The 278453-nt window shown below is 37.6% G+C and overlaps 6 protein-coding genes and 1 long non-coding RNA gene across 37 annotated transcripts in view; 2 read left to right on the forward strand and 5 right to left on the reverse strand.

Moving 5' to 3' along the window:
• Positions 1 to 14638, reverse strand: part of SCD5 (stearoyl-CoA desaturase 5) — a 122339-nt gene extending 107701 nt beyond the window's left edge. The window contains exon 1 of the mRNA XM_010950376.3: positions 14061 to 14638. Within this exon, the coding sequence (XP_010948678.2) occupies positions 14061 to 14298 (238 nt within the window). The 5' untranslated portion in view covers positions 14299 to 14638. The remainder of the gene's footprint in view (positions 1 to 14060) is intronic.
• A 10127-nt stretch (positions 14639 to 24765) lies between these two features.
• SEC31A (SEC31 homolog A, COPII coat complex component) lies at positions 24766 to 85206 on the reverse strand. Of its 15 annotated transcripts, none has more exons than XM_045513085.2 (29): positions 85069 to 85206; positions 75050 to 75129; positions 74268 to 74391; positions 72643 to 72841; positions 71063 to 71158; positions 70013 to 70153; positions 68434 to 68576; positions 65089 to 65188; positions 63038 to 63199; positions 62687 to 62839; positions 60512 to 60748; positions 59542 to 59616; positions 58099 to 58137; positions 57559 to 57636; positions 55190 to 55265; positions 54583 to 54761; positions 53147 to 53273; positions 52046 to 52191; positions 50351 to 50524; positions 47785 to 47961; positions 45434 to 45526; positions 44632 to 44758; positions 42690 to 42986; positions 35092 to 35130; positions 33410 to 33468; positions 32136 to 32393; positions 29646 to 29765; positions 26995 to 27066; positions 24766 to 25603 (listed from the first exon to the last, which is right to left on the reverse strand). In XM_045513085.2, exons 2-29 carry the CDS (start codon positions 75126 to 75128, stop codon positions 25424 to 25426), a joined length of 3750 nt encoding a protein of 1249 aa, XP_045369041.1. In that variant the 5' UTR covers position 75129; positions 85069 to 85206; the 3' UTR covers positions 24766 to 25423. The 15 variants fall into 15 exon arrangements, with proteins under 15 accessions (XP_045369041.1, XP_045369034.1, XP_045369046.1 ...); XM_045513078.2 differs by having other exon boundaries at positions 42645 to 42986; XM_045513090.2 differs by lacking the exon at positions 57559 to 57636 and having other exon boundaries at positions 42645 to 42986.
• A 1914-nt stretch (positions 85207 to 87120) lies between these two features.
• Positions 87121 to 95296, reverse strand: LOC105065227 (uncharacterized). Of its 2 annotated transcripts, XR_834910.3 has the most exons (6): positions 94967 to 95296; positions 94634 to 94803; positions 94188 to 94223; positions 91989 to 92062; positions 89472 to 89547; positions 87121 to 88427 (listed from the first exon to the last, which is right to left on the reverse strand). It is a non-coding gene; the product is annotated as an uncharacterized LOC105065227 (long non-coding RNA). The 2 variants fall into 2 exon arrangements; XR_834911.3 differs by lacking the exon at positions 94188 to 94223.
• Positions 95278 to 117075, forward strand: THAP9 (THAP domain containing 9). Of its 6 annotated transcripts, none has more exons than XM_045513030.2 (6): positions 95328 to 95455; positions 99253 to 99468; positions 102060 to 102255; positions 103621 to 103924; positions 105109 to 105259; positions 110518 to 117075. In XM_045513030.2, the coding sequence occupies exons 2-6, from the start codon at positions 99458 to 99460 to the stop codon at positions 112505 to 112507; spliced, it is 2652 nt and encodes an 883-aa protein (XP_045368986.1). In that variant the 5' UTR covers positions 95328 to 95455; positions 99253 to 99457; the 3' UTR covers positions 112508 to 117075. The 6 variants fall into 6 exon arrangements, with proteins under 6 accessions (XP_010948580.1, XP_045368993.1, XP_045368986.1 ...); XM_045513033.2 differs by lacking the exon at positions 95328 to 95455 and adding an exon at positions 95616 to 95634; XM_010950278.3 differs by lacking the exon at positions 99253 to 99468 and having other exon boundaries at positions 95278 to 95455.
• Positions 117076 to 117470: 395 nt separating this feature from the next.
• On the reverse strand, positions 117471 to 180700 carry LIN54 (lin-54 DREAM MuvB core complex component). Of its 9 annotated transcripts, none has more exons than XM_074346334.1 (13): positions 180525 to 180700; positions 167562 to 168274; positions 163615 to 163738; positions 157068 to 157210; positions 135059 to 135275; positions 130115 to 130188; positions 129557 to 129754; positions 128309 to 128400; positions 127427 to 127498; positions 126414 to 126516; positions 126114 to 126251; positions 122421 to 122623; positions 117471 to 120320 (listed from the first exon to the last, which is right to left on the reverse strand). In XM_074346334.1, the coding sequence occupies exons 2-13, from the start codon at positions 168240 to 168242 to the stop codon at positions 120119 to 120121; spliced, it is 2247 nt and encodes a 748-aa protein (XP_074202435.1). In that variant the 5' UTR covers positions 168243 to 168274; positions 180525 to 180700; the 3' UTR covers positions 117471 to 120118. The 9 variants fall into 9 exon arrangements, with proteins under 9 accessions (XP_074202435.1, XP_074202463.1, XP_010948574.1 ...); XM_074346362.1 differs by having other exon boundaries at positions 168222 to 168274; positions 180525 to 180697; XM_010950272.3 differs by lacking the exon at positions 180525 to 180700 and adding an exon at positions 179766 to 179904 and having other exon boundaries at positions 168222 to 168274.
• A 12838-nt stretch (positions 180701 to 193538) lies between these two features.
• On the forward strand, positions 193539 to 222595 carry COPS4 (COP9 signalosome subunit 4). Of its 2 annotated transcripts, XM_010950247.3 has the most exons (10): positions 193539 to 193695; positions 201048 to 201127; positions 203232 to 203383; positions 204254 to 204357; positions 208484 to 208637; positions 208798 to 208948; positions 213326 to 213496; positions 216602 to 216717; positions 216915 to 216999; positions 222082 to 222595. In XM_010950247.3, exons 1-10 carry the CDS (start codon positions 193622 to 193624, stop codon positions 222213 to 222215), a joined length of 1221 nt encoding a protein of 406 aa, XP_010948549.1. In that variant the 5' UTR covers positions 193539 to 193621; the 3' UTR covers positions 222216 to 222595. The 2 variants fall into 2 exon arrangements, with proteins under 2 accessions (XP_010948549.1, XP_010948556.1); XM_010950254.3 differs by lacking the exon at positions 216915 to 216999.
• Positions 222596 to 226993: 4398 nt separating this feature from the next.
• PLAC8 (placenta associated 8) lies at positions 226994 to 250968 on the reverse strand. Of its 2 annotated transcripts, XM_045512995.2 has the most exons (6): positions 250810 to 250953; positions 238256 to 238384; positions 237744 to 237885; positions 235815 to 235939; positions 230667 to 230783; positions 226994 to 227311 (listed from the first exon to the last, which is right to left on the reverse strand). In XM_045512995.2, exons 3-5 carry the CDS (start codon positions 237853 to 237855, stop codon positions 230679 to 230681), a joined length of 342 nt encoding a protein of 113 aa, XP_045368951.1. In that variant the 5' UTR covers positions 237856 to 237885; positions 238256 to 238384; positions 250810 to 250953; the 3' UTR covers positions 226994 to 227311; positions 230667 to 230678. The 2 variants fall into 2 exon arrangements, with proteins under 2 accessions (XP_045368951.1, XP_010948537.1); XM_010950235.3 differs by lacking the exon at positions 238256 to 238384 and having other exon boundaries at positions 250810 to 250968.
• Between the last annotated feature and the right edge of the window lie 27485 nt (positions 250969 to 278453).

Consider the following 278453-nt stretch of genomic DNA (forward strand, 5'->3'; position numbering starts at 1 on the left):
AACCAATCGTGGGCAATGCTACCCTGATCCAACCCCTCCAGAGCTGCCCACGAATCCAGTACCCAGATCACTGCTGTGTAGGAAGTAAGTCAGTGCCTCTCAAGATAGTGTCACCTGAGGCTACCCAGCGGGGCTCAGGAATCAAAAGAAGACTCTCGCAAGCCCTGACTGCCTCTTACCAGCTCTGCGATCTTGGGCCAATGAGTCCGCCCTGCACTCTGCCTGCTCAGGTGCAAAATGCAGTGATACCAGGACAAGCCCACAGTCCCTTATCAAAACCCAAGGGTCAGACGTGCTTCCAGATTCAGAATTTCTTAGATTTGAGAAAGGTAATAGAATGCCTATGCATTATAGTAACATGCAGAGTGGGTCTGTCATCCAAAACATCAATATGAATATTCGGACTAAATAGGATAAATAGTTTAGGTCCAATTTTGCTACCAAATGCATTCATCAGGTTAAGCTTCCTCTCTACATTCGTTATGAAATAATTTCGTTTTCAAAGTTTTGTTGTTGTTCAGAACTGCAGTTAAGACACTAAGGCCCTGCAGGATTACTGTTTCATGAATTAAAAGAGTTAGAATGCCCACCTCTAGCAATCCCTGCCCCTCACCTCAGGCCTGATTCTGTGCTGGCATTCATCACCCTGAACTGCAGTTCCCTTCTAGATCTTGTGGGTAGGAGTGATAGCTTGCTCATCTGTGTATTCCCAGCAGCTGGCCCACACTAGGCACACGTCCATAAATGCATGGAAAGCAGAACTTAATTAGGCCTTTAAACCTTTAGCCTGTCTGTCTCCAAGCAGGTGGAAAAGTGCATCCCAGAAGCGCCCCCTCCCTGCTCCTGAACCCCAGCACAGGGCAAACACCAGTCTGTCTACTCAGAATCATCACAACGGTGCCTGGGGAACCTCTTTTGCACTTTAAAATATACATGTTTTTTTCATAAACCCAATTAATGTCCACTAGGAACGGCCCTGACCAAGGGGAAAGTAGGGAGATTAGCATTTTAGTTAATCAGCAAAAATGTATGAGTCCAAAATCTTCCCTCCAACCTCTAGACTAAAGGAGCACCTGGCAGCCCCAGGGGGCCCAGAGAGGCCAGCTTGTCCGACTGCTTCTCCAGGACCGCGCCCACACATCGGGCAGTCTGGGCACAGGGCCAGCGGGAGCTCTGCTCTCAGGGCTGTGCATTTCTCCTTCCCTGCGAAGACTCCAGGCCTGGCTGGGTTTGGAAGGCTCTCTGCCGCCTCTTCGGGCTCATCATTGAATGAGAGAAACCCAGCCCGGCTCCCCTGAGGGAGGCTGAACCGGCCCCAGATCTAAACAGGCGCCAGCTACCGCCTGAGAACCACTCAAAAGGAAAAAGGACTTGGAGAGCGCAGCCCCTTTCCAAGAGAAAGGAGGGGGAAGATTCAACAGCGGGAGGAGCTGAAACATCCACTTGGGTAACTGTCCTGGGTGAGGGTTGTCACTTGTGTCACGGGGCCATGTTGACCTGACGCAAGTTAGGATTAAGCCCTCGGCCCCCCTCAGATGCACAGTGAACACCTAGGGCCCGGTGTCTTCCCAAGGTTATTATCTGTTGGTGGGTCAGAAACATTTACAAAGGGCCCTTGTATCTCAGGCAGCAGAGAAGCCTGGGTCCAGGATGCCCCTTAAAGTGTGTCTTGTCCCGGGCTGCGCTGCACTGCATCCCCCGCGCCCGATCTGAGAAGCGTCTGCTCCTCAGCGAATGAAGATGACTGTGAAGCCACTGACCCTCAGAGATGAAAGAGCCTGAGAGAAGGGCTCCATCGACCTCCAGATCTAGGATGGACACGTCTACTGGAGCCGGACACATCTACATAGCGGATTCACAGCACCAGTGCGCATGTCTGGTCCTGGGAGTGATAGTAATGACGCCACCGCTACTCCTCCTGGAGGGGAAGATGGCGAGGGGAGGCGCTGAGGCTGCGCAGTTGGCGGCTGCACCTAATGAAGTCTTCACATCAGTCCTAAGAAAGGGTTCAGGACCCTGTTCCACGCAGGTGGAGGCTTTTGCCTAAGGCTGTTTGTTTGAGGCTTGCTACTGAGTTTTTGTTTTTGTTTTTCCACCTCTTCTGAACAGCTTTTCCCCCAGGTATGACACCCTACCCCACCCCAGAAAACAAGCTCTCACCACCCTCGCAAAGTATTCCAGGTCCATATCACTGGCTTTACTCTCCCCGCTACAATGAAACTCCCACCCCTCCGTATCAGTCCTGTGTAAGAAGATGTGTGCTGAGAGGGAGACCCTGCAACTATTTCCACTTCCAAAATGCTGCCTCTTATCGACCCTAAGGCATCTCGGGCTAGTGGAATTCCAGACAATGTAACAGTAGCCTTACACCAGTTCTGAGACAGGGGAGGGGGAAGGGAACGCAGTGTTTAACTGAGAGGAGCACAGCGTCCCTCCCAGGCCACCTGCGCCCTGGTCAGAGCGCCTCCAACACACAGAGTATAAGAGCCACCTGCAGCGCCTGTTAAAATGCAGAGCCCCGGGCTGCTCCCAGAGGTCCTCATCCTGTAGAGTCGGGGGAGAGCCCCCAAATCAGCACGTTCAACGAGCAACTCAGATGAGCCCAGTACACAGCTCCCAGACCACCCTGAGAACTACCGCCTGCTTCTCAGCTTCTACCCCTCCCCACTTCTGAAAACTGCCTCTGAAAGCTGTTTCCCCCCAAGAACTGGGGCCATTGGTAGGGGAAAGGTGGTCCCCCAGGTTTTCTTTGTGGGCGATGTAGCCAGAATCACCCCCACTAATACTCGACACTTAAGTATTTATAGATGCAATTGTCTGGAATTTGCTTCAACACAATCCTAAAGGGAAAAAAAAACCCCAAAAACTATAAAGGACATTGCTAGGATACCTGATGACATTTGACTATCCACTGTGGATTAGATAATATCAAGGTTAAATCCCTGGTTTCAATCATTCTGCTGTGGCTATATTCTTATTATTATGAAATATATACTGAAGTATTTAGACATAAAAAGACAGAATATCTCCAACTTATTCTCAAATGGCTCAAAAAAAAATAGTACATACACACATATATATACAATACATATGCACAGAAAACACGATAAAGACAATGGTATAAGATGCAAATTGTTCAGTCTGGGTAGAGTATATATGGGAGTTGCCTTAAAGCTGCTCTCTGTGTCTGAAATTATATATCAAAGTAAAATGTTATAAAGAAAAAAATCCCCAGCCTAGGAGGGGTTGTGGGAGTACAGACTCCATTCTCTTTACTTTTGTGTGCATTTGACATTTTCTATCATTGAAACAATTTCCTCTACCAAGCCCAGGTATGGTTTGAGTGGCACTGACCCTGGGCTGCTGGAAACCTAGACATCGTTTACAACATCACAGGCGATGGTCTGTGAACCAGGAGTACCACCTGGATTCACGACAAGGTCCTCCACATTCTGTCCTCCCAATACCCAGCAACTAGAGATGCACCTTCACAATCTTATCCTTACAGTGTTATTTTTTCTGATGATAAAATTAATATCAAATCTTTTGGGGGGGATCTTCCATAAAGGTAATTATTAACTAGAAAATAAAATTAAAATCACCTTTTAGACATACATTGTCTCTATCACAAAAGGAATTTTTATTAGGACAGGTGAGTTAGCTTCTACCGAGAATTTAGATTAATCTCTTACACTTTTCCTTCCATGGTTTGGGATATAAAATTAAGCCAGAATGACAGACTGATTTTTTTAAAGTTCTCATTAAATTAGAACAGAATTGTGAAGGGATAGAAGCTGAAGATTATACGCATCATATGATAACAAGGATGCACATGCAGAGGTGATATTAAAAGTATTTGACATCAGCCAATCAAAACCAGTCAGAACAGATTTAGATTTAAGCCCCACAGCTGCCAGGTATTGATCCTTAAGCTCTTGGATTGTTGGGAATTCCAGGAGTACCAGGGGAGGCACAGCTATTCAATATTTTAACCACTGGTAGAGCCCTAGCAGCACACACTCACTGAACAGCAGCTCTGTGCACGAGGGAATATTAGCACTAATAACTGTGGTTTATTCTGACCCTCATGGGAGCTCTGCCAAGTTTAGGTTCATATCCAGTCTACACTCAGAGGGTAGTGACAACTCTCCCTAGAGCTCCAGATGGAGTCAAGACCCTGGAGCAACTTGAGTAGGGCTAAAAAAATGTTAATGACTCACCCACTTGTCAAGAGCTAGGGAGCCAAACACAATGGATTTGGGGGTGGGAGACAGGAGGGGCAGGTATGTGGGCACTATTCACACTTGCTAATAAATACCTTCTTTTGCTTATAAAGAGACTCTAGGGCAAAACAAACACTTTCAGGGACACTCTAGTGAGTCATAGGTTGAGACTAGAGACGAGCTACATTGTAACCATCTGCAAAAGCTGCTTATGAACATATTTATTAAAGGAGCAGATTGACAAACTACTCCACGAAACAGTTAAATTTCAGGCATTCATTTCTAATTTCATGCATGAAACTTTTAAAGAGGTAAGAGTATTTTATTTTCTATTTCTACCCGTACTGAGAGAACATTAAGTTGGATACACTACTGGGAGGAAACCACAGCTGTTCCTTTGATTTATAAAAGGTAGGAGGGGAGAGATCAGATCTCTGTTTTTTGGGTTTTTGGTTTTTTGTTTTACACTGTACTTGGCTCAACACCACAGGAAATTAACTGCTTGCTTGACAAGTGCATTTTGATGATGAGGTAGAAGATGCTGTCTATGGAAGATGGCTTGGCTCATTTGGGTCACAGATTGCATTTACAAGCCATTATCTCTTTAGGGAACCAAGCTAAAACCAATACAGTCAAATTGCAAGTGCATGATGATATTTACATAACAGTGATATAAAAAGAAAACTAATTTAAACCCAAGTTCTAAACTCTATTCTTTATCTCTTCATTTCCAAGTCCACTGGTATTTGACTTTCTTCCCCCATTTCCAGGGCAATCTCAGGAAATTTCCACAATCCTGAAGACCTTAATTACACATCAATGTCTCCTCTGTATATGGAGAGTAGTAACCAGCTCCTAAGCAGCCACCCAACAACCACCCCAAAGACACGGATTAAGCACCGGCCTGAAGTCGGCAGCCTACATGCAGCATTTGACTCAGAGGTTTTACTCCACGGCTACACTACAGTCCTGCTCTGCGCAGCCCCCCCACGTCTGATCTTTACAATACAGTTTTCCATACTCTCTAGCTGGCAGCTATTGTTTTGTTTCCCTGATCACAGAGCCAGCACCTTCCTCTTAAGTAAGATGCTTCATTTCTAGGTTGTTTGTGCCAATAAAAAGGACCTGCTGGGTCAGGTTAAGTGGACCTTAAAATGCTTTTTTAGATAAAGTCTGAGGCACGAGCACTGAAATTTGGCTCTGACTTTATCACCTGAGTTTCTGTGTCACCTGAAGGACAAAAACAATGACCAGCCGAGAAAACCATTCATCAGTTTGGAGAAAGTGTGTCACCATGGAAACCTTGGTAAAAAAGTCACTCATTTTCCATCTTTTTCTTTTTCTTTTTCTTTTCTTTTCTTGTTTTTTAAATATTTTCTTTTTCTTCTTCCTTTTTTTTTTTTTTTTTTTTTAACAGCAATACTGGGGTTTGAACCCAGGACCCTGTGCAAGCTATGCAGGTCCTTTACCACCCACCCACCCTCCATCTTTTTCTTTTTAATTCAGTTCTCCCACAGGGAATTTAACAATTCCCTGAGCCCAGAACAACCTTCCCCTGCCCTGCCTCACCCCATAAATACCGAGAAGAGCAACAGAGAATCCTGCAAGCTCTCCACTGAGGACAGGGCGACTCAGGTGGATATGGGTGCAGAGGGGCAGGCAGATTTCTGGGCCATTGAGAAGGGCTCCTCTCTCCGTAGTCCCTCCCCCTAAATCACATGGAAAGTTCTCTTACAGGGGAAAACACATTTTTAAAGTTAAGAGACAAAATGCAAACTTTCCTTAGAAAGAAAGGCCACAAAGAGATTAAACTCATTCACCTATCTCTTCCTTCATCCATTCCCCCAACACTGTGCATGTTGAGCAGAGGCTGTGTGCCAGGTCCTGGGGAGGCAGAAATGCCTTGGAAGGGCTCAGAGCCTCCTGGAAAAGGCAGACACTTACAACTCACTGTAAAGACACGACTGGAGACAAGCATAGAGGGTAGGGAGCAGTGGAGAAGAGCACTCTAAAATATGAGCCCAGAGCCTCTCCAGGGAATGGAGGGGACACCAAAGAGGGAAGGTCATGAGAGGGAGTGAAGGCAGGCCTTGGAGCAGAGGCATTGGCTGTCCCAGCAGCCATGCCCACTTCTCCCTTCCCCCAGAGCCTGGGTTTTGTTTGGCTGTTAACCCCCACCTTATGTGGCATGTGGCTCAGCGGCCAACCCTGATTAGCCTGCATCATCTGTCAGTAATGGTTTAACCAGGGACACGGGACACAACCCTCCTAGTGAGACTTGAGGAGACAGCTGTGAGACACAGGGAGAGTTTCTCTCTGATGAGACTTCAGGAGCAGGCAGCCTCTGTCTTCTGTAGGACAGTGCTGTAACTCCATGCGCTGCCTGGAGCTCCAGGAGCCATTCTGTAACCATGAGGAAAACTAAATTCCACAAGGCCACCACGGCAGAAATGAAACCTGCTGTTTGATAATGTTGATAATTGATAATGACTCAATAAGTCATCCCAGAAGTGCCCTGCCTCAGGATTACTGATCAGTGGAATTAGAAATTTTCCTTATCATTAAGCCATTTAAAGTCAAGTTTTGTGCTTCTTGAGGCCAGAAGCATCCCTTGTGGAAGGTGGCCCTCTCCTGAGGCCTCCTCACCTTTACCAGTTCATCTGTTTAGCAGGCAAGCTGAATTCCCAAGGGTCATGCGCAGAGCCTTCCTGTTATTTTCCCCCAGCTCTACTCATGAAAATAAAATTAATTTCTCAGCCTATGAATTAAACATCGCTACTGCCGGCTGAAAGATTTTAGCAACACCCTTTTGCTGGCAAGAGAAGCAGGATCCCGACATGTTCTAAAATAAGCTACAAGGAGGCAGGAGGGAAGGAGGGGGAGCAAAGGGGAGGAGGCCGTTGAAAGGGAAAAGGAAGAGCTGCTGAGTCCCACTCGCATCTCTGCCCCGCCGGCCTGTGCGGTCCCACGAGCAGATGGGTCACCTGGAGACCTTATTAAAATACAGGTGCTGATTAAATAGGTCCAGGATGGGGTCTGGGAGCATCTTCTAACAAGCTCCCAGGTGCTGCTGTTGTTGGTCAGCAGGTTGCAGCCCATGGGGACCCTGCCAGGCTTTGCAGGACAAGGAAGAAGGGCTGGTGAGAACCAGCTGTTTATACCTGGGTTTAAGGGAGGACGTGAGGTGAGGAGAACCCCTGCCCCCCAACACACATGCCTTTTAGAAACACAGGAAAGAGCAGAGAGCGGAGGAGCATGTCTGGCGGAGGAGAGCACTCTGGGTCTGGTGTGCCTGCACTGTAATAGCCTTCGGGGGTTTTAGTCATTTAGTCCTGGACAATACCTGAGTCTGTGAAATCCAATGCCCAACTCAGGCAGTATTCCTGGCTCCCCCTCAGCTCTGGCCAGCCCAAGGGATCCGCCTGGCCCCACTGCACACCTGCTCCAAGGTATGTGCCCCAGGGTCTTTCCTGAAATCTTCAGACTCACTCATCCCACCGGCAAGTGCCTGCTCTAGAAAAGGCACACCAAGAACTGTTGGTGAGTGATAGGCTGAGAGAAGAAGGCGAGAGTCAGGTGAAGGCTGAAGGGCAGCCTCTCCGCAAGCCTGATCTCCTCCCAGTCCTGCTGGTCCTGGTGAATCCCCCTCACCCTGGATCTGGGTGCTGATCACCTCCAGCCTCGCTGAACCATCAGGTCCTTGACAGTCCCACTCGGTCTCTTCTCTCATCTGTCAGGAGCTCTGTAGCCTGTGGCCACAATGCCATCCCATCCAAACCTCTTGACCAACCAGCATCAGGCTTCCTGCCGGGCTCAGTCCAGTCTCCTCCTCTGGGGAGCCTCCCCGACTCCCCCAGGCTGGGGCTGTGTAACTACTGCTGCCCTGGCAGTTCTCACCTGTGCACCGGTCTGTCTCTCCAACTGGCCTTAAGTGCCCTGAAGTCAGGGATGGTGGGGGTGCCGGCAAGTAATGGGAGAGTAATAAGCACGATTGAATAAGGGAATTAAATAATGGTTCTCAGCCCAGCTGTGCACCAGAAACATTCAAAGACCTTTTTCAAAAAAAAAAAAAAAAAGCCAGGGCCTCATCCTAGAGATTCCAATACAGTAGGTCCGGGTGGGGGCCCAGGCTTCTGAATATTTTAAAGGATCCCCAAGTGATTCTGATGGATTTTGACAATAGTTGGAGTGGAAAAGATGAATGAATTGGTGGGTGGATGAATCTGTGATTGCATGTGCGACTGAGAGGGTCTCGCTCCTGTCAGTTCACGCTCAGAGTGAACAAATGGCCGGCGTTTACAAGGGAGGAGGGCGGGTGCCTGTTGTGGTGGCCACCAACCCACCACTGCCAGGGGAAATAAAGTCAGAAACCAGCTGCCTTTACCCATGACCAGGGATTTCCGACAACTAGGGGCAGGCGGGAACAAGTCCCCACTGGCAAAGGAGGAGCTAAAGGAAGGGAAGGAGCAAAGGGAAGCACTAAGGGTCCAGGTCTTTACTGTGTTGCTCCATTTTTCTCCAGCTGCGACCTGACGCTGGCTGTACTGTTCTCCTCCCTGTGCAGCTGGGGACCAGGCTGGGGAGGGCAGGTGGTTTGTTCCAGCCTGTACCTACAGGGGCTAGGCTTTGAACCCAGACTCCCTGACTCCAAAGCCCCTACTCTGAACTCCAGGGTGGTGCCACCTCCATAGAAACAGGACATGTCCCAGTAAAGGGATGGGGAGACTGCACACAGAGACTACAGAATGTCACAATAAACACTCCACCAGAATCATGCCACCCAAAGATGGTGATGCCTTTTATAAACATTTAAAGAAGCCACCATGGCTGTGTTACCCTTTTGTAAATCTATCAGTGGCTTTTCCAAGCAATTATTTTAAGTTTATATAATACACAAAACTAGACAAGGTGAGAACTAGAATGTTACACATGGTCAGGCTGATAATTTGGATGTAAAGCTCTGCCTTATTTCTGAGTCACAAATGCTCCAAGTCCCAGACAGACAGACAGACACCGAAGCCGTGCGGGTTCCTGATTCAGACCTCGCAGTAGAGAGCACTGCACGTCTAACCCTCTGGTACCACTTTAACACTTGCCCCAAGTCTTAAAACAACTCTCCGCGCACTGTCGTCATCCCCATTTCACAGCACTGAGGCTCCCACGCTGGAAAGTGGCCTGTCTGAAGCTGAACGAAGTGGCAACGCTGAGATTCCAGCTCTGGCTCCCACTCTGCAGCGCCACTTCTCATTTCAGGATCACGGGGCAGTCTGCAGTGACCTTGACCAGCTTTAGGAAAACCGAGTTAATAATGTTAACCTCGACCTATATTTATACTGGTTGGGACTATTAAGCCAGCAAAAGCACAGTCCATCCTCTCGGGTCTCACTGCACTCCGCCCAGCCTGGGGTAAGGCTCTTAGTGCTTGCCCGCTTATTAAAAATGCAAGACTTGCAACAATGGGCTAGGAATTACAGGGTTTAAGAGAAAGATTCTTTAATGTTTTTCAGGTTTGTTATTTTTTTAGTAGTTTAAATATTAAAGATTTTTTTTAAAGATAACACAAGGAGACATGAGTGGGCAAAAAAGTCAAAACTTGACCTAAAACATTTAGAGAAAAGATCTGGCCCTGTTTTTACAGCAATTGTAACCGGCTCTGCCGAAAAACCCCCTAAAACCAGTAAAGACCAGGTGAGTTGTCAGCTGAACAAAAAGATTCTTGTCTACAAAATAGTGGCCTTTGGGAGGAAAATAGGAGGAAGAGAGGATGAAAGGGAGGGAGCGGGGGAGGGAAGGAGGACAGGAGAGATCTGTGTTCATTTCTCTTCGGGGCCTTTGAGAAAGAACCTTTGTTTCCCAAGCCAAAGCAATCTTTTCCATGCAAGGCAGGCAACGAAGCCATGTCCTGTGCCAGCTTTGTAGAACTGATTGTGCTGTAAGAGGGCCTTTTTCACCTTCTGCTAAAGAAAAAAAGCCAGTATCAGGACAAATAATAATAACTGCAGCTAATGATCACTGACGATCAAGTAAGGGCCTGCGCTGTGCTGGGCAATTTACACAAGTTATCGAATTTAATTCTCACAACCTCACAAGCAAGAAGTATTGCTATACACTATTTTACAGGTAAGAAAGCTGAGGTGTGGAGGTGTCTGTCCAAGGCCATGCAGCTGGTAAGGACACAGAAAAGCAGGAATCCACATTCAGAGCTGTCTCTTCTGAGCTGCGCTCCCCATAGAACACTGGGAGGTAACACAGAAGTCCACGGCCGAGTGCTCTTGTAGGTCCTCAACAACATTAGAGACTTGGTAGAAACAAAAGCACAACTCAACCAAGACATCAGGACCATCTAAGGGATGGATGTAGGTTACCCAATGTCTGAAAGGAGAGACAGCTCATCTTTGGGCAACTCTCAGAATTGGGCAGAATTTGACTGGTGGGCCAGCCTCTCCTGACCCTCTCTCTTGCCAGACTGCCTTGTCAATCCCTGCCACCTCTCAGCTTCCTTGCCATAGGCCAGGTTCCAGCAATCGGAAGGGCACCAGAGAATCCTGTATCTATCTTAGCAGTGGCATGTTTGCTCTGGGACATGATGCAAGGGAGCAGGGCAAAGTACTGGTATTGTCATTGAAGTTATCCTATGGAGGAAAAAACCCATGATGTCACCTACACACATTCAGGGACTCTGATGACGTTTTGAAGGAAACCAGAAAAGTCCCTCACATTTCTGGAAACCAAAGGCCAGAACGCCTGGAGACAGGACAAACTCATTGGGAAGGAGCCCTAGGACTTTGACCTCAACACCATGATTGTTGCTCCTCACTCCCCTGTGCTATTTGTCTTTGGGTTCAGGGCACGAACTAACTGCCCCTTTGGCCAAAAACCTTGAAAGCAGGCACTCTCGTGAGCTCAAGCCTTCAGATGGAGGTTTTTCCTCCATTTGGAGTTGGCGTTCTGTCCTTGAAAGTCATAAACTCATCCTTCAGGACCTGTGGGCACCACGAACGTTCTGTTCTGACAGCCTGCCTACTCAGAAGACAAGGATAAGAAGGGACAACAACTTGTTCTGTCCCAAAGGAGAGTCATAAAAAGGTGGTGGGGTGGAGGTGGGGCAGTGGAGGAGGTTTGGGCTGAACAATTTGATGGATTTTTCATGTATGACATTTTACCACCACACAAATTACTCTCTGCACACTGCACACCTAACACATCCTCTGCTGGGTGTGCTGCATGGATGCCTCCTGTTTCCAGGGCAACCTCACCTGGGGTAGAGGGTGGCAAGCAATGGATGGACTGACTAAGCTACTCTTCAGGACTCAGGTCCTGAAGTGGATGAACAGCCCACTGGTACATGAACTCAGCCCTAAAGCTCAACAGAGCCATTGCGGGAGTTGGTGAAAAGGGCATCCATCCAGTGGGGGAAATGTGTGGCTCAAGGTACCAGGGCTTTCGCTGAAAATAACCCTGAGTCAACAGTCCCCCTAAATACCCTAGCCATGAGCACACCGACCTTAGCTGTCTCTGTCCTTCATTTCTTCTCTCACAAGATATCCATCAGATAAGACTCACGTATCTGGAATGTTTCTAAGTCACAATTTTGGACCTTGAAACTACAGCATCCACCATTGTCTATTCTTTTTGTTTTTGTATTGTTCATCTGTTTGTTTGTTTTGGTGGGAGGTGGGAGCAATGAAGCCCAGGTAGGGAGAGAATCAAGATTTAGGGAATGGAACTGATGAAAGGTAGCTAAGGCATTAGACTATGCAGAGAGGCACAAGGATGGGGCTTGGCAACATCACCCACAGAAGGGGAACCCAGAATCCTGCAGTGTGTTGACTTCTCCAGGGAAGCTGGAGAAGTGCAGGGCCAAGGATGGTGTCCTGTGGCCAAGGTCTTTCAGAACAGAAATTCTGTCTTCACCACAGGCAGTGGCCTGGAAAGGGCAGAGGTGACTTGGCAAACCTGGAGAGGAGGCCTTGTCCTTGTGACTCCTGGTGGGAGCCAGGGCTAGTGGGTGGGCGGCTGTAAGAGGCAGAGCCTGTGGGCCCTGAGGAACTCCAGGCGTGTAAGATAATATTTTAAGTGTTCCCTCTGACACTGCAGGTATTAAGGCTAAGCCCCAGTGCCCTGGAGGGAGGTGGGCCCTGGAGTCCAAAGGCACAGTCCTGCCCCTAGGGGAGGTGGGCAGGAGGGAGGAGCTCCATGGAGGCTCTGGGGTAAGGGTTTTGGCTGGCAATGGAGGAGTGTGTCCATGAGGCAGTGGCTGTGTATCCTACAGTCTAGTCATTTGGAGGTAAAGGAAGAAGGAAGACAGGAAGATGAACCAACACATAACAAATAAGATGGTGAAAAGGACACTGAATTGAGAGGAGCACTGAGTCGGGGAGCGCTGAGCAGGGAGGTTACCCAAAGCTTTCAAAGGCTTCACAGATTCCCAAAGACCCCTGCCCCTCTCATCATTCCTCAGCTCTGCTCAGCCACACACCCCTCCCCAAGAGGCACCCATCTTCTAGATGGGTTTGCTTCCAAGAGTAGGAACTGCACCATTTCAAGGGAAAGCTTGGAACCCAAGTGTCTCCATTATCAACCTAAGCATTTGGAGTGGCACTATGCCAAATTAAAAGCTTTGCAGAAAGAGGTCTTATTTTCTTCCTTCCTCTTCCCCTCTGGAAATAAAAGCAGGTTGTGTTTCTCTTGCCCCGGTTCCTTGGTGAGCTCGGAAAGAGAAACTGAGAGGGCTTCTTGGATTACCACGTCAAATTCTCAGCCCAGGACATCAAAGCCAGGGTCTTTTGTCCCAGCTAAAGCCACTATAGCGAATGACGCCAAAACTAGTTCCTGGGGCACGGGGTCTCTGAGGTGGTTCTAAGGTCAGCCACTGGAGTTGTGCAGGGCAGGAACTGAGCATCTGGGGCCCAAGGAGGTTGGTGGGGGACGCTGTGGGAGTGGTGGGCTCCTGGGCTCCCTCCCCTGCCCGCAGGGCTGCGGGTGCTAGGAAAGACAGTGGGGGTCGGGAGAACTACAGGTGCTGTGACAGACCGCACTGGCCAGAAGGGGACAGGTCCTGGAAGGGATCTGCAGGGCCACAGTCGAAGCATTGTGCTGGGGACAGAGAGCTCTCGCCGTGGGGTTGGTTTTCTCGCTGAGAAACTTCTGGGACCGTAGAAGTGCAACTGGGCATCACTAAGCGGTCAGGGATGGAGGCTTTGCAGGGACAGAAGAAACTGGTTTCTTCCGTTTCTTGCGCGAAAATCAAGACTAATTCTGTGCCGGGTCTCTACACACACGCGCGCACACCGCACACACCACACACACACACACGCACACACCACACACACACACCCCACACACAGCCCTTCAACTCCCTTTCTCGTCGTTAACTCGGCCCCAAGGTCCGTGGCCCACGGAGGAGTCTGAGAAGCTGAAAGGCGGCAGAGAGAAGCGTCCCTGGGACCCGCCTGGGTGACACAATCATCCTGCTGGTCTCCCCTCCCTGGAATCCGGGTTCTGGCGGTGCCCAGCATCTCCCTTCGCGCGCCTCTGCGTACAGCGGTGGCGCCGCAGGACCCCGGGTCCCTCCCGCTCTTCTTCGAGACGCCAGCAAGGGCGCCTGCTTCGGCAGACAGCGGGGAAGGCAGAAGTTGAAAATACCTGGACAGAAATACCTGCCCATTCCAAAGGCCAGACAACTGCAGGCGGGAGCACCAGGGCGCTTGCGGGGAGGCGAGTGGAGAGAGGAGAGGACTCAGCACCTCCCGAAGCCAGCGGCGATCCCGACCCCGCGCGCCCAGGTGCGGCCTCGCCTCGGTGCCCGGGGCGCAGGGGGGCGCCGGCGAGACTTACCCCAGAGCAGAGTGAGCGGCTGGGCTTTGGGGATGAGCACCAGGGAGTACACGGCCCCCAAGTGGAGCAGGCTCATCAGGACGACGTTCCTCCAGACGATGTTCTGCCGCTGCCCGCGCGCGCCGGGCCTCTCCCGGCCGCCGCCGCCCTCCGAGTCCTCGACCCCGACCCCCGCACGGATTTCCCCTTTGGCGTTGCCGAAGGGGGCCTTCCCCCCGTCGGCGGCCGGACCTGGCATGGCTGGGGAGAGGTAGGCGCCCGCGGCAGCAGGCAAACGATCTGCCCGCGCGGAGCCCTCCGGTGGGGGCGGCGGCTTCTGCCTTTTAGGGGGGGATCTCCGCACCTCCCGTCCTCGCCTTCCCGGCCTTCTTCTGCTTCTTTCTCTCTTCTTCAGGCGTTCAGCGTGGCCTAAGGATGCAAATCTTGGCGCCCAGCATTTGTTGCTGGCTTATCACCATACTGCTGTACTGCTGCCGGGGCTGAACTCCGCGTCCAGGAAAAGGAGGCGACTGCGAGGGGCGGGAAGGGGCGCAGGGGAGTTGGGGGAGGGGTGTGGAAAGAGCCGAGAAAGCGGTGGGGGAGGGAGCGATCGGAGGGAGCCGGGAGGAAAGACCTGCATAGCTACAGCCAATCAGGATCGCCCGTGGGGCTCTTAAAGAGAAAGGCGCCCCCTTGGCCTCCGCTGCCCAGGCTCCCCGGGGCCAGATGGGTCAGCCCGCTGGGCAGGCGATGGGCAACCTCCGCCCGGGGGTGGGTGGGTTGTGGCGCCTGGGGCAGGGATCCTGCAGAGCGGCTCACAGCACTTATGCTGCTGCTGCTGCTGCTGCTGTGTGTGTGTTTCTCCAATTCCCCTAAATATCTTTCCTTTTTGAAAAGACGTCTTTTTTCTTCTCTGAAGCTACAGGCTGGAGAATTTACAGTATTTGCCCCGAGTCGCAACACAGGTTAAGGCCAGATCTCAGAGAATCACAGGAATCCCTGTGTCTCCTGGTTCCTATAACTCCTTGGGGCTGTTGCGGGGCGGGGTAGAGGCAGCCGCTCAACTCTTAATTAGACAGCTGTAGCCAGACACACAGCGGGTGCTCAATTAACGCCTATTATATGATAAATAAATGATTTCGGGGCTGGTTGGTATCTAGTCTTGCCCTGCCCACTGCGCGGCCTATCAGCTGCGAAGCTGTTGAGGGCAAAAATACTCCGCTCACCAGCGCGCTTCTGGACTGTTTCCTTGGCCTTAAAGTCAGCACCGTTGAGAATGGGGCTTTAGAAAAAAATCACCCAGAATGTTCCAAGGAAAATTAACCTAAGAAGAAATCGTGTCTGCTCACGATTCCTCCCCTTTCCTACGCTTCTAACGCAGATAATTTAGAGCTATCCAGAGGGAGCTCTAATTGCACAGAAGTGCAGAGAAGGGTGAGCTGGCCGCGTCCCAAGCAGCTGTGGCGGCACCTGCAAAGGTTAGCAGAAGGAAAAGGGCTCAGTAACGGAAGCTCAGGGCTCTGAATCCTAGTTCTAACTCGCTGTGACCCAACTCAGCCCTCTTGGGACAAATTCCCTTACCTAGGAACTAGTCTTTACTCAGCCTTCCAGCCTGTGAATTCTATAAATGTGAGTTTGAAGGGATCTCATTATGTCGACAAATAAAGCTGATTTTTGGATTAACTATAGTTAGGAATCCTTTCCAGCATTCCAGGAGAGGGGGAAAAATTGTGAAGAACTGACAACATGAAAGGGTTGCACATGAGCATCTTATTGTTAACAGACCTGAACCAGTCCAATCAGCCAGATAAAACAATGTCTGATTTAAAACTGAAGCGAGGTATATGGCTGTGGAATGGTGGCCACCGAGCCAACATTATGGTGTTGCTTCAGATGGAGCTGAAATTATAGAATGAAAGGAAATTTGCCTGGCGACCAGATAAGCGTCGGTACTGTCATTAGACCAGTGAGACCACAGAACAGGAAACTTGAGGTGCTGGAAATTTCATCAGCCTGCTCAACTTTGGCTTTATAATGAACTGCTTTTTCTTCTCATGCTCCATCTGCTCCCCACAACCACCAGACTCCCTATGGCTCTCTATTCAGACTGTCCATTCTCTGAGGGTGGACTAGTTGCTCTGTCAAAAGCCTCTCTCTGAATTATTAACTTGCCCCACCCTCACTCTAGCCATTCAGTCATTTGTTTGGCTATTAGGTACATGCTATGTGCTTGGACTGGTGGACCGTAGGGATACAAAAATGAATATGGTGTGATCCCTGCCCTAAAGGAGCTCCCCATTTGGAGGGAAGACAGGTCAATCAAATGTTACCTCTTGGCTATGAACTTGGAAGGGCAGGAAGGTCAAATCTGTTATCAGAAGAAAAAAAAAAAATCTTGCTGGGAACTTGATTCTTTGTAGGATACAGAGTCCGGAGGAGGCAGCAAAATAGTTCTTTACTTGGCCCCGGAATACCTTATCTGTTAGATAAGTTACTTTATATTGAATCTATCCAAAATGAACATCTGTCTTCCTCTCTTCTTGCCAAGAGGTCAGACTGGGTGGAGACAATCATTTCAGCTGGTTGGACTCATGATGGAGAAGGGGATGTTTTTGTCTTAGAGGTGGGAGGAGGTGCTCTTTAGGTCTTCAAGATGCTACTTACAAAACGATGGCTAATGGAAAATAGCCCTTTGAGGTCTAGCCTCACAGTGAAACCTCTACAGGGTATACTCTTGCTAATAGTGCCTGTCCCTAGTAGCATCAGGCTTGTCTCTTTTCTCCATCTTGCTAAAAACCCTAGTCTATTTTCTCAGGTTCTGGTGAAGACCTCAGAAGTGGATGAGGGTTCATCTCACTCATAGGACAGTAACATTTATCCTGTCAAATAATTACCAAAAATGTGATAAGAGCTCTAGTACTGGTGTGAGGAAGAAAAGGGGAAGCACAAAGGAAGAAGTAGTTAATTCATACTAGAGGGGAGGTGGGGGGTGATATCTGGGTAAGGTGTTTTGGGTTTTTTTTCTTCTGTTTTTGGAACTTGATTTTTTTTTAACTTTTAATTGTGGTAAAATACACATAACATAAAATTTACCATCTTAACCATTTTAAGTGTTCACTTCAGTAGTGTTAAATATATTCATATTGATGTATAACCAATCTCCAGAATGTCTTTATTTTGCAAAATTGAAACTATGGGGAGATAACTCCCCATTTCTCCATCTCCCTACCCCCTGGCAACCACCATTGTACTTTCTGATTCTATGAATTTGACTATTCTAAAGTGAAATCATACAGTCTTTTGTGACTGGCTTATCACTTGGCATAATGTCTTTGAGTATCATCTACATTGTAGAATGTGTCAGAATTTCCTTCCTTTTTAAGACCAAATAATATTCCATTGTATTTATTTGCCACATTTTGCTTATCCATTTGTCCGTCAGTGAGGTATCTGGACAGTGCCTCCACAGGAGTTTGAAATCCCACATGATGGTGTCTGGGTTTAGCTGGAGAAAATTTTATGCCCAAGGGTTGGGGGATGCTTTTTAAAGAAGGACAAGAAATAGCTGTCAAATGTCAGTAAACAGCTACAGGAGTATAAATACAAACTACAAAACAGCAGGTCTGAGATGTACTGATAGAAAACCTTCAGAGCCACACTGCCTAGATTCTAGCCAGCAGTATGTGCCTTGGCATAGAAGTTGCTTTAGGCAGAGAGGATAGAAAGAATGACAGAAGATAGAAAGTGTTGAATGGCAACACTACCTATAAAAACTGTGTGAGAGATGCATGGTGAGGCATGTGGTCTGGTGTGGTCAGGAGGGCTTCACGGAGGAGGTGGCAGCAAACAAAATCCTGAAAGATAGACTGATCTGACAGGAACTCCAAGTTAGAAAACTGTAAGAAAAAGCTTAGAGATGGGAATGAGCCTGGCAAAGTATATACCTAATTTTGCATTCCTTCAAAAAGTAAATACAAGATTTTTTTTTTAATTGTAAACAAATATTTGTGGAGAAAATGCAAGCTCTGGAGAGGAAGTAAAGAGAAAGAAAAGATTCATTCTTGAAGTTAGAGATTTACAATGATTCTCATGCATATGCTTTTCTTTAGGAAATTTAGGTTTGGGGCTACAGAAATTACAAGGCTGTGACAATGACCCAGGTTTGGCATCTGAAAACTTAGGTTAGAGTTTGCCTTTCCAACTCTGAATTAGCAAGTCTGAGTACTCTATCTTGTGAGGACAGTGACAGTCTCTTAGATCTTCAGCTTCATCCTATATAATAGAAGAATTAAGGCAGCTCCAGGCTGGAAATACTCTCCATGCAATTTGCCTAATAATCTAACTTCAATTTTTTCATGTGCAAACTGGTGATACCACCTACCTCACAGGAATAGAGCTCAGGATGGTGTTTGATACCTAGTAAGTGCTGAATAATGTGGGTATTTTATTGTTTTTAAATCATACTAGAGACATAGACTCCGTACAGTTATGAAACCTGCCTGGCCACGGTGCTTCTGGGGCCCCAGGCTGGGAAGAGAAACATCGCTGTGTGGGCTAGAGGGATTCAGACACTGAAGGGAAGGAATTCTGGTAGTACCAGGATCTACGTGCACTGAAGGGAATTGTGCAATAAAGTCTCCTGCTCTACTTAATCAGAGGTCATCATTTAAGGCAACTCCTTTGGCTCAGAAGGGAATGAGCTCTGCTGCTCTTGTGGATTTAAACGGGGAAGGAGGGAGGTTGCCTCTTGGATGAGAGGAATGGGCAACAATTTCGTATGTAAACATCTTTCTGCTGCTAGGGTGAGAAAACCACTCACAGGCTTTAGATGAGAATGATTTCGGGGATCATAAAGTTGGGAAGTTAGCCTCCAAGGTTATGGGAAGATTGGTTTTGAGATACAGCAACATCTCGGCTTAATAGAAAATTGGTCTTAGCTTCCTTCAGTCACAGGAGGGTTGGCATCCCTGTTTCTGTACTAAATAGATTGGAAAAATTTTCCATTGGATTTTATAGCGGTGGACGAGGGGAGACCTGTTCCTCTGAAATGAATGCTTCTATTGCATTGGATGTGAAAAGAGGGAGGGGTTTTCTTTTAACATTTGTTATATACATATATATATATGTATATATTTATAAAAATATAAATATAAAAACTCCAGCCTTATTGCTTAAGACCTTTCCACCATTTTCTGACCACTTTTAATAGAGAGCTACAATTTGACAGCAGGAAACTGGCATCAGAGAAGGCCAGATTTGAAGGTCCTGACTTCCTAATTCATAGAAGAGAGGGTCTACTGTATGAAAAACCCACTGAAATATTGAAACCAACCCAAACCTGTCTGTGATATCACCTGTCAGAGACATGCTGCCCTTTGCATCTTTCCAAGTTATTTTCAGTTTGACTCAATTAACATTCCTTCGTTCAACGTCTATCTCCTTAGCCTTCTGTAGAAGCCAAGCACCCAGCTCAGCGCCCAGGAAAGAGGAGTGCAGGGCTGTGCTCCTGGAACTCGCTGTTGGGTAGGGGAGGCAGACAGGAATCAAATAATGACTATGTGAAGTGTATGCCGTAAATTCTAACAAATGCTATGGAGGAATCATCCTTTTTCAGACCCAGCCACAGTACATGAACATTTATTAATACCTACACCACATCCACCTTTGACCAACATCTGGCTAGAAATAAGGTCCACAGATCAAACTGAACTCCCTCCCTCCTCCCAAATCCCAGCTCGCTGAGATAAATGAACAATCCCTATTGTTGTGGCAGCAGAAAGACAGTATTGACAAGGTTTTCACCCACATGGCTTCTAGCTGACCAGTTCCCTTCCCCCAACAAACACCCACCCCATTTGCTTTCAGGACTGTTATTTTGGTTTCCAATGGCAGATAAATGTAGAGAAGCTCTTATTAACTTCTCAAAATTAGCTGCTGTCATTGTTTCTGTCTCAATGACCTCTTTCTCTTCCTCCTGTGTCAATCACCACAGGCTGCTCTTAAGGCAAAGGCCCTGGGGTTCTCTAGCTGGAAGGGGGCATTTGTCATTATAGTTCAGGAATGTCAAAAGGGTGACCCAGATTTTCAGCACCAGAGGAAAAAACTAGTTCATTGTGAGGATTCTATGTAATCAAATGTAACCTATTCTTGATATGGGGAACATGTGTGTAGAAAGATCAGTTTCATGGAAATGTGCATCATTACTGAGGGGGACTCCCTACTTAAGGACCTCAAGGCCGAGCAAATACATTTGTACCAAGTCCTCAAATTATAAAGGATTGCTTTATTGCCCACCTCCTCATTTCCAACCAAGGAGAGAACTGCTTTAATTTTTCTCTGGATTAAAATGAAATTAACTCTACAGGAGGGAAAAAGTTATCCAAATATAAATAGATCTGAGTTTCTGTCATCTGTCATCAAAGCTTTGGTGCTTATCCCAAATTTGTTTTTGATTCCTTCTGGAGACTTGCAGGTAATTTACAAAGACGATGTGGGAAAGGCAGATGGGTCATAGACTTCCAGAGCTCGAAGGGAAATTAGAGATTATCTAGCCCTACCCCCTCATTTTCCAGGTGGAGAAATGGTGATCTGACCAACAGTAAGTGGCAGAGAAGACACTAGAACCCAGTTCCTTGACTCTCACATAGGTGATCTTCTGCCCTGCCCCTCATGAAGGTACAGTTATAGCAATTGGGATAAAGTGGGCTCCCCAGCACTTTTTTGTGACCACTCAGGGCTTCCTTCTAGTCTGGAACCCACGTACCCTACCTACCATGATTTCCCTGTTGTGCTCTACAGGAGGTAAGGGGTTGTTTTGTCCTGCTCTTTTCTCCCCTCTCCTTCTCTGAACTAAACCCTTGCCTTTGGGGAACTGCTCCATGTGGTTCTGGTGGGGCTTAAAATCACTCTGCTCACCTGCGTGAGTGCACTGCGTGGGCCAGCCAGTTCTGCTACCCTACATCTCTGAGCACAGAACTGGAGCAGGCAATGGGCATGAGATCCAGGCAGAGGCAACCGAGATGTCTTTGTCTGCTGTATTTGAGATTGTGAGAGGTTTTCTCTTCCTTTTGTGGATCACAAGCAGTGGAGATTAGGCTTTGGGCTGCCAGGGGCTATCTTTCCCACCGTGGAAATAGAACCTGCCTGAAAAGAAGCTAGCGCACAATGCTTAGTAATTGTACCCATTTATAATGACCACATTCCTCTTTTGTGAGAAATGCCAGGTCTCTGCAGGCTAAGGCGGTGGGGGCAGGGGTAGGGCAGAAAAAGCAAAACCAGAAACCCAAACTCAAGTTTTGTTGTAGTAGCAGTTCTCTTTACTTTGGGAAGAATGTGGTTTTTAGGGGGTTGGGGGGAGATGCTCTCACTAGGCTGAGACCTGGGTTTGAATCCAGCTTCTATGGCTCATCGGCTGTGCCAGGCTCCCTGGGCTGATGTGAGAACTGAGTGAGAGGGCGCTCAGTACCCAGATCGGGTGAGCGCTAGATGCCTTCCATCAGTGTGTCTGAGCAGTGCCTCCCAGGAGAGAACTCTTTGTGGACTTGACTCCAGCCCGTGAAAGCTGGTTTTCTTTTCCCCAAAGACTCAAGTCAAAAAAGGGGCTCAGAGAAGCTCATCTGTCATTTGGAGATGTTTCCAGAGGGAAAGCAAATTACTTTTAGGTCACTGTTGGGAGATAGTTGCTTTCCTTCTTTAGTACTGAAGGCTGTGTTTATATTCAAATCCACCATACATCCTAATCCTCCTAGAGTGAGTAGTTCCTTTTTTGGACAAAGTACAAGATGAAATGATTTTTCATCATTGACCAGATCATACTTCCTGGCCATCGTTACTGTCTCTCTTAAATTATCTCACTCACTATCCTCTCATTATTTATAAAAAAAAAAAAAGGTCTGGAACTTTCCTCTTCTAATCAAATTTGAATCCATTCTTTTCCTATGATAGGATTCCTACTGATTGATTTTACATTGCTGACTTGGAAATACATCTGTTTGGACATGAGGTCTCTATTGAACTGCATAAGGCACTTTGTAAATATTTACTTAAGTAAAGAAACCAAGTTAGTAACACTAGGATGCTACTTTCAGGAGCTGGGAAATCTAATATAAAGTGATAATGTAGATATGCTTGAGCTTTAAGTTTCATTAAGTTTAACTTCACATATAAGAACTAAAAATCCAACAAATTCTTGGGTCTTTTTGAAATAGGAAGGTTTGCTTTATTTCGCAAGGATTCTGAAATCACTCCCCCTCCTACCTGCACGGTGCAAGCCCACCGAGAACAAAAGGTGGTTTTAGAAAGCTCACAGATTGGGAAATTACAAGGCACCAGCAATAAAAGCAGAGACAGGCCTACTTGATGAACAGGAGGCTTCTAGACCTGCAGAGTGTCAGTCAAAAGTCGAATTCAAATGCAACAGGGAGTGTAGCTCTGTTAAAATAAAGATCTCAGACACTACTGGGTAATGACGTTTGTACAAAGTCATCCTAGGTGATTCATTCACACTGTTTGCTAAACACTGTAACAGGTCTCTGGAAACATGAATCCAGAGCGCAAAAAACAGGCAGCACAGGTAAACCAAAGTCTGTTTCCTTTTGTTTGATTTTATTAGATTTTTCAAGATCTGTCCCAACACCTTAAAACCCACACACCCATACCTCTCATAAGGGGAAAGGGCAAACAGCTGGAAATTTCAGAACGGCGCAGCCTGAGCCCGATCATCTCACTGGTGCCCCACATTACCTGAGCCCGAGCCGATGGACGGGTCACCAAAGCCGTGGGCAGAATAGATGTTAGGAGATGTATGTAAAACCACCAGCGTGCCAGGAAAAGTGGAACTGTAAAGCTAATTTGATTGCTTTTCCTTTGTAATTTAGTTTGGTTGAAAGATTTGGAGCATTTATCTGTAAGATCAAATAGGTAAGACTTCCTGTGCACAGAGTCCTTATTCACTGAATGATGAGATGTTACTTGTGACGTCTTCAGCATCTGACAAACACCCCTACAGATTTGTCAGAAGTGATGTTTGGAAATGTTGCCACTGCAGCCGTGGAACAACAAAATAAAGAGGGGAGTATATATGTATTTGTTGCAGGTGCTATTTGCTCAATCTTCATGGTGGTTCCAAATGACACCTCCACCATGGCCGAAGAGTTAACAGATGGCCTTGCAGTCATTCCCAGGTGAACCCAAGTCTGGTTCAGGAGACCAGTGGTTACCAGAAAAGTGCTAACCAGTCACGATCCCTCCCTTTCTCTTTTAGGCAGTGGTTAGCGTGCATCTGGTTGCCAGGAATCCCACTGTATCTTTCTGTCCTCCAGGATACAAGGGAATTTTCTGAATCCAAAGGAACATACACAGGCTTGTTGGGCTCTCACTAGTCAGGTGTAGAGCAGCTGTTCCCAACTTTTTCCCGCTGCCACATGATGCAGATGAACAACTACCTCCATCAGCAGTGTATCCCATACACATAAAGATTCTCAAATGAGGCCTAGAGTGCATCCAACCCAGACCAAAAGGTCCCATGCAGGGTGGAGAGGAGCAGGCACAGTGTAAAAAGGCACATCCCCAGAGACCTGCTCCATCCCACAGCAAGCACCCAGCCCGCCCACCAGTTTCCCTCACACCCCTTTCCTGGTTCGCTTTTCTTCAGGAAAACAAACCACTCTCCATAATCTCCTATCTTCCTACTTCAGAGACTGAACAGTATTTTGGGTTCAGCTCTTCTAACTTCCATCCATTTATATGAAACTTCTCTAGAATTATTCACCGGGTGGAGAAATGTCTCCACAGACGGAAAAAAAATCCCAACACTTCACTGAAAAAGGAGAACAGCCGCTCTGACGTTCGTGGCAGACAGTTTCTACGCTCACGCTTGTAAAATTTGTGGGGTTGGTCAGGGCTCCATTGCCATCTACTCTTGTTTCTCATCTTTTGGGAATTTATTTCTCTGTAAAATGCTGCCAATTATGCCATTGTCATGTCAAGGTAATCATGCAGGCATAATACAAATCCTAACCATGAGGGCAATACATCAAAAAATTACCAGAGACCAGCCTGCTCTTCAGACTGGGTCTTGGGCTGACTCCACAGTTGAGGTCAGGCCCAGAAGGTCAAGTTGTCATTTCTGTGAGTCGTAGGACTGACTTAGACACCAAACTCCCAGGAGACTGAGGGGCACCCCATCCCAGAGGCTCCAGTGCTCACACATGCTATCAAGGTCCTCCTTTTCTTAGTTATAAAACTGTCCTGAGACAAAAACTGAATTAGTTTTATTTATGAGAGAGGGGTTTATTTGGCAAGCAGGGAATCCCAGCAAAGGAAATTAAGAGGTTCGTGCAAACTATTTCACTCAGGCTGCGAAGTCTGATGAACTACTCTTATTCCTTGAAACAGCACCTCTATCTCCACGGTCGTCACAGTGTTTAACTTCTAGTCTTCTAACCCATTTAGGTAAAATTGTTTAAACAATGAAAAATTATTATTATCTAATTCTCCTCAAGATTCTCAAAAGACCATTCTCTCTTATTTGCCATACTGCTCTTAAGATAGATTATAATGAAATCAATCAAAATACTGGCTGAAAAATATTTGGCTTAGATTCAGGAGGCTGACAGAAATTCATGTTTTCTTTCTGAACTTAAACCTCAGACATATAGGTAACTTTCAAAAAATGGGTGAATAAATTTCTAAACATAAAATGGAGACAAGTCAATCTTAAAACAAATAGAATATTGAAAACATTTATTAATAGAAAAAGTTCAAAGCATTCTACAGAATGAAAATGCTCAATCTTTTCCTATAGATACTTAAAGCTGGTGATTCCACTTTTCATTAATATTTGCTTAAAATTATGTAGCAGCCTCTAGATTTAGTTATTTGTTCAGGACTAAAGTGAAGCCAAAGACACAAAAAAACAGAGATTAAACTAAACTGTGAGTAGCTGTTTAAAAAAAAAGACTACAAACACAAAAACAGGATTACACACTTTAATCTGATTGACATGGAGAAAGTAGGGCGGACATGAACGAGATTTAGTTTTAGCTTTGCTTTATGTATAACCAAAGGCTCCTTTTCAAAAAGTAAACTGAGGTTTCAAAAACCACACTTTATCAGAACACTTCAGGAAAATGTACTATGTGTAATCCAGCAAATACATTATTTGCAGAATAGGAAAATCATCACCACGGGCAACAAAAGATGAAAACAAAAGAAAGCACCAGGGTTCTGAGGAGGTCTAAGGTGAGTTTATCTGCAGAAATAATGTAAATGTTCCTGACTGGCTGCTATGGAAACATGCTAATGAGGATTGGTCCACACATCTTATTTTTTAAAACATGTTTCTTTGGAAAAACGGCAATATTGGCTGAGCGTGAAGCTGTCCTTTAGACACCCAGCTTATTGGCCTGGGTGAGAACAACTTTGAGGACGGGCATAAAAGCGGAGGTCTCACTGAAGTTGCTGGTGCTGACTATGTGGGTGTGGATGGTCAGTCCTTCTGCGTAGTTTCGCGTCTCAATGCTCCTTGCGATGTTGTGTAAACCGCTGATGATCGTTGGTGAAAGCTGAAATAAAGGTGGGATCAAGACAAAGAATTAAAGAAAAAAAATTTTAAAAAAAAGACAAAGAATTAAAATAACGGAGAATTTTACATGCGACCCCTCTACAAACACTAAATGCCAATATTTGAGAGGCACTTGAAATAAACATAAAAAATGTACAAACTGCTGAGCATTTCTAGAAGGCGTCTCAGACCAAGCAACACTTAAATCATAAAACAGAACCGTGACAAAATGACTTATGTAAGAAAACTATTTATGAATTATACACGTATGTTAAGCCAGGTCTTTTTCTTTTAGAAAAGAAGTCAGATTTCCTCTCCTAAGCTGAAATGTTAATGTCTCTCTCCACTTGAGAGCTTTAATTCTTCAATTATTTTAGATATAGAGTCACAACTGTGGATGACATGAAATGCACATGGAAGAGTTTAAAGATTCTTCATCATGACATCTCCAAGTAAGGGCCCAGTCTGTCGACAACAAAAACCCTGCACTTTTGGTCCACTTCCATTAGGAGGGCAACAGTCCTCAGCATGTACTCAATTTGCCAGTTCTTACCTGCTTTTTATAATCCCATCATCTCTTAAAACCATAAGACCTACAGTTTTGTGTTTCTTCATGTCATTACTTGGCTTACACACCCATACTTTTTAGAGAAGACTTTACTTTGGATCAGTCCATGGACCACGCCACTGTTATATCAACTTTCTCTGGTTTGGTTCTCAGGAGATAAATGGTTATTTTTATCTGATGGGACTGATGTGGGGAATGGGGAAGAGGAATGCTAAACTGCAAAAACATGACAAAGCCTCAATTCTTTTCTTCTCTCCTAGTGCTTTCATTAACAAAACAGTTCTAGAAAGGAATTGAGAGGTGGGAGACAAAAGAACAGAAGACACAGTGTCTACTCCTTACTGCTGACCGTCTTCATAGTTACAGCACACTGATCTGCTCAACTGGCGGCTACATTTGGCTGTGCTTTTGTGTCATAGCTCTTCTAAAAGAAAAAGATCTGAGTCTTAGACTATGAGAAAGATTACAGATTTGGTCTCTGGAATACAGAGTGTCTGTCCACTCTCTTATTTCTTGATTTAAAGGACATAAAAATGAACAAAAGGCCAGTTACCTTAGGGCCAACACAGGCCATTTTGTATATGTGCTCTTTGTTATAAAAAAGGCTAAAACTTCTCTCTCCATCTCAATCACACACACACACACAACCCCCCATCCCCTTATCCCCAGTGACTGAAACTGGTTTAGACAGTTACAGCAAAGCCCATTCTATAACTGTCCTGACTGCTTTGCCCCCAAACACACTACATGCAAGTGCTGACGAAACACTTTACTGGCAGCCAAGAATAAATGATTATCATAAATCCTTTTTTCTACACACTTACTGTCTGTTCCCTAAGTTTGTCATATAGAAACTCCAAACGTTTGCTGGCATCATCTAGCTTCCTCTTCGTTTGCTGCAGGAGAGGAAAAACAGGTATGTTATATTCAAACAGTAACTTTTATCTGAAGGACTAGGCCCATCTCATTTCACTAAACCTTACAGACATGATATTGAACAGCTTCATTTTTTTTTTAAAGAAATGGTGATAGCTAAGACCAAGACACTTGAACAAATGATCAAAACGGAGATAAGTAATCTACTGCTGCAGGGAGGGGACAGGATGAGCCCCTTCCTCCGGGTGTGCAGACTGGAGGGCTGGTGGGACCTCACGAGTACTGCAAACTCACTTGCAGTGTGTGTACAACTGCACTACATCCACAAGCACCAGGGAGGGCCGGCTGGAGGCAGCAGTGGGTCAGTGTCCTACAGACAAGGTCTAATAGTTACTGTAAATTAAACACCATGAACATTATGGGCGCCAGAAGGCAAACATACAGGTGAACTGAGGAATCTTTTTTTAACCTCAAAAATACTTCTCATACACTCAGTCACATTTGATATGTTTAATTCTGCCTTATTCTGGGCCTTTAAAACACCAAAGCAAAAACAAAAACAAACAAACCCCACAAAAACCCCCCAAAAATCCAAAACCCAAAAAGAGAAAACTCTCTCCTAGTTATCTTAAGATTCTTAAGAGGGAAGTGTTAAAATAAGCTCTTAAATTAAGGAGTCCTATCCCCATCCTAGTACCGTAAGTAAAATGAGAGAAAACTATTCTAAAAGTGAAGGTTTAAAATTATACTGTGATTAACTTAATGACCTACATTACGCAACAGCCTTAGAAGTGGCAACACTTTCCAGTATTTATTGAGTGCCAACTCTGTGCCAGGCAGTCTTATGTCTCGTGTAGCTCGTATTCCAGTGGGTGGGAAAAGGATGCTAAATAAATAATATATTGCCTGTCAGGTGGTAATGAGTGCCAAGATGAAAAGCTAACAGGGGGAGGGGGTCAGAAGCGCTGGGGGGTATGAGGTGGTAAGAAAGCCTGCTGGCTAATGGGCATCGGAGCAGAAGCCCGGCAGGAAGGAGGAGGAGGACCAATGCGGTTCTGCGGCTGAGGAGCTCCAGGCGGAAGGAGCAGCAGGAGCAAAGTCTCGGCCGCTGACGCGCTCTTGGTATGCTGAGAAGGGATGTCAGTGCGCCAGAGGAGGGGAGAGGAAGAGACAAGCCACCAAGGGTCACCATACAAACTAAGCTGTGCTGCCAGATCACACTGTTTAGAAACAACTGAAGTGAAAACAGGAATAAAGCCATACTACAAAAATGAATTCAAGTATTGATTAAAATGGGCTTTTGTGGAGGGTGCGAAGTTAACCCCACCAGCTACCAGCGGGGGCCCCACAGCCGCGGGCGGGCTCCCTGGGCAGTACGGGAACTTCTCGCCCAGCTAGTTTCAGAAACAGTTTGTCTTCCTCTTCCGCCCAGGGTACCCATCTTCCTGGGTAACCAGAAGGAGGATGATTTGGTGACCTAGAGGAGGTTAAGCTCAACAAAATTTTTTTAAGCTGGGCCGTGTACTGTGTGTCCTCCCAACCTCTATTTACACTGACTGACTCATGCCCCAAGGAAGACTGGAATTTTCCCCAGGACTCTCTATTTTTGCGTGATGGTGATCTCTCTATTAGAGGTGTGCACAGGAGATAACTGTACACCTACCTGCTTTATCAGCTTCACCTGCTCTCTGCTCTTAGCTTGGTCTTTCCATCACGCCCAGGATGCCAGGTGCTAAAGTTTATGCTGACCTTTCCCTGCCTCTGCTTTCCTGACACTTTCAGTATAGGGAATTGCTTTCCAAAAGACTAGCAGAAGGCTGCACACATTAATCCTCAATGTTTGATGAAACAACAAATTCCAGAAGCTGTTTTTTCAAGCAGACAAGTGGCCAGTGACTAAATAAATATATTCAATGTTTGTTGGCAGAAACTGAAATTTCATCTAAAACAAGACTGGCTTTGTGGAATTTTTGTTGTTGCCAATACACAGGCCTCCTCTAGTAAACTAAGTAAAATCAGTTGCTTTAATTATGAATATGACTCTAATATCTAAAACATTTAACTATTTTTAAGATCTTTACAAAGTTAAAGATTGTCTATCTACTTTTAAAAGCTTTGATGTAAGCTCAAAAAGAAACTCCAAATCTGAGTCTCCTGCATACCACCACTCTGTTCTATTTTTGTGCCAGACATGAGGTCTGCGGATGAGACGCAGTGCAGCCTAGTAGCTGAGAATACAAAGTCTGGAACCAGACTAGGTTTGAAAGCTGGCTCTGACTCCGGTTATTATGTAACTGTTTCTTGCTTTAACTTCCTCTCTGTAAAATAAATATGACAAATCTACCTACTATGAGGCTGTTCTAAGGATTAAATACATTTATATATAAAAAACAATTAAATGTTTTTAGATGTAAAGCAGATGATATGTAAGTGCTAGCTTTATTACTTGTGTATAAACTTCCAAATATACCTTGTAAGATATGTTATATAATTACAATAATTATGTATGCATGCATAATTATATAAATACAGTAATCACAATAATTACAGAAGAGGTCCAAAAGGGATTCTTTGAAGAAGCAAAATAAAAAATACATACAGGATCTGAGGCTGAAGAGAGGCAGCGCTGAATGAGATCCTCAAACGTGGTCTTTAGAATGAGGTGTTCATCTGGAATAGGTTTCTTGGTAATTTTTTCTGTTGGCAAAGACTGCACATGCTGAAAGAAATAATACCACAAAATGACTAGAAATGACCAGAAGCTATCTATACACAAAACCCTGAATCTGTGATAAAAAGAAACCAGCTACCTTGTAGACAGGCTATTCAAAATCAAAAGAAAAATTAACATGTGAAATCACCTGGGATAAGTAAAAATAAAAATCAGGTATTCAGAAGATACAGGCACTCTTCCTACGGCTTCTATTTTCAAAAGTAGGACTGGATATAAAGCATTTGATTAATCATGGAACAGATGTTAATCACACTGTACAAAACTGATAGGGAGGAGACCTGTGCCAGCGGGAAATGAAAAGAACAGGCATTTACAGAGGTGGCAGGATGGAGTGGCTGCTTCCTGCTCTGCTTGTTGGCTCACTTCTGTTCATCCTGACAGTCTTCCCTGGTTTACTCTTAGAGGCTGTTAACTGGGGTATAATTAAACTGCAAGATTAAGCCAAAGGTTAAAAGAGATCATGATCTTACTGAATGTAGACATGGGAAAACCAAGAGGGAATGTGTCATTTTTTAAAGTTTTAATTGATTAGTTCATTCATTCAAACATATTGAGCCAATTATGTATCAGGCGCTGGGTACACATAGGTGAGCCAACGTGGAAATAAGCTCATCCCTCAGGGAGTTTACAGGCTAATGGAAAAGAAAGTTTAAAAATGTCATAAATGCACAGTAACTGTGATTAACATTAGTGGAATCAACAGACAACATAACTGGGATTTAACTGAGGGGAAGGCTCTTTAAGAAAGTTATACCAGAAGGATAAGTAGGGGTTAACCAATTAAATTGGGAAGGAAAAGCACTGCAGACAGAAAAACGTGTACAAAGGAAGGATCATGATACAAGGGACTGACAGGAGGCCAGTATGGCTGGAGCAGAGGGAGAGCAAGGAGGAGTATGAGCTGATGGCTTCCAGACAACGTGAAGTATTTTGGTCTTTATTCCAAGAACAATGGGAAGCTGTAATGTTTTAAGCAACGAGGAGATAAGACCAGATAAGAGATGGGTCAAAGTAGATGCTGGCAGACCAGTTAGAGGCTTCTGCACTACTGAAGACTGGAGACGAAGGTAGCATGGACCAGACTGGAAACGTAGAACAGGGAATGGACAGATATTTTAAAGTAATATCAATAAGACTTGGGGATAGATCTGAAAGACAGATTAAAGGACAAAGAGTATAGACGTGATTCCTGGGTTTTTGGCTGGATTAAACAGAAAGGATTACGATGCCATTAATCCAAATAAGACACACCAAAAGATGACTAGGTTTGGGAGGAAGACTATGAATTAGGTTGTGGGTATGTTGAGTGTGAGGTGCCTCAGAGACATCCAAGTGGGCAGGGAGCTGGATATTAATGCCTGGCTGAACACATACATCCAGGCAGCTCTCCCTTTCGATGGTAACTGAGGTTCTAGTCTAGGTGAACACAGCATGAGCACCCAGCTCTTAACAAAAGTGAATGGCTTCGCAAACAGCATAGATATGTAATCATAAAAATTAGCAATGCATCTTTATAATATATATTCTTCTGGAAAGAAGCAGGTCCTCCTACCTCCATCAAAACACTGGTTTTTATAATGCAACTGCTAATATTTAGAAGTTCCTTAGGCAAAACTATCTCTTAACAGCAAAGTACACTCTTGTGACAGAGATCCAGTCTTTACAAACTTGACTTCAATGAGTCAAAGACAAAAACAGGCAGAAGAACTAGTTTTATACTTGGGCAGGAATTTGTTTCATCTTCTTAGGTTGCAGTGTGACCCAACCTCTCTGCTTTTCATGACTAGATCAAATTGTTTACCTTTGTATGTCTACGTCAGTTATATGGAAATGTGATAGATTTCTCATCATCTGGAGCCCTTCCAACTAACTGTTTGTATGTGAAAAGCATACAAATTAAATCTCCATCCGAAGATATGGCTGTATTATTAGCTTTTACGCATACACGAGAAAAGATATAACTCACTGCACTTTATTTCACATTTCAAAGATTAAAAAGAAAAAAAAACCTTTGGAAACAGCTTTTGCTTAGCAACCTTCGATGCAAATACGGATTCAATGAAGCAAATTGTGGCTGCTGATTAGGTCAAATAAAATACTGCAATTACCAAGTTATTGTAAACATATAGTAGTAAATATATAAGCCCCTTCTAGAAAGTTTGTATATAGCCATGTAATTGAAAAATATACATATATGAGCAATTAAAAAAAAAGTTACTATTTTTTACTTAAATTGTCTAACTTGAAGCCAAATTGAGAAGTTCATTAAAAAAGGTGTAACCATAAAAGTTAGCAGATTAAAATAAGTACTGAAATAGATAGAGTCATCTCCCAGTTATACAGATTTACTGTTACCTGGATGGTATTTCCAATAGGAGCCCCTGGGGCACCTTCGATATTGGGCTTTGAAAAAGACGGAGGCATGCCTGGCTGACCAAGGGGTTGCTGTACGCCATGGAAGGGCTGGCCACCTGGAAGATGTGGCTGTGGGAACGAAGCCTGGCTTGACAGTGGAGCTGAAGGTTGTTGCTGCAGCATCTGCGACTGGAGGTCCCCCAAGGGGTTCATGATTGGTGATGTGATGGGAACAGGAGGCATAAAGTTTTCAGGCATCTTTTAAAAGATGGAAATAGAAAGTACCAAGAGTAAGGAAAAAATCCCCCCCAAAATAGCAACATTTTCTTAGCTTAAAATAAGGGAGTTAGACTATTTCACGGTTAAAAAAAATTTTAGTAATAGTAGAATTTTCTTTAAATGAAATTTTCTGAAGAATTCTAGAGTAAAACATAAAAGTAGAGCTAAACTGGCTAAGAGGGTTCTGACCGTAAACCTGGACCTCTCAGTTTCCCCTCTGCTTTTCACACTTTAACCAACATAATGGGGAGCCAAAACCATGGTGTTTTTGAAAGAGGATGTCAAAGTCTGGAAAACTGCACCTAGCAATACTGGATCCGATAGCCAAATGTGTGTTTGTGTGTGTTTAATGCGATCAGATGTAATACCCTTTTCCTAGATCACTAACAATATTTACTTAGTGATCAATCACACTAAAAGTAGTAGATTAAGTTTCTGATTATCACTGACCCCAATTTTTTTTCACTCATTTAGTATCTCCCGATTTTATGTTCTGGCCTCTCATTATTATATTTGGGGGACAGAAATCACTAGGAGTTAAAAAAAAAAAGTAGAAAACAGCTTGGGGTACAAGAAGGAGAGAAGAATCCTTGTTATGCTCAAACAGCTCTGAACAGTTACAGACATCTAAATTATGCTCAGCTACAAGGCTATTTCTTCATTCATGTTCTATGTGATAGACAAAAAGAGTCCAAAATATAATTACAAATTCATGGTTACTGCTGGAACCCAAAACCAAATTTGTTTCCTACCCCTTCAAAGAGATGTGCTGGGAATTTACATCTTGCTTTCTGAGAGGGGTTTGATTCACACCACCATATTGTTTTGTGCTTTCTTTCCTTCCCTTCACGGATTAGTAAGCTGAAATGCACTCATTAAGTATATCATGATTTAAGCTTTGCCTTTAAAAAGAACAGTGAAGTGTAGTGTGATTCAGGTGGGTACATGACTGACAGGACATCTGTAGGCACTGAATAGACATCTTTTTCTAGTACCTTCTTCTTCTTGGGTACTCTGTTCAAAGCTGGAGGATCATTCCAACCATTCTGAGGACCTATAACAGATAATAGAGGGCATTTTCCTTTAGAATCCTGAAAAGGAGAAAACTAAATTGTATCCATCATATAATACCTTCAAACGCTACCTTTATCCTGAGATAACTGTCAACAAAAGTTTTACCAGCTGAGCTGCTAGTGTCACTATGTAGCCTTGGATTCTCAAATTCATTACCTCTAATAATCACAAGGACTTGGCTTAGAAAGCAAAATATCTTGACATTAATTCCTTTTAAGTAAAAGAGTTCTGCTAAATTTAAGAATAGTGAAGTCTTTATGCCTATGTTGGTATATAATCTTCAAAGATCAAACAATTCTCTCCTAATAAAAAACAGGGGCAGGGTATAGCTCAGTGGTAGAGCACCTGCTTAGCATGCACGAGGTCCTGGGTTCAATCCCCAGTACTTCCAGTAAATAAATAAATAAAAACAAACAAATAAATAAACCTAATTGGCCCCCCCAAAACCCAAAAAAAAACAACAAAAAAACGAAAAAAAGAAAAAAATACATCAGTTGAGTCTGCTAAAAAAAAAAAAAAAGGCTTCTGATATAGTCAACATATACACAAAAAGAAAAAAGCAGCAACCTCTTATTTCCCAAGAAATAGAGAGCAATTTAACATAAGCAATTCAGCATAAGCAAATCAAAAAAAAAAAAAAAACCAGAGCCCAACTACACAACATAAGTTTTACAATCTTTGCTTTAGAAATTACTTACAGAGAATAGCATTCAAATATTTGTAATAAGTTTTTTTAATGCCACATACACACAAAAATTTGGTAGCAAATATAAAATTAAACTACTATCACCTTTAGTGAGTTTCCTCCTCCCTCAAAAAAATTCCCTCAAAATCTCAGTGAGAAATGGACATCAATAGCATAACTCATTAAGTATCTTAATGACAGTATCTTTAAAGAAAAAAGGAATTAAACATGCCAGAAATAGGATAATTGCTGAATCACAATATAATCATTTTATATTTTATTGAGTTCTGCGTGTGTATGTATGTAAAAGCAAAAAATTACTCCTCTTTCAATAAATTAAACATTCTTTCAGTATTTTACCTCTTGCTTGTTTTATCGCTATCCACGATATTAAATCTTAACAAAATTGCCTAGCAAACCAAGGAACATACATAATGTCGTAGAAACTTTTTAAAAACAAAATCTTGTAACCAGCATGCACTCATTTGCCTTGATTTTAAAAATAGAATTAACAGAATGTCAAATGAGCCTCAAAACACTCAAGAGCTAATCATGAAGTATTACACCATATGCTGCTATCTGCTTAGTAAATTCTTAAAGTTCTGGTTATACAGAGACTAATCATTCAAAGCTCCCATCACCTTCTAATCTTTCTTATATCTAAGACAATCTTGGTATAGCTATGTCTTTATGTCTATATAAAATACACGTTTATGATTTAAGATCATTTGTGCCACTATGTTAATTCAATCAGTTATAAGATTTGAGTCAATTAAAAAGCCAAATTTAAAAAATGATACTGATCAGATTTAGGATATCATCAGCTTTGAAGTTCACATGCATAATTGTGAATGTCCATTCATTAATTATATTCAATGATTCAAAGCCTTCCAAAGGTATATTTTGTAACCAGTTCACCTTCCAATATAGATGCCTGGTCTTGCATAGACTGATTTTCTGTAGACAAAATGTAAAAGTCACTTACACAGTATTATCATCAAAGACATTCTAAACTCTACTCATTTTATAATTGTTTCTTCTTCCATCAACCCCAAGAAAGAACAATCTAATTTTAAAAGGGAAAGAAACTTTAACTATTTAATCAAGTCATGTGAAATGTCTCCTATCTAATTAAGAAAGTAATCAACTTGTGAGCAAAACAAATTCATTTAAATTGTTTCAGATCCAATTAACTCTTAAACATTAGTTTTGTCTCTTACTGTGCCATCTGTCTCTTTTAAATTTTTGTTCCTTCCTATTTAAAATAACATTATTTCCCTAATTGTTCGCATGAACTGTTTTTCTGCTATTTGATCAATGAAGCTCAGTAATATCATGGTGGGAGGGGGAAAAGATCACTTCCTAACAAATTATAACTGTCTCCATTTTAATATTATTTAAAGCTGTGACTATAAGTCAGTTGAGGATTTTGTAAAAATGTCTATTTCTCATTCACTAGGTATAGTATAGGGCCTGAGACTGGATTGTTTCAGCTAGCTGCCAAGTAATGCCAAGGCTGTTGGTCAAAACCCACTTTAAGTAGCAGGGTTTTAAAGAAAAATGGGAGGATTTCTACACTATTGTGCAGATTTCAGCACGACGCTTGTCACATAAAAAGCACGTCAGACAATCTTAACAAGGTGGTGCCACTTTACGGCCGGATTTGGGGAGCCCCAGGTATCTGCATTCTGGAGAAACTGTAATTTCTCGGGTCACATGATGAGTGTGACAATAAATGGGAACAGGCCCAGTAAATATGTAACCATTTCATATGCTCTTTTCTGTAAAAATATACAGATTTGCAGACTGTTTAGCATATGTCTTCCAGAAACCAAGAGCATTCTCTTAAGAGCTTTAAAGGTTCTGGCAGTGGACAAGAGGAAAGAAGGCTGAAAACTAACACAGCAACTCTAAATTTGTCAGATATTCACAGCTGGGCCAGGCCCAGCCTTCAATCAAAAGCATGCAGTGGAGGTTCTTCATATGGACATACAGCTTACAGGAACTCAACTATCTTTACTTGGGGGGAGAGGAATCAAGAGAATATAGCAATTAATTGGTGAGTTCAGTTCAGTTTGAGCTCTACTCAAGCCCATGCCCCAGCAAAATGTGAGGGGAGAGAGGTAATCCCAGTTTGAAATCTCACTGTGTGGAGCTTTATGGACAGATGTTTTTCATACATTATGGCTCCTAATCATAAGCCAACTTCTTCAGTGGGGTCTTAACTGAAGAAAGGAGTGATCAAGGATAACTGACTGTAAATGATTTCTTATTTTTGTCTTAAACAGTGACTTCACAGTCTAACTCCCCATGCAAGACATGATATCATGGCACCATAGTTAATAAGCCCGAGGGGGAACAACATACAGTCCACCTCCAGGATCTACATCTGCGGTTTCAACCAACCAAGGATCGAAAACACTCAGGAAAGAAAAAATCCAGAGCGTTCCCAAAAGCAAAACGTGGATTTGTGGCAAGTATTTACATAACACTTACACTGTATCAGGTATTACTAGCAATCTGGAGATTAAAGTATACGGGCATAGGTTACATGCGAATACTGCGCCTCTTTATAGAACGCGAGCATCCTCAGATTTTGGTATGGTGGGGGGATCGACGGAATTCAAACCCTAGAAGTACTGAAAATACTTTGGCCTTGACCCTTTTTTTTTTAGGGAACAGTCTCAACAACATGCCTTCCTTCCCAGCCCCCTGAGAGGCAGGAGCAGAAGATGAGACCAGTTTTCCCTCTAACTTCTCACAGCAGTGACCTCATCCCTGGATGTTAAAGCTAGAGAGGGTATCCTGATGTCACCAACCATTAGCAGGACAAAAAAGTACGTGAGACAATTTCATATGACCCTTTGGTAAAATGACACCAAAGTTATAATGAAATCAAATCAAGTTGAACGTTAGGAGTAAAACAATGAAATCAGAAGCAAAAAGACTTTCAACAGGAACATACAACCAGTTGGCTACCCCTCATTACCTGAGGCTGGAGCTGTCTATTGAACAGAAAGTAACAGTTGTACAATAATCAAAGTTCCCTCCAAAATATATGCCTAACTGGCCTCTCCTAACATCAAACCATAAATCATATTTAGTCATGTTTCATTTCAGCCCAGAAAATCCTTGTTAGAATCTCTTACCGATTTAACATACAGCTTTGTCTTAGCTATAATTCTAACCCCTTTCAATCTTTTTGCTTTTGTATCTTTAAATTGTTTAAATATCACTTTTAAAAAACACAATTAAATTGACTTCTACTTTATAGAGATACACTTTAACAGCAACAGTAGGTAAAGCTACACAAAGAACATGAACATCTCAGGAGACAGTATCATGGGGGCTCATTATAGATGTGCAAAATGATACTCTTGGTCAAAATTTTAAAAATCAACACAGCATAGTCCAATCTTGAACATCATTCTCTCATAAAACTGTTAAGAAAAGATAGAAGTCTTAACCCTTTCAAAAAAACTACAAAAATGGGCATAAATCTCCTTCTTACCTTCTTTTTAAACATGACATGACTTTAAAGGGCAATGGAAAATGGTTCATGGTGTAATATTAAGAAAAGTAGTAAGATGTAAATTGTGAATGTATTTGTGTGGGAGTTATGATCTCAATTCTTTAAAAATGCATGCATACAATAAGATATTACAATCTTTACAACCACTGGAATGGCTAGAATTAAAAGAAAAAAGCCAGAAAACAAGTGTTGGTGTGGATGTGCAGAAATCAGACTCAATGCATTGCTGGTGAAAATGTAAAATAGCGCAGCCACTATAGAAAACAGTACGGTGGTTCCTCAAAAAATTAAACATTGAATTACTATTTGATCCAGAAATTCCACTTCTGGGTATATATCCAAAAGAAATGAAAGCAGGGACTTGAACAGATATTTGTATACTCATATTCATAGCATTATTCACAATAGTCAAAATGCCCACATGCATGACTGTATTTCAATTAAAAAAAAATGCTCACGTGCAGATTAATGGATAAACAAAATGTGGTATATACATACAGTGGAATATTATTCAGCTTTAAAAAGGAAATTCTCATCCATGCTACTACAACACAGATGAATCCTGGGCACAATGAAACCGACAGTTACAGGAGGACAAAATTGTATGACTCTACTTATATATGAAGTATCTAGAACACATACACAGAGACAGAAAGTAGGGTGGTGCTTACCAGGGGCTGGGGAACATGGGGAGTTTTTCATGGCTACATAATTTCAGTATGGGGTGACAAAAAAGTTCTGTAGTTAGTGGTGATAATTGTACCACAATGTAAATGTACTTAATATCTCTTAAAGATGGTTAAAATGGTAACTTTTATGTTATGTGTATTCTACCAAATTAAAAAAATTCTAATACATGAGTACATACAAATATTCGTGTGTGTGTATATATATATATATGTTTATGTATATATGTATGTATATATGTGCATGAAGGGAATAAATAGACCAAAATTATTAGTGGTTATATATAGGTGGTAGAATTATAGATAATTTCAGTTTTATTCTTTATACTATTTGGGGGGTCTTTCAAAATCCTACAGTAAAAGATTTAAAAAATCAAGGAGAAATTAATTTAAAACCTGAGTATGTGTGTCACTGGATACTGGAGACCCGTATCCACCTTAGAGTAGGGATTAGTTCTCCACAGGGTCTCTGGGGAAGGAAGACGGAACTGCTCGGTCTCACATACAGAAGTGGACTTGCTACTGTCCTTTCTTGGATGTCACTTCTCACTGGGAACTACTGTAGGTATTTTCTGCAGGAGCAGAACAATAGGATCTGTGCACTGGCTGAGATAGTTTTCAGTTGGTTCACAGAAAAATACTAGTGGTATAGTATGAAGACTTTTGGCTAGAAGATAATTTGAGACGGAGAGAATAGAGCATACTTGTTAACAATATGACTCCCCCTTCCCCTGTGAATCTAGCATGTCACATTTAAAAAAAAAAAGGTCACAAAATTAAAAATTAAAATTTAGAAAGAATGAATCCTGAGGTCATTTTCCGATGACACAAGGTAAAACTGAATTATCCAAAGAAAAGTAAAGAAGGCTATCATACTCCCATCTTTTATGTACAAGGCTAACACCAGGTACTTAATATTTAACTAAGGAATGTTTAAGAAAATTTAAAAAAAATTTCAGTGCACTTTACTGTTTCATGAAAGTATGCAGTATTATGTCCTTTCTAGACTCTTCTATGTGAAGGAACACACTACAAAGATAGATTTTCCATTGAACAAAATCAATACTGTTAACTCAAAGACAGTTTCATGATAGCCTGTCATTTTTAAAAAATTTTTTTTTTATTGAGTTATAGTCAGTTTACAATGTTGTGTCAATTTCTGGTGTACAGGCCTGTCATTTTTTCAGAAAACAATTTTTTTGAGTAAAATCCTTGGGCCTTCGTATTTCAAAGTGCTCTCCCTTAGTAACAAGCACACATTAAACCAGGGAAGAAGGGGAGAAGAGAAAGAAAGAGAGAAAGAAAGAGAGAAAGAAAGAGAGAAAGAAAGAGAAAGGAAGGAAGGAAGGAAGGAAGGAAGGAAGGAAGGAAGGAAGGAAGGAAGGAAGGAAGGGCACTACGTTATCTATCTGAGACTATCCTGGACAGTAAAACCAGGAAAACTTCCTGCTTGTTGCGTTGCCACCACTGAAACAACGTTGCACTGTTCTAACGCAGGCTGTTACCACTTTATACCCAGAAGTGGGAGAGTGCCTGTTTCCCTTGCCTCTGACTCTGCCACGTTGCCCACAGTCTATCTTGTAAGACCACTGCCAGATTAACCTTCCAAAAGTACCACTTTGACCATGCCCCTTGGTATTTCCAACTCCTATAATAGACTTCTAGCCCTGACATTAAATATTTTCCAAAATTTGGCCCAAATATAAATTTTACATTCCAATTTATAACAAAGCAGTGTGCTGTTCACCAGAAATGTACCATTCTTTCCTGCCTCCTTACCTCTGCCTGGCATAATTCTGATTATAGACTGAACAGGTCTCATTAAGAATTTACTGAATGAATGTTTTGATAGTTACAATATTAGTTTCTCTGAGCCATGGGCATTTAATCTTGTGGTTCCTTAATAGTTAGAGGGCTTGAAAATCCTAATGTCTATCAATAATCCACTGGACAAACGGAATTTCCAAATCCTAGAGAATACCATGATATAATTTAAGACATATTAAAACAAAGATAAAACTTCCAGTCACAATTATCTGTATAACCTAAGCAAAATTTTTAGGAAATCAAAAAATAAAATAAGGTAAAGCTGTAACAGTTTAAATATAGGGACTAATAACATGCAAGAGACAACAAAGCAGCTAGCTTAGTCCATGCTGAATACTGAAAAATGTACGGCTTCTTCCTATTAGTTACTCTGCTTCTCAGCCAGGTTAGAACACTGTTACTTCGTACATAAGCAAAGACTATCTCATGGCCAAACGAACTTTTGCTTAAGGAAGAAAAAATACCCATGCAAACATTTAATTTAGACGATGAAGTAACAAATGCTTAAAATAGTGATGCTAAATGCTTCTGTAATTCCAGCACTGATAGCGCTTTCTGTTCCTTCCATCAGGACTAGACCATCTGGTAAAGAAGAATGAACAACGGGCTTTGAAGACTGAGAGACCTGGGTTTGTATCTCTACTTGGAGACTATCACTGTACAATCATGAAAACACTATATAACCCCAGGAAACTGAAGCTTCCCCTTGTCAATTAAAAAAAAAAATTCCTGTTTTTCATGGTTGTGAGACTTAAATAAGACAATATATGGCAAGTGCTGGTACATGTCCAATGTATGTGCAGTAAGTGATAATTTACTTCCCTGCACCACATTTCTATGTGGGGATTTACCTGCATCCTGCTTTCACTCATGAACTCTATTACCCAACTATTCAGAATGGATACTGTTTTTACTCATTCAGGTTTTAAAAGGTAACTTTTTGAACTCTCAATTAAATTAGCACTCCTCTCTAAATATCAATTTATTGAATTATCTGCATTGAAAATTACATAAATTTTATTTGTGCAGTAAAGGGTGACACATATTGCGTGTGTGATTTTTAGTACTCTGGAATTGAATATTATATATCAAAGAAGAGAGAAGGAGATATGTATATAATTCTGCATCCATAGACTTTATTAGAAGTAATACTTTCTCAATAAATCCTATTTTATAATAAATGTTTTCAGTAATTAAAGTTGTTGCTTAGCAGATAAAAAGAGAAAAATACATACTGGACTCCTAGGAGCAACTTTAGTATTAGGAGAAATGTTTTGCCCCTCTAGTTCAAAACCACCAGTTATAATCTGAAAGAGAAACTATTTTCAAATACCAAAAGCACAGAGCTCTAATTCTGAGCGAGGTTTTGTGTAATCACAGCTATTTTTTGCAGTCATTGCCCCTAAATGTATTAATGTATTCAATATTCTTCATAAGTTTATGAGTAGGTATTATTATTATTATGAGGAAACCGAGGCTTAAAGTTAAGTAACTTATTCAAGGTCACATAACTAAAAAGGAGTGAAGCTGGGATACAAACCCAGGGAGTCTGATTCCAAAGCCTGCATTCTAAACCACTGTGTTAGTGCTTCTTAACCCCGATTCACTGATCTCTTTTTGAGGCTCCTTTACAATCTCCAAATGAAAATCAGATACTATCACCTATCTACAAAAAATTAATGTAATGCTTTAACTGTAACGAGATAAAAAGAATTTATAAAAAGTGTATTTTACTATAAAAATACTTTTAAAGTTATGATTTTAAACAGAAAATTTCAGGTAGAACTATAATACCAACCAGCACAACAAAAATGCCTAGAAATTTTCAAAATGTTTGGGGGGGGGGGGTTGCCCTAACGGAGAATCACTGCACTACTGTACACTGCCTGTCTGCTGGCCTAGAGATTCTGTCAGAGTTGTGTCCTCTCCCTTTTTTCCTTTCAATATACATATCTAGGTCCTTCCTCAACTTTATAAATAAACATAATTCTAAAATTTTGTACTACCCCATTAAGACCCTGTACTGTTTAATCTCCATGAATGAATTTAAGGCACAAATAATTTTTTAAATTGAAAACTCAGGAAGAACACAGAGCATGGTTTTGCTCTAGTAAAGAAATGAGTGTCAAGTAAATCTATTTCCAACCAGTACTTTCTTGCCAACTAATTTCTCACCACTAAAATAAAGCTCAATGGTAGATTATACAGTTACCCTTCTGAAAGCTCTAAAGCTTTTCTCATTTAGCAACTAAAGTTCACTATGGGAAAATCATACTTTTAGAAACAGTTTTAGAATCTGTTATAAAAAATTCAGTCAATACCTCACATGACCCAGTTTACAGTTAGAAATAACTCCCCTCCATCCACCCATGTGATCATGAACAAATAAAGGAGGGAGCCAAACCAAATCCCTTTCAAGCGCAGACCTGTTCTTTGGGATGCAGGCAGCTCACTGGCAGCAGGCAGTGTACCTGTTGTTCCAGGAGGTAGTGCATAAGCTGAAGATGATGGTGGAGCTCCTGGTCCGCCATGCTGGAAGGATGCTCCAGAGGCAGGGGGAGGGGGGAAAGAGGCAGTAGGGCTGGAGGCAGGTGGAGAGGCCTGGTGCTGTGCTGCGTACAGCTGAGACTGCCCAGAGTAGGAAGAAGCAGAGGGTATGTAAGGGGTGTTAGGGTAAGCGTTTGAAGCAGAAGGAGCAATAGGCTGCTGAGGTCGATACACTGCTGACCCCCCTGTTCCGAAGGAATACTTCTGGGCTGGCTGATAAGCTACACCAAGGAGAAGAAACAGAAATTTTAATTAGTTACAAATTTATTCAGACAGCAACAGAAAATCAAAGTTATCTCATTCTAAGGATGTTCCTTTCATCATTCTTCTAGTAACAGTAAGTTACAACCAAACAGTACCACTTAAAATATGTTATGCTTTTGATAGTCTGGATGCCCTAACTATACCAAAAGTCATTGGATCCAATACTTGAACCCTGCCACCTCCAGGCTGCTGCTGGCTATGAAAATCTGTGAACATTCAGGCCCAGGAATTTTAAGACTGACCCTTTCATGAGATGTCCTGCTCCTATGAAAAAACTGCAGTGACACCTACTGGCCACTAGATGGAACCACGCAGGAATAACCACACCAAAGCAGTTCCCTTTACAGGAAATGTAAGGGAGTTAGGTGGCAGCTCAAGATCTCAACAGTGAACATTATTGTTGTGAATCAAATGTATCTTCTCCAACATACAGTAAAGTCATCGGCTACTCAAATTCTGAGTTTGAACACAGTTTCAGATGAACAGGCAACTCTTATGATCTCTGACAAAACAATTACTGTATTTCTCACAGTGAGTAAGCATCAGGGAGCCAATTAATGTTTTAATGCAAAGACCTGAACCCAAATACCATTACCTTTCATGTAACCAGTGGCAGATATGAACCCCTGCAGAGGAAATCTAGTAGAAATGTACTACTCTGAAGACAGCTCTTTCATATTGAGCATTGAGTGAAAAGCCATATTCAATCTGTATTCACGTTAAGTAAGAACATCCATCTTAGCAGAGAACGTGCTCAGTAAGATTAGTTCTTCCTAGGTAACATCCTCTTGTTTCTGTAATAGTTCATTCAGTCACATAACTTTCCCTTTTGAGATTTTTGGGTTTTGCTCATTTTAAATTTTAAAATAGTGGTGATGTTTTACTTTCCAAGTATAAGTATTTTCTAAAAAAAAAAAATGAAAGCCAATAGGGGAAACATGTCATTACTATACATTTGTCAAAATTCATAGAATGTACAACACCAAGAGGGACTCTAAAGTAATGTATTTTGGGTGATAATAATGTATCACTGTAGGCTCACTGACTGTAACAAGTGGATCACTGTGATGTAGGATGTCTGTGGTGGGGGAGGGAGATTGTGCATGGGGACAGAGGGTATACTGAAACTTTCTGTTCTTTCCACTCAGTTTGCTCTGAACCTAAAACCGCTCTAAAAAATAGTCTATTTCTTAAAAAAATAATAATCATAAAGTAAATGGAAAACAACAACAAATGTCACCTGGAACCACTTTTACCAAAATGGCTTGTTATCCTGCCTGAAGGAAAAGAATATGTACCAAATAATTCCTAAAATTCTATTTTTTTATACCAAAATCATGGGACAATTGACTCTCTTTAATGGGTCTTAGTAAGGCTCAGGAACAGGAGTCAACTGCTCTGAATGGAATGACAGGGAAGCTGCTTCCTCGTATGTTGATTCAGGGAAACCATGTGTCTCTACAGACTCAAGCCCAACACAGAATGGTTCTTTCTTTACTTGTTAAAATTGATTTGATCACGGCTTTGGAGCTTCAAAGTAAATGGTGACTACATTAGGTGAGACACGCTGCTGTGACAGAACCTTAGGGTCATACTACTTACGCTGTGGCTGTGGATAAGGTGGTACCTGGGTGTGCATATGACCTGGAGATGTGGGAAGCTGAGCTGCGGCAACATTTGGATTAACATTTCCATGCATTATGAAACCTGGAGGTGGAGGATTTTCTCCCTAGGAAATGAGAATATAGTAAAAGGGAGGATTACATTTGGAACCAAGAACCTTACCAGATGGATTTATAATCTCTAAAATGGAATTGTTGTTGTTTTTTAAACTTTGCGTAAAAAATATTGTATTTTGTGCATTCTATCTTCTTCAGGACACATTTTCTGAGCAACACTTTCTGAGTGATTTAAAGATTAGACAGGTCCAAAGTAATAATTGCAATGAATGGCAAGAGATGCTAATAGCCTCATAAAACAGTATCTATGATATTTATGATAAAATCTAGGATTTTCCATCTCTACTAAATTCTATCCACAACTAATGCCTCAGAAATATAAGTATAAATGCCACAAGGGAATTGTTGCTTCTCTGCAATGATAAAAAAAAAGAAAAAGAAAAAAAAGAAAAAAAAAAAAGAAAATCTTCAGCATTAAACCACTGTTAGAACCTTGGTTGATGTTTTTCTAGTTCAAGTCAATTTAGAACTGCAAAAGACAGGGAGAGGGATAAGAAAATAAATTAACTGTATTAAAAACTGCTTCTTGCATCCTAAAAGCATTAAAATGCAATAAGCAGACAGACAGATGGGGGATGGGAACTTGAGGGAGCTGGGTAGAGAATATATAACTATATATTTAGGTGAGCAGAATTCTGCTCAAAGAGGAATAATGAAGGATATACCTGTGTGTCAGAGGGAGAGGCTGCAGGTGGATGGCTGGGAAGGGCGGTAGGAGTTTTGTTACTCCAGGTAGTGACAGTGGGGGCAATTCTAACCTGAATTGAACAAAGAAATACCAATCACAGAAAATAAAAAATGATAATGTTAAAAGGAGAAAAAAAAAAGGCATTAATAGCCAGATGCAAAGCAAAAAATAAGAGCAGCAAAATAGCATACATTAGTCAGGCAATTGCTTTCAAGGTAGCTGGGGTCCCAAAAGAAAACATACATTCACAATAAAAAGGGCAGAGGGAGATAGCAGAAAAATCAGTATGAAAACTAAATCAAAGCACAAAGAACAATGCCATTCAAGTGTCAAGAATAAGGGGGGAAAGGTAGGCTCTGTAAGTAGGGAAGGAAAGAAGACATTCCAGGGGAAAAAAAAAGTAATTGAGTAAAAAAGTGATTTTGAAGCATTAATCATATTGATGCTACTAGCAGATCTCTAAACATATTGCTGTAAGCTCCCTTTTCTGGATTCATTAGAGCCACAAAAATCACGTTAGTCCCATATGAGGCTTAGAATCAAACAATACTAAAGATCATCCAGTCTAATCCCCACGCTTTATCATCAAGGAAACCAAGGCCCAGAGAAATGAAGAGGCTGGCTGAGGTCCATACAACTCAGTAATGGAGTGAGGACTGATTCCAGTGTTCTGAGGCCCAGGCCAGTGTTTGCTGCACCACACCATGGAACTCAGCCTGGAGTCCAGAGGTTTTCATAAAAAATTTTTAAAGCCATCAAAATATTTTTTGTCAAGTAAGTCTTCGTAGAAACTCTACCATAAACAGTCGCAAAGATGCGCTGGTCTAAGCAGGAGTGCAATGCCTGCTGATTTGGCCTCCCTTTCAACCCTGTACTCCTGCCTGTAAAACCATAAGCCTCTGCCCTCATTCAGTGTATCATTGAGTTTTAAAAAGCAAATCACCACTTAATTTATGACTGAACTTGTTTTCCTTTTCTTAAAGTATGAGACTGTTAAGTTGAACTATAACAAAGTCTTTCAAGGTTTTTTTTTGTTTTTTTTTTTAACATTTTCCCAGAAAGACAGATAAAGCCAAGGACATAAAGAGTAAATATTCTCTTCTCCCAGAATAGAATGCCTTACTTCAGTGCCCTGAGATAGCGAGGTGGAACTCAAGGTACTTAGCTTAGGAGTTCTAATTCTGTTAACCATTAACTAGCCACGAGATACGGAGAAATTCAACCTCTGTCTTAAAACCCTGATTAGTCAGTCGCTTGACTTCTCCACCTCTCAGTTTTCCCAGCCATCACCTGATACGCCCTAGCTATGTCGTAGACTTTGCAAGTCTAGTGCAATCTCCGCTAGAGTGGGGAATTTAATGTTTTGTTTACCCATACACCCTCAATGGGTAGCATAAAGACAGGCACTTAAATTCTTATTTGTCCAATGAATGAAAAAACAAAACTACAGTCACAACTATATACAAATGTGATCTACCTTGATTAGTACCATCCAAAAGTACAACAGACAAAAGAGCATGATTTTTTTTTTTAGTTTTTCATCCTTCTATGCTTACTTCTGATACAACAAACTGTAAAACTGACCCTGTCAATTCTATCAGCAATTTATTCTATTTTAAAATGGAGAGGGTACCAGTTAATTTTGTTATCAATCAAGACCATTTACTACTTATGAAAATATAATTTTCACTTAAGAACATGAGGTTATCTATTGGTCTGGAAATAAAGATTGCTGCATGAAATAGTAAAAAAACAGTAAGAGGCCACATTTTATGCCATTTGGTCATTTTAATTTAATAAATTAATTAATAAAAATCATTTAATCATCTTTACATATCCCATGACCCACATTTTCATAAACCTTTGGCCATTTGCTTTTCTCTAAAATACAACTTGTCCAAAAAAATAAGTTTGAATTCTGGATACTTTGTATTGTGCTGATATAGAAGTAAACCTGTTCATAGTAAACCTGTTCTACTGATTCAAAAAATAATTCTCAAAAAAAGGACTACTATTTTCTAAAAACATTAAAAAAAATTAACCAAATCACTCACAAAATTGTACCCACTACTTTACTTACAGTTTGTTAGATGAATCAAACTGTAGAGAACAGATGTGCATGTGTAAGAGAAGTTTGAGTGATGGAGAAGTAAGAAGAAATCACCCTAGAGAGCTTAGATTAATTTATATATAATTTATAATCTATTTGACCAGATTAAAGGGATAATTAAAAAAAAAAACACATTATAAGGTCTCTTACCCAACAAACTAAAACCACCAATTTGAACAGAAATACATAAATGTTACTATCTGAACCATATCACTCACATGGGGATAATATTGTTGAGTTGGAACTCTTGGCATCTGTGTGTGACCAGCAACGGGTCCAGGCCTGCCCTTGGGCAGCTGCTGCCTCTCATATAGAATTTTAGATGACTCCTGTTGTCCTGGTACAGGCTCTCCTTGTGCTCTACAAAGTCTGTCACGAAGCTGCACAATATTTGGCTATAAGAAGCAATGGAAGAAAGCAAAGCAAACAGAGTTCACCCAACTATATATGACAGCATGTTGATCTTCTTAAAGTAAGCCTGATCGTTCATATGATATTTGTTCATATGCTGTGTATTATACAATAAAACCTGTCACCTTAGGGTCTGACATCATGGTTTCTAATACTGAAGACTGACATCAAAGGTCCATTATATATAGTGTTACTTACAATTTAACCAAGTCAGGGATTTGAATTATGCCCACCACACAGTAACATACAAGATCAATGTCACTTATCAACACTGCTCTTTTGTTGTTTTCTTGCAGTTAAGTAATGCTCACAAATCACAAAAGTACCTGAAAAAATGCAACTTTATTTCTTTGTAGGGAAAAAAGATTCTAAAAGAGAATCAACTGTTAAAGTTGGTAATGGCAGAAAATGGTGATCTAAGAAAGAGATGAAAGTTAATTAAAAAAAGAGATGCTTGAAATAAATTAAGAGTAAGATGTCAAACTCAGGGTAGCTCATACAGATCTACAACTATACAGATCTAAAATAAGTATGAGCTGACCATATAAACATTCAAGGTATTAACAAACAACAACAAAAAGCAATGTGTTAAAATGTTTCAGCAAGAATTCATCTTAATATCTATAAAAATTATAAATTTCTATACATTCATTAAAAGTTTAAAGATGTCACTTAAACTTTTTGGGTATACTTAGGTAAACTTGCCTTAAGGAGGGGAATTATAGACTACAATGATGTCACAAAGTCTCAGGACATATTCCTCAGAAAATACTAAGGGTCTTCTGAGATATACAGGAAGAAATGACACTAAAATTATGAATTTTGCATAAAGAATGTTCTTTAAAAGTCTGAAGAAGAGCATGAAAAATAATGTATAGAAAATACATGTGGTCATAAATGATAGTGAAAATAGAGTTTAATTCTAAGGCTGGAAGATCTAAAGTCTTATATTAAGTTAGTCTTAAGATAAAGGCCCTTATATCTCAATATAATAATGAGATCTTATTAAGTGAAAAATCACATAAAACTAATATGCCTAAATCATCATAAAGATAAAGACTATGTTTCTACTGTAATATTCTCATTAACAATCTAAGGGGACTCGAGGTGGATCCTACATGTAAGTGTACACAAAACCAAGCAGAGAACCACACCTCCACAGTCCTGGAACACAGAGGTAGTATTTTACTCAATGAAACTACTCAGTGAAATGTACTGGTAATTCCCTAGAACAGATACAATCCTGAAAACAATTAACTAAAAAAAATCTATCAAAAAACAGAATAAAGTTTAGAATAAAAAGTATAGAAACAATATAAGGCTCAAAATTAAGCTCTGGCAGACACACAATGCAGATAAAAATATCTTACTTATGGAAAACTGTCTTCACACCCACACTAGCTTCCACCCATGCTCTGTTACCGGTTTTCAAAATTTTTTAAAAATTATTTTTATATTTTATATATTTTATGTAAAAATTATATTTTTTATTTTTTAATTTTTGGGGAGGGGATAATTAGGTTTATTTATTTATTTATCTATCACTTTAATGGAGGCACTGGGGATTGAACCCAGCACCTTGTGCTCGCTAAGCACACACCATACCACTGAGCTACACCCTCCCCGTTACTGAATTCCCCTCCTCTGTGCCCCCACAGCACTACTAGCTTTATCACTGTCCTTATCACGTTGGAATACCATGTTTACTTCTGCTGTCATTTTGAGTTTGGAAACTCCTCCAGGCAAAGGATCCTGGCAATCTTATTTATCACTATATATTTAGTCACTTACTGAACTGAAACAAATATCATGAAAAAGACTGAGTTTTACTGCACACCAAATAAGGACACTAAGTTAGGAATGTAATGTAGTTCCCTCTGCCTTGAATACTTTAAAAATATACTTGCACACAGACAGTATCAGACGGAAATGGCACAGAGAATGAACAACTTCACTAATATCTGGGCTGCCACTTGTGGGAATTTTAAAATCACAACCCCAGTGTGTTTAAGTATTAACATTTACAGCTTTTTAACACAGAAGATTCCTACGAATAATCTTGTGCAGAGTCAGCATTTGGCTTAAGAAACAAAAAGGTGGTCCTTTTCTCATTTATTTTCCTCAAATACCATGCCCTTCAGTACAAAGGCATCTATCACACTGTAAGAGCATCCCATCCCTCTGACACAGCCTGGATACACTTAAAATGATCTTTGAAGAATTGTCAATAATATTCACCTACAGTCAGGTGACAGAAGTTCAACTGCTCGAAAATATTCCACCTTCTAGTACATGTTATGTTTAATACTGAGCTATCCACTGGACTTACCTTTCTCATACACTGAAAGAAGAAAAATGGTTAGTTCTAATTACCTGGTTGGTGTTTTCAGGAAGAAAAGCCAAGGCTGCAGCAATACTGCCCTGGGCTGCCAACAAATTGGCATACTGACTCATCTTCTCAGCCAAAAGAACTCCTACAGTGCTAGCGTCCATGGCTTGGGTGAGTTGCACAGCTTTTCGCAGGATGACAACTTTCTCAATCAGATCCTAAATGAGAAAAAGAAGGGAGGGTGAAGGAGAAACAGACAATGACACCAAGATGTGTACTAAGAGGAGTCAGGAAAAGATCAGGAGTTACTGACAGTTCCAAAGTCTACAAAAAGTGCGGTACCTTCCACATACTACATACTATATAGTATTATCACCAATCTTAAAAAGGTCTGGAAGACTTGGCCACTACTGAGGTAACTGAAAAAGTAGGTATCCTCTTACTCATAGATAAAACATAGGTTACCACCTTTTCCTAAACATCCTGAAGCTGCCAGATACTCGTGAGCTAAAAAAGGCAAGTATCCCAAGTGATGGGGAGAGGCAGAGATCTGAAGGCAGATACTGGGTTGCAGCAGGTGTAAGAGGAAACATACTTACGTATACAAAAATAAAAATAGTACCACTGAGAGGTGACCCCAAACAGGCTTAGTATTTCAACCCAAAGTTTCTCATGTTGTTCTTCAATGCCAATTCTTTCAACAATGGGGACCTATGCTTCAGGTATAAAGTACAAGAATATCCCAACTGCCCCTCATAAGTACACAAATCCAGATGTGTGAAACAAGTTGTTTTCCCTCAGAAGCACTTAAAAGGAAAACCTTCCAAACCATGTGCTGGTGAGAATGTGCAGCACTGGGGCTCTCATCCGATGAGTATGTCATCAAATGTTTCAACCCTGAAGATAGTAAGTTAGTGCTCCTTCAGCTTTTTATTTTGAAAGAATGTTAGATTTACAGAAGAATTACCAAGATAGCAAAGAAAACTCTGTTCCCTTTACCTAGTTCCCCCTAAAGGCAACACTGTCCATGAACCTAGCAAAATTAACAAAACTAGTAAATGATACAATAAACAAAACAAAACAAACAAAACAAAAATAAAAGGAAAACCTTGATTCCTACAAGATTTTTGGTTTCAACAGTGATTTTTAAAGCAAGAACTTTACTGGGAAACTCTTTTTCCAGAGATAAAAAGAAATATTAGACTGAAATTTCTTGCAGCTTGCTGATTAAATGCTTAGAAAGAAAAAAATCTACATCTATAGTTCTCAGAACCTGAGAATATTCCCCATATTTTTTACTTCCTCTCTTGCCTGTGTATTAGTGCTACATGAGATTCCATTTACTTCTTTCATTTTCCCTGAACCATGTCTACTGTACTAGGAATGTCTCCCCTTCCTCACCCTACATTGCTTCTATCTTTGCCCAGGCAGACAGCATCCCTGGAGGCAGAGAAAGGGGCAGGAGGAAAAGGTTAAACTCTAGGGCTGTTATCATGCTCTTGCCATCTACCTTCCCCAATAAACTACCATATCAACTTTGATTTCACAAACAGCTGCATTCCTATTTTACTGTCCCATCATCTCAAACTGCCTCTCCACAAATAGCAATAAATACACATAATTCAACAAAAGAACTCCTAAAATGTAATTAAGGAGGGTGAAAGCAATGAATTTCTGGAACAAATCAATTTCTAGAATATAAGGAGACAGGAAGCACCTTTTGTATCAAAGACACTAACCTGAAGGGACAGAGGGTTGCTTCCATCTTGAGCTTTAGTCCAACATGCAACTAGTTTCTCTACATTCCCTGCACAAATATAGCAGAGACATGCCTGGGTCTGCAGGAGACTATCACCTTCACTTTCAAGTCTGGTTCCCAAAAGGTCTATAGATCAAGAGGAAAACAAAATTACACACAAGGCAATCTGTACATGAGGTCATGAGCAGCCCAATAATATTTTCAGAAGATGGATTAAACTTTATAACCAATGAGTGGCAGGTAGAAACAAAATCACTGTGATGTAAATGTTCAGTAAATATTTTTTGTTACATGAGGGGAAGCATGTGAAAAACCGATATAATAAACAATTTCATAAGATTCTATACCTAGTTGTAGAATGGATTTCCATTCATTATATTAGAAAAAATTAATAATGGAAACAATACTTGAACAGAAAAATTCTAATGAACATTTAACTGCACTTCATCACATCAGATGCTTTTGTGAGCAGTGGACTAAAATATGGCACATTTGGAATAAACATCAATGGTAGCTAGCACTACTATAAATTGTTTATGATGATAAAGTTAATATCCTATAATCCTGTATTCTCATAATAGTTTCAAGGAAGCAAATGGTTGTTTGTTTTTATACTAGCAGCATAAAGCTTCTGCTTTTGCAAATGAGTTTTATTCCCTAGTTATCAGTTTAGTCATGGCCTTTAATGGTAATTTCTACTCACATGTTATAATTATTAATTTTATCAAGGTAACATTTATTAACATTTATAAGAGCTGACTATGTGTCATTTTACATATGACCATACTAAGGCTTAGGAATTAATTTTTCCTAGGGTGTACAGCTAATAAAGTGGCAGAGGCAAGATTCCAAGTTTGGTCTGTCCGAAACCAATATCATTAAATAATACTATTAAAAATAATGACTAATAGGTATGGAGAAGCAATGTAGTTAGTAATTCTGAGAAAAGCATTCAAATGAGAACTTTGTTTTCTTGTTGTGATTAGAAGGCTTAAAAAATTTTCTCATAAAGTCTGTCATTAATTTTATTTGCAATAGTCCATGCCATATACATAATATAATATAAAGCTCATTTTCTTACCACAAAGGGCTGAAAACTCATCTGGTTTCGCGTAAGTCAGTACTGCAGCTAAAGCCTCTCTCCAATTTTTAAGGTCACAAGACTCAACAATCTCCTTCCAGTTCTTCATCACTACTGCAGTAATTAGCTTGGGAAAGGAAAATGAAGGGAGAATTAAAAGCCTTTGGTGCATTAATAAAAATTAACTCTGGCTAATCAATCATTTCTTTCAAAACTACTATTCAACGTTTCATATAGAATAAAAGCAGCAGCAAACTGAAGTGTATTCTTGAATCAAATGACATAAAAGACAGTATCAGTTTTCCTCAAAAAAAAAAAAAGAATCACACTAAGATATTTTATAAAATGCTGAGACGAAAAGTATAGGGTGTAACTAAAACATTGAACAGGAAGACATGACTTGGTCTGAAGGATCAGGAAAAACTTTCTGAGCATACAGACATTTGAGATGTGAAGTTAGAATTAATTTCATCAAGAAAGGAAAAAACATTCCTGGCCAAGGGATCACTAGGGGCACAGTCCTGAGAGAGAAAGGCACATGGAGTGTGTGAGGAACTGAAGGCAGCCAGTGTGGCTAAACAACAGCAGGGGAGGGAGTGACACTGAGACAGCCTGGGAAACTGACAGCAACCAAAGCTGCTGGCACGGAACACTGGGACAACTTTTATGGAAAGAAATGTAGTATTAGTAAGCTTAAAAATGTACAGACCCTCTGTACCAGAAACTCCTTTCCAAGAACTACAGCCTTATGAAACAATTAGAAATTCACACAAATCTTTCGGCACAAGGATGTTTATCAGGATCTTAACTATATTAGGAAAATATCAGAAACCACTTAAATATCCCCAAATAAGGGAAATAATATATCCCTACTTATAGAATATTATAGAGCAATTGAAATTTTGCTAAGACTCTTTAACGATATGGGAAAATGCTTACAATGTAAGTGACAGTATCTGTAAGTAAAACTATACATATATAATCTTTCTTTTTTTTAATGGAGGTACTGGGGATTGAACCCAGGACCTCGTGCATGCTAAGCACTCACCCTATCACTGAGCTATACACCCACCCCTCTATACATATATAATCTTCATTCTGTTTTTAAAAATTCTACAAATACATAGAAAGAGGTACAAAAGAGTATGCACGAATCTGACGGAATTATGGGATATTAAAATTCTTATCTTTAACATTTTCTATGTTCTAACTTTTCTACAATGAAAATATGAAAGGTATTCTTCATTGAAAAAAATACATATGTAACAACAAAATCTGAAGTAATTATACCAAGCTATCAGCAATAACTACTTTTGGATCAAGGAATTATGGGTAGTTTTTTTGTTCTTTACTGTTTTCTGCATTTCTATTATCTATAGTAAAAGTATACTATTTTACAAATGTGTTATTGTTTATCTATTTTAAAAATAACATACCCTGGTAATTTTGCTTTGGGATTTTGCAAAGTACTTTTTCTGCGTTCGGGCCAAGAGTTCTTGTCCACCTGCTATAGCCAATATAATGGCATCAGCCATGCGGTTATCATGTAAACAAAGGTCAACAGCATTCTCAAAGTTACCCGTCAGCAAAGCCTGAGTAATTAAACCATCAATATCTGCAATAAAGAAATAATATACCTAAGTTAAATAAAGTTTTGTTATAAGAAAAAAACACTACACCTATGAATTTTTACACACACATACAATGGAGAACACATGCTCATTCTCAAATATTACTGGTGGATTAATTTCTAATATAAGCTCTTGATATCTATGAAAATATACTGAGATGTATGGAAATAAAATTAGGTAAAGTAATGTATTTTCCAGAGTGTTTAAACTGTAGTAATAAAGATCATTATACAGTTTCTATCACACAGGGTTAGATCATACTATCATTTTTAAGGTACTGATTACATATGCTAAATGGTAACTGAGTTCTTTTCAATAATCTACCATCTGTAACAAAATGTTTCTAACTTAAGCTTAGGGACTACTTGCTTTCAGATGGTTAAAAAAATTAGAAATCGAAACCGACAGATACCCCCACTGATGGAGATGTTAAATGTTCCTCCAGCTGATGGTAGAAATTCAGATTCTTGCTTTTCCTCTTCAGTGCGCTAAAGATGGAAAGGGCAGCAATTTAGCTGGAATGAAACTGGAATAATTTACCAGCAAAACAAAATTTATGTATGATTATTCACCTACTGACTAGATGACATGGCAAGTTATTTCAGAAAAGTTCTCAGATTCAAGTTTACACTAAGATCCATAATTTCCCTAAGTATTAACTCTCACTATATAATCATAAATAAAAGTCATCAGAAATAAACTTAAGTGTACATGTCCATTACTGGTAGCTCAGAAGTTATTGAGGCTGAGGAATCTTTGTTTTCGTAGATACTTCAACTAAGAGTAGCCTTGAAACATACAAAATATGTTTTTAATGACACCATATTTAGATTTTAAAACCTCACTTCTATAGATCTAAAAATTTGTCTAATAAGTATAGTTATAATAGAACTTTTTTGTTTTAATTGACTCAGTCATAAACAAAAAATCACATGCATCCTTACATAAATGAAATATAAACAGATTATTTATAAATATACTCATTAAATTATAGATTTTGTGTTCTCTTAAAATAGTCATGTCTAGAACAGCAGGTTGGTCTGGTAAGAATATACACAGTTCTGCTATAACTTTCTGAGACTACTTGTAAGACTGAGTAAAAATAAATATTTTTTTTCTTTAGAAGAAAAGAAATATAATGGAGACATACTGCTGGCAAATACTTTAAATGCTTTCTGTTCTATGCATAAAAATTCTACAGAAGATGAAAAATAAAATATATACGAGATTATAGAGAAATTAAAAAAAAAAGTTTTACATGAGATAAAATACCTATCTTCTGTGCTTGTGTTACCTACACATCTGAAAGTTAGCACTTAGTATCCAAAGCCAGGAGCATTTTTGAATTGGGTAATTTTAGTGTAAAGCACAACACAGGATCATCTGTTAATAATGTTTAATTAGCCAGTATTGACCATTATAAGAGAATAACTATAGCGTTAATTCTTTCCCCAATGAAGCATTTTAGAATCGAGAACTGTAATAAAAATTTTTTTAAACTTAAGTTATTCACATTAGGTAATAAAATCAGATACTGATCTGATTATATTCCCTAACAAACTTACCAAAAAACCCTTTTCCTTCTTTTAATGATTGTTAAAATTTGCTTTCTAAAAACTACTAATAAACCTTTATGTATGGACTTCTGAAACATACATAAAGTCAAAAATACACAATTTATTATGTGTTGGGTATCTTCAATGTGTAAGCTACTATGTTTTATTTTATAACAAATAGCATTATCAAGATAAAGGGGAAGATATCATGACCTTAAACAATATTTTTTCAAATATTCTGAAAGCATATATCAGTAACTGCTGTTCTGTTAAATACATATTTACCTATATATTTAATTCATGAGTGTATTTCCAAATGGCCCTCTACTGGACAATAGTTAATCCAGTTGTATATAAATAAAAGTACATTTCCTTATAATTCTGTCTAGGTATTCCCAAAATTAGTTCAAATTTTTAGTAAGACTTTACCCATCTCCTTTATTCTCAGGCTAAATAAAATGTGAGATCTACTTCTAAGGAAAATGTTTTTAATAATAATCTTGTAGTAGTCTAAATTTAGTGATTAATTATTTTTATAACTTGGTAAAAGACCGTAAGAAACTTTACATAGTCAGGATAACCCCAAATCACAAAGAAAAATGAAAAAATCAAATATGAGATGAGAAATAAGTACTTGTTGATTAATTTTCCAAGACGAAATATAATTTAGAAAGCAAGAAAAGTAAATTATAGAATTACTAGTGTTTAAAAAAAAAACTCAGAAAATTCAAAGGAAAAAAAGAATGACACAACTCTGTGTTCAAGGACTCTTTTTTAACTAGTTATAAAAATTGTCGATAGAACTCAGGACACATTAATAGTAAATCATAATAATCCGTTTATTTAGTGAAACATTCTTTACTTAAACTCAAAAGTTCAAAATTAATTCAGAAGCCTATGCCACTGCTAGTGAGCCCTAAATATTAACGTGCCAAGAAAAAATACTAACTTTACATAGAAGGCAATGTGACCAAGTTAAGTCAATCTCACATCAACTATTAATTTTAAACCACATAATTCAGAAGCTAGGTCAGAGAACTAAAAATTTTAGAGATGATACCTCCATCAAGCTAGTAAATGGACTCCTACCCTAAGAATCTCTAAGAAAGTAAACTCCAGCTTTATTTTGGAACAAGTAGTCAAGAAAATTTTCCATTATTTCAATGTGAGATAAACAAATATCATATATTTCCCCAATGTAATTGAAAATGAAAAAAATAAATACCTCTCCCAACAGCTGCTCTTCAGCAGCAGGGCTCTCCTCCCCATCACTCTGTGCTACTTGGTCAGAGTCTTTAAGAGCCTTTGGTACACAAAACAATTACAGGAGGAGTTGAAGAAAGTTGCATTAAAAGGTTATTAGTGAACAAAGAAGACAAAAGACCCAACCAACAACATTCATAAGAAGCAACTAATTTATTTGAGAAACACCATTAGAGCAAAAGCAGAGAGTAATTACTGTTAAGACCTATCCTTTCTTTCCTACCAAATATCCCTGAGCAACCAAGATTTTAACCTGAAGTATCTGAGCAGTCATTGATTTCATTTTAACTCTTTTGCAAAATTCAAATAATGTCAAGAGAAAATAATAATCTACCAGGTAAAACTTACACTATTTTAAAATAAGAATTATTCTTGTATTAAAATTCCTATAGTCAGTATTTTTTCTAACTGTAAAGCAATAAAATAAATTTCTTAAATTACATTTCCTTATGACCTAAATCAAAATTTCAGAAGGTAGTTATTTGTAAAGGGTTTCTCTTACCACATCAGGTCCATCCACTTTGTTCAAGGCCAAAGCAATCTGAAATAAAAAAACCCAATTCACCTACTAAATGGAATTCTATTTCAAGCCATATAGCAATCGTTCACCTCTTACTCCATTCTCATTGGCAAAAATCCAAAGAAGTTCAGATCAGGGATTGAATGTTTAAGAAAAGAAGAAAATTTGTACAGATTCTCAATAGTCCTAGTTTCAATCATGTGGAGTTCTACTGCTCACATGTCATCTACTGCCAAACTAACCTCAAAACAAGCATATCTTCTTCTACTTTGTTTCAAGTAAGATAACTATAACTTTTAAAAATATTTCTTCAGGGACTCACTATGGAAAGAACTGCTATTAGAAGTATTTTGACAAATTGTATTTTCTCATTTTTTGCTATCGGATATGTAAAGTTTCATACTAATCTTTTGCAAACCAAAAAAAGGTTATAGCATCAAGAAGTTTAGACTAATAATAAAGTTAAATATAAAAAAATCTAAAAGAGTGAGCAAAGATACGTAGCCAGTAAGCAGTGGGGGCTGTGATGTGACCCCAGGTCTGTCTGACATCAAAGGAGCACTAATCTTCACCGTGCTCAGTACTATTCCATATACATGATAAGCCTACAACTGTAGAAAACTCTAGTCATTTCTAAACAATGACAAAGGGCTAATACAGGTTATGCTCAGAATCTAAAATACTTCCTTCAAGGTTTCCATAGTCAGAGTGTTTTTACTGCTGTTCATGTCAACCATGTGGAATAATTATTAAATCCCTCTTTGAGAAGAAAACTGTAAAACTGGAATACGACCTCCTGTTTTTAAACAGGGATCTTTTTTTTTTTAAGTTAAAATGCTAAGAAAATCACTTGAGCTTTTTGTTTGTTCAGGTTCAGTACAATAAATTACCCTTGTTCCAAAATATTTATCAGTTACTAATGAGCTGGATCAATTCAATACACAGTTTGGGAATTACCAGCTGAAGGCATAAACAGCTAGGGTGGTAAATTGTGAGAGCTTGAAATAGTACCTTATTTTTCATCACTTAAACTGTAGTGAATGCAAGGTGATCACGAACAGTTTCCCTCTCTCTTTCTTCCAGGGCCATTGGTTATACATCCTCTTAAAAATCTAAGTGTTATTTCCACAGTGTTTCAGGTTCACAGCCTCTCTTCTTTCAAGGCCCAATACTCCCTAATACAGCTCTTTAAAACAAGTTTGAATTAAAGGTGGTTCTGGCAGCTCCTAAATCCAGGTGTAATGAGGAGTTTCATGTTTAACAACATGGATCCAAAACTTTGGCTACCAAGCACAAACTCTTATTAAATGTTTATTGAATGATTTGAAATAATTTGTGAGAACTTAAAAAAAAAAACAAAAAACCTATGCTACATAAATATTTCACCCGTGTAAGGACAGCCTTTAAACTTTCCCCAAAGTTTACCTTTTTTCCTAGGTCTTCTTTTCTGTATCCTAGAAGTTCAAGGTATTTTCCACGAGAATCATCTTCAAAGTTTACCTTTTAAAAAAGACATATTCTTGAAACAAAGACCTGCATTTAAAGGCCTAATTTTTAATTAACTGCTCAAATTCCAAGTAGAATGGTTAAAATATCTAAAGTCTACTATATCAACTAGAAGGTTCACTGTAAGAGAACCAAAGAATAGTATTTTTTTAAGAAGTTTTTTTTTTTAAATAGTAAGTGTACTAGTAACTAATATTCCCGGCTGACTAAAGCTTACTTTTAAACTAATTTTTGTAAAAACAAAGTCATGTCCAAAGGTTATATGAATGCAAAACTCACATTATGTGAAACATTCAATGTCTTAAAACTCTTTTTTAAAACTAATACTTACTCACCAAATATAAAAATAAATTTAACCTTACTGTATTTACTTTTTGGAAAATTCAGAATTGAGAAACAGACATTCTAGGGGAAGTAAAATGACCAAACAGAAAATTCTATTTGTTATTCTGTCATAAATGCAACTCAGTAAAAAGGATGAGAAATGCCTACAACCTCTCACCCCTACACATTTTCCCTCTTTTACCATTTTCCCTAACCAGATCTACTTCAAAAATTACATACTCTATTGTATTCATTATACTAAGCTCTATGTTCTAATTTTAAAATAGGTCTGCTGAATGTTATGTCTCTCTCACTTTAAAACATTTATTATACCATTTTTTGCTTTTTAAAAAAGTTTTTCATATTAGGCTTTTCAAAGCTAAGAAGAACTCTTGACATAAAGTGTTAGCTCATGTGCTCTTCATAAGGTTTCTTTAATTCCATCATGAGATCCCGGAAATCCCATGCTTCCCACTGTTTCTTTGACAGGAAGACAGATTTAGAGTATGATGGGAGTAGCTGAATGTGCAGATAATGAAATAAAATGGTTTAATACCGACTTTACCTTCAAAAAGGACCACACGTTTTTTTCAAACTCAGTCTGAGAAGCATCGATCTTTTTCTGACAGTAACTGACGAATCCTTGCGACTGCACGACCTGCTGGAGCTGGTCGGAGCGGCGGAGGAATTCCTTCTCAGTCACCACCTGACTAATGAACACGTGGTTCTGCAGCGCCTGCGGCTCGACCCCCTGCTGAGGCTGTGGTCTGACATTTGCAAAAGTAACCAGTTTGCCTCCGAACTAGAACAGAACAAATAAACTACATCAGCTCAAACCACGAGGATGCAGCCCCAAAACATGCTTACTGCAAACCCGCGAAAGGAAAGTACTGTGGCCTAAACACGATGCAATTCGCTGATACGCCCTCCCGTACTCCAGTGTGACCCCAGCTATCAATTATTCCTCTTCACACCACCCACCTTCTACATAAAATGTCCTAGTTACTGTGGCCCCAGTTTCTCACCTATTTGTTGTTACTAACTTCCACATACGCAACACAACTTCTCTTCAAGGCCCGGGCAAATGTCACCTGTGCTATCCGGAATGCCCTCGGTATATACTACATACACAGGTAACTCTTTTGATTCAACTACTAGCTATACGTATTTGCCTCACCTTCTAGTCTAGGCTCTAAGTTTTAAAAGGTAGTAGAATATGCCACTCCAAAATATGCCATTTGTCATAAGAATTATTTTGAGCTAAAGAATACCAAAAGACAGTAGGAGCAAGAAAGACATCTGACCTCTTTCTGAAAGGAGATGAAACTCCCCTATGAGAGCTGCTCTCCCTCCACTGGGAGGAAAGAAACATTTTTTTCACCAGAGATGGGAGTGCAGACCAGGAAAAATCTGTACAAACAAACCTTGTTAAATAAAAATTATTTCTCTCCAGTCTCCCTACATATTTTAGTTACTTTTCCACAACTGCCATTCTTTGTTCAAACTAGTATATAAGCACTCAGGTCTTGCCACTGGTTTGGAGCTTCATTTCTCTACAGGGCTCCCAAATAGGAGGTTTGCTCTCCTCCTATTAAGCAGGCTCAGAACTCTGCCTCTGGCCTCTAGTATTCATTCCTCAGGTCTAGGTACTGATCTTTTCTTAAATTCCCTGGATTTATTTCTTCCTTTTACAGTGCCATTACTCTGCCGAACTCTTCTTTTCACACTGAACTGCTGTATGATTGCAGGCCTATTGTTCATCTTTTCTCCTCCAATCCTTACAATATGCTACAGATTAATCTTCCCAGATAACAGACCTTTGATTATGTCACTTGTAAATCCGTCCTTTGGATTTAATTAATCTCTCATTCCTCTTGTCTGATCTTCTCTACTATCTGCTCTCCTGCCTTTGAATCTTTGCTTTTGTTTGTGACTTCCCACTTAACTTACTGAATCCTAACCATCCATCTAGTTAGTTCTTTCCTTCCCTAAGCAATTAAAACATTTATTATTATAAAATTATGTATGTACAAGGTTTAAAAGAAAATCAAACCATACAGAAAAACCTGCCCCCTAATATAAGCTACTTGAGGACACAGACTATCTAGTTCACAGGTATGTTTTCTGGGCCTAGAATGGCACTTGACAAACAGAAGATGTTCACTATATATCTTTGGAATGAAAAGTGCATGTCCACTGGCCAGCACTAAAGTATTATAAAGACAATAAATAACATTCCTTTCTCCCTCTTATAAGTTTGGAACCAAGTACAAGAGATGCAGCATCAAAATATCAAGTTTTAGTGCTGTCATAAGTGCTGCTAGACTGGAGGCTCTAGTTCAGATGTGCAACCACAGTGGACCTTCTAACAAACTAGAATGTAGGCCCCTCTAGAAAAAAATGAAGGAATCAAAGAAGGAGACAGAGAGAAGGAAGACAAACCTAATAAGGTAGAGGGGGGAATGGTGCAAAGGTAGCACAACAAAGTGAATGTACCCAATACCACTGAATTGTATATTTCAAAATGGTTAAAATGGTAAATTTTGTGTTATGTATATTTTACCAAAATTTTTTTAAAAAAGGAAAAAAGGGAGTAGTTTCCATTTTTCCTCAGAAACCCTACTGAATGATGAAAACCCACAAACACATCTCAAACTCAGTCTTCTATCTGAGGGATCCTATAATAACACTTTATTATAAGACCTTTGTGTTTATGGGCCGTAAAAACAAATCCACCTACTGAAAAGGAAGCACCAACAGGCCTTCGGATCCACTTGGGTGGCTTCTTCAGAGGCAATACTATACTATGCTGAGCAGTCTGCTGAGGAATTTGTAGCGGGGGAAGGGGCTGTCCTGTGCCAAAGGGATCAAGATTCCCAAAAGATGATGAAAGCTAAAAAAAAAAAAAGAGAGAGATTTTGTAAATTATACAAGACTATATTACATGTTTTCAAGTGATTGCCAAGAAATTTTTTGTTATAATTATCCAATTAATCGGTATTGTTGATCAGGAAAGTCACTTTCAAAATAATTACAGTTAAGATGATTTTTTTCAAGCATTATAATAAAAAACTTTAACACTTCCTATTACCTTGTCAACTTGTTTCTGCCTTAAACCATCTGTGCTCCCTCCCATGATAGAATAAACGCTGATACGGCCGTCAAAGGAAGCAGCCGATAAGACAGCAGGATTTCTGGGACACCACTGGATATCAAAGCACCACTGTGTGTTGGTGGGAAGTTCATATAACACCTGTCCCAAAAAAAAGGCAGAAAAAAGTATACTCACTTTAATTAGTTTGATCAACAAGTACAACTTAATTAAACATGTACTTTTAGAAAGTATCTAGCCAGGAGAAACAACTATAAAAATTTCTTTGAAGTACAAGAGAACGCCATCATGATAAAGAGGAATGCTGCTCAAAATTTTGACCACATTTGGAATAAGCACATCTTTAAAACTGCAGTTTTTTTGTTTTTATTGAAATGGTAGTAGAGGTGGCAACTGAAAGACTAGAATAATCTCTTAGGGTCAACTTGTTAAGTCAAAGACCAATAGGGTCTCATCTAACTGATTCTGCCTGCCAAGATTCAAAGAACCACATTTAGCTTATTTGAAGATCAAATTAAAAAAAAAAACACTCAAAAAACCAAGATAAAAAACTTTGAGAAGCAAGAATTCACTGAGAAATTTGGCTTCCAGTTAAGTAAGAAAACATGTTTACATCATTCTTATTACTGTGTAACTTTTCCTTAGAAGAAGAATATGGAAAAAGTATTAAAAATGGCTGATATAAATAAAACCCTTACAATGTAATAACTGTTGCTAACTCAAAGTTAGTGTGATGGTAACTGATGCCCATAGGGTTACAGGTTTTATAGCTTTAAGAAATAAGTCAAATTAGCTTAACTTTGGCTTCATGTGACATTTAAAATAATTTTTTTCTTTTATAAGAAAATAAAATTAAGTGAAAAGGCATTTATCCTGCTAGTCTTTAACACTTAAGTTGATTGGTAAGACTATTAGATTCTTGATATTTGAATTAGTTGTCTATTTCTAATTTGCATTTAAATAAAAAATCTATTACATTTTCTTAGTTGCAGCATGCACTAAAAGTTTATTCCTTCAAAGTCCAAGCAAACACAACTAAGCATACGCAAAAAATCATTTTATCAAATTACATAACTAAAAAAATTAGAACCCTAATTTCCACGAATTTTGAATTCACTTGAGAAGGCACAGTGTAAAATGCAAGATTTTTATTATTTGGCCTACAAATCAAATGAGGCAAAACTTATTGTCTTTTTCTCATCTACCCTAACATTAATTTTTCTATATTCTTACAGACATCATTGCACCTGAAAACTTTAAAACCACACATCAAATAACAAAAGTGCTTGTTTTAATTTTAATATTATAGATTAAAAGTGATTGAAGATACTCTTATTTTTACCAGCATACCATCAGGGTAACTAGAAAAGCATCTGCAATAAAAGTTTAAAAGCTGTAATTAAAATGTATGTTCTCTTGCCCAATAGTGAAAAAGATGGAAATTATTAAGAATAAAAATAATAGTTACAAGAGATTTTTAGCCCACAACCCAAAGCAAATAAAATTATATTTATATAACATTTATATTTAATAAAGTAAAATTCCCTCATCTAAATTTCCATGGGTAGAACATATGACAAATATTTTATTATAAAGTATTCTTGCTGTACAGTTCAGAAGAGAGAGTAAAAACCTGCATCCATTGATTTCCAAAAATCAAAGAGGACCTAAAAAGGCAAAGCCAGAAAAAGACCCAAACCTTGAACACTTCTACTCTGAAGACACTGGTTTCCAGAAATCACATTAAATGAATCATTTCCAAGTTTAGGTTAACACCTTTTATTGGGGAGTGATTACTAGGTTCAAATACACTATTTTCAATGACTGATATTCCCAGATGAAACAGCTGAGTTTAGACAATGTTCATGACAAAATCTCTGTTAGATTAACATTTTACACACATGTCCATCTACTCTCACATGTCCTTAATTGTAAACATGCAGTAAAGAATCCATACGGAAATTTTCTTACTCAGCTAGAGATAAAATACTACGAGAGCTGTAAGTCTGAGAAACATTTCCTCCCCATACCTCTCCTGTGTTTGGGTTGGAGCAGAGAATCTTAGCATCTTTCCCACAGCTCAGCAACAATTCAGGATCTGCCATGCTCCAAGCAATTGCCAAAATCCCCCTATAAAAAACCCAAAGAGATAAGTAATTTTTAATCTTGAGAAAATCAAACCGCCAAATTATTTCTGTCAGGGGTTTGGAGACACACACTGCTAACAGAAGTATAATTTCATATATAATTTTGCTAGAAAGCTGTTTAGCAATGTGTATGCTCTTTGATCTTTACAAAGATATTCAATGTAGTGTGCGGCAACAGCAAAAATTTAAAACAAATGCCCAACAACAGTGACTACATAATAATAAATTACAGATCATCTTTTGATGAGAAAATCTGTAGTTAAAAATTATGTTGTAAAAATTGATTTCTTATTGTTAGACAGTCTTCACCAATCAATGAAAAAAGGTTAACTATGTACATAAATTTGTATAAAAATACAATTATATTAAATATTTGCATAAGTAGGGTTATGTGTATATAAATAAAAATATGCACAATAAAAATTTTACCTATGGATGGGTTGGAAATCTAATTATTTTACATTTTCTACTTTTTGTTTATATTTCTAGCTTTTGTTATCAGGGGAGATCTAGCATATAAGTTTTTTTAATTAAAAGAAAATATTTTAAATTCATCACAGAGAAATACTAGATCTAAATACTAAAGATCTGATTTTACAATTTTTTGTGTTTTAATAGCTTTTGGATTTTTTTATCTTAAATATAAGAAAGTAATATTTTTGGTGGATGTTCTGAAAAATCAGATTAGCATCCCTATAAAAATAAAAAAACTTGTATCCCATTATCCAGAAAAATGCACTAGATAATAGTTTGCGTTTTCTACATTCATGTCTCTGCTGTTTAAGAGATGAAAGAAGGAAAGTTAAGCTATCACACTATGAAGAAAAATACTAGAAACTACAATTTAAATCCCAGAAACTTGAAAATAGTAGAAATACTACTAGTAAATACTAGATTCTAGAAAAATACCAGAAACTAGAACTATGTTTGTGTATTTCTTCAAACAAAAACATACAAATCAATATTCCTCAATTCTCCTGAAAACATTACAGTAGTCCTAAGATGCATAGTTTTTTTTCCAATTTCCAAAATAAAGATAAATCTCACTGTCAATGTATATATTTAGCATTGTTTTTCTTTCCCCTGAAAGTTGGTTGTTTTTTTCTTTCAAGTTTTTTTTGGTGGAGTAATTAGGGTTACTTATTTATTTGCTTACTTACTTTTAGAGGTGGAACTGGGGATTGAACCCAGGACCCTGTGCATGCTAAGCATGTGCTCTACCACTTGAACTACATCTTCCTCCTTAAAAGCTGTTTTTAATTTGATGGTATTTCTTTTAATCTCAGTTGTCTCAGAATCAGGAAAATATAGTATAGGAAAAGAACCCAAATAGTTTAAGAATGCCTTTTCTCTCCCATTTTATTTTTAAAACATTAAAGTCTTTGTAAAAACTTTAAGGAATGGTGTGATGTACACCCTTACACTCGTCATCTAGATTCACTGATTTGGCTGCACCTACTGTCTTTCTCTTTCTCTTTCTCTACATGTGTATTTTGACCATTTGAGAATTAAATGCAAATATTATGATATGTCACCCCTACACTTATCTCTGGAGATAAGAACATTCTCCTATATAACCACAATATAATTACATATTGAAAATATTTATTATTTATATGCAATACTTTAGAGTCCATATTCAACTTTCCCCAGTTGTTAACAATAATGAAGGTGTATTGTCTCCTCCCTTTAGAATCCAATCATGCATGTCAAAAATTTCAAGGTATGTCAAGAATGCCTTTTTAAAGAAATCAATGTCATATTTAATACTGCATTTTAAGGAACACTTAAGTTCTTACTAAGTATTAAAAAAAATTGCTGAACTGTAGAACTGAAAGGGATTTTAAAAATCACATAATCCAACTCTTAAATTTATTAGAGGGAGAAAACTGAGAACTCAAGAGGTTGATTTGCTCCTGGAACCTACTATGGTATTCTGTCTTGCTAAATTATGACCACTTCTAAAACTGGCAGTAGAATATAGTGTTAAGAGCATGGATACTGGGATCAGAATGTTTTGGATTACAAGTCAGCATTTGACTAGTTTCGTGACCTAGGCCAAGCTTAGCCTTGCTGAGCCTCAATTTCCGATGTGTAAAATGGGATAATAGGACTTACACCATAGGTTTGTTATGAGGATTAATCAAGCTAACATTTAAAGTACTTGCATACTTTACATGCTACATAAATGTTAGTTGTCCTCCCACTGCACTGTAAGCTCCCTGAGGGCAGGAATTTTTGTCTGATATATTACTGAATCCTAGTACAGTACTTGGCACAGAGCACATGTTCAATAAGCATGTGTTGAATGAATAAATAAAACCTTACCAAACATGAGAAAAACATTAAAACTTCTCAGAATTATCCCTTCTTTACTAAAAAGTTAATTGAAGCACAACATCTAAATAGGATTATACTTTGACTAGGTTCTTCTCCTTTATCAGAAGCTAAAGGAGAGATCATACATTTTAAGACTTCTTAAAGTATGTAATTCCACTACTTAGGGGGGGAAAAAGATTTAAAATGTCTATATCCTTAAATATAAAAGAAGAAAAAAGCCCAAAGTACTTACAAAACACTGTAACATTAAAAGGGATTTGTTTTGTGTTTAAAAACATTGAACAAATATGTGTAAACTCCCTGGATACCTGAATATCAATAATAGGAAATCTGTACAACTACAAACTAAATTTAATGCTACTGAAACTAACACAAGAAAATTCTCGTATCTTTTTAGAGCATCCACACATTTATTAAAACTGAAAGCAGAATGAACCACCTAATTTCTCAAAAATGTTTCCCTTTAAATTAAGATAGACACTCGAAAGTAAAACAAACTTTCATTTGTTGCTTGACATTTAATGTTAGGAAAGACTCTTCATAAGTATGACTGAAATAAAGATGAAACTGTATAACTGTTGTCCCAAGAGTTGTCCCAAAGTGTTGTTACACTAGAATTTTGACCTATTAATCATTACTTCAAACAAGTAGTGGAAAATCCGTTAACACATTTTCATGCTGTTGTAATATGAATTGGCTACCATTGTTTGGTATAGAAAATCAGATGACTATTGCTTAAAATGAAAACAAACCATTTACACTAACTTTTACAAGATAGAGACAAAGTAGATTCCCTAATTTTAAAAAACTATCTGATAATTCAAAGTAGTAAGTAAATACATTTTTAAAAATTAACAAATCAAGGTCCTTGGAACAGGAGCATGTTACCTGGCATGGTTTTCCAGGACACGGAGTGGAGAGGAGGCAAAGCGCAGATCCCACATCTGGACTACTGGTAACCTATCATCCTCAGAGGCAAGGACCATTTGAGTAGCAACATCAGGATGCCACGCCAGCCCAGAGCAATGCATCTGTAGATAGTTAAGGCTCACATTTTATCAATCATACTACTTCTTGAAAAGCCAAAATGAAAATGAAGAATATGCTTCTGTTGAAATAGCATAAAACATTAGCTCAGGCTTATTAAAAAATTATTTATTTTAATTGATTTTTTTTATTTGTTAAAAATTCAGTTTATTAAAAAAATAAAACTATTAAATTTTATTAAACACTCTTAAACAGTAGTCTTTAAAGTAACTTGCTTAAATATTTTCAATTCATCCAGCTCTTGGATATACAAAGCCATTCTGGGCCACAATAATTCTATACTGAAAATGAGTTTTCCTGTCCAAATTGTAACTAGGAAAAAAGTTTTACATAAATTTAAAATTTAATACTTTCAGAAAAAATGAAAATAAAAAGATAAAAGATTTTAATGACCAAAAAATCCATCTCTTTCCTCTGTTTTATCAGAAAAATCAAGAAAAAGATCTAAAGCAACAACTACTATTTAAGTTTTCACATGGAATAATTTACAATTATTATTGAGAAATGCCTGAAGCCCAGATCCTATTAAATGTTCCAGAAGATGACTGACATGCATATGGTATACTTTATTCCACTGAAATTTGTTCTAAAATTCATGACTCACTGAAAAACAATACCCTGAAGAAATATTATTCTAAATAGTTTTTGTTGTTGTTGTTTTTAAATTATGTATGTATTGATTTAGGGAAACTCTTTTTTTTAAATGTCCAACTAAACAATGTAAATGAAAACAAATTAACAAAATAAGGCCTAAACTGTGTCTAAATTACTTTACAGCACAGGATGACATAATATTAATGAATCTGTAAAGTCAAAAATTTAATGTGTTATACAGCATCTACTGGCCAAGTTGGAGAAAAGTACTAGCTCACTTTAGCAGTTTCTAATCAGAAAAGATGAAGCCAGGAGCCTGTAAACTACAGGTTCACAGTCATAAAATTACTAGCAGGGAAAATTGTTACACTCCAGAGAAAGCTAAAGATGAATTGAAAGGTTGCTATTGGGGGAGGGTATAGCTCAGCGGTAAGGTCCTGGGTTCAATCCCCAGTGCCTCCATGAAATAAACAAACAAACAAACAGACCTAACTACCTCCCCCCACCACACACACACACACACCCCTACTCACAAAAGATTGCTGTTAATGCTTTGGAACTGCTAGCAAAGCAAAACAACCAGTATACCATGGAATAACCCCCTTGATTAACCAAACTCTCTCTTCATTAATATATCCAGAATGGTTTAGTAGGAATTTTATTATTTTCCCCAAAGGAAAAAACCTCTCATTCCAACATGATTGGTCTATAAAAAGACAAGATTTGATTTCACAGAAATTTGATTTGTTGCCAATTCTGAGAAACAATATAAGAATACCTACATCAGAAATAAAACATGTATGTTACAAATCAATCATATACTTACCCTGTTACTATGATCACTGACTTTGATGATAGGTTCATTTTTTCTAAGATCCCACACAGTGGCCCGGCCACTGGGACTGGCAGATGCTAAAATATGCTGAACTTGTCTGTTCCATGCAATGCAGCTAATATCTTCTGGGGGCTATAAGGAATAAATTACTAAAAACCATTTCTCAATTATAATCAAATTTAACTACAAAATCTAATTCTTTTTAAAAATGGATTACCTAAAAATCTGATCTATTCATTCCACAAATCTGCTTTTATATTCTTAAGTTCTCAATGTATATGATATATAGCTTAAAGTTCAGGTATATGCCAATTCTAGTATTTTACCTTGTTTATTCACCAGGAATTTATTAAGCTCCTATTACAAATCGAGCACTGTTTCTTTATTTTGCAACTGCCCCAAGGTAGAAAACAGACCACCAAGTAGATATTCATCAATATGACAGACAACTAGGAGCAAAAATTACAGCCTAACCTAGAAGACTATCTTTGTAAATGGTGGTTCATACACTATTATTATGCTACCTCCCAAAATGTTAGGGACCATTATATTGGCTACTCAAATTGAGCAGTCTATACAACATTAAGAAACTCAAGGAGGCAGTGGGAGGACTCTTTCCCAGCTTATTAGAAATACAGAGGAAATGGGTTGAGATTTTTTTTTTAAGTAAGTTTTCTTTCTACTCTATGATGTTTATTCTAAGGTTGGATATTGTTAAAATACTATATGATGTAAAATTCTATACTATATGAAGTATTATACCTAAGAAAACTATTAAAGACCCATCGATTTTATTTACTACCGTAAGTCTAGTACATCAAACAAGGTCTGGCAGGTGGTAAGTACTAAATAAATATTTGCTGCTGAAGGGTTCTTTGATACTCTGAAGAAACATATTTACTAATAGTTCACTGTGCTGAAGGAAAATCAATGACATCTAAACACTAATTTTAATAACTATATTTTGTATGAAAAATACTGAAATAAGTGTAGAAAAACTTAATTTTGGTTCTTTTGATTATATTGAAATCAATGTAATACCTGTGTTTTGGCTCCTGGTGTCATTGGAGTTGCAAAATTGTTTAGATCCCAAATGTAGATTTCAGATTCATTAGCACCAGAGGCCACCAGATTAGTCTGCAGTAAGAAACAATTAATAACTAAATAGTACTTACAAATAATTAAGAAAACTCAGTTCAGAGCTGGAAAGATCTGTCCATTTTAAGGCCTATAATTTTTCTATTTAATTAAAAAGGCAAAATGTATGAATTCCTAAAAACTATGCATAAAAATCCAAAATTAAAAGTGTTTTTAAAGAAACGTATAATAAAATTCTACTAAACTAAAAAGATAATATGTCTACTGATATTTTAATACATTAAAAAATAATTACATGGGTAAATTCTTAATGCAACCAGACAGGAATTATTACTTGTGGTTTTCATCTCTGGAAGGGGGTCTGATTGTGGGAGACTAAACTGGTCACCAATTATCGCTTTTAGACAAACTGCCAAATCCTAAAATAATGGCATCTATCTCAGGATACCTCAAAGACAGCCTCAGGAGCTGGACCAAGACAGAGCTAGTCATATCTCTCGTCTTAAATGCTCATATATTTCTATTTCATTTATGCTCAATCTTGTTCCGGGCGGCAGTATTTCTAGGTTATCTCTGTCATATACCTGTGGGGTCAAAAAGACCCTAAAACTGATATGAAGTATAGGAAGATAATGAGGTTCATACATTGATCTTCATCCTTTAAAGCTCACTCTCATAAAAAACTGACATATAATTATGAAAATAGAGGAATTCTATGGTAGCAGTCACCTATAATAGAAGATACTAACCAAAAATCTGCAGCTGTTTAATCCAATTAACAGAGAAATTAGGTATCTAATCTAAAGAGTAGACACCATAAACTGCAGAAATGAAAAAGTTTGGGTTTCTGTATTTGTAGACCCGAAGTATCTATTTATAATGTAAGAAAAATAACTATTTTAAACTTAGATAATATTCATTTTTGGTTATACTCTAGTATCCTATTAACTCAAGATATTTATTAGCCTATCTATAATTTTTATAACTAATATTCAGCAATATTTATGATGACAATAGTAGAAAGCCTCTTAACTGCCTATTTATTAAATCTGTACTATATTTGTGTATATTTATAATTACTTGATAAGGGTAATAACCTCTTTGTCAAAAATACAGCATTTATCAACTAACAAAACAGTAGATTAAGCCACATACCATTGTACCCGACTAATGCTGTACTAACACAAACTTTTAAAAGGCAAGGTTTCCAACCTTTGAGGTTCCTAATGTTTAAAAAATGTCCAATAACAAAAAAAGAAACAAAAAATAAAAAATGTCCAATAAGATGACATCTCCAGACTTCTAGAATTAAACCCATCAGCCTGATCCATTCCATGGAGTTAGTATCAATTCACTGTGAACCCAAATCTGAACCCTCCATTCTTCAAATACACTTATTTATCAACCTGCACAGGCACAGTTTCAGCTTTCAATTCCAAGACTGAGGCAGAGTAGATTCATAGACTTATTTCAAATAAGTAACACATATCTCAAGAATTATGAATAAATGTCAGAAGTCTAACCTGGAAAATGTTCACATCCAAGGCTCTCACTGGGCCAGTATGTTTGTCATTCTGGGCAATCACAACTTCCTTTTCGCCAGCTATAATTTTCGAAGGATCATAAAGAATAATATTTCCATTTTCACCACCTGCAATAAGGACTCCAGAGACATTTCCCTTCGAATCCATCTTATGAGGCCCCCAAATCAACTTGTGGTACCTTTAAGAGAAAATGAATAAAATAACTCCTTTTTGAAGTCAAATAAATATAGAAAAGAATTTGAAATTATACACTTAATTATTTTCATAAATACACTAAAAACATTGCCTCTCCTCTATTCCTGGTAATTGTGCATAACTTGGTGAAATGGCCTTTTAGTTTTTATTTATACTTACATGTACATGTTTTATTTTGTAATCTTGAAGAGTATAAACTTGTAGAGCTAATATAATATGACAAAGCATATTTGCTTGTGTCAAAAAATATGAGCTTAATAAAAAATGAAACACTCCCCCTGCCAAAATTTAAAAAGAAAGAAAATGAAACAGACAAACAAAAACATGAGCTTAAGAATGGTTTTACCATTTAGAACCTTTGAGACCCCAGGTCAGTTACTTAATCTTCCTAAGCTGCTTTTGATTCATTTATAAAATAGAGCTAATCAACCACTTCCCTTGATTTTATCTGACAAAAGAAGTACTAACAAGTTGTCTCTTAAATAGTAAAGGTGTTAAGGGAGTCATCTGACATTTTCTAAGAAAAATAACGTATTCTGACAGTAGAAAAGTGACAGAAAAGTGAAAAATTATGTCATTAAGACAAGTACCCCATTGGCGGAGGATAAAAGATTATGGTTTGGCACGGAGGTGGCATGGAGATACACAATGAGACAAACGGTGGTGAGCAGAAAAACTGTTCGACAAAAGGTATTTGGGGTTCCCATCACAGTGGGTGGAGGACTTGGAAGAATATGAGAGGTCCCATGAGACTCGATGATTTGAGCTGTATTCTCTTAGCTAAGGTACAATCTCTTCCCCCAGATCTGCCATGCCATTGAGGCAAAAAGCATATTTTACTACTCAAATGAAAGTGTCCTTCCCTGTGTTCCAATATGGCTTAAGTGCTTGGATAGGTGATCTAAATATCTGCTGTATCAGAAATCATGTCAACAAAATTCTTTGTGAAGTATTATTTTTAGATACAGATTCAAGGAAAATGTATTTTTAAATACAGATACAGGGGAAAAAATAAAAACAACCTCCGTTCAGAAATAATCACTGCTAACATCTTAATATTCATCCAACTACTCCTTTTTCTAGTCATACCTACCTTTTTTTGTAAACAGACGAGATACAGGAGATAGAAAAAAATAATTCTACTATATCGTGAGAAAAAAAAAATACTAGAAACTAGAGCCTCTCCTTCTTAACCTACACAAAACAGTCAGTAGTAAAAAATTCAACAGAACATATAGACACTTCTTTTACTTCCATAGAAATTCTCTCATATATTTTTTTCACAAAATATGTCATGTCATTGACGGTATTCCTTGCAGTTTCTATTAACGGAACATTTACAGACATGCCAGGCATCAACCACAAAATATAATTAAATAATCATGTGAATTTAAGGTTGAATCTCATACCTGTGAGAAGAAGAGAAAGTGGCACAAGATTTCATATCCAAGGATGGATCAGAAAGGTCTAATTCAAATATCTCAAGGGAAGCATTGGTACTAAATGTTGCATCCAATTGTTGAGCAGATGTTCCTATAAAAAATACATTTATGGTAACTACATATGCGAGAAAGAAAAGACTCAGAAGACCATGTAAAACAGAAATTAAATGCATGTTTTTCAATTATCTCATTCATGATTGCTGCATTAGTGGCTGCAATCTCTGCACATACAACATCGAGCAGATGCTTAAATTACTATAGCAGTAAGATTCTGACTTGAGGCTCAGAAATGATGTTTGTAAGAGTCGGTAATGCAGGTAATTTTTTAAGCCTATAGATATTTTAAAACCTCTCTGTAAGAACAGTCCCATGTTTATAGTCACAAATGATATAACACCAACTCTTTTTATATAAAAATGCTGGCATCAAAACTGTTCTTCATTCATTCAAATTGATATTTATTAACTTTTTTTACATGTTATCTATTGTGCTTAATAATGAAAGAATAAAGATAAAACACAATTCTTATAAAGTAGGGAAGGCACTATACATTAATATACCATGATTAATGCTATGATGTACAAGCATAAAGGATGGTCAATGAACTCAGCTAATAAGGTTGGACATACCTCGCCAGGGAAGGAGAGGCTTTCTAGAGGAGATGAAGTTTGAAGGACAAGTATAAGTAAGTCAGATGTGGAAGAGAAGAAATTAGGTAATTCATACTATCTTCTCTCTGTTGAACTTACCTGTAGCTAGGTAAATGGGATGATTCTGGGCAGGGCTCCATGCCTGCATGGCTGTACGATCTACTTCCTTTAACTTCATCCTGATAAAGAGAATATTTCACATAGAAATATACTGAACATGTAATATAGAACACAGAAACATTTTTTACATAGAAATATACCGGACAAACCAATACATCATTAGTAATGCTGCAATGTCAATAAATCAAATGGGTTTAGGTATCATTTGCTGGGAATGTTCAACATTAGAAAGAAGAAAAACTTGTTTAATTATTTTGAGACAAATATAGGGCTATCCTATTTACAATGATAGCCCTTCAGCTGAAAAATCAGTCTGGAAAGAAACTTGCAAAAACAAGGGTAGTATTTGGTTAATTAACCTTGGTACACAATATGCTTCTCCGACAAGACAGTATGGGTGGCAGTGTGTCAGAGGACAGAAGCATATAATAAACAAGTTGTTTCTTCCCGGAGCAGGATTACTCAATGATAAGAACAGTTTGAAAAATTAATTTTAAATTAAAACTAACACAGAAGAGAATACAGTAAACCCACAGATTTTAAAGATAAAGCAGAAAAAAAAATTTTTTTAAATGGTCACTCCAAGCCACTATTTTACATTCTCTCTGTTAAAGTTACTTTGGTAGAAAAGTTCAAGAGGTACTGTACTATAGCTTAAAAAAACAAAAACAAAAAAACACTTTATTTTACATAAATGCAGTCACATAGTACAGAATTCCATTGTAAAATGTACCATAATTTATTACTTAGGCCACAGCTGATGAATACCTGAGTTGTTTCTAATCTTCTATTTTTACAAACAATGCTGAAATAAGTGGTCATATATACATGTTGTTTCACTCGTGGGCAAGGAAAGCTATAAATTTCCAGAAGTAAAACTGCTGTGTTAAACAGTAAATGTAAATTTTTTTAATCCTCTTTTTTTTAAGGTTTTTTTGTTTTTAGTTTTTTTTTGCAGGGGGGGGGATTCGGTTCATTTAATTATTTATTTGATGGAGGCACTGGTGATTGAACCTGGGACCTACCACTTGAGCTATACCCTCCTCCCAGGATAAATGTATTTTTAATTTTGATGGATACTGCCAAGTTGCTCTCCATGTCAAGTGTGCCTTTTCACACTTCCAAGAGTAATATATGAGTAGCTGCTGCCCTACAGACTGCTGTCCTACAGCTGCTGCCCTTCCAATGGTTTTAAATGTTTGGCAGTATGATAGGTGAAAAATGTCAGCTCTGGAGAGTTATAATTTGCATTTCTCATACTATAAATAACATTGGACATCTTTTTTTAATATGGTTACGGGACATCCATATTTCCTTCTCTGTCACTTTTCCTGTCTATTCCTGTCTATGTCATTTGCCCATTTTTCTCTTAGGCTGTCAGACTTTGTCTTTTGCTTTTTTTTTTTTTTTAACCTTTCACGAAATTTTGATTTTTTAAAAATAGATTTTATTTATTAGAGCAGTTTTAGGTTCACAGAAAATCTGAGTGAAAAATTTAGAGAGTTTTCACATACCTCCCTCTCTCACCCCTCAAATGCTGCCTCCCCACTGTCAACATCCTGCACCACAGTAGTGTATCTGGTACAATCAAGGAATCAGCACTGACACCTCATTATCAACCAAAGTCCATCGTTTCCATTAAGGTTCACTCTTTGTATTGTTTATCTTTGGTTTTTGACAAATGCAAAAATGACATATATCCACCGTTATAGTATCATTCAGAAGTATCCCTGCCCTAAAAGCTCGTGTTCCACCTATTCATCCGTCTCCTCCTCCCTCCCTAGCAACCACTGATCTTTTTACTGTCTCCATAGTCTTGCCTTTTCCATAAAGTCATTTAGTTATAATCACACAATATGTAGCCTTTTTGGATTGGCTTCTTTCACTTAGCAATAGGCATTTAAGGCTCCTCGATGTCATTTTTGTGATTTGATAACTCCTTTATTTTTTCTTTTCCTGGGGGTAGGGGGGGAATAGGTTTTTTGTTTCTTTAATTTACTTTTTTTTTTTTTTTACTGCAGGTACTAGGGATTGAACCCAGGACTTTATGAATGCTAAGCACACACTCTACCACTGACCTATACTCTCTCTCAATAGCTCTTTTTATTTTAGCACTGAAAAACATTCCACTCTATGGATGTACCATAATTTTTACAGTAAAATTTATCACTTTAGAAAAGTGGCTTCTCAATTTTGATTAATTAGAAAAGGCCTTCTGCATGCCAAAGTTAGGAAGACATGCACTGATAGTTTTCTGCCAGCAAATTTATTTATGGCTTTCTCTTTACATTTGAATTTTGACTCATTTGAAATGTGTCCTAGTATACAATGTATACTCAAAGTTTATTTTTTTCTTATTACTCTAAAACCATTTACTGCAAAGTCTATCTTTTTCTTATTAGTTTTAGGTATCACCTTTATCATGTACTAATTCCCTGTACTTAGGTTTACTTCTGGATTTACTATAGATTTGTATTCCTATACATATCAGGATGTAGGTTAGAATTTACATTCTAGCATTTATTTAGGCTTATTTTTGGATTACCATTCCTATGTCCATTTGTTTATTCACATGCCAGGCACTCCACTGTTTTAAATACTGAGGCTTTATGAGTATGATTTCAACTGCTTCCCTATCTATTGCTCCCCCATCTCACACCCCCACCCCATTTTCCTTGCCATTACTGTTTATTTTACTACATAAACTCTACAGTTTTTGTCTAATTCCAGAAAAAAGAGACTGCTAGTATTTTTACTGAATCTGTACCAAATTATAAATTAATTTACGGAGAACTGACACAATGTTGAATTTTCCTATCAAGAACATGGTGTCTTTTGATTTAAGTCTTTTTTTTTAATCTTTCAGTGGTTTTTGAAATTTGACATATTAGGTTTGTTTATTCCTAAGTGTTTTATCTTTTGGTTTGTTGGTAAACGTGGCTTTTTTTTCCTATCCATTATAATGTCTATTTTTCTTATTGTTATATGAAGGATAATGATTTCTTCATATTAATTTTATATCCTGCTATCTTATCGTATTCTCCTTTTGTAGCAGTGTTACAGTAGATTCTGTCGGGTTTTCCACATATACACTCATACCATGTGTCAAAAGGGACAGTTACTTCCTCATTCCTAACTGTCATTCCTCTGATATCTTTCTCTTGTGTGAGTTAGCTAGTACTGACAGTACTGTATTAAACAGCAGCGATGACAGTGATATTTCTTGTTTTGTTCCCACCGCTGAGCATGATTTTGGAACCTGATATATACATACACATATTTGTAGAGATATGTGTGTGTGTATATATGTATATGTATATATCTGGAAATAGCCATTGATTACTGTTTTACTGAATGTTTTTCATAAAAACTGGGTGTTGAATTTTGTTTAATGCTTTTCATTAATTAGGTAATTAGAGATGACCATATGATTTTTCTCCTTAGGTCTACCAATAAAACAAATTATACTAACAAATTTCCTGAATTAACTGAATCATCTTTTCAAACTTAGAATAAATTTCTCTTGCTCATGATGTCCTACTACGGTGCTGCAAGGTTCCATTTGTTTAAAAGTTTCACTCCTAGAGTCTCAAGTGAGATGCAATCGATAATTTTCTTCTTCTATACGTTTGTCAGGTTTAGATATCAAATGTTATACTTGCTTCACAACAAATGTGGGAGTTGTTTCTTCCTATGCTCAAACAGTTTTAATAACGGCATTAGAATTATTGGTTCTTGAAGGATTTAATAGGATTCGCCTATGAAACGTCTGAGCCTGGTGCTTTTTGGGGAGAGTTGCTCCTCTGGTAGTTTTCTCTATTTCTTCTATGGAAATCTATTTGAATTTTCTTTGTTCAAGGTTATTTTGGGTAAATTGTATTTTCCTATAATAGTTCTTTATTTTTAAAAATAATTTCCTAATTTTTTTAGAGCTAAACAACATAGACTCATGATTCTTTAAATTTTTGCTGTTTATGGTTATTTATTAGTCCTTAATTAAACATATTTACATTTTATTTCGCCCTACCCTTCTTTTAAAAATTAGCTTGGCTAGTGACTTGACTATTTTACTGAGTATTTACAAAAATCCAGCTTTCTAATTTATTAGTTCCATTCTTTTTGTTTTCAAATTCATTAATTTCTGCTTTTATTTTTATTAATTCCTTCCTTCCATTTTCTTTTGGTTTACTTAGTTCTTTTTCTAACTGTTTAGTTAACTAAAAACTGAACGTACCCATTTTTATTATTTCTTTAGGCTCTGAATTTTCTCTGAGCACTGCTTTAGCTGCATCCTATACATTCCTAGTGTTTTCATTATTATGGTTACCTATGCATTTTAGTTTCCATTTGTATTCTCTATTGACCTAAGAATTGTATCCAAACGGAGTATCCAAATGGAGGGGTCTTTATTTTTACTTCATTGTGATTTTTCTGTATTATTTCTTATTTATAAAACAAGTTTTCTTTGAGGCACATATAGGAGTTTTTGTGAATGTTCCATGAGATCTAAAAAGAAGGGGTGCTCTGTTTTCAAAATTCAATATATATTAATCAAATCTACCCTACTGACTTAATTGTTTGGGTCTTCTACATCCTTATTTGTTTTTCCACTTGATTTGTCTTGGAGCAAGAACAGTAAATTAAAAGGATCCTGCTACTAATACATTTGTACATATTTCTCCTAGTATCTCCCGTAGCCACTTTACAATGTTGTGTCGGTTTCTGGCGGTACAGCATGTTTCAGCCATACATATAAATATGTATATTCTTTTTCATTATAGGTTATTATAAGATATTAAATATAGCTCCCTGTGCTATACAGCAGAAACTTGTTTATCTATTTTATATATAGCAGTTAGTATCTGCAAATCTCAAATTCCCAATTTATTCGTTCTCGCCCCCTTGCCCTGATGGTAACCATAAATTGGTTTTCTATGGGAGTCTGTTGCTGCTGAAACTTCCTTTATGAAAGTTACTTTGTTATTTAGTACAGTTACATAGTTACCTATTTAATACATAGGTAGAGAGACATGTTAAATGTTCACTGTCAAATACATATTTTAGCTTTACGGAGTATTTTTATCTTGTAATGCCTTTAGGCCTGAACTCTGCTTTGTCTCATATTGAGATCAATACCCTAGCTTTCTTTTTATTTGCCTTTATATATGTTCTTTTGCCTTTTCAACTTTTGAACCATTGTGTTTTCACTGGCTGTCTTGAATACAGTGAAAAAAAATCAGATTTTGCTTGGTGATCCAATTTGAAAATCTTTTCAACAGACTAGCTAATAAGGCTATTTAAAATTTACTGCTGTGACAGATATGGTTGCCCTCATTTCTATCATATTTTGCTATGTTTGGTTTTATAATTTAAAAAATGTCTTTCACTGCTGTCTATTTTCTTTTTGTACATTTAAAAATTTTCTGATAATTAGAGTGATTTGTATTTTTTTTCTAGTATGTTTCTGATTCTATCTTTACAACTGTAATTTTAAATAATTTCATTTAATACCACTAATCCTCTATTTATTTACAGTTAATTATTAAGAGTACTAACAAAATTAGTTTATGTAATCTTATTACTTCTCTTGCATCACCATTAATAGTCATTAGTATTATCTTTCTCAGTGTTTACCTGTGTACTATTAAATATGCTCATACCTCTGATTTGCCAGCTTTAAATGTCCTTTGACTCCTAGCCATTATAGATGAGGCAATACTATAGGAGATACTCGAATTTTCTGCCTACTTCCCAGTTCTCTTAATTTTTTACTTTTATAACCAATTCCTACATCATCAGATATTTAACATGTACATTTTATTCTTTCTTCCTTATTCCCAATTTTGTTTTAGTCTCAGGTCTATAGTAGGTAAATTTGCTCAATGTTTTCCAACAGTACTTTTGCCATTTTCTTACTCATCTCTAGAGGATGAAGTTCATCCTCTAATAGTTTCCTTATAAGGGCCTTAGACTAAAAATATGCCCTGGGTCTTACATGTTCAAATTGTTTATACTTGAAGAACATTTCACAGATGAAAAAAATGAAGGCACAGAAAGACTAAATAATTGGTCCATGCTAGCAAGGGGTAGAGCCAAAATTTGAACTCATAAGTTTAGTTCCAGAGTCCAAGCTCTTATTTGTTACTACAACAAGTTCACGTGTTCAATTTTAATCATAGAAGAAATATTAACATTTATGAGGAATAGTTATTAGCAAAAAAACTACAATGCATAATGAAATTAAGAAATGTATTTTAGAAACTGCTAGGTTAGGCAAAAGCGGATTAGGAGGTTGAGTCACGTAGTCAGAAGTGGGGCCTCTGGAGGCAATCCTCAATTTGCATATTGGCTCTGCTACTCATGAGACCTTGGACACAGTATCTAACCTCTCTGAGCCCCAGTTCTACATTTGAAAAATAGGGGTAAGAGTGGCTACCTCATGGGACATTGTGAGCTTTAAATGAGATAATGTATTTTACAGATGACCAAACACAATGCCTCACACATATGTTAAAAAGTATTTTAACATGTTAACTACTTTAAAGATTATTACTATCATGGGACTAATCAAGAAAACTACTCATCTAGTTTCCTAAGATTATTGTGAAAAAGAAAAGAAAAAAAACCCCAATTTTCTAAGAAGTGAAAAAGATGCCTATTTATGTCAAATGCCCTTCTTCTTCTCAGCCAATTGTCTTTGGTAAGTTCAAGACCCAACTCCTTCATGAAAACTGCCCTAACTGATCCAATCCACACTGATCTATATAATCTCTTCACTGTTTATATTTGTACCACATTTTAAGCATCTTATAATAAAATGTCTTATTCCATCTTAACAAAGCTTTATCTAACACTCTGTTAGTACATATTGTTTACATATTTTCCCATTGCCTGTTTTACCAGCTGTTTTCTGTCATCTTGTCTCACTAACTCAACAAATAGATTTTTTTCAATCACGTGTTACAACTTTTACCCTTTTGGGACTCAAAATTCCTTTGCACAGGGTGAGGTACACAGAAAGTTTTGCTTGATTGATTTTGCATGTCTATATTTAGGGGAATACAAACAGATTGATAAGCTAGAAAGACCAATTTCAAGTAAAACATTTAATTTTGAAATTCTTAACTTTTTAAAGGATCTTTTCTAACTTAAAAAATAGTAGAAAGTATTGCTGGGGGAAAAAGGTTTTAATAAACTGCGTTTAGAATAATTTCTAAAAGTGAAAACAAAATAGCTACAAATATATTTTTTAAAAACCCAACTGAACAGAATTACAGTAACTCTAAGAGCAAAGGTACAAGGGCTGTCTAATTTACGAACATTTAGTTAATGTGTAACATTTACTGAAAGAGAAAGAGACAGATTCACAAGAACATAAAATGGCTAAGTGGGAATTCAACCCATTTATAAAGTCTGTTTCTTAAAGCCTCAGTACTCAGTGTTCCACCAGAAGCAGTTCTACTTATTAACCTGTGTACTGAACACGAGGCTTCAATACCATTGTTTAAAAACAAAAATCAAATCACTATACTACAACAACAGCCTACAACTATATGATGTGGTCTGAATCTAATTAAACAAGAATACCATAATCTACCTAGTATAATCATCCTCAAAACTACTAAGAATACTATGGAAATACAGCTTCATCGGATGCATGTGTATCTCCTGGCAGAATGATCATTTAGCTGTAACTAATTTTCTTGAGAATAGGAAGAAAGAGGTCTTAGGTTTAAAAACTTTGTGTAATTTTTTTCAATATTATATGTGATTAGAATTCACATTATGCGGATTTGTTTCATTCAAGAGTATTTTACACAGAATATAATCATTCTGAAAATATTAAAACTGTGAGGACAATGGCTTGTTCACAGATGCCACCTACAAGACAGTATCTATGGTACAGCGGTTAAAAGCATAGTGACTGGAGCAGATTTAAATCTCTGGTCTACCAAGTCCTAGCTCTGACTTCAGGCACGTAATTTTTCCTATGTGTGTCTTGGCTACTTACTTGGAAAAATAACTATAATAAAAGCATCTATGCCATTGGGTGGTTGTGAGAATTCACAGAGTGCTGAGAACAGTGCCTGACATGTAGTAAATAAATGCTTGTAAATGTCAGCTAATACAGAAGTCATAATTTAAAATGTTTACCCCAGTGAATCTTCAACAGAATACCTTTCTTGAAGAAAATTTATGTTCTAGACTACAACTTTGATTTATTCATCCAAGGGTCTGCAACTGTATGCAGTTAGATGGGAACTCTTTTCTTTTTGCATTTTCTAAATGCTAATTTTGTGAAGCAACACCAAAACCTAATAGTACTATTCTTTAAAAAAAAAACACCAACTTTACCATGCTATATACATAGAGCTAACCTAAACCTCAGAAAGTAAAAAGTGAAAGGGGTCACAGAATTGGAAACTGACTCTCAAATCAGGAACACAATCCCTAATTGCCACTGCCTTTAGTAAAAATCCATCCTGTGTGGGCAAAATAATCTCATTAGGGACTGGCACATTTGTTCCAGAGGATTTATTTAATGTTATCTATGTTCTAGGCTCATCTCATTCAACCAAAATCAAATCAAAGAAGGAACTGTGCATTGGTCATTGAACTAAATGGTGTCATACTTATCTGCATTTAACAAACAAAACTTTTTGAGCTGAAATTAACCTATTTAAGAATGACAACATTTCTAAAAACAATGTAAAAATCAATTTAATAATATCACCTTATAAAAGCCTTTGAGATTTGTAAATCTTGTGAAACTATACAGAAACTCCTATATGTGTGTATGTGCATTTTTCTAGGAAGATGATCCAATGCTTTACCAGATCCTCCAAAGGAAATGGAACCCCCAAAAGTTAAGAATCATTGCTCCTTACAGTTTACAAATTTCTTTCTGTTCTTATGTTGTCAGCTTCAGAAAAGAGCCTGCTTATATAAAATTAAGCAGTATTAAACCTAAATCCATTCCAAATCTCACGTTTCCTAAATAACTTTACATGTGTGTAACATAAATTCACAACTACAAAAACACTTCAAGTATTCCAAAACTTCTTGGAGTCTACAAACCTTTCCCAGAGCTGCAATTAACGGATAATAAGAAACAAGCAACACAGGAGAATCACTAAGAAAAGGTAAGCAAACTTCAGCCAACTCTAGAACAATCAGTACGTACAACAAACGTTAAGACAGTATAAGGACGAGGCTCTAACTGTTGACTAAATACAGTTGCCTACAAAGACAACCCGATTTCAGTTTCGTGTGGTTAGAAAAGACAGTTTAGGAAGAAGGATTTCTCTCAGAGACCATCACTGCAACTTCAGAAAGATATAGGTAAAATTAGTTCCTTGAGCTTCTGGAAGAGGTTATAACGCTCATAAGTCCAGGCAATATTTTTATTCATTTTACACCTGCCCCATAATCTAACCTCTTATTATAGTAAATTACTAGCAAAAACACACAACACTTAATGAGACTTCCTTCGAGGTGTATAGGCTGCAACTGGCGAGTACTGCCCTTAAAATAATCCAATTCTGGCTAAATGACAGTAGCCTTCAGATAAAACCTACGAATCTTTAAATCCGGCAACGGTTTAATTATTAACAAAAAGTCCTAACCAAACTGAAGTCAACCAAAGAAATCCTGAGGTTTGTTTCCTTCCCTCGCCCTTGGGGACCGCACCTTTTTGTGCACAAGGGTCTGAAGGTCTCCTAACCTCAGACCCCACTTATGGACCCTGGCAGGACACCCTGTCGCAAGCCTTAGGGGCGCTCCTGCTCAGCAGTGGAAACGTCGGCGGATGCGGACAGGCGCGATCTCCGAAGAAACCGTGACGCCAGGCGTCCCGCCGGGCCCGAAACGCAGACCGACCGGGCCGCAGTCTGGCGGGGACCACCGGAGATCGAGGCCGGGATCCTAGCTTTGGCCCGGGCTCTCCCTGAAGGCCAGAGGCCCGGCAAAGAGGACAGGAGGGGATGAAGCGGACACACCTGGCGGGGACCCTCGGCGACCGGTTCCAACGTTAGCTCGGCACCCGTCGGAGTCTCCCAGCATTCGCCGCCGCCCCTCCTCCCGGCCAGGGCCACCTCCACGCTCCGCTCCAACGTGGCAGCCGCAGCCCCGCCCAGCCGGCTGGCCGACGCTTCCGGGAGCACGGCCTGGCCCCACCCACCCGGCGCGCGACCCGCCACGGCACTTCCGGGAGCGGTGGCTAGCGGGAGGGGCCCCTGTGCCGCGAGGCGCATGTCCTTGGGAGGCTACGGACCGGTCCTGAGGGGCGGCGTGCGGTGGCCAGGACGACGCGAAGAAGAAAAGTCCTGCTGGGTGTAGCTGTGTGGCGGAAGAACGGCCGCAGCCCGCGGAAACGCCACGTAGCACTGGTCCTGTGAGACGTCAGCAGCGCCGCGACACTGCCGACGCGACCAACCACCGAAAACCGGGCTGCGAGGGCCTTATTGCAGGAACTGTAATTGTGACTAGGGTCTTAAAATTGCTTACTTGCTTATTGAGAACTTCTTTAAAACCAGACGATCTGGTCATACCCAAAGGCTGTTGTGGACATACTTGATTTGTTACTCCGAAGAGGCCTAGTGGGGTAAACAAGGTATTGCGGTTAGTATCCTGCCTTACTGTTTGAGATCTGTTAGCATTTGCCTTCAGTCACTGTAACTTTGGTAGTTTCGCCAGAGCCAGGCATCTAATTAGTGCGTGACATGGATGTTGTTTCTTGTTTTAGGGAGGAATTATTTCATAGCAAATAAGGCAAAGCCAGAGGAAAATCACAGTATCAGAACCTGGACTCCTAACTTCTAGACCAGTTCTCTTCCCATTACACCAGTCACCAGTCTTTTCTAAATGCCTTCACGGGAAGTAACGTTTCTCTGTTTTGCACGCAAAAAGTAAAATATGGCAAGCACCGCTATTTAACAGTAGGCAGATTTTTGTACTCTCACTGTACTTCCAACACCCTTCTATTGTCTTCTACTTCTGGTTCAATTTAAAAAGCAGATTTATTTCTGTAGGGCTGAAGTAGACTTGCTGAAGCAGCTTAGGAGACAGTAGCAGCTTAGGAGACAGTAGCTAATTTTTAGTGTTCTGAAAAGCCTTCTATTTTTACTTATTGCTGCAAGGCCTAGTTTACCTAAAGGGGTGCTAATAAAAATCCCCAACTTAAAAGTAGGATCATCATTTGAATCAAGTGAACACCTTGAACTCCTTACTGTCTCATTCCCCAAAGACCCTATCCTGCTTTGAAGTGTGCATTGGATGGTATGGGGCAAAAATGGTTCATTAGAAAACTCCAAAACTCAATGATGCAAGTAGTGGTTACATTCTTTGGTATCATTTAATATAGTCATTCAACTACAGGTTCCTCCTGCATAAATCAAATTACAGACCTCTCCTTTCCCCTACTCCCTTTTGTAGGCCCAGTGAGCCAAGAACAGCAAAAGAAAAATTATTTCATGAGAAAATTACATGAAATTACAATTTTTGTGTCCATTAAGTTTTATGGGAACACAGCCATGCTAAATGGTTTCTGTATTATCTATGGCTGTTTTTGTGCTACAACATCAGAGTAGTTGCTAGACACTACGTGGCCTGCAAAGTCCTAAGTATCTGCTATGTGGCCCTTTAAGGTAAAGTTTGCCAGCCCCTATTCTATTAGACAGGACTTTGTCTACAAATAGATTAATGCTCAAAGTACAAATAAGACATTCAGTATTGTTAAGTTTCCATTTCAAAACCTTGATATAGTAGCATACAAAGGCAATATGAAATGTCAATTATAACGTAACTGGTTATTGTAAGGCTAACATACAGTTTCCAGGCTTGGTATATTTATACCTGGTTGAATATAAAGACTCCGTAGCTTGTTTTAAATGCAGGAAGTTCTGGCTGTGACTATGCAAGCTGAAACTGTGCAAAGCCTTCTTAATCTATGGATTAACAGTCTATGTTCTGTGACCTTAAAACCTGTCAAAATACTAAAAACTCTTGATGTTGCCTATAAATGTAATATAGTAAAATTAATATTGGAAACATTGAAAGTTAAGAGTTTTATTTCTTTATTAAAAAAGTATCAAGAGTAGTTTGAACAGTGCTTGCTTTCTTCTCATCATATAACTTACAATGTGGAATAAGCATTTTTTTTCTGTGCCTTGGCAAATTGTCATACTTTCTAAGTTTGAATCAGCTTTCACAACTTTAGTGCTGTCCATGTCCTGAGACATCTCTGAGAGTTAGTTTAATGTGAAGTTTTTCAACAGCATCACTTGCTCTGAGACACGTTCATCCTTTACAATGCAACCGCTTTCCTCGTTTATAACTTTATATTCACCTTCACTAAGTTCACCTCACTGCAAATCTACAACTGTTTCTTGAATGGTGGCAGTGTCAACATTGCAGCATTCTTATGGTCATCTGTATCTTCTATAACTCCATTTATATTCCATCCAAATCCTACGGGTTTTTGCACAGTAGTCTCTCACTACTATGCAAAGTGAGGACTGCTTGTAATCCTGGGAATCTGGGTGCAGATTTCACAGCAGCATCCTTATTTGAGCTTGTAGTTTCACCAGATTAACATTAAATCAATTCATGTTGACTTATGAAAGGATGAAACCAGCTTTTTCTGGCAGTAAAAAGATCTTGTAATTAATTACCATTTTCCTTCAATGCTTTGGCCTGAATGCTAGCCAAACTGATTAGGATTTGTTTTTGATTCCTCAATCCAAAGTAGAGGTAAACACTCCATTTCAACCTTAAGCGGCTTTCTGTTCCTAGTGTAACTTAAACTAAAAGATGTTGAAACAACTTTACCTTGTTCATATATTCATCAGACTTTTAAAATATGGTTTGTATTGTAGTTCCATATAGGCCTAGGTCTCATCCTATCTTCGCTTTGCTGTGACCATTTTCAAATCTTCTAACCACATCTAATTTCACTTCCAGTGTTATCACTTTTCATTTCTTTGCTGCCTTGTCATATTTGTTGGCTAACTCCCTCTTTTGATTATCCAGTTTTGTGAAATGTTGCATGCATTTATCACTGGGAGACAAGGAGGCAACCTAAAGCTACATGCTTTTCTGTCTCTGCGTGACTTAATAGCCAGTGACCATTCACCAAGACTTTGAAAGAAGTGATACAGCTGGTTCTTGTTCATGATGCACATCTTTTATTTGCATAATGATTTGTGGAATAAAGAGCGAGCAGCAAAGTTTATGCAATAATTCAGTTAATATTGTGACAACTAAAAGTTCAGCTGTGTTGTTGCAGGTCAGGTGTCGTTTAACTACACTGTGAAAACTGATATTCATGCATCATGTGTGTTGCAACGGTGCACTGCATCTAAAAAGAAAAACTTGCATTAGTTCACAAAATAGTCAACTTTTAACCCAATTTATTTAACTACTAGGCAAGCCAAATCCTAGATCAAATAAAAACTGAAGCTTTTCTTAAAAGAATGCTAATTCTAAGACTGAATTACTTGAATCTAGAAGAATGTTCAGAGATAATGTAATAGAATTCTTCAAATTAGGATTTACAGTCCAAAGACATCGTTTTGAGAATTAGGCCCTCTCCCCTCATTTCAATAATCTTGAGGTCTGCAAAAGAGTAAAGTTCTGGACAACTATACTGTTGATTGTAAAACTTTACAATCATCAAAAGGCACAAGGCCATATGTAAATAAAATTTATTGGATAGCGGCCACTATGTTTACTGCTACAATACAGTAGCATCCATCCTATTAAATTGTTTAAATTTTGGTTTTGAATGTACTTATTTTGTACATTTTTTCATTAAGGATCACAAAGTTTACATCAACTTATATGTCTGTAGGAGTTTAAGAAATAGAAAATTAAATCAATATTGGGTATTCACAAGAATCTTCCCCTTTATAGTCCTTAAATTTGAGAAACACTGCAAGATAACACATCTATTAATCACAGATTAATCTGGTATTAGAAATTCTCAGCTGACCACCTGCCTATCTACTGTTCTTGAACAAAGCTAAAGTTATAGGACTGTCATATCAAAGAGTTCTTTACAGAATATCCAATAACTCAGCAAATTTAAACCCCAGAACATATGATCTCTAAAAATTTTAGGACCTGAAAGGATTATGTCATTAGTTTGAAGAAAAGATGACTATCAAGGTTAAAAGTCCTGCCCCCCGACCCACTCAACTGCCTATCCTGAATCAAGTCTATTGATTTGAAAAATTATATTATCTTTGAAGTCATATTTATGTTACCTTTGAAAGCTGAAAAAAATAAGGAAAAAATCTTAATTGAATATGATACCCACATTATGCTCAAATGTCATGTCAATCTTTTTGCTCAGATGTCATTTTGTCTTTTGTCAAAACTAAAAAATATATAAACTTCTTACCTTATTACAAATCTCTAAATTCTTGATGAATCTGACAAATGATGTTCTCTAAGAAAAACACCCTTCAATTCTATTCCTAAAAGAGAAAACATTTAAAGGCAAGTCAGTGTACAGAAACTACATATCTATATGCCTCATGATTTTCTTTTTTCCATTATGTCCTCATCCACATACATTAATCACAACAAATCATGATGTGAACAGCAGTGGAAAAAGTTTAATCATTGGACATTTATACTTTTTTCTCATTTTCAACTTAAGTTCTAGTCAAGGTTTTTATTGCTTAGCCCCCTTTAAAATATAGATAAATGCACATTTCTATAGATTTCAATTTTCTCATGTAGAACAGATAAGACCTCCAATTTTACTATCATTGGAAAAAACTCGTAAGATAATTTCAAGCATATCATTTATCTACTTTGCACAGATTACCTTATGCTAACTTGGAGGTACTGTCTTCTTAACATCAAACCTGATATGGAAATGATAACCATACATTTGAAAACTGGTTATGCCTTGCTTCATATGTAATGTTTCTGTTATTTGACATTTCCAGTGATCAGAAGCACTAAAACTTTCAAGGAAAAGAGGGAGAGTCATCTCTACTAAGAACTTATAAGCAGTGATAATGTGAAAAGACTCAAAAGATTACAAATTTCAGGCATTAAACAGAATGCTGACAATTAGGAACATCCTGACTGCTTGACAATGTTTTTATTTCACTCATTAAGAGGGAAAGAAGAGCTCCTGGCAAGGCCCAGCACCCCTTGCAGGCCTTCCCCAGCTGGTTGGGGTGGCCTTAGGCTTGGCTGGCTGCCCCCAATGCCTGAAAATAAAATTAAAATACAATAAAATAAGGAACAGAAGCCCAGAGCAGGGGAAAGCAGCAGGAAGGAAAGCAAGCATACTTGCCACACTGGATAAAAATCAAGCTTTTGGCAAAAAGGGCAACTGCTTGAATTTTGCTGCTGCATATTTGCACCTTTACTCTATCCTATGTCAAATACTCGTATAACTGCCTGTAAGTAATTGGACTACATTCCTTCAAAAACAGAAATTTCAACTTTTCCAAGTCAATCTGCACCTCAGGTAAAGTAATAGGGGAAGGGATACAAAATTTCTAGTCTAGTTCCAACCAGCTTCTCTTAACCCCCTCCACCTAGGGGGAATTGGGAAAGGGGAAATGAGTCCAATAAAAATATATTTCATTAAGGTAGAGTATTCTGACTATAAAGTGAACTTTCTTAAAACTCTCAAAAGGAATGTAGCACCACTTGTAGTTTATATATACACAGGCAAGAAAGAAACCACATGTACCTTAGAAAACAGAGCACTTGTTTGGATACAATGCTCTCATACTTCTAATTATCTGACTTAAGGATCAAATATCAACTCTCTTGACTTAATACATTGAAACATTTTTTTAAAAGTTTTTAATTAAAGTGTGGTTGTCAACCTCCAGGATGGTCCCCAATGATCCTCCACCTCCTGGTATTCATACCTTTGTATAGTGTCCACCTATACTGCACCAGGATTAGTCTCTGTGACCAATAAAGCAAGGCAGAAGTGATGTTTTGTCACTTTCTAGAGTAACTTTTAAAAGACAAGCTTCCATCTTGGCCTTTCTCTCTGTGATCATTCCCTCCGGGAAAGCCAACTGTCATATTATAAGGATACTCAGGCAGCCCATGGGGAGGTTCACATGGTGAGGAAGAACTGACGTCTTCAGCCAACAGCCATCAAAGAACTGAGGCTTGCCAAGTGAGACAGTTTGGAAGCTGATGTCTCTCCTCTACCTCCTCTGCCCACTGTAAGATAAAGGTTTTTTGTTCTAAACTGTCAAATTTTTGTTACATTGCAATAAATAACCCAGGTCACAAACCATATCCCAGAAGTAAAATGTACAACTTATGAATCAGTTGAAAAGTTGTGAAATCTTGGGAAAGGATCAGATTCAGAACTGTCTTCACATTTATTCACCAATAATTTCAAAACCTCAAGGCTTTCTGAAGCAAAAACAACAACAAAACAAAACAAACAAACAAAAAACCCCAGAGAACTAATAGGATGAAAAATTTAGCAAGAATGTAAGTCAGTTACTAGAAACACATTTTACTTATCAAGAAGACAAATAAATGCCCTAGTATAACTGACTAAAAAATCTGACAAAAGGATAGGTGTTCAATAAGGACAATACCAGTCCTAGAAAGCAAAAGTCTATTTACTTTCATAGGGTTGTTGAGAGAAATAGAAAGTGTTTAAAACAAAAACAAAAAAACTGTGTATGTGTATAAAACACTCAGTACAAAGCCTGACATATAACCACTTAATAAGTTTTAGCTGTTACTATTTTTTTTTTTCAGGTGACCAATGAATGAGATCCTATACCACCAAACAGGAGAGTAGATTTCACCCAAGCCTTTATAAAATCCATTTTTACTCGACAATCTTCCACTTTCAACTCGGTACTTTTGTTCCAGGAATACTTAATACATTTAAAACAAAAGAATATACTACCTCCTCTGCATACTTTGAGTAAGTGACTTCCAAGACCCAGGAATCTTCTTCTGACATTTCCAAGAATATAATCCCTGAAAAGAGATATTTTATTTTAAATTATTTTGTCTAATGGTCAATGCCTTTTACAAACAACATCTTTAATGTAGCTTACATATCCTCATTTACATATTCAATAATCACAACGGTTCATTATGTGAACAGCAGTCAAAAAGTTTAATCACTGGATATGAAGTTATTGGAGGAAACAGATACAATCAAATGATTAAATTGGGAACTTCAACGTCACCCGTAAAATGATACAAAATACAACAAAAAAGCATGTAAAACTTACAGGCAAATGTAAAAACACATAAATACAACTCAAAATCAATGATTCCATTTATAAATGGTTGCATAATTCCCTATCCAGAAGCATACTAAAGAGTACCCAGAGCAGCGACCCACTGTGGCTTCTGTAAACTGAGTTGGTTATTTTCGTTTAGCAGGTCTACAATATTTAAGCAAATCTGTTCTGCAGCATAGCAGTTTTCTGTAACTTATCTGTAATTAGAAGAATGCTGTCAAAATAATGTGAGAGCCACATTATCTGGAAATCAATTCAGCATAAAGGAAAAAAGCCCTCTTTGGACTCTGATGCTGAACTGGCAGCAGTAAGAGTACTTTGAGCTCTATCTTAAGAAAATGAAAAATGAGTGCCTGCACCGGGGGCTCCCTGCCCAGCAGCACCCACCTCCCTCTCCAGGCTTTCAGCAGGTTACACTACCTGTGAACAACTATCTTAACAGCAGTCCATTTGCCTAGGGCTCCACTTCCATCAGTAATACCTAGCACCCACCAAACTTGCTCTTTTAATACACCTTAACGGTAACTTTAAGTCTCCATTTAAAGTTACCTTTAATGTGGTAGGAGGGCATAAGAATACCTCCCAGCTACCAATCACTGTTTATTTTAGAGATTATAAAATTGCATAAGTTTTGAGTAGTCAGCCCTAACCCTATTTTCTGTATAAGTCCTGCTTCTTTCAAATGCACAATTTTGCTGAACAGGAGGTTTTTTCAGGAATTCATATAACATTATAGCAGAAACATGTGTCTATTTGTTCATAAGGGGCTGAAAGACAAATTCATCTTAGACATTGTCTCTGCACTCAAGGAGCATCTTCTAGCAAACTGAGTCCTTAAAAAAAGGCAACCGTCACAATGATATTACTTTCACATCTACAAGAATGTGGAGAAATTGGAACCCTCATCCATCGCTAGTGGGAATGTAAAATGGTACAGCTACTTTGGAAAAAGTCTGGCATTTCCTTAAGAGGTTAAACATAAGAGTTAGCATATGACCCAACAATTCCATCCTTAGGTGTATACTCAAGAGGAATGAAAACATATGTCTACACACAAACTTGTACACTAATGTTCATAGCAGCATTATTCCTAACAGCCACTCAAAATGGAAGCAACTCAGATGTCCACCAACTGATGAATTGATAAAATAAAATGTGGTATACCCATACAATGGAATATTTTTTGGCAATAAAAAAAATGAAGTACTGATACTACGACATGAATGAACCTTAAAAATATTCCAAGTGCAAGAAGCCAGTCACAAAAGATGATACATTAGTTTCTGATTCCATTTATATGAAGTATCCAGAATAGGCAAATCTAAACAAAGATCAGTGGTTTCCAGAGGCTGGAGGAGGGAAAATATAAGTGACTACTAATGAAAATGGGACTTCTTTCTGGGGTCATGAAAATGTTCAAAAATTGATTGTGGTGATGGTTGCACAACTCATGAATATACTAAAAACCATCGAATTGTGCACTTTAAACGTATTAACTGTATGGTATTTATTTGAGTTATAGCTCAATAAAACTGTTACCAAAAAAGTAAAGCAACCAATTTTTAATTAAAAACGTATTTATTTCTATTTAGCCTCACTCAGGTCTTAATTGGTTGAGTGCTGGAACTTTCTAACAGTGTAATCAACTGATAGTGACTTAAATCCAGGTCCTACGTCTTGCACATCTTACAGCCAAGTAAGCACATCCCCCATGGACCAATCTTCCCCAAATTCATGAACTATCTTTAGGCCATGTAACTGTTAACAAAGCTACATAAGCAAAAGCTATGTTAATTTCATTCACATAGGACACAAGCATATTATAATGGAAAGCGACTGTAAATAAATAATACCTTGAGATGAATCTTTGCGGCTGGAATCTGGATAAACTAAACAAAAAGGGGGGAAAGAACGATCTTGTTTGGAAATATTGGAATCATTCTTGCCAACTAGAGAAAAATTAATGTTACAAACATTTGTTTTCTATAACGGGCCTCTAACGTCAACCAGGAAAGATGCCACTTCATATGCTATAGATCTCTACAAAGATACAAAACAGAAACTATGATCTACTTTGGCCCCATTTTGTTTCTTCTATGAAAACTGAAATCGCATACTGTAAAAATAAAGATTAACAAAGACATCGTTCTAAGATCTTCTCACTCCTGAAAGCTAACCACCATGCCCTACATCCCAACCAAACCCGTTTAGTTGCCCCTCTCTCCCGCCCCTCCTAGTACTGCTGTTGACAGTCCCCACGAGATCGTTCGCTTCCCCAGAGCCCCGAGGACCTTCTTACCTTATTTCCTTAATTCCTCCACTGCAGCAAATGATCCTGCAGAAAAGCGTTCGTTCAACTAAAAGTCGACGTATCTTCACATCAGATTCTTATTCAAGCTCCTATGAGGTCACATACCTATGGTCAACCATTCCACTAGCTTCTACATTCATTATCTCTGCATCAGGGAACTACAAAATAAAATGCAAAGAAATGACATGCCCCTCAGTAAACCATTTATTTTAGATCCAACTTAGCCCTCCATATTTCTAGGGAGCCTCATTGATCCTTCTCCCTCCTACACCTCCCATTACATCCTCCAGTCACTTTCTGAGCTCGCACCCGGAGACCCACCGGCATGCCTCTGGATTCGCCTCAACTTTGGTCCGGCCTCTCCCTTCGCATTCTCTGGCTGGGCCTCACAAGAAGCGCGATGGCACTGGATTTAACCACAGCGGAAAAAAACAAGTCTTTGACAGCTAAATCCACTAACCACCCTCGAACAGAGACGAAGGAGCGGCCAAGTGCTCGTCTTTATGCCCCTGGCCTTTCAGATTGGCTGCTGTGACACGACGCGGCCTGTGATTGGCCACGGCGTCAAGCGCAGAGCCCATGGAGAGGAAGGGTGGGAGCCGAGCGCTTTAAGAGCCCGCCTTTCCCAACAAGTAAAGGTTGCAGCCGCCGAGTCATCGGGCGGAGCTAACTTTATCGTGATTCATGCTGTCGCGGGAATACCGACGGTGGAGCTCCACGTAGCAAGAAGATGACCCGAAGTTGCTCGGCTGTGGGCTGCAGCACCCGGGACACCGTGCTGAGCCGGGAGCGAGGCCTCTCCTTCCACCAGTGCGTGAGAGCAGCCTCCGCGATAACTCCCAGCACGGCCAGGAGGGCTGTAGGCCAGGGTGGGGCGGGGCCGGGCCGTGCGTCTCCCAGACGTGACGTGACGTGACGTGGCGTGGCGTGCGTAGCGCGGGGGTAGGGAGGGGAACCGGGTCACTTGGAGAGTGGGGTTCTTGCTTCAGGTCTTGCTCTTTTTACCTCCGCGTGTCTGTCTTTTTGTCATTGCCTACCGGTGCTCGGTAGCTTTTAGCGTTACTTAACGCGGTAGGCGTCGGTCGTCTTAGGAGAAGGAAAGGCAGTTTAGAATACCTGTTGAAGGCGTGAGCTTTTATTGGAGTGCGTGGCTTGCTCCAGAACATGAGTACAGATGAATTTGATACGGAACTGAACTCTGCTCTCCATCCCGGCAAAGCTAGTTTACTCCAAATTGTGGTGAAGGAAACTCTAACGTTGACTGCAAGGCGCGAAGCGAGGGGAAGGGCGGGGGCGGCTGTGTTCAAAAGGCCTTAACTCTTTGATGGCTTTTAGGGTTTTTTAAAAAGCAGTATTTGGGGTGAGGGCTGTAGGGTGCAGACTATTCTGGTGGGTTGAGGGTGAGGTAACAGGTTGGTATTTTGAGACTCTCAGTCATCAGCCTTCTGGTTCCAACCGGTGGAGTCTAGGTGCTTCTGGTCAGCAGGTAGTCACCACCCTCCACCTTGGTGGGGCAGGGGATGGATGGTGTCTTAGTTTTTGCAGAACTACTCAAAGATATCCATCGGATTGTTATGTATATCTCGTGAGGAACTGGGACTGTTTTTATCACTGAACTGTTGTTCAGGCTATCTTGCTTAACTGCTTTTCCTTTTTTTTTTTTTTTTTCCTGCATTCCTTCACGACCCTAATTAGTAATTGCTTGAGTCTGCTCTTTGGAACTCAAGGAAGACCAAGGAGACTAAAGGCTTTTTTTTTTGGCTAGAACCAGGAGGCACAGAGGGGTTTTACCCGGGAGGGCCGCCCAGGGACCTGCTCGGTTTCAGATTTTCATCTGTAGTGCCTGTAATGACAGTTGTCCAGTATTCTTAGCAGAGCTCTGCAAGCTTGGTCCAATTCTGGCTGTGTCTAGTCATGGCAAGAAAATTTCATTTGGCCCAAGAGTGGGGCATGTTTTCAGACCTATCTAATTTGAACCCACATCTGTGGTTCAGTCTGGTATAGGTCATTGGAATCAGTGAGAACTAGAAAAGTGGGTAGAACAGATCCTCACAGACAAAGAGAAATGTACAGTACTTTAAAAAGTGGTAGCCTAGTAAGGCAATATGAGATGTAGGGAGTTAAACCACTGACAAGGGACTTTTATGAAAAGATCAGAAAGAGCTGTAGGGGACAAGTGGTATTTGAGTTGGACCTTGAACTTTACCTAAGTGGGGGAGTGGGGTGGAGGAAGATAGCATTTAAATAGAAATAGCATGGAAAAATGTAAAGGGATGAAAAGTGAAGCTATAATGTAGAAGAGTGGAATAAGTAGCTTGAAGGCAAATTATCTAAAAAAAAATGTAACATGTGAGGTTCAGTAGTTTCAGCTATGAATGGTAGGCCTTTTGTGGTATTGCTTGTTTTAAATAGGGCTGATTCCTCCACCTAAGCTGTTTCCTAAATTGTACGCTTTCTTCTCTGGGATTTGTTTCCATCAGTTAACTCCTGTTCTTTCTTTTCTTTTTTTTTTTTTTTTTGGAAAAGCTTATTTATTTATTTAAATTGATTTATTATACCATTTTAAAGATTATTCCCTATTAAATTTATTACAAAATATTGGCTACATTCCCTGCGTTGTACAGTACATCCTTGAGCCTATCTTACACCCTGTAGTTTGTACCTCCACTCCCCTACACGTAAATTGTCCCCCTGCCTTCCTACTGGTAACCACTAGTTTTTCTCTGTATCTGTAAGTCTGCTTCTTTTTTGTTATATTCACTAGTTTGTTATATTTTTTAGATTCAACATGTAAGTGATACCATGCAATATTTGTCTTTCTCTGATTTATTTCACTTAGCATAATGCTCTCCAAGTTCCATCCATGTTGATGCAAATGACAAAATTTTGTTCTTTTTATGGTTGAGTACTATTCCACTGTATATATGTGTATGTGTGTGTGTGTGTATATATATATATATATGTATATATATATATATATATATGTATATATATATGTATGTATGTATATATATGCCTTATCTTTATCCATTCATCTGTTCATTGGCACTTAGGTTGCTTCCATATCTTGACTATTGTAAATAATGCTGCTCTGAACCTTGGGGTGCATTTATCTTTTTGAATTAGTTTTTGTTTTTTCAGATACATACCCAGGAGTGGAATTGCTGGGTCATATGGTAGTTCTATTTTTAGTTTTCTTGAGAACTGTTCTTTTATTTTAAACTGCTCCCTCTACTGCTTCCTTATCTAAAGACACTGAGCATGCTCACAAATTCTTGAGCCTAGGTGCACCTCTACACTACCCTACCACTCTCCTTTCCTTTGTAACCAGGTTCCTTAAAACAGAAGCGTACACCTACTTCCTTAAGTCCTGTTGATTTTTCAACCTACTGTAGCCAGGTATCTGTCACCACTGTAATGAAATAGCACTGACTGAGGGTCACCGGTAATCTTGCCAAATCTAAATGAGCACTTCTAAATCCTTTTCTTGACCTCTTTTACCTTGTATGTTAATTTTTAACGTATTGACCACTTCTTGAAACTCTCACCTCCCTTGACTTTATTGACACTCTTTCCCTAGTTCTCTCCCTTTTCATTAATTTTTTCCTCAACTTTTTGCTGCCCTGTTTTTCCTGTGCCTTCTTCCTAGTTTCCTTAAATAGGTAATAACTCATTTATTGCTTTTATTTGTTTTATTTATGAAGGACCAAAGTAAGACCTGCTTAATTAAAAAAAAAGGAATGCAATAATTACAATAGCCTGCTCTGATTCCGCCAGTCTGATTTCTTCCCCATTCATTCCATTTTCTAGATTCCTGGAAATGATTTTTCTAAAAATGCACATGTTATCAGGGGCATTCCCTGAAGGAAGGATTTTAATCCCTTGAGCTCTTCAGTGCCTAAAAGACATAGGCCAAGCTCCTCTGTGAAGCCTTTCCTCATACACCTCTCTTCCAACCTGAATTACATCCACTCCATACTTCTGTTATTGTACATGTTGGCAGAATTAAACACAAGTCTGTGTGTGAATGGGAAGGAATCGTCTGTCTTCTGAGATCTGGGAAGTTGTGAGGAAGGCAGGAAAGAATAGACAGAAAAAAGAGAATACCATGGTGTTAGTGCTGGCGACAAGGTAGTATTTTTGAAGTAAAGGCTCAGCAAAAAGGTAGTATGAGAAGGAGAGAATTAGTCAACTTGTCATTGTCTGAAGCCACCATCTTCAAACTATTTGATTGTGGAGCTCTTTCCATAAAAAATTTTGAGTACATTCCTTTGATATAAGCATAATGATTTATAATAATTTATAAATTCATATATGATGTGATGTACTGATCAATATTATGAAACACAAAAAATAGAAGATGGGGCAAAAATTACAAAAATAAATTCTAATAATTTCTTCTACTCTCAGTAGATGGGTGTAGATTACTGTGGTGGCCATTGACCCGAAGGCTGGACCCAAAGCTTATCCAAATGCGTGCAAGACCCTTTGTGATCTGACCTCTAGTTACTTACCCAGGCCATCTGTAACCACTCCCAGCTACCTCTGTATTCTCCTTTCAACCCTCTCAAGCCTCCAAATTAACCTATTTTTCAATGCTTTATCAGCCAAGAAGATCCAAGTAGTTGTTTTTTATCTCTGTTTCTGCATCTGCTTGAAGTGGCCCCTCTCTGCATGGCAAACTCTATTGACACTTCAGCTCTGGCTCAGATTATTATGTCCTCTGAAACCTTCCCCAGCGCCATCACCAGAGCTGTGAAAGAAGCAGCAAGGACATAAGCAAGAGGCTCTGGTTGAAAAGCCTGAATCAAAATGACTCAGAGGTGTGGAAACTGTTATTATGAGAATATTGGTGCTCTCTCAAATGCATAAATGGCAAAATGCAAAGTGAGACTGGCAAGATAGATGTTAAAGTGACCCTTTGGTTCATTTCTCTTTTTGTTGATGTAGAGATTAAGAAACTTACTTCATAACCAAAGAAATATACATATGATCATTTGGAAGCATTTTTGCCTGAATTGTAATGAATTCTATTTTTAAAACTTTTATTTATGAATCATTTTAAACACAGTAGCAGCCAGAAGAGACTTAAGTTATGGATATAGTTAAAGCCTTGACCCTCAATCCTTGCTCTCTCTCCCCAGAGGTACCTATCATAGAAGAGGTTTTGTTAGCTGCTTTTCTGGAAAATATTTGATGTGTAGGGAGACAAAGGGAAATTCCTGCCAGTAGTGTGAAAAAGGCGTGGTCAACAGAAGGAAGAAAATGAATTCTGTTCTACAGTGTAAACCAATTCATTATTGTGTATATGAGATGATGTTTCGGTTATTTCTTCTACCAGAGGTGGCTTGAGACTAGAGAAACATGAATTCCAATTTCAATTGATTATTTCCTGGTGGCTATACTTGGCTCTGATTTTGCTTTCATCTTTTGTAAAAGTTGAAGACCTGTCTTGCAGAGTATTTTAAGACTAAAACTAAGCCTTTGAAACATATATATAGCGCAAGGTAAATGCTTGAAAAGTAGTATCAATTGTTACTACCAATTTAATGTTGTACAGAACTCAAACTAGTTAGTCACACTGGTTAGACTACAGTATTTACCAATCCTTTCTGCATCATTTTACAATTGGAAATATTTGTTTAATACGTGGGGGCAAACCTACAAAGCTGTATGGGATGGCTTGATGTGACTACCTCAAGGGCTCTAGGCAGCCCAGGCCACCCTGTGGGCTTAAGGGGGTTGATAGTAGTACCCTGCTGGCATTGCTGCTGGGAAGCTTTGCATCAGAGAATCAGGCTAGTAATGTAATTTGGTGGACTAGCCAACTTTTGCTGGCTCCTTGAATGGTTAGAGACCACACCCAATCTGGAAACATGGTCTCACAAACACGTGCCATCAGTTATGAAAAGAAAAGCCAGTGAAAAGAAAGAGATGTGTCTCATCTTTGTTGGAAAAATAATTCCCTGTACATCCTCTCTTGGTCAATTAGCATCATCCTCCTGGAACAATTAAAGTCCCCAAAGTGGAATTAGTTGTTCCTAAGAAAGAACAAACTTTGGATACTACTTTACCATTTACGAAGTGCATTTGAATACATATATATCCTCATGTACTCTTACTACAGCCCTGGAGGAGGCTTCAGATTGAGAGATGTGTCTAATACCACGTGGCTGATAAAAAGAAAATGAAGCCTAAATACAGGTTTTCCAATTCAGTGTTCCTTCTCGCAGTGGTTGAGAGAGTATCTCAGAATTATGTTTTATTATATGGCGTATTATTTATTTCCTTAACAATTAGCTGAGAAAATTAAAATTTCCACCAGTTTCAGTTCCTAAGAACTATGTGCTTTAAAGCTTAACCTAAAATATATAAAAGTCATATAGCTTCCTAGAGATCTGTCTTCAAGATAAAGAAGAGTGCAGAAAGAATAGTTCTGTGATTTTCATTATATTAGTTTCACGAGTTATTTTCCTCACCCATTTCTAAATATAATAGTTTGGCTGAGATTGGCATAGAGAAATGCAGAGTAATTTTTATATTCCAGGCTAGCGAAAAGTGGTGCCTTTCAGAAGAAAGTAGGAAAATTGAGTATAGACAATGTACTTGTTTTCTACTGCAAAGTAACACATTTTCTTAAAATTTAGTGGAAACATCTATTTTCTCACAGAATTTCTGAGGGTCAGGAATTCAGAGGGTAAGGAATTTGGGAGTAGGTTAGCTGGGTGTTATGGGGTGTCTCATAAGATTGCAGTCAAAATGTCAGCCGAGACTGCAGTCATCTGAAGGCTTGACTGACACTGAAGGATCTACTTTGAGAAAGGCTCTCTCACATGGCCTTTGGCTGGAGGCCTCACTTTCTTGCCCAGTGGACTCCCCATAGGGCTGCTGATAGCATGGCAGGTACTTCCCCCATTCAACACAGAGAACTAGGACAAAGCCTCAGTGCTCTTTCTGACCTAATTTTATTGCCCTCTGTCACTTCTGCTTTTTTAATATTCCTTAGAAGCAAATCACTAACTCCAGCCCACACTTGAGGGGAAGGAAATTGGGCTTCACCCCTTGAAAGGAGGTGTAATAAAGAATTTGTGGACATAGTTAAAATTGCCACAGGAAAGGAAGGACACACAAATTTAAGCAGATTCTGTTAAGGCTGTGAGGGCAGAATGTGGTAGGGTATTTCATGTGAGAATTGTCCACATACAAATGGACGAGGTAACTTAGATATTGAACTCTTGGATTCCAAAAATCAATGAACTTTGAAAAATGAAATCAGATGAAGTGAATTAAACTTAAACTAACCAGACTTAATGTTTATATAAAGAAGCTAAATAATAAATGGGTTTATGTAATAAATACTGTAGTATTACTATAATATCTTCATGTTAATGGAACTTTAATATGATTGCTATAGATTTCCAACTGATACCATACAGCGCTCAAAATGGATCAGGGCTGTTAATCGTATGGACCCCAGAAGCAAAAAGATTTGGATCCCAGGACCAGGTGCTATGCTATGTTCCAAACATTTTCAAGAAAGTGACTTTGAGTCATATGGCATAAGAAGAAAGCTGAAAAAAGGAACTGTGCCTTCTGTTTCTCTATACAAGGTACTTAAATCCAGGTGTAAACAAAACTAAATTTTGTAGAGCCTTTAAAAATCAAGACAGTTCACATTATAGCTAGAATTTGCAGAAATAAAAACTTAGATCGTAAAATAAATTTAATAGTAAACTTTAAATGCTTAGAAAATTAGTTTAAAAATAACATATGTAATATTAGTAATTGTGCTTTGGAGCTTTTTAAAAAATAAGATGTATGAATGCAAATCGTATGTCTAGATACACATAAAGGTTACTAAGCTGATCACACACTCAAGTAGTGAGTATCAGCAGCCTTAGAATTCAAGCTTTTGTTTAAGTATGAGGTAGTTTTCATAATACTTTGAAGTTATCTACCCTTTTTTTTTGAGTCTCCCTCCAAAATGTTAATTGGTCTTGACCAAAAACATAACCTAATTATTAGCACTGATACAGAAAGAGGTATAGGAAAATAGAAGTCTTTCTATGAGTCAGTCACCGGTATTGGTGTTACAGTCTTATGTTTCTTTTGATTGTTTTTATTTTGTCCTTTTACCCCTTAGCCACACGCTTGTAGGTGACTCAGTCACTGTCTGCGGTCTGCAAATAGTCATCCACCTGTTCTATCTTGACACTACCCAAACCTTCCTCTTATTCACTGGAGTCTCCTTATTTCGGTATTGTTTTATCTCATTCCTGCTTTCCTAAGAATATAGTTAGTGTCAAATCCAAACTCATAGGTTCAAAGAGCTTTCTATTAATTGATTTGTGCATCTCTAAGTAATCTGAATTCCCTTTTCCAACCACATATACTTACCCACTGTATATATGGAAAATCAACTTGCTTTCATGCTTTTGTGTAAAATCAATGTTACTGTTTATTGAGAGACCTACAGTGATCTAGGTGTTGCAGTAGGTGATTTACATAAATTATCTTACTGTATTCTCAGATCTGTATTATCCTTCACGTTTTGTAAATGAGATGGGGGATTGTAGAGGTTAAATAATAACTAACAAGTAAGGGAGCTGGGAGTCTTAATTCCAAAGCTCATGCTCTGTCCTATGCCTTCCTTTCTGCACAAATAACTTCCCTTCCCCTCCATTAACTACTTAAAACTCCCATGAAACCTTCTCAAATTATCACCACCTTTCCCTAGTTACTTTAATCATTTCAGAAACTTTCAGCATTGCATTACTCTTTCAGTATAGAAGCAAAACAAAATACCCTGTTTACACTGTCCTAGAAACCATACATTAAAGTCCGAGAATATAACCTCTTCTTTCATAACTAACTCTTCACGGCAACCAGGTGAGTGGTTTGTATTCAGTGGTATTTTTATAGATAATCATTGTGTGATAATTTCTAAAGTAACCTTCATTTTCTATTTGTCATAGGTTCTCCAAGGTGTACACCTTAAAGGTAAAGCAAGACAGAAAATCCTAAAACAGCCACTTCCTGATGATTCTCAAGAAGGTGCTACTGAGGACCATAACTACAGTTTAAAGAGACCTTTGACTATAGGAGCAGAAAAGCTGGCCGAGGTGCAACAGATGCTACAAGTGTCCAAAAAAAGACTCGCTTCTGCAAAAAACTACAGGATGATCAAGAAGAGAAAGGGTTTACGATTAATTGATGCACTTGTAGAAGAGAAACTGCTTTCAGAAGAAACGGAGTATCTGCTACGAGCACAATTTTCAGGTATGTTCCCCAATGACCTGTAATATTTACAACAAAGCTCTTAATTTTTCTGAAATGTCATTAAGTATTTATTTTGCTGTTGCCTATGAAAATATGCTATTAGCTGAGAAGTGAAAAGTCTCAGTGGCATAAGCAGGAAGAATGAAAAGTCATCACCAAAACCCTTTTATGGCTTTCCATTTTCAAAAGTAAAATATTTATTATAGGAGAAGCAAAGAAGTGTATAAATAATAAAAATAACATATAATTCTGCTGCCCAAAGATGAGATCATATACCATATAGTATACTTTTCACTTTTTATAATCTCACTTACCCATGCTACTGCAAATTCTTTCTAAACAATTTTAACTGCTATGTAATTTATCAGTAAAGTCTTTCTGCAGTGAGTTGAACTAGATAATCTGCAAAATTACTTTGACCTTGAAAATTATATAAGTCTCCAAATTTTCCCACAATACTCTCTGTAGAGTATATGTATGTCCACTGAAAGATTACCTAGTCTTCTTTGTGCACCAGGATATTTGAAGAGGGGGCAGATAAGCATTGCCAACTTACTTTTTGATGATAGCATCAGAGATTTTGTATTTAAAAATTCTGGTAAAAAAAGAAGCATGTCTTGTGTCTGGAAAAGAGTAGGTATCTCCAAAGGAGGGAATATTTTGTGTTTTCCCAAGAGAAGAATACATGTAATAAATAGGAGTCCACTCCAGGAACAAAAGGTTTTTGTTTTCTCTCAATAGTGGAAAAGATTGTTCATTCTGAATAGTACCCTATCCCCAGAAATGTTTCTTGTGTCTTATTTTCACTCTCAGGTAGATGGTAACCAGGGAACAAAATAAAACAGATAAATGTCCTCATAATCCAGAGCCTTAATTTTATGCGGTTATTTCATTTTCTTCTCTGTTCCTCTAAAAATCTCCACTCAGGCTGTCGATGAATAGTAAAACATCGTGATTCAAGTTGAAACATTTTTCTCCTTCTTTCTAGTGAAAAGATCCAAGATGAACAGGATAACTCGATCAACAGGCTCCATGGTTGGATATTATCCTCTGAACAAACTCGGTTAAAATGTGATTGTGTTTGAATTTTGGCGCCTTATGCATTATGTCCAAATGCTATGATCGATACCTGAAAATGTTACTGTACACATTTTTCATCACAAAGAATAAATTTATTTTAACAGATTTTAAGTGGGAGTTGTATAACTGGAGAGAAACAGCCGAGTACTCCACAGAAATGAAGCAGTTTGCATGCACCCTCTACTTGTGCAGTAGCAAAGTCTATGATTATGTAAGAAAGATTCTTAAGCTGCCTCATTCTTCCATCCTCAGAACGTAAGTGAATTACCTTTTAGATGTTAAATAAAACAAATATTTTGCACTTTCATTACATTTTATACATTAATGCTGTTAGTATTCATACTTTCCTTTAGTCCGCTCTCTCTTTTTAAAAACTTCTACATGGTATTTGCACATTATCACAGTCAGTATTTTACCAGCAAAATGAAGATGTGTAGGCTGACAAAATTTTTTGCATCTTTCAGATGTTAGAGACACTCTGAGTGATAAAATCTGAATCTTGAAATACTGGAATTTCTCATACGCTTTAGTAGTTTTAATATGTGGAGAATCTAAAATAGTTTGAGACTGATGCCATAGGTTTGAGGCAAAGATCAAAAATCTGAATTTTTTTGTAAGCGCTTTAGTTGATGCCAGTACGGGTTGTCCAGACACAAGATTATGATAAATAATTTTTTAGGATTTGTGGTCAGAGTACACAGATGTGTGAAGCAAACAACACCGTGACTTTATAGTAGTCTCTTATAAATTTAATACTCAGTTTTTACTGTTTTTTTATCACTGATTTTACAGACTCCATTTCATTTTTATTTATTTGGCTTAAATGGCAGAAATAGATTGTCTAGGGTACTGGAAGCTAGAAGCTGCAAAACAACATGTTGTCAGGGTTAGTTCCTTCTGAGGGCTGTGAGGTAGGGGGGGCTGTTCCATGCCTCTCTTCTCAGCTTGTAGATGGTGGTCTTCTCCTTGTGTTTCTTCACATTGTCTTCCATTATCCATGGGTGTTTCTATGTCCAAATTTTCTTTTTATGAGGACAATAATCATATTGGATTGGGATTCGCCCTTATGACCTCATTTAAACATGATTACCTCTGTAAAAACCCTTTCTCCAAATAAGATCTACTCTGAGGTACTGGTGATTAGGACTACGACATATGTTTTTTTGAGGGGCACGATTCAACCCATAGCAGTCACTTTCTTGTTGCATAAGCCTCCCCTTACCCGTAGTCTAAAGCCTAACCCCTTCCCGTGGTTTACTGAGCCTCTGTGATGTGGTGCCTGCCGGGCTCTGCAGCGCCTCTCTTGCCTCCCTCCCTGCCCTCTGGAGGGCTCGTATTCCATGTTCCAACTGTAAGGCATTTCTTACTTCTTCTCTTAGGAACTTACTATCCCATCTGCCTGAAATGCCCATTCTCCCTTTTAGTCCTGGAGATTGGTCCTCACCCTTGAGGTTCAGATTCGCTATCACGTCCTTTCTTAAGCCTGGCCCGCCATTCTTCCGATCCTGGGTTGCACAAACACAGTACGGAACTGAATCTTAGTACTGACGACACTGTCTTCCCCGCTAGCCTGTGAGCTGCCCAAGTATGAGGACTGCTTCTGGTTCTTTGTTACACCTCCTGCCCTGGCGTGGTGCCTGGAACACAGTGGTCTCTTGATAAATATTTATGGAATGAAAGAATGCCTGGATGGTCATTTAGAATTTTGAACAGATGTCAGGAAGAAGTGCAGTGGACCTCAGGTCGCTGTCTAAAGAGCAGCACGTCATGTAATTCACTGTAGCTGGGGCAGAGACCAGCCAGGAAATGCAGGAGTCTTCTCTCCTGGAAGGTACCTCTTAGTTTCTTATTGCTTCAGCTTTGAAACGGACTCATAGGGGCTCTGAGCTAGAGAAACTCTTAGATATCATGTAGTCCAACCCCCTCATTGTAAAGAAGGGGAAAGTTGAGGCTTGGTGAGAGGAAGGACCTTAATTATCGTGAGGTTTTTCTTTTTTCCATTTTGGGGGAAATGTCTTTTTTTTAATTGAGATGTAATTGACACATAACATGATTATTAGTTTCAGGTGCACAACAATTATGTATTCAATATTTGTATATATTGCAAAATGATCACCAGGGTAATTCTAGTTAACAGCCATCACATACATAGTTATAATTTTTTTCTTGTCATGAGAACTTTTAAGATTGACTCTCTTATAGCAACAAATATATATAACAGTATTATTAACTGTAGTCACCATGCTGTACTACTAAAAAAAAAAGAATGAGAATTTCCCTTTACACATACTATTAAAATAATACTACTAATAAAAATTTAGAAATGAGAGAAAAAGAAGGAAAATTAATTAATTGTTCCTCTATATTATATATAAACAGTTATTATTGACACACAAGGAATTTTCTTCCAGTCTTTTTTCTGTGCTTAGATTTACTAGTTTTTTACATAGTTTTGATCTTGAATAGCTGCGTAATGTCAGGCATTCATACCCTGCTTCATTTGGGCATTCTTTAACTAGCAGACATTTACATTGTTCTTATTTTTTTATTCTAAGTGCTATTCCATACACTGAGATGAACATTTGTGTGTAGGCTTATTCACTCTCTTCCATAATGTGATTTTTACCATGTAGGCTAGATATTACACTTATTTATAAATGTCTACTTTCTAGTAAGCAGGAGACATTTTTATAGATACTGTGTTGCCATCTCCTCCTCCTATACCTTTTTTAGTCAGGTCCTCTCCTTTGCACTGATTTTAAAGCATTACTTACTGATTTTACACTACGGTTTACGTGAAACATTACATATAACTTCCTATCTTTGTTTTCCCCCTATGGTTTTCTTCATTTCCTATAGTTCTGAATCAACTCTGGATTAAATCTTCCCTGGCCATTCCAGCTCACACTGGTGTTTTTTTCTCTCACCTCATTCTGCATTTTGTAACCTTTGCCATGTCATTATTTCGGTTTGCAATTTTAGTACTCAAAGAGTTGCTTATTTCTTTGAGCGCTTTGTCTGAAACTGAAGTACCTTGTTGAATGCGATAGTAATACATGCTTGCTATAAAACATTGAAATAATATGTAGGTATATAAATACCAGACAGTGAAAAATATTTATAATACTTCCATTCCTCTAATCTCACAATGTAACCACTGTTAGTGGTTTGGTGTATATTCTCCCAGACTTCAAAAAAATTGTCTATCAACAAAATTTTGTTTTAATAGTCAGCTATTCCAATTAGTTTTTTACATAGTTATGACATATTATTCCAATATATTAGAAGTACGCAGATTTCATCCTAAAAAATCTGGATGGTCAAATATATTCGTATTTGATTACATCTCCATTCATTTCCCTCATTTAAAAAGTTGTATCTATTTTTAACACATCTCTGCTTAAGTATTAGTTCTCTTTAATCATATTGAATATTCATTTATTCAATAAACATTTATTGATCAGGAGCAGCCTGTGAGGCAGGAGGAAAACCAGGAGATTTCGATGGCCTGAAAGCTAAGTGTAGAAAGCATTTCAAGGAGACAGTGCTCCACTGTGTCAGTGCTGCTGGGATGTGGGGTGGTAAGAAGAGAACTGACCGCTGGATTTTGCAAGATGGAGAGGCCATTGATGACCTTGATCTATAGATATGTCCCTGAAATATTAACAGTGATTTTTACTTTCTTTTTTGCACTTTTCTGTATTGTTTTATTTATTTATTTTTTAAACGAATGTGTCATTTTTTACAATCAGGGAAAAAGTTTTTTCATTTTGAATGGTAGAGGGGAAGGCTGGTTTAAGAGAGAAATCAGTTGCTTCCCTACAACTTTAACTCACAAACTTAGTTTAGGTATTTTACTCTGTTACCAACACTTTGAAAAAAAAAAAAAAAGAAATCAACTAGTCCACATATCTATCTGCCTAACGTTCAGAACATTACTCTAATAGTTGTGGACATTAAGATACTGTTTAGATTTCCATTTAAAAATCAAACTTACCAGAACATAAGCTTTTTTAAAAACATTAAAAAAAATATTTAAACTAGAACTTTTATTAGAAGCATTAAGTAGTTTCATTACATACTGCACATGTAACACGGTGTCTTTGGTGTCTTTGAGAATCCTAGTGCAAAAGAAGTAAAAATTAAAACTTGGTGACACACTTGAAAAGGGTTTTCAACATAGTAGTGGGCTGCAGCACACTGATGGAGGCCCCCTATACTGTTTTCTCATTGTCTTATTATTTTGCACTATTTTTAAGTATAAATAACTGATTAATACTTTTGTATCCTAAATAAATTATTAGCTACTTATAGTCAGAGTATGTCTTTTGGATCCTATAATGGTGTTTTTCAAACCTCTTAGTACATCTTGAAATCAATTTTAGTGGGTCATAGTTGGCATTACTTTTTATATACACATATTTATACACACACATATATTTGTGTGTAGCATCAAGTAAGGGTAAATTCTGTTTATGAAACTTCTAGATTGCAGCAAAATATTTGAAAAGCCCTGTCCTGAAATAATTATGGAAGTATGTTAAAATTTCAATTAAATAGAGTTTGGCTGTCCAGGAAGAAACTTTGGCAACCTAGAATACAGCCCCCAAATCAGAAATTTAACTTAAAAATGTCATTTGAGTTACAAAAGCAAACTTCACTTACGATGAACACCTCAGTCTACCTCAGAATCCATTTAGTCTTATTTGAGAGAATTATTAAACCTAGCTGTTCCCTTTCCCAATCTACAACAAATTAGAAAGAGTATATTAGAACTAAGTGAAAAGAACTCTGTCTGTTAGTGACAGACACCAACAGTAATAGGAAAGAATAACCAGCAGTCTGGGAAGGTCAGAGCTGCTATAAAAGAACTCCTAAGATAAGTGTAGGTGCTTTGGATAGGAGCAGACACCTATTTGCCCCAAAGGGCATAATTCTGATACTGTAAGGGGCAGTGAGGAAGGCACTGAACTAGGATATCAGGAAAGCTGACTTTCACATTCATGCAAGACCAGCAGCATAATATGGGCCAAGTGGCTTAACCTCTCCCTCCATCCCAGTTTCCTAATCTGTAAAATGGAGTAGATGTACTAGACGTTCTTGAAGTCTCGTTCCCCTTCAACAGTGTTCTCATTTCAGTGAATTTACAGGTAAGGCTGGATTATGATCTAAATCATAAATACATCATTTTGAACAAACTGGGCAACTGACTTGTATACTTCTTTTAAGGAGTGAGTAAGAAATTAAAATTATTTTGTGGTATGTTTGCATCTTAAAATACTACGTTTCTGAGTTTCTCTATTATCTGACTATTTCATGGTAACTATATGAATGTGCTTGAGAATATCTGTAGAATTTGGCTACTTATACTTGGCTTTATTTCTACAGGAATTGGAGGCCACTTTAGGACCATTTAAGGCATTTTCCCTTTTTGTTTTGGTTTTTGTTTTGCATTTTCCCTTTTTGAATTTCTTCACTTGTGTTTTATATTTTTCATTTTTTACATTTTCTAGATGGTTGTCCAAATGCAAACCTGGTCCTGGTTTCAACAGTAGCATTTTTTCTTTTCTTCAACGGAAAGTAGAGGATGGAGACCAGCGATATCAGTATTGCTCACTGATAATAAAAGGTGTCTCTCTCAAGCAGCAGCTTCAGTGGGACCCCAGCAGTCACCACTTGCAAGGGTTCATGGACTTCGGTCTTGGCAGACTTGACGCTGACGAAACGCCACTTGCCTCAGAAACTGTTTTGCTCATGGCAGTGGGTATTTCTGGTCCTTGGAGAACACCTCTTGGCTATTTTTTCATAAACAGGGCGTCTGGATATTTGCACGCTCAGTTGCTTCGCCTGACGATTGGCAAACTGAGTGACATCGGGATCACAGTTCTGGCTGTCACGTCTGATGCTACAGCTCACAGTGTTCAGATGGCAAAAGCGTTGGGGATACATATTGATGGAGACAACATGAAGTGTACCTTCCAGCATCCTTCATCTTCTAGTCAACAGATTGCCTACTTCTTTGATTCTTGCCACTTGCTTAGATTAATAAGGAATGCATTTCAGAATTTTCAGAGTGTCCACTTTCTTAACGGCACAGCACACTGGCAGCACCTTGTGGAGTTAGTAGCACTAGAGGAACAGGAATTACCGAATCTGGAGAGAATCCCAAGAAAACTTGCAAATTTGAAAAACCACATACTGAAATTGAATTGTGCTGCCCAGCTCTTCAGTGAGAGCGTGGCGGGCGCACTGGAATGTTTGCTGTCTCTAGGTCTGCCTCCTTTTCAGAACTGTACTGGGACCATCCATTTCTTACGCTTAATTAACAATTTGTTTGACATTTTTAATAGTAGGAACTATTATGGAAAGGGATTTAGAGGACCTCTCTTACCTGAAACTTTTAATAAAATTAACCATGTGTTAATTGAAGCCAAGACTATTTTTGTTACATTAGCTGACACTAGCAATAATCAAATAATTAAAGGTAAGCGAAAATTGGGATTCCTGGGATTTTTGCTTAATGCTGAGAGTTTAAAATGGCTCTACCAAAATTATGTTTCCCCCAAAATCATGCCTTTTCCATATCTTCTGACTTACAAATTCAGTCAAGATCATCTGGAATTATTCCTAAAGTTGCTGAGACAGGTATCAGTAACCGTTTCTAACCTTACCTGCATGGCATTCCAGAAAGCTTACCATAATGTGGAGACCAGATACAGATTACAAGATGAAGTTTTTCTAAGTGAAGTAAGCATCCTTGACATTTCAATTGCTCGAAGGACAGACTTGGCCCTTTGGACAGTTCAGCGTCAGTACGGTGTCAGCATTGTAAAGACTCTTTTTGACAAAGAGGATATTTGCTGCGACTGGTCTGACTGTTTGCTAAGTGAGGCATTACTAGACCTGTCAGATCATAGGCGAAATCTAACCTGTTGTGCTAGTTACATTGCAGATAAATTATCAACTCTTTTAACATGTGAGGACTGCATCAGTGCACTCTATACATCGGATCTCAAAACCTCTAAAATTGGATCACTGTTATGTGTTAAAAAGGAGAATGGTGTGCATTTCCCTTCAGAAAGTTTATGCCGAGTCGTAAATATTTGTGAGCGAGTTGTAAGAACCCATTCAAGAATGGCAGTGTATGAATTATTACCTCCTCAACAGAGGGAATTTTATCTTCAACAGAAAATATTACATGAGCTTTCTGGGCATATTTATCTTTTTGTAGATTTAAATGAGCATCTCTTTGATGGAGAAGTATGTGCCATCAATCACTTTGTAAAGTTACTAAAGGATATAATAATCTGTTTCTTAAAGATGAGAGCTAATGATCTAGCTCAGCCCCCTTTAAAACACAATTCAGAAAAGACTGAAATGAAAACTTTGTCAAGGAAACACTGGTCATCTTTACCAAATGATAAATGTTCAAGTTTTGCTAATAGCAGTAAATTCAGGCATTTGCTAAGTAACCATTCAAATGAAGGGCCTAAAATAAATTAAAAATTTTTATTAGAAATAAGTAGTCAACATTTATTTTAATGTTCAACTTACCATATTTTACAAATTGACCATTCTGCACAGTGGACAAGTTTGCAGTTCTGATTTACTGGAATATCTATTATGCACATTATCACATCTGCTTGGACTTCGGTAAGACTTGCAGCGTTTCAGTTACCCAAAATGTAGAAAGCAGTAAGTCAGTAGGAACAGACCAGCCAACGGGTGCTGTCTTTGAATTTACTACTATATGACTGAGTAATTTGACAGGACATACTTTAAAAATGAGAGAATGACAACGAGGAGCCACCAAAACATTGAGTCCTTTTATAAAAACTACCTAAAAGAGCATTTGTTCACAGCTCTTAAGAATATTAACAGGATACCTATCAAACCTTGAACATAATCCTTAGTTACACATGAAAATCAGGATACGATTTGAAAATTAGACTGAATTAAACATCAAACACCACAAAAATCCACTTGCTGGGGTACCCTGAAATGGAAATAATTATGCTTTATCAGGCAGAAGGTAAACACGTGAGCCATGAGGTGGTTTTGTGCTGCAACTGAGCTGGGGAATGTTGGGGACTTCATAGGTGATACCATTTTCACAATCCATTGTCCCTGGACTTCAAGGTACCACTTTTGAATGATAGAATGGATACTTTCTAACTCCTATTGGAGGAACCCAGTGCTCATCAGAGAATGAGAAGACTTTACTTCAACTTCTGAAGTCCACTTGTGTTTGCAGGGAGGCTAAAATAATGAAACATACTTTGAATGTTGAATAATGGCATTTCGTAACATGTGATTAATACAATTGGAAAAAATGATCAGTTGAGACAATGAGTATGAAAAAGTTTGTCTTAATTACATAATGAATTTTTTCAGAAATTTAGCAGAAGCTTAAATAATCGGAAGATGGAGACTAATACCGAGGACAATTTTCTTCGTTCTCTCACACCCAGATTTGAAAAGATAAATAGAAAACCATGTAGGTATATGAACTTTCACAAATTGGAGTATTTTAATGGATAAAAGAATTAACAGCATGTTATTCACCTGTGTATGTAAAAATCTACTTACTGTTACTGCGTGAATGTTCATAAAGTATAGTTAAGATGGAAACTTAGAGTTGTAAAAGATTAATGATAGCTAAAAGTTGAGTTTTATTAATTGAAATTCTTCTTAAATAGGATATTTTGATGTATTTTTGCTTGTTCTACCTCAAAGGCTTAAGTTTTGAAGTGTAACCAGAGCTGTACTCTTCTACATTTTATATAAGGGATATTGCTGAGAAGTTTAAATAGTGTGGTTTTAGTTTTGTTTGCAACAGAATGAGTTCAGATGCACCAGGATAAATCTTAAAGGAAGCCTGTTCATAAATCACCACCTTTGACTTACTGCTTATATAAATCCAAGTTTTATACTTGATCTTTACTTAAACCTAGATTCATATCTGTAGTGTCTTATGTTCTTTGCTGTTACATTTGACTAATGTACTATATATTCTATAATTTGTTAAAATAGTGTTTTGCATTATTTAAGTGCTGGATAAATTGGACAAACATTGAAGACAAGAATCTTCCCATCACTGCCATTAGCACAGTTAATTGCTCTTGTCCTAATGAAAGTATTCCAAGTCTGATGTGAGATTTATTTGATATGATGATATGACAGTGAAATTTTTAAAATAAATTATTTGTTCATATTTAATTAGGGTGATTTAGTTTACAACTTCTACCCAGCACCCTTGTTCTTTATTTCCTCTGGAGAAAACAAACATTTCTTTCAGAAATTTATCCTTCCTACTTTCAGCAAATAGTGCTGGAATAGCCAGATGTGCACATGCAAAGGTATTAACTCGAAATGGAACAAAGACTTCAATGTAAGAGGTAAAACTGTAGAACTCAGAATAAAAGAGAGTAAATCTTTGAAACTTGGATTAGGCAATAGTTTCTTAGATATGACACCAAGAGCATAAGGCACACAAAATAAATTGCATTTCATCAAAATTAAAAACTTGTGCTTCTACCATCGTGGAAGTGAAACAACCTGTAGAAAATTTTTGCAAATCATGTATCTGATAAAGGCCTTGTATCCAGAATATATAGAGAACTCCTATAACTCAATAACAAAGGAAAATAATCCAGTTTTTAAAATGGATTAAAAAATTATGAACAGACATTGTTCAAAGGAAATATACAAATGGCCTATAAATACATGAATATGTACTCAACATCATTAGCCGTCTGGGAAATGCAAATCAAAACCACGAGATACGCTTCACACCCACCAGGATGGCTATAATAAAAAAAGACATAATAAGTGTTGGCAAGAATGTGAAGTTGGAACCCTCATACAGTGTTGGTGGGAATGCACATACTTTGGAAAACAGCGTGGCAGTCCTTCAAAAGGTTAAACATAGAATTACCATATGACTCAGCAATTCTCTTGAAAGGGCATATACCCAAATGAAATGTGCACAGATTTCATAGCAGCATTATAATAGGTAAAAAGTGAAAAAGCCTAAATGTCTAGCTGATAAGTGGATAAATAATAAATGTTGAATCCATACAGTGGGTCACATGGGAAGTGTGTTTTACTTTATAACAAACTGCCGTAAGTGGTTTTTTTTGCAAAGTGATGCACCATGTTGTACCTCAACCAGGAATGTAGGAAAAGTTCCAGTTCCTCTGCTTCCTTCCGAGTACTTGGTATTGTCAGGGTTTTGTTTTGAATTAGCCATTCTAATGTGTAAGTGTACAGTTACATTCTAAGTGTACAGTGATATTTTATTGTGGCTTTCATTTCCAACTTTTCTAATGACTAATGATGCTGAACATCTTTTCATAGGCTTATTTGCTGTTCACATAATCTTAGGTGAAATGTCTGTTCAAGTCTTTTGCCTGTATTTTGGAAGGTTGGTTGTTTTCTTATTGAATGTTGTATATTCTATCCAGAGAAGTACATTATCAGATGTGCTTTGCAAATATTTTCTCCCAGTCTGTGGCTTTTATTTTACTGAGGTATCATTGATGTACAGTATTATATGTTAAAAGTGTACAACATTCAGTTTTTAAAGATAATGTAGCTTTTACTTTTTTAGTGTTTTGAATAGCAGACATTAATTTTGATAAGTCCAGTATACTAATTTTCTTTCTGTAGGGCTCATACTTCTTACTTTAATGTCTAAGAAATCTTTGTATAATGCAAGATCACAGAGATTTTTCCTATGTTTTCTTGTCGATATTTTGCAGTTTTAGGTTTTGCATTTAGGTTATGATCCATTTTTGGTTAATTTTGGTGTGTACTGTAAGTTCATATTTTTTTACATATGGGTATCCTAGCACCATTTGTTAAAAGGACTATTGTTTTCCGGTGAATTACCTATGAACCCTTGCCAAAAACTGATCACATATATATGAATCTATTTCTGGGCTCTGTTTCCTTGACCTGTGGGTCTTTCACCAATACTGCACTATCTTGACTAGCCTTATATAAGACTTGAAGTCAGGAAGGAGTCCTCAACTTTATTCTTTTTTCAAGAATGTTTGACTATTCTAGTTGCACCTTTCCATATAAGCTTTACAATCAGCTTGATTTTACAACCCCCTGCTGAGACTTTGACTGGAGTTAACGTTGAATCTAGAGATTTGAGGAGAAATGACATCTCAATATTGAATGTTCCAATCCATGAACATGATGTGTGTATATATACGTATTTTTTCTTAAGGTTGTCTTTGATTTTCTAATCAGTGTTTTCTGCATTTCACATACAGATCTTGTATGTACTTTTGTTACATTTCATGTTTTGTGCTACTATAAATGATAATTTTAGAATTTTAGTTTCTAAATGTTCATTGCTACTGTGTAGAAATACACTTTTGCATACTTTGTAAAACTCACTCACTAGTCTTAGTACCTTTTTATCTAGCTCCTTTGACTTTACTATATAGGAAATCACATCATCCACAAATAGATATTGTCATATTTATTCATTTCTCATCTGTGGCCTTTTTAATAAAAAGACCTTATTGTACAGTGCCCTTAAATACAATGTTCAGGAGGAGTGTTGTGTTCCCAATCTTAGGGAAACATTCATTCTTCACCATTCATATGAGGTTAGCTGTAGGCTCTTTTGGTTGTGGATCCCTTCTATTCCTAGTTTGCTGAAGTTTTTTGTTTTTGTTTTTTTTTTAATCATAAGTGGTGTGTTGCATTTCATCAGATGATTTTTCCACACCTTTTTTTGGAAAAAAATTGAGATAATTTACATACCACAGTATTTGCCCTTTTAAAGCATACAATCTAGTAGGTATATTCAAAAGGTTATTTTCTGCAGTTTTTGCAATGATCACATGGTTTTTCTTTTGTATGCCAATACATTGAACTACATTGATTTTTTTTTTTTTTAATGTTGAGTGAACCTTTATTTCTGAGATAAACCCAACCTGGTCATGATGTATTCTTTTTATTTATTGTCAGATTTCACTTACTAGTATAATTATAAATTATAGTTATGTTAAAGTCTGTGGCCGTATAAAATAAACGTTACCCTGAAGATACTTAAACTTTCTTACTGCTTTTGAGTAAACTAAAAATGACTTATATGCTCTCATTAAACTAAAAAATTTTTTAATTAAAGCCTTTATATCTTACAATTTATAAAATCATTTGGACCATAAAAAGCTCACATTTAGTCCATAGATAATGACAAAATGTGCATTAAAGAAGTCCAAACAAGGAAAAAAAACAGTTCTAAGTCATATTTTAATAGTAAAGGCTTTCTAGCTGACTGGCTTCCCTCTCCTTTGGGTTGCTGCTACAGAATTCCTATATAAAATACTTAAGGGATGCAATATGACCACAGGTAGGGCTGGAGGTTCTGTTTTGAAAGCTGTATTTACATAACACGGATTCATTTCTTAGTTATTTGTGTTATAAAACAATAAAAATAGAAAACTTTTCTAGTGGCGTTTTTATTCACATTTTACATAAGACTGAGAAAATGTCAGTTGTCCAGATCAAAGAATGGGGAAGCTAAAGCAGTCTCCCCCAAAGTCACTGCTCCACTTATTTTATTACCTGTAACATGTTTCTGTTTCCCATATAATCCAGAGATAAGACCTACAGGTTGCTTTTAGTTCTTGAGAGAAAAGGAATTTAAAGAAAGGTGTTCACCATAAAAATACCAAACATTAAAAGAAAGAGTAGACTGAGTTTCTGCCTTTAAAAGAAACAGTAGAAAAAAGAGAAGACATATTCTCATTTCAAAGCAATTTATGTTAATAACTGGGCAGAATGATACAGCTTTTTTAGTTGTGTGCTTTCAGAAGTAATGTCAAATTTACTTAAAATCAGGTATTATTTAAAAGTTTCTTGCATATTAAATGGTTAAAAGTAGTGTTACTAAAGAAAAAATGCAGAATCTTTTTTTACAGAATAGTATAAATGTTTATTTTTTGATTTACTCTGCTGTCCTGTTTTTACAATATAGAAAAGTGTATTCTTTGAATAGCTCTAGTAAATATAAATTTAATCTTTCTACTTTGGGATGTAAATAGAGCTAAAAAATAATAAACCCAACCCTCCCCAAATAGTCTTTTAAAATTGTTGAATTAATGTGGATATTAATCTTGTTCAGCAATTTGACGCAAATGCCTAAATACAAAAAGTTGTTTAGTAAGTACTACACAGGAAGAAAAAGGCTTAATACTTTAGATAGCTTCTTGAAAATCAGAAAAACTAGTAGCATTTGATTGATTGCACCTTCAAATTTTTACAAGCAAAACATTCTCAAGCAATGCCATCATACATAACTACAATTGTAATCCAAATTTCACAAACATTTTCTGCACACTGTATATAAATACACATCACAAAGGTGCAATTAGAATTAAACACAGAATATGTACAAAATGAACAAAGTTCAGATTTAGACCAAAAAGGTGTGGTAATTTTTTTGAAAAATAACTTGATTAGATATTATTTTATCCTCTTACACTAATTTACATTTATACAAATTTTAATTAAACATACTAGGTTGAGGTGCTAAGAATGTCTGCACTATCTACATTTAAAGTTACTGCACTATAATTGTATAAATCCAAATTTCAAAAGGAAGATAATGAATAACGGAATCTTCTTTTGGATTACTTAATTTCTATTGCCTATATCTTGCATGTTCATATGAACATATATACACACTTAATACATACAACTATAGATTCCTTGTAGGAAATGTAATAATCATTTACTAATAATTACTGAGGATTAAGGTAACCAACAAAATGCCTGAATTCCAACATGGTTTTTTCTCATCATAAAATCCAGAGTCCTATTATAAACAGGCTCTTAAATTCATAAAGCTTTTGAACTCTGAATTACCAAAAATGATTTAGATTATTTTAGTAATTGTATGAAAACACTCATACCTTCAGCTTACCAAACCACTGGCTAAAAATAATGCCATATTAAGCTTCCCTTATAAAAAGAAATCCTACAATTTTGAAAGCTTTGTTAGGACCATTTGAGTAAATCAAGTAAAAGATAATATATTGTTTTGAAACCTCTTAGTTCAAAAGCCTATAAAGAGAACTGTTTGTATAGATCAAAAATCCTTCCCTAAATTCATCTGAGCTTCAATATTCTTTATTTATCCATCCAAGCCAAAATTTACACCTGATAATTATGTGAGGTTCTACTTTATCACTACATAATAAAGATATGTTTACTTCTATTCATATGCGCCTTTCATTTTAATAGTACCCAGTAATCACTTTGACAATTTATTATTTCAAATACATACCACCTCCTCAAAAGAAAATGGAAACATCCCAGAGCATTTCCTAGTCACTCCTTATCATGGAAACAAATTGCCCGTCCTTTGAGAATTATTTACTGTCCCTTAACACTTCACTTGTTTTTTTAAAAAAAAATTTTTTTATTTTAAAAGTGTGCCTAAAGATTACTTCCTCTTCCGACAATTCCCAAAGTGGCAACAGGATATTACTCCAGAATCCGCCCTCTAAAAAGCTGATTTTTCTTAAAAAGATAGTGCATTTGTAAACACAAAATGTCACTTGAATATTTTTTGTAAGAATCTGTTTATGTAGACATTCTATCTGCTGATTTTCTAGATCTAGTACTAAATAATGACTGGGTAATGCCAATGCTTCTCTATCTGCTGATTTTCTAGATTTAGTACTAAATAATGACTGGGTAATGCCAATGCTTCTTTGGCTTTTTCTACTGGAACAAAGTCATACAACGCCATACACTATAAATTATAGCAATTTATAATTGTTCTTTATCAATAGAATCAGAAGGAAAGGACATCTAGTTCTTAAGAAACCCAAGCAAATTAATAATCTATATAATACAATAAAGAAAAAATTCAATTTAGAAGGGGCATAAGCAGATTTAACTTAAGATTTCAAATGTACTAATTTCCTTATTTAAAATTTCTTCTCTTTCAATATTATAATTTCAGGTCTCAGAGGGACTGAATTAACAATACAACAGTTGTTAAACTATCTTCCAGAAAATCAAGTGTCCCTGCACCTTCAATTTTCCGTACATTTCCATTCACCATTCTTTGTGCAAGAGTTAGCAGTTCATGGCACAAGGGTCACTTTTTGCTTTTCCCGCAGAGTTGATGACGCTCATCAAACATCGTCCGAATTCCTCAAGTATCATCCGTTCAGCTGCTGCCTTTGATTTTCCCTTCTTGTCTGCCTGCTCTGCCTGGGCAAGGAGGCAGTTACACGTGGCTTCAGCTACTTCCTTAGTTACAAATGTAAACGGCAATCTGAAATGATTTTTGAGAAAGGAGAGATGGTGTGAATAACAACAACAGTGCTGACACCCTTTCTCCTGGGGATTTGTCGACATTTTCATGATTCACCAAGCACAGTGAACGTCACAGTTTTTGCAACAAACGCAAGCACATCCTAAAGAGCTTTTAAAAAGTAACATCTGGTTTTATTATTGAGTATATTTTTAAAATACAGTATTTCATATAAAATACGTATCTTACTATCTAGACAAGGTTATCTGGTAACTGAAAGATGTAATTCTGCATGTTGACTGGATTTTTCCTCCCAATGCATGAATGTAAACTCTACAAGTGTAATTTTTGTTTCATTTACTGTTGTTTCTTCACTGCCTAGAATAGTTCCCAACACACAGAGACACTTCATGAGTATCTGCTGAATGAATGAATAATACTGGGCATTGAAAGCACCATCTCCTGAACACAGAAAATAACGCACTCTCCCATAGTCCCATATAGTGTTTGTAAAAAACAAAAAAGCACACCAGACTTGTGCATTATTTCATGATAACAAACAAAACAAAACAATGGGGTCACCAAATGCTGTTCTATATGTGGAATTTCATTCATAAAGACCTGAACTATTGAGTACTTAACAGAGCAATACATCCTGAGGCTTGCTATAAGTAGCTAAGTCTTAAATTCTATGAGAGAGAAAATCAGGGTCCCTAATCTAACCACTAACTCCACAACCTGTAAGAGCAGTCACTGATAGAAACTGCAAAACAAAACAAGTCTGAAATTAAGGTCCACTATGTCAAGACAGGGTAAGGATCTGGGCTGCTACAGTTTTATAGCAATCTTTAAAATACAAAAAGGACTTTAAATTAGAAAATATTATAAAATTAAAATATTACAATAAGGTATTAAAACATAATTAAGTAATACAGTATAATAATAGTACATGTTATATTTGGAAACTACGGGAAAGTAAAAAAAAATTCAAATTTTTGCCACTCAAAAACTTGTTAGCATGCTGGTAGAACTTTTTTTATACATTTTTTTAACTTAGTTTTGACCATAACGTATCATTTTGTGCTCTTTCACACTTCATAATATCAAACATTTTCCCAAGTTGAAAAATTAATTGTAAATATTTTAGTTTAGCAGTATCTTTAATCTCCACAAGGAGATGAGTTCATATTCTGAAGGTTTATTGAAAGCAGGAGACCAGGAAGGATCCCATCATACCCCTCATTAAGATGTCTGCCCGCTTCCACTTCATTCAGTCAAGAACCTTTTGCTGATTATATTCCAGTTGTAAGAGTTCTTTAGAACTAATGTCTGAAATATTTTGTACAAAAGCCTTACTTTTATAGGTTTTATAAGTTGTAGCTTATTTCAACTTAGGCATTTTAAATAAAATACCATTTGTAAGGCTCACTCCACTTGATAATTCCTCAAATTAACCTCTAACAAACTAATACAAATCCAAGTCAGGAAACTATGTTGCACTGGCCCTTTGCTTTACACCTCACAGCCACGTGGTAAGGGTGATTTGAAGAATAAGAAAACCCGAGGTGAGGCTGAGAGGTGAGGTGCTTGTCAAAGTCGCAGACTATTACAGAACACAGGCCGTGTCTGAACTCAGGCCGGCCTGACCGTAAAGCCCCAGCCTCCTGCTCCGGAGCTCGGCAATCCAGGGAAGTACGGAGCTACAGCAGCGCGGCGCGTAGGAGGTGCTCCAAGAGGGTCGAGCAAGCGCCACAAGGCACAGAAAAGGCAAGAGAAGGCAAGAATGTGCAAAAATACGGATAAGACACAACCTGGTGGTATAAAAATTTTGGTTTTCTTCAGGGTTTGTTGAATTACATAATTACCTCATTTTAGCAGGGAAACACCCAATTAAATTAAGCACAGTGACCCAAAGCAACACTGCGCATTTTAGAACTGTACAATACATCTGACAGTGGTTTTTCTCTTACTTTTCAATTCCTTTACAAGTAATTAAAGATAGAAAATGCAAAAGTCAGGTTTGCAACAACCCAAAGTATGAGCTCAATTTTGCCCCAGAAAGGAAACTTTACCAAAAATGAATATATCTTACTATAAAAAGATATTAAAATATTGACTTACTTTCCTCCTCCACTATTCAAAGCTGGTGTTGGCCTAGTAAGCAAGTCTGAAATTTGAGAGGATAACTTAGTCTTTGCTGCCGTTTGCTGCTGTACCCTTACTTCGGCTGCATCTGCCAAGTGCATCAATGTCTTTCTTTCTGGGCTTTCTTCAAAATTCTTACAGCCAATACATTTGCATATTGAGGAACACATTATTTTTGCCTGAAAGATGTACAAAAGCAAAGCTTACGAATCAAAACCAAAAGACATCAGTACAGTAGACTATAAATCAGTAGATAATAGAATTAGCTAGTCAACTGACATAAGATAAAGTGGAAGCATCTCTTGCTGACAAACACCAAAGGGGCCAGCTATGCATGTGGACAGGTCAGGCATCCTGGGCCATATACAATGTTTGTCTGAGGCCTCCCACATCAATTTGCCCCTTACTATAGATTTTTCTCCTGATATAAATAATGTATTATTTATTAAAAAATGAGTGATACATTACAATATTAAAAAATAAGTCATTCAGAATCCAGCAACCTCAAGCAGCAACCATTAGCATGCTGATAACCTCCTATGTATGCAAACACACACACAATATCACATTAAAGGGATTTCATAGACTTTTTTTATTACTGATACCTCCTCCTTCCTAAACCTCCTCTCCAGATTTCCCAAACACTTCAATGGTTTATATTAAACCAGTGTGTCCTTTCATGTAAAAATATCTAAGCTATGTGTATATTTAATGAAAAACACAAATATAGAAGTCTCCTTTTTCTTAGTTTGTTTTACATAATCATTTATGTAAATGATACCCACTTTTCTGCATCTCCCTTTTCTCACACTATACTTCATGGAATCTCTCCCTCCAAGGGATCTGGCAGGGGCTGAATTCACTCTATTTTAAACAGCTGGGTAGTAATCCCTGGTATGGCTGTGCCACATTTTATTTGAGCATTCACTCTCCTATTTTGTTGCCAGATCTTGAGTTCTACAAAGAACGCATAAGATTTTTTTATATATTATGCCTTTATTTCTATGAGCTAGAAGAATTGGGCTCACCGGTCAAAGGGTACATGTATTTTAGTTTTATAGATGCGGCCAGATTGTTTTGTCAAAAGGCTATATAACACCTCACATCTCATCAGCAATGTAAAAATGAAGCCTTTCCCACATGCCCTCTAACAATGTATATTATAACTCTTTTTAATATTTACCAATCTGACGTGGGGGAAGAGTTAAAGTAAGATTTCATTGCTCTTTAATTTACATTTCCCAGACTCCTAGTAAATTTTAATATATTTTGTTGGCTGCATTTTCTTCAGTGAACCCAGATCAATTTAAACAAATTAACAAACCTACTGTCCTTTCTCTCTACAGGATCTAGCAATACAAACATTGTATTATGAACACATCTACCTTGTTCCTTTCTTACAATACACTAATAAACTCCATTTACCAAGGGGAAAAATGGAGATACATTTTAGTTAACTGGATTACTATGGGCCAGTCTGGGAACCCAACTGAAGCAATACTTAGTAAGTGTCTAATGGAAAATCCCTAACCTGGGGGAAGGGGAGGATATACCAATAATGGTAATTCGGATTAAGTTTTAAGAATTATAAGAAAGTGTATCCTAATAATGTCTAATAGGAACTCAGGAGGAAGAAATTAAAATAACAAGGCATCAATTTAGCTTTGCTAATTCAACTTCCCTTGTGGCAAAAAAAAAAAAAGAAGGGGGGAGAAAGGTCACAAGAGAAGGCATGATCACGATCATTTAAATGATGTGGACAGTCACTCATTCAATCAACAAGCCTTGAAAGGCATGTGAAAGGAACATGAATGTGTTATCCAGATGCAAACCAAATGGACCACAAGAGACAATTTAATTCAAAAGACCAACAATGAACACAAACTGTCAGACGTTACAGCTAATTAACAGTGAGTCAAATAGCCACTGCTAGTCAAAGTTCAGTGTATTTCAAATTTTCCCACATTTTGGTCTTTTAGAACAACACATTGTTTATTAAATGCTGTTATGTCCTGACTGTAAAGGATTTTATTATAATAGATAGGGCAGCTTTCTCTTTTCTAACATATTTCAACCAGTCCGCTGCCTTTTCTACATCTATTAATTCACAGAGTGGTCAACCGGTTCAATGAAATCATTAGTTTATGTCTGTCTGAATTTCATATGCTTAGTATATATTGACTTTTCGATGCCATGTGCAAGAAAGGGTTTCTTTGCCCTTCTGACCCAGCTTCATATCAGTTTCCATTTTCTCTTTTTTTTTTGTGGGCCTGGTTTTACAGCTTACATTTTTACATATTCATGACAATTTTTGTATGACATGGTTTATGAACTGAAGCCACTATTTCATCAGGTGTTCAAACAAAAGAGTCAGTCTTTCCCAAGACTGGATGAAAAACTGACTTGTTGGACTCTGAGACATTGTTAAAGAGACTTTCAAAAATAATTTTGATTATATGCAATTTTCACTCCTGTTGACTTTAGGACTAACAAAATGTTACTTTACTATACCTCTTGAAAGGAGTATTTGCCCTCTGAAATTATTCACTACAGACAGAATACAGTACAGAAAATCTACTATGCCACGCTGGGTGAGGGCGGGCATGGAGCCGCAGGCACTCGCTCCTGGAGCCGAGCAAACCTGGCTGGGGAGAGCGCCGTCTTCGCTGGCATCACTTCACCAAGTGCAAGGCCAGGCCTTCTGCCAAAACTAAAAACACAATTTCCCTCTGAATATGAAAGTTGAAAGAATAAAAATTTAATAGATGAGAAATAGTAATGACTCAACTCAAAAGACTGTCAGTGAAGAGTTTTGGGTGAGTCAAGAAAACTGTAATAGTCTTCTAGTATTAATCTTGGGCATGACTAGATTGTTTTATTTAAGCTTTGAAAATGAAAAAAATAAACTATATAGTACTTTGTCTGAAACAAGAAGCAGATGATTTACATGGCATCTGTCAAAATAGTTTCAATACATATTTTCCAGAAAAGTAGCCCGACCAATAAACCAAAACAGTCAATTGAGTGGGGTGACGAAATAGTAAAAATGGATGCAATCACCTCACAATGACCAAAACCTCATCCAGCTATTACATATTCCTCCTTAGCTACTTCTATGCTCACAACACAAACTTCTCAACATAACTTAGTTTTCCACAGAGCAGTGTTCTTCAACAGGGCACTATTGGCATATGGGGCAAGAGAAGTCTATACTTTCAGGACTGCAACCTGGAGTGTAGCTATTTTATTATCCACATATATTTCCAAAAAGCTGTGGGGGAAAGAGACTGGGTCGTAATACCCCTAGTGGAGAACCACTACTATAGAGTTTCCGGTCCACTTTGATGTTATTTTTATTGAAAATCAATAAACTGGTGCTGTGATTCTCATACTTTCAGGTATAATGACCAAGGAGTTATGAGTTGGTAAGTCAGCTCGTGAGACCCTAAGCTCTAATAACAAAACCAAGGTAGTGCTCCTCTGAAACCCTGCTTGGGAGGCCAGAAAGTAGGTCCTCCCTCAAATTAGGTCTCTTGGGCTGACTGTGCACATTTTCAAACTGCAATAGCAAAGTCAATTTCCCAATTTCCAAGTCAATTTTTATTGTATGCCCTTTCTAAAGTTATTTTCAAAAGATGGTTAGATTGTTTTCCCCACCCAGCACCTCACCTCGTAGCATTCACAGTAGTTTTTAAGACATCCTGATCGTTTGCAATTACATCCTTTGCTGTGACGTCGATCTGATTCTCCCTCCTTTCCTTTCCCTATCTTAGGTTTAAAAGCTTCTGGATTTCTGTCAAGGCATGCCTATCAAAACAGATCAAACATCAAGCGATGTTAGTTATAGTAGATTAAACTTAAACTTTGCAAAGGGAATTAATTTTCTGTGTAAAATACTTGCATTCAAGACAAACCAGGTAAAATTGGAAATTTTTATCAGTTAAATAAAATGAAATAAAAAATAATCACCTTTATTGCTTTTTGCCTTTCATTTTCATGTTCCAAGTTATTATAACAATTAGTACAATTGCAGTTGTTGCAAAATTCACCATTTGCGAAGCAATCACAATATCTGGAATATAAAAATCAGTGTAAGTCATACTGTTACACAAAACTAGAAATTATTTTATTTAATAGCATTGTATATGCAGTAAAGCATTTTAGAAATGTACTCGAGTCACCTACTTATAGAGTTAACAACATATACTGATTGTCAACCACATGACAAGGTTCAAAAAAGTCACCAGCTCCTAAAATTTTAGTTTAGAAATTAAGTTCTAGTAGTAACAGCTCTCAGCACAAAAGCTACATGATTTCATGTGCCCCAAAAGTAAGTTATTTCAAAAACATGAAAAAGGAAAAACATGGGCTATATTATACCTGTGGAACCTGCTCACCTGAACTACTGTCATGTTTCTTTGGATTCTAAACACCCATAAATAAGACCAGTGCTTTCATTTAACTGTTTCACATCAAATCTCTTACTTTAGTACTAACAAGCAAATTAATCAACGATTTAAAAAACTACTCATTTAGGAGACCAAATATAAAGGTCATAAATAAGATCAAACTTACTAGTAAGGACAGAGACCACATGTGTCTCACACTGCTATGCCCCTAACCCCTACTCCAGTGCCTCACCCATGGTAAATACTCTGAATGAATGAATGAATGAATGAATGAAGGAAAGAGTACTTTTACATTGTCATATGTGCTCAAACATTCACTTGTTTTTTTACTTAGACTTATGAAGTTGGTCTCTTATGAATTTTTAGTTAAGTCCATTTATTTTTAAAAGCATTTTCAGTGGGGAGGGTAGAGCTTAGTGGTAGAGTGCATACTTAGCATGCACAAGATCCTGGGTTCAATCCCCAGTGCCTCCATCAAAAATAAATAAACCTAATTTACCACCCCCACCAAAAAAAAAAAAAAGAAGCATTTTCAGTTATATCAAATAAGGAAACAGTAGTAAAAAGACTTACAATTTCAAACACAGCGATTTTGTACAGTTACAGGGCTTTCTGGGCCGACTGGCAGACTCTGATGGGATTATGCTAATATGGACACACACACAAAAGACATATATTTTAATCAATTAAAGATAACTATTTAAAATTAGAAAAGTCTCCAATCTGTAAATTCCTCCTAAAATAAAGCTTTAACAATTGTATACATCTCTAATAAAAGTTTGCTATGTTGTTTCATTTACATTAAGTTCAAAAGCAAGTTGTAAGATGAAAAAAAAGGTAGAGAGCCAAGATAAGGATTAAAAAAAAAGAAAAGGAAGTTATCAACAGCTTCTAAAGAACACTCCACAAAAAATACTCTTCCTTCTGAGAGAACTAAAGTTGAAATCTCTTAAAGACTTTAGGAGTCAATTATAAAAGGTAGTAAGTAGAAAAGGGTGTGTGAGGTTGGAATTTGGAAGGGGAGAGGTAAGGTAGCCTGGTTCCAAGTAATTAACTAAGAACTGCTTCTCAAACAATACTGCAAAGGCAGCAATTAACAGATTAAAAAACAAACAAACAAAAAAGCAAAGACCTAACAATAATTTAAAAAATACTATCATTTAAAAAACATATTCAGGATGAGAGAGAAAGAGGAGAGAGACAGAGAGAAAGTAATAAAATACATGTGGCATAACTGATGAATCCAAGTAAAAGATAATTTGGGAGTTCTCTGACTATTCCTGCAACTTCTGTTTAAAGTATTTCAAAATAAAAAGAACCACAGAGGCATGCCCACATGTCTTTGAAGGGAAAAAAAATCAAATACTTACATATACATATATTTTGAAATGCATATATTTGATGCTTTATTTAATCTGATCCAACAACTTAATTTACATATATTCAACTACTCACCCATTGAATGGAAGCCTTGCCTGGGTCTGGATACCAGGTGTTCCAGTAAAGTTTGAGTTGCTTGCTATAGACACATATGAAGACTGCTGTAGCTACAAATAAAAAAAAGCTATTTTAGATCATATTTACAAAAATGGATACTTTTAGATATAGTGATCAGTAAGAAGCACACATTCACCTACTAAAATAGGAAAAACAGAATGAAGAATTTCATATAAATATACTACCTCATGAAACTCTTCTAAAGACCCAAACTAATACCAGAGGTGAAAACAATGTAAACATTTTGAAGTACTACATGGTACAAATATAAGAAATTCTTTCACAAAGGAGTAAGTATGCCAGCATTAGGAAATTCTAGATGAACGCCCCAAAAGTACTGTAGTAACGTGCACCAGCTAGGAAAACGCAATGTGTCTACTTGCAAATAAAACAGGTACTATACTGATCATTCATCACGAGTTATAGAGAATGAGAAGTTACATATGTAATAAGTTTTTATTTATACTGATTTCTAAACATAAGAAAAGAGATGCTAATGATAAAAATACTGAACATTAATTTTTTTAATCAGTAGGCACATAACATACTACAAAATACATTTCATTAAAGTACACAGAAAGGTTCCTGTTCCTCTCTCTCTCTTACAATCTGGGTAGGTCAACTCAGTAGCTTAGAACATGATGCTAATTTGCTTGGTTCTTACATGAAAAAGAAAACTTCTGTCTGCCTCCTAGAAAGCAGCATTCCTACGCCAAGCCAGCCAACTCTAGGTAATATGTGGCTCTGATTCCAAAGATGGCTAGATGTCATCTGAAGATGACCAGATCTGGACAGATCACTAAAGATATGTCACCTGGAAACACATCTCACAATCTATTTTCCAAGAACAAGTCAAAGGCATCATATTCACATGTGAGGAAGAGCATGGTCCTTTCTAAACTGATTTGGGATTCTGCTCATTTTAACTCAACCTATTTTCTCTTATGTCTGCATGATCTTGCCCTCTCACCAAACTGCTCTCAGCTCCAAATTGTCTGACTTGTAAACCTGACCTGTGCTGTTTATTTCTAAACGCTAAAGATATAAAAATACCTTTAGAAGTTTTCATTAACATTTCAAGGTTTTGGAAAGAGCCATTCCAACACTAAGTTAGATGTTTTTGAGTAGTTTTAGAATGTGATAGGCTAGACATCTTAGACCCAATTAGCCTTTATGAAATGCAATGACTTAATTTTTTGCCCATACCTGAGTCACGTACTGAGCTGGAAGCACTGCATAGCCTACATTTCCTGTGCCCGGAGCCGGTGCCAGCACAGTGCCTGGCGGGAGGTTGGTGAGGTTTGGCTGGATCTGTGGCAGTGGCGTGGCCGGCATGATGAGCCGCTGCTGTGGCTGGCTGCTGGTAACTATTTGTGAAGTTGGATTGATTGGTTTGGGAACAACCTAAAAAGAAAGGAATGATTATATCAATGATTATAAAAGTAAAATTTACAGCTTCTCAGTTTGGTATGAATCTCTTAAACTTAGGGAATTAAGAGTTACAAACTATTATATATAAAATAAGCTACAAGGGTATATTGCACAAAATGGGGAATAGAGCCCATACTTTATAATTGTAAATGGAGTATAACCTTTAAAAGTGATGAATCACTTATTGTACACTGGTAACATATATATCATACATCAACTATATTTCAATATAAACAAACAAATAAATAAATGTCTTAACCTTAAATCTTAACTTTCAATTTTAAAAGTAAATTGTCTGGGAGAGGCCAAGAGACGAAGTAATGTAATACTCACCTGTTTGACAGTCTGTGCTGAGACAAGTGGAACTGACATCCGCACGGGGGTGGTATTAACAACCACTGGCTTTGCTTTGTAAAAAAGGGGGGAGGAGAAGAACAGAAAATTATTTACAGAAAACAGGATTTAAAACATTTAAGATACTTAGTTGCCTCACAATATCCTCATGAAAGAGCTTAAAGAATTCCACTGGTTTCCTATCTGGAAAAATCTTTAATCAAGGTAGTTACCTTCAAAATTCTTTAACCCATCTAGCAGGGAACATGTAACTAAGGTAGCTATAGTCTATCTACTTTATGTGGGAATGTCTGTCATTTAAGACATTCTACTGAAAATAATTCAATCTGCATGCAGACCCTTTATATATATTCACTACTAAATAGAGTCGGATGAAATGATGCATAAATAAAATACTGCCATTCAGGGGACTGGGTAACAATGGTATTTCATACTATTTCTAATTCTGTGTTTATAGTCAAACCAGAGAAAATAACATTCTTGTATAATTCATTATTTACAAAGTACCTACTTTGTAAAGGCAGCATACAGGAAGGTTAAGAACACAGTCTCCTAAGTCATAAAACACTGGGGATTCAAATCCCAATTCTGCTGCTTTGTAACTACTCAAACTCTCTTTGTCTGTATCGCCATCTGCAATATGGGGATAGTACCTCCCTTACAAGGTAACAGAATTAAATATGTTAATTCATGAAAATTTATTAGAACAGTACTCAACTCAAATAGTAAGTGCTTAATAAAATGTTAGCTGGCATTATTGTTATTGTTATTACTACTATATAAATGGCACTGTGGACAGTGTTTCAGGGAACTAAAGCAAGACACCTGCTCAAAGAGATTACATTCAAGTAGAGCAGATCAGACAAGTACCCAAATAAAGTAAATACTGTTAAAATAAAAAAAAAAGAGAAAATGCTGTGGGAGTCCAAAGCAAACAGAACATAGATCTGATTGGCAGGGCATGGGAATACGGAAAGATGCATGGACGACAGTGTCTGAGATGGCTCCTGACCAATAGCCAGGCTGCTGAACGGGCATGCAAACTGGAAGAGGGCTTTCCATGCAGAGGCAGAGCATGAGACATGGAGGCCTGATGCTGGGAAGCAGCAAGGTCCTTCATAAAATGGTGAACAGATGGGTTTGGCTGGAACCTAGGGTTTAAGTAGGCAAGAAAAGGCAAAAAGGCAGATGGTGGCCATTTGGTTGAAGACCTTAAATCCTACTTAGACATCTACAACTTTAGTCTATATTTTTAATTCAGTAGGCAATGACAAGTTTCTGAGCATTGTGAAGTACAGAAACAATCTGGCACAGAAAGAAATTGCATGTGACAGAAGGTGTGTAAAACAGAACAGAGTTGCAAGAAACAAGGAAAGTTAGTACAAAAAAATGCAGGTCTAATCTGGGGTGACGGCACTGGGAATGGAAAGGAGAGAACAGCTGCAGGAAACATGGTGGAGGTGAAAGGAACGTGAGTTACCAACTAACTGGATGTCAGGGACCGCAGGTGCAAGGGAAGAAAAAAGTAAATCATCATGGAGCTTTCAAGCGAATGGGAAAAATGATGGCTATTAGAACTAAGAATTCAAGGATGAGCTGATTTAAAGGGAAGATGAAATCTGACCTGGAGAAATGCTATGATGAAATTCAGGAGAGAGGTTGGCACTAGACCTGTGTGTTTGGATCAAAAACAGTACAATTTTTAATACTGCTCATTTCCACAGTCTAAGGGAAGGATTTAAGAAGATAAAAAGGATATCCCTTCAGGCTTTATTTATGCAAAAGGCCTAGAGCCTGCTATGAAGGAGAGAGGTTGAGATAATGGAATTTAAACTGAAACAAACAAACTGCTCTGAACAATAAAAGAAAAAGAACAGACTTCCTTGGATAGAAAGGCTGTTAACAATGTTAACAGATTTTTTTACTTTTAGTGGGGATGGGAGGGTAGGAGGGTTGATGGCTGAAGACAAAAAGTTAACAGCCCTGGAAGAACATTAGAGACAGCACTCCGACTGAAAGGGCGCAGGTCCCTGCAGCAAGGTGATAAACTGGGGAGAATGGGGGAAGGTAGGAGACCTCCGGAAAGAGTGTATTAGGGGTGGTGACTGCATATCTCTGAATAAACTAAAAACTACCAAACTGTATTGTATTTAACAAGGGTGAATTTTATGGTAGATGTGAACCATATCTCAATAAAGTTGTTCCACAAAAAGAGTGTTATGACCATGAATTATAGGAGCAGTGAGATCTAATACCCAATTTGAAATTGTTTCCTGTTCTGATTGTAATAACCACTATAGACTGGTCTCAGGAAAATGATAAGGAATTAAAAAACAAATTAAAAGGAATTAAAAGTCTGAATTCATGCTTGGGACACTGAAGACGGGACTCCCTACACCATTTTTCCTTGGAGAGGAGATGCTGGGCACTGGTCCAAGAGCACACAAGCAGCGATTCTGACGTAAGTGCACAGGGAGAGAAACATAGGAACTTCCTGGTGGTCTGTGAAATGAGGAGGAAGACGCATGTAGCCTGCCCTTAGTCACATCCCATGGGAGTCACATCCCATGGGAGTCACATCCGTGTGATTCTCATTTGGATAAGGAAAGGGGAAGTGTCCCCACTTGTGTGCACATGCACACATGCACACCCACACACAGAGCTAGAAAACTTGGGAACTCTAAGTTTACATTAGCTTGGCATCTGCATGCTGAGTTTTAACTGAAACTTGGGGAATAAAGAAAACAGAAAACAGAAAACGAAGTGGTCAGGAAAAAGAACATTAGAAGATATATATGGGAAAGGGTCATATTGATGCTGTATAACTAAGTCAACAGTCTAGATTTCTCCTTCTCAACTTTCAGCATGACCCACAATACCACTACTGCAGCTTACATAGAAGCTGGCATAATCTTTAATTTTTCAGCCTTTAAAAGGAATTCTGAACAAGCTTTTACAAACAGCTTCCTTCCAAACTTTAGAAACCATACCTACAAGTGCTTGAGGGTTCTTAATTTCTTAAATTGATTTCCTCCCTCACCAAGATTGTAGATTATATTCTAAAGAGGTTAACAAACAATTTTCTGGGTCCATCAGCAACTAACACGGTGGAGCCTTTGAGTATTGGTGTTCATGTGGCTTTGGTGGGAAAAGTGAGAGATGAGCCCAGTTCACTTTGGCATTTAAGTAAACCCCTTATAGGGAACTGAGCCCTTAGAAAGACATATTAATACATTTGATGAACTTGAGCAACTATTTAGTGTCTCTCTAATGAAATCGTAAATTTAACTCATTATTCCTATGAAATATACCCAGATCTTTTATGGGATAGGAGAGAAAGACAAAAAGAGAAAAATATGGGTGAATCTAGGGGAAACGACATGGGTGGTAGGTGCATGTGAGTAGGTGTGATGAGGGAATATACAGACAGTGGTGAAGGAGCCAGGGAGACAGAGAGGCTATGTGAAGGCCAGCAAAAAGGAAGCAGCAGGGAAGCAAAGCGAGGGTGAGGGATTGCTAGGAGGCAGAGACAACAGAGAGGCAGAAAGAGGCAGCAAGGCAGACAGAAGGCTGGAAAAGAAGGCACCAGGAAATGTACTGGAATTATGAAACGTCCAACCCATTCTTTCACTCTTCCTGGGTGAATCTTCAGCTTCCTTCTCTATTCATACTAAAGGCATATTACTGATAATGAGTAAATTAGTGTTAACATCGCACTGGGAACAGACACTCAGCATACTGTGTGCACACAAACACACAAACATAAAATACAACCATCTGTACCTAATGACTCCTTTATATCATTATGGTATCTAAGTAAATTGGATTTGAAGCACTTACTTCCCTGCTAAGTAATGAGAGGATATAAACAACTCCCTTAGTCAGCAATATGCAAGTTTCATTTTTCCTCTCTTTATGAACACTACAATAAAAGATTTTCTTTCAAAATCAGTTTAAAGAGGGATTAGAAAATATGATTACTTGATATGTCTAATTTTAGTACAATATATACTAAAATACTGTTTCCCTCATGCATTTTCCATTTTCACCCAGCGGTAATTAAAAAAAGTAGGTTTCTTCTTTCACTTTCCCTTAGATGAACTAGCTATCAGCAAAAGCTCCAACCCTCTTGATCCTTTAATAAAAATGAAGGAGTAAACAAATGGCCTTTAAACTCATCTATTTACATCCAGTAACTCAGTCATTTGCCATGTCATTTTGACACTGACGGAATATGCAGCAGTATTCCAAGGGAAAACGTTAGGCCCTAAATATGAACTGTCCTGATCCTTTCACAACATTCAGGTTTTCAGCAAGTAGATAAATATGGAGAAAGGTTATGTGTGTGAGTCTATACATGGATATCAGGTGGCTGGAAGGCTTAAACGCAGACAGGAAGCAGAAGAACTACAAACAGGAATATCCTCCAGAAAAACTACAACTGAGCAAATAACAGAATGTTTTAACTGCTTTTTATTAGCAATTACAGATTCAAAATAAGTAAAGGATGAAAGTGATATAAAGTTTATATTTATCATTTATACCTTGCCTACTGGTCATTTCAACTGACCCAACTGACCCAGCTTCATAGTTCAGAAAATAAGATAAATAATTTGATTCCATTTAAACTTACCTCACTAGTATAAAAGGTAGGTTTTTAAACCAGCAATAAAATGGCTACCCACACACTGAGGAATAATTATGATGATGTGGTATTAAAGCACACTGTGTATCAGCTTCTAGCAGAATGAAATACTACATGACATACAACTGGGATTCTGTTACACTGCCTTCTGCAACAGCAGCTGATTCAAACTCTCAGCTGAAATGCCATACTCAATCAAGATTTCAGCAAGAAAAGGACCAATTTCTTTCATAATGTTCAAGCATTAATTATTGTTTTTAAAAAAAATGGTTACTAACCTTGCTGAAGAGGCTGAGTGTTTGTACTGGGATTCTGACTAACTGGCTGGGTTGAGCTACTGGCTGTTGTGGCAGTAACAAGTCGGACATAATGAAACTTGCTTCCAGGCACTTGAATCTGCTGGACATTGGGAGCAGTTGCCAGAGGAATAATTGTCTTAAACTGTGATGTGCTCACGCCTCCAACAGTGATGGTCTGCACAGCTGATTTCACTGCCTATTAAACAATACAACACGGCTATCATTAATCTGCGATTTTACTTTCCTACTCCTTTTTACTCATGACAATTGCTCAAGTAAAAAAGTATGTTACTGTATTTCATCAAGAGCTGCGGAAAGGAATAACCTGTTCAAAGAGAAATGAATAGTAATGAATACAAGAGTGAAACCAAAATTATTGAGTACTACCTTCCATCTCTAGTGGTTAATTTCCTTGACAGTCCAGGTCAGATGACGTGCTCTGGGGAAACTATTACTTAATTACAAGAACTTACACAATTTTGTTAATATCAGGGAAAATTTACACAAAAAAGGTTATTTTAAAACTTTCAGAATCAAACCTCACATTCAACATAGGAAAAAAAAAAGTACACAGTACTTGGTTTTATTGCTACCCACCAAATTACCTATGACAAATTTCATTTTCACATATCCTAAAGAAAACTCAAAAAGAAAGAAACCCAAAAGACAAGCCCATCTTATACTCTCATTAGGTCTGGTCAATTCTGAAAGGCTTATAATACTCTAAAGACACAAATGTGTCTACTAACCTATGGGTAGAAGGCCAGATTCAGCCCCAAAATTACCACAATTTTGGCTGTCTAGGGAAACTAATTTTGGATGATTCAGTTCTGAGTCAGTATAATCATTTTAATAATTTTTAATCCTTTCCTTCAGTCCGACAAAAAGCAATACAACTTCCCAAAAAGCTAAACGGAACATCAAAGGCAGAACAGAACAAAAGTCTTTTAAGATGTCTCCAACTGATGTTTAAGCATTGTACAACAGACTGTCATACAAAGCAAAGGTCCAGACAAGATTTTCTAACTGGCTCTATGGTATTACGTTATAAAGAATTACATCCCCACCTATTCTTCAAAAGCCCTCATGATAAGACAGGTGACATGATAGAGGAAATCTATATTCATTATATGGATAATAAGTTATGAAGGAATAATTCTGAAGAATTTGAACATTTTTCATAAAAGCACAGGGAGAAAAAGGAAAAATGTCATTTAGTTTCTACAGATAATAGTCAAAGTAGATTACTTCAGTAGAAATAATTCACCTATTATCACTAGGCAGAGGCACTACAAAGGAGATTTAAAATAAAGGTAAGAGGTAAAAGCCATCATAGTCAGTGAACTAAATGAAAACATAAAAGCTTAAGAAAAGGGATAAAATGTATACATGTGGAAGCTACTGAAAAATCAAGCAACCTATGAGACAGATTACGTACAATGGTGCAAGAGACACTGTCCTTAGTATAGCAGCTCAAAATGGAAAAGGAACACTATTCTAAAAAACCAGGGTGCCTTGGCTATAAGTTAAATTTACTGAGCACTTAATACATGTAGAGGAAAGCGCTTTTGAAAGCTCTAAGTAAGATTATCAGACTTAAATAATGAGTTAGGTAGAGTATGGCACAAGTACAGGGGCCGGTTTAATTAAGTTTGCATAGTATACCTTTTTTCCATCTCTTTGCTTTCAACTTTCTATATCCTAAACTTCAAGCTCCAACTCTTGGAGCTGTATATAACTGGGTCTTTTAAAACAAAATCAGATCTGACTACTTTTTTTTTAAATCAGTATATGTCTATTTGCATCTAACATAGTTAACTATTTGGATTTAAATCTACCATTGTACTGTTTCCTATTTGAACCACCTGTCCTCTTCTGTTACTTTTTCTCTCCCTTCTTGCCTTCTTCAGGGTTAAATGTTTATTTCATTTCCTCCTTGCAGCAGCTTGTTATTTATGTATCATTACTATTCTTAGTATCCCTAGAGATTACAATGTACAATACAGAAATTAAATTCGTACTTTATACATCACCCACACAATGAAAACCATGGAACACTAACACCATTTATTCTTGCCCCATCGTTATGCTATTGTAAAGTATTCTAATTCTATATATAATTTAAACTCAATTAAACACTCACTTAGATATACCCACAAATTTACTCTTTCTGTCCTTCGTATACCCTTTCTGTGCTTCCATTTGGGATCATTTTCCTTCTGCCTAAAGAACTCACTTTAGGATTTCCTTATGTGCAGGTCTGCTGATGAGAAGTTCTCTACACCTTGTTTCTCAAAGTATGTCTAATCTTTTCTTTATCTGTATCTATTTTGCTGATAAATACATCGACTGAATTCTTAACCTCAGTTTTAAGTTTTCTGTTTGAAAATATTCATCTGATTCCTTTTTATAGTTTCTAATTCTCCGCTGAAATTCTTCATCTTGTTAAATAAATTTCTGAATATATTAATCTTAGTTATTTGAAAAGTAAATCTGGTAACTCCATTACCTGTATCTCTTGGCTTTGAATAATTTGGTCTGGCTACCTGGTATGTGTGATGATTTCTAAGTGCTTATTAATGACAGACACTATTTATGAAAAATTAAGGAGATAATTAACTACAGGAGGCTCTGAATGATTTTATATTCTCCTAGGAAGAATTCACTTTGGCTTTTGGCAGGCAGTTAAGAGTAAAGGCAGACTATTCTAAACCAGTCACAAATTGAGCTGATTTGAAGCTGAGCTTCAATCTTTGAGAGGCCTTGTCTACTTTTGATTCACTCTTCTGCCAACGAGGACTCCAATGTTTACCAGGCTTCCTTCTCCTGCTCGGGGCCTGGACCCAGTTTTGTCCATGAGATCTATAAGACTGACAGATCTGCTCAGCTCAACTTTTGGGGGGCCACTTTTGGCTCATCTTCTCAATCTCTCAGCCACAACTTATAAATCAGTAAACGTCCTAAGGGGAAGCGTCACACCGAACACCAGGTGACTCCTCTAGGCTTCCCTTCAAGATGGTAGTCTATGATGTCCTGGCTCCCTTAGTGGATCTGCAATGCCTTCAAACAGGTTTGTGAAATACATTTTATTCTTCTTTTTAGTTATTCTTGGTGGGACGGTTGGTCTTCAACAAGCTAATTCTGTATAGCCAAAAAACAGAAAATCCAGACTGTTGGAGTTTTAATCTAGGCTCCAACATTTCCTAGTTGAATGACCCTGAGTGCACCTAACTAAACTTCTCTGTACCTGTGTCCTTACCTGAAAATGTAAATGTGGCACCTATCGCATAAGATTGCTATGGGGATTAAATGAGTTAAATCATATAAAGTGCAAATAATAACTTATTACATATTACAATGTTCAATAAATGTGAGCTGCTATTCATGTCATTATCATTATGCAAACTACAGATGGAGAAACCGAAGCTCAGAGACATTTAGTAACTTACCCACGTTCACACAGCTAAAAGCAGCAGAGCCAACTCCAAAGCCCAAGCTCTAATGCCTCCTACTGTAGACACTTAATGAATAGCTATTAAATGACTGAATAAAAGTAAATAGCATTCAGTCCTCAAAAACTCTGTTAAGAACTAAAGTTGTACATCTGCCTCTAAGAAACACGAAAGTATTTTTTATTAGTTAGTATACTGAACAGAAGTATAAATAACATTTTTTAAACTTTTATATTTTAAGAGTTTTAGATTTCATAAGAAGTTATAAAACTAATACAAAGTTCCCACGTACACTGCCCCTAATAGAAAAAAATCTCACATAATCATAGAACAGTATCAAAACCAGGAAACTGACATTCAGTATAATACTATTAACTAAACTACAGAACAGACCTTATTCAGATTTCACCAGGTTCTATAGGGATGTTTTTCGAATGTGCACTGAAGCTTGCATAGATTCATGTAACTGTATCACCATCAAGATATAAAATGGTTCTACTACCACAGAGAAACTTTCCTGCACTCCCCTTTATAGTCACAGCCCTAACTCTTGGCAACCACTGATTAAATTGCATTTTTTTTAACACCTAAAATACTAAGTAACATATAAAAGTTACCAAGTTTGTAAAAGAGAAAAGCATCTAAATACTACACTTAATTGCTCTGAGAATTCACCAGTTGGTCCCTTCCTTGAAGTAAGAGTGGCCTGAGAAACTCCATGTGAATGCCTCTTTGAATGTACCACATGACCAGAAAAATAGTTCATGGATATGCAATAAAAAGCTTTAGTTATCGCTATTTCCTGATTAACACCCTTGACAGCTGGCTTAAAAAGCAAATATCTTAATTTAAATTTAAAATGTCTACGTTTAATATATATTAATGGTTGTCCTGAAAAACATGAGCTTGAAAGACTTTTTTATTAGTACTAGTTCCTAAGTCATTTCTATTTACAGATTAGTATCATAATTACATATTTAGGATAAATTTCTTTGATCATTATTTTCTAATTAGCAAATGCCAAAAGTCCAGGCTTAAATGAAGATTCACCTAAAAGAAAAGGAAGAATAAACCACTTTTCTGTTCTGCAAATGAGAATTCTTACTTTATTTGGTGAAGCTGGAGATAGACAGATGGCTCAATCAACATCCAAAACTCTGAATTTGTGGGATTCCATATTAATACGTTTGCTTTTTGCAGGGTTTAGGGGTACACTTTGAAATTTGGTTCTGTTTGCAAACACAGCTTAGAAATCATTGTTTGGACATATGGGCTTTGCTTCCAGTTTGTCTCAGTCCTGTGTGTGCTCTGGCAAGCACCTGATGCTTCTTTATACCTTTGTTTCTCTATTTGTACAGGAGAGAACATTACCACCAAGTGAAATCTATACACTGCTTTGGGGCACCCGTACAAATTGTGCTGTTTTGAACAGATATTAAGATGATACTTGTTTAATATACTACAAAATCAGAATAGTACCATCCTTAATGCTGGTTGGGCAGCATTTACTAATACGCATTTGTTTCATTAAACATAAGCTCTTCAAGACTAGTTATTACATGAACCATTCTGCCTTTGTCACATTAAATTATGAAACCTTGAGGTAAACAAAGTTAGACAAAGGTCTTTGCTATGGGAATTCTTAGGGCCTTTAAATGCTAATGAGCATTACAAATCTCCCAGATGGATATTTAACAATAACATTTGGGAAGGAAATGATTCTTTTTTTTTTTTTAATTTGTATGTAATATATTGGTGCCAAGAGAAAGACAGACAGTATCATGTAAAGACACCTTCCAGGAAACAGTTTTTCAAAGTTGTGATAAAGAACAGTAGGACAGATATAAAGAATCCTAAGTAACTGCACCATAAAATATGACTTAGGACTCAGTTTTAAATCTAGGTAACTGATTTTTGCATAATTTGCATAATTTTATAAGAGGATCTTTTTTGAATTCAAATATAATTGACATATAACCTTACACTGATTTTAGGTGTACAACTTAATGATTTGATACATGTATACATTATAAATTGATTACCACAATTAAGTTTTGGAAGGAGCCATTTCAACACTGCATATAACTACAAATTTTTTTTCTTGAGATGAGAACTTTCAAGATCTACTTTCTTAGCAACTTCTAAATACATAATACAAAGTTAACTACACAGTCATCAAGTTGTACATTACATTCCTGGGACTTATTTATCTTACAACTAGAAGTAAATACCTTTTGACCACTTTCACTTTTTGCCCACATACCCTACCTCTGACAACCACCAATCTGTTCTCTGTATTTTTTGTTTTTGTTTTCCACATATAAATGAGATTACATAGTATTTATCTTTCTCTCTGTCTGACTTATTTATCACAATGCCCCCGAGGTCTACTTAACAAATGTTAGGTCTTCATTCTTTTTTAATGCCAAATATTCTATTATATATATGCATATATCTGCATGTGTATCACATTTTATCCATTCATTTCATGAACATTTAGCTTTAGGTTTCCATGTCTTGACTATTGTAAATAATGCTGCAATGAACACGGGGGTGCAGATATCTTTTTGAGATGGCAATTCTGTTTCCTTCAGACAAATACCCAAAATGTAATCGCTGGATTATATAGTAGTTCATTTTTACTTTAGGGGGGAAACTTCATACTGTTTTCCATAGTGGTTATACCAATTTACATTCAAACCAACAGTGCACCAATGTTCCTTTTTCTCTGCAACCTTGCCAAAACTTGTTGTTTCTTATCTTTTCCGTAACGGCCATTCTAACTGCTGTGAGATGTTATCTCATTGTGGTTTGGATGTGCATTTCCCTGATTAGTGATGTTGAGCACCTTTTCATGTGTTTATTGGCCATTTGTATGTCTTCTTTGAAAAAAATGTCTATTTAGAACCTCTGTCCAATTTTTAATTGGATTGTTTGGTTTTTTCCTTCAATTAAGTCATATATATTCTTCATATATTTTGAAATTAACCAGTTATCAGATATATGATTTGCAAATAGTTTCTCCCATTCTGTGTGTTGCCTTTTCATTCTGTTGATGGTTTCCTTTGCTGTGCAGAGGCTTTTTAGTTTGATGTAGTCCCACTTGTTTATTTTTGCTTTTGTTGCCTTTGGTTTTGATGTCAAATCCCCAAAAAAAACAATGCCAAGGAGCTTATCACCTGTTTTCTTCTAGGAGTTCTATGGTTTCAGCCCTACCTTCAAGTCTTTAATTGTGCATGGTGTAAGATTGTGGTCCACTTTCACTCTTTTGCACGTGGCTTCCAGTTTTCCCAACATCAAGTTTATTGAAAAGACTACCCTTTCTCCATTGTATATTCTTGGCTCCTTTCTTACAAATTAACTGACCACATACGTGTAGGTTTATTTCTGGGCTCTCTATTCTGATCCACTGATCTTTTTCTCTGTGTATGCCAATACCACACTGTTTTGATTACTAAAGCTCTGTAATATAGTTTGAAATTAGGATATTGTAGGGTTTCATATTTATATGCTTTAAAAAAATTGTGACAGATGTTTATAGAAGTTATCATCATGAAAAGACTATGCTTACATTATCCCAGGTTCCAAACTTTAGGTTACTAAAATAAATAAACCTACCAAAAAGCAAATTTGAAAGCTTTAAAATGCTTTCAAGCTAAAAGGGACAAATGAGGAGATGAGAAAAAATAAATATTATATACATATTATATGACTAACGACAGAGTCACATCTTGAGATACCAGCACTCACAGCACTGATTTACTGACTGGTGAAATGTTATGAAGTATATGTAAGGCATTCATTTACTAATTTTTCATGGATATTAGTCCAACTTATGTCTTATTCACAGTTATGAATTGTAGTGACAAAAATGAGTAATTTAAATGTGGTATATTAGTATCCATGAAGCATTTAAGGAAAGTGTCAAATGATCATATCAGGCAAATTTAGACAATATGCTTTATAAGGTATCAGCCTTATAAAAATCAGAAACCAGCCCTACTAAGGATTAAAACATATCAAGATAAGGTAAATAAAATAATATGAGATTAGCCTAGGAACAGAGTTTTAAAACCAAAGGAATAGATAAAAGAGCCCATATGTAGAAAAGTTCATGATGAAATCTGTCATTGATGAAGAATGATGAGCTACTCAATAAGTGATTATGGATTAGTCATTTGTTCTGAAGAAGAAAAAGCTGGATAACTATAACTCATTCCTTGTAACAAATTCCAAATAGATCAAAAGATGTAACCTTAAAAATAAAACCAATGTTGTCATAAACCTAAACACATAGACCAATAAAACAGTAGAATCCAGAAATAAACCTATGCATATATGGTCAAATGATTTTTGACAAAGCTGTCAAGACCATTCAATGTGGAAAAGACAGCCTTCTTAATAAATAGCGCTGGGCAAACTAGATAGCCACATGCAAAAGAATGAAGTTGGAGCCTTTCCCAACATCGTATACAAAAATTAACTCAAAAGGGATCCATGACCTAAATTTAAGACCTAAAAACTAGAAAACTTTTACAAAAAAAATCAGGCAGAAGCTTCACAACATTGGATTTGGCAATGATTTATTAGATACGATACCAAAGGCACAAGCAACAAAAGAAAAAAAATAGACAAGTTGGGCTCCTTGAAAACTTTTCCATTTTATGCCTCAAAAGATACTGTCAACAGAATAAAATGGCAACTTAAAGAATGGGAGAAAATATTTGCAAATCACATATCTGATAAGGAATTAAAATACAAAATGCACATAGGGAACTTCTAAAACTGAAATCAATTTAAAAATGGGCAAGATACTCAAACATCACTAATCATTAGGGAAATGCAAATGAAAATGCCAATGAGACACCACCTTACACCCATTAGGATGGCTACTATGAGAAAAAGTGTTAGTGACAACATGAAAGAAATCAAAACCATGTGCATAGTTGATGGGAATATGAGATGGTATAGTCATCATGGAAAACAGTATGGTGGTTCCTCACCATATGATTGAGAAATTCCACTTCTGGATAAACACTCAGAAGAACTAAAAGCAAGGTCTCCAAGAGATATCTGTATACCCATGGTCACAGAAATATTATTCAGAAGAGCTAAAACATAGGAACAACTCAAGTGTCTGTCCACAGATGAATATACATACAATGGAATATTATTCAGCTTTAAAAAGGTAGGAAATTCTAACATATGCTACACCACTGGTTAACCTTAAAAACATTATGCTAAGTGAAATAAGCCAGTCACAGATGGATAAATAATGTATGTTTCCACTCTTATGAAGTAGAGTAGTCAAAATCAGACACAGAAAGTAGATGGTGGTTGACAAGGGATGGAGAGAGGGAAAAATGGGTATAGAGTTTCAGTTTTCCAAGATGGAAAGACTTCTGGAGATGATGGTACAGATGGCTGTACAATAATATGAATGCACTTAATATTGCTGAATTGCACACTTAAAAATGTATATAAAGACAGTATATTTTACATTGCGTGTATATTACTACAATACAAAAATTAAGATATTCACCTTGCAAGGTGGGTTATAAAAGTCAGGCAGTATCAAACTGATGTAGAGTCTATTATCAATTTAACCATTTCCTCAAGTTTAAAAAACAAGGGTAAATCTAATTTTTCTTGTATCTAATTTGTAATAAAAGAATATTTATGTAAAATAAATAATTTTTTTCTTTCAAATGACAATTTATTTTAATTAAATACAAATAAGGAAAAAAGGCACCATGGCCCATTCAAGTATTTTGCATAGATATACAATTAATAGGCGGATGAGAGAAAAGAGGGTCTGTTTTCTGTGAACAATCTCCCAAATAAAAAGAAAATTCACATTGCCCTGGATCCCAGACACACACGTACACATAGAGGATGGTGAGAGAGGGTGTGCAGAAGGGTGACTTTGGGGGCGCTTGGCTTGGATTCTGTAGAACCTCTCCTCTGCAAGTTTCCCCAGGGGTGGGGCACCTTCCCAGTTGGCATATTCTTGCCTTTCTTGGGTGTCCAGTAGAGCTGTTCTATACACATTTTAACATAATCACTGACTTGAACTGATCCCTGATTTGAAACATTCAAGTCTTCCATGCCCTCTGCCAAATAAGAACAAATTCTGACATAGGTAAGGGGAGGCTTTATTCAAAAGGATTCCTGCAAGAGGTGGCAAGGGGCCACGGCAGTAGGGGAAGAGGCTACTATGTTACCGTAAGACCTGTAGGGAGACACCGTAATATCTGCGAGCCTCTCAGAGCTGGGCAGAAGGAGCTTTTCTTTTTTAGAGGAGAAGTAAACAAGGCTCAAAAGCACCTACGGTTGGTAGGTAATTAGCCCTGGAGCCCGGTCCTGGGCTAAAACCCTCAGAGGGACAGGATGTGACCTCCCGTGAGGTCCGTATTTCAGAGAGGCCATCGAGGCGCTTAAGAAAAACAGATAGGGTTGAAAAACTGAGAGGAGGCTGTTAGGTTTTACCAAGATTAACGTAGTCTCTTGATTTTTAATGGATTAATGTTTTAAAATATTGGAGTAAGAAAGACTTATCTAAGCATAGCTCAAAAACTCAAAATTCATACTTGACGACACTACAGTATTTTGACAAAAATTTAATGTGCAAAATTTCTGCAAGAAAAAAAGACAAAGTCAAAGGGGGAAAATGTTTGTAACCACATTAATAACAAAGAAGTACTTTCCTTAATATGCTATGAGCTTTTTTAGTTCACAAGTTAAAAAGAAAAAAAAGACAAACCACCCAATGTGCATCAGAGTTCACAGGAGAGGAATCCAAAAGACACAAAAATATGAATAATTTTTTGAAATACAAATCTATGTAAGAACTTTTAATCAGTTAGATCACCAAAGACTAAAAGTGACTGATAAACAAGAGAGCACAGAAGTAGAACCACACAAATCCAGTCAACTGATCTGTGACAAAGGAGCAAAAAGACAATTCAATGGGGAAAGGATAGTCTTTTCAACAAATGGTGCTGGAACAACAGGACAGCCACATGTAAAAAAGTAAACCTCAACACAGATCTTCCACCTTTCACATATGGATCATGAACCTAAAATTATAAAACTAAACTATAAAGCTCCTAGAAGATAACATAGGAGAAAACTTAAGTTATCTTGCACCTGGTGATGACTTTTTAGATAGAATACCAAAAGCACAATCCATCAAAGAAAAAACATGATAAGTCAAACTTCATTAAAATTAAAAATTTCTGCTCTGTAAGAGACACTGTTAAAAGAATAAAAAGACAAACCAAAGCTTTGGAGAAAGTATCTGCAAAACACAAGTGAAGGTCTAAAGATACAGGAGCCATCTGAGTTCCACTCCAGAAATTCTCAAAGCCAAATGGCACCTTAGGGATGCAACCAGCAAAATCCAGGCTATGAAAAACTATAGGATATAAACAACTTGATCTTGTCATTAAAAAAAAAAAAAAAGACAAGAGAAAAAAACCAAGATGAAGTAAGAGAAATATCAATCATTTACAAACTTCTCTGAATCCCAAATTCAAACATTGTGTAAAAACTTCAGATGACTGAGGAAATGGGAATTAACTAGGTATTGAATGGCATTAAAAGAATGTGGGTAAGTTTTTGTTGTTGTTTTTTGGGGGAGGTAATTAGGTTTATTTATTTACTTACTTATTTTAATGGAGGTACTGGGTATACTAAGCATGCGCTCTGCCACTGAGCTATATCCTCCCTACTGGATGAGTTTAAAAAAGGGGGGAGGCTATCTTATATGTACATAAAGAAATATCTATAGATTTACTTTTAAAAAAAGTGGGAGGAGGGTTATAGATAACAAGGTAACTTGATAATTCCAAATTTGGATGAAGGGTACATAGGGGTTAATTATACTAGTCTGAACTTTCAAAATATTTTAAATTACTATCATAAAAAAAGTTTTTAATAATATGGCAAGAAAACATCTCAGGTATTCAACCAACATAATTGTAAAGGCATAAAGATAAAATCAGTATAGTAATATAGAAAAGAGAATAAATTCTCAGTCATTTATTCTTTCCACTCCTTTATCATGGCCAAGGAGTATTGGTATGAGGAGCTATAGATATACAAGATAAAAATTCAGGCAACAGAATCAACGGACCTACAACCTGCAGTCACCTCAACTCTAACTCTTCCCATCTTATAACAATCAATGTTAAAGTTTATTAGGGAAGAGTTCCTTCACTTCAAACTGTACTCACTTGACCATCCCAAACTCTAAGAGCTTCACAGTAAGAGCAAAAGCTATCAACTTCTGAAACTACCACCCTAAAACTGTTCTAACCCTCAACTTTCTGATACTGACATTGCTCATATCACTTCTTGCCTGGATATTTGCAAGGCAAATTCAAAATGAGCTTTATGATGCATCTCTACCTACCTTGAATCCACCACACAAACACTGTCTAGTAATTTTTTTGCAAACTTCACTTTCATACTTTTATATCTCTTGTTGCTTTAGAAACATTCCATGAGTCTTCATTCAATGGCCAAATTAAGTCTAAATTTGCTTTGTTTTGAAAATTATCCATAATCTAACCCTATCTTTACATGTTCCCCACTCCTTCCAAAGCATTACTAACTCCAATCAGAGTAGTTTACTACACTGTCTTACTGTCCTGTTTCCATCATACATATTTTATCTCTAGTCCTTCTCTCTTATAACTGACATCCACTCTAATTCAAACCCATAAAATATCTTAGCCAGGGATGCCCTCTCTGATCATCCCAACTGTAGTTGAATCCCTTTATGTAGGACCTCATGCCATGTCTTTCCTCAGTTTTGTAATTTTGTAGTTTTGGATATTATTTGATTCATTTCTGCCACATGCCTTCCCAATACTCCATAGACTTTAGGTTCCACTTTTGTTCACTACTATTTCTTCATAAAGCATGACCCCTAACACGTATTAGGCGTTGCTGAATGATGATTGAAGGAATGTTAGGACTTACCTCTGTCTCTTCAGTTTCATGTCACCTTGTCTATACCACACAACTTTGCACCTATTTCATTATTCATTATTGTTTTCATTATTCATTATTGTTTTATGTGCATTGAATTTTGTTCATCCAATCATTGTAAGCTCTTCTGTAGTTTCCACAGCCTCAGCACAGGACACACATGGACCTCAATAAATATTGACAGCCACTTATAAACAGAGAACGGAAGAGTATCTCTTTATAAGAGGAAACGTTCATTATTGTTCAGGCTCCCACTCTGCTGCCTAACTAATGCCAACTACCTGTGTTAATATAGCACTATTATGCTGTATATGGACAATTTCACTACAGACTGCTTACTGCTAACCAAAATCTACATTCTCTTCTGCCTCCTAGGCATACAGTCACATTGTATTTCCCAGGCTCCCTCGTAATAAGGTAAGGCTACGAGATTAGGTTTTAGCAAGTAAAGTGAACGATGTAACCTGCAGACTTCTAGATCTGGTCCATAAAGCCTCCCATATGGGCTTTTCCATGTCTTTTCCCTTCCAGTTGGCTGCAGTGGAGATAATGTTCGGGGAGACTGAGAACATCATTCAGTTTATTGTAATTTCTGGCCTATTATAAACATTAGCATTTTAAAATAAAACTATCACATTACTTTTTAAAATCCATTCAACGGAATCAAATCAACATAGTGATTTGATACTCACCAGTATATCTATTATATTTTTAAAATACAAATAAAGCACTCTTTAGCAGTCAGAAATTTGTATTATTCCTTTTCCTCTGTGAATTGGTGTTTGAATTTCATATCCTCTAAAAATGTTACTCTAGTATAATATATAAATGCTTGAAATTCTTTTATCATAATTCTCTGAAAAAAAAGATGTATATAAATTGAAATTTTTAGAACATTATTTCCTGTTACCCTTATGTAAAGCTCTAAGTGTTAATTTTGCTTCAATTGAGTTAATTATACCATTACTGTATGCACTTAAAACAACAAATATATTATTGATTGTGACTATTACAATATAAAAAGGTTTTATTTGAATGCATCTCTCAATAAGAAAGGTGATAGGACTCATTTTAAAAGATTACTTTCTGTAGTCATAAATGAATATTACATATGGCTAGACTGAGAGCTCAGAACCAATTCTGTTCCTGTTTGTTTAATAAATATAAACATTGAAAAATATTATTTTCACAAATAAGTATGTATGAACAGAAGGGTATTTATTATAATAATATACATTAACACTTGGAATTCCTTCTGAGTTTTATACCAAAAATCACACTGTATTTTACTATCAAAAATTATTTTTAATGATCTGAAAACTTACTTAAGTCCTCCTTCAAATTAGTAGGAAAAAAATTAGAAACTATCCAAACTGGAAGCAAAACAATTTTTAATACTCTGTAGTCATTTGTATCTCAATTTGTGGGAAATACATCAATTTTTCTCAAAACCTGTCAAATGATAGGTGCATTGTTTATCCTGATACATTCGGAAACAGGAAAAAAAATATTCAATTGTTAACTTCCTGACATGATAATAACGTTATTTATCTTAAGAGGTTTTTTTTAGTCAAATAGATGCATGCATTTGAGCTGAAAATATCCAAATAGTACCTTTAAGATGTGCATATTTCAGTATACATAAATGTTACCTCAAAAGGGAAAAGAAAACTCTCTAGACAAATAGTGAATTCTAGTTAATGGTACGCTTGATGAAATATACAAGATATGTGCAACTTACTTTGAAATGCATTTTAAAAATAAAATGTTTAATGGATGGAGGGATGAGTACATAAATGATAAAGCAACTACAGTAAAATGTTGAATCTAGAATTAAATTACAGAAGCTTTATAGAACTCTACTCAAGCTAGAAGACCCAGAAGTAGGAAGAGTTCAAGAAGTTATACTGGTCATAGAAATCAGAGAAGTAAAAAACTTCTCTTAAAGCATTTGTACATAAGCTTATGCTCTGAATTCCTCCCCTGCGAATTAAGTACATTCTGTGTCCTAAATGACTATGTGATGGATGGTTCAATTACTTACCACAGGCAGGGCAAACGGAAAAGGTCTATTTGCCAAAAAAAGGCAAAAGAGGAAGAGCACTCCCTTGGGTAGGAGAGCAAAACTGACAAGAAGTGGGTGTAGGTGTATTCAAGGATGTCCAGAATAATTTGCATAGACTCTTAAAATTAAAGAGTAGGGTACTTTGAAGATGTATTCATGTCTATTATAAGACAGAGAAAAAAAAAGTACCCATCAACATTGCATAAGGTATGACCAGGCCTTACATTTAAGGAATATTTACTTACTCTAAAACCAAATTAGTGAGGAAGAAATTTCTAACCCTTGTTTCTTTGATCCAATTTTCTAGGACCCAAGCTCTAGAAACCTTTACATTTTTTGAACTTAAGCTATCCAACAATTTAATTATCCTGAAGTCTTTCTGATCAGATTTGATACGGATCAACAGCCCAGCTTCTCTCTTTGTGCTATGTCACTTACCTTTAATAGACTACAGCTTCCCCACCCCAGATGTATATGCTTCAAAATAAAAAGGCCAGATGGCCATTCTAGTGATAAAATGAGAGCCAGACTCAAAGATGACCTAGATGTGGCAACCATCAAATAAGGACTTTAAGATAACTATGATTATCTACTGTACAGCACAGGGAACTATATTCAGTGGCTTGTAGTAAACCTATAATGAAAAAGAATATGTATGTGTGTGTGTATATATATATTTATATATACACATAACTGAATCACTATGCTGTACACCAGAAACTAACGAAACACTGTAAATCAACTGTACTTCAATAAAAAAAGAGAGAAGAAAAAATAAAATAGAATAAAATAAAATAAAATAAAATAAAATAAAATAAAATAAAATAAAATAACTGTGATTAATATGTTAACAGACCTAGTTAGTGGGAAAGGAAGACAACAAGCAATGAACAGAGGGGAACTGCAGCAGAGACAGAAACGGTAAAATAGAGCCAAACGGAAAGGCCAGAAATAGAATAAATATGATTATCAGAGATGGAGAAGTCCTTCAATGGGCCCTTTAGTAGACTCCACATAATTGAGGAAATAATCAATTAATGTGAAGAGACAGCAACAGAAATTATCCAAACTGAAACACCAAGAAGAAAAAGTGGGGGAAGAACAACAGAGCAGAGCATCCAAGAGCTGTGGAACTATCTCGGTCTAACATTTTTGAAATTGGAGTTCTAGAATGCAGAGAGTGAGGCAGAAGAAAGATGTCAAGAGGTAATGGTCAAAAGTTTTCCAAAAATAAAAGACAATAAATCACAGGTCCAAGAAACTTTAAAGTCAAGATAAATACATATTTTAAAAAGAAAAGAACAACAACAAAACACACATCTGGACCCATAATAATCAAACCACAGAAATCCAAATATAAAGAGAAAATCTTCACAGCAGCTAGGAAAAAAGATGTTACATACAGAGGAGGGAAAAGACAAAAATTACAGCATTACTTCTCAGCAGAAACTATGTAACCTAGAAGTCAATGAAGTGATATTTTTAAAGTACTAAGGAAATCTGTCAACCCAGAATCTTTTACCCAACGAATGTATCTTTCAAAAATAATGGCAAAATAAGACTTCTTCAGGCAAACAAAAGCTGAATCTCTTGTCAGCAGATTTTCATTAAAAGAAATATTAAAGTTCTTTAAAATACCATATGAGATTGCTCATATGTGGAATCTAAAAAAAAAAAAAAAAAAAAAAGAATATAAATACAAAACAGACACAAAAACATAGAATACAAACTTGTGGTTGCCAAGGGGGCAAGGGGTGGGAAGGGACAGACTGGGAGTTTGGAATTTGTAGATACTGACAGGCATATGCAGAATAGATAAACAAGATTATACTGCATAGCACAGGGAAATATATACAAGATCTTGTGGTAGCTCACAGCGAAAAAAAAAATGTGACAATGAATGTACGTATGTTCATGTATAACTGAAAAATTGTGCTCTACACTGGAATTTGACACAACATTGTAAGATGACTATAACTCAATAAAAGAAAGAAAGAAAGAAAGAAAGAAAGAAAGAAAGAAAGAAAGAAAGAAAGAAAGAAAGAAAGAAAGGAAGGAAGGAAGGAAGGAAGGAAGGAAGGAAGGAAGGAAGGAAGGAAGGAAAAAAGAAAGAAAGAAAGAAAAAGAAAGAAAGTTCTTTAGTGAGGAGTTTGATACCAGAGTTTGAGGCCTACACAAAGAGAGTGTATAGGGTATGACTAAAATGAAATTAGTTACAGGATTTATTTTTCTTATTTTTTAATTGCAACTTTGTGTAAAGCAAAACCAGTAAAATGTACTATAGAGTTTATAACATGTAAAAGTAATTTTACTTTACTTAACAATGATAGCACAAAGGGTGGGAGGGAGGAACTGGAGCACTCTATGTAAGCTTCTTACCCTACATGAAGTGATACAAATTTGCATGTAGACTGTGATAAGTCAAAGCTGTACATTTGACTCCAGTGCAATCAAAATTAAGAAAAAAATTAAACCATAATATGCCAATAGTGGAGATTAAAAACAGAACCATAAATAATATTCAAATCACCTAAAAGAAGCAGAAAAAGAGTTAAAGAAAGAAAAACAACAGGTGGGAAAAAGAGAAAATAACTAGTAAGATAGAAGATTTAACAACCAATCATATCAAACTTACTTTAAACGTAAAAGTCTACACATACTGACTTTTTATACTGACCACATATCTAGTCATCTTGCTAAATTTATATATTAATTCTAATAGTTCAATGGCAGATTCTTAAATTTTACATGTATATTATAATGTAATGTGTAAACTGTAACACATTTTTACTTTCTTTGGAAGCTCTATAACATTTATTTCTTTTTCTTGCCTTACTGCATGAACTCAGACCTGCAGCAGAATTCAACAGGTGTTGAAAGTGGGTATCTTTGTTGAACATTCACCATTACATGAAGTTCAATGTATTTATCTTCATTTTCAAATTACAAAAATATCTATTTTTTCTTTTTTTTTAATGGAAGTAGTAGGGATTGAACCCAGGGACCTCATGCACTCTACCACTGAGCTATACCCACCCTCCCAATATCTTTCTATTTTTACTGTTTCAAGTATTTTTAACCAAAATGGAGGCTAGATATTATTAGAATTTTTCTTCATGTATTGAGACTGTCATTATAATTATTCTTTTTCCTACTAATGCTGTGAATTCAATAGATATTTTTTAAACTGTCAAACCGCACTGTATTTCTGAAATGAAACCAAATATGCCATGAAAAAAACAATACTAAAAGGCAAGAATAAGATTACAGGACAAAGGACACATTAAACGTCAGAAAGTGGAGGATAACAGCATTGCTAAAATATAAAGAAGAAAGTAAACCATGCAAAAACATGTTTTCATTAGTTTAATACTTATTTGCATGTCTTATAAATACTTAAGAAAACAAGATTACTTTAGAAAATAAATATAATGGAAGAAATCTGCCCTACAATAAAAGACAACTATAATATCAAGTAAATTGAGAAAACATTAGCCATGCCCAACTTCCCATAAAGAACCTGGTAACATCAGTTTCAAAGATGGAGGAGAGAGTGAGAATGGCCTGCAAACTGTAAAGAGAAAAAGCAAGGAAGACACTTACACCCTAGTCCCCACTTCCAGGCTCGATGGCATAAGGGCTGGGGACAGTCATCACTTAAAGAGGTCTGCAGAGGAAGTAATCAAGAGTTGAGGTTGGGTGGGAAAGGGGACAGAAGATACTGACAACCTTAAAGAGATTAGATGTGGGAAAAGATAGGTAATCTAGGGGTCTGGGCCTTTTGGTGGTACCCAATATAAATAGGAATAAGTAATGAGAGAAGTCCTGGCAGATTCAAGGCAGATGGTGATCAGATTGTGAGCGCTGACGGGTAGGGAGGGTGGGTGCTTGAGGATTCCATCTGATCAGTTCTGACTGATGGGAGCAAGGACATCCCCAGCAAATCATTACTTTCCAGTCTTTTTCTTAAGTGACTTTTCTATGACATCTGAAATTGTAGCTCACCATCACTCTTGAAACCATCTTCCCCACTCACTTTTTTTAGTCTCTCATACTATCTCTCTTATCATTCCTTCTCTTCCACTAGCTCCTTTTATTCTACTAACTCTTAACATTGGTGGTTCAGTCCTGCTTTTCTTTTCACTGTATACACAACCTCATGCTCCCTGATTGATTTCATCCTGATGCATAGTTTTAGCCACTGCCCATATTTAGCTTCCTAATGGACATCCTCCTCCAGACAATCAGTGGGTACTTCAGTGTCAAACATCTCCAAGAACTAAACAATATCTCTCTGCTCAAAAAAGCTATTTCTTCTATATTTCCTCTCTAGTATAAGAGGATAATGGGCTGTTTTCTCCTATCTCAAAATTTGGCTGAAGTGAAACCCCCAAAACTGAGAACTACAAATGATAAAACTCCATCCATGCCAGAGTTACTAAAAGACAGCATCCCTATCATCCACCTCCTGCCTACTGAAAACAAAACAAAACAAAACAGATTAGAAATAGAAATGAATTCATAAACACAGAGAATGCTAGCGCTTTGTAGCTCTGTGAGAACAAAGGCATGGGTTCTCTAAGAAAACCTCTGGGACAGACTGGGTGATAACTATAAAAAGGGAAAGTGACAGCTGAATCTTTGGCTGGCAATGTACTGAGTTAAAGGAACCCTTAGCCCACTTCGGTCTAGCTGCCAGAAGAACCTGCCATATATCCCCAAGAGTTTAGGGTATATATGAACACAGAAATTGGTCCCAGCCTGGAGAATTCTGAAAGCATGAGGTTGGATGGACATTCAAAATGGCAGAGCAAGGACACACAGGACAGCAGTTAGGTGGGCTACACTTCTACCACTGGGTGCTACAGGTTTCCCATTAGCCAAACAGATGCTGAAGAAGGGCTAACGCATCTTGTTGGCCAAAGACATGTGCCTTCTAGAGTAAGGATACTCAGAAGCAACAGGCTATAGGTGAACTACAAGAGGAGAGACAGGAGAAGATTGCCAAAGGTAAGCTGGAGTGTGCACCACACCTACGACAGGGACCTGGGCTACATGGATATACCAATGGGGGCCTCCAAAAACCATCTAAACATATTAACTCTAAAAGGCCACACTTGAACACCTGCCACACAAAGGGTGCTGGCAGCTGGATTACAACAGTCTCATTCACATAAAATGTTGCCCTTTCTTTTCAAATCTTCCTTCCAATCAGCAGCCAAAAGCAGAAAGAGGAGAAAGTAAAAGAGTGAAGAAACAGATCATACTCTTCTTCTCCACCGCAAGGTCCCTGAGACAAGACTGGGTCTGAATTGAGGGGAGGAGCTTTCAACTGGATGTAAGCTTTTGAGTAGACTTTTCATACCTGTGAATTTAATCATCAGAGAAAGGTGTTCTTATAGTTTAAAAAGACTTCTTGTGAAGAGGCAGGGAAAGATTCAACATGGCATGGCTAAAGTCAAGGATAAGAGAAAAATTAAGCCAGTTCTCATGTGTATGCCATCAGATATAGCCCACATACCAGTCCACAGTGCTCCCATCTATTCTGTTATTCAAGTAAGGAATCGAGGATTCATCCTAGATTGTCCCCATCCCTGACACTCTGACGTCCAGTCATTATGTCTTAAACCTCTTTTAACTTCTTTCATCTCTTTCCCTAGTCCCTTAGCTACTAGTCTAGCTCAAATTTGAAGCACTGTAATAATCTAATTTAGCGATTCTCTACCCTGGCCTCCACCTTAGAATTTTAAAACATTAAATCTAATACCTAGGCCCCAGCCTAGAGACTGATTTAAACGGGATCAGGTAGGGGCCAGCCATTAGCTTTTTCCCAGAAGTCCCCAGGTGCTTCAAAAGTGTGACTAACCTAACTGGTCTCTCCTAGAATCCAGGATTACCTTCCTGAAAACTATCTTTCATTATGCCACAGAGTCATCTTTTTAAAAATGCAAATTTCACATTATCCTAGAGCATTTGTTTTCAATCTAGGCTACCCTTTAGAATCACTAAGAGAGCTTTAAAAAGAAATCATGATACCAGACCAAAGTCCAGACCAATTAATACAGAGTCTCTGGGGATAAGAATTGGCCCTTGTAGTTATTAAAGCTCCACAGGTGATTCCAATGTACAGACAAGGCTGAGAACTACTGTCCTGGAAGAAAATCCTTAAGAGCAACAAAATCTAAACTTCCCTGAGGGGAATGAGACCATCCACCTAACCTCAGCACCTCAGCTCTCACACTACACCAGCGCAAGGCAGCTCCCTGAAAGGGCCATGCTTCTACACTTCTATGTGAAGCATTAACTCAACCTGGAAGGCTCCCACACTCACCCACAGCTAAGGCCCAAACCACCTTTAAGATTCAGACCTTTCAAGAACAGCATCCTTTGTCATCACTTGAGACCATTATGATTCTGTAGGGCAATTCTTAACACTTAAGTCTAACTTCCCTACTGAACTATCTGAAACTAAAACCTATCTTTATGCCTTTATCCCCAGTGCCTATCACTATGCATAACATACAGTAAGCACTCAAGTTATCTGCCGAATTCATTCAAGTAAATAATTATCTGTATTATTATGCAGGTAGAATCCCATTTAAACTGTAACAGACATCGTATTTATACATTATATTAAAGTCTCATTAAAACAGAAACCAACAGCTAGTCATTGTTAAAATGTAAGGTAAACATTTAATGTTTGTTCTACTCACAAACAGTAACAAATTAAAGAAAAATGCAGGTGCAAAGGGCAGCATGTTTCCAGAGTCACAAGGGTGGCACCTTACAGAATAACGATGCTTCACTTTCCACCTGAATATGTCCTTCGAAACATACTTTTTTCAAAACATTATGCTGGTATAATGACATCTGTATATTTTAGGAACTAAGACTATTTACTCGACCTAAAATGATAGGTACCTTGCACCTTAAAGTGAAAACAAATCATGGAAAGCTTTCAAATGCTTTCAATGAATTGTGTTGAGCCTAAAAAACTGATGATATGGTTACCAGCATTTGATGGCAATTTCTAGTATTTAGGGTACTCTGTTACCCAGCGAAAGCTCAACTCTCCATAAAATCCAGGACAGCTTAAGCATAAGACACCGAATATTTTATTTTTTAAAAAGTTACATTTAACATTTTATATTTATAGAGTCAGTATACATGTGACCGACCCAAAAACAAAAATTTTGCATGAACGTTAACTGAAGAGAAACTAAACACCTACACAACGTACCTCATTCAAAAGATCTGTGTTGTACCCACATTTACACAGGCTATGGATATCATCTTAGCATGCAAAATGATTTCTATGTTACTATGTGTTTAGAGTAAGTTTTTTTTTTATCTGTCATATATCCTTGATTAACTGCTTGGGAATATATTAAAACTGAAGTATCTGAAGTGACTAGCAAGAAGATACAGTCATTAACCACAATTCTTGGCATTTGTACCTAATTTTTTTTTTTACCTTATTTGGCGATTTCAAAGGTGAGATGGCTATTTTATTTGGTGTCTGTGTTGTAGAATTTAAAGTTGATCCAATAACACCACTTTCAGATATTGTTATGGTCTTTGAAGGAGTCCCGGGAGTAGACTGTGAAAGAACCCTACCTGCAAATGAGAGGCAGCACATCAGTTTGACTTTTTTCAATAATAGGATAAAAATGTCTGTGATGACGACTTACAACCACAAGGACTGCAGTACATATGTTTAGTATTTCATATGTAGCCACGTAAGAACTTAAACACTTAAGAAGGTCCCTAATGAACTGTGGTGAACCTAGGCAGAAGGAAACAAAACAATGCCTCTTAGTAACATTTAGTATCTTAATACCATTTTATTAAAGTCCACAAAAACACTTCTGCTCACATTCTCATCAACACTGTTAAGTTGTATCTACCAGAAAATAGGCTCAGGACAACTAAGCGACGTGTCCTGTGTCACACAGCTCCTCAAAGTCGGGACTTGAATCCAAGTCTTAAAACTTTAATCTCTGTTCTCTACTATATCTCAGCTGCCTTCCTGTTTGAACTTAAACCATTCAGGATACAAGCTAAATCCACATTTATAAAACAAACAGGTATTGGACTAACTTGAACACTTGTCTGGTTTAATGCTATCTGATTTTAGACTGCCCAAAGGAAAAAAAAATTCTTCCAGCTGTCCTGGCCAGATTCCAGCAGCAAAACTGTGTTCCCTTCTGGAAATACCCTTCAGGAGCAACACACAAAAACTATAGTGTGTCTGGATGGTTTAGGGATTTAGAAATCATATCACAAGGAGTTGAAATATTAGGAATTTTTATCCCAGGCAAGCGAGAAATACAAAGACATGACACATCTCCAAATTCCTGAAAGACTGTGGTGCCACTCACCAAATATTCTGGTGCCACCGCCCCCTCTCCCCCATTCTGGGCACATGGTAGAACTCCATGTCCTACCCCTCACCACTCCCTGTGCTTAGATTAGGGCCACATGACTAGTCCTGGCAAATACATTATGAGCAGAAGTGATGTGTCATTTCTGGGTCAGAATATTTACTGCCAATGCAAGACCTTCCAAAGCTCTGTTTTCCTCTGCCACGTATGACATGGTGGCTCCTCTGTCAGCTGAGGTCCTTGAGTGACGATGTTGAGAAGAGTCCCTTTCTAACTCACAACAGACATACAGATAACCATGAAGTATAAATAAAAAATAAAATTTGGCTTAAAAGAAAAACTTCTGAGATTTGGAGATTGTTTATTATGGCAGAAAACCAAGGTTGTCCTGACTGATCCAGACTGTCAAGTTGAAGGATGAGAAGCAATCTGTACCCATTAGACGCATAGCACTAACATAACAGAAATAGAGAACTTTCAGTTCAGCACCAAGAAAGAACTTCTAACAAAAATTTCCAGTTGAAACAACTATTCCAATATGAGTGAGTTTCTATTCACTGAAGGTGTTCCAAGAAGATGGTGGATAATCAAACCCACTGGCTAAAAAGGAAATTCAAGCACTCAAGAAAAAGAGAAGGCAGATAATCAGATTATCTCTAAAATCCCCTCTAACCTTTTAGATGCTATGATTTAACTGACAGATATAATTACACATGAAAGAGGGAATGAGGAAAAGAAAAAGGGAAAAAGAGAAAAAAAGGAAGGGATTTTCTCTTCAAACAAAAATAGAAAACTAGCACATAAGTTTCAGGATTTTTTCTGATAACAATGCCACAGTATACATAGTTTGTTTTTTAAAAAGTGAATTAAGTTTTATCTGACATTTATGAATTTTTTAAAAAATTTAAATATAACTTTTTCAATTTCTTTGTAGTACATGATTACATTTTATACTACTGATATATCCTTTATTGAATTTCAGTTGAGAATTCTGCTAGGGTTTTTTTTTTAGCCTGAATTACATCATAACTAAATAAATCAATTCTATATAAATGAAATGAATCTACATCAAATATTTTCAGAAGGCCACCCTAAAGTGTTGTACCTGCCTGAAGTAACATATTTGCCTGTTCTGGTCTCCAAAACTAATACCTGTGGGATAAGTGTGAAGTCCCAAGAATCATTATATTAAGAAATTACCATTAAAAATACCCTTTCATAAAATGCTCATCATTTATGGTTATTACTGCAATTTCTTATTTGTTAAACATTACTTACATTTCAGAAAACATTCATACAAAAAATCCTCAATTCCTGATAACTGATAACAGAAAAAGGCCACTTAAAGTGAATTACACTTAAAACAAGGATAAAAATTTCATTGTTAACAACAAAAAAACCCCTAAAACTGAAACTTTTTTTTGCTTATATTTAACAAAAAGTCAGTATAATTACAATTATACTAACTCTTAGGATGAAATGTGCAGTTTAAGGGAGAGAGGATCTTGTGAAAATCTGTGTGACACCACAATCCCAGGTTCTGTTTGATGGGCGCCACATGATAAAGAAGAGCATTTCTGCCAAAATATTTCAGGATTTCACAAATTTTCCCAAGAACCCTCTACATCCTTTATAATTCAAATTATTCCTTTCTAGGGGGTGTTTTAAGATTTTAGGGGGTAATTAGGTTTATTTATTTACTTGATGGAGGTACTGGGGATTGAACCCAGGACTTTGTGCATGCTAGGCACATGCTCTACCACTGAAAGTTCCTTCCTCCCAGTTATTCTTTTTGAAGGGCCACTTGGTTTTCATCCAGATAGCTTTTCTCCTGATTAATCTAATCTCCAAATCCCTGTTTTTCCTTGGCTCTGCAGAATGTTCAAGAAAGTATACAAGTTATACAATTTCACTTTGAAATCAATTTGCAAGGCATTTTACACTCTACTGTCAGGTGTTCTCCAAGAATCAAGAGAGACATAATCCATAAAGCCACAGACAGGCCAGGCAGGGAGTTAGCATATCTGAGCCAGGACTAATTCTATAAGAGATTAATTCATTAATGAATATTTTCACACTGATGAAGTCTGCTTTGCTATAGCAACCTTGTGCCTTGGGAGCTCTGATGATGAGGACCTTTGTACCTCATGTAACCATCTCAAAAGTCATATGAAGTGGCTGATATCAACGTTCCCAAGAAATAAGTACGATGAACAGACAAGATATTTACCCAAAATCACAAGAAAATCAACAGAAGATCCATGACTAAAACTCAAGTTTCCCAACAGCTCCTCCCATACATCACACTGCCTCCATGATAATACCTATTCACTCAACAATACACATTCACTGAATCACATCTATGTGCCAGAAACTGTGCTAGGTATCAGACAGTCACAAAAAGCCAGTCATAAAGGACAAACACTGTATGACTTCACTTATGTGGAACAGTCAAACTGATGAGACAGAAGTCTCTGCTAGGGACGGAGGTGAGGAAGGAATTGGGAAGTTACTGTTTAATGAGTACAGAGATACAGTTTTGCAACATGAAAAACGTCCTGGAGATGGACAGTGTGATGTTTGTACAATGTGAATGTACTTAATACCACCAAAGAACCCACTTTAAAATGGTTAAAGTGGGGTAGGCTTAGCTCAGTGGTAGCGCACATGCTTAGTACTCATGAGGTCCTGGGTTCGATCCAGTACCTTTGTTAAAAAAAAAAAAAAGGTTAAATGGTTAAATGGTTAAAATGGTTAAATCAACTTTATGTTATGTATATTTCACCAAAATTAAGAAAAATTTAATTCATTAGTAATTTTTAAAAACTAGACGACAAATCAAATCAAAAAAATTTTACTAAGAAAAAGTGTAGTAGTAAAGGAGTCAGACAAGAAAACCAAGTATTACAATACACTATGACTAATGGAAACATAAAAAGCCAGTGCAAAATTTAACAGAAGTCTAATTAAAGTCAACTATTTGGTTAAGTATAACCAAGCTTTATGGAAATATATAGGAAACGGTCAGAGAAAAGAGTACCTAACTAAGCTTAGGGATCAAAAACTTCCAAGACAGGTAGAGATAATCCAAAGATAAAATGAATGAGTTATCCATTAGGAAAGCAAAAAAAAAGCACTTCAGATAAAAGCAACAGTGCCAAGAGCTTAAGTTCTGAGAGAACATGGTCCATTTGGTGATCTCTTAAAATAAGTTACATCAGTAGGTCTGGACCTAAGAGGAGGTGAAAATAAAAAAGTTATGTATTAGATCATAAATGATTTTAATGCTAAGAAAGCTCTAGCATTTGAAGTTATTCCTGATGGATTAAGGCCAAGAAATGGGTAAGAAATGGATATGGCCAAAAAAAAATTTAAGCAAGGGTGGACAAGATCAGATTTGCATTTTAGACAAATCACTCACATACAAACATTAAGTTCACCTTGACTGAAAGACAGAAAAAGATGTCCACCATCAATGAGAAGCCCAAAAGTCATTAAAAAGCCATCTAAGTGTACCCTGAAAGATCATTAGCTGCAATATGAAGATAATGGAACCATGGAACCTCCTTGTGATAGGACAATTCAATAGGAGAGTTACTTTGTTGGTTTAAAATTTGGCTTATATTAATTTAAAAGGCTACAAACTACTAGTTAACAGTAGAAATTATTCTTCCAAACTGAAATTAATGCCAGCAACTCTAGTGAAATTTACGAGAAGTCTATCTGTATGCATTTTGGGAGGGCTAGTAAGTCAGCCTATAACTAAAAGGTGAAGTTATGATTAGTGTGCAACACAATGTAAATGACCCAAAGACCCAGCAATGACATCCATTATAGGCAAATGTAAGAGAGGTGAAACCTTGACATCACCATTGTTCATTCGGACACTTCTGCAAAACCAGTTGTTTAGTATACAATTTCCCCCATAACTAAAAGTTATTCAAACTCAGAAACAGTGAACATTGCACTGAGACATTCCTCCTAGTTAACCACCTCCATCCACCCAGCCTCCCAAGGGACTGGTGGTCCCTTTATCATCAATACCTCCAAATCTTATTCACTCGAGCCAACTGAGGCCCACTTCCTGAAGCAGCTCCAAATCCAAATCCTTTCCAATTTTTTCTCTCGGGCCACATCTGCCTCCCACGACAGCCCTCAAGATATAAGCATCCTATACCATCCCAAATCTCTACTAAAGGCCTAAAGAAAAAGAACAATCACTCACCCAACACTGCCCTCAAACTACAATCTCCTTAAGCCTTCTCTCATGTGCTAAAATGAGAAGCCTCCCTACATATAATTCAAAGCCTCAGATTAATGATAAATTACTGCCACTGACTTCAGAGTTGCCTACTGTTACATTGTCTATAAATTATCAAAGACAGGAGTAGGTGGTTTAATACATATTCCAGGGATGGTATAGTTAACATGTGAAGTACCTTCACCAAGAGTACACATTCTAGAAATGGGTAATTAGCATTTGAAAGTCCCTAGCCAAAGTCTACCACCCAGAGGAGCTTCCATAAGCTCTTAGCACAATGGAAATTAGAGATGAGTTCTTAATTGGTGAAGGGAGTAATATTAGTATAGCTCCGAATTAAAGACCAGTCACCAAGGCTGTGTGATTTTCTCTACAAGTAATAAGCTGCTTGACAGGCAAGAAGAAAGAAGAGAGCTAGCATTTGAAGCCATTATAGAAAGAGACAGTAAAAAGAGAACCAATGGTACTTGCAGGGAGCGATAATGATGGGTCATGAACTCCATGTTAAGTAAGGAAAAATCTGAGGACAGGAAAGGGCTGACTATTAATGAGAAAGTAGAAGAGTTAATGAATCAGATTTCAAAGTGAAAGAACTGCTAGACTGGAAGTACAAAGGCAGATTAACCAGAATAATAAAGAGAATGAAAACTCAAAGTCAAGATTTCTGAGGTGCTAGTATTGGTGATGAAAAATTGTCAAGTATCTAATAAAAGAGAATTGGGCCACACTAAGGAATTTGCTGGTAAAAGAAACATAACTAAAATTCTATTACAACTTAAGTAATTATTACCATTGTGACAATTTTCTGTTTCATAGAGAACTGTATACAGAGCATATGAAAATACTGAAACTAAAAATTCAAACAGAAACCACGAAATTCTATACTCTCCCATGTATTACTTTAAACCTACTAGACTTAGCATATGTGCTCCAGATATAAATTGCCTGGATTCAAATCCCAACTTGGACATTTGCTAGCTGAGTGCCTCTGTTTCCACACTGGCAAAAGGAGATGTTATTAATACCTACTTCGTAGGACTGCCAGAGGATTGTCCATTCACCATATGTAAAGAACTTACACTAGCACAAGGACCACAGTAAACAATATGTAAATGTTGGCTAGTATTATTAGAGTTTAAGACTTTGCTACCTTCAAGGTAAAATTCTAACCAAAAACTGAGGAGACTAAAGTAAAGGATTAATTTTGAGATAAGGCATTTTGCTTGAAGCACACATTTAAGAAGTGTAACATTTCTTATTAATGAGTTTGGTTTATAGTAATAAGCACTAAAACATTTCAAGGTCGCAGAACAACCTTTTTTAAACCTTAAAAAGAAGGTAAATATTTAGCTTAATAAACTATAAAAAAATATAACCTGCAATGACTGGTGGTGATACTTGAGTTGTCTGTCCTGTAACTGCTTTACTATTAATTGGTTTTGCAAAGATCAGCTTCGTGATTACTGGACCAGAGGTTGGTGTTCGAGGCTTCTTAGCAATCTGAAATATATAAGTAACTATGAAGACCACTGGTTCTATAAAACACCTACTCAATCAAAATTAAACAGAATTCATATATAGAAGTACATGTGAAACCAGATCATTTAACAAAACATATCTAAGCATTAATGTTAAAAACATTTAAAATACAGCCATTCATCGAAATATTAATATAATCACATCTTTAAGCCATTATATAATAATACTTTTGGATTTTAGTTTCTGGGACATATGCATATAATGAAAACCAAATTAATTTTTAAAATAATGCTTAATGTTCAATAATAACGTTTATCTAATAATAAATATTTCACAATAATAATAATGAAACACTTAGTACAGTAAATACTCCTTTCCAAATCACAAATCATTCAATAATAAAAAGACGGAATAGAGTAAGTTAAGAAAGCATAGTGCAAATGATAAAGCCACCTGTTAATATAATTTCATTGGCCCCTGGAAGCAAAATATAAATACACATTAAAAAGATAGGCTTATGATTTTATCTTCAACTTTAGATCTATAAATCAGGGGCAGACAAATGAAGAACTGAGCAAGCTTACACCCTAGGATACAAACAGACAAGTTTGACAAAACAAAGACTATTCAAAAGGTGAAGCCTCTGAAATACTGTTTACTAAAATACAGTTTACTAGACTGTAAATTCCTTGAAAGGAGGGGCTATGTTTTATTCATCTCTGATCTTACACTGTTGCCCTGAACTAAAATTCCCCACAAGTCAGGGAAGGTAGAGTTACCAATGTTTTTATATTGAAATTATCCATGCATGCAAAGATATAGCTTCTTCTAAAAGAAACAGAAGTTTAACTATGATCAAAATCATAGACTTTCAGAGCAGAAAGGACATTAAATATTAATTTTATCTTTGGCAGATATGAAAATTGAGGCCCTAAAAATACTATTTATTATTGGAAATAATAACTCAAAATGAATAATTATGACCAACTTGAATGACAAAAATATACCAACTAGGTAAATATCAGCTTTGTGTTCAAACTATATATTAAACTAAATAACACATTTTCTTACATTTAGAATATATTACTTTCTTACACTCAGAACATACTACTGACAAAACAAAATGTAAATGAAATACAAATCACTTTTTAAATAAACAAACTAAGGAGATCCATTACTACATTAAAAAAATTCCCAGCTTTGAAATACACAAATAAATCCATAACTGTACTTTAAAAAACTGATGCAATTTGGAAGACATATAGGGAAATACTTCCCTCGTGTATTTACAGGCCTAAAACTCTAAATTTTAGTCAGAATATGCCATCTATTAACTTAGTATTAAGACTCTCAAGAGGTAGAGGTATTGATATTCTTAGAAACCCATGTTTAGCAAAAAATAACCTTAGCTATAAAAATTGGGAACTTAAAGTATTTCCCTATTTTTAACTGATGTTCACAATCATAAGGCTATATGAATACTCACCAATCAGGAAAAAAATGTAAACAATACAACCAAAAGCAGATTAATTATTAAAATGAACGATCCCGACTTGCCCTTGTGGTTTTATTTCTCTAGTGGAGCATTGCTGAAAATAAGGATTCCAGTTCTGTTAAGGAACCATGCTTTTTGCATTATTAATTCTAAACTACCTTAGAACAAATTTACTTTATTAAATAAAACAGAGCATAAAGGATTATTTTTAACAAAATTTATCTAATAAGCAGAGTAAGACAAAAATGAATCAAAAAATAAATTTACAAATAAGATAGACAAACATGTGACCAAATAATACACAGAGGTAATTTTTGGCACTGTGTAGTGTAGGTGCAGGAACCAATAAGGAGTTATGTTGTTCCAGACTGCTAGATATTTATGACTCATATATACTATGCACAAGAAACATGGGAAAGTGTTCATACATCTGTAAGTAAGTGTAACTATCCCCCTTTGTTACTGCCTTGGGACTCAACTGTCACCTCTTTCCTTCATTTTTCAAGATGGGTCTCCTCCTTCCACCCTTACCCATTGTCCACACCCTAACAGTTTCAATACTCTAATTAAATTTAAGACAATGCTGAGGACCGTGTGAAGAAAAAAACCCAGAAACTCATATACACCATACATTACTAAACCAAATATTCTGGTGCCTAGAATGGAAATAGTAGCTTTTTGTTTGTTTTTTCTTTGCTTCAGAGCTTTGCAGGCTACTCTTGAGTTGGAAAGATCTGAGTTGCCTAAAAATAACTGAACAAGCAGAACAATATTCTAAATGACATTTCTTTTTTTTTTTTTAATAGAAGTTCTTTTTAAATAAATAGTGTCAGGTTTTATAAAAGTAGCAACAATAAAAGAAGTTGTAAGAATCAGACCCCAGTCTTTGTTTTTATTGTTAGTACTTAGGGGATTATAGTAGAAAACTAGTGGATACAAATAAACTGGTCTTAGAAACAGTATGTATATGTTGCTCTTGTAAATGGAAAAAAAAAATAACATCCTAATTTACATTATAGTTTCTTGTGAACATGGTTATGATTCACATCCCCAAAGCCAGATAAACTCTGGTAAACCAATAAAAACAAATTTCAAAACTGATTCAAAAAAACAAGCTGAGGACAAGGTGTTTCATGGTGATAGGATATCTCATTCAAGAGATCCTCATCAAGAGAAGTAAAAGGAAGTCAGCAATAAGTGAGAGATGATAATGAACAAGAAAGGAGAGGGCACTAAGTGCTTAACAGCGGCAGAAGGAACATGGGCAAATCTTATGGTTTGAGAAATCTTACAAAGTTCTTAAATAAAAAGCCCATGAAAAATGTTTCTAATTATTTTGCAAACATAATAACCAAAACATTGTGTCTAATATCAGCTGAGAGTAGACAGTTCCCCCAACCCTCCTACTTCACTATACGTCTGCTTAAGTTCTCTAATTCATGCCTTCTCCTTTTTCTAAAAGCCGACGCTTTCAAACAGGAAATTAATTTGGGTTCCCTGGTCTTAAATGGATCATTGTATTTCTAAAAGTAGTGGTGACCTAAAAAGGCCTATTTGAGTATGAAGAATGGGGAACCACTTAATATATGTCCTGATAACCTTTTATCTTAGGCTCCTGTTCACACTAACAATGGGTACCGTTTTGAAGGATCTCCAATGTTTTGAGAACTATACCAAGTATTCATCTCTTCCTATGTGTTTCATCACAATCAAATAGCCATCTTTCAGCTAAAGTAAAAAACTCAGAGACAGTAAATAGCCAATCCAAAGTTCCACAGCTGGGAGGGCAGCAGAGAGGCGACTCAAATTCAGTTGGTCCAACTCTAAACCTTCCATACATGGCACTGCCTTTTCCACACTGCAAACATGAGTAATGCAACGGACAGTAAATTCCAAAGAAGAGGCACACACTAGCTAGTATGTACTACTGCTAGCTCAAAGGGTTTCTCAGAGCAGCAAGTTTTCCTAGACTTAGTCCATCTGTTAACTGAAAATATCATGTCTGAATGATTTTTTGACAGCCCAGAACCAACTCTGACATTTTCATACCAGCAGAACATCCGTGTACTCAAACTACTACTGAGAATACAATACATTTTAAAATGAGTAAAAAGCTATAAATACACTAATTTGGAATTTAACCAAAATTAAGTTCTAAGTTCTCTGGCAGAAATTTTCAAAAGCATTAGACATATCAAACTTTACAAAAAAAATCCACACAATTACTAAAAGCAACATTCAAAAGAATTCAGTAACAACTATGCATTTAATCACCCTACACACACAACTATCAATCAATTTAATGTTTAACATGCATTTTAATTAGTAAGCCCCCTTTTGTTTTTTTACCTGTACTGTTTTTAACTGTTGGGTCTGTAACACAGAGGGCTGAGTTGTAGTATTAATCAGTTGACTTCCTGGGGTCAATGCTGAGACACCAATGACAGGTTTCACCTCTGGCCTCCCTCCAATGGTAACTACTTTAATTTGCTGCGGTGGTAACTTAGCATCTCCTGACTGGGCCTGAGTTGTAACTTTCTGAGCCTGGGGTTGGCTATGGGGTAGTGCTAAAACAATTGGTGAACCAGACTTGCCCAAAGTTGTTAAAATTAACTTCTGTCCATCTGGTTTAAGGGTCTGATTGCCAAGTTTAAGATCAGATGTCTGTGATACTTTGTTTAAAATAATCTGATTGGCTGATATAGTCACAGGAGTCTGAGCACCAAGTTTTTGAAGGCCACTTGGAAAAGCTGGTTGCACTGTGGTATTAGAATCTGCTTTAGTAACTGTGGTGTTCACTGCAACTTGGTTAGTGTGGTTACTGTACACTGTGATTGGCTCCGTGGAAATGGGCGTGGCTGTAGAGTCGCCAGTAGAATTTATGTTGACAATTTCTTCCAGTTCTGTCTCCATGGGAATTGGGGATGAAACAATAACAGCCTCAATACTATCATCATCCACTAAAGTTATACCAGTGTCCATTATCTCCTCTGGAAGCAAACTATTCACCTCAGCTGGCACCACCTCCATGATCGTTCTCCTGCTAGAAAGTTGATCAGGCACTGCAATGAAAGTTGAAAAATGAATAAATTACTAGGTTTCAAAACAAATTTAATAAGAAAAAATTATTCAAGAAAAATGTAAATGACAAAATAAAATTTTTTATCACTGTATAACTGAGTGAAGGATATTCCTGATGCATATTTGGGTTAAACCATTTTAACATGTATCTTCAACCTTCAAGACTCTGAAATATAAGTCATACGGGACACAAAACTGAAGCAAACATTCTCATTCGCCATGTCTCAGTCCAAAAGTATACTGCATTCAGACAACACTAAGTCACATAATTACAGGAAACCCCTTTCCAATTCCTGCTCATAAAACCTTTTAATCTTCAACATCATCTTATTTCTTCCCAGTTATTTTTTTAATTCCTACTGACAGATTTGAACACTGCTGATCCACACAAGAATGTAGATTTAAATGTAAACAGATATTAGAAAATATCCTCAAATCTCCAATGAGCTAAGTCCTAAAATGAGGGTACCACACTATTTATAAAAACCCATTTTAAATGCTCAAACTAATGCTAAAGGAGTTTCTAGAGTAATCCCCCTCAGCTACTGTAGATCAAATGGCTTATCTGGCCCAAGTTTGATCAAGTTTGATTTCTTCATAACTAAAGAAATCTTTATTTGGAAAGAAGATTCTCAAATTCTCCTCAGCCATTTAAAATGTCAAAAAGGGAACCATTTAAAAGGTATATAGCCAGTCTCCATAAAGAAAAAAAATGGTAATAATAATAAAGCAAATTACAAACTTATCAAAATGGCAGGAGTTCAGGTTTTTTGAGCACAAGTTACCCACCCATTCTCCTTGCTTGGCCCTGCAATGAACCCTCCACCGCAAAAAAGAAACAAAAACAAAAACCCAACAACAACAACAAAAAACCAAACAACAACAATGACAACAAAACCCCAAAAAACTGCAATGCTTTCAGCCAAAGGTCATGCAGAACTCCCAATAAAGGTGTCAGTACCATTATCTTCACTTATTAAAGACAGTACATCATATTTATGACTGACTAAATAACAATAACTTATTTGTCCAGAGAATATTACAGATCCATAGGAACCTAATCAATTATTCTTTCTTTTCCCTTTTTTTAAAATATAAAAATGCAGTACCCATCCACGATTAACAGACATGAGTAGCCAATTATAATTATTAGCATTGACAAATACCAATACTGCCAAAATTAATCATCATTATTGAGCACTTACTATCTACCAGTGATGGTATAATTTAATTTAGCTTGACAACAACTCTAAGATGGTATCATTATCACCCCCACTTTATAGATGTGAAAACTTAGAAAGCTTGAACAGTTGGCTCAAGGTCACATAATTAGTAAATGGTAAAGCCAGAATTCAAACTCAGGACATGTTTTATGATACCAAAGTACATAATTTTAATCACAATATTATACTGCCTTAAATTTTTGTCACTGGTATTTTAAAATGGAGAAAAACATGTCTACTCCTTTATAGTCAATCCCCTACCCCCAAATCCTACTCTCTACAACAACCACTTCACTAGATTAGTTCTGCCTTTTTGCCCATTCTAGAACTTCAATGGAATCATATATTATGTACTCATGACATAAAGGAATATATAGTATAAGCTTTTTCCCTCAATGTGTTTTTTGAGATTTATATTTATTCTTACAGTTATTAGTAATTTAGTTCCTTTTTACCGCCAAGAAATATTCCTTTGGATGAATCTACACAATTTGTTTATCCATTCACCTATGGATTGCCATTCATATTGTTTCCACTTTGAGACTATTATGAATAAAACTGGTATAAAGCTTTTTATGGATCGATATTTTCTTTTTTAAAAAATAAATACCTAGAAATGGACTAACTGGACCACAAGGTAAGTTTATTTTCAAACCTGCATGAAACTGACAAACGATTTCCCAACTTGGCTATACCATTTTGTACAACTACCAGCAATATATAAGAGAATCCAGCTGTTCCACATCCTTACCAACAATTGGTTTTGTTGGTCTTTTTAATTTCAGCCATTCTAGTAGGTAAGAAATGATATCTCATTGTGGTTTTAATCTAAATTCCCAAATAACTAATGATGTTGAGCATTTTCATATGAGTATTGCCTGTATAAAAGTGTCTGCATGAAAGCTTTTTGCCAATTTTTAAAAAATATTGGTTTTTTTCTGTCTTATTGAGTTGGATGAGTTCTTTATATACACTGAAAAATCATGAGTCACAATAACTTGTAGCTCAGAGGAATCACTAGGGTTTTGGGACCCCAAAATACAAGCACTTCTCTGCTTGCTCCTGATCAGGAGAACACCTTCTGGCACTTGCAGAACAGGCGTGTGAAAATATCAACAGCAATTCTACCTTCAGTAATGGAGGCCACAACAACAGTACACAACAACAAAGGGCCCCACCCACAGTGGGGCCCTTCCCTACTACAAACTTTGCCCCATCAATTGTCTCTGAACACTCCATCCCCTAGAGAACAGGTATGCTGATGACCTGGATGTAAGTATCCAACAGAGGCATAAAAGTTTGACTCCCTCCTCTCCATGAAGTTCCCCCAGCATATTTAGACACATGGGTATGGCCTTTAGACCCTCATAAGGGCAGGGAGATCTTAGCCCAACCCCTATTCATCTCTCTCCTTAAACACCTGACATAAGAGGAGGAGAGGTTAGGCCACAGAGAGAGACAGCGGCCTGATAGTGCTTACTTTCAGTTTCAAGCACTCACACTTGCAGCTCAACTAAGTCAACTTCTAATGTTGTTAATACACCCAAATCCTCATTTCTGACACCATTTTCTCAGCTTTGGGGACCCCATGCTCAGCAGCCACAGGCCCACCGCCTTTCAGCAAGGGCTATGCCACGGATTTGAGTGTACAGCAACCGAAGCACCATTCAGGCTACCACTCAGCTCAGCCCCTAAGTGTTCACTGAGAGGCAGAACACTGAAGGGTGCCTACACTCCCTGCGCCCACCACCTCTGCCCACCACCTGGGTGAGAGCACTCACTACCAGATGCCAGACAGTCTTTCCATATCCCCAGCCCAGCCCTCAGGCCTTCATCCTTCCTCTTTCAAAAAGCCATGTCTCTGTCAGACTTCATTCTTACGGCCAAAACTGTCAAGAACTGAGAGGGATTTGAGATTTTAGACTCTCCTTGCAAGCTAACAATGTAGCCTGTTATTGTTTCATGGATACTAGCAGACAACCCAGTAGTCCTAGGTCAGAAACACAGGACTTAGTACTCTCAGCACAGCAAGGAACATAAACACCACATGTGTATCAGTTCCCCCGTGCCCACAAGTCCCACAGAGCAGAAGTGGAGACACCCAGGTAGATGCTGTGAAGGCAGTGAGTTTGCATCACAACCAAGGAACCCTGAGCTTAAGGAACTGGAATCATTTATAATGGGCTGAAGTACATCTACCCTTTGTCCAAAGGGAGATATTATCTTTATTATACTGGACAATAAGCAAATCTGCCCTTTGCTACAGCAAGAGTCACTAACTCTATTATGCAAGGCTTTATGCTATACAAACATCCTGGAAAAAATTGTTTAAAAGGGCTGTCACTGTCTCACTTGCAAGAAGTAAAGAAATGCAAAAACCATGAAGAACTGTCTCCCAATAGCATATCTCTCTACTTCTTTATCTTAGCAATGTCTTCTGTACTTCAAGTGTATAGATCTTGTGTATATTTTGGTAAATTTATCCTTAAGTGTTTCATGGTTTTTGATGCATTATAAATAGCCTTTTTTTTCCCATTTTCCAATTGTTTGTTGCTAATGCATAGAAATTTAACTGATTATTTTATGCTGCCCATGTCCAACCTAGCTAAACTCACTTACTAATTCTAGTATCTTTTTGATGTAGATTCCTCAGGATTTTCTAGAAGGATAATCTATGGTGTCGGAGAACAACATCTGTATTTATTCCTTTCCAATCTGTATGTCTTCTGCTTCTTTTCCTTGCCTTACTAAACTGACTAGTACCTCAGTAAAATGTTGTAGTGGTCAGAGAAGACATCTTTACCTTGTTCCCAATCTTACCTTAGCTTAGGTTTTTCCTAAATTCCCTTTACTGAACTGAGGAAGCTTACTTACAGCCCCAGTTTTCAGTTGTTTCTTTTTTCAATCATAAATGGACATCTAATCATGTTTTTTGTGCAACGACTGAGATAACCACATGCCTTTTCTCTTTTAGTTTGTGAACTATATTCATTGTTTTATTAAGCCAATTTTGCATTTCTGAAATAAACCCCAAAGTTATATAAAATTATATGAAATTCCATGTTCTATGTATTGCTCAATTCTATTTGCTAATATTTTGTGAAGCATTTTTGTCTATACTCATGAGGGCTATTGGTCTAGTTTTTTGCACTGGCTATCTGGAGATAATGCTAGTCTAATAAAGTGGGTTGGGATGTGTTTCGTCCTCTTCAATTTTTAGGAAAAGTCTATGTAGAATTGTTACTATTTCTTCCTGAAATGTTTGCTAGAACTCACCAGCAAAGCCATCTAGACATAAAGCTTCCTTGTGAGGTCTTTAACTATAAATTCAATTTCTTTAATAGATGTAGTGTTACTCAGATTATCTCTTTCTTCTCAAGTGACTTTGCTATCTGATAGTTTGTATCCTTCAAGGAATTTCTCTATTTCCTCCAGGTTGCCAAATTTATTAGCATAAAGTTATACATCATATTATTTTAATGTCTGCAGAAATGACTTCATTCTTCATCTTAGTTTCTCTCTTTTCTCTTTTTTTTCCTGAGATTTTTCAATATTATCAGTCTTTTCAAAGAATCATTTTGGCTTCATTGATTTTCTCAGTTGTGTGTCCATCTTTCATTTAATCGACTATTATCTTTATCTCCTTTCTTCTGCTTGCTTTAGATTTAATTTGTCCTTTTTCTAGAAGTTTAAGATGGAAGCACAGATCAGAATTCAGCAAACCATGGCCTGTAGACCAAATCAGGCCTAGAGTCTATTTATGCATTGTTCTTCAGATAAAAATGATTTTTATGTTTTTAAATAGTTGGGGGAGGGAAGATATATGTGGGGGGGGTGGCTGTGTGTGTGTGTGTGTGTGTGTGTCTATATATCTATTATACCTATATATAGATATAGATAAATCGTGGCCTACAAAGCCTAAAATATTTGCTATCTGGCCCTTTATAGAAAAAAAATTTGTCAACACTTGATTTAGATCATTGATTTTAAACTTTTCTTCTTTTCTAAAATAAACACTTTAGTGTTAAAACTTGCCCCCAATGCTGCTTTAACTGCATTCTGCTAAGTTCAATGTTTTTATTATCATTCACTTCAAATGTTTTCTAATATTTTGTGATTTCATCTTCGACACATGGAAAATAAAGAAGTATGCTCTTTAGTTCCCAAATAGTTGGGGGTTTTCTATCTTTTATTGTTGGTTTCTAATTTACTCCTATTATTGTCAGAGAATATAATACTCTACCATTTCCATCATTTGGATATGGAATTTAGAGGCTTAAGGCTCAGTGTATGGTCCCTCTTTGTGAACATTTCATGTGCACCTGAACAGAACATGTATTCTGCAGCTGCTGAGAGTCGTGCTCTATAAATGTCAATTAGGTCAAGTTGGTTGATAGTGTTGTTCAAATCTTCTACAGACTCTTTCCTCTTCTATCAATTACTGAGAAAGACTGTTAAAATCCCCAAATTTGATTGTGGATTTGTCTATTTCCCCTTTTCTGTGCATTTGTGCTTCATGTATTTTGAAGCTCTGTTATTAGGAAGAGTACGTCCTATTTGTACTATTAAAAAAGACTAGGAGTTATAGGACTAGGAGACTTCCTTGGAAGTAGGAGTAAAGTTCAAACTTCTAACAAGAAAAGGTCTGATTGGTTTGGCCAGTGTCTAAGCAGCATGGGCTGTGCAGAGTTCTGGAGCCAGCACACCTTCTAGGCGACTATGATAACTGCTTTATCTGTTTCAGTCAGGGTCACATGCAGGGCACGGTGGCCTCTGCTAAAAGAAACTCTCAAAAGGAGCTTGTGGGCATGGCAGGAAAGGGTTTGGCCATCTAGTTACATGAATCATCACTCTAATTTTATCCTTTAGGAATGGGAGATATGTACAAGCACATGCAACCTCATCATCCCTGTGTTGAGGACCACTCCAAGAAAAGAGAGGACCTTCACGAGCCAACAGGACTGAGGAGCTTTAGTTCACTTCATCTGTGTGAGGGGTTACCTGCCCAGGTATGGTAAGAAAAGAATACAGAACATACAATGCATTTCCCTTGCCTCCAGTATCTTGTGCTCATAAAACGAAGTTCTAAAGGCCTTAGTTTTTAACTAGTTTATGATTTTTATCAGTCATTTAATTAACAAATGTGTACTGCATCCCAACTTTGTGGAGGGAAATTAACAGAGCCTTTGCCCTGACAGACCTCAGAAATCAACAGAAGAGTGGCATCGTCACAACTTTACTTCGGGAGGACTAACTTCATCTCGATGTTTGATCAGACTGGAGGCAGAGAAACCAGTTAGAAGGCTATTACAGTAATTAGTTTAAGGTAGAGAGAAATAGATGGTCTGATTTAGGACATTAAAAGAAATGAATAATATAAGACAGAAATGACAAATGCTCTGTGCTTTTACATTTTTAATAGTCTCTTAGAGAATATTACCAGTGCTCAAACACTGTTCTCTTTCCTAGTTACAGGTGGAGGACAACCTGGTAAACAACTGTTTTCCTTCATGCACATAATAACATAAAGTCGTGACCTATCACCGTATCATAGATGGGTAATTTGTCAGATGTTGGGACAGAAACATCTGAATGCTTAAGAACTATACTTTTGTACCTAGAGGACTACCAGCACTAACTGGTTAACTATACTACTTGGATTTTAGCTTTCATTTCTAAAATCTAACATCAGCAACTGAAAAACTAGATACAGAACTACATTTCTCAAACAAAATTGGGAACAGTGGACTATAGGACATGAGTCTTGAGAAAGAACTGAAAAGTTTGTACTTTCATTTCAATAATACGTATTTTTTAAAGTATACCCTGGATCATCTAGATTACCATCTTATATCCGCCATCAATGGTACTAGAATTAGAGTGAACTAAAGAAAAAGGCATAGAAAGGTCTTATAAGGTAAATGATATATTTATGCCAAGTGAAAGCCAAAACACCTAACCAGTGATTTAAGGAGGAAAGCTCTGCAGCATTCAAACACAGGAAAGTGGTGTAGGAGTTACCATAGGATATACAGTAGACAGAAAACTGCATGCCTCGCCAAGGCAGACCAGAGTATACTCACTATGCAAAGAAAGATTTCATTTCAGCAAAACAACATCATCCATCACCCTAAATTTAATTCGTTTTACTGATTTTATAGTTTTGTTTATATTTCATTTATAAATTTACTTCTGTTTTATACTTGCATAAAAGCAATAAGCATAAGGAATTTATATACATCAAAAAATCAAATATTTCAATAAAATAAAATTATTTAGGCCAATACTGAGGAGCCATAATCTTTTTTTTTCCTTTGAGGGGGATTGTATATTACTCATGCTTAAGACTAACATGGTGGAAACAACAAGGGGATTCAAATCAGAAAGATCCACCTCCAAATCTTGACTCTCTTAGCTGCTTATCATGCAACACTAAGCAATAATCTCTCTAAACTCTAGTTTATTTGCAGGGTTACTGTGAAGATTAAGTGGTACACTAAAACTGAAATGAAAATTCTTCTCTTCTTTCTCTATCTAAATTAGCTTCTCCTGATTTCTCTCTTTTCTAAATTGGCACTCAATATTCTGTCAAAAAGCAAAGTTTAAGATCATGTCATCTTTGATCTCTCTGCACAGAACTATTTATCTGTCTTGTATAATGAAGATTATACCTTCACAATGTCTCCTTCCCACTGCAACCACGAGCTTCCAGATCTCCAAAGCTTGGGGCCAACTAGTTTACTTTTACCTTTATCTCCTCTTACCTACAATACATACTACATAAAAAGCTAAGGATTTATCTTCCTCGAGTACATCTCTGAGGTTGTCATTCTCCTACTCAAAATTTTTCTGTAAATCTCAAGGCCTTCTGCATTAAGGCTCTACCCAACCGATCCTTCCAACTTTACCTCCAGCAATTCCTAAACTGAAAGCTTCTTGAGGCAAAGATATTGAGGTATCTCCAATCCCTAGCATAGTATGTAACACATAATGGATACCCAATAATAATATTTGAAAAAAAGAATGGAAATCTGTCAGTGCTCTTCTCCACCAGAAGACACCAACTATCTCCACTGGCATAACCCTTCCTTCATTCCTTTCTAACACACTTCTTATTAAGACAATCGTTCTAACCACAACAATCTGAAAACTGGTCTTTTAAAGACAATCACAAGGAATCCCAAAAGGACAACAGCATTCTGTGATTTAAAGAAACAAAAAAGGCAAGCCAGTGAAAAAAGCATTTAAATCTCTCTCTTTAATTATTTTAAAAATTCTTAGTCTAATCAGCTGCTTGGTCTTAGCAGCTGGGTTGGCATGGATCAAACAACTGCAACATAAAAGCTGTAAGAGAACACACACACACACCCCAAAACAGAACCAGATTCCTACTGGATAAAACAAGAATATCAGACAAATGATTTTTTAAAAATCATTAACTAAAATTTCTGAGTACTTCTCAGTTATTTCTCTTAAAAAAATTTTTTTTTGGTTTCTTATTCTTCCAATGAATGTATTTGGACACACAAATGTCCAAACTACACAAACACATACACACAAAATATTTCCCCTCTGAATAAAATACATAATGAATAATATTGTATAACATACTATGATATCATCTCTTTGTAGGAAACTTGGATAAGGAAAATCACTGCTAATCATAAACGTTACCAGTGTTCATTTCTTATACATTCACCTCTCTGTAGACTCAACCTTCCACTGACCTAACCTTCCACTACAAAAGCTGAAAAAAAAACAAGGTCCCAAGTTAATGTACAAAAATTTGATTCACATGTAACTTTTCAGTAACACTGCTGGGAATCTGCAGCACAATCTAAAACATACATGGTTATTTAGGTAACCTAACAAAATGAGACTAGCTGTCATAAAGTCAATCAATCCAATTCTCCAGCTCTTTAAACAAAGAGCTAACAAGCCTAGTTTAAATAAAAATAAAACATTCATTCTCAATTCACCTTCAACCAACTTAAAAGACTCACAACAAGTGTATGCATCAAGCCATCACAACTTCCTTCTTAACAATGAAGGTAAAACTTGTGAACCAAAATAGAGCTCCCGGAGCGGTATTCCACTTGGATCATAAAATCTACTGCAAAATCTTCCATTAACTTTACTCTCTGAATTCATGAAATGGATAGGAGGCAAGGAAAAACATGGATATCAAATATGACTGACAGTATCTCAATTGTTATTTGCCAAATGGCAGGGGCCAAGGGGGTCCTCTATGGATGACAGCTCCATAAAAGAAAAAGACAACAGTTTTAATTATTACAAAACTGGTCCATATGCTTAAAAAATGTGAACATCCACCCCCCAACAAGTTATAGACTATGATGTAAGACACAGAGCTTAAATGCAGAATAAAATGCCAATGCTCTGCCTCCCTAAAGAAACATACAACCTGATAAACTGCTTAACATCATCAAACCAACACCCGCCAGAGTGGTTATTTTATATATTAAATCAGGAAATCATGATAAGTGCTAGCGGTTCCTCTAGGCCTCAGCAGCAGCCTTGGGTATAAGAGCAAACTCGAGCCTTCTTAACACTCAAAGAATAATGTTGATGTCATTACAAGGCTACTGATTCTTCTGCACTCTGAACTAGTCATTCCTTGATCCACAACGCAATTCTTTTTCCACCCAGCCTCTCCCCGAAATAGAGACCTCAAAACAGAGCAGCCCTCGGGTATCCCCTTCTCCTCTACCTCCGGCGGCTGCCGCTTTCTCCTCCCTCCGGCTCCGAGGTGGGGGCTCCAGAAGGTCCCGGGCAATTCCGAGCCCGGGCGGTGCTTGTTTGCCTGTACACGGTCGCGCTGGCCGGCCGCTTCCTTCCCCAGTCTGCGCGAACTGGAGCGCTACAGGGATCCCGGGGGCCGAGGAGGGAGCCGGGGTGGCGACGCCGCCGCGGCCGCCGCCTCTGGTATGTCAGGGGCCGGGATTGTATTTCGAAAGATCCGCCATTTTCACCTCGTCATCACCATCACAGCTCAGCAGCTTCCCCGACAGCCCGAGCCCGGGCCGCCGCCGCCGCCGCCGCCAGTAACCTCCCCCTTCCTCCTCCTCCCCTCCCCGGCCCTCCCCTCCGGAGAGGCGCACACCCACATATCCGGGGAAACCTCCCGCCGGCCCCGCCAACCTTCAAATGCTCAGGGAGGCACAAATGCACACACAGCCCACGCCGAGACCTTTCACCCCGCCACGAAAGATGGAGCTCCTGCGGGCCCGGTGGCAACGCGAAAGGAAGTCGCGCTACCTGCCGGATCCCAAGTCCGGCATATTTTTGTTTTGAAGAGCAAAAACCATGCGGAAAGGGGCACGAGGACAATAAAGAGCCCAAACTCTTTCATTTTCAATAAAGCAACTTGGGAGAGATGATGGAATGCGTTTTGTTCACTGTGTCCATCGCAGACACTAAAAACAGGATCAAGACATTTAATGTCACTCACCAACTCTGACATTTTCCTCCACCGTAAGCACAGAACGGGCTATTTCCATGGGCAAGTCTGACCTCTCTAATACATCTGTAAATTACAGGCACTGATTCTTAAGCAGACATTGTGGTCAGAACGTCCGGTTTTTAAAATAAACTTCAAAACTATTTTCCTCTCCATTTAATTTCGTCTAATCATTTCTGTCTATAAACACTGTGACTTCCAGTTCGTTTGTCATTGGTTTAAGGCGTCAAAGTGCAACCAGGTTTAAAATGTGTTGACCCTATTCATGAGTGAACAATTTCTAAAATACAGAAAATATACCTCTAAACTAAAATTCTTTGCCAAATGTTTTTAGGATCTCAGTCACCAAATTAAAAAACAAATCTACCACTGATATGTTTATTCGATACAATGAAAATAAGCAGCTTGCTTTAGAACAAGATCCCAGAGTTATCCACCGACCCCCACCATGATGCAGTTTAATAAATAACTAAGAGAATATAAGTATATTTTGATCATCAAAAAAATAGAAGCTCCTGCAAGGCTTCTGACGGGACCAGATTTTTTTTCACAAAAAGAAACTGGTTACCGTTGTTAATTTCAGATTTGATAACCACGCATTCAAAAGTTGAATTCTATACTATTCAACTACAGCATAAGCTCTAAAAGATCTGTCTGAAATGAGCAAATTGAATTTGAAGGTTTCGAACAGAGACACTCAGTTTTTTTTTTTTAAGTTAGTTTAAGAAAAGAAAGGTAGAAGTTGAAAAAGTCATTTCATTTCCTTACCTTGCTTGAATGACAACTCCATATAAAAGTCAGCAGATTCAGGCTTAAACAAGTGCTATCTATCGCCCAGCCCAGTCGCCGTTTCTATAATCCTGCTAGATGCCAAGAGTATCAAACCTTCCCAATTTCTTCATCTTTAAACTTTATTTCCCCACCGCCAGCCTCGTCCACCCGCACTCCGCTTGGTGTTTACCGTTGCTTGGCCAATCTAAGTCCTGGCCGGCTCCCTTCCCCCGTGCACCTCGGGAACATTATGACATTTGGCTGGTGGGCTTCGCGAGGAAAACGGACATACACGAAGAAGACACCATACAAAGGGGCGTAGGAAGAACGGGGCGGCGGGCAGCAGGGAAAGGAGGGGCTGGTACAAAATGACACAGCAGCAAAACCGGTTCCCAGAAACCCGGGGCCGACACGGCGGCTCCTCGGGCCGCGCACTGTGCGTGTCAACAGCCGCGGGAGCCCTTCCTCCAGACGGCGGGGAAGGGCGGGCTGCCGGCCGAGCGCCGGCCCAGCCGGTGACAGCCGCCCTCTCGAGTGCCGGCGGGAAGAGGCCGAGCCTGGAGGATCCTCCCGCCTCCTGCGGCCCGGGGATGGGGCGCGTCGGCCCCCAGACTGCAGGTTCCCGCTCTCTGCCACGACCCACCAGCCCCGGCTCCCGAAGGGGCGGTCCGGCGCCCTCCGCCCGCGCCACCACCCACAGCGCTCTCTTCCCGCTCGCCCGCCCAGAGGCCCCCACCCCGGGGGGCTGACACTCACCAAAGCCGGCGGCGCCGCCGCCTTCTCCTCGTGCCGCGCTCCCTGGGCTCCCAGCAGCCGCGGCGGCGGCGGCGCCTCGGAGACACAGACCCGGGGTTGTTCAAAATCACGCGCCCAGCGCCATTCCACCGCCGCATCCCATAATACGCTGGGCCCTCCCCGCCCGCGCGCCCCTCTCCGCCCGCCCCTCCACTCCGCCCGCCCCGCCTCTCCGGCCGGCTTCCTTCGCCCCGCCCCTTCCGCGCCGCCTTGCCCCTCCCCTTGGCAACCTAGCTAGCGTCATTCCGCAAGGCGCCGGGAGTACGCTCCTGCTCCACGTGACTCCCAGTGGCGCTCTGTCAAAGCTTTCGCACGGAACGTTCCATTGGGCTGAGGCTGGGAGGGGGAAGAGCGGGGTTGGGAGGGACTGCCTTATCTTCTAGCGTTCCTTGTTTGGAAGTCTGTGCTGTAGGTGGCATTTCCAGCATGTTGTGGCTGTTCGACGTGCTTGGGTGGGGAGGTGATCAGCAATCACAAATGCCAAATCTCTTCGTTTTTTAGGCACTGATTTTACAGGGGTCTCTAAAAAGCCCCTGAGAGACCACGCAGAGTTAAACTTATTTAAAGGGACTTTTTTTTTTTTTTTACAGTATACAGCCAAGAGTAACACAATCAAAATTCTTTGTATTTGTTCACCTTTTCCTTCTTTTATTTTTCCGCTATTCTTTTTATAAGATAAGAAAAGATATCCAAATTTGAAGTCGGATAAGCAGGTACTGAGAGATTCAGTTAATAACTGCTCTGTGGGACAAAAACTACAGAGGAAACAATAGAAAATACAAATGTGTATACATAATGTAAAATAGTGTGGTACCATTACAGTCTTGTAATTGCTAATGGAGCAGGGAGGACATACTGGTCAACGTGAGGCACTGTAGCTTCAGAACACAATGGAGGAGGTGAGACATGCTGTAGTGGAAGCAGCAATCACTTTGGAGTCAAGCAGTCCTGGTTTTAAATTCTGGTACCTCCACTTATTAGTGTGTAATATTTATCATGTTTTTTTTCCCATCTACAAAAGGAAAATAACAAAATTTCCCAGGATACGGAGGATCAAATAAAGTGAGGGGTGCAAAGTAGCTACAAATAGTCTTTGCTTTAAAGGCTAATTCTATTTTGCCATAATCAACACCATCCTGTACCTTCCACTTTAAAATCTACGGTTAGGATTTTGCAAGGCAAGTGGCATGAAATTAGCAATGGCTTGGAAGTGGGAAGGTCTGGGGCCTGTGCAAGGAACGTGAGAAAGCTGAATGATACACAGGGTTTACTGAGGATCAGTAGGTGAGTCCAGTTTATGAGGAGCTTTGAGAGCTAGTGTAAGAACACAACCTCGTGGTTAAATGATTGGTGGTGCTGTGGGGCACCTCTAGAAGGAAGAAGAGTGAGATGGGTACACAAACCCAGTTAGAATCTAGGGAAACAGAATTTCCCCCCAAAGGAGAAAATTTCCCAGTATATTCCACAAAGTTAGCATAACCCAGATAACAAAACCCAAGTCAGACGGTACCAAAAGAAGGGGGCGGGCGTTGGAATTCTTTTCTCACTATGACTTTGTTACAAAGACAAAATTGAATATTAAGACATAAAATCCAGTAACGTGGTAATAAAGAGAATTCACACCATGACAAAGTACAGTTTATTCAAAGAATGGTGGTTTAATATTAAGAAATCATGACATTTATTAAATTAAAGGAGAAAAGTCAAATGATACGCTCTAGAGAAGTATTATATAACATTCAACAGCCATTGCTGAATTTTAAAAATTCTCAGTAAACTAGAAAGAAAAGAACAGTTCTTTAATTGGATCAAGATAATCATCAGAAAATAACAGTAATGTCGTACTTAGAGTGAAACAGCAGATGCACTCACATTAAAATCAGGGGCCAACAAAGATGCGGGGCTATAGGGGCTATTATTTAACATTTTTCAGGGCGTCTTAGCTAAATGCAATTAAATAAGAAAATAAGAAAAAAGAAGTTTAAATAGTGGAAAGAAGAGACCAATTGGTCCTCATTAAAAATAATTATAGAGAGCTCAGTGTTGTGGTTAATTGCTCAGCCTTTGGAGCCAGACTGCCTCGGCCCAAATTCTGGCCCTGCCACTTAATAGCTATGTGAATCTAAGCAAGTTTCTTCTTGTGCCTCAGTTTCTTCATCTGTAAATTAGGAATAAAGCATCATCATAAGGTTGTCATGAAGATTAATGAGGTACTATGTACAAAGCCCTTTGAACACTGCCTGGCATATGGTAAGTGCCCATGACTGAAAACTAATAATAACCAAAGCTACAATACAGCCTAAAATGTAATATAATTTTTTACTTTTTTCGAGGAAAGCATTTTAGCCCCTAAGAACCACTACTATTTAAACAAAAGAAAATCTTTGCTTACATTTGTATGCTGGCTTTTCTAGATGAACTAAAAGCATTTATTCAACAAATATTTGTTGATCATCTACCAAATCCTAAGCACTGAGCAAGGCACTGGGAATAAAGTGCTGAACAAGACAGAGCAGCTCTATCCAACGGAACTTTCCGGGAAGGTGGAACTGTTCTACATCCACACTATCTGATACAGTAGCCTCTAGGCTACTGTGTGGCTATCAAGCAACTGAAATGTGGTTAATGTGGCTAAGGAACAGAATTTTCATTTTATTTCATTGTCATTAATTTAAATACAAATAGCCACATGTGGCTGATGACTACAATATTGGATAGCATGGTTTTAGAGGAAATGACAGCCAATAACTAGTAGAAAAATTTAGAGATTTTAAATAAAGGAGGTTTCTGAGGAAAATATCAATACGAAAAATGAAAAGATGGTATTGAGGTATGAGTTGGGTAGAGTTATCAAAAGAAAAAACAAAATGTATTACTGGGCATCTATTACATACCAGGTATACTGCTAGGTACAAAGTACACACTAGTTAATAAAATTTTCTTAAAATATATTCATTTCCAAAAGATTATTCAGAAGTTCCTTTGCTCTTGAGTCTATTTGTCATAAGCCCAAGATGTCTCTATACAAGCAACCAACATGTATAAATCTGTATAAGTGTAATTATCACATTTCTTTTTCATTATCATATAAAACTTTTTAGAACAGATCCAGAGCTCCTTATCAACAATTTTAAAATCTAAAACGTTTTGAAAACTGAAATTTCTGGACCCTCATGACAAACTCATTTAGTAGGAAAACCAATATGACATAAGGTATTAATATTCTTTAGAATATTTAATATCTGAGTATTCAATATACATCAGTGCAGAAATATATGTTTGATTATGGAATTTGATAAAGACCTAAGGGGTTGGAAGGAACTTTCTGAGGTGATGGCAATGTTTTTGACCTTGATTGTGGTCTTGGTTGCATAAGGTTATATACAATGGCCTGAACTCATTACGCTTAAAACAGATGTTTTAGTATATGTAAATTATACTCCACTAAAGTTGGTTTTAAAAGAAAAAAAAGGAGTGTTCTTATAATCTGCACATGCTTTCTAAAATTCAAAATATCCTTAATTCCAAAAACACATAGATACCCAAGGATTTGGACTAAGGGAATATGGATCAGTATACTTTGAACACACTCCAGGTTTTTACCTTATGGCACATGATGTGATTAATAATGTCAAACCACCTGAAAAAATAAAGTCAACCACTAAAGTCATCTGCTGGGCCAGGTAGGATTCATTTACTTTTCCTCTGGCTATATGATTTCTTTGCCTCCATGATTGTTGTTTTTGATTTTCTAATTAAAATGATAGAAGTAGAGGATCCTCTGTAATGTTCTGATGTACTTGTTCTTCTAGGGGTGTAACCATCCCTGTGGTTAGGAGTGGGGTTTTCCCTTGAAGGAAGTAGATATTGACAAACTCCCTCCATCATCCTAAGAGGCGCATCTTGAGACAGGATATGGGAACTTGAAAGAAGGGCTGACACCGGGAGAGGGAAATGCTTCCTTTCCCTCAGCTTTGCTTATTTGGACCTGGACACAAAGAATTTAATGTGTTTGAAAGTGTGTGCCCACCTTTCCACCTAGTAGGAGAAAGAAAATATCTCCCTCCAGAGAGACTGAAAACCAGGTAGCGTTTTTGTTGTTTTGATTTTGGTTTTAATTACAAAACATCTTAAAATTCTTCGTGGCTTATAATCACAAGCATTTATTTTTCTCATGAATTGACTGGGTTCATTGACCTAGGCAGGGCTCAGGTAGGTTTGGAACCCAGGCTTACGGTTGGGTTCCCATCTGTTTTGTATATCAAGATTCTGGCCCCAAGCTGATAGGGCATTAGCTACCCGGGCACACTCTCTTAGTGGAGCACAGGAACACAACAGCTTTATTTATTTATTTTTAATGGAAGCAATGGGGATTGAACCCAGGACCTCGGGCATGCTAAGCATGTGCTCTACCACTGAGCTCTACCCTCCCCACTGCATAGGAACACGACAGGAATGAGTGGAAACATGATATCCTTTTTAAGGCTACTTCTCTGGCCAACTGGCACACTGTCACTTCTGCCAGACAACTGCCACTTGTTTCATTGGCCAAAACAAGTCATATGGCCCAACATCAATAAGACGGAGGATGTATATTCCTTTCTACACTAGTGAGGTAGAAGGTACATGGCACAGGGTGTAGGTGTATTACCAGTTCTAGCACAGAGAGGGAATGAAGAATTGAGGGCATTGATCCAAACTACCAGAAGAGGCGATGTGAAGACACCTTGTACATGGGCCTACATAGGTGTAGCCTGGGAGGAGATTAGAACACTTTCACCCTTTATAATCTCCATGAAAACAACCCCTTTCTTTGAGGAAGACAAATGACTCATCAGTCTTCTGTAAACTGCTCTGTTCACATAGCATTCACCTCCTTATTCCAATCAAACTGCTGTTCTTTGTTCTTCCAATGTAAAAATTCTTGAGATGGCTCTGGCCTGAGGCCTGTGAACTCACAAAGCTACCCACAAAGCTATCTGCTACATAGTTGTAAATGACTAAGGACAGTAACTAGGCAGCTTTCAGCTGCAAGTCATAGAAAGCCCAGGTAAAAATAGCTTATATATTTCATAACACTCTGCATAGCTCATAAAATAAATGGTAGAGAAATTTTCCAGGATAGTTCAGCAGAGAAAAGATATCATCAACGAAGCTGGCTCTTTCTTCCTCTCCACACGGCCATTCTCAAGGTCTTGCCTTAGTTCATAGGCTTGCCTTCCAGTGGCTGTCACCTAGTATCATACGTAGACATAATACACGCAACACACAAATATCAGCTGCAGAGGAAGAGTATTTCTTCCCATGCACTACGTTTTATCTGCAAGGTTGAATCTGTCCCCTAGACAGTTTCCAGTCCCTCTCCCAGGATTAGAATGGTTTCCCCGCCTCTTTTCCCTATTCCTCCAGCTGCATTGTGTCTTCACCCATCCCTTGAGGAATAGCAAGGTTTGCTGCCTTTTCCCATCAGTTCAAGTCTTTCCTTCCTTAGGGGAGAAGGGACTGGGTTTTCTCCTGCCTTTCCTACAATGGCAGCCACTCCTCTCTTCTAGGCTTGTAGGACCCAGGAGTCTGTCTCTTACCTTCCACCCTGCCCCCAGTCTTTGTCCTGGCTACCCACTGGGGGGTCCCAGGAGACCAGACTGAGAGTGGATGTGATGTGAATCCACTTATAATCATGGCTCCCTACAAGCATGCCAGCGCACACTTTTTCTTTAGCAATTTATTTAAAAATTTAGCAGAAGTCTTCCTTCCTGCTTGCATGGCTGCCCCGTCTTCCTTCCCATGCTCTGCCACAGATGACCCAGTGCTCGCATCTCATCTGTGTTTAGAAGCACAAGCCTTTCCTTACATTTCAGGCTAGTTGGTTGCCCTATAATCGCAGGTCTTTGATTGGTTTAATAAAAGTTATAATTTTGTAGATGACCTAGCTTATTGCTGTGTGGCGAGAGCAGTGCTCTTTCCAGCTCTCTACATCTCGGCAGATGCTGAAAGTCCTCCAGGTGTTATTTTATTAAAAGAGTCTGAGGGTCTCTATTGTTGGACCACAGTGCTCATCACAGTTTTCACCCAGGACAGTCCTTCCACTTACACTCTTAACCCACCCTTTCCTACTCATCTTATTAGCTCTCAGATCTCTTGCTTTATAACCTGAGTTTAACTATCTGCTTCTGTTTGTTGCCACAGTTCGTGGCAGATTTGCATCATCTTTTCCACCTTACTGATGTTAGTTCCTACCCAGCCCTGAGAGTTGTAAACGCCTTGATTTTAGCACTTAAATTGATGGGAAAAGTCAGCAAACCTTGTTGTTCCTCAAGGGATGGGTGAAGACTCTCAGGGAAGGGAGGTTGAGACGGAAACAACATCACATTCAACATGCTGGGATTTTCGAGGTCTCCTATTTATCCAACTATGTTATTCACTCAATTTAACAAATTTTCTTTGAGTGCCTAGTTAACACAAAGCACACAGTTCTGGGTACCAGGTGGTTTACAAAAATCAGTCAGGCTAGCACACCTCTTTTACCTGCTTTCAACTATATGATTCCACTTGAAACATGAACACATGAGAACAGCAGACAGACAGGGTGGGCACCAGATGGCACGAATGAAGCCTCAGGTTATGGTGAGCCTAGAGATAGAAAGGAAAGAGAATCAGAACACAGTGGGTAATGAAGAGAGTGTAGCCTGTGAAGATCCATGGACCTTGAAGTAGAAAGATCAGATCTGTACTGGCACTGTCCTGAGAGGATTTGCTGGTCATCTTGACACTAGAGGAGATTTGGGGAAGCGTAAGGGTTTTGTTGGAACTTCTTTTTCTCTGAGGCTGGATGAGTACTAGCCTTGAAACTACTAGAAAAAGAGAAGACAACTTAAACCATAAATAAATACATAAATAAAAGCATAAAATACATCAATAAATATATAAGCACATAAATAATAAAATATGTACATATCTAAACAGAAGACTAAATTCAACACATACACACAAGACTATGGAACAAAAAGCATGATTGTGTCCCCTTTTTATTTATTAATTATTAATTGTGTGTGTGTGTTCCCTTTTTAAGGTTTTACATTCAGGGAAATGCACAGATCTTAAGTGTATAGTTTGATAAACTTTGATAAATCCGTATACCCCATGTAACCCACACTCCTACCAACATATGGAACATTTCTTTTTCGTTAAAATCTTCTTTTTTTTAAAGTTTTTTTTTGGGGGGTGAGAGAGGTAATTACATTCATTTATTTATTTTTTAGAGGAGGTACTGGGGATTGAACCCAAGACCTTGTGCATGCTAAGCATGCACTCTAGCATTTTGAGCTATACCCTCCCTCTAGAACATTTCTATCACCTCCTGCTACTTCCCAGTAAATTCCTACCCTTTTCCATTTCCCCCTCCTCCAGTAAGTTCAGATTTTCTACCACCATAGATTAGCTTTTTTTTTTATAATTTAGAACTTCATGTAAATGGAACATTTATATACATAAATATATATATATATATATATCTGGTTTCTTTCATTCAGCATATTGCTTTTGAGATTCATTCATGTTGTTGCATGTATCCTGGGATGGTTGCTGCAGATAGTGAGTTGATTTCTTGGACTGGTGCTACGGGTTATGAGTCAGAGTTTTATTTTTCTATATGGTCTCCCATTGCCTGTTTGCATATTTAGTCTCTCAAAGAGAAGAAAGAAGGAGAGAGAAAGGGAAAAAAGGGGGAGAGACAGAATGGAGGAGAGAGGAAGAGAAGGAGGAAAGGAGGAAGAGAAAGACAGAGGAGGAGAGAAGGAGATGGATAGGAGGGAGGGGAGAAAGAGAGAGAGAGATCACTGGCATTGGACTTATCTGAAATCCTGGTAGCTAGAAGATGGTGGAATAACATTTGCAGGTCACTGAGGGAAAATGACAGCAGATCAGCCGAAATCCCATCAACTGTCAGGATGATAAATATTTCTGAGTAGGCACGGATTCACAAGTATGTTATCCATGCACAGCATTTAACAGGCCACTTAAGGGTAAATACTACCAAACAATAAAACAATTGGAACAGAGACCTCATATCAAGACAGGAAAGATGAAGAGAAAGGGAAATTGTGATGAGTAATTTACTTTGAATTTATATAGCAGTGGAAGTGAATAATAACAATGTAACTGGGAATTATAACACAAGAGGAAAATTGAGGAGCCCTAAACTACAAGAGAGGTACTGCAAAGGGAAACAAAATACTTGGTGAAACAGAACAAAAATACCAACTTTTCTCAGTGAAACTTAGGAATTAGGTGGAGGTGGAAGGAGCAGAACATGCACTCCTTATGTTCTGAAAGTCTCCACTAGGAGTGCAAGGTGTGGAAGTGAAAATATTCTTAAGACTTTCTTTTACTGAGGTGTAGTAAAAAGCCAATTGGGGACTAAAGTGTCTAGAAGGAAGGAAATGACTGACAACTGGTTCTCATATATTATTAGAGAAAAAACGTTTGATTGTGAATGTCAGAAAAGGGAAAGTAATCACTAGCTAAATTGAAAAGAAGATGAGATACTTTTTTTTTAAGCTTTAATACACTTTTCTCATGAGTTAAATTGAAAAGGAAATGATATAGGACATGATAGGATAACACAATAAAATTAGGAACACCCAGAATAAGTGGTAGAACTCAGGAAATAATTAGAAAAAAAATCACATTAGAAATGAAGACTAAAGTAGAAGGAAACCAGGAGAAAATAAAAATGGCAGATAATGCTTCGTGAGAAATATAGTGAAAAGGAAGAAATTTTTAAAAATAAAAATATGTGAAAAAGGAAATAAAAAGATTTTGAGGAAAGGTGACTAACATTGAAAATAGGTAGATCTTCTGGTTTAACATATAGATAACAGTAGTTTCTGAAGAAAGAAACCAAAATAATAGAACAAGTGTAAGATATTATAATTATAGATAAGGTTTTGCCAAAAAAAAAAAATGAAAACTACATATGGAAAGAGCACACTGTGTACCTGAGAATATTGACCCAGAATGACCAACATCAGCACATAGTCTAGTATGAGATATTTTTCAGCAACGCTTTATGCCACAAGAAAATAGAGTATCACACTTAAGATGTGGTACAGTCAGGAAAAGTGACGCAAGGTTGATTATATCTAACAAACCTGATTTTCAAACACAAGAGACAGAAGATGTTACTAAGAATGTGGTTTCCTTGAATACTTCCTGAGAAACCTTTTAAAGAACTAACTTCAGACAACCAAAAGGATCAGAGAGCTATCGATAGAAGAGCTGATGGTGAGCATTAAATATGAACTACTTACAGAACTAAGACTAAATTAGGCTTAAAAGCAAGAAAGTACCATTTGTAATGGCTGTGTGTGCTCACAATATAGATGTGTACAATTAAGAAAAATAAGAGGAAATGGGGCAAGGAATGGCAGGAAAATACTGAACTCTTTTTGGCAATCATATTGAAAGTGTTCGCTTTAGTGTATTCTGAGGCCATTGTGTATATAATGTGGGATGAATGAAATGAATTATGGAAAATTCTGAGTCTGTGATCTCCTATATATTGTGGGCCAGGGTTTTGGATGTGGAAGTCAGGAGATACAGATGTAGTAGAGAAGAGGTTAAGTAAAACCACCCAAATTGGAATTGGAAGTATCATTATAAACTCATGAGTTATTTTAGCCTTAAAATATGTATATATGTCCTAGCTCTAGCCTATGAAAAGGTTCCCAAATGACCAGCATGGTAGCAATGAGCATCCCTAGCACTCAGATTGTTATCTGTAAATCTCATTCCTAAAAGGAACTAAAGGAACAAAGGCTTTTTGGAGAAATGGCTGATTCTGGGAACTAGGCTGGGAAACACGAGACGATTCAAGAACAATTTTGATACATGGCACTAACAACATATGGAAAAAATTCAGAGTAAAGATTAGTGCTCAGAAAGCAGCAGAATATGTACACTCACTTATGCTTTTTATTTAATTTTTTTTGACTTTTATAACATATTTGAGCTGGGCACATGGGATGTAGAGTGGAAGATGAGCTAGGAAAAGGACCCCAGGATGACTTCTTCTGCATATTAGTAGGGAAACTGTGAGGGGCTAGAGACCACCTAGTTGATTACGTAAAAATGGGAGATTCCTGAACAGAGAAACGGCCTTACTAAGTAAGAGTCTGATGAGAAGAGCTCATATACCAGCGGTGACATCACCCAGAGCAGTGCTACTCAAGCTTTAATGTGCAAGAATTACCAGATGGATTTTGTAAACATGACAACTTTGACTCAGTAAGTCAGGGCTGGGACCCAAAGTTTTACCTGGTAAAAAAGAACTAGGATTTGTGCACTTCCCTTAACTCAGATGTGCTTAGCTAGTTTCTTGCTAAGTAACTGAAAAGAGGGAGAGAACAAGCTTCCAGTGCCGTCCAGGTTTGTTTTTCTCACTGCTATGAGCAAAATCTAAAAATACGCAGTATTCTCTGAGAGGTTAGGCCAGGGTAATAAGCAGTCTGGAAAGGGGAGGGCTTGTCATGTCAAAAAATTTAGTAAAATTGATGCCTGCAATAACTAGGAAGACAGATAACCTTCTTCCCTAGCTTGTAGCTCTAGTGGAGGTATCTGGAAAGAGCCAATTTGTGTGTGTGGCTACTTCTTTTTGTCTTCTTTTTGTATTACAAGTAAAGTTTGAAGTTGGGGCAAACAGGGAGTACAATGTCCAGAAATTGTGGTGCTTCACTAAGTTGAAAAAGCCAAGTGTTTTAAACCTAATACAAAAGAAAAGAAAAGAAAAGAAAAAACAGAAGAGAAGACTTGGCTTAGAGATTTCTTGGAACCCATTAAGACTTTTTGGAAAACACAAATAAATAAAAAACAGTAGAAAACAAAGATAAGTTGAAGCAAAAGTCAAACTAACAGAGTTCTCTTCTCACATATTTTATTGTTTCAGATAATTCAAGGTTGCCATCATTCAAAAGATGTTAAGAACAGGTTAAGTGTGGAAGTCAGGAAACAGGGCAGATTTAATGACTACTTCTAGAAACAACTTTGGGTGTGGTCACTGGCACCTGAGACTGTCTGTAAGCAAACAGAGTTTGCAGAATAGTCAATAAAATTATGTTTTAAAAAAACACTGGAAAAACCTGGCCTAAAAATGCCCTCAATTGTTCAAGCTCTAAAGCATTTCCCTTAAGAGGGCATACCTGGCAACATTCAGATAACTTGTATTCAGAGTGAAAAGTTTGGACCCATGGAATATAGTGAACGATCAACATCTTCTCGAAATGCACAACTAGGGTCTAACCAAGGTAGTGGATGTTTATAATTCCTGCCCAGGATTTTACCATTGTTATAGACAAGTAACTGTTGTGTGTTTTCCACTCTTACTTTCTATGAGTTGTAACTGGTTACCCTGTTTCTGCTCCACTACTGTTTTGTATGGCATAAGGCAGAAAATTTGTTCTATAATGTACATGTGTCTGGACTATGAAAAGCCACATCCCAACCTGATGGAGAGGGTTATACTCCATCAGATATTCTGGATTTTTAAGTTGGTAGAGAAACTGAATGGGAAACTGAATTCTCTTCTTTAGGGGTGAGAATGTTCTACTGTAAGAAGGATACACACAAATATTATGGTCGGAGGGACAGATGGTAGTAGAGACTGCTGATTGTCCTTCTAAAATTATCCTTTCCTTTTTCCTGGGCAAAAGGAAACTAAATTTCCAGTCTCACTGTTGATAGGAATGGTCATTTCTAAGTTTTTGCCAAGGGAGTGAGAGATGAATTGATGTGGTACTCTCCACATTACTTTCTCGAAGAATTTCCTTGTTTCTGGTCTTCTTTTCTTTTCCCTTCCCAGTAGAGGGAACATGCTATTTTTCACATGTCAAGTGACAAAAATTCAAGTTTGACATCCTTTCGTATTTTTGACATATATGTAGGCAAATTTGTAGAAGTTTGCACTCTTATGTATTGCTGCTTGGAAGGCAAAATGGTACCATCCTTATAAAGTGCAATTTGGCAGTATCTATCAAAACTGTAAGTACCTTTGACTCTCTTCTTGGAATGTATTCTACCTGTACACATATAAAACAATGTGTGTACAAGGTTATGCATTGCAACATTGGTTGATTGACTAAAAATAACCTAAGCGTCTAGCTATGGGGATTAAATAAACCATGGCATCCCCGAATTATATGAAATACTCTCCAGGTCTAAAAAAAGAATGAAGAAGCTCTCTGGACTTAAGCTTTCTGGACTTACGTGGTAAAATCTTCTGAAAGAGTGAAACAGTCAAGAGCAGAAAAATGATATGATGTGTTATCTTTTGTGAAAGCTAGAAAAAATAGATAAATTTTTACATTTATTTGCTTGTTTTTGCAGACAGAAATTCTGTTAAGGATGCATACATAGTAAATAAAATTACATGTCAAGGTAAGGTGATCATATAATTTGTCATCCACATGGAGCAGTTTCTAGAGTGAAAGGACATGCTATTAACTACTGCTCCAGGACAACAGATGGAAAATGGCACTGTCCCGGACAAACTGGGGTGTATAATCAACCTATGTAAAGGGTGCGGAGTGGGAAGGGGAATGGAGATATTTTTTATTGTACTTCAACAAAGTACCGGTCTGTGGTGAATTGTAAACAAAAACAACTCGTTCTTTACCTCGGGTAGTTTGAGGGCTGCCTTAAAGGGACGGCAAACCATAGACGTGAGACACGGAACCTGACAAAAACGCAGTAGTTTTGTGTCTTGGGCACTTACTGGGGTTGCACAAGCGACACAGTCCCTTGGAGTTCATCCGCCAATCCGAAGTGGGAGCGTGCGAGCCTGAGCGTATGGGATAAGCCGGGCGGGCCTAAGACTTGAGGAGTGGAGCTTCCTGCCACTCAAACCTGGGGGCGGGCCTAATGCCGGCTCCCACACTCGGCGCTCTGGCCCACACAGACGCTACTCTGTGGCATCTCGGGTTCCCTCTGGCTGCACTTTGGAGGACTACACTCGTTTTCTTTTGGCAGCGAGAGGTTCCCGCAGCCTCCGCTGAGCTGGGAGAAAGATGGCGGCGGCCGTGCGACAAGATTTGGGCCAGCTCATGAATTCGAGTGGTTCTCATAAAGATCTGGCGGGCAAGTGAGTATTTCTCAGGGGCCTGGGAGGTGGGGAGTGAAGCCAGAGACTTGCTTTCCTTGGGTTGACGGCGCCTTTCGAATGTGAGGCTAGGAGCGGGCCTGCCGACCGAGGGGGCGGGCCTGAGGTTGGTTGTGAAGGCAGATGTTGGGAGCAGCAGAAAACTGGAGGGGACCTTGTGCAGGGAGCCCTCGGGACCATAGATCTGGGGTGACTGTCAACTTACTCAATTTTTGGTGGCCTCCTTTCCAGTCCCTTAAGATTCTGGAAGCGCGGTCTTTCGGACGCCTGCTCTCTTGGCCTTCTAAGCCTTCCCTGATGCCCCTTCCCTTCTCTGGCCAGCCTCTCACACCGAATTCTGTCCTCTCTTTTCCACTACTTTCTCTTCTTTTCTTTTTGATTGAGGGAAATTTGTATTCTGGGATCTTGGTGCAGAGTTTGCCAGGGAGATGGCTTCTTGAGGCTGACGGGGGCTGAGGAGGTATGGCCGCTATCATGTCGTCCAGAACCACTCGAACCATCTTCTTCTGTAGGTTCTTGTGTTTTGGATACTCGGTCTCCTCCACCAACTCTGAAGAAGGGCACGTAGGCAGAATGTCACCATAACGTGGGTCAGCATATCTAGAGTAGCGATATTTGCAGGAACCTGGATTGTTTAGGAATTTTGTCGGAATTTACGTAGAAGGCTTAGATCTACTCCAACTTAAAATTTGTGACATATGCCTGGCCTACAAGCAGTTATTCAACAGTGTTAATTATAGATAGATAAACAGACAGATACATAGACAGATAAATTGTCCGTTTTCTCTGTGGGTTTCGGAGAGCTGTTCTGTTGTAATGAACAGGCATTCTGTTTAAAGTATGCTTTTCATGTTGATCCTATTTACAGCATGACAGCTGAGATGACTTTGATCTATATTCATAGGATATGTCTGCTCTAACCTGGACGTTGAAGCATTGACTGTTCTATGTAGGCTGTAGTGCATCTGGTGGTAAATGCAATCTACTTTTATCAGTGGGAAATTTAGCTGTGTATCTTGAGCTTAACTACTTTGTGCGACCATTTCCCTCTCAGGAAAATTGTATAATTATGGAACTCATTCTGTCTGGGAACATATGAGTATGTGTTTGCATATACACTTTTATCACACATAGCACTTAGAACAGTGCCTGACACTTAGAACCTCAAGATTGTCATTGTTACTGTTATTTTATTAAGCAATTAACAAATGCATATTGACTTATTCCCTGGGTTGGAAATAAGTTGAATGTGTCCCATGGCTCAATCCTTTTTTGCATGTAATTTGAATAGATTTGGATGAAAGTAAAACTGGCTTTTTTTTTTCTCCTGTGCTTGCTTTCTCCTTTTTGTTTTGTTGAAGAAAAATCTGTATTAGCTATCAGAAGAGATATAGTTTTAATGTATTTGCAGAATTCTGGAACTTAAGCTAGCATTTACTTCCTCGGCTCTGAATTGCAGATAAACAGTAGTATCTATCTTATTGGGTGCTTCAGTTATTTATTGGTCTGTAACAAATCAAGAACTTAGTGGTATAAAACAACTATAATTTCTCAAGATTCTTTGGGTTGACTGGGCTGCTTTGCTGGTCTTGTCTGGGCCCACTCATACAGGAGCAGTCATCTGACAGCTCACCTGGGGTGATGGGGCTAACATGGACTCACTTATTCGGCTGTTGGCTCAGTCTCTCTCCACATTGTCTCTGATTTAGTAGTGAGGCTTCCTTACAGGGCCATGGGAGTGTTCCAAGAGGGTGAGAGTGGAAGCTGCAAGACCTCTTAAGGCTACCCTTGGAAGTTTCACGACATCAGTTCTCAAGTACTGGTCAAAGTAAGTCACAGGACCAGGCTAGATTCAAGGAGAAGGGAAATGGGGTCTACTTCTTTATGGAAAGAGTGGTCAAGTTACATTGCAGAGGGGCATGGTCAGAGGGAGGCATAATTCATTGGACGCCAGCAATCTACATGGGGTTGTTGTGAAGATTAAATGAAATAATGTGCTTGATAACTGATAGCCAGTGCTTTCTGAGGAAAGTCTTGGCCTTGCCTGTAGATGCATATCTGGTCTTATCTGGACACGAATGTGTCGTATTTATTTTCATAATAAAACAGTTCTGCCAGCTACGTGATATAAGGTATGTACTTACGAGATAAGTAATCTTGAAATATATCAGTGGTTATAGGGTTTATGTTAGGAGCTGAGTAATGGGGGATTCCATATTAAGAAATTATGGAGTAAATTCCTTTTTAAAATATTGATGCTACTGGCTGACTCAGTGAATAGCTGGAAGGGTGCAAAGCTTATATTTGTAACCAGCTTTGTCTACCCTAAAAAGCTCATTTTTTTTACCCACTAGACTATATGGCATTTCTTGTCAAAACTTCAATTAGAAATGCTTTGCCGTAACTGTGAGATAATACAGTAGTCCAAAATTGATAAAAGAAATTAGCCATGTGAGAAGCTTATTTGCAAGTTATATAGACTGCATTTGTACATATTTTGAATTGTATTAATTATCTCATATAAAGTTTTAGAAGAAGAGTAAAAAGCCTTGAGAGCATTTGAGTAGATAGCTGTTGTGATTGCTTATCTTCTTCACTTGGCTAAAACATACATGGTTCTTCAGAATTCAATTCAGATGTTATTTCTCACAAAAAGCCTTCTCTGAACAACTACCAACACACAGAGGACCTGGTTAGTTGCTCTTCCTATGCCAACTGGCATCCTGTATTTACCTCTAATGTAGCACTTAATTGTTTGGTCTGTTTGCATCTCTGCTTCTCCAACTAGAATGTAATCTCTTTGAGGGCAGGTTTGAGGTCATGGATTATAGGTCTTTGTTGAGTTAATCCTATATAAATAGGACTTTTTTTTTTTTTTCCTTTCCGGTTCTGTGGCATGGAGGAAAAAAACCAGAGGGAAATACCAGGCCTTTGAAATCTAAACATTTCTTTTTACAAAAAGCTGTTGATCTGGAGAAAGGAGTTAGAGGAAGGCCTTTTAGCTACCCTTGACTATGAGAAAAGCTGTTTTGTAGAAAAGAAAATATATTTTTATACCTCACAGAGGTAGACTTTGGATCAGAGCTTTCTAATAATAGACAGGAATAGAATTGTCAAAAAATAGAGGGCACACACACACACACACACACAAAACTGAGGTCAGACTGTATAACCTCAAAGTCCCCTTCTCACTCAGATTCTCTGGGTCTCTTTTATTTCCACACACAAGTTTCAATGGTTCCCAGGGAAGAGTGTGAAATTATCACATGCCAAGCACAACTTTACTTACATTTTAAAATCCTTAACAGTAGGTGATACTATTTACATTACGTATGAGAAAACTGAAGTGCAGAGGTGAAATATTTAGCTCCGAGGTCACATAGCTAGTGACAAAGCCAGAATACAGTCTATCTGCTTGGCTCATAGCCCTTAACTCTGAACACATCTACCTTTTGGCCTTACATTAGTCTTACCAAACTGGACTACATTTCAGGTCGTGATTTCTTTTTTTTTTTTTTTTTTGCCTAGAATATCTGTCTTCCCCTACTCTTTCCCCCTTAATACTAAGTTCAGATACTTAGAATGCTTAAAGATCAACCTCATTAGGAAATTATTTCTCCCCTCTAAAAGATTATTTTAGCACATAGCTGTTTTTAAGATTTTGTATTTAATTTTCTGCAGCTTTGTTTTGATGTGTCTGTGGATTTGTTTTTATTTATCTATGTCAGTTAGCTTTTGCTCTGAAATAAACCACCCCAGAACTTAGTGGCTCAAAGCAATAATTTATTTAGCTCACCATTCTTTTGATTGGCAGTTTGGGCTGGGCCCAGCTTGTTGATTCTTCTCTACTCCATGTGGTCTTGGTTCCACATGGGCTCCATATGCGTCTGTAGTCAGCTACAGGCCGGTAGGCAGGTCAGATTCTGCTTGTGTGTTGGCTGGAGCAGTGGAGGTGAGTGGGCTGCATATCTCATTATCGAATAGATTGTCCTGGACTCCTTCATATGGCAACAGTCAGGTTCCAAGAGATAAAGACAGATACAAATTCTCTTGAGATCTAGGCTTGGAACAGGCACTTTACTTTTACTGCATTCTGTTGATCTAAAACAAGCCCACATCAAAGGGTGGGGAAATAAATGCTACTGAATGTGAAGAGCTACAAAGTCACATTGCAAAGGGGCATAGATACAGAGAGTAAAAGAATTGTGGCCAATTTTTGCAAATGTTCTGCCCCATTATCCTGGTTGAGTTTCATTGTTTCTTGAAACAATGGCTTGCGTCCTCTCATTGTCCTGAGAGGTTTTCAGCTATATCTCTTTAAATGTTACCTCTGTCCCATTCTGTTTTCTCCTCTAGGACCCAAGTGAAACCCTAGTTAGGCCTTTTTACTGTGACCTCTATGTGCCTTACCCTGTCTTCTATACTTTCCATTTCAGTGCTTTATTCTGAATAAGTTCTGACCTGCTTTCTAGTTAATCAGTTCTTCAGATGTGTCTAGTCGGCTGTTAAGAACTCCTCTGAGTTTTAAGTTTGGTAGTAGTGTTTTTTAGTTCTTTAGTTTTTTGGTGATTCTTTCTTCAAATGACACTTTTTATGTTTCTTAGTTTGTTGCTGAAACTTTAAAGCTTGTCTTTTTCTCTATAAAGTTGATAAACATAAGTGTACTTCAGTCTTATCTGGAGTCCCTGTTTGTTGCTATTGTCTGTTGTTTTTGTTGATTCTTGCTAATATTGTCATGTGCCTTGTAATCTTCTATGTTGGGCAATTTATTTTAAAATGTAGTTTTAGAAACAACTGGAGGCCTGTGATGTTACCTTTCAGAGAGGATTTTCATTTCCTTCTGCCAGGCACCTGAGGTGCCAGCAGTCTAGGACCCAGGCTTCCAAATTTATTGGTCTACCTACTAGATGATCCTTGGAATAGAATTTGTAACCTTACTTCCAAAGTGCTAGTGTTTCCTCCTTTGGCAGGTGAAACCCCCCAGATCCCTGTTCTAGTTTCATTAGTCCGCTGGAAATTGCAGCTTGCCTCTCAGTGTTTCCAGCAGATGGCAGAACACCCTGGAGCCTAGCTGAGCCCGCTCCATCCGCCCCACTGGAAGTGCCTCTTTCTACCTTTCTGCTGTCTTTCCACAGTCAGCAAATGCTTTCAGGCAGAAGCTGTGGTTCATCTCTTTGTGCCTGTAGTCTCTTCTGTTTACTCTTTCTTGTTAGGATTTTGTGCTATTGAAAGTTTTGTTTTGTTTTGTTTTTTTTGTTTTTCATTTCTTTCAGCTTTTTATGTTGTTTTTTTTTGAAGTAGGGCTGGTCCGGTCATCCAGGTCACCATTACTGTAAGTGAAAGATCTGTGACTACACACCTCTTCTGCTCATTTTGATCCTAAATAGTGACTGTGGTACATTTTCATGTGTACATATTTTATTTACCTTCAGATTTCTTTCAAGTGCCAAGAAATCAGAAATTGACCTTGTACTTTAGTTTATGTAGATAATCAATTTTCGATAAACATTTGATGATAAATGGATAGGACAGATGCAAGGTGCCTTAATTAATTAAATTTATTTTCCTCCATAATATTTCTTAAGGAAAAAAATACTGGTACTTGTCATGTTCTCCACGTCAGTCACTTTTCCCTCTTTTCCATTGTTTTAGATTTTCTTTTTTTGGTGTTCCCAGTGCAGATTAGGTGATTGATAAGTTATGAAACTATACATTAAAACTTAAGTTATTAGCAAATTTTTGTGAGACATTGTCTCTTTGAATATAATATTATTAGTATAAAATAACCTATGGCCATGTAAGAGTAAGAGGATATAGCTATTATTCTTGATCTGAATAAGAAAAGTAATCCAATCCAAAAAAGGAATGATAAACCTTTGAATATATTAACTAAAACCATGCCGAGGACAATAAAGTAAATATATAAATATAGATATGGAAAATATATGTGCATATGTGTATATATGTGTATATATAGAGAGAATGAGATAGTCTCTGTAAATGATTTTTTAGATAACTGAATTTTATTCCTTAAATGTAGCAATTTTAAAAATAACAATTTTTATTTTAAAGCTTGATAATATTTCCTTGCTTTCTTGGAATAGTTTGTCTCTTCTTTTGGAGTTTGCTGTCTTTTCTGTCAGTGTACCTTTTCTGTCAGTATATCAAAGTCAGTTTGATTCATTGTGGTTTTGAGAAATATAATGGCTTTGAGAATAATGTATAAGATGAGAATCAGTAAGTGCCGAATTGTAGCTTGAGAGTGTGCCCTACAAATATACATCATAAATTTGAATGAATTTGGGCCCTATTTGTATATTTTTATTTCTTGACTGTATTCTGGATGATGTTCTGAATAATTGCAATTAGGTTTATAAAATACATTAACTAATGCTTTTAATAAATATTATGATTGAGACAGACAAACGGGGTAAAGAATAGTGTAATACTCATGTACCAACTACTCAATTTAAGAATTAAAATGTTACTAACCCTGTTATGTGTTTGAGTGCTTATGATGTGCCAAGTACTATTCTAGGCATTATGTATACAGTAGTGACCAAAACAAACAAAATTCCCTGTCTTCATGGAGTTTACAGTTTAGGAAGGAATTTGCCATTCCCTAATAATTGGTATTGTCCTTGTTTTTAGCATTTCCCCATCATTTTAAGAATGCTGATTTGAATCTCATGTGATCATGAATATTAGCAGAACAGTTATTAGAACTGAATGCAAATAAAGAATTGATAGGCACTGACTGACAGCATAAAGAATGTTCTGTCAGTACACTGGGCGTGGTGGAGTTTATTTTGTATACACTAAGACATTTAATCTCTGATACTTGACTTCATTGCCTAGTCAACATCATTCTATTGTTAATAACCTAAGATTCATTAGGTCCACAAGGAAAAGGTTCTAGGACACCTCAAATAACTTTCTTGTGTGTCTGTATAACACATAAGTGAAGGAAATATAGCTTATTTTTTGAGACATTTGAAAGAAAATTAACATTTAAAATTTAAAACTAAAGCTTTCAAGAAAAAGTGGCACCTCAGATCCAGTAACCTATAGACTCACTTTTTGTGATGGACTTGAAAACCTAAAAAATTGTGGTATACTGTAAAGAAAACTAGAAGTGGAACTTTGAATTATAGGCTTTGTGTTTCTTGTGATAGACTGGAAACTTAAAAAAAAAATCTATGATGTTCTATAAAGAAAACCACAAACTAGAGCACTATGAAAGAAACCAGGGTAAATAGAAATAAACAAACATCAAAGTTAGTATTAGATGGTATAGTACCCTCTGAACACTTTTTTTTTTGGTATTGTTTTAGGTATCGTCAGATCTTGGAAAAAGCCATTCAGTTATCTGGGGCAGAACAGCTGGAAGCTTTGAAAGCTTTTGTGGAAGCAAGTAAGTGGGATAAAAATTCCATGTTTGCCATGTATTACTGAGATAGGACTTTAAAACTTGTTCACGCCTTGTTTTATATCAAATTTTCATTATAATTTACATTGAGATTAAATTAAATATACGTTGAGATTGGTTTTAGAACTTATACTATTTACAACTTGATACTTGATTGTTTTTCAATGAACTGTGAAGACATTGTTACATTTGCAGTTAAGGTTTTTATACAGTTACTGATAGAGTAACTGATGAGAGACGATATAGCATGATGACAAAGAGAACAGTCTGGATTCAAATCCTGGTCTGCTATTTTATTTGCTGTGTGATCTTAGGTAACCTCTTTGTGCCTCCTTTTCCTTGTCTATAAAATAGGAATGTGATAGCTACTCTGTAGAATTGTTGGGAGATTAAATGAGTTAGTATATATAATAAAGTACTTGGAACAGTACCTGGCATATGATAAATGCTAGATAAGTGTTAGCTGTTATTAATGCTAAGAACAGTTCTTTTGAATGGGAACTAGACATTTCCATACTTCAAGACACTCTCTCCACTCCTTGACCTTAAACATATCCAGTTATCTTGAAAATTGCTCAAAACTCAGGTTGGAATTTATTCTTTGTTCACAATGTTAATGATACTTGATAGTGCTTTATAGTTTACCGTGTACTTTCGCACACATTATCCATCACACAGGCTCCTTGTCATAACCCTGTGACTAATAGTATAGGTATAGATAGCCCTACAAAGTGTACTGTAAAATGAGTCTCAGGATTAGTGACTTTTTTCCAAGGACATTCAACTAGTCAGTGGCAGAACCTAGACTAGAAACTAGGTTTTCTGATTTACAGTTCTTAGTTACTTATATTTCCCTGGGAAGTGCTAATTTGTGTAGTAATTTCTTTCTAGCAGTTACAGGTACCTAATGGCACTTGTCATGAAACCATTTTCTCAGTCACATCCAGTATCATCCAATTCCAATTTATGTATTATAAACTGGTTAGTTACAAGACCTATAAGTTACTGCCTCAAAAAATTGGGGCCTGTAATAATGTGAGACGAACTGGCAGTGGTTTCAGAAAAACCCTTAGGAGTGGCTTTATTGAGAACTTTGCACTTCGTAGCAAAAGAATAGTGCTTCTTATAACTTTTGATCTTTATATAAATTGTGAGTTCAATGAACCACTAAAAAAAGCAGTCTACTGTTAAAATCATTTATGTCAACTGAATGGTTCTGAACCATCATTTATTTCCCCAGTAACTACTGATGTAAACTTAATTTATCCAAGGAGTGGTTCATAAGCATGACAACGTTTTCTGAAATGTAATAATAGTGATAATAATAACTTACATTTGTTGAGTGCTATGCACTAGGTATTGTTTAAAGTGCTTTATGTATATTGCATAAGTTATGTGTATTGCATTAAGCTTCACAGCAGCCTTGGCCATGTTTTGCAGAAGAGGAAGAAGCACAGAGAAGTTAAGTTTCTTGTCTGAGGGCGTGTAATCAGGAGTGTTTGGAAGTAGTGTGGCTCCACAGTTTTTATCCTTAATCATGTATCATAATGTTTATAAATTTATAAATGTTTATAAACAGTGTCATTAAATAAGTCTGTGCATCTAGTTCTTATTTGTTGTCTTTATTGAGAAAGTACAAGTGGTGGTAACTATCATTACTCGCTTTGTTTAAATTTCATGACAATTATTTTACTGTTTCTTCTTTAGCTCTTTATTGTAGCTCAGTGGAATATAAGAACATAAATAAAAATGTAGGTGTGTCTGTACGTTCAATCTGTAGAAAAGTAAAGAAGAGAAAGGAATGATATAAAATTCTCAACTGTTAAAACTTTTTCTCAACCACTTCTGTTTCTTAGAAAAGCTGTGGTATTTTTACTGTTTTGATGTAGTCATTATATAATTAAATAATTTAGCATAAGGAAAACTGGTCCTATAATGTAAGGTCATAGGGGTGTGTAAATCCCTGAATAATGCATTGAAGGGTATACTAATATACATTGTTTTTAGTTTTAATTTTAGGTAAAGATTGATTGCTTAATGAAAATGTGTAAGTTACTCATGTTTTCTTATCTCTTACTTTTTTAACAAGTGGTCAATGAAAATGTCAGCCTCGTGATCTCTCGCCAGTTGCTGACTGATTTCTGCACACACCTCCCCAACCTGCCTGATAGCACAGCCAAAGAAATCTATCATTTCACCTTGGAAAAGATCCAGCCTAGAGTCATTTCATTTGAGGAGCAGGTAAAAACCTAGAGCATTGATTTTTGTTTTGTTTTGTTTTTTAGGAATCTGTTTATTATGTGATTTTTTTAAAAAACTGAGCTATAGTTGATGTACAATATTATGTAAGTTTCAGGTTGCAGCACAGTGATTCACAATTTTTAAAGGTTATATTCCATTTATAGTTATAAAACATTGGCTTATTAGAGCAGTGATTTTTGAACTTGAGATAGCAGTAATTATTTTGAGACATACTGTTGAATTTTTAAAGATGATAATAATTCAATTTCATTTTTACAAATAGTGTGTCAAACAGCATTTTACAATGTAAAGTCAAATAAATATTGATTATGTTTTAAGTCCAGCTAACATTTGCTCATATAGTACAGTTTGGTTTTATGAAGCAAATGTTCTTCAGACAATTTTTTTTTTTGTGGGGGAGGCAATTAGGTTTACTTATTTATTTATTTTTAGAGGAAGTACTGGGGATTGAACCCAGGACCTCATGCATGCTAAGCATGCACTCTAATACTTGAGCTATACCCTCCCCTGGAGACAACTTTTTAAGATCGATAAAATTGTGAAATAGGCTGAGAACATAGGAGAACTCCAGCATTATATATGCAGTGACATAAAAGCAAAACTTAATATTTAAACTAAATTATTGCCACAATCCGCACTGCAGAAATGTGTTATTTCAGGTCACTATTTTGATATTCTATGAATGCAAAATTCATAGAAAAATTTGGATGGGCTAGGTAAACTTTTATTATTTACTTGCCTGCTTAATATGTTGAATGAGAGCATTGTCACAATAGATTATTATCTATTTATTTTAATTAGTTACTAATATCAGTTGAAATAATTTAACATGTATACCTACTATTCCAGGTTGCTTCCATAAGACAGCATCTTGCATCCATATATGAAAAAGAAGAAGATTGGAGAAATGCAGCCCAAGTGTTGGTGGGAATTCCTTTGGAAACAGGACAAAAGTATAGTAAATAGTGGATATTGGATGGATATATATAATTGTTCACTTACTTTTTTCCCTTATATTCTAGTGCAGAAAACAAACAATGAACAACTTAATAAATAAATAAATTTTGTACTGTGTTAGAAGGTGATAAGTACTATGGAGAAAAGGAAAGGGGCAAAGTTGGGGGTAGGATGTACCATTAGATGGAGTGATTGGAGTGGTAGAGGGGTCCTGATACCTTCTCAGACACTTGAAGGAGGTAAGGGAGTGACCATGAGCTGTCTGAAGGAAGAGTGTCAGTAGAACCTCTTAGAGAGGATGGCTATTGGAAAGGCCCTAACATGGGAGCCTGCTTGGAGTATTTTAAGATGAGCAAGGAGACCATTGTGGGTGGAGTGGAGTGAGCAGAGAGGAGAGCGATAGAGGGTGAGATCAGAGAGTACTGGGGACCAGATTTTGTGGGGTCTTGTATTCCGTTGTAAGGCCTTTGGCTTTTTTCTCAGTGAAATGAGGGGGAGCCACTGGAGGATTTTGTACAGAGGGCTGACATGATCTGACTTGTATTTTAAAAAAATCATCCTAACTACTGAGTTGAGAATAAACTATGGATATGCAATGATAGAAGTAGGGAACGTTAGTTAAGAGGCTTATACACTACTGCAGGTGAGATGGAGACGTAAGAAATTTTGGATTCTGGCTATGTTTTTAAGGTAAAGCTAAGGATTTCCTGACAGCTTGGATATGAAGTATAAGAAGAGCAGCCAAGTTAAGTCTTGATTCTGGGTCTGAATCACTAGAAAAATGGAGTTGCTATCTACTTAGTGGTAAAGGAGAGGTTTTGAGGGAAGCTCAAGAGTTCTGTTTCTGACATGTGATAACTGAGTGGAGATATTTACTGGGGAGTTGAATATGTTAGTCTAGAGTTGAGGAGAGAGGTCTGGACTAGAGATGTACACTTGGAAGTTACTGACGTGTAGATGGAATTTAAAGCCTTTAGAGTGGATGGGATCTCCAGGGGAGGGAATACAGGTAGACGACTGAGCACTAAGCACTTGGACGTGAAGAGGTCCATTGAGGTAAGAAGGAAACCAGAAGAATGTGGAGTGTGCTATCTTAGAAGCCAAAGGAGGAAAATGTGTCAAGAAGGAGTAAGTGATCAGCGTGGTGTTGATAGTAAAGTAAGATGAGAAGTTGAAAGTTAACCATAAGAGCCAGTACATGGAGGTCATTGGTGACCTTGACTAAAGCTGTTTTGGTGAAATGGTGAGAGTGAAAGCCTGATTGGAGTTGTCTAAAAGAGAATAGGAAGAGAAGAATTGGAGATGGTGAGCATGGGCAACTCTTTGGTGAAGTTTTCATAAAAGGGAGCAGAGTAATGGGGTAGAAGATGACAGCAGAGGTTAGGCTGAGATTGTTTTTTCTTTTATAATTCAGTGGAAAATAGAGGGGATTCTTGCAGAAGTAGACTAGAGGGGAAAGAATCTAGTGGAGGGATAGGCTTTAGATAGGAGCATTGATAGTTCGTTTATGGCAGACTTTCTCAGACTTTCTTGGCACTGTTGGCATTTTAGAATGGATAATTTATTGTGGAGACTGTCCTGTGTGTTGGAGGATGTTTAGCAGCATCATGGGTCTCTACTCACTAGGTGCCGGTAGCACCACCACTCCCAGTTGTGACAATCAAAAATGACTAGACATTGCTGCGTGTTCCCTGGTGGGCAGAATAGCCCCGAGTGATCTACAGTAACAGCCAGGAACATAGGGTGTGTGGGTGCAGGCATTAGTAACGTGGTGGTAACGTTGGTCTGAGTGCCCTGATTGCTTCGGTGTCCCCAGTAAAGTTGGAGTCAGAGTCGTCAGCTCGAAGTGTTGGGGGTGGTTGGAGTTGTGAGTTTGAAAAGCTACAAGAATATCAGAAAAAGTTCTCTAGGAGAGTGGGACAGTGAGTGGACTAGGAATATGTAGTATACTTGGCAGCATTAAGGGCTCAATTGAAGATTGTAGTCATTAAAATGAGATCAGTCAGATTAGTTGGGTGTTTTTCTCCATCAGAGTTCAGCTCCATGATTGCAGGAAAGGAGTGGGTGAACTCTTAGGCTTAATCAGCGTTATGATTTTGCCCCAAAGGTATGACAGCATGAGAAGAACAAGAGAGATGGATGCATATGCAATTCAATGATTGTAATGTTGACCATAGGAGTTAAGCTAGGTAAGGAGGGAGGTGAGGCCTTTAAGGGGAGAAATACAGTAGCAATATTATAGTATCAGTATTTGGTGTCACAATGGGGTCAATGGATTGTTGGGTTTGAGATACTAGAGAAAATGAGATGGAAAAACAATTAGAAAAAATTAGGATGATAGTTTGTAACTCTTATTCAGGCAATCTTACCTTTGATAAGTATTTTGAAAAATATTTATAGTTCTTATGAAATACTCCAAAGTATATAGTACAAGAAGGACGAAAGGTGTGAAACTCATGGGTGTATCATTAAGCACACTTCCTCTTTCAGTTGGCAAGTATAAAAATACCAACTGTGAATGACCTAAATGTTTTCAGCTACTTCTCTTTTACCAGGTCCATGAAGGTTTCTTTTTTGTCGTCATTAATATTTGTGATTATAAGGCAGATACTACTTCAGGTGCATTTATGAAATTGTTAGGCAGTAATGTTCCTTGAAAAAGCAACCAGGATATGAAAAAACCTTCAGATGTACATGTTGAATTTTGCTAAGGCCTCTTATTAATTTGATTTTTTCCTTTGATGGTTTGAAAAGGCTAGGGACTTTCTTAATAGCTTTGATCTTATTCTGTCTAGAGCACTTTCTCCCTAGCACAAAGCAAATGATTTATTTTCATTGGTGGTTGAAATAAATATAAAATTAGTTATTGTTCTTTGCAGTGGTAGTATCATTTTGAGAGTATTGTAACATTATCTGTAAGGATACCAAAGAACTGAAAACTTAGTAGTTTTCTAAACAAATTAAAGTAAAAGGGATTTGGATAATTTATTGAGAACTTGTATCTTTAAAAAATGGTTCATTCTGATTATGAAAGTAATAGATATACTTGGCATAAAATTTGAAAATGCAGGAAAGTATGGTGCTATTTTTAGCAGTTTATGTAAATTGGTGTTGTGAATGGAAGTAATACAATACGAAATAGTAATAATATATGACTTTTGGAAAAATGTGAATTAATATAAAACATTTAAGAGGTAAAGAATTTCAAAACTGGGGCTAAATCAGTTGTAAATTCTATTCTTGCCACATGGTGGCACCACTTTTGCTAGTAAAGAGAATTTTTTTGTGAGAATTAAATTATGTGAGTTTTGAATTATGTAGAGTGTTATGCATTTCTTGCATGAAATGTGACCATTGGGATTAAGAAGAAAATGAAAACCACCTGTAATCTCATCACCTAGAGATAATTGCTATTATCTCATGATACATGTGTATAGAAATGCACTTTAATGGTGTTTTATATGTTTTATTCAGTTTTTTCACTTAGCAAAACTGCATCGTGACTATTATCAAAAGTAATTATAATAATTGTATAGTATCTACCATCTTTATGTACCATAACTTAATTGATACTGTAAATATCATTATGGGTGATTTCAATTTTTTTTCTTTTGCATTTATTTATGAATAACCTTACAAATGAATATTCTGTACATACAAATGTGTGTATATCCATGGTTTTTTTTTTTTTTTAGGATTTATTTTTTAGAGGTAAAACACAGTAGATAAAGAGTATAAGCATTTTAAAGGATTCAAGGGATGGTTGGAGAGTATTTTCCAAATTGTTTTATGGGTTGGTTATACATGTTTATAGTGCCCCCAGTAGTATATAGCATATCCCTGAACTGGGCTTTTTTTTTTTTTTTTTAAAGATCTTTGTCTTGTGAGATTATCTGAGGATTAGAAGAAGCTAAAATAAAATATGAACAATGATTAAAAATAACAAAAACTCAATAAGAATTCTGAATTTTTTTAGCTTATTTATATAATATAATGCAGTATAAAGATTGACTCCTTTATATTAACAGAATATGTATAAGGAAAAAATAACTTATTTTCTACCACCCCTAAAGATTTTCTTGATGAAATATTTAGTCATTGTGTTTTTCTGTTATGTCCCAGACAGTACAATGTAGATTATAAACTGGAGACTTACCTGAAGATTGCTAGGCTGTACCTGGAGGACGATGACCCAGTCCAGGCAGAGGCTTACATAAATCGGGCATCATTGCTTCAGAATGAATCAACCAATGAACAGTTACAGATACACTATAAGGTAACAGATGAGCTGATTTGGAATTAATTTTGTATTAGAGAATCCTACTATATTAAGATGCTCCAGAATATCTGATGAATGCTGTTATATATTAGAAATTCTTTTATTTTTTGCTTTTTGAAAAAGTTTTCCCCCAGTTGAAACATTTTCCCTCTTACAGGTATGCTATGCACGTGTTCTTGATTATAGAAGAAAATTCATTGAAGCTGCACAGAGGTACAATGAGCTCTCTTACAAGACAATAGTGCACGAAAGTGAACGACTAGAGGCCTTAAAACATGCTCTGCACTGTACCATCTTAGCGTCAGCAGGTAAACATGTCATTTATGCTTTAATGAACAGTAAGTTACCTTTGCTTAATAATTTTAGGTTTATTACTATTCAAGGACTTAGTGAAGAGTTATTCTTCAAGAGGACTTCTTATTAATCTTATTAATATGATTATGGTAAATTTAGTTTAAATTTTAAACAGTTAAAAACAGTGATAAAATGGATTGCTAACTGAAGACATTTTAAAATATGCATGTTATCAGTCTCTTACTCACAGATATTAGGAATAGTTAAGAGAGATAATCTGAAGTTTAGTTCTCCTAAAATCACTGAAAAATGGATATTAAATTAAGTGAGAATTATACAAAGAAACAAAAATTAAAATCTAGAAAGTGGTAATATGATAATTAACGTACTGCTTTGAGGATTTTTTAATCTTCAAGCCTCACTTTTAGACCTGGCATTTATCCTTTTCTTCAATAAATTTAAATAATAAACTGTTCTTTGTTCTTTTTACTAATTTATAGCATGCAAATCACTCAACTTATAAAGCAGAAAAGGGCATTGAGAGGAAATGCTGGTAATTCTAAGCCATGGCTTTTCTAAATCATTTTAGAATGTCTGTTCTTGAACTGTATTTACTTGAGAGCCTAATGACATGTTCAGACCACTGCTTTATAAAGCAGTGATTTAAAAAAAAAAATTCTTGGGTAGGGGAGGTAATTCGGTTTATTTATTTATTTTTAATGGAGGTACTGGAGATGGAACCCAGGACCTTGTGCATGCTAGGCATGCACTGCACCACTGAGCTATACCCTCCCTCCAGCAGTGATCTTATTTATTTTATTTTTGTTACTGAAAAGGCAATACATAAAATGATACTGCTTCCTGTTGTGAAGAACTATTACTGGTTTCTTCTATTTCCTTCAATATAAAAGTGTGTATCCTCTTTTTTTTAATATACAAATGATAGCATGATATACACACTTTTGCAGCTTGCTTTTTTTATGTGGCTATATATCATGGTGGTCTCTATGTCAGTACATATATAGCTCATTTTCGATTTTCTATTGTTTGGCTTTATTATAATTAGTCAATTATAAACAATGCTGTAGTAATTATATATGAATTACATGAATATATGTATAGGTTAAATTCTTTAAGGGTACATACACTTAAAATTTTGATAGAAATTGTATATTGGCCTTTAATGTTACACTGTAAACAACAATGTCTGTGTGTACCTGATTATTCACATACATTACCAAATTCTTTTATCCTTGCTTATCTGGTAAAAGAAAGATAGTATTTCACTCTGGTTTTAACTTGCATTTCATTTATCATGAATGCTCCTGAGTGTCTTTCCATATATGTAAAAAAAAATTATTGTTGGAAACCCATTTTTTTTGAGTGACTTATCTGTTTATGTTCATTCGCCATTTTCTTTTGTTTGTTTTTATCTTTTTCTGGTGACTTATAAAAGCTCTTCATGTATATAAGAAATTAACCATTTCCCCCCCAATTTGTCATCTCTTTTTTGGCTTTGTTTATAAAATTTTTGCCATGCAGAAACTTTAAATTTTTATATAGTTTATTTTAATCTTTTCTTTTATGAAGCGTCTAGATTTTGTTGATGTGCTTATTAGAAAGATCTTCTCTATTTTGAAATGACATATTTTAAATTCCCTCACGTTTTTGTCCAGTATTTTTAAGTTCTCAAATCCTCTGGTTTCAGAACCCCTTTAGATTCTGAAAAATTGAGAACCCTAGAGAGCTTTTGTTTAGGAAGGGTATATTTATTGTTTACTAGTTGGAAGGTGAAGTGAGAAATTCTAAAATTTTATTAATTCATTTAAAAATAGCAATAATCTATTACATGTAAACATAAATGACATATTTTTATAAGATAACTATATTTTCCAAAGCAAAAAACATTAGAGAATTGGAATTGTTTTACTTTTGACTTTACAAATCTTTTTGTTGTCCAGCTTAATAGACAAAAACTGAATTCTTAAAGGCACTTCTATGCTCAGCCTGTTTTGATATGCTGTTTTAGTGGAAGCATATGAAGAAAATCCAGCCTAATGAGGATATGTGGTTGGAAAAAGGAGGCATATTATTGTTTTTTTCAGATAATTGTTGATAACTTTTTTTGATACCACACTTGACAAGCGGTGTAGTTTCTTATAGGTTCATTGGAATGTGGCATCTAAAACCATATCAAGGAGCATTTTGCATCCTGTAATATTCAAATTTTGGTCTGTCTTGCACTTCAAATGAATCTTTTACCCATGTAAGATTTTGTGCCATCATGTATTGTTTGGAAAATACTGGCTCACTGAGTTACGCAGAGCTTCCAAATATTGATATATTTTATTATACAATTATAATTGTATAATTATATAATTATAATTATAATTATAAAAATTATATTTAAATGTGTTACCACTGATTTCATCAGGGAAAAAACCCTCTTAGGTGTTGGAAAGTTGTCAAGCTTATAGCAGCAGATACAAGTTTTCTTTTTTGTTTTTTTAACATTTTTTATTGATTTATAATAATTTTACAATGTTGTGTCAAATTCCAATGTAAAGCACAATTTTTCAGTTATACATGAACATATATATATTCATTGTCACATTTTTTTTTCTCTGTGAGATACCATAAGATCTTGTATATATTTTCCTGTGCTGTACAGTATAATCTTGTTTATCTATCCTACATTTTGAAATCCCAGTCTATCCCTTCCCACCTGGCAGATACAAGTTTTCAAAAATTCTAACATTTTTCTTGAAAACTCAAATTGTATCAGGTCCAGCAGATGCTGTTGGTTGGTAGTAATAGGCTCACTTTGTTCATTTTTAAGAAAATTTCTGCCAAATACCCAAGTCTATAAAACCATAATTTATCAGCTGTTATTTTAAGTGAATGTGTGCTATATTTCCTTGGAATAACCATTGGGCTTTGATTTACAACAGAAGTACTGGTACATATCGCATTTTGTGACACAAAGTATTAAAAAGACATATTCTCAACTGTCAAGATATAATAAAAATGATTTTTTACTGCTTCAAGGACATTCTGAAATGAAACTTTTTGTTTTTTGGCTGTTGAGTGTGTGGCACAGTACAGTTTGGTGCCAGTGCCTTGATCTGTGCTGTGGTGCCAGTAGTTTTAGCCACCACTGCTTTTGCACCAGCAGTACAAATGTCAACTCAGTGAAGAAGGTAAAGGAGGTCTTTGTTATTATTATTACAAAAGAACGCATCTTCATTGTAGAAATACAAATAAGCAAGAAGAGGAGAATAACAATTAGCTATAATTCATATCTCTTACAACATTTTGTCATACAGTTGGCCCTCCATTTCCAGGGGTTCTGCATCTGTAGATTCAACCAACCACGGATTTAAAATATTTGGGAAGAAAAATTCCAGAAGTCCCAAAAGCAAAACTTGAATTTTCCGACATCAGTAACTATTTACATACATTTACTTTGTATTATACGTAATCTAGAGATAATTTAAAAGTGTAGGGGAGGATATGTGAAGGTAATGCAAATACAACACTGTTTTACATAAGTAACTTGAACATCTGCAGATTTTGGTATTTATGGGGGTCTTGGAACCAATTCCCATTGGATACTGAGAGAATGACTGTGTACCATAGTCTTCACAAATGAATATATACTTGAGCCTCATTATTCATGGATTCCATATTTGTGAATTTGCCTACTTTCTATAATTTGTCACCCCCAAATCAGTACTCGATGTACTTTTACAGTCATTTGCAGACATGTGTGGAGCAGCAAAATATTTGAGTCCCCCTGTGTATGTTTCCAGTTGGGATTGAACAAGGCAGTGTTCTGCCTTCTTGTTTTAGCTCACATGCTGTAAACAAGTGCCCTTTTTGTTGTCTTTTTAATATGATGCTTTTCACATTTCCATGCATTTTGTTGATGATTTTGCTGTTTAAAATGACCCTTAAGTATAGTGCTGAAGTGCTGTCTTGTGTTCTTAAGGGTGGGAAGTCTGTGATGTGCCTTATAGAGAAGATAACGTGTCAGATAAACTTCATTCATGTGTAAGTTATAGTGTAGCCCATGAGTTCAATGTTAATGAATCAAAAACATACGTTAAATAAGGTGCCTTTAAACGGAAATACACATAAGGTTACATATTGATCAGCTGATAAAAATGTTGTGACCAGAGGCTCATAGGAACCCAACCCTGTATTCTCCCTGGGAGCAGCAGTTGAGGGTTCACTAATGCAGTGTCAGCAGTAGCTCAATAGAACATACCACCACAAATAATGAGAATCAACTGTATATTTTAGTAGGCAAAAATGGGGTCGTAGGAAAGATTATCTTTCATTGGGAAAATAGATCGTGAGAATATTTGATGCTCATTTGTTTCCCTTAGGACAGCAGCGTTCTCGGATGCTAGCTACTCTTTTTAAGGATGAAAGGTGTCAGCAACTTGCTGCTTATGGGATTCTAGAGAAAATGTACCTAGATAGGATCATCAGAGGAAATCAACTTCAAGAATTTGCTGCCATGCTGATGCCTCACCAGAAAGCGACTACAGCTGATGGTAATGATCATGTCTGATAAGTATGTGGTAGTAAATATTTAGGTACACACTAGTGGAAAGTATGTTAAATTAGAAGGATCTTAATATCTTTCTGTAATATTTTTATATAATACTTGATAAGAAAAAGGAATATTATATTGACAAGATGAATATTATACACAGATATGACTTTGAAGTATAAAAATAGCCCTGTTGGAAAGTATTTTGTGGAATAAAGCATACTTTGTAAACTGTAAGGGCAGAAGAATAACAGTCTAGGTGTACAGTGCCTGATTTTTTAGAAACACAAACCATTTGATAAGCACTGTAATCAATCTTAAACATCAGTTTGTGACAGAGCATAATTTTCCAGTCCTATTTTAGGTACAACAAAATTTGGCACAGTAGCTTTCCCAAGGTTATTCAGGGGAATGTGTTTCCAATAAGAATAGAAATTGGTATTGTGTTCCCTAGTTAAGGGATGTGTTTGCTTAAATCAGACTGCCTTTGCTGGGGAAGAAGTTTTTAACAGATGCTTATTCATAACATCAAATATCCTGTATATGTTTATTTACAGAGATTTTAAAGTAGCTTATAACAATAGTACACATGATAATAAAAATACAGATATAGGACCGTCAGGACCATCAGAAACATGGAAAAGGTTGAGATTAACATGCAGCTCTGTTAGACTCATTGCCTTGGACTCACTGTCATCCTATGTTGAAGAGAATCTAGCTGTAAAGAATTATTTATTAAAAAAAAAGAATTATTTATGTAAGATTTGATGGAAAGATATACACCTCTCCAGTCTTACTGAGTGGAGTTAAACCAGATCATTGCAGGAATTATATTGGCCTCCTATTAAATTGCTTTCATTTAATTGTACTTTAAGAAGCAAGCCAATTGATTACTAATGCTCATTAATTAAATATATTCCTAATGCAGCTACTCAGAAAAGTTCTTTTTCAGTTTTAGGATTAGTTGTGATTCTCCTTGAGCAATTGGTTTTTATCTTATTTGAAAACCATGAGTTGATAAACTTACTGGTTTTCTTAAACTGGTGGGCTGCAAGAAAACTTAAAAAATTAAACTTGTAGCCCACCTGTAAATAGCATGTTTGTGTGTTGGTTGTTGCTATTTTTGTTTTTGTTTTTTACTTTTAAATTTTTGTCTTCTGTGTATTCTGAGCAACTTTAAATTCTTTTTGCAAGAAGATGCCTGACAAACAAGTTAAAAGCTAGTTAAGTAAAAAGAAGTTTCCAAGATTGATATAGCTTAGTTTCAGATTTGACATTGAGGTTTCTGGCCATGACAAAAATAAAAGAAGATATAATCAGATAGATAATTCTTTTCTAAAATGAGAGCGACTCACTAGGATCTCTGAGAATGCAAATGATTTTCAGATTTCTCACACAGGGCTATACATATATGACAGATGTTTTGTCTCCTTCCTCTCGAATTTTAGACGTTACTGCTTTTCTTATTTATCTTTCTTGGACATTTTTGTTTATTGTCATTACAACTCCCAGTTGGGTTATTTGTCATTTTATTATTGAATTGTAAGAATTCTTTGTATATTCTAGATCTTATCATTATCAGGTAAGTGATTTGCAAATATTTTCTCCCATTCTGTGTGTTATTTCTTCACTTTTTTGATGGTATCTTTTGAAACACAAAAGTTACTAATTTTGATGAAGTCCAATTTATGTTTTTTCTTTTGTTGCTTGTGCTTTCAGTGTTGTATCTAAGAAACCATTGCCTAATCCAAGGTCATGAAAATTTGCTTTGTTTTCTCCTATAGATTTTATAGTTGTAGCTCTTACATTTAGGTCTTTGATTCATTTTCAGTTAATTTTTGTATATGATGTAAAGTAGGGGTCCACCTGTATTCTTTGGCATGTGAATATCCAGTTGTCCCAGCACCGTTTGTTGGAAAGACTCTTATTTCCCCACTGAATTGCCTTGGCATCCTTGTTGACTATCAGTTGACTGTAAATGTGAGAGTTTATTTCTGGACTCTAAATTCTATTTCATTATTTTGTATGCCTGTCCTCATGCCAGTACCACTGTCTTCATTGCTGTATCTTTGTAGTAAGTTTTGAAATCAAGAAATCTGAGTCTTCTAACTTTGTTCTTTTTCAAAATTGTTCTCACTCTGCTGAGTCCTTTGAATTTCTGTATAAATGTCATACAGCTTGTCAGTTTCTGGAAAGAAGCCAGCTGGGATTTTGATAGGGGTTGCACTGAATCTGTAGATCAGTTTGGGGAATATTATCATCTTAACAATATTAAGTCTTCCATGTTTTTCTATTTATTTAGGTCTTTATATTAGAAAGTTGCTAAGAGAGTAGATCTTAAAAGTTTTCATCATAAGAAAAAAATTGTAACTATGTGAGGTGATGGATGTTAATTAACTAAACTTATTGTGGTAGTCATTTCACAGTATGTACGTGAATCGGCTCATTATGTTGTACACCTTAAATGAATGCAATGTTATATGTCAATTATATCTCAATAAAACTAGAAAGAAAAAAAAAAGAATTGGGTGAGCTCAGCAGTCTGATACCTTCAGGGTCGGGCCTTAGGTTCAGAACTTTGTCAGGGCCTATAGTATCTCACTTAAGGGGGGATGTTACACCTGATCTCTCATGAAGGGATCCTGCCTTCCAGACATTTCTCACGTTTGCCTCAGGGTAAGATCCATGTGAAGTGCCTAAAAGAACAGAGATACTTCCATTGAGCTGTATGTATTGACTTTTCAAGCTTGCAGAACAGGTCACATGATTGTTTTGCTGCTACTTGCTGATGAAAGTTTGTGCTTATAGCAAGAAAAGTTAATGAAGCTGATAGTCCAGGGAAGCAAACCCAAATCCAAAGGATTAAATCCATTTAGCTAGTTAGTTACTACTCGCCAGTCATTTTCTAAATGTGTTGTTTGTATTTAATTGTATGTTATTCAAAATGTGTCAAATAACGCATTTTGGTTACTTTTAAAATTTTGATAGGAGGAATGAGGACAATGATTATGAGTTATTACCTGCCTGGATACTTAATTTTAAAAGATGCATCTTTTAAGAGTGTTAAAGTAGTTTCAAAATTAAGACTCTCTTATATTTATTTAAGGTTCTAGCATCTTGGACAGAGCTGTTATTGAACACAATTTGTTGTCTGCAAGCAAATTATATAATAATATTACCTTTGAAGAACTTGGAGCCCTTTTAGAGATTCCTGCAGCTAAGGTATTTTCTTGTTTCCAATACATAAAAAGGAAGTTGAGAGACTAAACTATTGACATAAAGACAAAGTAAAAATTGTACATATGTAAAGCTTAGTGATGGGTAGCTAAACCACGTTTCAGTTCTCTTATCACATGTTAGAATGACTGTTAGATATGATAAAGTGTCTGAGAATTTATTGTTGTGTTTTTTTTTAACAGGCAGAAAAGATAGCATCGCAAATGATAACAGAAGGACGTATGAATGGATTTATTGATCAGATTGATGGAATAGTTCACTTTGAAAGTAAGAAGTTTTGCTTGTTTATGACAGTTGTAGCTCCTGTTTAGCAGCTCATTAAATGAGTGGAGGCAGACAGATAAGGAGATCTCGCAACTTTCTCATTGTCCAATACCTCAGCCCCTATGCCCACCTCATTTACGCCCTGGGTCTTGCTATGCCAGAACCATTCCACCTGTACAATTTCAATCTGCAGTATCCCACCCTGACACGGCCTTTTCCCTGTCTTTCTAGTGGTCTTTCTCAGTTACTGCTTCTTCACCTCTCCCTTGACAGCATTAGAGCCTCCGGTTTGTTGTTTTTCAGTTTCTTCCAGTCAGCCCAGCTGTTTTTCGTCTTTTCTATTCTTCCTGTCCAGCTTGGATTTCATCATTCATCACTGCAATTACTCTTTTATGCCCCAGAACACTTGTCTGTGAACTTTTTGTCCCTGCAGTCCAGCAAAACTTCGCCTTGAATTGAACCCATTCTCCATCTTTCCATGCCTTTACTTGAGTAGTTAACAGATGTTGCTGGAGAAGAGTCAGAGCACCAAACAGACTGATTCCATTGCAAATTCAAGGTCCTTGGTTTTCAACACTGCCTGGGATTCTTACACATTTCCTCCTCGACCCTTTTCCTCTACTCTGTGATGACTATTTAGAGTCATTTTCCTAAATGTCTGACTTTCCTCCTTCAGCAGAAAATCTTGTTTCCTATTTATCACAGGAAAAAAAAAACTGTCAGTATGAAATTATCTTAACTTCTTTGTCAGATTGATAAACCACTAAACGTTAAACATAGATCTCATTCTGTCTTTTCTTCCTGTTGTACTAGAGACGACTTCTCTCTCTCCAGTTCTTCCACTTGTACTTGGAATCCCTCCTCTGACCTCTGCCACCCTTACCCCCCCAAAAATCCTTTTTAGGAACCCGAGCTTAGTAATTATTTTCTGTTTTCATCCTTTTTTCTCTATTAGCTTCTTTCTATCAATGTTTAAACATTCTTGGATCTCTTCCATTTTAGCAAAAATCCTTTGATCTTTCAGAATTCATCTTGACTTTTCAACATACCGAATAGGGTTGATGATTCACTCCTTTTTGATGCCCCCCACATCTTAACTTCTTTCATCTCCTCCACCCTGTCCTCCCGCTTTCCCTCCTGTTTCTTTAGGTATTGTTTCCAGTCATCTTTATAGATTCTGTAGTGCTTTAAATTTAAATATTAGGGTTGCTGAAGGCTTACTCCTCAGCTTTGGTCTCCCCACTCTACTCTACTGAGTTTCCCTAGGGAATCTCATCTGTTCCCATTGACTCAGTTACCATCTTGATGCAGGCAATGCTTAGATTTTAGTGTAAATCTCTCTTCTGAGTCCCAGACTCAGTGGCTCTAATTGACTAATAAGTGTTTCCCACCTGATTGCTTTGTGGGCATCTCAGAATGAACGTGTCCAAAACTGAATTCATTATCTCCCGTCCCTGTCTGCCTCCCACAGCAACCAACCAACCATCAAAAACTACACTGTCCACTTTCTCCAGCATTTCTGATCCTTCATGCCTTCTCTTTGCTGCCCAGAATCCTTTTCAATTTTGCCTCCTAGGTTTGTCTGGAGTCCACGTGCTTTTCTTCATTTCTACTGTCACCGACATATTCTGAACCCTTGTAACCCCTTCTGGCCTTGAGAAACAGCCTTTTAACTATCCTCACATCTACAATTTCTCCTTTATAATTCAGTTGCCCTAGTATAGCCAGAGTGATTGTGATCTTTTAAAAATACAAACAAAGAAAAAAGAAAAAACCAAATTATTAAATGTTACTCTCTTCTCTGACACTCTAAAGAATGGCTTTCCCTTTGCTTGCAGAGTAAAATGCTACAAAGTCTCCAGAAAGTCCTGCATGATCCTTTATAGCTTTCTGTTTCCAATCCAGCTCACAGGTCTTTTGAGTTTTTTCCAGCATTGTAAATTCCTTCCCACTCCAAACATTCTGAAATAACCACCCCTCTCCACAGCCAGCCTCTCCAGCCGTCTTCTATTTGTCCCCAGGTCTTAGTTTGAACAGTGTTCACCAGTAATAATTTTCCTGACTCCTCAGGTTAGTCATGGCTTAAAGTTACATGTTCTTATCACCCTGAATTTTTTCCTAGCATTAAGTGTAATTATTTCCATTTCTGTAGCTATTTGTCTAAATATCTGTTTCCAAGCTCAGCTTCCTAGTGGTAGATACCATGTCTCATGTTCTCCATGGTATATCCAACATCTCTTCCAGTGCCCTGCACATTTTAAGTGGGAAATAAGTATTGAATAAACACAAACATTATGTGATGAATAGTATAGCAAAGGGGTCACCAAGTGAAAGGACAATTTAAATTAATGTATTGTATCTTGATAGAATATGGAATATTTTCCTTTCTAATTTTCTTAGATTTAAAAATTATAATGATAAATATGCTTATAATAATAAGTAAAACATTATAAGGATGAATAAAGGAAGAGTTTGTAATATCTTTTCACTTCTGTCTCCATTTGGCTAATCCTAGCTCCCTGGCATAACTAATGTCAGTGTCAAGTCTTGTGTGCTTTTCTCCATGCTTATATATAGAAAAATAAAGACATATAGAGATCTTTTTCTTGATTAATTTTTTTATTTTTTGAAGAGTGATTTATTTATTTAGGTTTTTTGGGGGGAGTAATCTGGTTTATTTATTCCTTTATTATTAGAGGAGGGACTGGGGTTTGAACCCAAGACCTCGACCATGCTAATAAGCACACACTTTACCACTTGAGCTACATCCTCCCTCCTAAAAACATGTAGAGATCTTTTTAAGTGGCATTATACTTTAAAGTACATACTGGTCTACAAGGTGTTTTTTAAAAGTTAATATACCATGAACATATTTTCAAGTCAGTAGATGTAAATCTGTTTTTTAATAGCTGCATAGTATTTCCTGGAGTTCAGCTATTCACCTGTTGGTGGACATTCAGGTGGTTTCCTGTGCTTATCTTTATATACTGGGACACTTAGTTCTATAGAAAAGTTTCATCCTTTGTTGCATCAGAGGATATATGTATTTTGATTCTTAATAGCTACCACCAGTTTGCTTTCCAGACACATGTAGCCATTTACACTTCCACCAGAATGAGAGAAAGAGTCTTCAACAGCTGGATTTTATTCCTTTTTTTTATCTTTTACCAATTGATGGAGGGAAAATACTGCATTATTGTTTTACTGTACATTTCCCTGACACTAGTGAAGTTTGATCTTTCCATGTTTTGGCCACTAGCGTTTCCTCTTCTGTGAATTGATGTTACTTTTTCTTGCCTATTTCCTTCCTTTCCCCTCTACACCTATTCTTCTGACCTCCCAGTGTCAGTTTGCTGGAGCTTTTGGTTTAATGATAATTTCAGCTCTTTGCTGTCTGTGTGACACATATTTTTCCCATTCCCATTTCCCACCCCAGTTACTTGTGTTTCTGTAAGACAATGCATACCATAAATATATTTAAAGGCTTTTTTTTTTATAGTCAAATATGTCCATTTAAAATTTTATGGCTTTTGAGTTTCCTGTATTGATAAAGAAAGTCTTCTTCACCTTGGGGTAAAATTAATATTTTCCTAAAATTTATTCTGTCATTTATTGTTTTATATTTAGAAATTTAATTTGTCAACAGTATTTGTGTGTATAACTTTAGGCGTAGTCTAGTTTTTTTTAAAAGGTGGATTGCCAATTATGTAAGTATCATTTATTAAATAAAACATTCTTTCTAATCTTTGGCATATATCAGATACCATTATGTTTGAATCTATTTCTGTACTCCAGTTTCATTAATCTGTAACAATATTAGGTAATAAATCTATAGTAAATTTTACTGTTGGGAAAGCTACTCTTGTTCCTCCACTACAATTTTTTTTTAAATTGAGTTGGAATTCACATAGCATGAAATTAATCATTTTAAAGTGAAAAATTTAATGTCATTTAGTATGTTTACAATGTTATGCAGCCACCACCTCTACCTAGTTCTAAAACATTTTCATCTTCCCAAAAGGAAATCCCATGCCCCTTGTGCAGTTACTCCTCATTCCTCCCTCTCCCCAGCCTCTGGAAACCACCAATTTCTATTTTGTCTCTGTGGATTTACCCATTCTGGATATTTCATATAAATGGAATTATACAATAAGTGACTTTTTGGCTTCCTTTACTTAACATACTGTTTTTCCAGTTTCATTCATGTTATAGCATGTAATCAGTACTTCATTCCTTTTCATGGCTGAATAAGATTCCATTTTATAGATACATCATAATCCTGCCCGTATTTTTAGTTCTCAGGATTATTTTGGATACTCTTAAGCATCAGTTCTTCCATATTAACTTTAGTATTCTTGTTCAGAAAGCAAAACAGAAAAGGGGGATTGTCTTTGAAATTTCTTTAAATTTGTATATTAATAGGAAAAGACTGATATTTTTATAATACTGCATCTTTCCACCTGGGAATGTGGTTTGTGTCTACTCAAATAATTTTATGTCTTTTATTAAGATTTTATATTTTTTTCTTCATTAATTCTGTGCCCATATTTGTAAATTTGGGTGCTGTTTTGAATGGGATTACCCCCCACCCCCACCCCCAGTTTTTTATTTTTAACTATACATTGCTGGTACAGAGAAAAACCTGCTGGATTCATTATGAATTTTTTTTTTTGTTTTGGGTTTAAATATTAAAATATCCTTCAGAATCAAGTAGAGACAGCCTTGAATATATAAATTTACTTTCCTCAGCAGGTGGCAGTGTCTTATGATTTGGTGAACACTGGTGATAAGTCAGTAGGCTTCAGTGAAGTAGCTTTATTGTTGTGATTGTGGTTGAGGTTATTTGGTTGATAATAAGTCTCTGTATGTGTATTTTTTTGTTTTGTTTTGTTTTGTTTTGTTTTGTACTTTGTGCCAGTGATTTGGGTACTCTTCTTAACTATCGCTTGATTAGCTTAATTTTATTAGCCAAGATTTTTGGAGTAAACTTTTAAAAATCAGTGCTTCTGTATTTACCTTTTAACTCACATTCTCAATGGTATAAAGGAATAATTTCAACTTTGTACATTATTCCTTTTTCTTTAGCACGAGAAGCCCTGCCAACATGGGACAAACAGATCCAGTCGCTTTGTTTCCAAGTGAATAACCTTTTGGAGAAAATTAGTCAGACAGCACCAGAATGGACAGCACAAGCCATGGAAGCCCAGATGGCTCAGTGAGGCCTTGCAGACCTTCTGTGCGCACTACATCTTTTTCCGTGTTGTACAGATTAATTTCACTATTTCTCCAAAGCATTTGCATCATGACCTTACATATTTCAATCCCTTTTATGCTGGATTCTATTTAAAGAAAACATTATTAGAGCAGGAAGTGAAAATATGTAGTTCCCATATATTCAGGGTCTCTGTGTATCAACGCTAACTCAGATGTTTTGAAAGCTTTTTCTTTAAACAGAATAAGTGAAATATCTGTGGCTAAAAAGTTTGGGATTTGTGATAACTTTGTAGTCATGTAAACTTAAGTGCTTTGTGCCTCTCCAGATGTGGTTATTCTAATAAATGGAGAAGTGAGCCAAATAAAAGTAGTACTTTGTTTTTAATTAGTGAACAGTGTTTTGTTCCTTTTTCCTTTCAATTCAGTAGACGATTGTTTATACTATATGCAAGAAATGCGAAGATAAGCCGCCGTAATGCCTGTTCTCCAGGCGTTCACAGACTCACAGAGCCAGTAGACAACATGTGTAATACTTGTAGCTGTACAAGTACTAGAGCACACAGGGAGGAGCTTTTCATTTGGCAGAGAGAGGTCAGGGAGGGCTCCTCTGAGAGGATTATTTCAGCTTAACTTTATAGAGAAAATGAGGGAAGACTTTAAAAAAAAAAAAGAGTTTGTAGGTGACTACCAGTTTCAGCTCCAACATGTAAAGAGCTGAAGTCATCACTCAATTCTCACAACAAGAAAAAGGCTGAACACACTGAAAAATCATGCCTTGTCTTAGATCCATCACAGAATTGAGGTCACAAGGCAAACCACCACTCCTAAAACTGGAGAGACAGGCAAATAGATTTAGAATAGAGATCAGCTTACCAGGAGCAGACCTCCTTGAACCAATAACTGATATACATAGTGAAATGGTAACTTTGGCAAAATACTGGAGGCTGACTGTAGACTAGGTGGACAGTTAAAACCCCCTGAGGGCCCACTCTTAGGGGAACCCCTACACTTTCTAGGATTTACCTCCAGGAACCCCATCAGGTTCTCATGATTAAGATCAGGGATCCTCTTGTATTTCAGGCAGCCGGGGAGGAAAAAGGAACTGTTCTGAAATACACCTAGATCATTTTCCGTGATAAAGTCCTGTCCTCTAAAGGAAGTTACCAGAGCCTTATCTGATCTGGGGAAAAGCCAGTTAGAACATTTCAGCCCTCTTTAGTCTTCTTGTATCATGGGAGAAGAGAAAAAAAAAAAGGATAAGAAACACTTCTGATGTCACAGCCCAGGGACTTGGGCCAAATAAAAAACAGATTTAATTGTAAGATTATTGAATGCTTACCAAGTACCCTTCCACCACAACAACAGAGTTCCAGTACGGTATCGGTGCGGTGGATTATGACTGAGAGATCCAAGACTGACTGTTTAAGAAAGAATTCTTAGGGGAACACAACACAACAGGGAAGAAGACACAGCAAGGAAAACGGAGGAGAGAAGCCTCTGTCATTTACAGCTACAGAAAACATTAAGTGCTGCCTGCTTCTACCGAAATTACCCTAAAATCTTATATTAAAAGCCTAATTGCCTCAGTTCATATTTCCTGAAACATCACATCTGGCCTTCAACCGAAAAATTACAAGGGATGATAAAAGCCAGAAAAAACACAATTTGAAGAGGCAAATCAAGCGTAAGAACCAAATTCAGATATGGCAGCGATGTTGGAATTCTCAGAACAGGAATTTAAAACAGCTATGATTAATTTGCTAAGGGCTCTAATGGAAAAGGTAGACAACATGCAAGAACAGATGAATAATGTAAGCAGAGAGATTAAACTTAAGAATTAAAAGGAAATGCTAGAGGGAAGGAAATTTAGAGAGCAGGAAAATGGTATAGGTTAGAAACTCAGATCTACATAAAGGAAGGAAGAGCTTCAGAGATGAAATAGTGAAGGTAAAATACTTTCTTTTTCTTATTTTCAATTGGTCTAATAGATTAATTTTGTTTGTAGTAATAATAGCAACAGTTTTTGGATGATTATAGCACATGGATAAGTGAAATAAATGACAATGATGGAAGGAAGGAATTGGGAGTATTCTAGGAATACACTGTTGCACTACCCATGAAACAGTATAGTGTTATTTGAACATGGACTTAATTGTAATTAAGATTAATTGTAAATGTATACTGAAAACTCTAGGGCAACTACTATAAAATTTTAAAAAAGGAAATATAATTGATATGCTAAGAGGACAGAAAATGGAATCATAAAATGCTCAATTAAAAACAGAGCATCAACAACAGAGTGTCAAAATACATGAGGCAAAAATTGATAGAACTACAAGGAGAGATAGATGAATCCACTATTGTACCCAGAGACTTTGACACCCTTTGTCAGCAATGGACAGATTCAGATTGGTAAGGACACAGATGAACTCAACAGTATTGTCAATCAGCAGGATCTAATTGATGTTTCTAAACCCCTTCATCCAACAGTAACAGAACACAGTCTTCTCAAGCTCATGTAGAACATTCGCCAAGGTAGACCACATCCTGGACCATAAAACACATTGAAAAGAATAGAAATCATAAAATGTTTGCTCTCTGACCACAATGAAATGAAACTAGAAGTAACAGAAAGATACTGGAAAATCCCCAAATACTTGGAGCTTAAACAACATAGTTCTGAAGAAAGGATGGGTCAAAGAAGAAATCTCAAAAGAAATTTTAAAATATTTTGAACCAGATGAAAATGAAAATACAACTTAACCAAAATCTGTGAGATACAGTGAAAACTGCATATAGTAGAAAAGAAGAAAGATCTAAAATCAATAATCTTAGCTTTCATGTAAAGAAGCTTGAAAAACAAATCCAAAGTAGGTAGAAGAGAAGAAATAATAAAAATTAGAGTAGTTTAGAGCATAAATTAGTGAAACTGAAAACAAGAAGTTGGTAAAATCAGTGAAATCAAAATCTGGTACTTTGAAAATTTCAATAAAATTTGTAAGTAGCCAAGCTAAGATAAAAAGGGAAGGTACAAATTAACTAATATTAAAAACGAAAGGAGCCTTCACTACAGATCTCATAAAGAGTAGAAGGATTATAAAGGGTATTATTAAACATTGCACAGGAAGTCCTAGGTAATGCAGTAAGACCAGGAAAGGAAATTAAACTTACATAGACTGGGAAGGAAGATATAAAGCTGTCCTTGTTCATAGTTGACATGATTATCTATGTAGAAAATCCCAAGGAATCAGAAAAAAAAAATCCTGGACAAAAATTGATTGCTTTTCTATACATATATAACAATGAACAGTCGGGATTTGAAATTGTTTTTAAAAAGTATGTGTGTTGAAAGCAGGGAAAATAAGGAATTTTGAGAGTGAAAAATGTCAGAATAGGCTAAAGAGGTAAATTGAGGTTACATTGTGAAGGACCAAAGAAAATTTTTTAGAATGTTTACAATTTACTCATGACAAGCAGTGTATAGGATGGATTGGAGAGAATGCAGTGGAAACGAGTTACTAGAGGCAGAGAAACTAGTTCAGGAGCTATGAATGTGGTTCTCCAAAGGCATAATGAGGGCTTGGACTATATCTGTGGCAATGGGAAGAAAGAGGCGAGGACAGATTAATTCATTCAAAAAGTAATTTGAAGATGTATCTGCCAGGTGTCAGGCATTGTTCTAGGCACTGCAGATACAGCAACAAACAGATCACCCACTAGGGGTATCAAGTGGAGTTTAAGGGACAGAAGTTGGTGTCTGGTTAGATGTGAGGAGAAGGGAGTAGGGTGTGATGAGACAATTCAGGTTTCATTGATACCTAGATATATCACCTTGAACAACTGAGTGGTGGTATCGTTTAATCTGTTAGGTAGAGAAGGTATAGGGGTCATCCAGACTGACTTGTCTAGTAGGCAAACGAAGGGACATTCTGAAGATTAATAGCAAGGGAGAAACTAGAAATACAGTCCTCCTTGGCACATAGAAAGCATTTGAAGCCATGGGAGTAGATGACACTAAGAAGAACATGAGGTGTGAAAGGAGTGGACTCAGAATAGAACCTTGCAAAGCATCTACACCTAGAAGGCAAGTAAACGAAGGCACAAAGTGCTCTACTTTGTTGAGTGCCTATTAAGTTCCAGGAGCTTTTACATTTTATTTCATTGAAATTTCACGGTGTACTTATAGTGAAATATCTGCTTACAGCAGGTAGTTCCCCCACCACCCCCATTCCAACAAATGAAATGGATTCAGAAGTGTATGTAGGAGGAGAGTGAAAGGAAATTAGGAAGTGAGACTTTCATCAGGGCAAAATGTTGCAGAGGATCAAATAGGATAAGAAGTATGCAAAAACATATTGCTTCACACATGTATCCATCACTAAGCAAAACTGAGTCATTAAATTTGAGAATTGAATTTTTATTACTTGGTCTGATGCTTCATATTTAAAAGAGAAAAAAAATCAATAACATAATAACAAAACCATCAGATGTGCAGTTGGGAAACAGAGCACAGTGCATTGTTTCTTTGTCAGCATTAGCAGTGTTCATAGATAACATGAAAAAGAGCAACCGTGTTGGCTGAAGGTATCTTAAGTGTCTTAGAATAGTTATCTGTGGTCTTTCTTTCTCTCTCTTAAACTTCTTAGATGAAAGAGAGCTGAGTTGCTGTGAACCAAAATCTCCTATTAGGAAACCAAACTATGAGAACAAAATTATGAGACTGACCCTTGAAGTTCAGTAATAACATAAAGACATTTTATTGAAAGCAAAGAAGCATAAAGAATTGAGTTAGTAAAATATTTTATTTGATTGATATTTTAAATGTAATACAAAATTTATAAGCCAGAAAATTTAATAGCAAGGAGAAACCAAGCTGGATCATTTAGCATAACTAAAGGACAGTATTCCTGTAAAAGAAACCAAAGTTCTATTTTTTTAACCCCACTGATTGTGATTAAACATATCAATTATACTTCAGTTGCAAGAGTGGAGAAACATGCAAGCTGAAGAGGTGTGGAGCTGATTTTAGCTGCTTCAGTAAGAGCTCTTCAACAGGTCAAGAGATACCACAGGAAAAAGGATTTTAAAAAAAGCTCTTCACCTATAAGGGACACACAAAAAATAGGGTTAAATTTCCTCAGGCGACTTTTTTATTTTTAATAAAGTTTTAATTTTAGAATCATTTTAGATTTATAGAAAAGTTGCAAAGATTGTACAGAGAGTTCCCATATACCCTGCACCAATTTCTATACTAGTTAACATCTTACTTTAGTAGGTTTATCACAACTAATGAACCAATATCGATAGATTATTTTTAATCTAAGCCGATCCTTTATTTACATTCCTCAGTTTTTACCTAATTTCCTTTTGCTGTTCCGGGATCACATCCAGATAGCATATTACCTTTAGTCACCATGTTTCCTTAGGCTCCTCCAAACTGTGATAGTTTCTCAGACCTTACTTATTTTCAACGACCTTGACAGTTTTGAGGAGTATGGGTTACATATTTTGTAGAATGGACCTCAATTTTTGTTTGTGTAATGTTTTGCTCCTGGTGAGACTGGAGTTGTGGGGTTTTGCGAGGACGATCACAGAGGTGATGCGTCAATTCATCACATCATTTCAGGGGTACTTGCTCTCAAGGACACCACCGATGATGTTGACTTTGATGTTAGTTGCCTGAGGTAGTTTTGTGGGGTTTCTCCACCATGAGGTTACTCTTTCCCTTGCACTTTGCATATTACACTCTTTGAAAGGCAGTTGCTCTGCAAACCCACACTTAAGGGGTGGGGAATTACACTCCATCTCCTTGAGGGAGGCGTAACTACATAAATTATTTGGAATCCTGTACTCCTGGGAGATTTGTCTATTCTCCTCCATTTATGTATTTAATCAGGTATTTATATCAGTATGGACTTACAGATATTTATTTTATAATCTGAGTTGATTTTAACCCAATACTACCTTATTTTGTTGCTCAGATTGTTCCAGTTTTGGCTACTGGGAACTTTTTCAGTTGGTACCTCTATCTCTTTGTCTTAATCTTTTTTTTTTTTAAATTTTAACATAAACCACGTTATGCTTTGATCTTGGTCTCTTGATTCTCCTGTTTCAGATATTTGAGGATTTATTTGGGGATCTAAAGCTCTGCTGTCAGTGAATAATGCAGGGTCTGAGTTGATGAGCAGGCCTTAGGGTCACCAAGGTATTTTACTTCAAACCAGTTCAGAAATCAATAAGGTAATTTTCTCAAGGTTAAAAAAAAAAGAAGCTCCAATGCCAAGATTTGTTATTATGTATGTGCGAGTAGATCTTTTATCCAAATTGTCTCATGTGATTATTTAAATAAACAATGTTGAAATGGTGTACAGCCACATCTTTACTTCTGACCTCATCCTGTCCAGTCTGTTTGAATATGTCACTATCAGATTAATTTTCTACAGTATAGCTCTGCATATGTTACTCCCTTACTTAAAGCCTGCAGGAACTCCCCAATGCTCACCAGATAAAAGGCCAAGTCATCAGCCTAGTATCCACTACATGATACGCCACGGCCCCAGCTCACTTTTAGAAAGCTTTCACTTCTCATTCTTTTCCTACCTGGACCATCTGTTCCTACCAGATTTGAACTAAGCTCACACAGATGTTTCCCCCTTTTCTGGCTTCTGTAGTTCACTAATGTTGCTGATAAGAAGTAAAACTCACTTCTATTTATTCAAATCACACCTTGCATCAGAAATCTCCTGTTTGCCCCATCCAATCCATTTCTACCCTTGTCCGCACTGCCTGGTGCCCTGGGAGGCTGACCTGTGGAGGCCAGCAATGCTGTCCTGCCTTCTGCCTTCTTGATAGTTTCAACTGGTGGGAAGCCCAGAAGAACATCAGAAAGAAAGGTTCTTTTTTGGAGGGGTGAGGAGAGGTAATTAAGTTTGTTTGTTTGTTTGTTTTACTTCTTTAACTGAAGTATAGTCAGTTTACAATGTTGTGTCAATTTCTGGTGTACAGCATAATGCTTCAGTCATACAGACATATATTCCTTTTCATATTCTAATTGATTGTAGGTTACTACAAGATACTGAATATAGTTCCCTGTGCTATACAGTATAAACTTGTTGTGTACCTAGTTTATACATAGTAGTTAGTATCTGCAAATTTTGAACTCCCAATTTATCCCTTCCTACCCTCTTACCCCTCTGGTAACCATAAGTTTGTTCTCTATGTTTGAATCTGTTTCTGTTTTGTAAATAAGTTCATTTGTGTCTTTTTTTTAAGATTCCACATATAAAAGATATCCTATGGTATTTTTCTTTCTCTTTCTGGCTTACTTCACTTAGAATGACAACCTCCAGTTCTATCCATGTTGTTGCAAGTGCATTATTTTATTATTTTTTATAGCTGAGTAATATTCCTCTGTGTGTGTGTGTGTGTGTGTGTGTGTGTGTCTCACATCTTCTTTATCCAGTCATCTGTCAGTGGACATTTAGTTTGTTTCCATGTCTTGGCTGTTGTAAATAGTGCTGCTGTGAACACTAGGATGCATGTGTTTTTCCAATTATAGTTTTCTCCAGATATATGCCCAGAAATGGGATTGCTGGATCATAGAGTAAGTCTATTTTTAGTTTTTTAAAGAACCTCTATACTGTCCTCCATAGTGGCTGCACCAATTTACATTCCGAACAACAGTGTAGGAGGATCCTTTTTCTCCACACCTTCCCCAGCATTTATTATTTGTAGAGTTTTTTGGTTAAAATTTTGTTTTTGTTTTTGTTTTTGTTTTTTTTTGAGGGGGGAGGTAATTAGGTTTATTTGTTTTTTAATGGAGGTACTGGGGATTGAACTCAGGCCCTCATGCCTGCTAGGCATGTGCTCTATCACTATACCCTCCCCACTATGGACTTTTTAATGATGGCCATTCTAACTGGTGTGAGGTGATACTTCATTGTAGCTCTGATTTGCACTTCTCTGATAATTAGCAATGTCGAGCATCCTTTCATGTGCCTGTTGACCATCTGGATGTCTTCTTTGGAGAGATGTTTATTTAGATCTTCTGTCCTAAAATTTTTATTGGGTTTCTTGTTTTTTAAATTAGGCTGTAAGAGTTGTTTGTATATTTTGGAAATTAGTCCCTTGTCGGTCACATCATTTGCATATATTTTCTCCCATTCTGTAGGTTGTCTTTTCATTTTGCTGCTGGTATCCTTAGCTATGCAAAAGCTCTTAAGTTTAATTAGGTCCCATTTGTTTATTTTTGCTTTTATTCCCATTACTCTAGGACCTGGTTTGGGAGAAATATTGCTGTGATTTATGTCAAAGCAAGCTAGTCCAGCTATCTTATTCATAAAAAGAAATCAAAATCAATTTTTATATTAAGATAACATATAAGAGACTTAAAGAATTGTTGTAATATAAAAAGCTTGTAATTATATTTCTAAGCACTCACAGATTTTGGGACCTACCATTAATTTTTTTCAGAAAGTATGCATGGCTCTCCTTCTGTTGATGTCTCTCTTGATTTGGCAAAGAGAACATTGAGGACAGAAAAGGGTCACCATGAAGTCATCACAAATGGATCCCTGTTTGAAAATATAAAAGAAATAGAAATATAAAATCCACCTATTTGGAAATTAAAACTTGTGGATTTTCAAGACATTTTGAAGAGAAGCAAAAGGCATTGACCCCTTGAATTCAGAGCTTGAATGGGTACATTTAGGGAAATGTTTGTTGATTTCTCCATGTAACTCTTGTCTCTTTTTATGACATCAAATGTTTTCCTATACTTTGTGATATTGACAATAAAAGACAGTATCATCAAAGCATAAATATGAAGGTAAAATAAAGAGTATTAGGAAGTAAAATCTCAAAATTCTTTTCTCCCACATGCTTCCTCTAGGAAGCTACCACGCCCAAAATGAAGGAGCAGACCAAGAAAGAAGAGGATACGAGATATAAGAAACGGAGCCTAACCTGGGAGAGAGGTTAATGGCATCTCCAGGCCGTGATGAAGGAGATCCCAGGGTGCAAGCAAAGCACCGGGAGGGAAGAGCAACTAGTTCAAGGGTAGCAGGTCAGGGAGTGATGTCATCAGGAAGACGAAATTGATAGACTGTCTGATGTGTTGAATGTTCTGGGACGAGATTTGGAAAACTGGGAAAGGTTTTGGGGTTGACTTACTGCTAAGTAAATGGAAAACTAATGAAAAAGCTGGGAGTTATTAATACTACGAAAAACAAAGTTTGGTAGAAAAAGCATAGTTCATTACATGACTCAACTCTGAAGAGCAAACATAAGTGCCCTAATATAAATACTGAATATGGATTTAACCACAATTATATGTAACTATATTGGAAGAAGTGAGGCAGGGGTCAGGTGCGTGTCTGTAGTGAGGAAAGGGGAGAAGACAACTAAAATCTCATCTTCCACAGTGGGAGGTACATAGACAAGGCCCCAGAATGAAAAGTCAAAAAGTAGCAATAGCAATACAAGACTATGATTTTGGGGAAACACCCAAAGACCAGCTCTAGGGAAGAAGAAGTAGTGAAGAGAAATTTGGGCACTATAATTTTTCTTAACAAACTTTGTGAAGTAGATAATTTGAAAAACTATGTGCTTGAAGAACTTTGTTAAATAAAATGAAAGCCGTACTAGAAAGCAGGGACGGGGCAATTCATTGAGCCAGAAATCTTGAGCAATTTTTGAAAAATGTGAAGCAGAGGGGTTACACTGAGGGAGAAAGTAAAACAGAGCTAAGGAACATGAAACCTAACAGAGTCAGGGGCAGGGCATTAGATAAACCGCAAACCAAACACCTAGAGCTCAGAAAAGAGGAAGAAGAGGCTGGGAAACGAGAGACGAGAGGTTAATTGAAGCCAGCTTGAGTGGCTGGGCCAGCCCAGAGCTGCCAGCTGAGGCTTTCCCTCGGGGCACCGCCTGCAGATCAGTTTAACAGAGGACCCTAGTGTGGGCTTAGGGGCCATGGAGAGAAGAGGGGCAAGATAAGTGGGCAGTTATTCACCTATCTCATAAGAGGTCAGACTCCCTAAGATGCACCACAAACACACTGAAAGAATTAATAAAAGGTAAAGACATTTTAGTACAGCTGAGAAGTCTAAATCACTCCCACCATGAGACAGCCAAACTGTTTCCTGTTTGGTATTCACTGGACGCTGTTTTTCCTTCTTCTTCTTTTTTGCTGAGTAGATCTTTCCTGGTTCCTTTTGTTCCCTTTAGTAGTTTTTGATGTTCCACAACTAATTTTTATCCAGTTAGTAATGACCTCCCCTTAAATTTTTACCCACAACTTGACATTATATTTATCTTGAGTTTCATCCAAGTTGTTGTGTATATCAGTGGTTTATTCCTTGTTATTTTTATTTATATATATATATATATATTTTTTAATCGAAGCATAGTCAGAGAACAATGTGTCAATTTCTGGTGTACAGCACAATACTTCAGTCATATAGGAACATACATGTATTCATTTTCATATTCTTTTTCACCATAAGCTACTACAAGATATTGAACATAGTTCCCTGTGCTATACAGTATAAACTTGTTTATCTATTTTATGTGTATTAGTTTGTATCTGCAAATCTAGAACTCCTAAATTCATTCCTTGTTATTGCTGACTAGTATTCCATTATATGGATATATCACAATTTGTTTATCCAGTCGCCCGCTAGGGGACGTTTGGGTTGTTTTTAGTTCTGGCTATTACAAGCAAAACTGCTCTGAACATTTGCAAGTCTTGTTATGGATATGTATTTCCTTGGGTAAGTATCTAGGAGCAGAATGACTGGGCCAAATGGTAGGTATATGCTTCACTTTTTAAGAAACTGATTTTACATTCCCACCAGCAGTACATGAGAGTTTCAGTTCCTCCATATCTGCTAACACCTGGTGTGGTTTAGCCTGATTAATTTTAGCATCCAAATAGGCGCGTAGTGGTATCTCCTTGTGGCTTTAATTTGCATTTCTCTAATGACTGATGATGCTGAACATCTTTTTATGTGGTTAATAACCATTCAAATATTTTATTTTTTTCTAATTTTTTTTTTTGTGTTAAAAATACTTAACATCAAATCAACCCTCTTAACACATGGTAACTTGTACACAACACAACAACTTGGATGAATCTCAAAATATGCATACTGGGTGAAAGAAGCTACACAAAATAGTACGCACTGTACAGGTCTATTACATAAAATGATAGCCAATGAAAACTGATCTATACTGACAGAAAGCGTGTTGAGTTACTTAGGGAAGAGAGAAGAGGAAGAAGGAAGGATTACAAAGGGGTGTGACTGAACTTTTGGGGGTGATGAATATGTGCATCATTTTGACTGTGAGGTTGGTTTCACAGGTACATTCATAGTCTAAACTTATCAAATTGTACACTTTAAATATATGCGGTTTATTGTAGTCTATTATACTTCAATAAGATTCTTTTTTAAAAAGTTATATTTACCAATCAATGCCAGACCAACAAAGTCTTTAGGGTATATTTGTTTCTTCCTCTTTCTTCTAATCTTCCAAATTTTGTTAAAATCAACTAGAGTTCTAGTTTTAGACTGTTACTGATTTTTCAAACTCCCAGGGAGCATTTTAAAAAGTTGGTCATGTACTAAGCCTTTAAAAAATTTGCTAAAGTCCATGTTAAATAGTCGTAGCATAATAAATAAAGCATTCCAACAAACCGATAAGAAAAGGCAAACAACCCAATAAAACAATGAACAAAGTGTATGTACAGATAATTTACAGAAGTGCAAAAGGACAGTAAATTTTCAAAAAGTTGCTTGATCTATCTAATAAAAATTTAGTTAAAGCAAGAAAGAAATATCATTTTTGCCTCTCTGATGGACAAAATGGAAAAAAAATATTGGCACACATATAATTTTAATGAATTATAAATTGGTATAATCTTTTTGGAGGAGTATTTGACAGTATCTTTCAAATTTTGAATGTGCATACCCTGTGATCTATCAATCTAATGTAGTACACTAGCCTACAAAAATACCAGTGCATGTACAAATCATATATGGACAACTATTTAAAATGCAATATTATTTAACTTTCCACCAATAAGGAAGTGATTAAATAAATTATCTATATGATGGAATACTATGTAGACATTAAAAAGAATCTGTATTACAGACATAAAAGGGGCCTACCATATATTAAGTAGAAAAAAGAAAACAGATTATAGTATAATATCAACCAATTTAAAAAAATTTATTGAAGTACTGTCAGTTACAAGGTGTCAATTTCTGGTGTACAGCACAATGTCTCAGTCATGCATATACATACATATATTCATCTTCATATTCTTTTGTATGACCCCATTTTAAAAAGTAAAAACAAAACAAATAAAAGAGCCTTGCAAACCCCAAACCCCAAACCCCACGTGTCTAGATCTGTAGCTATAGCCACATCTAATTTATATTCAGATGCCTTATAGGCATAGGAGAAAAACCCTGAAGGATAGCAATGCACACCGATGATTAACAGGGTTTATCACTGAGTAGTGGCATTGTGTGTAAAGGAGTCATATTTTCACTTTTTGTTTTATATATTTCTGTGTTTGAATTTGTCATAAAATTACCTATATGTTTATTATTTTTTATAGTTAAGAAATACATCTTTTAACTGAAAAAATAAAATAATTTCAATGGAATAAAATAAGTTCCTATAATATTCTATTTCATTTGTTCCTTGTGGTGGTTAGTTTTATGTGTCAACTTAGCTAGGCCATGGTACCCAGATATTCAAGCAAACACTATTCTAGATGTTTCTGTGAAGGTAATATTTTAGATGAGATTAACATTTACATCGGCAGACTTACAGTAACCATCTGTAATGTGGGTGGGCCTTGTCTAATTCGTTGAAGGCCTTAATAGAAAAAGATTGACCTCCCCTGAGCAAGAAGGAATTCTGCCAGCAGGCTGCCTTTGGACTCTGCAACTCTTCCCAGCCTGTCAGCCTATCCTGCTGTTTTGGACTTGCTAGCCCCCACAATAATATAAGCAAATTCCTTGACATCTCTTTCTCTCTCTATTTATCTATATCCATGTCATCTATATCTCCTTTTCGTTCTGTTTCTGGAGAGCACTAATATCTTCTCCTATTACATAAAGTGAAGCTTATGGTATAATGGAATATGCAGGCGTGGAAAGTTGGAGTTGAATACTGACTCCCTTTACTCTAGTGCGTATCTTTGCCTGAGTTACTTGACCTTCTCAAACTTTAAAGTCCTCATCTGGCAAATGTGGGGACCTACTTACTTTATAGGGATAATGTAAAGATTAAGTGATGTAACATAGGTAATGTACCTGAGCCATAGTAGGCTCTGAACAATCCTCTCCCGTTGTATGATATACATGGCAAATATGAGACGTTTATTCTCTAGGGTTTTCACAGATACATGGAAGGCAGTCACATAATCAGAGGATCTATTGCTACAATAATGGAATACAAGGTTGCACAAGCTAGGAAGCGCCTACAGATCCAATCCAGATGGTGGATACCATCAAAGGGCCTCCATGTTTATAGCAATTATTTTGAATGTGGGTGCGGATTTGAATGACACAGTATTGTAAGAGACTCACCGGGATGCCGTATCGAGTCCGATAGAGGGTCCTCATGGCGACACTTGTTCCACACAGACAGCATTCGTTCATGTCAGATGCAACTTGAATCGCAAGGCACGTGAAGCAAAATGTGCCACAGAGACCTGAACACATGAAGGCAGAGGCGCAAATGACTCCACTCTGCCCCTGCTTCCCCCGCCCCCCACGCAGTGGAAAGTTAGTTTGCCTTCATGAATGGCAGCCCACATCCTGGGGATTTGCACATACCGTGCTGCCAAGTTAATCGGCACTACTTTGTTCAACATTGCATTAGCTTATCCCTTCTCCCCATCTAATCATTTTAGGAGTGACAGCACCTTGGAAAGTCTGTATTCTTTTTGTAGTAACGCCTTCAAATACATATTGAATGATTCACTGAATCCTAGTCATGTTCCAAAGATTGTCCTCAGTGCTGATAATGCCTCTGTCTGAAGTCTAGTAGGGAAGTCACATAATACAAAAAGTTCCCCAACAGAACTACTCAAGACATCTAGGTGTCACCCACAGAAATGGGATCTCCTAGGCTGTGGGAAGAAAAGATGGCTTGATCTGAATATTGAAGGAAGATTAGGGATTTTACAGGTAGAGAAAAGGGAAAAAAGCCTCTTTGAGATAACCTGCATGTCTTGGCAATGCCTGGTCTTCATTCAACATGGCTAGAGCCCAGGGATGGGATGGGGATGAGGCTAGAAGACAAGGCAGGTTGGGACAGGACAGTGAAGAAATATGAGACCTCAGAGTGGGTCATGAAAGTCATGAGGAACCTCTGAAGTATCTTAAAAAGAAAGAATGATTTGGTCAGATCTATAATTAAGGAATCCTGCCATGAAACTATTAAGTTCATATTAGAACATGTAATTCACTTACTTGAGGAACAATACTAGGGTTTGGAGGATTAAAATGTTCCTCTTTAGAAGGTTTTAGTTTTGTAGTCTCATTATCACTATGATTTGCAGATGTTGAACTAATGTCCTGAGAAGTGTAACTCATGACTCCAGGTCTCCAGTAAGACAATGAGAGCAAATCAACAAACCCAGTTGTTCCATTTCCCGGGTAACCCTTTTCTTCTATGCTTTGCAATGTAATTATTAACTTGATTCCAAATTTCAACTTCACTGCTAAGTTAAAGGTTAACAAGATTTTCTTCCCTGTCTCAGAACACGATGTAGATTTGAAATAGGCAAAAAAAAATCTCAGAGCAAACATTTTTTTGGTAAATAGGTTTGTTTGTTTCTTGCTTGGTGTTGAGAACTACGCATTTGACCTCTGACACTTTCATCTCACCCTCAAACTTCCTTTTCTCAGAAAGTCACTTAGACATCAGAAAATGAAATGAAGCAAAACAAAAAACAGAGTCAGAGATATTTTACCCAATGAGAAGTTAATTGCCTTTAAAATTCTTTGTTCTTATGTGTATAAAAAAACCTAAAAGCCCTAAATTAAAATAGTTCTTCTCTGAGCTCATGCTGAAACCATGGATGAAAATTATCCCTTGTGTACTGGACACAATGGAACTATAATATAAGGAGTTGAATTTAAATGTAACAAGAGCAGCCTTTTTTAAAAAAAAAATCAAGTTAAGCTTGAAACATCTCTTCTATATAATGCACAGTCAACTTAAAATCATTAGGCCAAGCTTGTGCATGGTTAGAGTCATTTGCTTTTATACTGTTATTTTAACCCAGCACTTATTTTTAAGAGTAAAACTACTCTTTGAAGGAAGGAGAAGAATTACCTTATACTCAGTACAGGCATTTTCTGTTAATAAAGCGTTGCCTGACATGCAGGGTGCCCTGGAGGAGTAGGTCAGGAACTTTTATTACATGATAAGGGAGGAATGAGGGGAGGATTTGGTCTTTGTTAATTTGCCTCCATGTCAGTTACCGGGGCCCTTTTCCCAGCACTTACAGACCCCGCAGTCGCTGAAGCAGTCACACATGCCCGTCTGCCAGTTGGAGGTTTGAAGTACTGGACCACTTGTAGGCTGAGTCACAATGACCACTGGGGATGCAGCTTGCATTTTGGTTACTGAATCTTCAGTAGCTGTGATCTGAAAGGAAAAAAGTTAGTGTCAGTAGCCTGGAGGTTGCTCTTGGAAGCCTGTTTTGAGGCACTCTGCTTTGTAGGCAAGTAAGGAGATTTAGATCAAGTGGCTTGTTAGTCCCTGAAGAACATAATTTCTGCAGTGTTCCCTGGGGGAAGAGATTCACTGAAGTGGTAAAAGGTAAAAATGCTCCCCTAGAAGTACAGGGAATGTAACAGGGTTGCAAGTACTATTTTTAAGCAGGTGCCTAGTCTGCACACAAGACAGGGAAACAAATGAGGACACCTATGGCCATGCCAACTACACCCTGTCACTCGCCATTTGGCTCTACAAGAATGAAGTCTCTAGCTACCGCAGTGGCTGACCTTCAACACACCTTGAAAGGAGCTCAGGGTGGAGATCAGGAATGAGACACTCTGTGCTCTGGGGGAAACTGGCAGAACAGGGCTTCAGATAGATATTTGCAGAAGATTTTATGAGCCCAATTTCTTGCATCTTCTCATTTCTAGAAAAGAACTAAAATCATTAACAAAGACATCTGATCCTTACGACTAGCAGAAACTTTCTGCCAAGATGTGTGCTTGACTGCACATATCCCTCTTCACTAAAATCACACATATACTGACCTCCCCACCTGCTTCTTCCGAGCACTTCCTCAGAGCTATCTGAGAGGCTGTCTCCCGGGCAATAGCCCTCATTTGGCCCCAAGTAAAACTTAACTCACAACTCCCACATTGTGTATTTTTTTTTAGCCAACAGCCAGAAATAGCAAATAAGGGAAACAGACTCTCTAAAACTGCACCATCCTAAGTTTCTGTGCACACACACATTTCCCCCTCTTTCTCCTTTTTTTAATGTTTCCTTTTTTATGGACTTGTTTCTGATTGTAAAGAAAAAAACTCTCCTGTTTTCTGTCTACTCTCAGAACACTCTACTTCACTTGTGATCACTGAATGTGTGGTAGCTTTTCGCACACTAAGCAATTCTGCAACACCCGCTGGGTGTCCATTGGGCTGCACCCCATAAGCTTGCAAGCCCTGTGCTTGCCTAGCCTCTAGATCAAAAAAAAAAGGTCCCGGAGCCAGTGACAGAGACATCAATAGTTTAATGGATGGGGGAGCTTACATGTCTGAAAAAAAGTCTTGGAGTGATGCCCCACCATGTGCAGTGGGCGGTGGGCAGGACATAGCAGTAGTCTTAGCCCCCAGGTTGGCTCATTGGTTACCAAGGAAACCAGCAGAGGAGCATGCCCCCCACCACCTCTTTGAAAAGCTATCATGGTGGAGGTGTTCTGATCCAAATCTTAGAACAGTCTCTAGCGGGGGCCGGGGGCAATTACATAGGAATTTAGGAATTTGATTAGGCATGTGATTAAGAGGGAAGATCAGTCATGTGAGTTGAGTGTAGGTGAAGCAGAGGCTGGTTGAGCAAGAGATGTTCAGAGAGAAGAGAACTGTCATGTTGGGGGGGGTCCAACCATATGTGGTTCTACAGTTTAGCTCAATTCCAACAAGTGTGTACAGGAGATAGTGTCAGATTCCACAAGCGAAGTGCTCAGTGCCACAAAACTGCCCTCCCTCCCCTACCTCAGATGCCAATTGTAAGTCCAGGTTATCACCTGTGCTTCTGACCAACTGGTTTGATTAATTTGTTGAAGTGGCTGACAGAGCTCAGGAAAACAGTTTACTTACTGGATGATTGATATATTATAAAGGATATTGAAGGATACAAATGAACAGCCAGATGACAGATACCGAAGGTGAGGTTCAGAGCCTGTGGAGTTTGGGTATGCCACCCCTCCCAGCACACCAACACAAAAGCTCTCTGAACCCTGTCCTTTAGGGTTTTCATGGAGGCTTCATTACATAGACATGATTGATTGAATCCTTGGCCATTGGTGATTGAACTCAATCTCCAACTCCTTTCCCTTTCCTGGAAGCCTAGGAGGTAGGGCTAAAAGCTCCAAACCTCTAATCACAGGTTGGTTCCCCTGGCAACCAGCCCCAATCCTCAAGGCTTTCCAAAAGTCACTTCATTAGCATAAACTCCTCTGTAGTTGAGAGGGGCTTGCTATGAATAATAAGACATCTTTATGATTCTTACCTCTTAAGAATTTCCAAAGATTTTAGAAGTTCTGTGCTATGAACAAGAATGAAGACCAAATATGTATTTCTTATTATAAACCACAATATCACAGAAGTCCTCTCCAATCTTTCTGCATCCAAGTTGGTTTTTCTCTTCAAATTTACCTGGAGCCTGTATCCCTCTGTGAGTGCTGACTTGCCAGACCCTTGACACGTGTTAGGGGCAAGCCCTTATAGTGTACCCCAGTAAAGATTATTATGAAGTACATTTTGTTAGGTTAGTCCTAATTTCTCTCCATCATGAGAGGCACTGCAGGGTCATGGAACATTGATCTGATCTGGAATGAGAATATCTTTGCTCAAATTCCAGTTTCCTAAACTGTGTTATCTTGAACTAGTCATTGAACAGCCTAGTCATTTAACTAGTCATTTAAATTTCCACTTACTAATCTGTAAAATGGAAATAGTTTCTGACCTATCCACCTCTCATGCTTATTGAGGGCATTAAATGAGATAAAGCTTGGGGATGAGTTTAATGAACATTAAAAAAAATCAGATAAATATAAGGGAGAGTGGCTAATTATGTACAAAAATGTAGCAAGGAACTGTGTGTGTGTGTGTGTGTGTGTGTGTGTGTGTGTGTGTGTGTGTGTGTGTTGGGGGTAATTAGGTATTTATTTATTTATTTTAACAGAGGTACTGAGGATTGAACCCAGGACCTCGTGCCTGCTAAGCATGCGCTCTAACACTAAGCTGTACCCTGCCCACCCAGTAAGGAGCTGCTTTTGATGATTTCCACAAACGTTTATTGGCAATTCTATGAGCTTGTAGTCACAGAGATTCTACTCTGTCAGGCACTGTACTAGATTCACATTGTCCACTTAATCCTACAACAGCCCTATTAGGTAGGAATTATTATCTTTATTGAGTTGATGAGGAAATGGATGCTCAGAGACTTTAAGTGAATTGTGAAATTCAAATCCTTCTCGGGCTCATTCCACAGTCCCTGCTCCTGCCTTTGCCCCTCAGCTTTAGAGTCCCCACTCCATCAGAACACTTAGTACATACAGATGGCATTGCCATTGGTGTGTTGTGATCTCCTTGAGAACTGGAACCCTCTCTTTATATTTATTTCTTTAGCACCAAGCTCAATGCTAGGCTCACAGAAGATACTTTTTATTGCCTTGTTGAATTAAATACTTATTTTATGCTTGATTCACTTACAGTGTGCTAGACACTGAGGTGTAATACATTTCCACTTCAGATTTCTTTTTTCTGTAGGTGTTTTTTGCTTGTTTGTTTTGCTTTCTTTCTTTTTTTTTTTTCATTTTTTGGTTTTTTTCTTTTTAGTTCTTACTTTTTAATGAAGTGAGTTGATTTCAGGACATGTTTTTAAAAGCACAAAAGAAAAATACTAAAATCAAAAACACAATGCCTCCAGATACTCAGGCAATGTGATTGTACTATTTGCTTTCTTACATTATTCCCCTCATAGAACAGTTTCAAAAGCAAGCAGATAACTTCCACTGTCCCCTATTACTTTGTAATTTTTCTATTTCTTGAGTTAGCTGGTTTCTTTCTTGATTGCATTGCTTAGTGACACCTGGCTAGTTTGGTAGTTCCTGAGGACAAAAAGAGAGCAGCATATGAAACAGAACAACATCTTGAGTGTTTCTCTGCATAACTGAAAACGCATCAGCATTGGTTCAAACATGTCTAAATCTCCGCAGGCTTCATCACAGCTAATTGTAAATTAACCAGGTCTACTTTTATAGATGGTTCTCTGAGTCCTAGCAAACAGCCTCATGGGAAGAACATTCAGTGTTTCTGGATGAGGATAAAACAAATTTATTTTTATTATTTTTTTAAAAAGAAGGAAGAAACTTTAAAATGTTCTTTTAAATGTTTGTATCAAACATTATCACCTTTAGAAAATAGCTCTAGGTACTTCCCTTCCCAGTAGTGAGTGTGGTATGCAAATGCCACATATTTTTCTAAGTTTTAATAAAATGATTATAAAATAACAAAATGAAAACAAGGACTAAATTTGAATTAAGTATTTTAAGAAAACTTTAAAATGAGAGAAATTTAAAAGCCCCAAGGTTGAGAAAAATGACAAAAAGGCAGGAACAGATAATTCACAAAAAATGTGACATGAAAATGACCCTTAAATAGATTTATAAAAAAGATGTTCAAATTCATTCAATATTAAATACATATAAATTAAACACTTAGATTGGCAAAAATTAAAAAGAAGGCAACACAGTCTTTTGGCAAGGCTGTGGAGAAACAGGCACTCTAAAATATTGCTGGTGTGAATGCAAACTGGTACGACCATTCTGGGAGGACCTTTGGCAATACCTAACAAAACTATGTAAACACTTTCCATTTGACCAAGTAATCCCTCCCCTAGAAATTCATCCTGAAGATACACCTCCAACAATGCAAAAATACACATGCATGAGGTTATTCATAGCAGCATTGCTTGTTTTTACGAAATAATTGTAAACAATACATGGGAGAGAGGTTGAATAAACTATGGTATACTCGCACAATGCAGTGTTATGCAGCTGTCAAGAAAAGAATGAGGATAAGCTCTATAAACTAACATGAAGTGACATCCAGGATATATATAAGTGGTAAAAAAATGTACAAAAGAATGGCTATGGTATGAAATCCTTTATATAAGAAATAAAGGGATATAAGGAAACATACTATATCTGTTCAACTGTGAAATAAGAAGTACAGGAAGAATGAACCAGGAACAAATGAAATTTCTTATGTTCAAAGTAAATGAGACGGAAAGAATGAGAGAATGGAAATGGAGTAGCAGGGGTGGTGGCAACACTACTCTCAGTGTGCCTTTTCACTTGACTCTGACTCATCCGACCATGCTAATATTTCACGTATCAAGTCAACACACAATGGATCAGTAAAATCAATCAGAACGTGGAAGGAGTCCAAAGTGCAATATAAACAGTAACAAACAGAGCTGAGTGTATTACAATTAATATTACAACCACACGAAAGGGACTGGGGAAGAAAAGGGTAAACTAAATAACTTTGCAAAGTATTTTGAATATATAATGTAAAGCTGAAGACAAAAATAACCGACGTAAGTATTGTACTCTAGTTAGTAAACTTGCTTCTTACAGGGGTAGAAACTAGCAATTCTGAAACATATATATATATATATACCATATATATTTATATATATTATATATATACTTATATATATTATATGTATATATATTTAGCTTGAATAAGTAAATACATTGTGGATAATGAGACTGCACTGTCAGAGAAAGAAATTACAAATAAGAAAAGGAGGACAGCTAGTATGAATCCTGTTGAATTAGAATCAGAGGTATGAACTCATGGTTATTTACACACACACACACACACACACACACACATACACACACACAGAGTTATAAATAGGGGAGTAAATCCCCTTTGTGGGGTCTTTAAGGACCACTCCAACACAGCTGTGGAAATTCTACTCAGAGAGGCATATAAAATTAAAGAATTTATTCTACTCACAGGTCCTAAGGAGGGAGGCACAGCATGCCCAGAGGGTCTATAACAACGATTACTGTGGATTTGTCAAATGTTGATCTTGTATTTCCCACTCCCACATTCATTAATGGGAATTCTACTGTAGGAAAGCACTATCCCCTTCTCCCTCATTTAAAAATTCCTTTATTTATATCAGCATAGAATTATGGATAGTTTCTCTAGACAATATTAAAATTGCATCATTGCTCAAATTGTCCCAGATGTAGCATTGGAAGAGCCATCCAGTTGGTTCTGAGGTCCCGCTTCTAATCCACGCTATTTTATTTTTTGGTCCCACAAGATGTTTCAGATTTATCTTGTACTTTCCCTGCCCCAGCCTTTTAATCAACCATTTCTCCAATGAACTTGGGCTTTTAAAATTTGAAAAACAGTATTTAGAAACCAAGATTTGGATGGATGGATGCTAAAATTAGACTTTGAAAGTATGATGAGAAACAAGACGTTTACATGGTCTCAAAGTATCTCCCCACAGGCTATTTCCTAATTACAAAGGGAAAAACAGCAACTTTCTACTGGATAAACCTGGCAGACACTATCTTAGTCAAATGATCAAAGTTAATATTATCAATAATGGGACATCTTGACATGCTCTAGAAAGTGGACACAATACTATGACTGGGTATATTAATAAATCTTATCTATAGGAGGTGCTGACTAGAGCAAGGCTAACTCTGCAATAGGTTATATTAGCAATCACTCATGTGAGTCAGGAAAGGGAAATGTTTGGTATTTTGTGGCTTGGATGATGATTAAAATTCATCTGTGTTCAAATACGATTATGGAGTGCTAGCGTTGTTATTTTGATCCATCATGGTCACAGTGTAGCCTTATCTCATGTTAACACTCTGTGAGGTTGTTTCATGTGCCAGGGAACACCAAGACCAGGTGAGAGGGACGACACAGATGGACGTGGAGGGCATGATGCTAAGCTAAATAAGTCAGACAGAGAAAGACAAATACAGTATGATCTCACCTATTTGTGGAATCTAAAACAAACAAGCAAGCCAAACTCATGGTTACAGATAACAGATCGGTGGTTGCCAGAGGTGAGAGGTGGAAAGTGGGTGAAATGGGGGAAGACGGTCAAAAGGCCCACACTTCCTGTTGTGAAATAAGTAAGTCCTGGGGATGTGATGTACCGCATGGTGACTATAGTTAATAATGCTAAATTGTCTATTTGAAAGTTGCTAAGAGAATAAATGTTAAAAGTTCTCATCACAAGAAAAAATAATTTGTTAACTGTGTGGTGATGGATGTTAACTAGTTTTACTGTGGTGATCATTTCATAATATATCAAATCATTATATTGTACATCTGAAACTAATACAGTGTTATATGTCAATTATAGCTCAGAAAAAAAAAAAAGAAAAAGAAAAAGAAAAAGGCTTAGTGTGAGTGTCCGGCCAACTTGCAGCAACACCAAAGCCTAGCTCACAGCACTGGGCCAGCTCTGGGACAGCAAGGGCTGCTTTTCTCTTCCTTGGGACATTAGTGGGGCAACTGGTAAAATTTGAACAAGACCTATAGATTAGTTTTTAGTAGTTTATCAACATTAATTTCCTGGTTTCAATATTTGTACAATGGTTATGTAAAACATTAAGAATCAGGAAACCTAGGTGAGGCGTGTGTGTGCTGTGTGCTAGTTTAAAAATAGCTTTATTGAGATATATTTTACATACCATAAAATTCACTCATTTAAAATGGATACAGTTCAGTGACTAGAGTGTATAACTGTATAACCATCCCCATAATCTAATTTTAGAATATTATGTCACATATTCTCCAGAGAAAAAACATATCCATTGGCAGTCACTCCCGTTTCCTCTCACCTCCACCTCCAAACCACATTTAACCTGCTTTCTGCCTCTACTATTTTGCTTTATCCTAGACATTTCATACAAATGGAATCACAGAATATAGTCTTTTGTGACTGACTTCCTTCAGTTAGCATGTTTTTAAGATTTTCAACAATCCATGCTGTAGTGTATATCAGTACTTTTCTGCTGAATCATACTGCATTCTGTGGATACACCATTTCGTGTTTATCCTTTCATCAGTTGATGGATATTCAGGTTGTTTCTACTTTGTGGTTATTATGAATAATGCTCCTATTACTATCTGCGTACAAGTTTTTGTGTGAACATTTATTTTCATTTCTCTTCGGTGTACACCTAAAAGTGGCATTGCTGGGTCAAAATGGTAACTTTATGCTTAGTATTTTGGAAGGCAGCTATGCTAAGCACTATACCACCAAGGTCACGTATAGTGTTTGGAAGAACTGCTTCAAACTGTTTTCCAAAACGGCTGCATTTTGTATAGGGCTCCATCATCCTGGCTAGCATTTGTTATTGTTTGTCTTTTTTTGTGTGCTATTTTTGCAACATTTTTCATAAATCTAAAATTATTTCTAAAAAAATGACAAAACAAAACATAAAAGAGAATTCGGGGAGAGAAGAGCCCCATAGGATTTAGAATGAAAAATACAAAAGCAATCTGCTACAAACACTAGAAAAATATATCCCTAAACCCAAGTAGTATATAATGCAAATATAGCCATAATAAGATTTTTGAACTGTGGTTTCATTTCCCCCTTATAATTATTAGGAACCATTCTAAAGAATTTCTTTTTTGTGTAAAACACCATAAAATGCATTCGGAATAGTTGAAGCTGATTAAAAATGTATTGTTTGTTCTTTTATATGCATTAAAGTGGCTTTTGATTTTGATTTCTGATTGATTGGTGCCATAATGGCCTTTTACTGCTCTATTACAATAAAAGTTTAAACACTGTTAATCTCACAGAAAACAGTGCGAAAGGAAGTTCTAGTAGGTGAACAAACAGCCGGAGGGTCAGGGGTGGGGGCGATCATTTCGGGGGTGCGTCATTTATGGGTGTCTATGTAGCGGGGAGGAGTCTATCTTGAAGGGTAAGGGTAGGCTCCTCAAGTGATGGAGCGAATGACCTTGCGTCTGGCTGTGCTCTGACTCCCTCGCAGGGAGGAGGGTCAATGAGGCCGTGACAAGGGCAGGGCAGGGTGAGTGCGGAAGGGTATGCGGGCGTCAGGCTGGGTCGAGCCATCACACCCTTCCTCCCTAACCTCCCTCCCTGCCCTTCCGCAGCCTGTGGTTCTCTTCAGGGCGGAGAGCCCGCCGCCCCCGCTTCCGGCGCACGCGGGAGTTGTGGCCTCCGCAGGTGCGGGGCGGGCCGGGGTGTGGCTTCTCAGCCGCGCTGACCTCTCGACCGCTCGGGAAAGTGACTGAGAGCGGCCTGCGGGCGCGGAAGGTGTTCTCCACTTGGCCCCCACATTCGGCCTCCCAGGACCCGGCTATCTCCTCTGCTGGAACAGGATCCTATTTGCCCCCGAATTCTCCAGGGCAGCCAGCACGGAGCCCGCGGTCAGGGTCGGCCGTAAGCGGGGGACAGCCAGCTCTAGGTGGCTGCACCTCGCGGACGCACCGGACCTGCTGGGAACCGGCAGCGGCCGGGCAGTCGTGTCGTGGCGCCTCTCCCTCCCGGCACCCTGCCGCTCCCCCGGCCCCCGTCGCCCAGTCTCACCAGGCATATATAATACATTTTTAAAAGTTATCATCAGATAGGTGGGCTGATCAGCTCACTGATCGGGAAGTAAGACAGAAACGACCACCCCAGCCCCCCACCCACCTCGCCCCGCTGAGGTGGGCTCCAGATTCTACTTCTGGTGCACAGGCTTATTTTTCATCGTAACGGGAAGCAACCACAACTCTCTAAACAAACTCGTTCTTTCACGAAGAAGCAAGTAAAGAAATTGCAATGCCATTTCTGTTGCTCACCGTTTTTACAATAGTTAGCTTGGTTTGGGGAAAAGGAAGCTCCCAATCGGGAATGTAAGCTCCACAAGGGCAGTTTTGTGGGTTGTGTTCGCTGACGTATCTTACAAGCCTAGCGCAAGGTCTCGCACGCAGTAGGTGCCCGCTACCGCGGTCTCAATGCGTGACGCCAGCTGGAGCTGGTGCACATCAGACACTGGCTAGTGCCCAGCCCTGGAAACCACTTAAGCAATGGCTTTCCTTCCCAAACTGCTTTAGACCGCCAGACATCCTAAGATCCAGGTCTTTTCTATATCCCAAACCTCAGTACACAGATGATAGAAACCATAGTTTTGGGTGATGGCTTCCCATATTTGAGGCCTGGGAAGAAGAGGCATTGCAGGAAATTCTTTAAAAAAATGTTCAGTCAGATTTTCTTTTGTGTTTCCTTTTAATAATCAAACATTAGAAAAAGACAGGAAAGGCTATATAGAATGTTAGGTGGTTATCACTAGGGAATTGGCTGATAGGTATTTTTTATTTTTATCTTTGTAATTTTGTGCATTATCTGGTTTTCTGTTTTTATGGTTAGCATTTATTCCTTTTATAATCAACACAAGAAATACCCATTTGGAAACAAAAAGCAAACCTAGTGACTTAAAAAAAAAAAAAAAAAGAGAAGGAATGTAAAGGGTCATGCTGATTATTCGTATAGCTTAGAGCTGTCTGTATTTTCTTCTCCATAGCCCCTAGCCAATGCCTGGCACCACAACTGGCATGCAATAAATACCAGCTGCATGAATGAATGATGAATATCCTTTCCATGATCTCTCTCAGGAAAAACATGTTCATTTAAGTTGTTTATTTTTCAAGAAGTCTGTGCTGTGATTTTTAATATAATGACAGCAATCTGAAGATTTCAGTATAGAAACTTGCCTGCAGTTATAGAATCATCCTTTCCTTCAGCTGAGTGTCCTCGCTCAGTGTGTACTTTAAGTACGTGTGTATTTAGATAGGCTGGAGTTAGCCCTTATAGCAGCCTGAGACCAGAGCATCTGAAGTTCAGTCAGCGATCATCTGCACATTTTGTAGTGAGCAGCTTCATGGAAAACCCGTCCACGTGCTGACTGCCAGTTAGTTTGTAGGAAAGTCTACAGCTGAAACCTGTGTGGGGTCTGAAACAGTCTTCAGCCCTAAAGTCAAAGCTCTCGGTTTCTGTTTCTTTCACAGCTTTTGACTTCCTGTTTTGAATATGGAAAATTGTGGAGACCCAGGTGCTTCTGTGGACTTCAGTACAGAGAACTGAGCAGGGAGTGGGGGCCCCAGTGGGTTTCAGAGTGTATCTCTAGTGAAGGTTACCTACAGCAGGAAGAAGGCTGCTCCATCCAGCTCCCCCAGAAGAGCAGCTCTAGGAATCAGCATCCCACACTTCCATTTGACCAATTTAGCTTTTTCTGAAAGAGGTCTTGTGACTTCTCATGTGAGATTGTTTTATTCAAGAGGTACCTCCCTGACAGTTATAAAACAGAGGAGAAAACAAACACACTTACTCCTCTGTAGCTCTGTGGTTTAAATATCATTTCACAATTTGAGGGATCCTTTAGGTTGTAGCAAAATGTGAAATAGAAACAAAATATGCCAAACAACCGCAAATCTCTGCTTTAGCCATTAAGTACCCAGTAATTTTTTAACCTTAACCATTCAAAGTAAAAGCAACAGCAGGAACTGGGGAGGTGGTGGTGGTGGTGGAAGAGAACAAAAGGCAACTCCCCTGGAATCTCTTCAGTGCCCAGTGATATTTCTAAGAATTTCTGGGACTTAGTCTACAAGCCTGTCTCCTCTGTTCAGTGGCCTTCAGTGCTTCCTGTGCGTAAAAGCTACTTGGAGACTTTGTTTATGATGTAGATTCCTGGGCACTATCCTCCGAGGTTGTGACTTAGGCGAGGTGGACTGGGGTCCAGGAATCTGTACCGCGCACCCTCAAGGCTGCTGCCACTATGCCATGAGATGCCGTCGTGTAAAGTAGAGAAAAGTGGCCCTTCTGCGGAGCTACAACTTGATGAGAATTAGAAAAACGCCATCACCTTCTCCAGGCAGATGCAGCCCATGCTGAGGCCTCCAGCTCGCCTAGGAGCACAGGCTAAGCCAGCCCTGTTCACCTCAGCACCACCTGCCCGTGCAGAGCCCTGGCTTCTCAGTGGATTCCAGCACCAGTGACCTTACAGAGCACACTTTGTAACTCACAGCCCTGGGTGTTTTCATTTCTCTTTTGTGAAGAATAACTACAGATCCAATCCCCTTTAGTAAACATTTACTGGGCAGGCATCCAATGTTTGTGAAAGTCTTGTGTTGGGTTTGGTAGGGTTTAAGGAGCGTGAGTAGTTCCCGCTCCACGGCCAGCAGCTCTGCCCATCACTAAATGACCATAGAGGTGTTTTGTTTCATACATCTTTGATACCATGGGAGCAGAGAGAGTGATGAAAAATGTTGGCTGGTGCCACTCAGGAAAAAGGAAAAATGGAGGCAAGGGGAATTTAAATGGGAAACTCGGTGGACAAGCTTTGAAGAGGGACTGTAGCTCCTTTCTTTAGAAAGCTCCTTTCGTGAAATGACCTCAATGCCCAGAAACCTTGCAGGATTTGGCTTACATTTTAAACATCTTAAACATCTTAATTTCACCCATTAGTCTTAGTTACAACCAACCTTGTACCTGACTCCCCCTGCCTTGGAACACCTTACTCTTGAGAAGGACAGACCATTATCTTATTAATATTAATTAATAGTATTAATTGGATTGACATCAATATTATTAATTTAATCAATCTGGGTACTAAATATATCACTTAGATTAACTTTTCATTTTTTTGCTTTGATTAAAACATTTGCATTTCATAATTTCTCATCTCAAAAGCTGATAAATGTGAGGTGAGAAGGTTATCTTTCTTTACACATTTACATAAAGCACCAGAATTTAATTTTAAAGCATTCTAGTCTGTTTTTCTTACTTTCATACTGAAAATTCAAGGATTCTCATGTTTCATTACCTAGATCAGCAAAATCCTGTCTTCTATTTCTAACGGCAAGAAAACCAACAACAAGCAAAATAGTTTCAAAACGCAAAGAAATTCGACTGGCACAAGTAAGCATGCCTATGTATGATATAGAGTGAAATTAATGATCAAGTTAGTAAACATAAGGCCTAATATGTGTTCCTGCTGAAAGCCAGAGTTGATGAAGGATTCAAAACATCTTACACTACTTTAAAAAGCGTGGCATCTCCCATATGACTGGCACATGTTGAATTTGACTAAATTGACTAAATTTAAGCAGTTAGATAAGAAAACATTGGTCTTTCAGCTGAACCTTAAAATACAGCATGTTAGAAATTTAAAAAAAAGGAAATCAAATACTGGTAAAGAAGACTTTTTTTTTCAGTGCCAAGATAAGCTTTTAAAGAAGTGCTTCATTTCAAAGTACTTACAGTTAAGAAGTAGGTTCTTGGCAGGCTGTGTCTTGGGCTTGAGTGAGAACCTCACTGAAAGTGAATGACACAGGCAAGAGAGAAGTAAGTGTGCTCACATTCCACTATATGCTACAAAGTACAGATTTGAGGTTTTTATTGGCCAATGCAATCCAGGCAGAACAGTTTTCAAGATATGTTTTTGTTATCTTGAAAATGAAAGTATTTCCTTGCCAAAGTGGGTGTTCCTTCTTTTTTTGTTGTGTTAAGTACACTCTTGTATCTTTTTAGGGGTGAAAAAAAGATGTTTCATTATATAATTTGATTGGTTTTTACATGCTGGCAGAGCTGACCAATTTTTAAATTTTACTTTTTCCCTTTAATACAATAAACAAAGAAGATTTAGTGTGCATTTATTGCCATTTTAAAATTGAAGAGTTTGTAGGTAGTGTTTGGGAGAAAATAGACTATCTGGAATTCCGTACCTAGTCAGATGCTCTTCTTTTTTCCTTCTGTCTCTTTGGACTCCTTTGTTTGTTCTCCTTAGCATTGATTAAATGCCTTCTATGTGTTAGGCACTGCAGTAAATGCTTTCCATGTATTACTGTATTGAACTCTCCCCACAATTCTGTGGGGTAGGTATGATTCTCACCCCCGCTTAACTGGCAAGGAAACTGAGTCACAGCAATGTTAAGAGGCTACAAGGTGGCAGCTAGGAATTGGCTGAAACGGGACTGTAATCTGTACACTTACTTCTGACCTCACTGCACCATATCCAGCCTCACGTTCTCACGCACAGTCTAACGCCAGCCTGGCTCTAGTGGAAAAACCCTGCTATTCCAAATGATCTTGGAGGGAGTGAGAAGCCTGGCCACTCTCATTTCTGAAAGGCTTCAATTACGGAATCAGTAATCAAAAGGCTATGAACAAGTATTTCAGAAGGAAGAAATACAAAACTTAAAAAAAAAATGGTATAAAGAAATTGGATGTGATGTAGTAAAAAGAGCCATGGTTTGTAGCTGAGCTGATAGGGGATAAAATCCCACCATGAAACTTGTTAGCTGTGTGGCCTCTGAAGGTCAAAAAAATCTAAGCTTTGGTTTCCTCACCCCTAAAGTTAGAAAAATAGGCTCATCTACCAAAATCACTAAGGAGTCATTGGTAACAGTCCATTTCAATGTTCAATAGGTTAGCTGATACCATCGAAAGACTCTCGAGATACCAGCTATAATCTGATACAGTGATCTCCTCCCCGCCCCATAGAGATGACTTCCAGTCTTGACAAGGTTTTGTAAAATGGATGATTGATGTTTTTGATTTTTCAAAATCAAATCAGTCTCATTGATTTTTTTGGTGGCATGATAAATTGGTACTCTGTCTTTGAAAGGCAGTATTGCCTATAAAGAATATAGCAGAATCAAAAAATATACTTATCCTTTGACCTGGCAATTTCACTGAGTGAGTATTTTCTTTAAAAAAAATTCTTTTAAGGGGGTAGGTAATTAGGTTTATTTAAAATGGAGATACTGGGGATTGAACCCAGGACCTTGTGCATGTTAAGCATGCAGTCTGCCACTGAGCTATACTCTCCCAAGAGTAAGTACCCTACATTTTCCATCTATAGGTTCTTTGTCTCATCCTGGTCCTAGGCTTGAATGAATACGGGAAAAAAGAGTCAAATCATGTTAAGCTTCTGTTTAGTATTAGGCTGGCAGAGTGATGAATAAAAGAGCTTAACCATCCGGTCTATCCCTTTGATCTTTGCTGGGGGCAACTGGGGAAGGACACACAATAACAATGAATTCTATGTGAAGTAAACTTTCCTAAACATTTAAAAGAATTTTGAAACAGTTTGATGTCATTGCCACCAGCTGCTTTCTGGGAGGCAGGGGTGGAAGGCCTGTGAGTTGGTCATAGTTGCAGGCAAAGAAATGAATGAAGACTATCCAGTAGAAATTCATGAGTATTTATCAACATTTGAGAATTCCATTGATGCTGTGGGTGAGATGCTGAAGACCATGTGTGTTTCTAGCAACGAATTGTTGCAGAAGTTGGACCCACTTGATCAAGCAAAAGTGGATTTAATTTCTGCTTACACATTAACTTCAATGTTTGGGATTTATTTGGCAACTCAGGGAATTAACCCTAAGGAACATCCAGTTCCCTCTGGGAACCAAAACCTAAAAATGCATCCAAAGTTGCTCATAAAGGAAAAAGTAAAAATTAACCTTTTGGTTTTGATGTATACATATTCAAAAAGTATATCATTTTTATTGTTTTTCCACAAATAGATGATGGTCATTATGTGGCAATGCAAGGCAATTCAATAAATGCATTCCTTATTGAATTCTTATTTAAATTTACACTTTAAATTTGTAACACTGCATACTTTTCCCTCCCAGAAAAATTAAGTTATCTTCATTGATTTTCCTATGGAATACTATGAGGTTTTAAACATTGTGGTATATTTTATATTTTTAGTTTACTATCTCTTTTGATGACTTAAAAAATTTTTTTTTAATTTAAGTATAGTCAGTTTAAAATATTGTGTTAATTTCTGGTGTACAGTATAGTGATTCAGTTGTACATATGTATATATCCCTTTTCAGACTTTTTCATTATAGGCTATAACAAGATATTGCACACAGTTCCCTGCGCTATATGGCAGGACCTTGCTGTTTATCTATTTTATATATAGTAGCTAGTATCTACAAATTCCAAACTTCCTATTTATCCCTTCCCAGCCCGTTTTCCCCCTGGTACCCACAGGTTTGTGTTCTATTTGACAAGACTCTTATTTCCTTATACAGGTCAATCTTTCAAGTGCCACTTTAGAAGCAACTATGAAATTTAAGTTAAATATTCTTTGTGAACATTTATCTATTTTTGATGAATAATGACTGTATGAAGTATGCTAAAGTTATAAATACATCAGTTTTCACTATACAATATTAAGAAAGACTGAAATGACTTAATATCCACTTTTTTCCTGTGTAGTTATTTCATTATGCTTTCCTGATTTGGGGAATTATTGCTTTTTTGATATTTGAAGTGTGGAATGAAGACTTTAAGGTTATTTTTCAATTCCTGGCACTTTGACACTATGTCCTATTTGAAGTAAAATATATTCTCATTAACTTTAGATGGGAAATGAGGTTGTTATATAGATGGCTGAATTTTGGCATAATGGCTATACCCTATCAGTAAAGCTGTAAATGTGGAGCTGACCTGTTTATTTTTCCTCTTTTGAGTGAATTTGTCCTTGAAATTAGGAAAGTAGGTTTTAGAAATTCTTAGGAATAGAGAAATTCATGTATTTTTTTCCCTATGCACAGTGCCCACAGTTCTCTTGACCTTGCTTTTTCATATTTTTAATATTATATATTTCTGTGGCTATAGCAAGTATAAACAAGTGTTTTGAAACAATTTTCTGTTATATGATGCCACTTAAGCAGAGGAAAAATCCAAAGGAGAATTGCATCATGTTTATATTTTGATTTATTTTTCTGGAATATGTTAGAGAATTCTAAATATTAAAAATTTTTTTTTATATCTAAGTCTATTAATTTTATTTTTTTATTTTTATTTTTAATTTTTTAAACTTTTTTATTGATTTATAAGCATTTTACAATATTGTGTCAAATTCCAGTGTAGAGCACAATTTTTCAGTTATGCATGAACATATATATTCATTGTCACATTTTTTTCTCTGTGAGCTACCATAAGATCTTGTGTATATTTCCCTGTGCTATACAGCATAATCTTGTTTATCTATTCTACAATTTTAAAATCCCATCTATCTCTTCCCACCCCCCGCCCCCTTGACAACCACAAGTTTGTATTCTATGTCTATGAGTCTGTTTCTGTTTTGTATTTATGCTTTGTTTGTTTTTGTTTTTGTTTTTGTTTTTTAGATTCCACATATGAGTGATCTCATATGATAGTTTTCTTTCTCTTTCTGGCTTACTTCACTTAGAATGACATTCTCCAGGAGCATCCATGTTGCTGCAAATGGCGTTATGTTGTTGGTTTTTATGGCTGAGTAGTATTCCATTGTATAAATATACCAATTTTTCTTTATCCAGTTATCTGTTGATGGACATTTAGGCTGTTTCCATGTCTTGACTATTGTAAATAGTGCTGCTATGAACACTGGGGTGCAGGTGTCATCCTGAAGTAGGGTTCCTTCTGGATACAAGCCCAGGAGTGGGATTCCTGGGTCATACCGTAAGTCTATTCCTAGTCTTTTGAGGAATCTCCACACTGTTTTCCACAGTGGCTGCACCAAACTGCACTCCCACCAGCAGTGTAGGAGGGTTCCCTTTTCTCCACAGCCTCTCCAGCATTTGTCATTTGTGGATTTTTGAATGACGGCCATTCTGACTGGTGTGAGGTGATACCTCATTGTAGTTTTGATTTGCATTTCTCTGATAATTAGTGATACTGAGCATTTTTTCATGTGCCTTTTGATCATTTGTATGTCTTCCTTGGAGAATTGCTTGTTTAGGTCTTCTGCCCATTTTTGGATTGGGTTGTTTGGTTGTTTCTTATTAAGTCGTATGAGCTGCTTATATATTCTGGAGATCAAGCCTTTGTCGGTTTCACTTGCAAAAATTTTCTCCCATTCTGTAGGTTGTCTTTTTGTTTTACTTATGGTTTCCTTTGCTGTGCAGAAGCTTGTAAGTTTCATTAGGTCCCATTTGTTTATTCTTGCTTTTATTTCTTCTAGGAGAACATTTTTGAGATGTATGTCAGATAATGTTTTGCCTATATTTTCCTCTAGGAGGTTTATTGTATCTTGTCTTATGTTTAAGTCTTTGATCCATTTTGAGTTTATTTTTGTGTATGGTGTAAGGGAGTGTTCTAGCTTCATTGTTTTACATGCTGCTGTCCAGTTTTCCTAACACCATTTGCTGAAGAGACTGTCTTTATTCCATTGTATATTCTTGCCTCTTTTGCTGAAGATTAGTTGACCAAAAGTTTGTGGGTTCATTTCTGGGCTCTCTATTCTGTTCCATTGGTCTATATGTCTGTTTTGGTACCAATACCATGCTGTCTTGATGACTGTAGCTCTATAGTATTGTCTGAAGTCTGGGAGAGTTATTCCTCCAGCCTCTTTCTTTCTCTTCAGTAATGCTTTGGCAAATCTAGGTCTTTGATGGTTCCATATAAATTTTATTATGATTTGTTCTAGTTCTGTGAAATATGTCCTGGGTAATTTGATAGGGATTGCATTAAATCTGTAGATTGCCTTGGGTAGCGTGACCATTTTAACAATATTGATTGTTCCAGTCCAAGAGCATGGGATATCTTTCCATTTTTTACAGTCTTCTTTAATTTCCTTCATCAGTGGTTTATAGTTTTCTGTGTATAATTCTTTCACCTCCTTGGTTAGATTTATTCCTAGGTGTTTTATTACTTTGGGTGCTATTTTAAAGGGGATTGTTTCTTTACTTTCTTTTTCTGTTGATTCATCATTAGTGTAAAGAAATGCAACTGTTTTATGAATGTTAATCTTGTAACCTGCTACCTTGCTGAATTCTTCCATCAGATCTAGTAGTTTTTGTGTGGACCTTTTAGGGTTTTCTATATATAGTAACATGTCATTGGCATAGAGTGACACTTTTACCTCTTCTTTTCCAATTTGGATCCCTTTTATTTCTCTCCCTTGTCTGATTGCTGTGGCTAGGACTTCAAAGTCTATGTTGAATAGGAGTGGTGATAGTGGGCATCCTTGTCTTGTCCCAGATTTTAGTGGGAAGCTTTTGAGTTTTTCACTGTTGAGTACTATGCTGGCTGTAGGTTTGTCATATTTAGCTTTTATTATGTTGAGATATGTTCCCTCTATACCCACTTTGGTGAGAGTTTTTTTTTTATCATAAATGGGTGTTGAATTTTATCAAATCATCTATTGAGATGATCATGTGGTTTTTGTCCTTTCTCTTGTTGATGTGATGTATTACATTGATTGATTTGTGTATGTTGAACCAGCCTTGTGTCCCTGGGGTGAACCCCACTTGGTCATGATGTATAATCTTTTCTATGTGTTGTTGGATTCTATTTGCTAAAATTTTGGTGAGGATTTTGGCGTCTATGTTCATCAGTGATATTGGCCTATAATTCTCTTTTTTGGTAGTGTCTTTGTCTGGTTTTGGTATCAGGGTGTTATAGAATGGTATCAGGCTTCATAGAATGAGTTTGGGAGTATTCCCTCCTTTTCAATCTTCTGGAAGAGTTTGAGAAGGTCTGGTATGAGTTCTTCTTTGTATGTTCGGTAGAATTCCCTGGTGAAGCCGTCCGGTCCTAGACTTTTACTTGTAGGGAGGTTTTTTAATTGCTATTTTGATTTCATTTCTAGTGATAGGTTTGTTCAAGTGGTCAGTTTCTTCTTGATTCAGTCTTGGTGGACAGTATGTTTCCAGAAACTTGTCCATCTCCTCTAGGTTATCCAGTTTGGTACCATATAGTTTTTCATAATATTCTCATATGATATTCTGTATTTCTATTTTATTTATTGTAATTTCTCCATTATCCTTTCTTATTTTGCTAATTTGTGCTCTCTCTTTTTTCTTCTTTGTGAGTTTGGCCAGAGGTTTGTTGATTTTATTTACTTTTTCAAAAAACCAGCTTTTGGTTGATTCATTTTTTCTATGGTCTTTTTAACCTGTATTTTATTTATTTCCTCCCTAACCTTTATAATTTCCTTCCTTCTGCTGCCTTTTGGGGTTTTTTTGTTCTTCTTTTTCTAGTTCACTCAGCTGGTGGGTTAAATTGTTTATTTGAGATTGTTCTTCATTTTTGAGGAAGGCCTGTATTGCTATAAACTTCCCTCTTAGCACTGCCTTTGCTGTGTCCCATAAATTTTGTATGGTTTTGATTTCATTTTCATTTGTCTCAAGGTATTTTTTAATTTCAGCTTTGATTTCCTCATTGACCCATTGGTTTTTTAATTACATTGTTTAATCTCCATGCTTTCCTTTTTTCTCCTTTGTTTCTCTGTTGTTGATTTCTAATTTCATGGCATTGTGGTCAGTAAAGATGCTTGAGATAATTTCTATCTTCTTAAATTTGCTGAGGTTTCTTTTGTGCCCAAGTACATGATCAATCCTGGAAAATGTTCCATGTGCACTTGAAAAGAATTTTTATTCTATTTTTGGCGGGTGTAATGCTCTGAAAATATCCACCAAATCTAATTTCCCTGTTGTATTATTTAATTTCTCTGTTGCCTTATTTATTTTCTGTCTGGAAGATCTGTCTAGTGATGTTAATGCTGTGTTAAAATCTCCAGCTATGATTGTATTCCCATCAATATCCCCCTTTATCTCTGTTAGTAATTGTTTTATGTACTTAGGTGCTCCTATATTGGGTGCATATATATTACTGAGTGTAATATCCTCAACTTGTATCACTCCTTTAATCATTATAAAATGTCCTTCTTTATCTTTCTTTATGCCCTTTGTTTTAAAGTCTATTTTGTCTGAAATCAGTACTGCAACAGCTGCTTTTTTGGCTTTTCCATTTGCATGGAATATCCTTTTCCATCCTTTCACTCTCAATCTATATGCGTCCTTCTCCCTAAAGTGGGTCTCTTGTATGCAGCATATTGAAGGTTCTTGCTTTATTATCCAGTCTGCCTCTCTATGTCTTTTGACTGGAGCATTTAGTCCATTAACATTTACAGTAATTAATGATAGATGTGTCTTTATTGCCATTTTGAACTTATCTTTGCAGTTGATTTGGTATTTCCTCTTTGTTCCTTTCTTCTTCCTTTTGTGGTTTGGTAATTTTCCTTTGTATTATCATGGATTTTATTTAGTTTTTGTGACTCCCTTGTAAGTTTCTGGCTTATGGTTACCCTTTTTTGTAAATCTATTAGCCCATTACTATAATTGTTTTTATTAAACTGATAGTAACATGTTCTCAAACCCATCCTATCAAGAACAAAAAATTTAAAAAGAAAGAAGAAAAATTTCTATATTTCCCTGTCTCCCTCTCCCACTCTCAATGATTTGTATGTTCTTTTATAATTTCGTGTTTATTTTATTTGTAATTCATGAGTTATCACCTTTCAAGTTGTGAGTTTCTCACTTCTGTAGCATCCTGCTGCTTTTCTATTTAGAGTAGACCTTTCAATATTTCTTTTAGCATGGGTTTAGTGTTGCTAAACTCTTGTAGCTTTTTCTTGTCTGTGAAATTCTTTATGTCTCCTTCTATCCTAAAGGATAGCCTTGCTGGATAAAGTATCATAGGCTGCATCTTTTTTTCATTCAGGACTTTGAATATATCTTGCCACTCCCTTCTGGCCTGTAGTATTTGTGTAGAGAAACAGCCGAGAGCCTTATGGGGGTTCCCTTGTAACTCACTCTTTGCTTTTCTCTTGCTGCCTTTAGGATCATTTCTTTATCCTTGACTCTGGCCATCTTGATTATGATATGTCTTGGTGTGGGTCTATTTGGGTTCTTCCTGTTTGGGACCCTCTGAGCTTCCTGTACTTGGATATCTGATTCCTTCTTTAAGTTTGGGAAGTTTTCAGTCATGATTTCTTCAAAAACCTTTTCAACCCCCTTTGATCTTTCTTCCCCTACTGGGACCCCTATTATGTGAAGATTGGCATGCTTTATATTATCCCATAGGTCCCTTATGCTATTTTCATTTGTTTTTATTTGTTTTTCTTGTAGCTGTTCTGATTGGGTGCTTTCTATTGTCCTGTCTTTTGGTCACTAATTCGTTCCTCTGCATTATCTAGTCGGCTTTGCACAGCCTTTAGATCATTCCTCATCTCAGCCAATGAGTTTACCAATTCTACTTGGCTCTTGTTTATAGCTACCATTTCATTTTTGACACATTTTATATCTCTAAACACTATCTCTTTTTGTTCCTTCAGTACTTTGATCACTCCTTTTTTGAAACCTTGGTCTAGTAGGCTATTGATGTCTATTTCATTGATCATTCTTTCAGGGGCTTTCTCTTGTTCTTTTAATTGGGAGTGGTTTCTCTGCTTCATCTTGCTCATATCTCTCTGGCACTGTGGCATATGGAGTATCAGTTATCTATTGTGATCCTTAAAGGAGTTTATTTATCTATTTAATGCATATGTAGGAATAAAACTTTAAAAAAAAAAGGAGAGAGAGAGAGAAAGAGAATTTTAAAAGAAGGGAGAAAAAAGGTTTGAAAACAGTGTACAATCAATTATAGAAGTGCAATTTGAATCAGACTAGCATTCGAGTTGAGATGTCTTTTTTTAAAAACCCTTAAAAAACAGGAAAAATGATCAAAAATCGGTATTTGAAACCTATTTATAATCAATAACAGGAGATCAAAACTAAAAGAAATGAAAATGAAATCAGGTGGATTTAAAAAAAATAATATAACTATTTTAAAAGAAAAATTTTAAAAGGAATTAAAACTAGAAGCATATACAATTGTTTAGAAAGTATAAATTTAAAAAGTAATAAAAAATAGAACAGATAAAAAAGATATGATAAAGAGAATTTTGAAAAAGGGGAGGAAAAAAGGTTTGAAAACAGTGTATAATGAATAATTAAAAAGCAAGCTGAAGCAGAATAGCAATTGGGTTGAGACGTCTCTTAAAAACCTTTAAAAAAGGAGAAAAAGAGGAAAAAAAATATTTGAAACCTGTGTATAATCAATAACAGGAGATCAAAACCAAGAGAGATAAAAATGACATGACGTGGATTTTTAAAAATAATATTATTTTAAAAGAAACATTTAAAAGGGGTTAAAACTGGGAGGATATGTAGTTGTTTAAAAAGTAAAAATTAAAAAGGTAGTAGAAAATACAACAGGTAAAAACAGATTAAAAAAAAAAAGGAGGGTGGAGGGGGTATTCTCCTGGAGACTGTGTGCTCTTAATGAGAAGTCTTTGTCTTCACCCTGTTTTGTGAACTCAGCTTGCTATTTCCAGAGGCCCTCTGTTGGCGCCCTTGTCTGTGCTGCTCCCAGTGCCTGTCGGCAAGCAGATCGCGCCCCCTCCCAGCACAGCATTCCTGCCGTAAAGGTGGGGGGCTACCCGCCGTCTCCTGGCGCCGGTGGATCCGCAGTTCCGCCCCGCGCCGCCGCTCGCTCTGCCCTGGGTCCGCAGGCGGGCCCGCCCCTGCTCCGTGTCCAAACTCAGCTCCTCGTTTGTCCTGGTGGCGTGAACTTTGCGAGGCACCCGGGCACAAGGATCCTATCTGACTCGGGCTACAAACAAGTCACTGTCTGGCCTTTGAGGCTGCTGAGCCCCTAGGTGCTGATTCAGGTTTGCCCCTGCCCCTACCTGGGTGCCAAGTGCCAGAGGATATGGCAGCTGCGCCTGAGTCCCGCGTCTCCTCCCCGAAAACCTTCTGTGGGTTTTCAGAGATGGGGGTATGCACCCTTCCCCCCAGGGCACATCAGCCATGCTGTTTTATGGAGGGCCGTGGTTGTTCTGCCCTGTGCACCCACTCATCCACGTTGTGCAGCACCCTGCAGTCCCCCCAGGCTGCCTCAGTGCAGCCATCTGTCCCCGTCCTCCGCCCGGCTCGGGCAGCCTGTCCCAGCCCCCAGCTCCCAGCTCGGGTCTCGGGCTGGGTGTCGCAGGGACCCTCTGTGCCCATTTAACTTGGTTCTGTAGGTCAAGGGCTGCTCGGTACAGATCCGAGCCTCGGAGGCTCCCCCTCCATCCCTCTGGCCTCTCGGTTGGAGAAGGGGAGACCCCGCGAACGAGCGCTAGTCCTCCTTTGCCACTCCCTCCCCGCGGGACAGGACTCGCACTGTTTTGCCTTTTTGTCTTTGTTTTTTTCCTTTCTCCTACCAGATTTTTGGCATCTTTATCTTTTGAAGAGGACAATGTTCTGTCGGAGTTCTGCAGGTGCTCTGGTTGGCTGAGTGGGTCCGTGGATGTGAGTCTTGGTGTATCTGTGGGAGAGGGTGAGCCGCGAGCATCCTACTGCTCTGTCATCTTTGCCTCGTCTCAGTCCATGAATTTTAATTATATGCCCTTAATGCTTTCAGTCTTTGAATCTACATCATTATGTGTAAGAATGCCAAGTACGATAAAGTACTTTAATTTTTGAAAAAGAAGTTGATAAAATTTTTGTGTGATTAATTCTCCTTATGTAACCTTGAATGAATGGATTTCTTGGTTTATGGTAACAGATATTGGAAATGGTTTTACACTGTAATGGATTTTGTTAAGCATGATGAAGTCTTTCTAGGACACGTGAAGAAGTAACAGATAGATATGGAAAGTCCTCCGTCTCAGATGTCAGATGATTTTTGATCTAGAAGAACATTTATAGTTATTTCACTCCTTTTGTCACCTTCATCCCCTCAAATTTCTAGTTTTTTTAAAAAGTAACTTCTTCATGAGAGAAATAAATATTATTAAGATTAAAAAATTTTTTTAAATAAATGAATGAAGTTTTAATAGCAGTGACATATTTCATTTGAACTGATTTATCCTTTAATTATACCAGAATGGAATTTTTTTTAAAACCTTGAGTTCCTTCATTTTTAACACTTCATTGTTATTTAGTGTATTATTTAGATTTGTTTCTTATCTATTTATTTATTTTTATTTTTTAACTTTTTTTTTTAATGGAAGTACAGTCAGTTTACAATGTTGTGTTAGTTTCTGGTGTACAGCATAATGCTTCAGTCATACATGAATATACATATATTTGTTTTCATATTCTTTTTCACTGTAAGCTACTACAAGATATTGAACATAGTTCCCTGTGCTATACAGCATAAACTTGTTTATCTATTTTATATATACCAGTCAGTATCTGCAAATCTTGAGCCCCCAGTTTTTCCTTCCTAGACCCTTCCTCTCTGGTAAACATAAGTTTGTTTTCTATGTCTGTTTCTGTTTTATAAATAAGTTCGTTTGTCTTTTTTTTTTTTTTTAGATTCTACATATAAGTGATAAGAGAAAAACATTTTTTTGAAACAACTTTTGACTTGACAGAAAAGTTGCAAAAATAGAAGAGACTTCTCATGTGCTCTTCAGCTAATTTCTTTTAAAATCAACATCTCATATAACCACACGAAGGTGATCAAAACCAGAAAATCAACATTGGTACAATAAAATTAGCTCAGCCACAGACATGATTTGAATCTTAAGCGTTTTTCCATTTTCTGCTCAAGGATTCAACCCAGGATTCGACATTACATTTAGTTGTCATCTCTCTCAATCTCCTCCAACCTGGAGAAATGCCCCAGTTTTTCTTTGCTTTTCATGACTTGTTTGTAGAGTACCTATGCTAAATTAACCTCGTCTCCAAGGAGCTCTGGTTCCTTTCATTGGAGAATGGTATTTAGAAAAGATCTGGGTGCGAGGTGGGCTCACTGCTGTTGGGTTCTCATTGCTCTTAGGCTGCTTCGGTAAAGCGAGGAGATATACGTACATTTACGTGTACATATGCATCAATATGTACATGGATACACATGTGGATGTGCGTACATACAGCTCTATCAACCAAAACCATGTGTTCATGCTGATAATTCTAATTCTAAACTTCATACCTCTAATTCTAATTCAATACCGCAAGAATTAATGCTAGCTTTCCTCCTTGCCTTATTTTCAGTTCTTTTTCAGACCGTGAAAAATTGAGCTCTCATTATCTATGATACACTTACTTATTTGTTCAATCCTAGTATGTACACCGGATGGTTTCAGAATTGCTAACCCATACCGCTGTGAGACACTGATTTACTAACTAGTGTCATTGTCGTGTACAGTTCTTTTGCTTTTCGCTTTACAGGATCAGGCCAGAACACTGTTTCCCAAAGTTACTTCAGTTAATTCTTTTCTTTGTTGCTGCCGTTAGTGTGGGTACAGAAAACATACTCAGAAAAGAGTTACACTCTCTTCATCTCTGGTACCCGATTCCCATCACCCTGTATCTACACACCCCCTGTAGGTAACTAATCTCTTTAGTTTCTGGCTTATCTTCCTTCATCTATTTCGCACTTGTGTAGAGAGGAAATGAGACCCAGCCCATAACCCCACCCTTGCATAACTTTGTGAATACACTAAACCCACTGAATCGTACTCTGAAAAGGTGAATTTTATAGTATGTGAGTTATATGTCAAATTTTAAAAAGCTGGGAGTTAGAAATCCTTTTCATCCTTAAAAAGAAAACAGCTGGAGCTAAGCTCCACTGTCCATGCATTTTTCTACTCAGCATCTGGAGCAACTGGTGCTGTCGTTCATATGGAACAGAGGGCCAGCTTCTTGTGAAATTATCAGTAATATTCTTCTAAATGGAAAATTGGCCATTATGTAAATATTTGCATGGAAAAATCGAGCATTTCCAGATGCTAATGAGGGTAGAACATTTCCATTTCTCAGGCTTTTATCAGGTCACGTGTAAGTGAATCTTAATGTCCTTTTCTTGTACTCTGGGCCCATTGTTATAAACACTGCTAGAAATCACGGCATTTCTCCAGAAGTAATATTCTATCCTAAAAGGAGTGATGTCAAAGATCATTCTGGCTTATTATCTCTTGTTTTTCAGTGAAAGTATGCACATCATTAAACTTCATGTGGCGAGAAGACTGTAGAGTCTATGAGCTTGAACTGTGGGGGAGCTGCTTTGACTGTCAGTGCAGCAGAGAGAAGTAGCCCTGCTCACAGGTACATTTCCTTAACAAACATTCTCTCAGGAGGAAGGAAAATGACATGAATAAAGACCAGGTGATTTACAACACACTTGGTAAAGGAGAATTATAAATATTACAACACCAGTTTGGGGGCAAGCTATCTCTGTGCTTAGATCCTCACCCACCTCCAGCTCATGCCAACACCATGTCAGTTTATATCTGGTGGAAATACTTTTCCAGAAAGTTGTAATTGAGAATATGGTTTTATGATAAGGAGGATGTACTGGGGAAGGGGCTGTGACGTTGGTTTCCCTGGGCAAGCTTTATCTTTATCGTGGGTTAAATTCCTGTCCTTCGGCAGCTAGGTGGGAGACTGTCCATTTCTTGGGGGAACACTGTCTCCATGCTCAAGAGCTACAGACTTGTAGACAGGCCCAGCTTTCTTCATGAAATGTGGCAACTCTCATTAGGGAGAGACCATGCATAGGTTACAGGTAACAGAACCTACTCACCTGCCCCTCTTTCCCCAACAAAACAAAACAAAACAAAACAAAACAAAACAAAACAAAAAAAGAAACAAGAGCCTGAGGACAGGGATCTAAACAGCCTTTTGAAATAACCAGAACTGGGGACTTGAGCACGGCTGAGATCTCTTTCTGTCTTATTTTTGTTCCTTCTGATGGCAGACTGGCCTTGTCTGAAGTAAGGAGTGGCCGCATGGCTTGGGGAAGGCCACATCATATAAAGTGACGGGTTTCCTCTCAACAGGCTGGAGCAGAGACTGAAAAGATTCAGCCTGGGTGGCACAGGCTTGCCTGGCACTTGGAAGGAGTCTGCAGAAAAGGAGGGCACAATTTTACCCCGGTGTGTCCCTTGGTCCCTGTGTGATGGCTCAGTAGGAACCCAAGGTCCTAGCTGTGTTTCTGGTTTCCCTGGCATCCCACCGTGCTCAGATGGTCCAAGACTCAGCTCCGTTATTGAGCCCAAGGACCCTCAAGATATCTTGAACCTCTTACCCAATATCAAGGCAGGGCCCTGATCCCTCAGAGCTTCCTCCCCATCCCACCCAACAACAAAACCAAGGTGCAAATGAGAAATCATAGCTATGGGAGAAGCTTCCGGAGGTTATAGAAGACTTTAATTATTATGCAAACCTGCCGATTCTTCACCAAAGGAAAAAAGGAATATATAGCTAAAACTGAGACGCCAAGTCTTGAGGACTCCCTAGGAAGGCAAGCAATGTGTACCTCCTCACACTTCAAAAATACTTGTTCAGCACTTCAGCCTCCTCTCTGCATCAGAGAGAAATTTCACCTTCGTTTAAGACGTTGAAAACAATTTAGGAGGCCAGTGACGGCAAATTGTAGGAGCCACTTCAGAACTCAACAATTGCAATGCTGTCTCCAGAAAAACTGTGAATGCATATTTTTAGAAAGTTTTCTTTTCATTTTTTTGAAAGTAGGACATGCACATGATTAAACGTTTTCAAATAATACAGAAGGCTTTTTAACCAGAGAAGCAGCAGTTTCCTGCTCTACCTTTCTGTCATTGTAATCCTGCTCCACAGAGGGAAAGCATTTTAACTCAGATATTTCTGTTTCTGTTTTTAGTTTTCCTGGGATATTGTCATGTTGTCCCTCGATAATATATTATACTGTTGTTTTTTGATAATAATTTTGGACATTATCTATGGCTTGCAGGGAGGTAGAAGAAGGTTATGCACTTCTAGTTTCCCCCTCAGTCCCCCCTCCCAACACAGCACCAGGACTATTTTCAGTTCCTACTTTAATTCCTTCATAACTTTAAATGCTACACGTAGACCTTTGTGTTTGGTTCTCTCTTATTTAGACAGTATCCCTCGATTTTCTGTTTTGAGAGGCAAGAAGAGTGGTGACCTGACCCTGTCTTGTTGCCCTCTTCCCCATTTCTGCCTCCTAGCTTCTGTTCTCTCTGGTTTTACTTCTCTATTTTTTAAAAAAAATTGAAGTATAGTGGATTTATAATGTGTTAGTTTTTGGGGTATAGCATAGTGATTCAGTTACACATCATATATTCCTTTTCACGTTCTTTTTTATTACAGGCTATTACAAGCTATTGAATATAGTTCCCTGTGCTATACAGTAGAACCTTATTAATTAATTTATTTATTTTTATTATTTTTTAGGAGCTTATTGTTTATACTTTTCTATTTTTGAAGTTGATAAAACTTACATTCTGTTCTGTACCTGTAATTAAGTAATTTGTATATTGTCCAATCGTTGAATCTAAATAGTTCAAAAAAGCAATATTAGTATTATTGTGACTATATGACTATTGTTAAGGACAGAGCCAAGGTTCATTTTTCTTTGTCCGTTCAATGCACACTTACTAATTGCTGGGCACTTTTCTAATCACTCTGCAATTATTAACTAACCTGGTCCTCATGACAGCCCTCTGAGGAAGGCTGAACCTTAGGAAATTTATTTTAAGAGTGAGGAGACGTCCAGGCAGAAAAGTTAACAACTAGGGAAATGTCACAGTTAGTTAACTGAGGAGTCAGGACTTTTTTTCCCCTGAAGTTTCTATTCACTGTTCTTTATTTCTTATGCACTTTAAACATCTTCTGAATGTCAATTTCAAATCTTGGGAATTTTGTTTTCTCTAGATTGTTCCTTCCTAAAACATCTACCTTCTTGTTCCAATTTGGATCAGTTGTTCTCTAGACCTGCTGTGTTTCTCTCTGTCCAAAACTTTTCTTTATTCCTCCCCAGGGCTTTTTAAACTCCAGATCACCCTTTTGCGTTGTTTACTCTGTTTGACTAGATCACACTGAATGTGACTTCCTAAGACAGGAGGGGTGGGAAGTGCATTTTTGAGTCTTTCCACGTCTGAAAAATGTTTTATTCTTCCTTTGCACTTCATAGTTTAATTATATTTAGAATTCTGTGTTTAAAATAAAGTCTCTTATGGGAAGGAGGGATGAGCTGAAAGTGAGGGGGCTCAATCCAAAAGAAGGTAAGAAAGAAGAGAGAAAAGAGAGGAAGAGAAAGCAGAAAGTAAGATGGCAGATTCCCCCCACCCCGGCCAAATGTATTAAGCACTTTATTTTTTTTAATTTGAAAAAAAATTTTTAACATTTTTTATTGAGTTATAGTCATTTTACAATGTTGTGTCAAATTCCAGTGTAGAGCACAATTTTTCAGCTATACGTGAACATATATATATTCATTGTCACATTTTTTTTCACTGTGAGCATTCCCTTTAAATTCCTAAGTTAAAACAGAAAGTTCTTAGATCAGGTTTTTAAAATAAGCAAATGCAGCCACACGTTCTTATCAAGATTTGCAGCAACATAATACAAAGAAACTTTAAAAGTCAAGGGATAGATAAAAGTCTACCAGGCAACTAGCCAAAAGCAAGCTAGCGTCACTGTATTACCATCAGACCAATAATACTAGAATGCAGTGAAAATGCACGAACCCTGACGTTCAGCTGGTTCAGCTGTCTGCACCAATACGGGTGAGCTCAGAAACACAAGTGGAAAAGGCTAGTCAGAGGAATGCATGTGATGGGAAGATACTTGTAGAAATTTCATATAATGAATATATGTTTTTTAATACATATTTCCAAACCAAGATTATATAGGTCAGCAGTACATGCATATGTGGCGAAACTGTAAAGGAAATCAAAGAAATGGTTAGCGCAAAGTTGGGAAAAGGGAGCAGGATCAGGGCGGGGCCCTCAGGTGTCACAGGCACTAGTGATGTGAAATAACTTTAGCAGAGTGTTGGGTTCATGGGTGTTCATTTCACTATTATTTTTAAGCCATGTTTGTATGTTATGTGCACTCTTGTCTATAAATTTCCTTGGGAATTTTGAAGGCATTGCTCCATGGTCTTTTACCATCAGATGTGACTGAGAAGTCAATTTAATTTTTATTCTTTTGGAAGCAGTATGTTTTTGGAAGCTTTTAGCATTTTCATTTTTATGCTTATGTTTCCTCCTTTCATTGTGCTGAGTCCTTTGTCGATCCTTTCATTCCAAAGACATATCCTTCAGTGCTAGGAAAATCTCTTATATTATTTCATTCAGTTATTGTTTCTGATGCCAATGCATGTCTTAATTCCATCTTCCATTGTTTTCATTATTTCTGAAACAGTAACTGGGATTCTTATAGGAAAGATAAAACTCCCACTTCCTTTCGGCCTCCTCTACAAGTGTTCTAGACCACAGCTTCCTCTATTTGTTCTTCAACTACTATTTGTCCACTTACTTTACGTCTTCTAGGAATTCATTGAACTCTCTCCTTTCTGCTGATGACTGTTTTTCCAGTCTCTGGGTTTTAACTTAAAGTCTGCAGGAATGATTCTTAAATGCTCGTTTGTTGGCTTTTCAGCTCAAAGTTTCTCCATCAGTTTTTTCTGAGATGCAGAGAGAAAATCAGTGGGGGAGGATTGAGTGCAACCAAGGGACTTGGAGCCAGAGCCCGAATGAAGCCATACCTGCATACCTGAATAAGCACCAAAAAAATACCGCTTAGTCACTCACTGTGCAATCTTGGAGAGACAAGTTGATTCTCTTACCTGTGCTTCAGTTTCGGGTAAGATGGAGGTAATAATCTTAAATGTACCAGTGAACAAGACAGAAAATCGCAGGCTTCGTGCAACTTACGTCAAATATCTTACCCCTGATACACAGATTGCCCCCCTTCCACTAGTTTAGCCTTATGGAGGAGGGTTTCTCTCAGACAAAGGGAGAATTGAACATTCTGATCGCTAAATCGGGATAAACTGGTGGCAGTGGGTTAGCCGTGTGTGTGGGCACTGGGGGAGAATTGAGTCTGTGCACTCCCTCCACAGAGCCTTTGCACACACTCTTTCACCCACTGCCTACACTGCCCTGTCCCTCTTGGCTAGTTAAGTCCTATTTGTCTTCTAGGTTTCAGCTCAGTTGTCAGTTTCTTTGGGAAGCTTTCCCGGACCCAGATCATGGTCATGTCAACCCTGCTACCTTCAGCTCTTCAAACTGTGTTTTTCTTTCTGCTGATACAACATCCTCCCACTAGAAAACCTCCTCCATGTGGTTTTATTATATGACCTCTGCACAGATTCCTCCTAAATTCCTCCCTACCCTCAGGACCTCTGTCTTGTTTCTCATCTCAAGAATGTCATACTGTCCAGTATTTCCTCTTGTCCTGCTGACCCAGGCACAGTTTTCTTGCTGACAAAGCCTTGTTTGGTTCTGTTGGTTAAGTGAATTCTATTTTTTTTCTCTTATTTACTGATCACTTTCATTAATTTTCTCTCTAAATATTGTGCCATTTACTTGGAAAGAATAATATAGGTAAATGTACAAAATTCAAAAGCCATAAAAGAGTATGCAGTGAAAAGTAAGTCTCCTTCCCTCTCTGGTCCCCCAGTTACACCATCCCCCCGTATGAAGCTTTTACTGATGCCAGTTTCTTTTGTATCTTTCAGCAATAGTAGATTTATTACAAGGATGTCCATCTAGATATTGTTTTTTTTCTTTCTTTAAAAATTTTTTTTATTTTTAGTTGAAGTGTAGTCAATTTACAATGTTAGTTTCAGGTGTATAGCAAAGTGATTCATACACACACACACACACACACACACACACACACATATATTCTTTTCCATTACAGCTCATTACAAGAAATTGAATATAGTTCCCTGTGCAGTAAGTCTTTGTTGTTTCTCTATTTTATGTATAGTAATGTATATCTGTTAATACCAAACTCCTAATCTATCTCCACCGATATTGTTTTTTTTCTTACACACAATAACTATATGCTCTTCTGGGCCTTGTTTTCTTTTATTAACTTATTCTGAAGATTTCTTGTTTCCAAAAAAATCTAACATACACAATAAACCCACATATGCACAACTGTTATTTTTTTAAAGTATTTAATGTGCTTTGAATTATAGATTTTATTCTTTCTTTCTTTTTTTTTTCTAAATAGACTTTATTCTTTTAGAGCAGTTTCAGGTTCACAACAGAACTGAGCAGAAAATACAGAGTTCACACATAGCCCTCCCCACCCACACATATATACTCCCCTACCCTCAACATCCCTCGTCAGTGTGGCACATTTGGTACAATTGATGAACCAATAAGGGCACGTTATTATCAACCAAAGTCCATGGTTTACATTAGGGGTTGTACATTCTTGATGTTGTACATTCTATGGGTTTTGGCAAATGCATAATGACATGTGGCCACCACTGTAGTATCATACAGAATAAAATTTTATATACACATTTTAATAATTTCTTTTTTTAACTCCTGTCCATTGTAATTCCAGTAGCTGCCAGTGTTTTAGAGAAGCGTAATACACTCATAATTCCATGTCTGTGATGGTAGAATGGAACAAAGGGACAGAACAGTACTGAGAGTGGCATCTCTCCACATTCATCTCACCTGTGGGGATGAACAGGTGTGGTGGTAACTGCACCATGGTGAAGAGGTCAACAGCAGAAAAGGAGTTGCGGGCAGAATCTTGCAAGCTCTTATGCTCTGAGAAAATAAATGTTTATTTTTTGAAATGACATGTCGTTTGCATGAACTGAAATTCAAATGCGTTTTTAATTTGCCAAATCCTAGACAAATGATAAGAAGCACCTCGTTGTCTCTCTTCTCTGTCTGTGTCCTTGCTTTGCTGGGACCCTGGGCATGTGCTTGGTCAGCTTCTTGGGTCGCCCAGCGCTCATGGGATGATCAGCACAAGGCACATAGCTGGACAGCACAGAGCCTGAGAATCCAAAGGTGAACAAGACACAATCCCTGACTTTAGGTCACTCTCAGGGGAGACAGACATCAGGGCAATTTCAGCTCCATGTGGTAAGTACAGGATGCTCTGATATCACACTGGGAGGGGCTTAACTTAGGTGCAATCTAAGCTAGTCTCAGTCGTGTATTTCTAGATTCCTAACCTCATTAATTATGTGTCCATGCTCAAGGATAATTTTATCGGCGTGTGCTGGGAGTATCTTATTACAAGTTCCTATTACCAATTACATGCATATAGCTGATTGCATTTTCTGAAGATGGCCGTCCATATCCCACCCCACTTACTCTTCTTACATTGTGACTGATATTCCCACATGTAGGAGTCTGTGTTCCCTTTCTCTGAATCTGGGTGGAGGTTTTTGACTGCCTGACCAAGGGACCAGCAGCCCAAGTGATGCCATATGACTTCAAAGCTCAGTCATACAGAGGCTCTCCCCACCCTCCATGCTTGTCCTTGGAACCCACTACCGTATTTGAATGAAGACCAGTCTATATGGAGAGGCTACATGTGGATGTTTTGGCCAACAGTCCCAGCAAAGCCCTCAGCCAACAAACCAGCATCAACCACCAGACATGTGAATGAATGAACTTCAGGTGGTCCCAGATCCTAGCCTTTGAGTCTTTCAAACGAGGATCAGATATGATGGAGCAAAGGCAAGCTGTCTCCATTGATTCCACCTGAATTCCTGATTCATCGAAACCATGAGACCCAATACATAATCATTGTTGTTTTAAGCCACTAAGTGTAGGGAAGTTTATTATGCGTGAGTAGGTGACTAATACAATGTACAAAGCTGTTTATGAGGATTTGTTCTTTTTGTAGAAAGACATGAGAAATTGGAATAATGGCGAACATCTTAATCTTTATTATTTGCAAAAAATTAAAGTGGAACACTTTTTATTTGGGTGTTGATGAATGAAGTAACATTTAAAAATGATAATCTAGGAAAATGCTTTGGAAAGCCAAAAGCAGAGTAGTTGGTGTAAACATAACTAACACCCTGATAATTCATACAAGGCTTGCGAGCTCAGAAATTGGAACAAATCCAGGATATTAAAGCCTGCAGGTAATATGAAACCAACCATAGATCAGAATCAAGCTTCCGCTAACCCACAAGCGGCAATGTTCAAACTCTGGTGTGTCTTGGAGTCACCAGTGATTGTGTTAGCAGCACAGGCTCCCACTCTCTCCCTCCCTCTGGGTTTTTTCACACAGGGTGAGGTGTGGGAATCAGTATTTCTTCAGTCTTCATGCAAGTTGACTACAGGCAGCGTATCTTCATCCCATAGTAGAAAACATGTTTGAATTCTGGCAGTGCGGACAGCTCAGGCCGAGGCAGGGATGACCAGGCTGCGCCCCTCCTCTGAGCTCTGGAGGGCAGATGCCATGTCCCGGTGTCCATCCTCGTGTCCCCAGGGCCACACAGAGCACACTCAGGAGATGTTGGCTGAGTGGAGGTCATCACTGCTGTGGCGTCCCCTCCAGTTTCACAAAGTGGCCAGACTCTTGCCGAGCTCCCAAAGCACATGCTTCCACTCTAGGGAAATGACTCACCTGCAAGTCTCGTAAGAATTTCCTGATTCTTTGGTGTTTCTTTAATGACTAGAGATGGGGGAGCTTACAGGGAGTGAGTAGAGACACTCAGTGAAAGTACAAAGGGAAACATTCGTTTGCGGAAATTGTTGGTAAAAGTGGTAAAAGTAATTTATTTGTTCAACAACAGCTTTTGAATTTTAGCTCCACGATGATAGTCTTTTTTTTTTTTTTTTTTAACCACCTTCTATTCAGAGCTTTGGATGATGCTTGGCAAATGACAACCATGATAACAAAGGTAATCAACTGTTCTTGGGCACTTACTATGTGTCAAGGACTCTTCTAATCACTTTCAGTCTATGTTATTTCATTTTCTCTTTACATCAACCCTATGGGGTAGGTACTCTTATGATGCCCATTTTATAAGTTCATAAACTGAGGCTCAGAGAGGCACGTAGTAGCACTGACTAAATACTTACTGAATGAACTATTTGTGCAGTGCTTCCTATGGCAACACTCTCTGCTAAGCTCTGAAGCGGGTGAAGAAATGAAGACGACGTGGTCTGTCTTAGGGGGTCTACATGCCAGCCTGTTCTGTGAGACTTCAGTTCACCACGCCAAGAAAAGTGGACAGAGCCTGCCTCCCTCTATCCCCCACCTCCCATCCTGCCATGAACCGAGAGTCCTGGCTGGAAGTGTGAGAATGTGATGCAAGTCAGCATGTCCTAAAAAACTGACCCAAGGATGAGATGACAGCCATTTCCTGCAGAACACCAGAAAGATGGCTTATTTCTGAGGGAATCTGGAAAACTGAGTGATCAGTTTCCTGCACGTGATTATTCAGGACAGAGACAGCCCTTGGGACCTGACTGTTTAGTGAGCCACACGATTAAACTGAGTTGATTTTCGGGATTTAGAGGAACTCAAAAAAAGGGAAATTGACTGGTGTCTAACCTTCTCCTTGTCCCTCTCGGAGCCACCCTTTCCACTCATTCATTTTTCTGGCCTTGATCACGCTCCAAATGTGGAAAGGAATAATCAGACCATTTTATTCCCCCAAGATAGTTACCCTTTCATAGTCATCCCCAGGAGAAATCATTTGCTCCTGTCCCCCATCCCCCCGCACACATACTGCAAAATGGGAGAAGCTCTCCAAAAGGTCTTCAGTTCCATTCCAGCAGCACAGTTCAAGTGTCTGCATATAATTTGGTCTCTCACTTTTGAAACACTGTCCTCTTCTATCTCCCTTGGTTTCACTCTCCCGTCCACACAAGCTGCTCCTTCTGAATTTTGTTAATGTTTCATTTTCTAACTAATGTCCAAATCTTGGAGTTCCTCAGGCCTGGCCCTAGACCCTCTTTCTTCTGTCTCTGCCCTTCCTAGCTCCTCTCATTCACTGCCATCGATTCAAGCACCAGTGTAGTGCCATCAAGTCCGAAATTTGCGATTCCTCACTGGGTCTCTCCTTTGACCGACAACCTCTTGATGTCTGCTTTCCTGACTTGTTCCTTTGGATGCTGCATAGACATCTCAAACTTGACGAGTCCAAAGAGAGCTTTCAGTTTTCTCAAAACCTCTCCTCCCACCCCACTCCAGACTCGCCCATTTGGCTTAGTGGCCCTCCCCTCCATTTGGCTGCTCAAGCTGAAAGCACACTATCCTAAATTTCTTCCTTTTCTTCAAGTCCCCCAGCCTGATTCATTCGCATTTATCTTTTCTTGATTGTGCCTCTCAGACTTTGGACCTAAATGCATTTGATGGCTGGAAACCTTAAAAAGTGGCTACCCTTGAGCTGCCAGAAATGTGTGTTTTTGCTCTCAGTGAAAATTGCAGATTTTGGGGAAGATTCTTCTTTTGTTCTGGGAGAGAGAATTTTGTTTTCAGTTTTAGGGGTGGAAAATGTAGTTTCTTGGTTTGAAAGGATCATCAGATGTTTTAAAAGTCTATCTTTAGCCAGGTGAGTCCAGAGAGATCAGAAGCAGAACACTAGTTCCATTTTAAATGTAAGTAACTTGACGGCCATAGCGGAACCTGAATGCACCAAACAAGCAGCACTGCCCCCACCAGCCATCCCTGGACTGTTCTGGGCCAGACTGAGAGGTTTGCTGTGCACTGTCTCCGGGAAGTGGGCCGACTGGGATAATGCTGGACTAGGGGCTAAAGGAACACAAAAGGAGTATCATTCTGGGGAAAGTGTATTGGTTTCTGTTCTTCAAATTTAAAACTGGAGACCCATCAGCCCCTGGGTCTCAGATGAACACATCTCTATTTTGTTTTAATCAATAAAAACTAAAAGACGAACAATGAAGTGAATATTCTTGGTCATACAAGTATAAGACCCCCCCCAACTGCCCCCATTCCCTGTCCCTCCCCCACTGTCTCCAAGAACATCTGGGCTTTGATGAAGGTGTCGAAAGGCAGATTTCTTTTAAAATCAACATCTCATATAACCACACGAAGGTGATCAAAACCAGAAAATCAACATTGGTACAATAAAATTAGCTCAGCCACAGACATGATTTGAATCTTAAGCGTTTTTCCATTTTCTGCTCAAGGATTCAACCCAGGATTCGACATTACATTTAGTTGTCATCTCTCTCAATCTCCTCCAACCTGGAGAAATGCCCCAGTTTTTCTTTGCTTTTCATGACTTGTTTGTAGAGTACCTATGCTAAATTAACCTCGTCTCCAAGGAGCTCTGGTTCCTTTCATTGGAGAATGGTATTTAGAAAAGATCTGGGTGCGAGGTGGGCTCACTGCTGTTGGGTTCTCATTGCTCTTAGGCTGCTTCGGTAAAGCGAGGAGATATACGTACATTTACGTGTACATATGCATCAATATGTACATGGATACACATGTGGATGTGCGTACATACAGCTCTATCAACCAAAACCATGTGTTCATGCTGATAATTCTAATTCTAAACTTCATACCTCTAATTCTAATTCAATACCGCAAGAATTAATGCTAGCTTTCCTCCTTGCCTTATTTTCAGTTCTTTTTCAGACCGTGAAAAATTGAGCTCTCATTATCTATGATACACTTACTTATTTGTTCAATCCTAGTATGTACACCGGATGGTTTCAGAATTGCTAACCCATACCGCTGTGAGACACTGATTTACTAACTAGTGTCATTGTCGTGTACAGTTCTTTTGCTTTTCGCTTTACAGGATCAGGCCAGAACACTGTTTCCCAAAGTTACTTCAGTTAATTCTTTTCTTTGTTGCTGCCGTTAGTGTGGGTACAGAAAACATACTCAGAAAAGAGTTACACTCTCTTCATCTCTGGTACCCGATTCCCATCACCCTGTATCTACACACCCCCTGTAGGTAACTAATCTCTTTAGTTTCTGGCTTATCTTCCTTCATCTATTTCGCACTGGTGTAGAGAGGAAATGAGACCCAGCCCATAACCCCACCCTTGCATAACTTTGTGAATACACTAAACCCACTGAATCGTACTCTGAAAAGGTGAATTTTATAGTATGTGAGTTATATGTCAAATTTTAAAAAGCTGGGAGTTAGAAATCCTTTTCATCCTTAAAAAGAAAACAGCTGGAGCTAAGCTCCACTGTCCATGCATTTTTCTACTCAGCATCTGGAGCAACTGGTGCTGTCGTTCATATGGAACAGAGGGCCAGCTTCTTGTGAAATTATCAGTAATATTCTTCTAAATGGAAAATTGGCCATTATGTAAATATTTGCATGGAAAAATCGAGCATTTCCAGATGCTAATGAGGGTAGAACATTTCCATTTCTCAGGCTTTTATCAGGTCACGTGTAAGTGAATCTTAATGTCCTTTTCTTGTACTCTGGGCCCATTGTTATAAACACTGCTAGAAATCACGGCATTTCTCCAGAAGTAATATTCTATCCTAAAAGGAGTGATGTCAAAGATCATTCTGGCTTATTATCTCTTGTTTTTCAGTGAAAGTATGCACATCATTAAACTTCATGTGGCGAGAAGACTGTAGAGTCTATGAGCTTGAACTGTGGGGGAGCTGCTTTGACTGTCAGTGCAGCAGAGAGAAGTAGCCCTGCTCACAGGTACATTTCCTTAACAAACATTCTCTCAGGAGGAAGGAAAATGACATGAATAAAGACCAGGTGATTTACAACACACTTGGTAAAGGAGAATTATAAATATTACAACACCAGTTTGGGGGCAAGCTATCTCTGTGCTTAGATCCTCACCCACCTCCAGCTCATGCCAACACCATGTCAGTTTATATCTGGTGGAAATACTTTTCCAGAAAGTTGTAATTGAGAATATGGTTTTATGATAAGGAGGATGTACTGGGGAAGGGGCTGTGACGTTGGTTTCCCTGGGCAAGCTTTATCTTTATCGTGGGTTAAATTCCTGTCCTTCGGCAGCTAGGTGGGAGACTGTCCATTTCTTGGGGGAACACTGTCTCCATGCTCAAGAGCTACAGACTTGTAGACAGGCCCAGCTTTCTTCATGAAATGTGGCAACTCTCATTAGGGAGAGACCATGCATAGGTTACAGGTAACAGAACCTACTCACCTGCCCCTCTTTCCCCAACAAAACAAAACAAAACAAAACAAAACAAAACAAAACAAAAAAAGAAACAAGAGCCTGAGGACAGGGATCTAAACAGCCTTTTGAAATAACCAGAACTGGGGACTTGAGCACGGCTGAGATCTCTTTCTGTCTTATTTTTGTTCCTTCTGATGGCAGACTGGCCTTGTCTGAAGTAAGGAGTGGCCGCATGGCTTGGGGAAGGCCACATCATATAAAGTGACGGGTTTCCTCTCAACAGGCTGGAGCAGAGACTGAAAAGATTCAGCCTGGGTGGCACAGGCTTGCCTGGCACTTGGAAGGAGTCTGCAGAAAAGGAGGGCACAATTTTACCCCGGTGTGTCCCTTGGTCCCTGTGTGATGGCTCAGTAGGAACCCAAGGTCCTAGCTGTGTTTCTGGTTTCCCTGGCATCCCACCGTGCTCAGATGGTCCAAGACTCAGCTCCGTTATTGAGCCCAAGGACCCTCAAGATATCTTGAACCTCTTACCCAATATCAAGGCAGGGCCCTGATCCCTCAGAGCTTCCTCCCCATCCCACCCAACAACAAAACCAAGGTGCAAATGAGAAATCATAGCTATGGGAGAAGCTTCCGGAGGTTATAGAAGACTTTAATTATTATGCAAACCTGCCGATTCTTCACCAAAGGAAAAAAGGAATATATAGCTAAAACTGAGACGCCAAGTCTTGAGGACTCCCTAGGAAGGCAAGCAATGTGTACCTCCTCACACTTCAAAAATACTTGTTCAGCACTTCAGCCTCCTCTCTGCATCAGAGAGAAATTTCACCTTCGTTTAAGACGTTGAAAACAATTTAGGAGGCCAGTGACGGCAAATTGTAGGAGCCACTTCAGAACTCGACAATTGCAATGCTGTCTCCAGAAAAACTGTGAATGCATATTTTTAGAAAGTTTTCTTTTCATTTTTTTGAAAGTAGGACATGCACATGATTAAACGTTTTCAAATAATACAGAAGGCTTTTTAACCAGAGAAGCAGCAGTTTCCTGCTCTACCTTTCTGTCATTGTAATCCTGCTCCACAGAGGGAAAGCATTTTAACTCAGATATTTCTGTTTCTGTTTTTAGTTTTCCTGGGATATTGTCATGTTGTCCCTCGATAATATATTATACTGTTGTTTTTTGATAATAATTTTGGACATTATCTATGGCTTGCAGGGAGGTAGAAGAAGGTTATGCACTTCTAGTTTCCCCCTCA

Source organism: Camelus bactrianus, chromosome 2 (genome assembly GCF_048773025.1).
Source record: "Camelus bactrianus isolate YW-2024 breed Bactrian camel chromosome 2, ASM4877302v1, whole genome shotgun sequence".
Lineage (NCBI taxonomy): Eukaryota > Metazoa > Chordata > Mammalia > Artiodactyla > Camelidae > Camelus > Camelus bactrianus.

Coding starts and splice junctions, on each gene's coding strand:
- SEC31A (XM_045513078.2), bottom strand. CDS start 75,128: ATGAAGTTAAAGGAAGTAGATCGTACAGCCATGCAGGCATGGAGCCCT. Junction 35,131..42,644: donor GCCTGCATCCCAAAGAACAG/GTCTGCGCTTGA, acceptor TTTTGTCTACAG/AAAATCAGTCTATGCAAGAC. Junction 33,469..35,091: donor CCAGGCATCTATATTGGAAG/GTGAACTGGTTA, acceptor TATCTGTTATAG/GTCCTCAGAATGGTTGGAAT.
- PLAC8 (XM_010950235.3), bottom strand. CDS start 237,855: ATGCAAGCTGCATCCCCAGTGGTCATTGTGACTCAGCCTACAAGTGGT. Junction 235,940..237,743: donor CTTCAGCGACTGCGGGGTCT/GTAAGTGCTGGG, acceptor TCATGTGTTCAG/GTCTCTGTGGCACATTTTGC. Junction 230,784..235,814: donor GGACTCGATACGGCATCCCG/GTGAGTCTCTTA, acceptor ATTTTCAAACAG/GGATCCATTTGTGATGACTT.
- THAP9 (XM_010950278.3), top strand. CDS start 95,376: ATGACCCGAAGTTGCTCGGCTGTGGGCTGCAGCACCCGGGACACCGTG. Junction 102,256..103,620: donor CTTCTGTTTCTCTATACAAG/GTACTTAAATCC, acceptor TATTTGTCATAG/GTTCTCCAAGGTGTACACCT. Junction 105,260..110,517: donor CATTCTTCCATCCTCAGAAC/GTAAGTGAATTA, acceptor TACATTTTCTAG/ATGGTTGTCCAAATGCAAAC.
- LIN54 (XM_010950266.3), bottom strand. CDS start 179,787: ATGGAGTTGTCATTCAAGCAAG. Junction 168,275..179,765: donor GGAGTTGTCATTCAAGCAAG/GTAAGGAAATGA, acceptor CTTTCATTGCAG/TGCCTGATCAACTTTCTAGC. Junction 120,321..122,420: donor TTGAATAGTGGAGGAGGAAA/GTAAGTCAATAT, acceptor AAATCATTTCAG/ATTGCCGTTTACATTTGTAA.
- COPS4 (XM_010950247.3), top strand. CDS start 193,622: ATGGCGGCGGCCGTGCGACAAGATTTGGGCCAGCTCATGAATTCGAGT. Junction 204,358..208,483: donor CCTTTGGAAACAGGACAAAA/GTATAGTAAATA, acceptor GTTATGTCCCAG/ACAGTACAATGTAGATTATA. Junction 208,949..213,325: donor TACCATCTTAGCGTCAGCAG/GTAAACATGTCA, acceptor TGTTTCCCTTAG/GACAGCAGCGTTCTCGGATG.